A 286,369-nucleotide genomic window follows, 5' to 3' on the forward strand; every position below is an offset into this window, starting at 1 on the left:
TGTTAAGATTGTAGAAATGCCCATTTTGTCCGTACTCAACACGGCACATCTGGTTCGGAAGTGCCTGGAACTATGTGCTAATCTCTTCATTCATCTGCCTCACATTGTTTTCTTTTGTAAGACCTGCATTCAAAAGAACGATTCGTCACTGATTGAGTTACCTGTGTCACTGTCACACCTTAAAGTCCAAGAAGTCCATAAACTCTTCTATGTTTTCCTGCTCCTCGGCTCCCCCTACAGTTATAAAGTGTGATTTACTTTTAAGAACAGGCCATACAACAGAACATTGTTATGGTCATGCGCAGTGGCGGTTCTAAAGTGAATTACTCCAGGCGCAAGACGACTTCCGAGCCCCCCCCCCTCCATCAAAAACACATTTCATTTCATACAGACGTTTTTATGAGAACATATACGTATGCTTCAAAATTACTTAAAAGAGCCCTGTAATTGCAATTGAGCTTGCTATACCACAATATAACTCTTTTACAAAAGATCCCTCCATGAATTATAAATTTAAATAAATATACCTGAAGACTGTGACGTTAGGGAATGGATACAATTAAATGGATTAAAAAAGATACCCCCCGAACGGATTATAAAAGTATCTCTGCAGCTCCTGAAGGGATTAGATTAAAAATTTCTATAATCCTGGAGACTCCAAGTGCACAATAAAATGTATGTAAAAGCTAAAAAAAAAAAAAAAAAAAAGTGGATTTTGCATGCTACGTCTTCTTTAAGGGACCCCAAACAAAAGTAATGTTTTTTTTCATTTTTTTTTTTCCAATTAATCTAACAGTGTATGTTCGAGTGTAAAATAGTGTAAGATAGTACTCCCTCCCTATTTTTGTGACAATTTTGTGCTTTTTCGGCACTGGCCATGAACCAAGGAGCTGAACTGTAAAAACGTGAAAAGCACTCAAAGAGCCAATTAAGAAAGGAGGGTCTTTTCTCCCTCAATATTTATCCTTTTTGGCAATGAACACACTACCTATTGCCGCTGTATACTTTCTAAATATTTTCCAGATACTTGCATGAACAAGAGCCCACATAGAAGCGGATATTGGGAGAGTTTGCAGAGGGAAGGCTGCTGTCCAAACATGCATGAATTCAAAGGGCAATTGTGCTTTGAAGTCAGTGGGAAAAAAAAGAAGCCTTATCTCACCTTTCGCTTTCATTCTGCATCACTATTTAAAAAAATGATACCGTAAGGCTTAGGATAATTGAATAAAGCTTGCTCAAATAGTGCTGCTTATTAATTTGTGCGTGGAAATGACCCCACTTTCACATCTTGTGGACAATCTCGATATTTTGACTCCTCTGGCCCAGCGCCGAAAATAAGGTTGTTGAAGAGATGGCTTGTTGCTGAAGCAAATGCACCCAGTGGCACACACACTACTGCCTTTCACGGACTTTCATTCCAGGGTCCGCATACGATGGACCACTTCAGATTTTTCAGGTATTGCAACTTTACTTGAGAGTGATGCCTTGAGAAAAAATTTCAATTCATTCTGCGACATCACTTGTAATGCAAATCATCATTTTCTGCTGAAATGATTGCAAATGTCATTCATCTCTTCCAGCCTCTCAAAAGAATGAAAGATTTTTGTAGTCTGTCTGAATATGGAAAATGGCACTCTCGAAGATGTGTTATATAAAAACCTAGCGCATATACTACATGATTAAAAAGAATTAACTCCCTCATAGAATATAAAGCATTTTTGCCATATTATTTGTCATACCCCAGGCAGATTGATGCAGTGTAATAGCGCCCTCCTCTGGATACAGACAGTAGCTGAAGTGTGCGCAGCTAAGAAGACTCTTGTTTGCATGATAGTCTATCATTTGAAAGGTACTGCATGACGCGGATACTCTAAACTTTACATAATCTGAATTATTTTCCATTTATGAGGCCCTAGCATTTCAGTATCAGTCTTACAAACAGAATGTTAACAGTTTCCAGTTTTGTACATTATGATTTAATGCCTCAGTTCAAATCAATGTACTGCTCCTTCTGCTGTGCCCTCCAATGGCCACTGGGGGCAGTATAATGCACTAGACCAGTGGTTCCCAAAGTGGGCGGTACCGCCCCCCTGGGGGCGGTGGAAAGATCTGGGGGGGCGGTGAGGAAGAAAGGGGCGGTAGGGGGGCGGCAGTCGATTTGTACACAACACGCCGCTCTGGCCCAGTCAGATCCGACAGCATAGACTACAAAAGCAAAAGCTCAGGTTTGTAATTTCAAGCTTGTAATGTTCCGAATTTTATCTTATAATAAAAACCGCATTCAGGCGGTCAACATCATCTTGAGTTCAAGTCAACATGAAATTGGGGACTCGCCAGAACGCGCCGTGTTGTGTTGTGTTGAGCTGGTTAGGGCAGTGGTCCCCAACCACCGGGCCGCGGACCGGTACCGGTCCGTGGGTCACTTGGTACCGGGCCGCCAAGCTGCACAGAATTTTTTTTTTTATCGACGATCAATTAATTCAGGTCAAGACACTCGTCCCGGTCACGTGACGTTTCCCCAGTCGAGCCCGCAAAGCTAATATGTGGCGACAGGCTAACTAACCAGGCAGTGAAGCATTCAAAACTGCTTCAACACATGGAGACCAAGCATCCTGCAATAAAAGACAAACCTTAAATCACTTCGGGTGTCATTGTCTCCGATTACGTCTAGATGGGACCGGCTCGTTTCTGAGAAACAAACTCAGTGCTCCCACTAATTCAACGTAATGGTAATGATATTATAAATGCATTATTTATTTATTTATTTATTTATATAAATGTATTATTTATTTCTATAAATGCCTGGGGGGGGGGGGGGCGCTAGGAATTCACTGGGGACCCAAAGGGGGCGCCAGCCTGCAAAAGTTTGGGAACCACTGCACTAGACCCAAATATCATTCTTCGCAGAGGACAAAGAACATCTTCCTGAGAGTTTTGTGCTATTTTTGCCTACATGTGTTGCTCCACCTGTTGCTTAAAGGGTTAGAACGCCAGGCTGGTTGTTTTTATCTCCAACCTGTCAATGTTTTTTTGTAATATGCGTTGGAATTAAGCCGGCAAAGGCAGACTTACGTATTTGTTTGAAAAAGTCCTGTAAGCAAGTATTAATCTTGACGTCATTCATCTACTGAGTGAATATTGCATTGGGTTTGCCGTGTGACGACACAAGACACACTAACACGCATGTTAATAAGTGTCACATCAAACAAGTACCTACGGGCTGTAAACAGAACTACTCAATGGGCGACGGTACAAAGGCGGTTAATGAGAAAGAATACATTTCGAAGCAGGGTGACTCATTCAAAAAGAATCAAAGAGAAGCTACACTTTGGCTCTAATAATCTGTTTGCAGCAGTCCTCCTTTTCTGAGGAAAATATGAATAATTCAACAGAGAGGGAGACTATGAATAACAGTTAAGCCTATACAAGAGGAAAGGTTTCACTGTGAGATATTATCACTGTAACAAGCCAACAGAACAAAAGCAAAGACATTTTTTGTGGTTTAGCAAATCCGCCTCACAGTATATATATTTTTTGAGGCCATTAAAGTACAGAATGAGTCTAAAAAACAAACACTGTAATCTTTACAAAATCAATGATGTGAGAATAAAGTCATTTTTACAAGATTATGATGAGGGCTGTAACTATTATTTTTTCATTTACATAGGTAGACTATTATTGTTTTAATAATTAATTAATGTGCTGATTGTTTTTTTTATTAATAAAAAAAAAACATAATCCTCTTATTCAAAAATGGCACATTATTTAAAATTGACATTGTAGAAAAAACATAAAAAGCTTATGATTCAGCCACTGGTTTCGGTCTTAAAAATCCCCCAAAAAGTCAGCTAAAATGTTGACAATTCTTTTCCAAGCTAAAATCAAGTAATTGCAAACGTATTTATGCCATATTTAAGATTTTATAAGGCTATTCTTATTCTTTATTCTTGAAAAAATATGAATGAATCTTCCTAAAACATGGACTTTTCCTGAAATAATACACTTTCTGTTCTATTTTTTTTTTTAAATGTCAGATTTAATGTCCTACATTTGTTATATATAAGAGCTTTATTTGACCCAAAGCAGGTTTAGTATTCTTGTTTCATGTATTTATGTTTATGCTGATCGCCAAATGACGGTATGCACTATTTTAAACAACATAACAAGAATTTATTGTAAAATATGTTGTGGACCCCAAGGGGCAGTTTTAAAACCACTGACCTTACTTATTATTTCACAAGGTGTGCTCTCCATGACCCCCTGTCTGTGTTCAAGCTCTCACCATCATGAATCTCTTGTACTGCGAACCGGACATGGTTAGTAAGGTCAAAACGGCCTTTCTCATCACAACGGACGTCAAAGTGGAGCATGAGGTTAAAAGAGTGCAGCGAATTACAGCACCACATCCTCGTAGCATCTAAGCCGAAGGGGTTGGCTGCATGTTTGGTAATGAAAGAGCGACGCGGCCCACTGGCCTCACATAAACCAGCCGATAAATAATCCATGGCAAAGCTGCCATTGCATGAGTGCAACGCCGCTTGCCAACGTCCTCAGGCTGCAAATGCTTGCTTTCGTCCTTACATATTGCACAGTTCTGAAATGTGATTGCAATCAAAATGTTATTCTTCATATCATTTCCTCACAAAGTGACGAACCTAATTGAGTTGGAACATGCTCACGGTGGACTTGGCTGTTTGACACAAAAGGTCTTTAAGACATCCTGTGACATCTGATTAATGAGTGCACAACTGCCCCGCACACTGGGAGAGCCAATTAGTTACTGACTGCAGGGCCCTTCACCATCATGCGTATCTTGTCTCAAAATGGATGGATGGATGGATGGATGGAAAACATTATACACACACAGATATCAACTTGATATATTTTCCTAGCTGATTGGAAGATTGACTGCTCGCTTACTCTTATATAGTGATTTGACGTGGTCAGGCTTGTGCTATTTTATTGAAGACATAGGCAGTCAAGGGAAGATATCATTTGTTAACCTTACCTACAAAAAACAATTGAAGAAAATTCAAGTAATGTCTGTGTGACTGTTGTTTAATGTGGATCACACAAGTCATGGAAGGAATATTTGAATTTCAATTGCTATTGCAAAGGTAGGTCAGTGTTTGTGATAGAGATTAGGCCAGCAGTGATTTTCACAGTCATCACAACCCTCCGTGGGGAACCCGAACTACGTGGCCTGTTTGACACCACACAGCTACACGAACAACGCACTTTATGGCTTCTTTCCCTTGCACATCATCTTGCAGGGAATACTTCCATCAGACCGGGACTGTAAAAGTAAAGGCCCCGATACATTTAATAATACAAGAGACTGCTGGAAGGAGGGACTAAGAATTCTCCGTGATGCCAGCATAGCATCACAGGAGGCACTCAAGTGAGACCTAAGAGAAATAAAAAGAAGGAGGTGGAAATGGATTGAAGAGATTTGGTAGGGAGTGCACAATGGGACAGGAGGGGGACGAAAGCATCTTGAAAGGGAAAGACGGAAGAATGAAGTTCTGCAGCAAGGGACAATAAGAATGGAGGAATGCTTGCCAGTGTAAAAAAAGCTGAAAATACTTGACTATTGTCTTATACATGCACACGGAAATCAGAATGAAGCTAGAATTTTTCCAAGACATTGTGTGGTTGTTTTAAACGTACTACAAGGTGTTTTTCCCTTTGCTTGGTGTTATTTCGACATTAGTCAAAATGGCAATAAACAGGTTGAAGTCTCTCTTTTGAAAAAAATATTTGAAGAGAACTAGCTAACTGCTGCTTATTGAACAACACAAAACAACAAGCACCAGGACCGCCCATGCCAGGCACATCGGCACCAATAAACACCTATAGCAGACTGAAAAGTATGCAGCAGTGATGTAAGCGCTTGGTGGCAGAAACAGGTCACGCAACTAATTAGTTACTTCATGCGGAGAGATTTGCATTCATTATTAATATGCGCCTAAGTCATTTGTGAAAAATTACTTATCAAATAACAGCAAGATACCTCCACTGTATGACAACTTTCGCAACCGCGAATAGACTTTGCTACCAAAACCAAAAGCGAGCAGATCAACATGACATGAAGTAGAGCAGCATGCAAAGAACGTTACCTTTATCTGCTGGCTGCTTGCAGGCGGGTGGTGAAGTGAATGAGTTTGTTATGCAGAGTAGAGCGGCGATGGATGCTGCGTTGCTTAGCAACCGTGCGACCAATGAGATACAGAAAGGAAAAGTGCGCGTCAAACCCACAAAACTCACAAGCAAAGTTAAGATCACCTCGATGTAGCTAAGAGACTCATGCAAGTCATGTAAATGGTATGCAATAATTCACCTCCATCAAAAGACAAAAATATTTCAATTATATACACTGGTAATATTGAGAAAGAGCAACAAAGGATAAGTTAAGGAGTTACTGCAAGACAAACAATTCAAAAGAGTCACATGTACTTACGATAGCAAGAAGAAGAAAATCCATAGGCACATGGAACATACAAAAGTCACTGCTTAGCACATGAGAGAACGGAGCTGGAAAAGGAGAAGACAGATGGAAGCAAACATTTAGCACCAGTACATTGCTGAAACTGCCCTGCAATAGCTGCTGATTGGGAAAAGGTGACAGGTGTGTTGCCCACGCCCACAAATCCAAGATGGCGCTTGTGTGGAACCCAAACAACATGGGCTAACACAGGTGTGCCCCTAGTGGAACCCAGGAGCAAAACCAGATGAAACCCATACCCACTTGGTACCCAGGAAACACGCATTCACCCCGTGTTACAGCTCGTTGTTGTGAAATGCACTTTAAAAAGTTGTATTTTATTGTTTGAGATTCCCAGCATTTTCCTTGATTTATAGCCGTGCTTCTCAATTATTTTATGCCAACCCAGGAAGAAAAATATATTTCACACATCTCTTTAAAATGATGCACATTTTCATTAAATCTGCTGAGACATTTTATTGAATCGTACATTCATGAGATGCATTGCCACTGAATTCAGTCATATTCCCAGAAGATAATACAATGCAAGTAAACGTGAACACAACAGCAAACCATTTGGTGTTAATTGAGACAGTTTCGACATGGGGAAACCCTTAAGTGTAGGGGCGTCTACAGGAATCTACTTATTTTTCTCCAGTTTGCTGTTTGGAGTTGCATTACACTACGACACACAACTACTAAATGTCATGATTAAGAGACAGTAGGACTTTGTTGTGAACAAAACAAACTGGTTTGACCACAAAACCATACTGACATGATTGCCCATTGCCATTGATCGTCAATAAAATTCATCTACCACAAAGAACTATTAAGGCCACACTGAAAAGAAAAATATGTACGTATGAGAAAAACATTGCATGACATAGTAGAGGGGAAAAATGTAACATCACCCAGGACAACCTTTAGCAGTGTAATGATAAAGTTAATATCCATGGACTTTATTCTTTATTATGACATTTTACCTCAAAAATATTTTTCTTAAAAAAAAAAAAAAATTATGAAAAACATCCACTTTTTTCCTAAAAAAAAAAACGACTTTTGTAATATTACAATTTTACTCTTTTACAGTGGTGCCTTGAGATACAAGTTTAATTCATTCAGCGGTGCTAATGGACGTCCAACGCTGCGTGTTCGTTTCGCTTCGGGGGGGGGGGGGGTCTAATGGGGGGGGCGGGGGATGTTTATGCGCTGGATAGATTTCTTGTGCGCTGAGAACGTGCGGGCAGTGCGCGATTGCGCACGCGCGCAGCTTAGAGGGAACATTGGTTCCAGCCCCACCTAAAAACATGAACATTCATTGAGTGTTTGCTGGCGCCGTATAGCAGAGGAGGTCTGGAACCAACTATTATTTTAATTTATATTTGCTAGTATATCAAGACAAAAAAACCAAAAAATCGGCCAAGTGACAAGAAGTAACTCTTTCAGGTCAAGGCACTTGCACCAAAAAGCAACACCGCATTCATTTTTTTTTCTTTAAAGTGTGGTCATAATACACTTTGGAATTCCCCCATGTGGTTTCCTCCATGCAAAAACTACAAAAAAAGAAAACAGTAAACACCAAGTTGAGGTGAAAAAGTCGACTGCAACCGCACTATTTATGCATACAGTGGGTCATTGCCACAACTAAATAAAAAACAAAAGCTAATTGTGCGTGTTTAGGTTTTTTTTTTTTGCTGAGTTGAAGCAACCCAAGCAGCTTACTTTCTTCAGGCTGTTTTTAATCTACTTCTTTGGCTAAACTGGTCACTATGTATAATTTTATGCCACCTTTCTGCACCCAAACATACGGGTGTCGAAAAAGGCAACGAACGGCGTGTCCTAAAAACGTACTCGCTCATCGAATTTGAGCCATTTCCTCCAGAAAAGGTGTTTTCATGCAGCCGGTGCACAGCTGGTCCATCCACAGCGGCGCCTCATGCTGCAGAGGAGTACGGCGTGGGTAAAAGGTTTGTGAGAGGTCGTAGTTGAGAAGACAGCTGAGGGAGGCCATGTAGAGGTCGGAGAAGCGAGACAGGCGGCGGGAGAAATACGTGGGGTTGTGGCACGTTCGGAAGATGCTGCCGAACTGAGGGTTGAAAAAGTTCTTCGTCATCAGCCTGGTAAAAAAAAAAAAAGCTCAAGGTTAAGCAAGTGGGGTGCAAAAAGACGATTTGAGATACAAGTGATTTGAGTTACAAGTATGGTCAATTAAACTGATAAGTCAAGGCACACAACTGGTTTCCCATAAAAGTTATGCAAGCTATTCAATATCCACATCAACACGGATTCAGTTCAACCAGTCCACAAGTGAACATGAAATTCTTGATCCTTTGTGTATACTATAAAGCAAAGAATGTGAGAGTCAAAGAGTGAATTTTCTAGTGACAGAAGTGAATGAGTTGCTTGAGGGCGTACAAGTGATGTCACTCACCTGAGTTCTTCTCGCTCCTTCTGCCACTCGTCAAGCACTTGTTTGGATCCTGGGTCACGGTGCGTCTGGGGAATCAGGAAAGCATAAAATAAGATAGCTGAGCACATCTTTCCGAGGACTCGGTGTGAAAGTCTCACCTGTAATCGTTCCATCAGGCCGGTGAGGGCTTGGAGCCAAGTGAGGTTGACAGCGTAGCGCTCTGTGCTCACAACTTTGGTTTCATTCTCCAGTTCCGGTACGATGGCTCCAGTGCGCCAGCCGTGTCGTAGCGTCAGGTCCTGTCGAGAAGAAAATTTACTTTCTCACAGTGGAATGGATCATCACACTACATCAGTCCAAGTTGGAACAAAATAAAACTTGAATGCGAAACAATGGCAACCAAAACTTTCTCCACAGCTACCAAATTGTGCAGCAAGCACTGACCACAAGGAATGCTATTTTTCCAGTATATAGACATTGTTTTGGGACAGCATTTTTTGATGCATTATTTTTCTGACATTTTTCTAATGTAAAAGCTGTGGCTTGACAAATAGTGACTGAACATACACTTACTGATGTTGGCAATTAAGATGCTAATCGCGAACATGGCAACAACAGCATGAACCTATCTCAAGATGCCCATCAAGCTTTGACACTCACTGCCAAGTCGCTGTAAAGATGGTCTCCAAAGTAAAGAACCTTCGATCCTCGCCAACCCGTCAACCTGAGAAAGTCAAACAGGTTTCCCTGGGAGACGAGAAAAACACGTCAGTGGGTCTGTGATGGATGCAGAAACGGCACATTGATGCTCTCCGTCCGGTTAATGAAAATCACCCAGAATGCACTAACCTGTTTATAAATGTGGCCTTTGTCTAACCTGCTGATTTTCTCCCAACGAAGGTCCCCGTTTCCATCGAGACGCCGGAAGGGTCTGCAATGCACACTTTGAACATTAACACTGCCCTCCAATACATGAAAATAGAAATTACAGTAATATGTTCTCTCGTCTTTAACACTGTATTCTTATTAAGAAATAGAAATTAAGCTCTTTAATACTTGATAAAGAGAAGTTAAGTGCCATTATATCAAACAATTTAAAAGTGTTTTGATTTGAATCATGTTTCAGTAGGCTGTTTAATTGTTTTTATTGGGAGTTGAAAGCGCTTATTCTCTTTTTCTAATTATTTCCTGATTTTAAGGATTTTTTTTTTTTTTTAAATATCATGTATGACCTGAATGGTTTGCATAGAGGCAGAGGCGAGCACACCTGATTTTCAAAATAAAATATCTTTCAGACTCTGATATGCTTTGTTCAATTTGTCTGTGCGACCTACTTGACGCAATCGGTGAAGAAGTGAGGTTTGTCCGCCTGCACGATGATGACGTCGAAGAAGTCTCTCCACTCTTTGCCCACCATGTGCGTCATGCCTTTGTCCCTAAACACCAAAGCGTCACTTAAACACTTGCGAGTCCAAAACCGTGACAACACTTACACAAAACTGAAGGGACTGTTGGTCATGAGGAAAAGCTTTTTTCCATGGCTGACGAGTCGGTGCAAAACGGCATCCGTTTCTTCTCCTCTCATAATGAACTTTTCTAGAAACAAAGAAAACAACTCTCAGACAAATGCTGCGTTGTGCTGACTTGAAAATCTTACCAAGGTCTTGCTCGATCCACTTGTACATGAAGCCTTTCAAGTGGACCATGCCAATGGCTTCCTGGAAGTGGCAAAAAGGAAAATGTTCTTTAGGTGAAATGAGTTTTGAAAAACCTGCTTACACTTGGACCTGCTAAACACCTTTCAAATCTTTTTCATCTGTAACAAACCCAGCACATAAAGATAACAAACCAGGCATTGAACAGTTTTGCTTGTGGTGTGGTGTGCTCCGCTTATCTCAACACAGACCACACCACTAAAATTCTTGCTTTGGAAAATACTTTCTTCTGTCTGGGAAACTCACATTTATTAAAAAACAAAATAAAATACATCAGGTAGGATCTATGTTGTTTTGTTTACCCCCGTTTCCTTGTTTGTCAGTCAAGGCACTTGTTTGATTGCCTACATTCCATTCAGGTCACAGTTCAGAGTCAAATGGAAATGTCGGCATTTCCCACACATATATAAAACAATTTTGGTTGTAAAAACTGACCACATTTCATATTCAAGGTTAGCGACCAGTCCTGTTTCGGGAAAAAAAAACCAGGCTTTTTAATACAACTCAGATTTAAGAATAATCTGATAAGAAAAAGACAGTCAGGTCTTTGACGTCTTTGCTCGAGAAGGGCCAAAAACAGCCCGATTTTCTTGCTGTGCATACCAGGCCTTAAATGTTTTTCTCTCTGAAAGGGAAAGCCTAGTCAGTCAAGGACAAGAGTTATTGTTTTTTTTTTCTCTGCAGATTCCTGTACTTCCAGCTGAGGAGTGCCAAAGCACTGTTTGTCCAAACCTCTCAGTAGGAGACAAAGGCCAACAAAAATGTGGTGCGGCAGGCTCAGACCATGACCATGAGACGCAATTAAATCTTTGGAATCATAAATCTTTTCGGAATGATACCGTCTTAATTTGCTCCGTAACTCAAAATCCATGAACATCATCTTCCCACGATAAATGAACAGAAATGCCATTAATCCATTCCAGTCAGTAATGACGCAATAAGATGCACTAATAGTTGTCATTTCTCACCGAGCATAAAGAAATATGCTTGTGAGTGTTTTTTTTATATGGTCTGTCTACGTGTGTTGCCCCACCGTGTTCAAATATTTATTGCTTAAAGAATTATAAACGCTATGAATGTGATTTTCTAACCAGTCTATGTTGTAGCTAGTAATGAATAAGCAGTTTCCACTCACTAAAACTCCAGTGGGAGTTATTTTGAGAGGATAGTTCATTTACACTGTAATACAAGCTGATGACTTTACATTGTAGCAAAGTGTCAATTCTTCAGTGTTGGCTCATAAAAAATATAGCATGTTTGCAAATATGGGAATCCCTTCTGTGAAATATAATAAAAATACATACAGTATTTGAGACCCAACAATAGAAATGAGCCCTCACCCCATGTTAATAAGCAAAGAAAAAACTGCTCAATGATTATTGAGTAGCAACAAGAACTAATCTTTGAAAACTACAAGTGATAGCACACTGACAAAATAATCGATACGGCCTTTCACCGCATCATCTCTCATGAGGGGCATATGTACACTTTCTGATCAATAAGGATTTTCCGAAACATGTACTGCCGATCAAGCTAAAAGTAAATGTACATTTTGTTTTATATTTGGTGTCAAATGGCGATAGATTTTATGACATATTCCACCATCGCAGACCAGGAGGTGTGCTACTACATAATGTAGGGTGTTTTCCTTTCCATTAACCCAGACCATAAAAATGTGTGGATTTTACAGACGGAATTTGATACTTACTGAGACATCTTTGGAGAGGTGAACTGGATCGTAATCAATGTCGTTGCTGATGAAGAAATCGTTGGCCACAGCCAAGAGGGTCATTTCTGGGATGGAGAAGATGTCCATGAACTGTTTCACCTTTGGGCCCTGTTGCAAAGTACAACATTGAGGAAAAGTGCTTGCCATTCGCAGCCAGATGTAACTGCAGCATATTTTTTCTTCTTCAATCACTCATCATGCCAGGGCAAACACAGGAAGGTTGGGCTGAGACCCATTTGAGCGAGGTGATTTTGGAAGGGATTAGAAGATTAAACTCGAAAGCATAGCCGCATTCCAAAAATAGGTGTAAGTGTTCACAAGTGAGAAATTGGGACATGTTATGATATACATTATGTTGTGTGTTAAATATTGCCCACTATGCATCCATTGCAGCCTGGTCGTCCCGATTCTCCCATTTGCGGTCCCTTCTGAAGATTTCTCATTTTTTCTAGTCGAGGTTTTGTTTTTCCTTGCCCTCCTGGGAGTTAAGATCAGAGGTCATGGAGAATAATTGTCAACTGTGGGCATGTGAAGCCCTTTGAGACATTTTTGTGATTAAGGGCTATATAAATAAATTTTGCTTGATTTGACTTGACATCCAAATGACTGGACGCAGGGGAGACTCATCTGATCAAAAAAGGAATTATTTTGTGGAAAAATCCATTCTATCTGCTTGATGATAGTGACGACAAAGCCCCAAATGAGATTTTAAAACACAACTATGATTGCTTGTGCAAGCATACAACGCGGATAGTTGGATAGACCAGAGTCTGTGATAAATGCTGTTTTTTGTTTTTTTATGTTTGTTGAGAGTAACTCAGAACACACCCAAGAATGTACGCCTGGAGTATTGTTGTATTATCTGTCTACATGTGTTTCCCCACCATTTGTGTAGAAATTGTTGTAACGCCATAACACGAATGAAAATTATCAGCAAATTGTCCATCTTCTGTGTTTTGCATTGTTTGGCAGCATTACAGTAAACAGACTAAATAGAAGGGGTTACTTGAATTACATAATGCTGTCATTTGTTTGACAGTAAACTTTGCGAGTATCAATAAACAGTTTGAAGCCTGACTTGTTCACTCTCTGCCAAACTGCTGCTTGTTGTGAAATGTTTGGAGTTTACAGCCACCATACAGCACTCGTGTCTCTTTGCTCACGAGTCAAAGCATAAATCAGCCGAACCAAAGCTCGCACCTTGAAAAACACACAAATAGGGTCTCTTGCCTCTCAAGGCACCACTGGACTGCATTAAAATATGACGTCTACTCACTTTTCCGTAGAAGCCACTATCCAGCTGCAGAGGGACGTGGAAAGTTCCCCCGTAGAGCTCAAGGATCTCCTCGTCTGGCACTGGCCTCAGACCCCTAAAATCAAATAGAGTATGAGTCACTGTGCAATTCTAGGGACAAACAACATCAGGATCTGACAGCTTAGACTTTCTGTGCAGATCACTTTGTTCCACTAGACCAGCCAATTGACCCTGTATCAGTGTTGACAAGAGGTTTTGCTGTTCCTGCCAACAGTTCTCTGCCAGTTCGCCAAGTTTTCTGGCCTTCACAGTCACACATAGAACAGTTTATTTTTAACAAGAAGATTCTCGAAAACGACCCTGTCTTCCCAAATAATACCCCAAATTTTGAAGTGTATAGTGACTTTTGGTACATGTTAGCAAATAATTTTTGCACCTGTAAACTGTTCCTGGTTGAATGTAATGGAAGGCGTCGATCTTCATCAGTAGACCCTAAAACGGAAGAAGCAGTTTTACTTAAAGATGCTGCTTCAGGAAAATGTAAGATCATTTACCTTTTGGATATCGTAGTGAAGACCTCGAACTGCAAAGTTGGGAATGTAATCATATTTGAGGATTGCCTCAGGGTACTGTGGAGCAGCAGGACAAAACAGGAAACTTGCATGCATCTGTGAGATTTCTAAATCTAAAATCGCATCTGCAAATTGCACAAACCTTGAAGTGCTCAACGAGAAAGGTCCTGGCTGTGTTGTAAATCATCGAGTTGAGCGCATTGGAATACAGAGCCAGCGTGTAGTCGTAGTCAAAGCCGTAGATGTCCACTTCGTCCAAGTTGACTTCATTGTTAGCGTAGATGGCTGACGAGTTGAGGGATTTGCACGCGCCGGGTGGAATTAGCTCTGACCATGAAAAGGAAATAAGTTGAGTTGGAACAATTTATTGATTTTGATATTTTTGATCTATTAAACGTTTAATAGAGTTAACTTGTGAATTGTCCAAATTCTTGGAATTTAAACCTCTCAGCAGTCAATATTCTCCCATTTTTAGAGTCCTCTATGAAAGCAGACTAATTATCTTTTGCCAACATTTGCTTTGACTTTGGAAAATCAATAATCAACTTTGATTTTGGAGATCAATTTGCACACAGTGCAATCGGTGATCAGGCCTGAGTTCCAATCACCTGATCAATATTAGAACACTCCTAATAATGGTTTAGAATTTGGTTTAAATATTGTAATGTTTCCTCTGGGTTTCATCATCATTTCAAGACCAAGCCTGAACTAACACAAGGAGAAAAGCTTCAGCGGTCTGAAAAAATAAACAGTTTTAATCACCCCAAAATGATGAAACTTGCAAAGAAAATCGGAAACGAACATAACTCAGCGGAAGACCCGGCGGACGTCAGTTTGGAGAGCCGGACAAAATGTCAGGAAGTTGCAAAATGTGTACTTCTCCACTGATTTCATCAATGACGTAGAGTATCAGCAAATGTCTTCTTGATTCTGTTTTGTTTATCACAGAAAATAGACGCAACATCCTATAGAAAGGCAATCAGCAAACTCAGCATTCGCAATTGTGTATTTACACAGGAGCACAGGAAAACAGATCGCATGAGGAGTTAAAGTGGCTCTGAGTGATATGATAGCGTGGCTGGGGATTTGGGAAGGTGGGGGGAGCGAGGCAGTGGGGAATGCAGCTGGACACGCTCCCAACACATTTGGCTTCAATATTAGAGTCAAAAAGCCAGAGACAAAATGCCACCAAGCATACTAAAAAACTCTCTGTTGCATTCATCCAGGGGTGTCGAAACTCGATCCTCATGAGTCACTATCCTGCCTGTTTTCCACGTCTTCCTACTGTAACACATCAGGATCGTTATCAAGCTTCTTCAAAGTTTGCTGATGAGTTGAATCAGGCGATTTGCGGCAGGGAGACATGGAAAACAGGCAGGACAGTGGCCCTTGGACCATAGTTGGACATGCCTGATTTTGCCACCTTCGTCATTAAAATTGGAGTAATTACATTTTTCTCCCCATTTTTATTCATTAATCTAATCAAATGTATATTTTTAAATACACTTAACATTTTGTATGTATTCAAATAATTAGCAAATTACTATAAAAATCAACTATAATTCCAGAAAATTAAAAATTACATTATTATCAAAATAACCATTCGGACCGGGCCCACCTGTATGATTTAAAAGTGTTTTTTTTGTTGTTGTTTTTTTAGATTAAAAATTAAAAAAAGCAAGATCAGAAGGGTAACAACAGCATGTTGCTCCTGCTGGGTGGTTGTGGTTCACTTCATAGAACAGGTTGCCCAATGACCAAAGGTTCAGCTGTTCCAATCCTGGCTGTTTTGTTTTGCTGCTGGTCTTGCTGGTTTTAAGAGCACACAAACACAACAAACCATGCTGCTCTGTGCTGTTTTTTGTTTGGTTTTGTTTTGTTTGGCATGATACTTTCAGGTCACCCTCATTCGAAACAACAACACGTTACTGGGGCACGACTGCACACAAGTTGGATATTTCTGCCATACACTTCAATGCACTAATAGAACAACTGCATTTTACTAGTGAAGCAAAACTGCACTATAGTTAACTGCATGCTGCGAGTACAACTATTGACATTCAAATTCTACAAGAGATTAACATCTATTCACTAGTAGCACACAAATATCAATTGCTGCAGTTTTGCCTCACCTATGTGCAGTACTGTCAAATGTTTTATTTTACTAGTTGCATTAGTCGCGTACTAGTTATACAGTTTATTTTTCCTTCTAAGAGGAGGGGGAAATGTATTTAGTGGTATGCAGAGGTGGGTGGAGTAGTCAAAAGGACTTAAGCGAGAACAGCTGGAAGCGCGACTTGTATGTATATACAGTAGTATTGTGTTATTAGTAGCACCAACAAGCACATACTGTACCGGTGCAAAATTATGCATAAACATGAAGTTGCGTTCTTGTGCAATGCATTGTCTCGTTTATGAGGATCATAAACTAGATATCAAGGCTGTCAAACAAAAGAAATGCTTGTAATCTTCGACTTGACGTGTTTTTGCTCGCGTCTGTTTCGGAAGCATGAATTTGAGAGGAGCTGCAGTTTTGGATTTATTTTTCCCATGAGGGCTGCTTCAACAACAACACTAAATAAAACGCCACGTGAGAAGTTCAAGTGGCAAGACGAGTTATTTCAAGAGATGATGCACGATTATGAATTCGTTCCTCATATTCTACTGACCATGAACCATCCGTCTCAGGTCAGCGTAACGAGCCCACATGTAGGATTTCTGGTCCAAGGGAGCGGTCGTGGAGGTGGACGTAGACGCCCGCCTCTTCGCGCCAGTCACACCGGGCGCGCCCGCTGGCTCCTCGGCTCGCTGTCCGCCGGACGCCGCCGCTGGAGCCCCAGGGTGCAGCTCGCTGCATGGCTGCTCGTCGCCACACGGCCCCCTGGAGCCACCAGAGGAGCAACCGCTTCTCTCTTTTGTCCCGTCGTGGCCGCGTAACGTGACGCAGCACGCGCGGTTTACTTTGGGAGATTGTTGTCGGCTTCCTCCGCTCCATAGGGCGCGGGTCAGCGAAGTGGTCGCGATTTTCAGCGACATTTCAGGCGTGTAATTTGCAGCTTAAGCCGATTGAGCGGTAATGTCAACAACGGGCTAAGGCACAAGCCACCTTGCTTCCAGTACGAGCACGCCTAACCAATGCAAAAGAGGGCGGGACGACTGTTCGAGCAGCCAATCATCAACACAAAGTACTTTTACTTCATTACTTTGCAGAAAGTCTACTTCAGTATTCGTTACTTTGCATGGCAAGTCATGAAGTATATCAAGTTTATGTTGGTATAGTCTACATAACTACGCTAACAAAGCACAAATAAAAATCTAAAAAAAAAATCAGCTACTGTCCTAATTTGCTGTGAGATGATTAACAGGGTTTTCATTTGTATTTTTCGAGAATTACTTTGTGCAGTTAACCATTTGTATTTGTTTCACAGGTATTTTTCAATGCTTTACAACAAAACAAGATTGAAACATTGAAAAAAAAAAAAACCAGATTGGCAGATCGGGCTTTCTATATAGAAGATCGGGGATTGATGATCGGACTAAGTTTTCATTCTATATATTTTTAGTAAATTTCCTAGGTCCCGTACCTTATTTGAGTATTTATTTTTCATTGTTTAAAATTGCTGTTTTTCTTTTATTGTAGAAAAAAAAAAGTTTTATGGTAGTGTTATGTTTTTACTGTGCACATGTGACAAACTTGACAATCTTGACAAATAATTCAGTTGGTTTACACTGTACAGTGTTGGTTTGCTTTATTCTGGGTTGCAGGAGAATGAAGGGAATGGATGTACAAATCAAAACGTCTGCAGCTGTGTGCGCATGATGTATTTGAGCTATTTATACAGAAAGCAGAGCACATAAATACACTTTCAAAAAGTCCACAACAATTGAAATTAAATTACACTGATTGAATTAAATAGATCAACAAATCCATACGTTACTTTCAAAAGTAAGAACATTCTTGTCAAATATTTTCACTTTTTAGCGACGAGTTGCACAGATTGATGCAACTGAGTCCCTCCTGGAAGCAATTATCTTTACATAGTTTACTTAATACGCTTCCAATACCTTTTGTTCTGAATTGTGTACAATCACGACCACACTGGATTCAAAATATACAAATAGAGATCGTTCATATTATCAGTCATTGCTTTGTCAGCAAAAACACACCCAAGTGGTGAAAAGTGAAAATATTCAAATCCACAATATTCAGTGCTTCTCAGTTTCCACATCATGGGGGTGGGGGGGGGAAATAGACTTCAAATTCCAGCGATTAAATGTATTATTCGTCAACTTTTTAAGTGCAGCAAAACCACACGTTCACACGTGGGACAAGCTAAAAACTACTTTGCTGCTCTGGGCAAAATGAATCATTTACTGGCAACAACTGTGGTGAACTGCAAGTTTGTGTTGGTGCTTCAGAAGCAATTTAACATATTCTGTAACAGTCTGGACAATAGCTTCAGCTAAAAGCTCCCAGAATTTCAATGTGATTACTCTCCCATGTCATTCAGACTGAGTGCAATAATGAATGTACAGTAGCTGGAGATAAAATAAATAAAATCCTATTTGTGAAAGTTCTGACATGCAGCACCCATTGCACCATTCGCATAGCGTGGTATTCATTTTACAGAAAGAAAATAGGAAAAACAAGTAAGAAGCTCCAGTGACTCGCTGAAAAAAAAAAAAAAAACAAGAACAGTAGTCTAAAACAGCAGACGAGATCAAAACAAAAGGCACAAAAACAGATTTTGCAACACAACAGGAGATGGCCTCAAGAGGCCTTGCACTCGCTTTTAGCTCTTAACAGTCATTTCCAAGTGAATCATTGAGACGAGTCTACCGGGTGAGTTGTACTGCATGTTGCTGTCTTTTCTCTGCACTATGAGGCCCATGCTTGTCGGTTTCTTCAATGTATTTACTTTAAGTCATTTATGTTGGGTTAATGTGAAGCACAAAACTTGAGAGCAAAACAATCCACAGTTCGCTGAGCATTTTGAAGAGAAAATGCATGTCATACATAGTATGCCAACTTAAGCCTATTCCAAATTGAATTAGAGCCGACTTAGTTAGTTGTTGTCGTGGACGGACGGAACTGAAGTTCCGTTTCCTGACTGAGATGCTGACATCATCTACTCTGAATTCACAACAAGAGACATCTTAGCTGGGCAGAGGCAGGAGAAAAGGCAAATAGAAGCAAGACTGCAGTGAAAATAGAAGCAGAGGAATGAGCAATATTTGCCTAATGGAGCTGTATGAATGGAGTCAGTGAAGAGGAACCTTGCACTTGGCAATTCTTCTTCAACTTTGGACAAGTTACTTGTGGGGGAAACTTCATGACTGTGAGAAGGGAGATTTGACCAGCAATGGCACATTTTAGATTGTAGTCCGTCTGCAAAATACAACATGCATCTACGCGTTTCCTTATCTGAAATATTATTTTGATGTTTTTTTTTTTTTGCCCTGAGGTGGGGAATATATGGCTCACTATTCATGAAAAGAAAGTGTTTGCTTCCAAATGGGTAAAAGGTTTGTAGGTCAGACCGCAGTCACGTGACCAAACACAATTTTAAGATGTGACTGTAATTAACGCTTGTATGTTAAAGGACTTGTAGTAGAACAACTGTGTCAGTAAGGCTGCATTCACATGTAAAACACATGATCGTGGGGGCGGCGGGGTCACATGAATGAGCTAAAGGCAAGAATGCAAAGACATACGTGTCTCACAAGAGGAGGTTTTGGCTTGGATGGAAGGACAGTAAACAAAATATATTAATGGAATAAATACTGCTGATGGTAACGCACAACACCGCCTTAATAAACAGGACAAGATGGAAGTTGGGAACCACATAGGACAAGCCACAGTCAATGACTTCTCATAACAATAAGAATAATAAGCAGCAAATATTTCTCTTCATCCTCCTTCAGGCTGCATGCAAGCGAGTGGGATGAGAGCTGTATTTTTACTTTTTAAACTCCATCTTTGTGGGGAATGCAGCAGCGCATCTGGGATGAACAGGATGTCTTGAGGCAGGAAGGGAGGAGGGAACCGGGGAGTCAACATGAAGACGGGTCCTTGTGGTGAAGAGAGGGTTTGGAGTAATGAAGTGTTTCAGCGCTATAGAGACAGGATGAAACACACAAAAACAAAACAAAACAAACAAAAAAAACATGGTTAGAATAAAACACATGTGATTAACTCACATGCAGGAGTCTAAAGCATAAGGCTGTAATCCTGCACTAAAGTTAAAGAGGAAGTCAACCAAAATATTTTCTTACATGTTGTCACTTGCTGTCAATGGAAAATGACATCGCAGTTGCCAGGTCACAACCAATCACGGCTCACCGGTTTTCTGAAGCTGAGCTGTGATTGGTTGTGACCCGAGACCTCGCAACTGTGATGTCGTTTTCAGTCGACAGCAAAATAGCAGCTGCCCCCAGAGATGGACAAAAACAGGTGGCTTTTCCCTGTTTAATTCATATTCTTTAAATGACAGTGTGTAATCAGAAAAGTGTTTTGACTAGTACTTTTGTGTGGAAAAACAAACATCCTTTTTGAGGAACGTTTAGACCTTACTAGTGAAGAAAGAACAAATAACTGCTTGAGCACAAATCTCACTTGCCGGCACCCGTACGTCATCGCCTGCGAGCCGATCTCGATTGCGAGCTGTGTGCTCTAGCGGAGGGCGGCGCCTCTGCTTTGCTACTCGTGCGCCTACCGGCATTAACGTGCAAGTCTGACGAACGCCTGGACTCTCTACAGACACCAGAAATCCTGCTCCTGCCTGCTGGATCGCTAGCATGGAGAGGTGCACCTGTCCGTGTTTCTGGATATTTTGCATTTAAATGAGCCAGGAGCAAGTCGGACTGAGACGCTGCTGATGGCTGTGCCGATTTAGACCTGTGGGCCAATGGTTGCTTTCTTCGCACAGAATTATCAAGGTTGGGCTTTTCTCTAGGTTCACTCCATGCTTCATGCACGTTAGGGTAAGCATGCAAAGCTTTAGACGAGGTTAGCTTCCCGACGCCAAGCAATGACGATTTAGGCCTGGAGGAGGACGCGGGTACGACGCGAGTTGTGATGAAGGTTTCCTGGCGTGGGACGGAACCTCTTCGGCCAGATGCGGCTTTTCTCGGGTTGGTTAGGACCACCGACCCGCTGCTCTCAGAGCTGATGGAGCTCTTACGCGTGCCGGAGGAAGCGGCACTTAACTCGGATTGCAAAACATCACTGACACTCTGACTTCGAACGAACGTAGCGCCTCGGGGAGGAGGACCCTTGCTTGTCTGGTTGCAAGGACTGAACGGGGTTCTTACGGGGCTTGTGTGGAGGCTTCGCGTGAGAGCTCGCAAGTGGTGCGTGGCCATGGCTGGAACGCTGCTCCCCAGAACGGGACTAGCACGAGGGCTGCTCCTCATGGAGGCACGCGCCGGACTGTTTCTCGGACTCCGTGGCGCTCGTCCCGACTTGGCGGCCAGCTCTTTGGCTCTGGAGCGGCGAGGGCTGCTGTTCAAGCTGTGAGGAGACAGCGGGGCCTCCAGATCCTCCAAACGCTGAGTGAGTGCCAGTTTCTGCTGGATGGCCATGCGCAGCAGGGAATTCAGTGTCTTCTTCTCATCCTCTGCAGCTGCCAGCTGCCTCTGCATTTCATCCAGCTGGGTGATGTACTGGTCGCACCTGAGAGATGCACACACCATGAAAAGACCCAACATGCACAAGCGATACAAAGCTGTTAAACAACCTCAACCACCGCACAGTCAATTGCTGCATTTCAAACCTTTTTAGAGTAGCAATAAATCTTGCAGTTATCAATAGTTAATAATGAAACACTACTTCAATGTTAATGGGTTAACTAAAAGTTGTCAACATGTGCACCATTTGCTCAAAATTTGATCATGTGAAGTGATACCAATTTGACACACATGCGACACGCACGCAGGCACGCTCGCACACATCTTCTGAAATAAGACCTGCTCAAATTACCTTTAGTTGTTACTTTTAATAATTAATCATATTCATATGTGTGCGGACACACATTTTCTTTAACGGTCCGCAAGTGCTTAGATTTCCAAATGGTCACTTCTACAACACTTCTGGGAATTCTCAATGCCCCATTACTGGTAAACTAGACCACAACCACTGGCTACTCAGGTGGCGCCATGCCAGTGACCCCCGATTTAAGGGAACAAAACATGCGATAAGCACAATTCTCCTGTTTTTTCTTTTTTTTTTCCCTTCACAAAAAAAAATAAAACCCTTTAACCAGAAATAGTAACCCACTAAACTAACTAATCAGTTAAACATTAAACTCAAATCCTGTCCTAGATTTGAGCAAAAACAATTTGGGGAAGAATGCATAAATAATCGCAAAAATAAAATAAATGTAAAAATAAGCCTAGCATTTGTTTGTATTGAATTACAAAGAACAGTATAAGCCACCTATTCAAAATATATATTGTTTGATTGCCATTTGGAAACGGAAAGAACAAATGACACGTGGTTTGTCAACACTCCCTTGCACTAACATTGGCACAAGTATTCTCAGTTAAATTGCATTACAGCAATAACGCTACTCAACCACAAGAGGGCGCCGCAAAACCTTTAAGCCAGCAAAAGGCTTGTGTTAAAATGTTACGTGTGTCCAGAGACATTGACTCCTGCTTGAGTTCCAATTCCTCTCAAGTGTATTCAAAGACACAAACAGACAAGAGGTTTAAGATAATAACCATTAATAAATGTTGCCCTTATTGTCATAACACTGTGCCTCTCACATGAGGCCGCTCCCTCGCTAAGGTGACCTGGCTTGGAAGAACAAATCTGCACAAGGCAGAGCATGTGGTTTGTAATCTTCACGTGAACCAGTGGATTGTACACACTCGGGTGTAATAGGCATTGTAATCTTATTAAGTGGTAGAAAATGCTGTACCACAATGATCCGACCATTACTGAGCAAGAAAAACACTTGACGGGCCGTCACGGCAGAGGTACAGTTGGTATTATTATTATAGCCTAACAGTCTTAAAAAAAAAAAAAAGTGTCTTACCGACTAGCAAACATGACTCGGAGTGAAGAGAAGGTAGCTGCATCTTCTTTCAATCCTTTGAGTTCATTGCGTAGTTTCATCATGGTTTCAGACACCATGCTCTTTTCCGTCTCATATTTGGTTTTTAAATTGGACAAAGCCAACTCAGCAGTCTAAAACAAAAAAATACAATTGCAGGAATTGCAAAGAATATACATTGATTGTTTTTGCTATACTGTGCAAAGGGAGGGCAGGTTTGAACATGCACCGTTTGTGCACTCAGTTGTTCTGTTCACAAATGAGTCTCAGGACTGCCATCCGTCGTAAGAGCGATATCAAGAGGATGGTCAAAAGTCAAACGAATTAAGCACTTTACAAAGGGAAAATAACTTCGCTAAAAGGCGAAACTGTTCTGCTGGCAGCTTAACATTACAATGTCTCAGCCATCATGAAAATGAAACTCGGAGGTGATCCAACATTTGCAGTACACCTCCCAGTAAAATACGAATTCTCTCAAAATGTGTTATCTTGATTTTCCACATTTTTTACCTGTTTGTTGGCCTTGAGCACAGTCCTGAGAGTTGCAATCTGTTCTCTCTTGGTGCTAAGAAGGGACTTGAGTTTAAGGACTTCCTCCAGCAGGCTTTCAGCATCCCTCTCCATCTCCACACTGCTACTGAGGCCCGAGTAAGGCATAGCACCCCGCTGACGACAGAGGTCCACTGCCACCTGATGGAATAAGGTCAGGTTCACGTCACAAGTCATACAGGAGAGCATAAAAATGAATGTCGGACAATTGGACGAACAAATTCCAAACGTTATGTCAAAGTGAGAAGACCTCAAATCACTACTCTAGGTTTAATTGCGCTAAACAGCAGTGTACTTGTGTTTGGAATATTGTCCAATATCCAGGGTCAAAGCCGCATCAACGATTAACCTGGGTAATCCATTCCATTCAACCCCACACAGAGCCAGCCACGTGTCAACAAGGAATTGGATTTGTGCAGACACGAGCTACTCAGCGCCATTTAACAGTCTGAGCTGGGCATTAGCGGGAGGGTGCTTGTCAAGGCGCAAACACTTTCACTCAGAACAAAAGCCCTGCTTTCACCGAGAATACATTTCAACAGTCAAGTATCAGCAAAGCATAAGGAAACCATTGAAATTCTGCGTGTCAAAGGTGCGTATTCTTAAAGACCTCACCAATCAATTCTTTATATTGTGATTCAGTTATTTTAATTTATTCAATTATTGATTTGAATGCTCTTTAAGTTAAGAAGCAATAAACAAATAAAATGTTTATCTCTTTATAATAGTGTGTCATCACTTATTTTCTACATTGCATTATATTTATTTTTAACTCAACAATGTAAAGAAAAAACAAAAAGCTAAATAAATTGGGGGGGCTGGAACCGATTAATTGTATTCCCGTTTGTTTTCAATGTAAAACATTACTTGATTTGTGAACATTTTAGTTCCGAAATGGGCTCAAGAAAAGTTTGTAACTTTAGGTTTCACAGTAATGGTTCATTGACGCCAGTATTTCTACCCGCTCCGAGCCTGTTGTGATGAGGGCCTTCTTACCCGGAGGTGTTTGATCTGGCATCTGATGACAGCAACCAAGTTGCGGACATTGGAGGGGTCCCTGAAGTCCAGATTGGGGGAACCGGGGCAACTAGGAGACTCTACAGAGGAGCCTGAACTGTCGACCTCCCCCATAAACTGCAAAGCGGCAGCTTTGGAGATGAAGGTGTCATTGGGCCGTGGCTTCTTCTGGGAGCTTGGCGGGGTGGAGATATGGAATGGCCTTCTTGCACCAGCTCCGCCGTGTGCCCTGGCGCTTTCACGGTAATAGTCCAGGGTGACCCGTTTGGGGGTCAGGTTGTTACACACGCAGATGTGATGATAGAGGTTGGACAGCTCCTCAGAAAAGGCCAGCAGCTCTTCCTGAGCCACACTCAAATGGCCTTCGGAATCGCTGGCCACTTTGCGTGTGGCTCCGATCTCAACCTCCAGTTCACTGATCCGCTCCTGGTCCTCTCTGCTGGACTTGATGCACTGGCGAATCTTATCTGCCAGCTCCTGGGCCTCTGATCGCCACCTGTCCTTCTCTAGTTTGTATCGTTGCTCCAAGGCGTTATAACGAGTGCCCGCTTGAGACAGTTCATCCCGTAGCTTCAGAAGCTCTTCACTGGCTGAACGCATACGTGCCTCGAGCACTTCTTTGCTCTTTGTGTCCACCTCGTAATCAAAGACCACGTCAGCGGCGTGGGCATTCTTGGCCTCTTTCTCGCCTGCCTCGCGGTTGTGCTGCTGGTTGCTCTGCACAGCCTCGAGCTGTTGGGTGAGAGAGCCGACTTTGTCCTCATGCTGACTCAGTGCTTGCTTGGACATCACCAGCTGCATCTGCAATTCCTCCACTTTGCTGACGAGACTCGACTTCTCTCTTTCCGTCTGCGTGCACAGAACAAAACAGGGCAAGCATGAATGTTAGTGAAAATTTATGGAATACTAATGCCTGCAATTCAAATCAGACTGTCCAAATTTATCAGAATAAGTAAGTGGAAGTCAAAAAGAAAAAATTATACATGAATACAAAACACTTTTTGGATAACAAATTTGCAGTCTAGCAATTCATTCAAATAATCAGTTCTAAGCGGAATCCAGAATCGGCCGGGATTATTTTTCAATAGGACAAAAGATAAGGAGTCTGTGTGACACACATTACCCTCAACCACCTTTCCACTTGCATGCATTTTTAATGTGAAACAGTGGCTGACCCCATTCGGCTCTTCACTCTAAACATCTGCTCGGTTGCCGCTTTTTCACCCAACCCCCAATTTCATTCCCCATTAATGAAGAGGTTTCCTTCAAGCAGAGAGGGAGACAGGCAGGGCTAACTCCAGACATTATACATTCTCCAGCATCCTTTTATTTGGTAAATAAATTGGAATTAGGTTGCAAATTACATTATTTCTGTCCAAAACTGACAATACTGTACTGTACGCGGTGCTATTTCCAAACAGTGTCTTTTGCTCTTTTTTACATTAAGCCACAGCGGATGTGGTCGAAAGCAGGAAGCACGAGATGATTGCCACTTTAAAGCTAATATTTAGCAAGGCAAGCAATGTCTTTTATATGTTACTAAAACGAAACTGCACTTTTCCGTTTTTATTCTGCTGAAATAAATCATTCACGCATTGGGAGGTTTAGTGTTTGCATGTGGTTAAGAGATTATGAGCACATGCTTGCCCGTATGAGCTGACTATGTGTTTTGCGAGTTTGCGAACGGCTTGAATGTTGATTTTTTTTGGTCAGAATTTGTTCAAGGTTACAAATGGTCGCAAATATGTTTGCATTACATTCACCAACAGTTTTGATAATCATCAACTATTTTTCTTGTCTTTGCGACAAGAAAAGCTGTTTGCAACCATTTGCTAATGTTTGCAACCTTTTAGGAACCCTGACGACCAGTGAGATACAGGCTTTAGTGAAACTCATCTAACTCGTAGAGGGAGCAGTTTGAATGAAGAAGCTAGATGTTTAAATAATTATGTTGTCAGCATACAAATGGGGAATAAAAGTTACTCATATTGTTGATGTAAATATTATGTCCGTACCTGAAGGAGTTGCTGTTTAAGTTTTTGGCTGTCTGAGAAGTGGAGCTCACTCAAGAGGTCAGACACAAGCCCAGAAGCTGGTGCACGCAGAAATATGTCACTGTTGCGTGGAGCGGAGTAACGTTGCAAGACGCCATTCGTTTTGGAGCCCCCCAGGTGCGGGGTGTGAGCCGAATTGGGGGCGTTGTTAACGCCGCCCTCCTGGCCCGTTTCCCGAGTGTCATCCTCTCCCGTCCGGCCCTCTTCCTGGCTGTCATCCAACTGGTCCAAGTGGAGCTCCAGGTTGCCCACAGAATCAAAGGGGTTCAGGGTCAAAGCAGAGAGTTCTCGGCTAAGACTGTTTTTCTGCTCCCTCTCTTCCTTCAAGGATTCCAGGACCTCGTCCAACTGACGCTCCGCAATCTCCCGCAGCCTCGCAGCCTCCTCCATCTGAGCTCGCAGCTCCTCTTGCTCCTCGTTCTTTTGGTTCAGCTCAAGCTTTAATGATTCAAACTCTACCTGAAATTAAAATAATGGGGTTGTAATTGGCAATTATTTTAATAATCAATTCATCTGAAGAGAGTTTATTTTTTTAAATATTTTTTTTATTTCCATCCCTATATATACTGGACAGTATTTGAGATTGGCAGTGCAGAAAATGCACACGCACAAATAAATATTTGAGAATCTTTCATTTCATTTACTCAATAATGAGTTTAGCTCTCGTTTAATATGTCAAGGTGTTCCTAGTTACGCAAAAGATAAGTAATTTTTGTGTTCTCTTCCTTTTCTCTACCATAAATCAATAGTGACCTTAAAGCATCATAGGCTGGGTAGCAAATTGCGGTTTCTAACATTGTTACACCCTTAGCACCAGTTCAGTTGGATTTTCTGTTTGCGTCACATTGGATATAACAATTGCATTGTGGTTGTCAAAGTCCTAGCACTGGAGGCTAATTATTCACTCCTTTTGTTCTCGCCTGCGAGTCAATAACTGGTCTGCCCGGTGTCCTTAACGCAAGACGAGCTTTCAGCTAGTTGTGAGGTTGTGTCAACAAACAATGTGTGGCGACGATTGTAGAACATGATAGGAGCAACGTTGTGATTGAGCTAGTTAAACAGATTAGGAAGAATGTATCATCCTGTTTGTGTTCCGATAGCATTTGTTTTTTTTACATTGACAGCCAATATTAGTACTGGCAATGTTTCTGAAGCAATGAATTGAAATGTGTGTAAATCATAAACTCCAACTGGGTTGTCGACTTAAGGGAAAGCAGAATAACATACACGTCACACACTTGCTCCAAGCAACACGGTGCATTCAGGGTGCTTTCACAATGTAGGACCGTGCAAACACACACATCGTTTTGTACCGTTTTTCTTTGATTATAAGGAAAAGTCAAAATCATACTGTATGAAATGTACATTTAAGTGACCTGGTTTTCCTTGAGCACAGACACTTGCTTTTGAAGAGATGTGTTCTCTTCTTCCAGCTCGCCATTGTCCTGTAATTGGCGCAGCTCACGCACTTTAAATTCCTTCATCTCATCCCTCAGGTGGCCTTTCTCTGCTTCCAAGCACTCACAGTCCTGTGTAACACAAAAGCCATGCTCAAATCACTTCCAAGTATGACAACCTAGGACAAGAGTATTATTCTTGATTGGAAACGGCACCTTCTTAAGTTGAGTTGAGACAACGCCAAGTCTGTCAAGCTCCGCGTGAGCATTGCCGAGTGCGAGTCGTGCTTGCTTGAGTTCTCCCTGGACTTCTTCCAAGCGGGTTGCCATGGCGGCCTCCTTCGATGCCGTCTCCTGCAGCAAGTTCTCCTCCCGGCATTCTCCATCAGCGGCTGCGCGCTTCTGGCTGCTCACAGAATCTGCAAACGCCTTTAGACAAACAAGGAGAGTTGCAGAGCTTAACATCCAACAAGGCAAGTCAAACATACTTCATCAGGCTCACGTTGAAGGCTTAAAAAGCCATATTTAAGACCTCGTCAGTAAACTACAAGACCTGTCATTCACTATGTGACTATTCAGAGTGGGACGATTGATTTCAGGCTCCAACAAGCCATTAACCCATCGATTCATTTTTTCCAATTACAGAATGAATCTTGGTGGAGCACAGAGCAAGCTGATTGATGCACTTAAATCTTTTCTGACTAAAAAAACAATATTAATGAAGTTATTAGTTTTTTCCCCCCTTTATGTTAATAAGGATACAATGTTAGGTAAGGTGTACTTAAGAATTTTATAAACATACTATTTTAGTCATGGCAGAGAGTTTGGGGGCATGAAAAGTCACAGAAATGATTAGAAAATGATCTATTCCGGTCTCTAGATTGGCGTTGTCGTGATGACAGACAATGTTTCCAACAAGAGAGGGAGCAATTTGTTGCTATTTTGACAGACTTATTTACAGAACAATGGAGAAAGCCTTGACAAATACGACAGTGGATTTATAAACAATGAAAAATACATCTTGGCTCCTCCAGTCGGAAAAGCCTCGCTGTCAACTTCCTGTGAGGTTGTTAAAACTTCCAAATATGGGCATGCTGTTTTGCAGCCCTTTAACACTGAGCATGTGTAGTGTGACGGGGGGCCGGTTTGAACGCAGCGATGAAACAGACTATTTGACAAGCAAGGGTACGAGGTACGTGCATCTTATCCGCATGCGCTTTAATGCAAATGACTACTAAGTTTGCTCTCAAAATGAGAGTGACAAATGCTCAGCAAAAAAAAAAAATGCAGATGAATTGAACACCGTTTTTTCTGAATGTAATGGCAAGCCATTGACATGAATGAAAAATTTCAGCAGCACTCCATACTTCAACTTCGCAAGCACGAGTTGCTCGCTTTGAAAGATCAGCCAGAAAAGTAGACAAACGTTGTTACCAAAACGATTGACCGATTATCAAAAAATAATTATCAATGAATCGTTGCACCTCGAGCTCCTAGTTAAAACAAACTTAGTCTGGCGTCTGATACTATAATTGAGGCCTTCGAGTACTTCTAAAGCATGTGCAAACGTCCTGAGGACTAAAAATCATTCAGAGCTTAGCTATGATAAAGAATATCAAATACCATATCAATAGGTGTAGGCTACTTTGCCACAAGCAGTGAAACCTAAAACAATACGTACAGTATCAGTTACTGAGGTTGAAAGAACAATGGCGCTGCATGAAATAGTTATTGTGCGCTTAGCTGAAGATTGAGATATGGTTATTGTATGACGATGCTAATTGGCCACATATCAGCCTGCACTACTTTATTGAAGCCCCGCCGAATCTGACGTGTTATCAGGTTCAGGCAGATTTAAAAATTGATGGAATGCTTCAGCATGGCGCATTTTACAATATAACATAAAGACCTCTGCTTATATGCCATGTGGAATGTAAATGAGGTCTTTTTCTTTTATTTTGACTATCCAGATGAAACTATTGACGATATATGTTTAATGTTTCTGGTAAAATGGGCAGAGGAATTGTACTAAATAATTTTCTCATCATAATCTGTAGCAAATCTGTTTTTTTAATTTCCTCAGCATCTCATCTGAAGGAGATAAATCTGAAAAATGTGAATCTGAAAAGACCACAATGCTGTTGCTCAAAATAAAGCTTACCATACATTTTTTTTAAACAAAGCTTTCTGTTTGATTTTCCCATTTAAAGCAGTAAATCAAATAACAATGTCTGAAAACAAATCAATTGTGTTTGTGGTATAAATATACCAAGAGGCCTTGAGCGTTCTGACCTCTTTCAACTGCTGCAGTTCCACTTTGAGGGCTTCATGCTCCTCTTCCAGTTGTTGATTTTTGCTCTTGAGAGCTGAACTCTCCTCCAGCACCACCAAGCCGTAGCGGGCGGCCTGCAGCTTCTCCTCTGTGGCTTCCTGGAGCTCGAGAGTCAAACGCACCACCTCGGCTCTCAGGTCTTCACTATCCATGGAGGCAACGGCACCCCCCGCCAGTGCTGCACCTGCTGCATCCGCATCTGCCTCCAGCATGATTGCCTGGCTTCCCTCTTTTCTTCCAGCCTGCTCCTGTGAGCTTTACAGACTCATTCTCATTACTCCGCCCTAAAAAAGCAGAAAACACACATGAAATGACTTGGCCATTGAATATTGAAGGAAACTCCCTCGGTTCCGGGCACAAAGGATATATCTTGACATGAACTATATTTTCTTAGCGTCAAAGATTAATCATGCCAATCATGTTGATATTAACTAACTACAATATGAAATAGTATTGATACCAGGTATCGGAACAGAATCTCCATTGTTCAATGTATCGGGTACGAGTGAAGGATGTCAAGACTAAATGTAAAAAAAAAAGCACATTAAAGGACCACACTTATTATTTCATCAATTTTCTGTAACTCATAAGGGTTGAGTGACAGCTCCAAAAAGGATTTTTTCCCCCCAACATATCAGCCATTTCCTGAAGTAGGTGATGAATTGTACCCATTGAAACCACATTCAGTATTTTGACAGATTGTCATTCATGGGAACGACCCCAAAATCTCAAAACCGCAGTTGACTTTACTTTTGTTTGTCTTTTACTTTTCCACCTTTAGTCAATACTTACAATACAGTAACGTATTTCTACTTGGTTACTCCCATCGCTGGGAAGCGTGCACCTTGCAAATAATGTACATTTAACACAGCCACTCAACTAACCAGGACATCGACCACCAACGCTTCAGTTATAAGACGGGTTTACATGCCATGACGAAATAATAAGACGCGCATGAACGTTTGCATGCTGTTTGGGTGGGGCAGACGATCCCCATTTGCTCACATCCTCTCGAGTGGATTCAGCGAACATGGAAACGCCAGCTGCCAGCCCGTTGTCCCGCGGTCGATACCCGATCGTGTATCCGGTAGCATCTGTTTCCCCTCCACCACTACTCAGCTTCTCAAATAGCTTCTGTCGTGACAGAACATTTCGAGCGACAGACCTTTTTTTAAACACACTAAGCCATGCTGTCTGTCTGAACTCTTCGGCCGGGGAAAAGCACGACAAGCGTGCGGGTTAGACAGCTAGCAAGTCGAAGTTAGCCATTACGCGACTACATGACTTGAGCCTTCCAGCAGAGACTGCGCGGCGTGGATGGAAATGCGAAGTGGATCTGCGGGCGCCATTGCTTTCTGCTGTTTCTCAGTGTAGAAAAAGCCGATTCAATGAGGGAGTCATCTTTACGTCATGATGATCCGACAAGCTAATTCAGCAAAGGAGACAAGATCGGCCGGAATTGTACAAACCTTAAGCCCACCCTTTCGTATTCCCAATATGTGACTCGGTTTGAGTCGGTAACCGCGCAGAAGCTGTCAGTGGGATCGTATCCTCCGCGGAGGCCCGGAGATGCAGTGGGTCCGCTCGCCTCCCTCGTATGGCCAGGTTGCGCTCGAGTCTCCCGGCGAGGTCGAGCCGAGTGCGCTCAGTGTGCTGTAAAGTGTTCCACTGTCGCGTCAAATGCGCGCCGAAACGTCAAAGCGCAACTGCGCTCTCTATTGAACAATTGGGGAAGTGCACTTTGCCCGTGACGTTCTCCATGCCAAGCCCTCGCTTGCTGGCAGTCTTGCAGACGTTTGTAATCCGATCCACAAATATAATTCAGTTATCTCGCTTGGGAAGAAAGAAGATACTTTTGTCATTCATTTGTATGGAATTATTCATTACAGATACGTATTTGCAATCCACCATTCTGCAAAATTTCGCCGTGAGAATTATGGATAATTACAAAATCTCCAATTGGACTCTGTTGAGTCATACCAGAAATCTACTCTTTAAATTCACCCCCAGACGTCTCGTTCTTGTAGGTATCTGGAAACAATCGGAATAAAAATTGCTTCTATGTCAAAGTGGAGATCCACAATCCTGATGTAGAATTCCGTAATTCACTTGCGAATCTCTGGAACTGAACTTCAGACATCTGTTATGTTTTTTTTTATCCATCCATCCATCCATCCATCCATCCATCCAAGATGTTTCCATAAAGTTCGGGAAGAAGGAATTGAACTGATTATTCATGTGCATGTATGCATATTCCCATATTAACATGCATTTATTTTTTGTTGTATGAGATGTATATAGTTGGTCTTTTCTGATTCTAGGAGTCTCGCGGGTTTTGAGATTCGACCGCCACTGCCTCCAGGCAGAAAACTCGCGTCACTTTATCACATGTAATATGGCGACGGCATTTACGTATGAACATGGCCAAGGCGAAATCTAAATATAGTCTGTCTAGTATAGGTCTGTAGTGGCGATATCTCTCTCACTTTATATAGATGTACAGGGTCTATTTTATACAGATAAAATTAAGGAATAATTAAACTTTTTTATTTAACAACACGTGACAGCGTCCAAATACACTTCCGTTTGTGCACCCGCGACTTTTTCTGTACTTCCGGGTCTGCACGTAAACTGAACTATTACAACCATAATTTCCAGTACCTCTGAGTGTGGTGCATATTTACTTCTTTTTTTTTTCTTCAAAATGAAGTTAGTCACTTGGAATATTAATGGTATACGGACGTTCGGATGTGGAATCAAAAAGGCGCTTGATGCACTGGACGCGGATATCATATGCGTGCAGGAGACCAAAGTGACAAGTACTTAGAGAACACGCGGACTTATTAAAATAAGACAATAAACTTTGTGTGATTTTAACTCTCACTCGAATTGCTCACAGGAGACCTGCTCGATGCAAGGACTGCCATCGTTGATGGGTATAATTCCTTTTTCAGCTTCAGTCGAGGACGCAGTGGCTACTCAGGTTTGTTATCCTTTTTTTTTCCGTGTCTTTCATTCTTGCCAGCAATTTGAGTAACTGAATACCTGCCTTATATGATGGACAACCCCTGCAATGTCACAGAGAAGGTCTGCCAGTCTTTCTTGATGTCACATTGTACTCACTGTGTATAGGTGTCGCCACTTATTGTAAGGACAGTGCCACACCATTTGCTGCTGAGGAGGGCCTCACTGGTCTTTTGACCAATCATGCGGGAGCTGTTGGTTGTTATGGTAACCAGTCCGAGTTTACAGATGAGGAGCTCCAGCTTTTGGACAACGAAGGTCGAGCCGTTATCACGCAACACAGAGTCCAGTAAGAACATGAACTCGATTGCACCGACAAGATGTTTTAAGTGTGACTGCACTATTATTGTTGTTTGTCTATTCTCTGTTTTTGTTTATCCCGACAGACATTCGGACAAAATCCTAACTGTTACTGTGATAAATGTTTACTGTCCGCGAGCTGACCCAGAAAAGCCAGAGCGAAAACAGTTCAAACTGCAGTTTTACAAGCTGCTTCAGGCTCGAGCTGAAGCTATACTGAAGAACGGGAGGTGAGAGGGCTCCTTGCATTCGTTGGCTTAAATGGGCACTAATTCCACAGTTCTCATTTTAGTTATTTTTTCTTTCCTAGCTCTGTAATCATTTTAGGAGATGTAAATACCTCACATCGACCAATAGACCACTGTGACCCAAATGAAATTGTAAGTACTGTACCCTTGAGGACCAGGACCAGAGTTCTCAATCACTATGATCCGTGACTACACTTGTCACTCAAAACACTTGCATCTCAAATTAATTTTCCCAATTGAAATGAATGTAAATTACATTAATCCGTTCCACCCTCTCAAAAAACAAATTATAATGTTTTACTTCAATAGCACTGTAATAGTGTTGTAAATTATAAACACAATAATGACATCACATAATGTAAAATATTCACCCATTTGTGCATCATGATCACTTTGTTGCGGCTCCTTTTGGCATGCACGACTTGGCCATTGGGGGTCAGCATAATACTTAGAGCAACTGACTAAGTCACTCGGCAAGCCGCAGTAATAGTGGTCGTATTTTGTAGAGGATGAAGAATATATGCCTGGGTGTATTGTTAAATATTTCATCTTCAAATATCAGTTGCTTCAAATTGTTATAACACCATCACATTGATGTCCATTGTGTTTTCCATCGTTTGAGAGCCTTAAGCTATTTTTTTTAATTGCTAAGGCTAAGCCGCTTGGTAATTTTAAATACATGTAATTGTGTTTTGTTTAATTTAATGGTAAACTTAAACCAGGAGAGGCAATAAACAGGTTGCAGCCTCTTTTTCTAAAATGTATTGTTTAGTATCTTCCAAACTACTGCTTTTAGTGAAATTAGTTGCATTGAATTCACTGTTCCTCTCTTTCCTCAGGATGACTTTGAGGACAATCCTGGCAGGAAATGGCTGAACGGCTTTTTGAGGGACAACAAAGCGTCGCCGTCAGCAGATTTCTCCCATGATGGCGAGTTTGTCGACACGTTTCGCCATTTCCACCCCACTCGCGCTGGCGCCTTCACGTGCTGGTCCACTCTCACGGGGGCTCGCCGCACCAACTACGGCACGCGCATCGACTACATCTTTGCTGACTATCAGCTTGCCAAGGAGCAGTTTGTGGCAGCTGACATCATGCCGGAGGTCGAGGGCTCGGATCATTGTCCCGTGTGGGGGGGTCTCCGGTGCTCTCTGCTGTCCAACTCCAAGCCGCCCCCTCTCGCTACCTGCTACCTCCCAGAGTTTGCCGGCAAGCAGCAGAAACTCTCACGCTTTCTGGTTAAGGTGGACCAAAATCCATGTCAGACTGAGTCGAAGGAAGCGCTGCCCGGATCACAGGAAGAAGCCGAAAGGAGGGAGAATATAAACGTCACGGCCACCAAGAGAATCCTGAGGACAGAGTCTGCCTGTCAGACGAGCAAAAAGACCAAAACTGCTAAGACTTCTTCAAAACCACAGGGCAGCCTTCTTGCCTTTTTTAAACCCCAAAATGGAAAAGCACTTGGTTCTTCACACAATTCCCTCAAAGCGTGCCCAGTTGAGAACACGCCACAGCTTCACAGCGCCACGCAAAACAAGATGACACGAGGTGAAGAGACATACAACCCACGTGACAACAAAGAAGCATCTTTGGGGTTTTGGAAGTCCGTCCTTCACGGCCCGCCCCCGGCGCCCACCTGCAAGGTTCACGGTGAGCCCTGCGTCTTGCGGACTGTCAGGAAGGAGGGGCCCAACGTAGGGCGCCAGTTCTTTGTATGCGCCCGCCCTCAAGGGCATGTTTCCAACCCAGAAGCACGCTGCAATTTCTTTGCATGGGTTGACAGGGGAAAATGACCCTCCAAAAAAGACAACATTTTCCTAATGTTTCACCATGTGTCTACTGTGAAATTTATTTTAATCGTTTGAATAAAATTGTGTTTCATAACAATTCAGGTCCAATTTTAATTGTAGTTATTTCATTTCCGTTAACTAATCACCTTGATCAACACTTTGATTTGCTGACGCCAATATCACTCACCAAACACACTCATACAGCTTTAAAATGTACATATAAAAATATTCTTGCTACCTTGTGTATGTTCATATGTCACAGTAACAATGAACTATAGTTGGATTTCAGTTTGCCCAGAGGCCAAATCTAGAAAAAGGCCTATGGGCCTTAACTCAATATTTGGACAAAAGTCAAATATATGCTGTCATCAAGTCAACCCCAAATATTCTTTAAATAAAATGTTCTGTGCAGCCCAACTAGTCAAAACACAATGTTCTGATGAAAATTTTAATTGTGGAATATGAATTAAACAAACGCAGAATCCACCTGTTTTTAGCCGTCTTAGTGGGCGGCCATATTGCCACTTGAAAATAATGACATCCCAGTTGTCAGTTTAACAACTGTCTCGCCTAGAAAAATACTAGTCATCTGACTCTCTATTAAGTTATTTAGTTAGTAGCTGATGTCCAATGTGCCGTCACACAAGATGAGACTTTTATATGCTGCAGCAGATTTGAGATTGTTACCAATTATTTTGACTATACAAGGCAAAACATTATGTTGCTTAAAAATATGGTAAGAGTGGGATTCATGGAGGCAATTTAAGCGTAATTATATGAATGATTTGCATATTGTGGAAGAGCAAGTTCCACTGAATGATTTGTGGCATGCTAAGATAAAGAAAATGGGCGGTTCCTGGGTGTGCAAACAGAACTCCCATGTAAAACCTTATCAGTCAACTGAAATCTCACCGCCAAGACGTCAAATGAATAGTCATCATGCGTCTCATGTCTGGATGATTTTTCCTGATGTACTGGGGGCCTTGGAAAAATGCCACAGGACATACACAAACATGAGTAGCTTGTTTCAATTGACTTGGAAATGTTGTGTGCATGCCGTGACTTGCTCTGTAAGTTGAATGTCGACAGTTGGAGGCCCAGTTTTTAAGTACCCATATATAGTCAATTATAAACAATCGAAAATTTGGCACACCACGGAGAATTCGGATAATAATAATAAAAAAAAAAGCCAAGTATTTCAAACGGGCTTCAAAATGATGAAAAATTAAGCTGTTTTCTTTACTGAATGCTCCAAAACCACACCCAGCTCAACTCTCAATAAATTCCATATGCGCAAAAAGAATTGATTAAAATTGAGAATTTGTTGTAGACCTTTTCTACACTGTATCAATGAGGTGCCCTGAAGTGGTCACCCACTGGCTGTCACGTCTGACTTCTCAAAAAATGTCTGCTGTGAAGTGGCCGCGCCTGCGCAAAGCCTCAGACCGCATAGTGGCTGTCAAGTTAGACTTAGAAGGAAAAAAAATCTGCCTCCTCCTGCCTTTTTTCTCTGCCTGATGTGTGCAGACAATGAGACGCTCTAACCCGGACACACTTAGTGCACCGCCCTGGTTAAATCTCCAAATTCACCTTTCAGAGCTTTTTATTATTCTGCTTGTCACTATACGTTGCTGGCATAGGTAGATGGACAAAGATACATTATTTGTACTAAACGAACAATTCTGGGGACCAATGAAATTGAATAGCTACACCCGATGATCTCTGACTGCCCCCTAAACAATGGTTTACAATCACTGGTCTATAAATTCTACCATCCCTTCCTTCCGTGTCTTGCCAGGGACTTACATGATAACTCGCACACTGTTTCCACTCGTAAGCGCAATCACATGCTGGTAGCCTTAAGAAAGCACTTATCTACCTTATCTACTTAACCAATATAGCATCACTTCCAGCCTCCGTGAGGATCCACTCATCCTGCGACAAAGCCCACCTCAGGTGACACCCGCTTTGCCACTCCTCTCGGCTTGCATAAGCACTAATGGCTTAGGAATGTATCTCCACCAACTCTTGACTGACTTGCTGCAAGCGACCCTCTGCAAACTTCAGCCAATTGCTTTTTTGCAGTTTCAGACTGTTGTGGCTGCTTCCCAGTGAAAGCACCGGCTTGGATCCTACACTACCTGTGGTTGAGCAAAGGGTTAACTCTGGGTGTTCCCCTTCCCCCTCGTTCCCTCCCCAGCCGATAATCTCTCTACTTTCTCCTCCCACCACTACTGAGGAGCTCTGGAGGGAGTAAAGCAGTTGTAATTATACTCACCAAAACTGTGAGAACAGAGAGGAGCATACTGATTCTTTTTAGCGCACTACCAGGACATTATTTTTGTGTGGAGAGAAGGCAAGCCGTGCTGTTTGACACCTAGGTGAGTGGCTTCCTGTGAGAGAAGTGTGTGTTGTACATTTTAAAGAAGGGTGTGGAGGCAGTAACTGTCAATAGTGAGCCGCTCTTGCATCAGACAGCACCATGTGGTACTATAAGCGATGCTGGACACAGAAAAATTGATTTCACTCTTCCAATTGTTCATATGTAGACAATTTGATGCGTCATTGAATTGGACATTTTTAAATAATGTGAATTCGTTATACATTAACTTTTCACTTTTTAACCTTGTTAATCTTATCTCTGAGGTGAATTTGACGATGTAACATCTTTAAATTAATGCCATACGTCCATTTTTGGGGGGTGTTATGTTACACAACTTTTCCTAAATTAATAAGGACAGCTGGGTAAAATTGCCAATGTTTTTAATGTCCTTGTTCACATGAGTGTTGTTACCTTACACGCTTTTGGTCTGTGTTTTGGGGGACTAAACTGAGGTCAGTATAACAATCTATTATTCACCAACTCAATCATAACTGTAGTCGTGTGAGAAATACTGATCATCCGGATGTCACCTGACCAATTCTCAATCTTGCCGCTTGCTCTCTTTCTGCTGAAAATGACTTCTGAGAAAGGAGCTGCTGTCACGTTTATTTGACCACGGAAGGAACACATGCATCTGATGATAGGCATCGTCCTCAGATGACAATGATACCCTCATTGTTGAACCCCTCCACACAAACACACACACACACACACACACACAGACACACACACACACTTTGGTTTGTCTCTTGACCAAGAGTTAGTCTTTCCAAAAATTGTGATTATATGTCATCCCGCTTGAACTGCAGGGTAGATTGATGCCATCAAAACGGTTCCAGATATGCGTTCAGCTTTGTTCAAAACTTAAACTCAGCATTTGAGCTCTTCATAACACCACTAATTGACAAAACACTGACTGGAGAAGACATATGAAAAGTAACTTGTGATAGAATAAATCTGCAAATTAGCAACCATGTATATTTTCCTCACGCTTTACGTGTAATCACAATACAATATGCAAATGAGCTGCATGTATTATTTTTGTCCTCTTGGGTTTGACATTCCCAGTCGTGTATCTGTGACTGTGATTGAATGCGTGTAACTTTTAAAGGCAGGACCCTACTTGTGTCAAGTCAGTCCAAATTCAAATGCCCATGCAACAAATCTGAACAAATATACATTTCTACGATACCGCCGGCTCAATGGCATGTTTACAAATGTCGATACATTAACCAGAAACCTAATTCATATCATCTCTATATTTGACACCTACTGGCAGTGTGTTTACGTCTTCTCAGTTCCTAAATATATATTTTAAAAAGTAATAATAAGAAACAAGCCTGTCGCAATAGAAACAAAAGCCAGTTTTAAGGCTGCATTCGTGGGTCACGTGACATGCTGTCTGGAAATGACGTCATGTAGCCTAAAAAACAGCTAAAGATAATAGATGTTTGTAAATTAAAATGTACCAGGAGCTTAGAAACCTAACATGGAGAAAGAAGTTTAAAATCAACCAGACTTTCCAAGATTCCGCTTAGCCGAAGCCTGGATACATTTCACTCATCAGTGCGTTCTCGAACATTGTGTAATAGCACTTGTCAAACAAAGAGGCTGTAACACAACTGAACAGCTAAAATACCAGCATTCACACAAGAAGCCTTTCAGTTCTCTGGCCCGCTTCAAGGCTCCTTCTACGTCAGCAGTCCTCCTGTATGACCAGTGTGGGACTGGAGGAGAAAAAAATCTGTGGAATGTCACACAGTGTTGTATCACTGCCTCTTTTGGGGTCACGTGCGAGAATCCCAAGGGTGTGTGGGTGACCTGTGGGAAAGGGGTAGTATCTCATGACCCGGTGGCACGAGCGCAAAGCAGAACTACTCTCTTCGGTCCTCGCACCACGTTTTTCATTTGACCCCGTGTCACCTCGTTGGCAGCATGTTTGTCTCGAGACTGCTCAATTCAAGTCACATTGTTTTGGGTGTTTCTCGTGTGCATTAGATGCCATTTGTTTAACTCTGTCGGTATTGATTTGCTGAGAAAGAGTCGGCACGCCTCTGTTCAGTTTTCCTGAGATAAAAAGTGAGACCAAGCGAAATAATTTCGAAACATTTCACTGCACACCTCTATTCAAATGCCAGGTTCTCTTTATATAAAAAGTCAGACCCAGCTAAATTATTTCTATACTTTTTACTTGGATAACTCAAGTGAGAAAAGGTCTTTTTGAAAGGAGATGTAAAAATAACTGAAGTAAGTAAGTTTCACAAGTGTGCACACTTCATAAGTGGACGTGTGGCTGTGTTCACATTTAACCAATCACATTCAAACTCATTTGGGTGTCAGCACACACTTGCTGCCAAAATGCCCCAAAATAAGCCCAAATTAGTCTTCTCTTGACATTTTTTTCTTCTTTCTAGTAGAGCCCTACAGGAGCCAGCATTGTGCATTTTAGGCTGTATTTCTTTAGCTGGTAATTAATTAAACAGGGCGGAAGGAGTTATGAACAGTTTGAAATGGTGTAAGCACAAAACCTTAAGGCTTCTGCTAGAAAAACAACAACTAAATGCGGGGGAAAGCCTATTGCATCTCCTGGATGTGCTTTGGGTAAAACAGAACTGTTGTACTGAGACCAAAACAAAAGTGTCAACTCAACAAAATCACCTCCATATCCTTCTCGGGATATTCACATTTTACAGCTCTGAGCAAAACTGTGCTGGATTTTCGGCAGCTGTGTTTGCAACTTCTTGTGTGTGTGTTTAAATAAAATATATCTCCAGGCTATTTAGAAAAGGCCGCATTTTAAGATTAACCTAATGTTTTTCTCACTAATTATACAAATCATGAGGTATCTTGAAGTGAAATTCGTGCTTCGCTACAGCTTTTAAGAGTATAAGGGCTACAATCTATACGGGTTGACAGGAAGCGTTCTAAATTAAATGTCTTCCAATTACAGCTTGAAGAGGATTGAATCAGTCACCTTTACACTGTATCAGAATGGAGCTTCAGAAAATGAACGGACACGGTCGAGAAGAAAGGTGAGATTTAGAAATGAATGATACTACAATTTTTATTGTCAAAAAACCCTGAGCTTTTACAGCATAAAATAAGATCAAACCACGATATTTACTTGCTACTAAGGGGAAGAAAAACATTTGCGGACACGGGTGAGCAAGGCCTCGACCAAATGTGACCACACCAGTCTGGATAATCAAGCCTTTCTGGCATTTCTGGTCACATGATGCTGGACGGTCCTATTTCTAAAAGACTATTTATATCCTAAAAAGACGCTAAGATTGGTTATCTGAATAATCATACAGACATTTTATATCGTGTACACAAATACATAGTTATATAGGCTAGACACAAATGCACAAAATACAGGAAGTCATAATGAAGTCAACCCACTCTTTTCATTTTGTTTGTTCCTTGGTGTTTCCCAATGGTATCTTAGGCAAGGCACATTTTTGTCATGGCAAAATTTGTAGATAATAACTGAAAAGTGAAAAAAGCCAACGAGCGAAGTTATCCAGCTAAATTAACCATTAAAATGATCTCGTTCAGCTTGTTTTGCAGTTCAGGTGTTCCAACTCCGCAAAAAAAAGCAATATTAGCCAGCTAATTAGCTATCTCCACTCGACACCTTCGGTAATATTGGCAAAGTGAACTTGCCAGTCAAGTTGATTTACAAATCTGAACCCACCCAATTCTTCTTTTTCTAAACTTGCACAACCGAAAGTTCAACAATCTGATCCATTCAGATAATTTAATTTTTACAGTATAGTCAAGATTATTGTGGTGCGAATGTGTCACACAAGGACAACAGAGATTCTTTTGACCTATGTCGAATTACAACATAAATGTAATCTAGCCGTTGAGTAAAACACACATTCAATCAATTTTGACTTCCAAAAACATTTTTGTTATTGCAGCAATAGCTCCATATTTTATCATTCCTTAACAGAACAGAAATGAATCCACCATATTGAGACCAATTATATTTCAAATTAAAATCTATAAATGTGTTTAATAATCCAATAATACTGTGCGACACCACAAGCATGAAAAATTAAGTTGTAATTTTTATAATAATTTTAATACGCTTAATAACATTTAAAAAAAATCCTGGTTCAAAAATAATAAAATGGAGAAGAGCGATTGAATCAAGGCAACCGGATGCCACTGCTTTGTACACATTAGATTAGCATGACCTGGATGACTGACAGTTTACTCAAGACAGAGAGGAAGTTGCAACCAAAGCAAAAGGTCAAACAAGCCCATTGATAACGGTCGTAAAAGCTTTTGGGTCTGCTTATAACGTGTAGTTTTTAACATGTGCTTTATTTGCATTGTAGCTTTGATGGGTTGGATGCCATGGCTGAACATGAGGAATTTCTCCCACATAAAGCTGGTGTTAAAAAGGAAACACACTTCACAGATGTGAGTTTTTTTTCTTTCTTTTTCACTCCCACTTGTTTATCCTGTTCACCTAACAAGTTGCCCATTCACTTGTCTTTTTTTCTGGTGCAGTTTGAAGGGAAGACTTCATTCGGAATGTCCATTTTCAACCTCAGTAACGCCATAATGGGCAGCGGAATTCTGGGATTGGCCTTTGCCATGTCCAACACTGGAATCCTCCTTTTTATGTGAGTAAATGAGCAATTTGATCTCTCCTGATTATTTGTTACTCTGTACATTGGCTATTAGTGGGCAATTAATCGAAATTTAATTGTAATTTGCGTGTGATGGATCCAAGTTCACATTAGCAATGACACGAAGCTTTCAGCGTGCTCACATGAGCAATTTTACTGAACAATGAGCTATAATCGACACACACCCACACACGCACATACGCACACCGCTTTCCTAAACCGGATTTAAGAAGTTAAATATAGCCTGCCGTGATCAAATCCAAGACAGGCTTGCGTGGAGCAGTCGTGTTCTATCTCTGTGTCGAGGAGGGAGGGAGGGAAGGAAGGGGACTTATCTAGTGGGGATGCACAGGACGCTTGACGTTAAGTACCATTTTTTTCGTATCTTTTTTTTCCTATTTAAGTGTTAAGATTTTAACTACCATAACACATTTTCACACGTGTTTAAGAGATTTTGCCACAGTTCGTTGAACGCAAGAATGTATGGCATCATGCTTTGGAGCCGTTTTCCTGCAGCTGGTTCTGGAGCCTTAGTCAAGGTGAAGGGGCTTGGTAGCACAAAATGTTTCTGCTAAAAAAATAAACAAAAAACCGACAGGAAAAGCTGAGGATAACATCAGAACTTTATTTGAGCTTAATTATAGGCTTTTTAGATGGTGGTAGGTATATGCTGACCCCCATTTAGTATGATCTTGAATGTAATTGGTTAACTCTGAAAACAGTCCTCTCTGATTTTCTTTCAATTGAGTGGTACAATTTATATAGGTCACATTAACGATGGGAATCATTTTGAAATTATTTATCTTAGTCCAGGTTATGAATAGGTTTAGTCTGACCTGAATATTGCACGGAATGTTAATAAAAAAATTAACCATTTGCTTTGTTTATTTTTCAGAATTCTGTTGGTGTTCATTGCGGTTCTGTCTGCATATTCAATCCACTTACTGCTGAGAAGTGCTGGAGTTGTTGGTAAGAGGAGTTATGATCATATCACTAGTCCAACATTATGCTTGACAGGAGGGGGCAGAATTTAAGAATTAATCAGGACCGTGTGATTTGCGAGCATTGCATTGGTCATCATGGATAAAACTGAATCCCACTCCATTTACAATGTATTTACTTTCTACACTGAGTGACAAGGCAGGCAAAGAGAAAAAGATCCCTCTCATTTCTCACTTCCTCGTTTTCCAATATTTACACATCACTAAAAAAAAAAAAATCTTTATGTCTGAATTATACTACCCCCTAGTGGTAAAAGCGCACACAGCAGAAAGAGCACAACGTTAATGGGCATTAAAGCATTAATCGTGTTGCACAGACTGTTTACATTTTGTTTAATTATATGATGACTGCGTGTTTTTATTATTATTAATGCGCAATACTGTTGATTTTTGGGGGATTTTTTAAATATGTTGCAAAGGTTTTGGAGGTTGGTGTCTCTCTGTATGTCACTCTTGGAAGAAAGGTATTGTGGCTGCATTGCTGAGGTTTGGATCTTTTTAGGCATCCGAGCATATGAGCAGCTTGGGAACAGAGCTTTTGGTCCACCGGGAAAGATTCTGGCAGGGAGCGTCATCACAATACACAACATCGGAGGTAACATGGGATCGTTTGCTATGAAAAGTGAAGCTTGTACTGAGAATATTTTTGTTTTTTCTCAGCAATGTCCAGCTATCTCTTCATTGTCAAATCAGAGCTCCCGTTGGTTATTCAGGCTTTTCTTGGCAAACATGAAAACACAGGGTGAGTGTCAAATATTGCCACTTGACTTCAATGCCAGCTTTATAATTTAGTGCACTGATTTTTGTTCGTATGGTCTCAGAGAGTGGTTCTTGAATGGAAACTACTTGATCATCATTGTTAGCGCCGCCATCATCCTTCCTCTTGCACTCATGAAACAACTTGGTATGATTTTACATCCTGTCATCTCATTTCCACCCCCTGCCTTGTTAACTTTCTCACCTCTACAATTGTGGTCAACACTTGCAGTAGTATGAAACCTTATGTAGATTTTATCTTCATCATGTTGTTCCACTTTAGGTTATCTGGGATATACTAGCGGCTTCTCTCTTTCTTGCATGGTGTTTTTCCTCATTTCGGTAAGTCTATTGAAAAACAATTGACTTTGCAATCCAAATGTGACACATTTGACCTATATTTGATTTCCCTCCAGGTGATCTACAAGAAATTCAACATCCCTTGTCCACTGGAGGACAGTCTGCACAACACAAGCCTCATTGTTGACAATTTCACAATTACAGAAGATGCGGAAAACGTTTGTGATGCCAAGACAGCCACCTTCAACTCACAGGTGAGACCACCTTGCGTTTCTCATCTCTCTCTCCTTCAGTTGTCACTGCAAGTTTTTATTTTCCGGTCAGATGACCAGATTAGGTCACTAATCTTTGGCATGATTGGCTTTTAGACAGCATACACCATCCCGATTTTGGCTTTTGCATTTGTCTGCCACCCCGAAGTGCTGCCCATCTACACAGAGCTACGAGAGTAAGTAATGCTTTATATAGTGGAACCCTAGTTTTCGTTTGCTCCGGTTTTGTTTTATTCCACTTTTTGTTCCTCCATTCAGTTTTTAGACCCCCCTTCAATTTAATTTTCTTGTGAGACATGGCTGCAATCAGCTGGTCTTGATTTTTTTTTGACAGTTGCCAATAGTTTTGAGTGTGATAGCGACACCTACATGACTTAGGTTAAACAGCAACCTCACGTTTATCACATCACTAATGATCTATTTGCCCAAAATCAATGGTAAAAAACACAATTGACTGCTGTCGTCTGGTCTCTAGTGCCACCAAGAAGCGTATGCAGAATGTTGCCAACATTTCCATCTTGGCCATGTTCATCATGTATCTCCTGACGGCACTTTTTGGGTACCTCACTTTCTACGGTAAGACTCAAAGATTGCACAAGTTTCAATGAATTGTTGTTCTCCTTCAAACTGCATACACATTTTGCAGTGTGATGAAGGAGGGGCAAAATCGAGCAGGGTGTCAAAACTCGTTTCTCTCTTTAGGGGCTGTGGAGTCTGAACTGTTGCACACTTACATCCGTGTGGACCCCCTGGACGTGCTGATGCTTTGTGTGCGCCTGGCCGTGCTCGTGGCTGTCACACTGACTGTGCCTGTGGTTCTCTTCCCAGTGAGAGTTGCATCATATTTTTTTAATTCAAACGATTAATCAGTCAAATATCTTTGAAAAGCGGATCAACAATGTAGTCCAAAATAATCATTGCGATCAACACAGCGAGTTTCCAATTCGAGCCAAAAACAAACGGACGTAGGCATTTCAGCAAAAGCCCGGCCACCTGAATGTTAGGCTTGGCACTGATGGCCGTTGCTGGGTTGAATGCAAAGTGACTCGTTCTTCTGTGTGCGACCAGTCTCATGATTGTCTTTCCTTTCTTCCCACTGTAGATCCGCAGGGCCATACTTCAGATCTTGTGCCCCGACAAGCCTTTCCACTGGGGCAGACACATTGCCATTGCGATGTTCCTCCTCATTTTGGTCAACCTGCTCGTCATCTTCGTGCCCTCCATCCGTGACATTTTCGGACTCATCGGTACGTGTTTGCGCGCTATCATCGCCTCGGCTTCTGGCGGTCTCACCGAATGGCCTCTCCTAATTTCTTCACAGGAGCCACATCGGCCCCCAGCCTCATCTTCATCCTGCCTGGAATCTTCTACATACGAATCGTTCCTGCAGAGCAAGAACCTTTTCTGTCCAGACCCAAAATTCAGGTAGCGCTCATCGCCGTTGTACACAATGTTGTATTGCCCTTTTCATGCAGCACGGTTTTCTCCTGCAGGCTGCATGCTTTGCCGCATTGGGAATCATCTTCATGATTGTGAGTTTGTCGTTTATCTGCATCGACTGGGCGAGCGGTGAGAATCGAAGCGGCGGCGGGCACTAGTTGCTCGCCGAGGGCCCAGCAATAACAATGTGAACTGAAGCCCCCTCCCTGTCACTAAATATATTGTTCGCCACCAGCCACTCAGTACATGCTGGCCTTGAAAGCAGAAACTGATAAAAAAAGAATGTGACAACCAAAAGACTCTCCAAGAGAGAGACGAGAGAGAACATGGACACGTTTTGTGACTGGATTTGCTACAACCCGGGATATATTCCTTTTTTAATGTTGAGTTAAGAAAAAATAGCAACAGCGTGACTCACATGCGAATCCCATCGAGGGTATGGATTCAAAAGTTCTGGGAAAATAAACAAGTCACTGCCAAAGTTCTCTTAAAATATTTCCCATCTTATGTGTGCAGGACACAGTGGTGCCTTGAGATATGAATGACCTGACTTACGTGTCACGGCAGTTTTAAGCCACTCACACTTCAAGTTTACTGTCAAACAACTGCTAGCATAATGCTAACATACAATGTAAAACACCATTGACATGCTGACTAATAGCACCTGTTGAGCTATGCTAGCTATGTTTATAGACAAGGTAGCAATAGTTCCAGGCATACATTCTTTATCCTCTGCAAAAAGTGACTAACATTACTGCATCAAATTGAGTCACTTAGATGACGTGAACTTCTTTGTTTGTGTCTTATGTATATTTACTCCGGGTAGGCACACGCAGTGTGGCCACAGAATGAATTAAACTCAAATTAATCTCTAGGCACCACTGTAAAATCAGCAACACAGCAAATCATTTCCCTGTCATCAAAATTAATTCAACATTTCATTTGGCACATGCATGTCGTTTCATTTTAGTTTGGTTCCTCAATGAAGTTTTGCGCAGTTTTCCTTTCACATGAAATAAGTAATAATGGAGGGTAGTGTCACGCTGATTTTTTTACACAAATGCACGATTTGTTGAATTCAACAGTAAGTTATTTGAAATTTTAGTGCCCTACTATGACAGTTCATGGAGGTGAGGATGTTGTGTAGAAACGGGAAAAAAATGATGCAATTTGTGGGCTTTTGCTGCTAGAAACGAAGCTCAATTTTATCTGTTGTTACAAACCAAAGAATAAATGCAGTTACTGTATCACGTTAAACCAAAGAGCAGGGGTGTCAAACTATTTGGAATGAACTCAAGTGGGCCGGATTTTTTTTTTGTGCCTACCCCATTGTTTTGGTGAAAACAGCTTCAAGTATATTCTGAAAATTCACATTTACTGATTATTATCTTGCGATTTCCAGCAAGATAAGACATAAGATAATAATATGGGTTATCTTAAATCCTTTATGAAAAATGAGTGCAGTTTCTGGTCCGCAGGCCATAAGTTTGACACCACTGCCACAGAGTGTAACACTTAGCTGTAAAGCTCATCCTATTGTTGTTAATGTTTTACTAGAAATCATTCATCATGTCAATCAATGGTATGTGAATATTAAATTCAACCTTTTCATGTTTGTAAATGTTAACTAAAAGCAATGTTGAATTTGATTGTTTTTCTTGTACAGTTTTAATTTAATTTGAACTGTCTGTCAATAAAGTATATCTCATTTGTACGCCTTCTAAGCTCTGCCAATAGAAAGCGTGAAGTCAAGCAAATGGAAGTAGCATATCATCAGTGCCGCTTGTTTTCAAGAAAACAAGTGGGGGGTTGGAGAAGTACGTCTGTGCATTTCCTGCTATGAGTTGAAGTAACAGACAAGAGACTCAACTTCCTCCATTGCGGTAGCGTGTCAAGCCTGTGCTGAGACAACGCCGTTGCAAACCAGCGAGCGTTCGTTCGTTCGTTCGCTCGCCTCAACCACGCCATGAGCCGAGCGTCCAAAACCAAGACGGAGAATGCGAGGAGCTCCGTGCTCAGCCCCCAAGAGAGTCAGGCCCTGGACAATCTGCTTGGCAGAAGGTGTGCTGTAAGTTACCACTTCAAAGTATGTAAGCGTATATCTGTGTTCAAATTATAGCTCATTTTTCAAGTTGAAATTTGAAAAAATTCAATATTTTCATCCACTAAGATCTCTCTCATCTGACTTGACGAGCCAACGAAAAATAAATTCATTATTTTGCCAGGTGTGCACTTGTAATATTTGGGGGAAAATACATATTGCATTTCTAACCACAACCTAAAACCCAAATAGAGTAACCCTTCTTTGAACTCCTAACCTTGGTGTGAGAACATATAGTTTGAAAATGTAATACTGCCTTGAAACCCCTGCTTGACTTCACATTTAAATCCCTACAATGAAGCCATAACCCTTGCTTGAAACCCTAACTTGAAGACCTGACCCTTGACTCTGCATTCAAACTCTCCTTAACCTGGGCTTCACAACTCAATGTTTAAAACCTAACTACGAGAACCTAACTACAAGAAGAAAGCAAAACCCTTGGTTGAAACCATAATAGGAAATCCCCAGCCTGGCTTGAAAACCGCTCATCTGAAACCCTACCCTAACGCTAAACTCCACTTGAATGCCATACCCAGGTTTAACACCTTCACACAAGCTTAAAACTGTAACTAGAATCCTTAACAATTCTGTCTTCAAAACTTACTTTGCAATATTAGCCCCTGCTTGAACCTTAACTTTTTTTTAAAACCCCAACTTTTAAGTCCTAAGTTGAAACTCTACCCCTCATTCAAAACCAAATTTGATCAAACCTTACCGCTGACTTGAAAACCTAACCCTGAAGTCGGAATTTGAAACCCTAAAGTGAAGCTCTAACCCTGCCTTGAAGCCTTCGTTTGAAGGCCTTGGCTTAAAACCCGTAATTGTAACCACATCCTTGAAAAAAATTAAAAATCATTTGATTTTAAAACCTAACTCTGCATCAAAATTGTCTTTTAAACTAATCCTGGCTTGAAAACCCTTAATTGAAAGTCTCTACCCCTATTCCAAACCCTAACCCTCTCTTGAAACCCTAGCTCTTGTCTGAAACCCTCATCACTTCTTTCTGAACCAAATATAAAGATGCATATTGCAAACAAACCGCTTGCATGAAGTCATCGGAAAAGAGGAAATGGCGCCTGAAGCATTTCTTCCTCTGGTGTCAGAATTTGACGCGGCCTCTTTTGTTGATATATGTGTGTGTGTGCGTTTGTGTATACAGTCCATGGCCACTGCAGTGGCGCAGTTGTTCATGGCCCTCCCTCACCAGCCGTCCACATGGAGCCTGCAGCACACTGGAGTTGTCTGCCTCATTAAGGACAACCCCCAGCACTCGTACTTTATTCGCATGTACGATTTGAAGGTATGGGCGGCAATAAAGAATATCGCACTGAAGCCGCACAAGCCACCTCACACCACATTACCAGGAAATTTGATTACAGTAATCCTTCATTTCACATTGAATGTGTGTACCTTTCATGTTGCATGAAAGTCAACAAATGAGAGCTGGAAAGTTGGATACTGTTAACTGGCTAAACCAGGGGTCGGGAAACTTTTGGACTAAAAGCCATAAAAGCAAAATATTTGAAAATTTGTTTCAGTGAGATACAATATGTTTTAAAAGTAAATTCAACTAAATGTCAGAATAATAAGCCTCTGAATTCATTTTTTTTTATTTTTTAAATAATGTTATACAGTAATCCCTCGGTTATCGGGATAATTGGTTCCAAAAACCACCCGCGATAAGTGAAATTCACGAAGTCCGGTCACCAACAAGAAGTACTGGGCAGGCTAACGAGTTAGCGGAAATATGCTAATTTGCGATCATGCTAACACGCGAAAACGGACTTCTAATGAACATTTGGAGCAATACTACATTGTCCTAAAGATTAGACACACGTTTCCTCAATTTAGAAGTTTTATTTTGACTTTTAAATGTTTTTTTAATTTGGAAAAGAAATTCCGCGAAGTAGTGAAGCCGCGATAAACGAAACGCGAAGTAGCGAGGAATCACTGTAATACTCACTGTAATGCGACTTCTGGTGCTGCATGGATTTGCTGATGTCTTTTTAGTCTGGTTGGTACTTGGTTAAGCTTCATGCAAGCGTTGAGACTTTCATCACGTGATCGTAGATTGTTCTTGATGTTTTTAAGATGTGAGAATGCTCACATGCATACGTAGATCCAAACATGGTCAATACACCAATACTCACGCTGCAGTGTGTGGTATGTGATAGGAAGCGCGTTCCAAATTTTAAGAATCAGCTGGTCTTGGGGTTGCAGTTTTTTCATGAGCGTTTTAGCATACTCGCCATCAGTGGATGCAATTTTGTCATTGCAAATTAGACACACCGCAGAACCTGCTCTCTCCACAAAGGCGAATTCCTCGGTCCATTCATTCTGAAATGTACGATACTCGTCATCTTTTTTTCTTTTCGTCATCTTCCTTGTCGAAAGGTTAGCTTTGAGCAGACGGATTCAAAAGGGGGCGTTTACCTGGAGGCTATTATCTAATTAAAACACGGGTGTCAAACGCAAGGCTCGGGGGCCAGATACGGCCCGCCACATCATTTTATGTGGCCCGCGAAGACAAATTGTGCATCAAATTAAGTTAAAGTTAAAGTTAAAGTCCCAATGATCGTCACACACACATCTGGGTGTGGTGAAATTTGTCCTCTGCATTTAACCCATCCCGGTGTGATTTTAATCCATCCCCTGGGGGAGAGGGGAGCAGTGAGCAGCAGCGGTGCCGCGCTCGGGAATCATTTGGTGATCTAACCCCCCAATTCCAACCCTTAATGCTGAGTGCCAAGCAGGGAGGCAATGGGTCCCATTTTTATAGTCTTTGGTATGACCCGGCCGGGGTTTGAACCCACAACCTTCCAGTCTCAGGGCGGACACTCTACCACTAGGCCACTGAGCTGTCATGACTAGAATGGTAAATTGTCTTCACTTTTAATATCTTTTTTTTTTTAAATATTTGACCAGTTTTTACTCATCTGATTTGAAAACGAGTTATTTGTCAGTTTGTTTTGTAGCTTTTACTGTATATAATATGAGGTGCTTACACATTTATTTGGATTGACAGTCATAATGGCCCTCCGAAAGAAATTATGACTACAATGCGGCCCGCGAAAAAAATTAGTTTGACACCCCTGAATTAAAACAATGGACAGTTGCTCCTCAGCTCCTGAGCTAATGACCAAGTCAAGTCAAATCACAAGCAGTCTCAAAGGGCTTCACATAGACAAAAATTGACAATTATTCTCAAAGCATAACCCCGATCTTAAGCTCCCAAAACGGCAAGGAAAAACTAAAAAAAAAAAACTACCAGGGGAAAATGAGAAACCTTGAGAAGGGACCACAGATGGAAGGATCCCCCTTTCAGGATCACCAGGCTGCAATGGTTGCAGAGAGGGCACAAATAATACATATTATGAAAATCAATGAAAAAGTGGATGTCCAAGTCAAAGCGAAGAGCTGCCGGAACAAACTAATTCCAAAGGGGGCATTTACCTGTAGGCTATTATCCAATTAAAACAATGGACATTTGGTTTAGCCACTAAACCATTAGCCACATTGCATGTTGTGTGACAGTGTCATTTGAGGTCAATCATTTTGAAATGTATCTATTATGTTTTATGCGCTCTATCCTACTGGCTTCTCCATATTGTCTTACACCCCACAGGCTGGGAGGAAGTTATGGGAGCAAGAACTCTACAACCAAATTGTTTACTCTGCTTCTCCACAGTTGTACTTTCACACCTTTGCTGCTGATGTAAGCAACTATTTCATTTGACATTTCACCAGTCTCTGTATGGTAATATAGTGCCTTCAAAATGTTTGCTGGATCATCCTCTGACTGCTTTTTTGGGAGCCAATTTGTCTAATGCTCCTCCACCTGACATGCAGGACTGTCAAGTTGGACTGAATTTTGCCGAGCAGCAAGAAGCAGAAGCCTTCAGGGAAGCTGTAGTGGGAAAGATCAGCCAAAGAAATAATCGGCAAGGTACCACAGTACTCTGATGACCTGAAAAGGTCAAAGTGATTTTTGAAAGTTTACCCGAACGCTGAATACCTCAAACCTTTACACAATGTATATTATTGATGTTTTTTGACAAAGTGTGGCTTTACTCATTTTAATGTTTCCATTTCTAGAAAGAGGTGCCCTTCCTCCTGTCCCACCAGAAAAATGTAACTTCCTCACTTCTCTATACGGATTTTCCCTGATGGCACAAATTACATGACAAGCCTTTCTGTACTGTCCCGTAAAAACAGCTTCCGCTAGCCGTGGTTCCTTTCACAAAGCCTCTGTGGACATCCCGAGCCCTGATATCTCCCAACGTTACCACTTGATGCCCTCGGCTTCTTCATTGCGCAGTGGCAATTGGAATAAGAAGGACAAGAAAAACAAGAAAAAAGGCCTTTCTAAAGCAGACATCGGTGCACCCAGTGGATTTAAGTAAGTCAGCTTTAGAATGCTTGGATTTGACATTTTGTCAAATATTTTTAAATTGTAGTAAATGTACACCTCATGCATCACAACTTAATTTGTTATTTGTACTTTCTTTCTTTCTTTCTTTCTTTCTTTCTTTCTTTCTTTCTTTCTTTCTTTCTTTCTTTCTTTCTTTCTTTCTTTCTTTCTTTCTTTCTTTCTTTCTTTCTTTCAGGCATGTTAGCCATGTTGGGTTTGACCCCAATAATCTGGACCCCGACCTGTGGAACCTCCTCTCCCAGGCAGGCATCGGAAAGGACGATTTGAGAGATGAGCAGATGTCCCAGCAGGTCTTCAACGTCATCGAGCGCTCGGGCGGCATGGAGGCTGTCAAAAGGGAGGCCAAAAGAGGAGGTCAGAACACAACACATACACTTAATTACTTGAATACAAATACAGGGACGCCTGGTGAGACAAGTGACCGGCCTAACAAGTTGGTGTGTGTGTGTGTGTGTGTGTGTGTGTGTGTGTGTGTGTGTGTGTGTGTGTGTCGCAGCCGCTGGGCCTCCAGCACCTCCTCCGGGCAGGCTGGGGCCCCTTCCTCCTGTTCCCGTCTCAACCATTTCAGCCCCGACGCCGCCGCCTCTACGCGGACGTTCCGGCCCCCTGCCTCCCATCCCGGCGCAGTCTCAGCAAGCGCCGCAGGGAGCGTCCAACCGAGGCTGCCCACCGCCTCTGCCGCCGACGCACGGCCCTCCGCCACCATCCTCCAAGTCCTCGCACGCAGGCTTCTCTCACAATGCGCTGCCCCCGGTGCCAACCATGCAACATCAGCGCACTGCAGCTTTCACACCTCCAGCCGCCCCATCTCCGCCTAGCAGGGGAATTAGCGGACATCCGGCGCCACCTCCGCCACCTCCGCCTCTCCAGCTTTCCTCGGACACTCACTCGTCTCCCCTTCCTCCTCCTCCCCCGTCTAGCAGCCTGCCTTCACCCGCCGCTTTATCTGTGGGGAGAGCAGACAGCAGAGGTGCTCTGCTGGATCAGATACGACTGGGGAAGAAGCTCAAAAATGTAACCACATTTTAGAAACCATAGTGTGAAAGCCTAATTTGAAATTTTAACCCCACTTAGAAACTCTCATTTGAAACCCTGACCCTAGTTTGAAACTTAACTCTTGAAACATTGCTCTTGCATCATGTGCCACAGGTGAGCGAGTGTCCAGACGTGAGCGCGAGCCTGCCGGCCGAGTCGGGCGAAGGTATCGTCGGCGCGCTCAAGATGGTCATGGAGAAGCGGAGTAAAGTCATCCACTCATCAGGTAAAAACATCTCTCGTCCCGGGTCGAGAGGAAAACAAAACCGACGGACGTGCGTTTGCAATGTGTTGCAGATGAAAGTGAAGACGAGGGCGGAGATGATGAGGACGACGACGACGAATGGGATGACTGAAGCCAAGTCAAGTCCGCTCACGCATCTGTTGTTTACAGGCAGTTGAGAATTGCATACTTCTCAATTCTTTTGTGAAGTCAAGAGTTTCTCTACAATAAACTCCTTTGTCTCTTTGAGCAAGTCAAGTCAATTTGTACCGTTTCTACTCATATTCTTGAAAGAAGAGAACCACATCTAAACCTTAAGAAATAGTCAACATCATTCTACTTTTTATAACAAGACACTGTACATTTAAAAAAAGATTTAACTTATTGATAACATCTGTGCAAACATCCCAAATTTACCACCACCACTGACAAAGTGCATGACTGGAAGACCACCGTGAAATGTGTCTTCACCACTCACATACTGGGGGGGTCACGACAGCACAGGACGGGGGGGTGACATCCACATGGCTTAGCTTAACACAATTTTCATATTTGACACATATTTGACATTGTTACACGCCAAGGCCCAAGAAGAGCAACAAACAACATAGAGAAGCATGCAAACACTGATGAAGTAAGTGTCTTTGTTTCCTCAAACAACAGTAATCCACTGGCCGTATATATTATATATATATATATATTCACAATCAATATATTACATTTATTCTCAATATTCTCAAAAGTAGCACACTTGTGGTTCTGCCACTTGACACCTTCTTGTGGCACTCGGGTTATATGACAGTAAAACATGTTTCAAAATTTTGGATTTTGCTTGCACCGTCAGCTTTCAGTGTCATGCAGTGGGAATATGAAACAATGGTGCACTTGGTTACTATCCACTACTCCTAAAAAGTATTCAGCTTTCAGGTTTAATTTCAGGATGAACCTAAAATGTTGTAGATAGCTACCCTTTATCACGTTAATGTGTGACGCTAACTTTTTTTCTACACTTCTTTGAGTCTGTATCTAACTGAGCCGTGAGTATTTACGCAATGTTGATATTTTGTCAAGGTTCCTAAAAGGTTGCAAACAGTTGCATATTGTTTTTTGTCGCATTGTCTTGACAGAAACGTCTAGCGAACATTTTTGCGACCGCTTGTGACCTTGAATGAACCCTAACAAAAAAACAAAAATCAACATTCAGGCTGAGTGCAAACCTTTGTTGCTCAGTAAGATACGGGCAAATATGCCATGATGTGAGTCCAATAAACAAGTGTGTGATGCACTGAAACTGCAAAACGTGAACTACAATATAGTGAGGAGTGACTGTAGTGCAATTTATGTTCACCCTGAAACTTCATCCAAAAGCCGGATTGTGTATGTCATAGTAGTCATGTGATTGTGTGACGAAAAGCTTTTTCACATAAGGAATATATTGTGGTTGGTCTGGAAGGTAACTTAATTACAAAAAAAACCACTCCGTTGTGACTATGTCCTGAAAATGAGAGCCGGACAAACAGGAGCGTTCAAAAGCTACACTGGAACCATTGGAATGCGCTCATTGGTGGGTGAGGTGTGCTATCCACAAAATGCCCGCTTGGCACAAGACAAAAACCACCAATATGGTATTCGACGGCGTCGGCCGTCAAACCAATGAAGGAGATGCACAAACAACATGCATGAACAACACCAATAAAAGTCCGACCAGGCCACCTCGGACGGCCGGCGCGCCCTAACCAAGTCCTTGCTCCTGGCCCTCCGTGTGCCGCCGGTTGGTGCGCTTGCGCTGTTGCTGTTTCAGACTGGACTGCTCCCAGTAGGACTGGCAATACTGGTTGATCAGTCTGATTTCAGGTGGGAAAGGTGTGGAGGCGGGGGACGATCGAGGGTAAGGTCGCGGGTCGAGAGTCTCGGGGTCGTCCTCGTCGTCGTCTCGGGCGCTGAGAGCCAAAACGATGTCCCGATCGAGGATGCGCAGCGCCACGCGGGCCACCGTGTGTTTGAAGTTGTTCTCGGTGGCCAGGCAGTGATAAAGCCCCGCGTCCGATCCATTGAGGGACTTGAGAAGGATGCCGTGGTTGGTCTTCAGGACATTGCCCACGCGGTTCAGCTGAAGATACCAAGAAAGAAAGAAACAGTGTCCACATTTCTTTCCCAATTCAGTCAAATACATTGATAGAAATATTAGAAAGCCGTGTTTTCTTCAATTTTCTGTTTGCTTGACTAATATTGCACAATATTCCACCGGCCTGGAAAATCCAGGCAATGACTTCATATACTGTAGGTAATTATTTTAAAAAAATCAGGGGGATGGAATCAATCACTCACAATTTTCCCTAATTGGAGCAGGGCTCTGTCTCGACCCCCTGCAAGTAGCGAGCAACTCCTTCAAGTGATGTTCCTTACCAATTTCCTTTTGCCATCTCTCTGGAAAAGCCACTTGACGGTTGCCTGAGGAGAGCGAGGCTGACACTCCAAAAAAGTGCTGCTCCCTTTCACACCAAACTGCACCGTTTCCCGCAGACGTTTCTCCACTGGAGGCACAAACAAACGGCATTGCAAACAATTAGAACCTTCCCACCTGACCTGGACCCTGGACTGGTTGCAAGCCGATGGTTGGACGTATTAAAAATTCTGTTCAACACGATTGAAATTTGAACTCAATGAACAACAAAACGAAAGGCAGCCAACCTTTGGCGTTAAAGCCTCGGCACTGCCTCAGAGGATCGCCGTGTTTGACATCCTGTCTTCTGCTCCTCCTGCAACAGATGACAAAACCCCCGTAAGTTGTGCCATGGCAATTTCGTCAGCATTCTACTCTGCACCTTTTGGTGGAAGGAGTAAAAGCCGAGCAGCTCTCCCCGTCCCAGGCGCAGTAAGGGTCTCGGGCCAGACAGCAATCGGAGCAGGCCCTGCCGTAGACGTCGCAGCGGTGCAGCGACACCTGCGTCAAACCCGCGTCCGACGACACGTACAGTTGTTGCTGCAAGACGCGAGACAAAACGTGTCAGAGGTAAGTAGCGGTGTCCTAACGCAGGTGTGAAACGCCACGACGCTTGCTTACTCGCTTAGAAGAGATCTTCATCGTTTTGACAGGAGCTCTGCTCTGTGAAGAAATTACGAAAAAAGAAAATTGAACGAGATGTAAATGCGCTCACGATAAAATGATGACGAGGAGACATACCCGGAAAACTTCCACTTCCTCTAGCGTTAGCTCCTCCATGCTGGTGGGGTCTTTGGGCAAAACGATGACCTTCTGGATGGTACCACGATCTGAAGTTACATAACGTAAAACAAACAAAAATATGTCTATTTGAAACAATCACAGAGCTTTTGAATGATTAATATTCACGCTGTATGCTGTTTTGGGAAAGCCTGGAGAGTATTAAAAATGCTATTTCATTCGCAGGTACATATGAAATGAATGTAGTGTCAAAGTTAAAAATGATGCATTTTCCTCACCGGTGCCCAGAAAGAGCACCTCGTAGCGGCCGTCCACGGCATCCACCTGATCCACCACCAGGGCCGTGAAGCGGTAGTCCACACCGGTCCTCACCACCAGGGGGCGGCGGTGGATGGGATAGACGGGCTGGTACATGAGTGGGTGAGCCCGGATGAAATTGACAGCCTCATCAGAGAAGCTCTTGGAGGAGCGGATCCCAGGGGTGAAGGTTCCGCCCGGGCACTGGGTGACAAAGAAGACATGCGCGTGAGTCTTTGTGTACTCGAGCGGAGCCAAGAGTGCTGCGACGCACCGTTCCCGGTCGTGGGTATGGAATCTTGCCGTTGTATTCCGTCCACTGGTAATTGTGGCCGTGCTTATGGGCAAAAGGCCCGTTGAAGACGTTGCGGATATCGGCCATGGAGTAGACGCAGACAGCAGAGCCCTTGAACACAGAGCTGGAACAAATTGGGAATGGAAAGACAAATAAACACATGGATTATATATTTGAATCAGAAATAAAAACCCAAATCAAGCCCAATGTGATTGTCGGGATGTAAAAATCAGAAGGTTGTGGCTTCTCACCCCGCGGTAGTGAAGAGTGCGAACACCATCGGGTTCCTTTCATCCTGCGTCGGCTGAATGAATACATCGCCTGCAAGGCCGAGCGTGCGCAAATCAATAAGAGAGAAGCTGCTGTTGAAATGCAATTTGTCACGGCCGCCTCACGTAGTTCATCAAATCGCGTCTCCACTCCATCATCGCCGATCACCGAGCAGATAAGACGAGCTTTGAGGAAGGTTGTCCAGCGGTTCACTAGGGATTTCTGGCCACCTTCGTCATTCTGGACACAGACCAAATGAGGTCGTGGTTCATTGTATCCAGTTCAGCACTTCATTTTACAAGATTAATGGCATAAAGTGGTGCCTTCACTTAAGAGCTTGGTCACGGAATGAATCAACTGAAGGAAGAAATAGAGAAGCTGAACTTTTCTGCCACCATCTAGCGCTGTTAAGTGGAATTTTTGCTCACAAGTCAAGACAGGCCACAGCTCGTGTCTCATCTAAGCGCAATTGTATTTTCATTTATTACTCACCAAACACACTCTGCCCACCCTGGCCAAGACGTTGGGACTCGCCCCTCCGCTCGAGTCTAAGCTCTTCTCGCGGAAAAAGAAGTAGAGCTTGTCGTCGTTGCTCTCTGCGCTGTCAGGGATCTGCTGGATCTGAACAAACACGGGCTCTGGAGGACAAAATCAATCAATCAATCAATCCGTCAAATAAGCAGGAAGACGATTGAGGCATGAACGAGACAGGAAGCGTGACTTGTAATCCACTACGTTTACCCGCTCACACCCTTCATTACTCACCGTTGAGCCATCTGGAATCGTACTGTTCCGTCCGGATGACACTTCTCCCTCCCATGGTCCTAAAAAGAGCCGCATCTGTGCTCATGAAGTCAATATGGACACCCGCATACAGATTACCATCTAAAATGGGAGGAGAAAACAATCAATCAAACAAGTTGTATGTGTTTCAGCCTGTTGATCGTGAAAGGCTCTTACGAATAAGAACTGCAACGTTCTCCTCTTTGGGATCGTAGGAACATTTTCCCTTCCCGGAGTCCACGTACCCGGGGACCAGTCGAAACAGGTAGTCCTGCGAAGACGGCAGAAAAATGGATGGCTGGAACGTCACAAGGGAGCACAGGAAAATCATAAACAAATCAGTGTCCCAGTTTGGACTCCTGAAATATTTATCAGGACAAAAGTTTCCAGGTCTGCCGCACGGAGATCTTATCGATGAATGTCATGTGTGAATATGTTCACCTCTGCCCTCCAGCCTCTGTTGATGAACGTGCAAATGGGTTGGTAAGCCCCCGTTCCACAGGTGTAGAGGTGGGTGCGGTTCCACGGCTCGATCAAGCGTACAAAGTTGGCGCATTCGCCCTGTACAACCAGGAATTTCAACATGCTTTTAACTTGCTCTTGATTTTGAAAGCAAGGAATGTAAATAACATGATCGCACCTGTCTTCCTTTTCCTGTCATCTGGCATTCGCCTTTCCTCTTTGCAGATGCTGGCCAGTGAATCTGGATTGAACACACAATAAATTATCAGCAGGTATAATAATCCAATATGGTCATTCATTACATATATAGTGATGAAAAAATATATAGCCAAAATAAAATTGCATTTACGTTCTGCAGTGACAATATGGAGAGTCAAAAAATTAAGTTCATTATTTTCACAGGGATGGGAAATAATGTTAAAGTTCGCAAGATTATTTTCAGTTTTAGCAACACCACATTCATGTGAAAGTGTTATTGAGTCATGGGAACAAAAGAGAATTTAAAAAAAAGAAAGAAAATGTGCTTTTGATTGCAACATCTGGTTTCACTTTTTCCCACATTGCTGACTGAATTGTTCATTCATTTTATGTACCTATATTTGACTTTTTTTTTGGGGGGGGGGCTTATGTTGTGTAACTGCTATGATCTCATTCTGTAGTAATTACGACTGCACATAATTCAACGCTTAAATCTAAATTAGTTGCATCGGTTTAGGTCACTCACAGGCAACGCTTAGAAAAAAAATAAAAAAAACAAAAATGAAAAGTGTGCCATTGGGGCAAAAACACTTGTGAGGAAAGGAATGCAGTTTGCGCTTGAATAACAATGAGGAGCAATTTAGGACTGTAATGCTGCCATGAACCCATGACTACAGGCAGCAATTACTTTTAATCTTGAACAGTACATTGTAGGATTTTTCAACATTATCCAATTAAAATCTCGAATCTGAAGTGCCTCAAGCTATCACACACTTCACTGACTTCTGTCAAAAAAAAGGAATGGAGTTTACCTGTTTCATATTAGTCAGTTGAAAGCAGATTTTACAGCTCATTAGCCTCTTAATAGGACAATTGTAATGTCATTTTTCCATCTGTGTAGATTCTCAGTCACCTCGGTGATGGTAGTAGTCTGCATAGCTTGAATGGAAGCAATCTTCTAATTTGTTGTATTTTAAATGTTTTCCCAAAAACATTCATTCTAAAAGCAAAGCTAAACATACACAAATCAATCAATGTGTGTGTGTGTGTGCGTACTATGAGCGGCTCTTTGTTGACATTGTGCATATCCAAAGCCACCAGGTACTCCCTGCTGCCCAGGTACAGGCGGCCCTGGTCCTGGTCCATCAAGAGGATTCGGTAGTCGCTGGTGTTGAAGGAGAAACTGAAGGGTCGCGCTGCCCGAGTGTCCATCAGTTCTGTGAAAGAAGTGTTGCTGTTACTCAATAATTAATCTAGAACTCAGCAGAACTTAATTACTTTAAAAATAACGTTGTTTTTTTTTCAAAGGGTGTAATACAAACTCAGACTACTGTTTGAGGCAATCGCACGTGGCGACACTTACTATGAATAATGAAAAGTAACATAAGTGCTACTGTTTATCCCAAGCAGGATCAGCAGGATTTATTTGAATAACTGAGCAAAGGTTGCTCAGTATAGTCCTAATGCCTCCAACATGTTCTATGACAGGCTTGAATGAACACAAAGTCGCTGCAACAACAGTCTTCTCACTTGTTCTCTGGGAAATGCATACAGCAGATGATTAAATATAACTCAACTCAGAGCGTTTTAAGAAACATATTTGCTTTTAGGATGTGAATAATTCATGTGTCCTGACTGTGTGATTGAGTCCCTTAAGGAACGCCGGTCAGCGTGGCAAATTCTTAAGATCAGGATTGTGCTCAGCCGAGCAGAACCTGTTAAGACACGCTGCTGGAAAATGGATTCAGCATTTTTCTTTCTTTTCCTGAACGCTCTCATTGAACAATTTTCATTTGCTGCGTGAGAAATGCACCCAAAATGCACAATTTAAAAAGGAACACAGAAACTGTACAGGAGTTTATGTCTCACACTAATATTCACTAATTCCACTTTAAATGCTAGCAGGTACGAGCTGAGTTTGAGTGTGAATGAGTCATTCTAAACATAGCCACATCCCCAGTTTTAATAGGGTGTGGACACTTGTGCAACCCCATTATTTCAGTTGTTTATATTTCTTAAATCTTTTTGTATATAACATTAACACCGGAAAAGGTTTTGAAATGATTTACCTTAGTTTATATTTTTTATACAGCAAAAATCCAGCATATGAACAGGGGTGTGTAGACTTTTGTAATCTTGTGTAATCACTGTCTGGTGACTCAGGTGTTGTTTGGGGGTGAAATAGAACATTTAAGAAAATAGTAAAAGACAGTTTGGGGGGGCTGAAATTGCTATTTTATTTTCTTGATTGTTGTTTTAGATTACCAGTAAGTGATCCATTAAGTTTGTCACCTTTGGGTATCCGTAGCAGGAAGATAATGACAATTATAAACCTGAATTGGATTTATATCATGCTTTTTCATAAAAGTCTCAACACAAAGCGCTCACAGTGGACGAATCGTGAATTATTCATACACTCACCCATTCATACTGTGGTGGTGCTAAACTATGTAAGTAGGTCTATTTTCCTGCTGAATGCAGTCCAGGCAGAGTTGCAAGGGTTACTTTTATTGACCACTCAGGTACACCACGTTACGATATTTCAATGTTGTCCATTACTTAAGAAGGGAAACAACACGGTCTTAAGTAAGTCTCTTTAACGCACATCTGTGGTCCGAGTTTAATATCGGCGCCATATACTTGCAGCATATCGGCCCCCGTTCAAGACAGCCGGCTTATGTCACGACAAATGGTCACAAACGAGCCTCCGAAGCTGGCTTACGGGGATTGAGGACTGCGCGCATATCTCTATTTACATCAAAGTATCCGCCCCCTTCCTTTGCGGGGGTCAAAATTAAACAGGATGTAGGCAAGGTGCGACCAAAATAGACCATGCAATCGGATCTCCGGGATGCCGTCTTTGAGGTAGACGAGGTAAACACAGGATGAACGACGTGGATTCATTCAAGGGCTTGAATGTGGGAACGCCACACCCCTATACACGTCTCTGAAAATAGCCAACAATGTCCTGCCATCATCGGGTAAACATCCAGAGAAGCCCTGACAGCATTCTGACACTGATAGGGAAACACTGGGAAGGACACACGATTCAAGTATGACGCTACAACCGGGTCATGCCGAGCTCTCGGATTACAAAAGAGAGCCGCTAAAGATGCGTTCGGACACAGCTCTCCGACTTCCATTACACGGCACGTTTTGCTCTCGAGCAACGCGGACTAATTCCGCCCCGCATGCCAATTGTTCAACAGACACAATAGAGGGAACAAGACATAGATTTCGGGCCTTTAGGCCCTCGGGGTGCCAGCTCAAGAGTCACATGGGCCCTTGCAGGCACCGCAACCTCCTCCGCGGGCGCCTGCGGGAACAAAGAGGCTTGCTGTGGCAAACAATGAACAATACATCCTCGGAGTCGCAGAAAATATTTGGTCGAAATCCAACTTTTCGCCTTTCTTGTTTGGTATTAGCGGGAAGGGTCAATGCGGTTTGGGAGTGTGGCTACCGAAGCTAATAAGTGAACTCCTCTCAGCTGTTGTGGACATGCCCTCGTGTGTGCTAGGTGGGGGCCATCTTAGCATTACAACGCAAGCTAGCTACTGCCTGCAAGCCTCCTAAGAACTGAAGTTTTCTTCCATTTAAGGCAACTACAGTTGTTGGAGTCTCAATTTACGAGCTTGAAAACATCAAAGTACTTCAAGACTGTAAAGTGAATTTCGAGACTTCTTTCGAAATACTTTAGAGCGAACCCCTATATACTCGCGATTTGGCACCTGCAGAATTCGCAGATTTTTTTATTCCATACCTGATGTTATGAGAAACCCACTTAAGCCCACACTTGAGGAATTGCAAAGTTCGATTGAACAAACACACAAGCACTCACATATAAGCTGTTTACCGAGAAGGAATTAGTGCTTGGAGGTCAAAACAAAAAACATAAGCGTTCAGATTTCTTATCAAAGAAGTTGAACTCAAAACAAGCCTCCAGCTGTTTGTCAAATCAGCTAATAAATCCTGCATTTAAGCATGACTCACTGTTAAAGCACCAGACTTAAGAATGTCATAAATCTCATTCCCGTAATTCTTATTTACCTTTACGAGGTGACGTGACGCGTGTGACTGAGTCAGATGAAATGAAAACATGTTAGTTAAAGGACAAAAAAGCTCCTACACTGCTTTGATGCCTGCAGTGTTCATATTGGAAGAGTCAGAAATCCTGTGGATGGCAGGCACACTGGTCTGCAGTTCTCGTTGTTGCCATGGCGACACCATATCCCCCCTTTTGTGATTAATAATGTTAGTTGACCAGCCAAGACATTTCGTGTCAAATGTCAAGTTAGTACTCGTGGTGGGAATCACAGAGTAACTCACAAGGGCACCCGACACTAAACACCAAGACCAGGCGTAAAACCCTAACATGGCTTGAAACCTTAATTTGAGACCTTAATCATGCAAAGAATTTAAGCCAAATGTCAAAACACTAACCATGCCTTGAAACGCTACATCCGATTTGAAACCTTAATCTGAAACCTTAATTTGGCATTGACAACCTGATTTGAAGCCATAACATTTGCTTGAAACCCTCGATTTCTACGAAACCCTGACTTAAAACCCCAACTTGGTCTTGTGGGTATAACCCAAATTTGATATCCTAACCTTTACATGAAGCCCTAATTTGAAACTCAAATTCTGTCTTGGAACCCTAATTTGAAACCAAAACTTTCACTTTAACCATAATTTTAAATGACGCCCTAACTCAGGCTTGATTTCTAACGCTAACCCTGGTCGACTGAAACTATGACCCAAGTAATTTATATTCAACATAAGCAAAGTAAACTAACCAAATGCTTATAAAATTATCCTACCCGATGAATCCTGTGGTCTGAGGTGTTTAGAGTGGATTTGTTCCAATAATAGGCTCCGAAACAAGTCATGTCGGCAATTTTGAAAACTAAAAGTGTTCAATATTTCCAAACAAAAATCTTAAGTGCACCGATTGAGAAACGGGAAAATTACCATAAACAAAAACAAACATACCCCTCCCAATGACGTTTTTGTTTAAAAGTGAGTTTCCCAGGTGGCAAAAGGGTATTTTCTAAAGCAAGTCTTTTTTTTTTTTTTTCGGCATTTTACCATTTGGAATCATTAAGGTAACACCAGTGCATATACGGGTCATATCCATGTCTGTTCTACCTCAGAGAACTTGTTTTGAGATCGGTGGTGGAACAGAATCTTAAGGTGTTGTTGGAAAAGACCACACAGAATACAATCAAAACAGTTAAATGCCAGATATTTTTTTATCTTCACGAGTGTGGTCCGTCACAGATGAACAAAATCTTTTAAGATTTGAAAAATCCTCATGTGCTGAATGGGTGTTATCGCGCCGGATGAAAAAAAAAAAGACAAATGTGACTTTCTGTGCGTGTGAGTTTCAGGGTGTGGACTGGCTGCCAGTAGAAAAACACACGTAATATCCACCTTTTGTTTCCACTTGTGCACCGTTTTGACATGTGGCAGGAAACACGCTCTTTATATACTGTACGCATAAAGAGGAAGCCAAGCCTGACTCGCACAGGTCTATGCAAGTGCAAAAAAAAGATGGCCAAGCGTTCCGGCTCACCTTTGAAGGAGAGGCGAACCCGTGGCGCCGACTGCTGCAGGCTCAGGCCTTTGTAAACACACAAGGCCACCAGGAGGAGTTGGGCTCCAGATGTTGTCATGGTAACAGGCATACAGGTAGCCCACACAGATCTAAATCTGGACAAAAAAAAAAGGACTGATTATTATAGAGTGCCCCATGAGGAATGAGAGACAGAAAAAGACGCACAGGCTCTCTCTTGCGCTCACTTTGAAGTCTCTGATCAGAAGTTTGGCCCGCAGCTTTCCAATAAGGCGAGATGCAGAGCGCAGTCCAAATCTTCACACCTGCGCTGGAAAATATGACAGCTCCATTATTTATTTAAAGAGTAAATGTAGTGAGGTGCATGTCAAGACTGCATAATTGTGGCTACAAGCACGGACGGATTGGTGGGAAACGCAAGTTCTGCAGCGTACACTTGAGATACGGACTGAATTTGCCTCGACACCACGCTCGGATCTCTGTCCATCTTTCCCCATTGAATGGAAATGCCATTCATCCACTCTTCGGGAAAAGCAAAATTATTTGTAATGTGTTCTTTAGTAAAAAAAAATAGCACTCAAAAATACTGCAATGTTATAGTAATATCTAGAGCTGTAACTAATAATTGTTTCAATAATCTGTCAATTAATTTAATGTAATATCATAAATAAATTAAATTGGATTTGATTTCCATTCCATTATTAAAAAAACACACAATTACAAATTGACGATGCGAAAAATATATTAAGACTAATTTAAGGTGTAGCCTGGCTTTGGCCCAAAGAAAGAAAGAAATACTTCAGTGTCCATTGACATTGTCCTGCTCCTTCTGGTGTGCCCTCCTTAACCACCAGGGGCAGTATAATAGAGACGTATAAAATAAACTCTACAAGCTTCAGTAAGATACGTTATTTTTCACAGAGAATAAAGAATATCTGCTATCGTTTGATCGTCTGCTCCAAGGTTTATGTTCAAAGATCTATTTCTTCATAACACTGCTACTATTGATGCAAGTTGTAGTCTGCCTTTTCCTCTATGTATTTGCATGAAGCTAGCAATTTTAAGGTAAAGTTGTTCTCAATACACATGTAATTTTCTTTCTTTAATATTCAGTTTGCTAACCAGTGAACTTCAACTGAAACTAAGTCGTCCATGTGTTCTTCCCTTTGACTCATCGCGGTTCCGACTCATCAGCGCAGACGGCTACGAGCTGACGTGGCACAGAGGTGACAGTTCAAAGACACCGGGAGCCCCCGCACCGACTATTTCTGACACTTTCGGGGTGTTGAAACCAAGACCTTAACTCAGGCATTCATTATGCAGCTGCACTTTGCCGGAGAGTATCCCATCTAAATTATGAATACTAAAAGCTGAGTCCATTAAATTGTCTCCCTGTTTGCTGGGCCGATAAGCCATCCCGCGGGCATCTCTTGCTCTCGTCAAATCCGTGGGGCCGAGACAACAGCTTTTGGCAAACGTTTAACGACAATTATAATCATACAAATAAAATTTAAAGCACCCGCACGAGCATGACAATGGTTAGGCACTAAGCCCAGATGCAAATAGTGTAGAGTAATTGACAATATTGATAGTTTAAACAGCAAATGATACCTTATGATGCTAGAACACAGGTGATTTGACGATAGAAAAACAATGCACCAGAAGTTTTAGGATTTTGCTGTATGCTACCACTTCACAAAATGTAAAAATATCAATTACTTTCCATTTCGATATATCATGACATTTTTGTTCCAACACCGGACCATTTTGTAAAGCTATGTTCTATGTTGGCCTGCCAAGATATTTCTTCACATGAAAATGGTCAGTTCTGCTAAAAATGGGTAACGTCACACATATGGCTCAAAGCATGTGTCTAAACAGTTATGGATTGATTTGATGATTGCTTTCAATTGAAATCAATTAACTGTGACACCTCCACAGTAATGACTCAGAAAGGTACAACTTTGGTTAGGATTCAGCTATTGACTCGATTGATTGATCCACTATGGGTAAAAGTCATGACTGAATGAACTCCTGCTACCATGCCTATGTCTCATGAAGCTAATAATAATATTCCAGGCAATGATGTGACGTGAAAAACACAGTGTAATCACCATTTCAAAAGGACCTTCAGGAAACAAACTATAAATAAAAATGTCTCACGACTTATCCATCTGGATTTCCACGGAAATGCGTGCACAAACAGCTTTTGGAACATCTCATGAAGAAAAAATATCTAGCTAGTCGCTTATGGGGGGCCTCCATAGTGGGGGGCTGTGGTTTTGACAGCTGGGTGTTAACTACAGGACAGATTGGGGCCATCTCTAGTAATAATATACCATAGTGAGGTTTGGAGATCCATCTAATCATTAGAGGACGAGCTCTGGCCACACATGGGCGCAGTCTACCTGTCAAGTCTAGAAATAGGAAACCCATCCAGCAAAAATGTTAAGTCGCTCACCACACAAACGCGCGCGCGCGCGCGCACGCACACACACAGTAACCAAACGCTGGTTAAAAGTTGAACCCAAAAAACTCCTACCTTTGATCTCCACGATCCAAAAGTTTGTCACAGCCACATTCCCCCAGACGTCATTCCAGGGAGCAATAAAATAAAATAAAATCACAGCACGTGAGGAAATAATCCTTTTTTATATTCTTGGCAGAAAAAAAAAAACCTCTAACAAAAACAAACAATTAAGTAGAAAAGCGAGCCGACTTGGTCCACATTGACGGAATAAAATCCTTTTGGCCAACTTTAGGAAGCCTTCCGCGTGATGATGTGACTCCACGTCACGCTTGTGGACGAGAAAGACTTGTGTGAGTGGAAATAGGGCGAACAAGTGCAGGTGTTGGTATTGAAAGTGTGTGTGAGTGAGTGTATGGTGAGTCCCGCTGTCTTCTCCCTTCTGTTGTGCCTGCCAGCCAGCCTGCCTCAGCCTTCCCTTTCGTGGTGGACCCAACCTCCCTCCCGGTGCAGCATATGGGTCGGATTAACCCCGTACGTCCCTGCTGCAGCTGCACTTGAACGCACCACTGGTTATGCCTCCTGCAAAAAAATGTCGCTTCAACACTTGTCTCTTGGAAAAGTTAATAATTTATAGTGGGGGCTGCTGTTTTATATTCATGCATGGCTGTTCTTTGACTGACGCACTTCGTGGTCACCATTACGTGTTCTAGCTTGGTCGGGGGGAACAAAAAAGAAAGAAAGAAAAAATATAAAAAGAATTCCCAGGATTCCACAGTGGCTGGCCCCTGCGTGCATGACAACAGTGACAAAAGAAGGCTGGATAAGGGTGAAGGCTGGATGTCCATCTTTGTTAAAAGAGCTTGATTGAAAAGCAGGCGTTATACATTCTGAAACGTCTAAACTAAAAAAAAATACTGAGGGTATGACCAAGTCAAAATCAGAAATGGTTCATCCTTTTGTGATAGCCACTGCAACATTATGCACATTAGCAGTTTGAATAATAATAAGTATTATTATTATCATCATTAATAATAATAATCATAATAATAGTGCACATATACAATATGTCAATAGTGGTTTGCATTTGTTGTTAGCATAAAGCGAAAAAGATCTTTTTAAGGCAAAGGGGTGTGGCTGGTTGAAATATAAAACATGTAATTGTCTAGTTTAATGTGTTTTTGTTTTGGATGAATTGACATATGTTTGCCAAACTGCCACTTATTTTAAATTGAGTTGAATTGAGTTTATTGCTACCATACGATGTATAAAATCTTCTTTACAAAGATAAATATTCAATGATTTAAGAACAATGAATAAAGTTATTTTATAATTTTTATACACTATTAACCAGAAAGTACACACAAGTACCAGAAAATATACATAAATGCTTGGAACTGTTGTGCAATTAATTTAAAAGGCACAATCATTGGTCAATTAGAAAATTACACAAATAAAATCTATTAATTAAAGGGTACAGAGATGAGAAAGTTGTTTTAAGGTTATGGTTATACATTTTTTTGTAATACCAGATACAGTCTGGCATTTATTTTATAGAACGCACAAATGGGGAAATATCTATTATATGCGTTGAATTGAGTAACACAGGGTTAGGATGTATAAGTTAAAAAAAATTGGGGGCATTTTCTGAAGAATAGTGGTTTTGGAAGTAAGAACATATGAAAAGTTAAACGCGAAATTTACCTAAATAAATATTTGAAAACTATTATTAAATGCAATTGTGTTGTCAGACTGCTATTCCACTGTGCTCAGTATGGTTTTTCTGCAGGGGGCTGTAGCACTGTGTAGCACACAAAGAAAATAGAATAAACACATGAGGTAATGAGGTGTGTCAGGTTGGAAAATGTCAATAAGGCAAGGGGCAGTTCTTACAGGCAAACCATAAAAAAAGAGGAAAAAAAAAGCTTTAACTTTTGAAATCCACACCTGATGATTTTGACCGATCCGCACAAAGACTATGCAAGCAGTGGCCTTGTCTCCTGTTGGCTTCCAGCCACTCGTGACGTGGACACGCAGTTAAGATGGGTCCAGGCCAGGATCATTGCTTCAGTCCTTTTCCAGCTGAGGAAATGAGTCACGGATGTGTGCTGACTTCAGGTTTCCTCTCAACTTTAGCTCCCAATACTTCTTGTGTGATTGTGCCAGCCTTTGACGGTCAAAGATCCTGTAAAGTGAATTTAGAGATTTATTTGAAGTTACTTAAAATGTGAAAATACTCATGTAGTATAGTGTTAAAACATTTTTCCAGCCTATCAGTTTTCTCTATTTTCTTTAGGCATGGCTAAAACAGAGCTTGAGTACATGGCATAAGTACTCACACCCCAACTAAGTAAGAATTTAAGCTCCTTTATCGGGATCAGTGGTTATCTGGCGCAGATGCGACCTGCAATTAGCCTACACCCTCAAGTGGTCTGGCCTGGTCTCTTTAGAGTGCCTCATTGTAAGCCACAAGTGCTCACGCATCATGGAGAAATGGCGTAAAAGTGAGGAGGGATGGGTGTTGGAATTAAAAAAAAAAAATGCAACTTGCCAGACAGAGTGTGACCTTGTGCTGGCGTAGCCGTTTAGGGTCAGACTGGACAGCCAGACTTTTCGGCTGGCACGCTACAGTGGAAAAGGGTTTAGGGTTTAGGCTTTAGGCAGGCATTGCCGCGTGAGAGAGCCTCACATGTCATATCTTTCTTTCACTTTTGGGGGACTCAAAATATTTGCGCTGGTGAGGAATGAAAATTGACCTAAAAGGTCCCATATGATGAATGGACTTTGCCTTCTTGTCATTTATCCCTGTAGGCCGAGTTCAAGCTGCAGCTGGATCCCGCACCACCAGACCCATCAATCACCAGAAGCACATTTTTGTCCCCTTAAGCGAAAACAACAAAAACATATTTGACCTGCTGACACTCAATTTTGAATTGACAAATTGCCAAGTGTCTGCACATGCCCAACGCAGCAGAGAGGCAACAAGTACACAAATGCATGTTGGGAAAGCGCGGTGACCCTGAGAGAAAATCACTGTGTTGAAAAAATGTGCTGGCCTGTTTTCTATCACAACAAACATGACAGAGCTATCCCCTTGCCTCTAATTATTATCCAACGTGTAACAAAACATCATCGTGAAAAATACAAGAGCAGGTGTTTGCCCGTGTCCCCGGACTTAGCACACCAGCAATTACAAAAGTAGGGCAAGGTTTTTAACATGTGGATGAGGGGCGCACACACGACACATTCTCGGCCGCTCTCCTCATATCGTACGCTGAAGCCGAGCTGATTCGTTTTGCAGAAAAAGTATGCATATCCCCCCCAGCCCCCCTCCCGAGATGGAGCTGTGTTCAAGGCTCCATATGTCCACGGGGCCCGCTGCCATCTGCCTTCGACACTAGACTGTAAAATGTAAAATGCTTCCAGGAGAAGCGACAGCTGTTGAAGAGGTGCACCATACAAATAATGACAGGTTAGAAGAAGCTGCTTACTGTACATGAAAAGGATGATTGGGAGGATGCTCGCTGGCCCAAAGCAAATTAAATCTGTCAGCATGCTTGCAGAATTGAGCCACGCCAATGTACATTTACACCCAAGGTGAAACTCCGCTTCGCCTCCCGTTTCTTGCGGGCTAATATGAATGCCTCTGCTTCATTTGCACCACGCTAAAAGAGAAGAAAAATAATAATAATATAATAAATAAATAAATAATGCAACATGTGTGCACACTCTGGGATGTGGCTGTTTTTAGAATCAACGAATCACATTATGACGTGTTGAATGGGGCACGATAAATGGAAGGTAACTATAGTCAGCTTTTCCAAACATTTTGTATTCCCAGAAAAAAACGGAACATTTTATGAACACTTTATTATTCAGAATTGTTTGCAGCTCAATCCAACTGACCAAACAACAAAAGACATAATGTGTCTACTCTTGAAATTACCTGTGTTGAATTGGAACTATTGGAATGAATTGACTTAAGCAAAGAAAATTATTCATGGAAAAGTCCAAATGCACCCCCCCAAAAAAAAAAAAACCCATGAAATATTAAAATGCACCTGTGTATATTTGGACAATGTCGAGGTAGAATTCATTGTCGGATGCATGGGGGAAGGGTAAAAGGTAAGAAAAATGCTGCAATCTGTTCCATTCTGTGTGCACTCGCGTGTGATTGGTGGAGGGGCTGGGCAGGGGTGTGTGTGCGTGGGGTAGCATTCATCTGTCTGGTGTGATCGTCGGTAACTGGGCCCAGGCGCGAGCATGCACTCGGCGATCTCCCAGATAAGAGTCATCCATCTGCTGTGTGTAAGCGACGGGGTCCAGACGGCTCCTCTTATCATTGCACTCATCCATTTCCCTCTCCTATTCCCGCCCTCCACCCACCTCTTTCATCACCTAGCCTGCAATGCTTCTTTTTAGGTTGATTACATGACAAGCACACAATTGGGAAAACATACAATCCGTGCTGCAAATCTGTAAATACATCTAGAAAAAAAATAAGACCAGGCCGAAGGGGCCCCCAAGAAACTCCGGCTTGTACAGTATCAACGACAAAACAGCGACACTATTGCAATTTATCGTGAAAGCCCCGCCCCGTATAGGGGCCCCTTATCGCTGTTACCGGCTGGTGGCTGTAGAAGGGGCCTCCGGAGACGGCTCATACACTCTATGTCGATATCAATGACACAATCTGCATGAGAGTAAGATGGAAGCTTGTGTTAGCAAATTTATCTTCAAAGTTAGATGAGACATAGAAATGATGTCGGCGATCTCGAGCGCTGGAATGTGGTACCTTATCAACTGCATCGAAGAGGAGCTACTGTGAATGTCTACCTTCAAATGAGTTGTTTGTACGTACATCCCAGGTGACAAGTGCGTCACAAGTCAGACGATGCAGAAAAGCAAAATAACTGAAAAGACTAATTCATCCAACACTGCTATCAACTGAAACTGACGTCAGAGCTTTGTCGGCTCGCATTGCGAACTTCACGAGATCAACCTGTGAGAAAACAGGGGAGCTGTGATGTTGGCAATTCGAGCTCGAGGGGGGGACAAGAGGATTTGTGTGCAGGGGTAGCACTAACAGGAATGGTTCTACTCAGGAATCCATTTAGGGAAAAGGTCAACTTTTTTTTTTTTCCCCATCATCGTCTCAGCAAAGCTACCGAAGCCCAATTAACAGGTCAGAGCAAGGCTGTGCCTGCTACGGGTGCACCCACGAGTGATTGACAGTCCATCAATTGCTTCTTCTGTCTCAGGTACTTCACTCAACACTGATGCAGCAGGCTTCTAACAAAGAAACGGTGGGTCGCAAATGGCCCCCTGGCCGTACTTTGGACACCCCTGATTTAGGCTGTTGTTATTGCTCCAGAGCAAAAAGCACATCTGGACAAATTTTGCCCAAATCGATCTTGTGAAAGAACTAAGCCTGTTATTAATTTATAATCATGAAATGTGGTTGCTTTGTGGTGGACAGTTGATCAAAGTGGAAGCAAAATACCTTATTCCACATGGGATCATTTCGCATAGCGTAATGCGTTTGCAACATTAGTATTAATAGTATGTGCCCATCGTAGGCCGCATACCCTGAGTGCTGCCGGGCCTCCAGCAGGACAGGTTTTTGCGAGTGGAATATTTATAGCTGTGCATTAAAAGTGGAATCAAGGGTTTAAGTGTGCCATTGCAACACTGCTGCCGTTCCTTTGTCTGGGCCTGTCCAAAAATGCCTCGCTGGGAGCTATTTACAGTGGCAGCTCGAAAATGGGAGTGATATCACATGCACCAGCAGTGAAATCCATTAAAGTGTCACTCTGTTGCTCTTGTTTGATCTCTCAAGAGTTGCAAGGGTGACTTAAATGTCAAAGTCAGGTAGGAAGTCATTTATTTCAAGTACGACAAAAAAAATCACAACTGTATTATGGGTTACTAGATTATCATGAAGAATTTAAACCTGAAATACTTTTATCAAAGTCAGACGTGCTATGGAACGCATTTATTCCAATAAATTCAACAGACAGGTGACCAACAATAGCATACTGCCATCTTGTGGCGACAAATAAAACAACGGTCAGGTGGCAAGTGCAAGTATATACAGATGAAGAACACAGCCAACTGCAAAGTGAAACAACTTCCTACTTTATTAGGTTAAACGGTGGACATCTCATCCCAAACGAAATGAAAAATAACCAAAGCAACAAAAGGATACAATGTTCTACAAAAGCACACAAGGTACACCGCAAGAGGGGGATTTCAAAATAGTGATGTGAACACAAACTGATGCAATGTTAATGAATTCAAGATGCTCATGATTAAATGCCTATTGGCGAACTACTGCTGTCAGTGTTGCACAACATTGCCGCCATTCTGAAGTGCCAGTCATTTATATTGAGACAAGATCATTTCAGTGGTGCCTTCAGATACAAGTGACGTAATTTGGGAGTCTTTCTCCTCTGCAAAGAACGACTAATACTACTGAGTGCTTTTTTTTTTTAATGTAATAGCATTATACTGGCCTCGGTTGAAGAGTCATACACATAAGTAGCTGCAATGAATTAGGGGAGGCTAAAATAGTCCACTGGCTTTTCTAGTCATTTCAACGGGAAAATGAACATTTCCAGTTACACGCATGGTAACGGCATTAATTAAGCTCGTACCGCAAGGCACCACTGGCATCGAGCAGAATCCTCATACCCCAAACCATCACTGTTCAGGAAACCTCCTGAAAATTCTAATTTGTTGAGCCATTAACATTGCATTGGCAAAAAGAGCAAAATCTTAATTTGTTTTGTAAATCATTTGTGAAAGTAACCCATGCACATGATGACAGAGCATTAGAATAGATTTGCAAAAAAAAAAAAAAAAAAAACTACATTAAACGTGTGGGATTTTTCTAATGTCAAATATGTGCTTTGGCACAATTGAGGTCAAGAAACGCCATGCTGTTATTGTTCACTTGCCACACTGTGCTTCTTTTTCGGATTTATATACAGTTGACAGTTCCTGGATGTAACATTTTGGGCGCGTTAACTTGGTCTGAGTCTTTTCAAATATACCAATTCACCATGAAATCACACAATCTTCCGGGTAATCTGAGTCTTTTAAAATATACTAATTCACCATGAAATCACACAATCTTCCGAGTAATCTCAAGCGTTCTCCAGCGGCCGGAGGTGGTCAAACACTCCCATGGAATTTGACCAAGGCAGAGCCATTGGGAAAACAAGGTAAAAAGGCTTGAATGATGATTTTGGCCACCTTCTCTACTGCCATCATGTGGTGTCAATCAAAAAAGAAAAACTTTACATGAGGCAAACCGCTGTTGGGGATATCTGATGCCAGCTGTAATTTACATTTCAACAAGTTAATCAATTCAATAATAGATTCAGTGGAAATACAGATGAGGATTGGGGGACTGGCTAATTCATTTAGGAGAGGAAATTAAAAGGAAAAAAAAAGCCCCGCTGATCTCTCCAAGTCAGCGGTATCACTCAATTCCTGTCACCTGGAAGCATCTTGCCATTTTTTGTTTACATTGACAAACATTGAGAATTGTTCTATGGATAAGCATTTCAAATCAATAAAACAGTACAAGAGAAGAGATTTCAAATGCAGCACAACTTGGGTGACAAAGGGCTGCACAATGACCGGGGAAGAACAAACAAAAATACATAATTGTGCCACCCAAATATCTGAATGCTGATGCTATCATCCTCATAAGTGTGCCACAATGTCCAAAAATGTCAAATTCCACAAAAAAAAAAAGAAACTTTACACAATATGTTAAAGCTGATGTCAATCTACTAAAGACAAAATTCCACATACACTGATCAAACTACACAACAACTGTGGCAGTATGTGCCATGTTTGCTGCATTGCCATGTCGAGGAGTAGTTGGGGTGGGGGGGTCTTTAAGCTTTCGAAAACAATATATGCTTCTTTTGACTACAGAAGAGTAGACATTTTTGTCCTCACAGCCCCAAATTGAGTAATCGAGTGTGGGCCCATCCCTGAGAACACATTTTGGTTGAGTTCTAAGCGCTCCTGAAATGTGGTCAATATAGTCAAATGCATCACAAGAGGAAGAACAGCCAAAGGTAAAACACTACTCCCCATGACTGCGAGATTCTCGTCATTTGTTTGCTTTGCTAAAAGTCGGCAGCCGAAAATGTTTTCCAAAAGCAATTTTTTTGTACAGTGTACTTTTCTAGAAAATGATAAGTAACCTTCCCTTGGCTTTATTAAGTTAACCCTGATTTAAAAAGCATCTATAGATCATATTTTTGTACATTACAAAAATATGACATTTTGTGCATAACATAACTAACATCCAAAAGATGCTGGGGCATACCCGCTATCATTCCTAACTTCCTTTTTCAGGCCGCCTCATCCTCCTGCTCGCTGTCGTCCGAGCCTGCCGCGTAAAAGACATACTGTCAGTGTTTTACTGCACTTTGCATATGAAAGCCTCAAATATTCAGACAACAGATCACCTGACTTACCGTCAATAACTATTTCTCCACTTTCACCTTCTTCCTGGCTCTCATCTGAGGAGAAGACAGTTCTTAGTGTTGATCAAAAACAGAGAGCATTCATTCAGGGTTCCTACAGCTTAAGGTAAGTTCGATTGAAGACTTTTTTTTAATTCCATTTTAGATTAATTTTAACTTCCTGGTTTTCTCAGTGTCCCATGTTGTCCAACATTGCTCGAGTCTATAAATGACATGCATCTACAACGAATTGACAAATAATCAATTACCAAATTAATTGACACTCATTTTGATGATCGAATTCAACTGGGGGTGGCATTTAACAACTCAAATCCTCTTATTTGATTGTTACAGTTAAAACATAAGATGATTTTTTTTTATTTTGAAATATTATTTTTGAACCTCATCTATAAATGACCCAGCCCATCGGTCCAATGAAAAAAATCAAACGAGGCCCTTGAGCTCTTAAGTTTGCTGCTCTAGCGCGAGTACATCATAAATCAATAAGTAACCAACCTGCACTCAGCAGTCCTTCCTCCTCTTCTTCCTCCTCCTCCTCCTCTTCCTCCTCTCCTTCTCCTCCTTGTTCTTCTTCTCCTTCTTGTTTTTCCTGCTCCCCTTCCTCCCCAGCACTGCGGACAGGTTCCGCCTCAGCAGTTTCTTCGTCTGAGTCGGAGATTACTACACAGTCGTAGCCATTGTCATTGCCACTGCGATCTGCTGTGGTGCCGTCGCCATCACTAGAGGACGGACAAAGTGGTCAGGTTGATGCACCAGCCCCCAAAAAACAGAAACAAAGCAACAAACAAACAAAAAACACTAAATGGCATAAGGAGATGAGCCAGGATTTCCAAACCATAAAGCGCGGCGTGTGTACCAAGAATTCCAAACCAGGGTGCCTTGAAAGATTGGTTGGCCGTACTTTCACTTATTTTATTTACTACAATGAATATGTATCTTTATTCTACTGCTAGATTGAAATAGCGGATCCTCCGGTTACCGCTCTACTTATTGATCCACGACCACCCAAACTATTGTGAACGCATACTGTGTCCTTTAAAAAGACTCATACGGCAGTATATCCAGGACGTTTACAATAAACACTGTGAATACGACCTACCTGCCGTTCTCTCTGGGCTGCCAGAGTGGCGTGAGGTAGTACCTCAAAGGGTCCCTGTAAAGGTCGTCCTTCAGGATCTGGACAACAAACAGATCAGTGAAAAGGTTAAGACAAGTCAACTTCCTGAATTAGATACAATTTCAGTGCCATGTTATCGTTTCACATTGATACCTAAATGAAATCTAAATGAGACAAAATTTAGATGAGATTATTGGAGCAATGTTTGGATACAATGGTTTTTGTTTCTCTCTCTCTCTGATATCGTGCCAATCAATACTTTTAAAACTTAAAATACCGCCACACAGAAGCGATTTGTTTACCTGTCCATCTATGGCATTTCCAATTACATTATGTAGCAAACTTATTTTTGTGTTTTCTTTAGTTTGACAGTGGTAGAGTTTGCGCGCCCAACCCTACAAATGTTACGGGCTCGCTCGCCATCAGCTGTACGTACCTGCGCAACATCATCTTGCGCGGGGTTGCTGTGGTCATCAAACCAGCTGAAAAAGGTCTGGTAGACACCGTGTGACATCTTCCTGGGTTCGCTATGCGCTGTCAATTTGTGACCGTGATTCCACAGGATGGTGTTGGACATGGACGTTGCAGTTGCTGCAAAGAGGACATTTTTTTTGTTAGAGCACATAAAACTAACAACAAAAGCATCAAGGAGAAGGGACACAACCCTTTATATGTTATTTAAATAAACATATTTCTCCATCTAATGATTGCATCAGTGATCGGTTAGTGTTTTTTTTTTTAATTAACTGATTGGGCCCAAAACTCATGATTGCGTTGTCAGCGTCAAGCTTACTCAATACCTCTGTGACATTGTCAATCAACCCTGAACATCCTCCATTCTGTATTGCATCATGTTCCAGCATGCTGGCGTACCTAATTTTATTATGTGCCCAGTGAAAGCAAAAACAGCCCTGTGTTTATTTGTACCTCCCAGTCCGATGTGCAGCTCTTTCATGATGATGGTGTTCTGGAAGTATGGGTTCCGTCTGAAGTGGAAGCGAATCTGGAAACCCACTTTGTGGTTCTTCAACGTGTCAATCTGATGGAGGTGACGTGTATGAAAGTCGTTAGAACACTACGCCAGTTAGTCCCAACCACTTTGCCACTTGGGAAATGACCTAATTAGGCTGAAAACTGCAGTTTACTACATAATAAGAATTGAATGCAAATGTACTGCACGTCAATTAAAAGTTAAAAATATGTCAACTGTCAAATTCATTTCTTTGTGTCAGAGAAAAAAAAAAGTAAAACAGAATTTTGACTCTTTCTCCACAAATATCCTGGGCCCATCAAAGCAAAATAAGCTTGTCGTGGCGAAACCGTCGCGAGTGTATCGCTTACTTCAAGATCAGTCATGTAGCTGAGAGCATCCTCATCTGTCTCGTCAATGTGAGCCGAGAGGTGCGGGTGGTTCAGTAGCTGGCGCCTCAGAGTCAAGGTAAAGCATAAACATGTTTACTTGGTTTAGGCATTCACTCAGCGTTGAGCATGCAAGGAGATGGGGAAAGATCTCAAATGGAAGGATACAGCCGTCACCCAGAAGCCGGGGATAGTTTTTGTGATGGCGCGACGTTGATCGAGGTGAGGCCGGCGCATGCGGCCAATCTTCAGCTCCAGGCGCTGGTGGAACCAGGTGCTTTTCTTCTCGATAGCTTCCAGTTTCATCTGTACCTGCGCCAGGAGAGCCACTGACTGTCTCATCTTGGGAGCCATCTTAACAGACACAATGGCGCACTCACCATCCTCATTGTCCTCGTTCTCAGACGGGAAAGAGGAACTTGGTGCGGAAGAAGATCCAGACATGGATTCGTCACCTTCACCTGCGTTTGCGGTATCATCCGCATCTTCTTTGTCTGTGCTGCGCAGGCACGTGGAGCTGTCTGCAGCAGCTGCCCGTGTTTTAGAATGAGCTCTGAGGATCTGATGGTCCCCACGGTGATTGACTTTGCTCCCCTGCTTGGCGTGTTTGGCTCTTTTAGACGAGCACGGAGTCTCTCGGCTGTTTTCGCCGTCTCCACCTGTGAGGCTGGCGAGTGCTTCGGCAGCTGCTATGGCTGCCGGGTCCGAATCAGACTGGTCCATAAGATTGCAAGGATCGACTCCTGTGCATGCATCTGCATCGTTCTTCGCCTCAGCATATCTGTGCGCCTTGGATGACTGGGTTTCCTTGGATTGGTGCTCATCAGAATTGGAGGTGTTGACAGGTGCAGAAGCGGGACTGTGTGCAGTTTGCGAAGTTTCTGCTTCCTCTTCATGCTTAGAATGTCTCTCTTGCCCAGCGGCTTCGGTGCTCTCCCCGTTTTTGAATCTCTCCGAGGCATCCCGCACTTCATTACACGCGTCATCCGCTTTCGAGGACTTGTTGGGAATAGAACCTCCCTCATCCCGATCCGGTGACGGACACCTTTTCCTCGATTCGGAGTTGGCGCTCTGCTTGCTATCCGTCAATTCACTCATGCTGGCGAGCTAGCCAAAAGAGCTACCAGGCTAGGTAGCCCGCGAACACGATGACGAGAAATTTCAACGGACCCACTCACACTCGATTCAACACGCTGGATAAGCGTCGTTGGTAGCGCGATTGTATGAGACAACTCTTGACGGAATTCACATCCTTTATAACGACTGAGTAGGATGCAGGTTGGTCGTGGCCTCCAGGAAACGACAGGAAGTAGCCGTTAGATGCTAACGCTAGTTAGCGCGACGTTACCCATGTCGTGTATCCTCGCAGTCGGGGCGACTCATTTCCGCAAAAAGGCAAGTCGAGCAAGACGAAGGACGATCAAACGAACTGCATCGTGTCGCTATCCTATAGTTGCGACGTGAAAAGAGCGTTCTTTGTGTTAGTTTGTGTTAGCTAAATCCTTTATCTTACGATCCGCGTTATCCAAAGGAATAACAATGTTCCGATTGGCTGTAGAACGTCGCGGTTAAAGCTCTCGACCAATAGGATTCAACAGTGTGTTTACTGGGCAATAACTGCGACCAAGTTGGGATGGTGTGTTCAGGGTGATGAGCTGTGTTGCTTTTACGCCAAACATATCGTTTTGCATTGTGGCCAAAAAGTTCGATTTTGGTTTCATCTGACCAGAGCACCTTCTTCCACATGTTTGGTGTGTCTCCCAGGTGGCAAACTTTAAACGAGACTTTTTACGGATCTCTTTGGCCACTCTTCCATAAAGGCCAGATTTGTGCAGTGCACGACTGATTGTTGTCCTATGGACAGACTCTCCCACCTCAGCTGTAGTTATCTGCAGTTCATCCAGAGTGATCATGGGCCTCTTGGCTGCATCTCTGATCAGTCTTCTCCTTGTTTGAGATGAAAGTTTGGAGGGACGGCCGGGTCTTGGTAGATTTGCAGTGGTCTGGTACTCCTTCCATTTCAACATAATTGCTTGCACAGTGCTCCTTGAGATGTTTAAAGCTTGGGAAATATTTTTGTATCCAAATCCGGCTTTAAACTTCTCCACAACAGTATCTCGGACCTGCCTGGTGTGTTCCTCTGTCTTCATGGTTCTCTCTGCGCTTTAAACAGAACTCTGAGACTATCAAAGAGCAGGTGCATTTATACGGAGACTTGATTACACACAGGTGCATTCTATTCAGAGGCGTAGCCAAGCCGGGGCGAGCCGGGGCGGCGAGCCGGGGCGGCGCCCCGGTTAGGACTCCCTGCGCCCCGGTTGAAAAAAATCGAGCTTTTTCGATTCTTCATTTTCATGCCATTTTTTTCTTTCGGTCTTGCGCGAATGTGCTTGCGCTATTCTATGTGCGCGATGTTATCCATTCACCGTTTGCCTCCTGGACCCGGATGTTGTTTTAGCGATCAGCGAACGGCGTGGGTGATGTTCGATTTTTTTTCCTATGGGCGTGCGCCCCTACTGGAAAAATTCCTGGCTACGCCTCTGATTCTATTTATCATCATCAGTCATTTAGGACAACATTGGATCATTCAAAGATCCTCACTGAACTTCTGGAGTGAGTTTGCTGCACTGAAAGTAAAGGAGCCGAATAATATTGTTAATATAGTATAGAATAATATAGTTTTTTATTTGTTAAAAATGTTTAAATTATCCAACAAATTTCGTTCCACTTCACGATTGTGTCCCACTTGTTGTTGATTCTTGACAAAAAATTAAAATTTTATATCTTTATGTTTGAAGCCTGAAATGTGGCGAAATGTTGAAAGGTTCAAGGGGGCCGAATACTTTCGCAACACTGTATGTTGATTCTATTTCTTTTTCCAAATATTTTATTATTTTAATTATCAATAAAGTATCTCTCCCTCCCTTCGTCCATCCATCCATCCATCCATCCATCCATCCATCCATCCATCCATCCATCCATCCATCCATCCATCCATCCATCCATTCATTCATCCATTCATCCACCATCTATAGTTCATGGACATGGTCCTCCAGTGCTGCTATTCCTTTTTTTCTGCCTCGTAAAACCTAAAAATCCTAAACAATTAGGATCTTAACTCTAATTTACTTTGCCTCTGTTTATTTAGACTATTTGATCACTGTCAATTCACTAGCCTTGTAAATGAGTAACAAGCCAATATTTTAGAAAAATAGGGTGGGAAAATCAAATGCTGTCAGAAACATAAATTACCAGGTAAAATACACATACATGAGAAATATACTCAAGTGCAATTGTGTCATCAATATTGGTATCAGTACTAGTAGCAAATTTAAATGGCCCGCTTCCCATAGCTGTGCAGACAGGCTGCAGGGAAAAAACGATCACGTAAAATATATTAACACATTCTCATAAAACATTGCAGTTTGTAATTTGCTGTAATGGTATTTGGAATTGACTTTATTCCTCCTGGGAACGTAGGCCGTAATATCACATCTCCATTTGCCGGCGTCGAGCCAGCCCAAACCAAACGCTACACTGCAAGGGGGCGGGGAGGGGGGATCATACCAACTCGAAGACACATCGAGACACATGGAGATCCCGGTAGGTCAAGACTAAAATTAGACCTCGACAGCGGCCAAAGTGTGATGTTTTAGCAGGGGATACCCGATCACAAGGCCTGGCAGAACAAGTTTCCCATGCGTGACATTTAACAGCGCATGTTAACCTAGGAGACGAGCTGTGCATAATGCGCCGCCAGTGCTGTCGCTGCAAGTCGATTTACTCTTCTCGGGGGTCCGCATATGAGCAAAAATGTCTTTTTTAACCATACCAGGTCAAGAGAGTCTTTTCGTTCCCATCAAAACTGGCAGGTCACCTGACCAGGCAGAGGGACACTTGGCAGATGACGACGACGACGAAGACGACGATGAGGGAAGCGAGAACGTGCGCCTGATCCCAAGATGCTCCCCGGTGCCCAGGAGACGAGGCGCGTCCATCCACGACGAGACTGCCGAGTACATGCGCATCCAAGCATCGCTGTCCCCCGGAAAGCGAGTGTCGTTCGCAGACACGACAGGCGGAGACCTCGTGGACGTCCGCGAGTTCGTCACCTTCGAGTCGGAGGACGAAGAGGACGCTGCAAAGTGGGATGAAGAGCGAGCGAAATATGGCCCACCTGACCGAGAACCGATGTTCCTTGTGCACCCGGACTTTGAGCCCCCCGATGGAGGCGCGTTGCTGGAGGCCGTGCGCGATCATAAAGTGTGCGTCGAACAAGTCGGTCCCGTAGAGGATGAGCCCCTCGCCTTTAGTGGCCTTGTGCGGGTGCTCAACGTGTCCTTCCACAAGGCAGTTTACATCAGGTCCACCATGGACAACTGGGAGACATACTTCGATCACCCCGCAGAGTATCTCCACGGATCCCATGAAGGGGAGACCGATACGTTCTCCTTCAAGCTCTCTTTTGCGCCCCCTTACGTCACCCACGGCTCTCGCATTGAGTTCGTTGTCCGCTATGAAACCACTGAGGGGGATCACTGGGACAATAACTCCCATATGAACTACACGGTGACTCTGCTTCTGTCCTATGAGGAAGAGAAATCACTGGAGACTGACGGTGGACAGCAACAAGTGAAGGGGATCATAAAATCCCCCAAAGACTACAGGTAAGCCACTATGCAGACCCGAGAAACTACTTAAGCGTTCCAGTCTCACAGTTAATAAAGACAATTTTGAATGTGTTTTTTTTTTAAATTAGGAAAATAGCACTTTATATAATTGTACTTTGTCGAAACATGACATAATGAAAAATAATCTGAAGAAATAAACATGTCCGGCATTGTTATTTAATGCTTCAATTCAATAGTCTGTGCTGCTCCTTTTGGTGTATTTCTCGATTTTGAGTTCTTGTCTTACGTCCAACTTCGGGCAAAGGGTTCAACATAGCAAAGAAAAAGAAGGGAGCTATGGCAGAAAAACAATCAGACAGACATTTGATGATAGGGATGTTTTTCATAAACAAAACTATAATTGAAAAGTATCAACCTTCTTCCCGCAAGCCATTGAATTTGTAACAACAGGGAACATCGAGTAGTTGACTGTTAATGTAAAATAAGCAGTCTTAGCATGTCAACTGTTGCTGCCTAGAGACTGCTTTTACAATCGTAAGAACAGCAAGGCTTCAAGTCACAGGACGCCAGTCGACTAATAAAGGTTACGTAATGAGAGGAGAGTGCTCGACCTCACATCCTCCAGAGGGACATACAGTGTGTGTGTTGACAAAGCCATCGACTACAAAATGTGCACAAACACATACAATAACAGTTCTGGTTCCAAAATGCTTAGGAATTTTCCCTGAAAAGAAATTGGAGAGGAAGGCGTTTATGCTGAATTGATGGGTACTTAAATTATGAGTGACACACATCTACGTCACGACGATGTCGAAAACAAATTTCATTTTTGCAAGACTTTTCCTTTGAAAGGCTTTTGCACGTAACTGATAATTTGACATTACCAGATCACAGACTCACTTTGAACGTTGTTCTGTATAAAAGTATAGCAAAAAATGCATGTTGACGGCATAGGACCTTTCAAAAATAAATATAGTTATGACTCCAGCGGCGCCTTGAGATTGAATTGAATTCATTTGTTGAGCATGCCCATGACTTTAAAAAACTCATCTCTCAAATCATCTTTCCGCATTGAAATGAATGGAAGTGCTATTAATCTGTTAAAAGAAAAAATTACTCCATAATACTACACTTTCTAAAAACATACAGTCAAGGAATAACTGAACAGAATGACAAAGAATGAAACTTTTTGGGTTAAGCGATTTGTGAAAGGGCTAAGCAATTTATGGAGCCCCTGAAAATGCTAGTCATCCAGTGGTGTGACAGAACAGTCAAAACAGCCAAAGGGCAGGTGTCATTTTCAGCCTTTGGGTTCGCCTTCGCAAAAATACACCTCTGAACTTTTCCATCTGCCAGCTGTCATTCAAGGATATCAATGCAAGCAGATGGTTAGGAGTGCCTAGCACATACGCGACTCACAAAACTTTGAGATAATCGGCCTTCTAGGGTGGAATTCCAGGAAGACGCACTACAACCTTAGATGTAGTTAATTTAACCTCCTGGCCCACCGTATAATTGTATATTTGTCTTGTACCCAGGGCTCTGCATCTCTCGACAAAATATTATTTAATATAGCTTTCCACACGTGGGGTGCAAAATGATTCAATGACATTTTCCTTAAAAGTGGAATCATTCAATGTGGTTTAACGCAGTGGAATTCCGATCCAATTTGGGAGGTTTCGATGCAATTAGCTTTTTACATTTTACATATAGTATTGCAATTGTGCCATTTCCTTCTAAGCTATTGTATACGTATGTATCCCTCCAATAAAAGACAATTTAATACGTATCTCGATATACTGTAATTCGAAGTGGAGCGATTGTAATTGGTTGGATTCAATACCCTCACATCTTTTGATCCGAAGTATGAGTTTTTTGAGTTATTAAAGTGGTCACAAAGGAAATTAAACTCCTATTTTAAAGCACCACCGGAGTACATAAGTTCGGTTTCAGTTCTACTGTACAGCTTTATAAAACTATACAATGGTCCTGGCCTGTTTTTATTTTACAAAAACCCTGAAAACATTCAACATAATCAAGCCTTGTGTATCCTATTGAAAATTATAAAGCACTTTTTTGCTGATTGTTATTTATTCAATTCCTCTTTTCTTTCAGTACGTGCATCGATTTACACTCATCCAGCGATGAAGGTAAAAGTCTGACTGTTTTTGTTTAATAAGACTGATGGATCTGTGGGAAACCATGTTGCATTGTTTTTTTTTTTTTGTCAAGCAGGTGAAACAGAGACCTCAGGGTCAGCAAGTGGGAGTTGTGAAGGATGGTGTCCAGTCGTCATATTGCCGGAGAGTGACAAGGAGGAAAGCTCAATCTTGGAAGAACTGGAGAGCAAGCAGCAGATTCCGCAGTTAACAAAATAAATCCTAAACTAGCAAAACTGCCATTCGTCTTTCGGGTCAAATAGTCCACCACAATGAGTGTTTGAATTCTGTTGAAATGATTTCAAATTTCATCTACGTGTCGAAAAAGGCATTCAAGTGTACAGTAAAAGCAGTTTGTGTTTTAATTAGCATCTGGCTCATCATTTTTGTGTACTCTTGAGGTACATTTTCTCATGAATTTTATCAACTAATTTTGCACCCAATTTACATTAAAATAATTCAAGACAAGTTTAGTATTTCTCAACAAACCTGTGCCTATGAGTGAACACAACTTATTCAGTTATGCATTAAGTATATGTGATTTGATTTCCCGTTGTGGCAAGCCAGAGACAACCATTGAATCGCCGACAAGGAACAAAAGGTTGCCCTCTTGTGGTCATTAGTTGAGCTCCGCATTAATACAGATGCATAACTGATAATCATTTATATCACCAGGAGATTATAATCCCATACAAACACTGAGTAAATGTATTGAACAAATTAATGACTGGATGTGCCAGAACTTTCTCCAATTAAACAAAGATAAAACTGCAGTGATTGTTTTTGGAGCCAAAGAGGAACGATTAAAAGTCAGGGCTCAGCTTCAATCAGTGATGTTAAAGTCTTATAAAGCTCTGAATGGTCTAAGTATATTTCTGACCTGCTGATCCCTTATGAACCTCACAGATCGCCTGGCACAGGTCTGCTCTCTGTTCCCAGAGTCAGAACTAAACAGGGAGAAGTAGCGTTCAGCTTCTAGTATGCTCCAAATATCTGGAACAAACTCCCAGAGAAATGCAGGTCTGCTGCAACTCTTAATATTTTTAAGTCAGAGCTGAAGACCTTTCTGTTTGCTGCTGCCTATTTCTGATTTTATTTTACACTGCACTGTAACTCTGTTCCTGTTTTATTTAGATTTTTACTGATTTGAGTTTTAATCAATTGTCTAATGCTTTTAACTGTGCCCTGATGCTTTTAATGTTTTCTATTTCTTTGACGCATTTCATGTTTTGTTTAAAGCACTTTGAACTACCTTGTTGTTGAAATGTGCTATACAAATAAACTTGCCTTACAGTATTTTTTTTGGCCCCCCTGTTATGGCAGCAATTAGCATCTGTACATAAACATCTCATGTAGTCATTGGGCATTAATCAACAAATGCCATGCAAGATATCTATTTTGTGGAAAACGAACTTTAAAAAAAAAAAAAAAAAGCACACCACTTATGCATGAGAACAAAAAAAATCTCTAAAAGCAAACACTTCAAGTGACAATGGAAACAAGGTGAAAAGTGTCACGAGCGGAGTGGTGGAAATGGAGCAGGGCGACCAAGTGCAGCTTGGACCAGGGTTTATTGGAAAACTCAAAAGGCAAACTGCCGCGACTTAACGAAACAATAACTTGAGTGACTGACCGGGACGTGAAACAAGAAGACAGCAGGACATGACGACAGCAACAGGAACCAAGAAGACATCGTGACACTAACACACAACACACACGCAACAACAGACACGCAATGATCCGACAGGGAGTGACACACAGACAGGACTTAAATACAAGACAGGTAACAAGAGGCAAGTGAGAATGATCACACTAATCATGAGCACACAGGAGGGGAGGGGCGAGCACACCGACAGAAACCACGGACATGAGCACACAGGAGGGGCGAGTCGTGACAAAAAGTCCACCAACTGGTCTCAACAGAAACCGATACAACATTTCAAACTACCACGGAAGGGTGTAGGGTCCACGGAACTGGGCTCCAATAGCGTTGAAGGCTTGGGATCTGTTGGAGAGAGACGAATGACTGACAAATAGAAAGCACGATTTTCCCACAACCAGTCGTGCAAATGACTTACTCCTTGAGGGCACTGGCCACTGGAGACACACCCCAAACAAATGGAATGGGTGCTTCATCCACCTCTGCATAAGAAACAGGATAAAGTGAAAATCTGAGTGGAGTAGCAGAGCATATGCAGAAAAGCAAAGATTTATCCTTGTTGCAAAAGCCAATTAATTGAGAAAAATACTTCTAAGTCTGGTCACTCTTACCTTGAGGCACCATTCTAACTTGAAAAACTCCAAGTTGGAGCTCTCTATATGCCAGTCAGAGTACACCACTCTTAAGAGTCTCAGAGTCATTACTGTGCAAAAACATCCTGCTCTCCACACCTTTTTTGAATTGTCTACACCAGGGGTGGGCAAACTACGGCCCGCGGGCCACATCCGGCCCACGGGACCGTTTAATCCGGCCCGCCAACCCTGAATTAATTGTATTATTAAACTTTTTTTTTTGGTCATTTTGCCTGCAATGATTGCGTTTCCCCAGTAGATGGGGAACCGCTCGCCTGCGCATTTACTACCGGAAGCCGTGTCAGAAAGCTCGGTGCACACTCACAAGTGCGTGTACGTACGTACTCAGTAGTACGGACATGGCGCACTCGCGCTCTATTTGTATCAGTCCCGAATTTAGAGCGTGGGCTGTGACGACAGCATTCTTGTAATTCGCTCGCTGAGCTTTCAGATACAGTTTGACGCTAAAGCCACCCACAAACCTTCCCCTGGAATCCTTCCATTAAAATGAGTGGCCCGAAGAAAAGAAGTGAGTGCCGAATGTTAAAAGAGTGGCCAATTTGGCTCGACGTACGCGACGTGACGTTCAGCCACATCAACCCGTCACAGATCGAGGTAAACGGATCTCTCCTAAGAATTGCCACAACAAATTTTACTCCAGACTATGATGCACTAGCAAAAAAGGGAGACCAACAACACTGTTCCCACTGAAAATGAAGGGGAGGCTCTCAAGTTTGTTGTAAAAAAATGCATTTTGAATATGATTTGTACACATAGCAGGGATTGAAACTAGCGACCATTCTCATTTTCAAACAATGCAGGATGCTCAAGGACATTGATGCACCACCTTTTTGCGACTAATCTTAACCTGTAAAGTTCTTAAGGCTTACTTTAAGGAAGTGTTTCCCGTTTCCTCACCTCTGTTACCAGGTGTTTGTGAGTTAAAACTCTGCTCTGATGTTCAGATACCCCTCACCGTGTTGCCGTTTTGATTACTTTATTTGGATGTATGCTTTCACCGATTCTTCAAGATGATATATTTGGTCAGAATGTTTGCTGTTTGATGTGATCTCATAAGATAAACATTTTTCATTAATCTGACCTGCAGGCACTGAAGTGATGGAGACTGTTATTCATAATAATAGTGTCGTATTTTATGAGAATCACTGATAGCAGTTTTTTAGTGATTTTTTTTTTTTAATGCTGTTAATAAATGCATTTGTTTTCAAAAAACTTGTTTGGAATGTCCATGCTTTACTACCTACTAAAGGCCAAAATCTTTTATGCAATGACCTTTACAGGTCGCTTATATTACTTCACACAAACACTACGTCCATCTGCTCCTGGTTCGGCCCTCCGGTCCAAATTTAGAACCCAGTTCGGCCCGTGAGTCAAAAAGTTTGCCCACCCCTGGTCTACACTGTTTGTACCATGTGTCCTCTCTGCATCCATTGCAGCCTGGTCATCCTGGAAGAAGGACCCTCTCATCTGTGGTCTCTTCTCAAGGTTTCTCATTTCCCCTAGCTGGAGTTTTGAGTTTTTCCTTGCCCTCTTGGGAGTTTAAGATCAGGGGATGTTTGAGAATATTTGCCATTTTTCACATGTCCTGAGTGTTGTTAGTCACCTAAATGTTGAACAGAGGCTGTGATTTACCGAAGTCAAATTTCTTGTCTGGCACGCTCAAACATGGCGAATAAAAACGCTTGAATCTTGAACTAGTTTACAAACGTTATTGGAACTGGTTTCAATCTCACCCTTTTCCCAGTCTTCAGTCGTAGCAGTGGTGAACTGGGGCCTGATGGGAGCCTTAAATTTCTCATCAGATCCAGCTGCAAGCAGAAAGGACGTCAACTCAAGCCACAGATCAAAAGACACACTTGTCATCTTACCATCCTTTACACCCACTGAAATCCTGTTGGGACAGGTTTCAGTGTGGCAGGCCAGTTCATCCCTCGGGACCAGGTGGCAGGCGTTGAAGGGGCAGGTTTTAAGCGTCTTGGCCAGTCGCGGATGGTTCTGCATCAGTAAAAGATGACTTGTACTTATCGATGCATTCAGGTTGATGGGGTAAAATAATCGTGTTTGTTGACACTGGATTTGCAAAGCTCCATTCAATTGTAAAGACCAAAAGTTATTTTCTTAGGCTCAACACAGATCGAGTGATGCGGCCAACTTGTCAGAGGACAATCAATGTCGATTTATCGGTGAAAATCAGTTGAGCTTTAGTATTAAAAATAAAAATTAAGCAACCCTCACCTTTTTGCATTTCAAAAGGTGATAGGAGAGCCGACAAGCTCGGATCTGGTGACTTTTATCAAATGGGCACTGACAAAGTCTATCAGGATCAATGTTGCTTTTCTCATCTTTAAAACAAGACAACAAATGACAACATAAAGTCACCGTTCGCTGCGAATGACGCAGTCGAAGGTGTGTTGTGTTATTTACCACTGTCTATGTCCAAAGTTTTGATTGCAGATCGGGCAAGCGGAGATGATTTGATGCTGCTCCCAAACTTGATGGTTGTCATTTTTTTTCAGATGGCCTTGGAATTGTAAAACCTCGTGCATGTCAAGTATTTGAACAACCGAGGTAGTACAACAAAATCCTTACTAATGAAATCAATTACTTCAAATAAAGTGTTAAATGCATCTTAATACTTTTACTCATCATTTAATTTATTTTGTCATTCACGCAATTAATTAGTGAGCAAAGTTTCACCAGATTATGACGAACACGGCACATAACGTAGCTACTTTTCCGAAGCTAACCATTTTAAACTCCTGAAGTCGCTTACGTACAATTTGGCTGAATACGGGCAAATGTGGCCGGAGGACAAAGTTGAGGCCTTACCCGACGAACGTCCTTCGTTTATCGTTGAAAAAGTTATTTGAACAAAAGCGGCGTGGTCTAATAGGGCTTGGCACAATTACCTCAAAGCTACTATTCTCAGAACAGGTAAGAAGTAGGGATGGGCGGATCGATACCAAAATATCGATATATCGATCCAGGCTGCTCATTTTTGAGTATCGATCATCCCTAGCTAAAATATCGATACTTACAATTATTTAATTATATTTTTCCTCATTTTTTTCTGCTCCAATTTGACGACTTGCACTCATGCTAGCACTACTTTTCCTTCCGCCTGCTGCACCGGCGTGTCCTGCTCTGCTCTGCTCCCGCCCCCTTTTCTCACAAGCCAAGCCCTCCTCCTCCGCCCCCCGTTCCAATCCAAACAAACACAAACAAGCATGGCCACGGCGGCGGCCCAGTCCGAACGCAAGAGAAGTCTGGTTTGGGGATATTATATTTTACTTAATAACAACGAGGCAAAATGTGAAATATGTCACAAAACAATTAAATATTGTGGCAACACCACAAACTTGGTTAATAATTCATGTACATGACGTAATACTTTTTTCTACAAAATTCAATAGATGACTCTCCAAGAGCAAGTATCATTTGCAGTGAAACACCTGCTGTAGTATACAAATGTGCAGGTCAATAGTCACATGTAAGGCACAAAATATTGATGCAGCATGCCACTGCATTTAAAAAAAAAAAAATTGGCGGGAAATTACACTTCCGGTATCGATATCGGATCGATATCGGGTATTTTGGGCAGGAAATACTTGGTATCGGATCGATTCCAAAATCATTGGTATCGCCCATCCCTAGTAAGAAGCTGCGACAGACGCATCCGCCGAATATTTATGAGCAAACATGACGTCATTTGAGATCAACCCCTTAGTTCTGCCTGTCTGTCACTACACGTCACCACTTGCATCGATAGAGAGATGAAAATTGCAGTATAATTTTTCAAACAATTCAGTGAAATTGATTATGTTCCCAGTGTACTGTATGGACAGTAAAAAACAATCATCTTTGTTGCATAGCACAGGCATCAAACTCAAGGCCCGGGGGCTAAATACGGTCCGCCACATCATTTTATGTGGCCCGCAAAGACAAATTGTGCATCAAATTCGTGTCATTACTAGAATGGTAAATTGTCTTCACTTTTAATATCTTTTTTTTTTTTTACATTTGACCAGTTTTTACTCATCTGATTTGAAAATGAGTTATTTGTTTTTTGTAGCGTTTACTGTATATAATATGAGGTGCTCATACATTTATTTGGGTTGACAGTCATAATGGCCCTCCGAAAGTAGCTATGACTACAATGCGGCCCGTGAAAAAAATGAGTTTGACATCCCTGGTATATAGGATCTTATGGACTCAATTATTTTCAGGTATTGCAGTCTATTTGATCATTAAAAAACCTTGTGCTGCATGTTTATGTGACAGATGAAGGAGTCAGGCAGCCATAAGAGGTTAAAGCGATTTAGTGTTAAGCAGGTCATATCTCATTAACTACTTAGCATTTACTTTTTCTTTTTTTAACATGACACGACAAATTGGAGATTCCAGTGAGCTGATGATTGTGAAGCACAGACACATTTTCTCTTGTGTTTATTAAATAGAACAAGTTGTTTCATCTCTCCAAAAAAACAAACCAAAACAAAAATCACAGTGTGTATATTACAGTTTTTGTGAATCCATAAGTTTTCAAAAGTGATTGACTCATTTGAATTGGCATTTAATAGGGTGCTTGAATGAGTTCAGCAGAAAACTGCCAGAGGTAGAAAGAAAAAGTAAGAAATCATTGCAAGTGTGGTGGCTGCATTGCGGGAAAACAAATATATTTGTAAATGATTCACGTACACTCCTAGCTACGGAAAAAAGAAACAAAGCTCTCAGAAAGTAGGAGGAGATTTCTTTCTGCTTATATAAGAAGACAGTACTGTAATTTGTCTCGCTCACTGATATTGTCCTCATTTGCATTTAGTTTTCGCCATGTTTGATGGAAGCGAAATGGTGTCTGATGGTAGCCATCTCCATTTTGGACGTCATTGGCTTTACGAATTTAGTCGTGAATGAGGATCATTGTGAATCAAAGGACACAGTAGAAAGACTTACGTACACCACAAACCAAATCCACCTTACACACACTCACATCAATTCCACCACTTCATCACTATTCTGTCCTCTTAGTTGTGTGGTGAGACCGGCAGCAGCTGATTGTCCATTCACTCACAATTGGGCTCCGTAGTTTGGCATCTTGTGACTTTCCGGCTGAACGTTTCCTTCTGGTTGGATCGAAACGAACGAGCAAAGCAGAACGTCAGGGTGCCGCCGGAGCTGCAGTCGTAATTTCCGTCCTGGTTTGAAACACGAAGGAAAGCATTGAAGGAAGGAAGCAATCATTTTTGAGACTATTGTGCTCAACTCACCTCTGCCCTGGGAGTTCTCAGGCTGTATGTTGCACCATTACTCCCGCTCTTCCGTTTCTCCTCTCTTTCGGCTCGGCTGAGCTCCTCTCTCTGCTTCATGAACCTGTGGTTGACGATCCCGGTCACGCTGTCGTTCCTCGGCAATGAGGCTGCAGGAGTCCTCACGGGAAGGCGCTCCAGACCGCTTTTAGGCTTCTGGGCCGACCCCGGTCTTTCCGCCCGACCGCTCACTCGGCGTAGAAACTCAGTGACCAAACCACCTGCAGATTTGTTTGGGGGCTTGAGATTCGGACCTGGAGGCTCTCGATGAGGGCTGAGATTATGTCTCGCAGCAGTCATTTGGCGAGAGGGGCTTTGGTGAGTCCACATCGTTCGATCGCGAGTGTTGGCTGTAGATGAGGAGCTCAAATTAGATGATGCAGCAGATGCAGATTGACTTCTATAAAGTTTTGGGGAGGAGGCTGTGAGTCTGGACCTCTCTGTTCTAGTTGTTAGTCTGTCTAGTGAGGTGGAGATGCAGCGAGAGCGGGAAGAGACCAGACAGGAGTTGACTGCCCGAGAGGGGCTGTTCTTGACTGCCACGAGGCCTTGAGGGCCTTCTGTCTGCACGCCAACACTCACCATCAGTGGCCTGATATGAGTCTGCGTACCAGAGCAGGCCACATCCACTCCGCAGCCCGCTAATCTTCTTCTGTTCGCCTGCGAGCCACCGTGACCCGCCTGCCTCCAGCCGGCGGCCATCTCCTTCATATCATCGCTCAGGTTGGCCGAAGAGCCGACGCAGAGCATTGAAAAGGAGGTCGGCGGCGTCCACCACGGAGACTGCGTGTCCACAGATTCTCTGTCACTTTCGGGACTTTGCTTCAGCTGAGCCAGTCGGACTCTGCGCTTGGACGGGGGGCTGTAGTAAATGCGCAGAGTTGACTTCTCAGGAGCGGTGTGGCTTCTCTCCATGAACATCTGCTCAAAGTCAAGATCGGGGAAGCTAAATGGCATGATTTGATGGTCCCATGTCTTAATCGGTGGCTCCTGGTCCAGAAGGGCAGCCTGCTGGCTCAGATAACACCAGTTCTTCCTCTTGTAGGCGTGTGGAGAAAGTTGGTGCTGAAGTTTCTGCCTTATGGAGCTGCGTATTCTGCAAATACAGTCGGCACAACAAGTGTCTTCAAACTACTGCCCTCTGTCTGTTTTTTTTTGTGGCAGATATGAAGAATAGCATTTGTTGTTTTCAAAAACGGGTGTTGCGACTTGACTCATTTCTATTCATAACGCCTTGATGGAAAAAGGATCATTTAGTTTGTTTACTCATCTTTCTGCCCCAATGTGAAGATCTGAAAGATATCCAAATGAAGTCCTTTTATGACATTGTAAAGTTAATTCACAGATTTGTTTTTAAATACATGATTTCAAGATAATTGCTAGAAATGTGCAACAGAGATCTATTAAGTACCCAAGTGTGGCGTTATATAGCGTTAAACTGTTTTTGGGCCGTGGATAAAACGGGGCCCAGCCTCGTTCTGGCATTCTCTGGATTTGTTTTATTAACAGTAATTAAAAGCGCAAATGCCACACGCAGAGGAAAAAAAGGTTTGAATGCCCCTGATGTAAATGTACAAATCAAACACCACCAACCTGTCAGTGTCAGCACGTCCCTCATCAGCGACGACACCACTGACAGCACACTGAGGTTGAAGAGAAAAATACATCCGCATGAATGACCATTGACACAATGTTTTTATCTAAGACAATTTGATTTCCACAGATGACAGTTTTGCCACATACTGTCAGATTACAAATCATTTTGTTCTCATTTTTCATTGCATGTAGCATTCAAGCAGTAGAGGACACCAAAAGGGCTCATAGTATGCAATACGTACAAAAATGGCAAAATTAAGCATTTGTATCAATGCCTTGATTGACATTTTTCTTTATTCTAACAACCATGGGGCCTTGCGATATGACCTTAATTTGCTCTATAACTATGCTTGTATCTCAAATAATAAAATCAATGTGAATGCCATGAATCTATTTTATGTTACCCAAAAGCCCCTTAATGCTTCTTTTTTTTTTTTTTTAAAGTTGATGTAAGATCAGCTTTAATGGGACCAAGAAGGGGAGATTTGCAGTGTTTTTTGTGCATGCTGTTGAAACTCAAAGGTTTGGATTACAAGTGCACAACCACAATGACAGGATATGTCAAAATGTAGGTTACAACCTCAGGAGCAAATTGTGTTCGAACTCTGCTGGCCTTTTTGGCTGCAGCCACGACAGCTTAGCCCCAATACTCTGGCACCAGTTTGCTAATGGTTCCTGCTGTACTGTCTGTCAAGAGGGCGTGCAGCCAGAGCCATGGATCATCAGCAGGGCTTCTCGCTGCGTCCCACAAACGGAGGACATGTTCTCACCTCACTTGCTTGGCTATCAGGTGTTTCCTCCTGGATTTCGCCATCCATGCTTTGCAGCAAACCTCGCAACATGGTCATGTATTTGTCCTTGGCCTGAATCAAATGTAGCAGAGCTTTAGCTTATGCTGTACATGTTTAAAAAGGGATTAAAAGCAATTTTTTTTTAAAGCAAGACTACAAGGTATGTGCTAGCACTAATCAAAACATGATGCGTTTGCGGAATAAGAATTAAATCGAATATTTAATGAAAGGGGGACATGATGCTGGGTGAAATTATTAGCGTGTGCACCGGCTCTCGCCCAATGTCAGCATGCTCGCGACCTTGGTGAGGATATTCGATTCCGAGAATGGATTGATGGATGGACCTGGTAGGTTCATGTCAATGGCGGGTAATCAAAAAGTTTGAACATTTTGATGGCGAACGCCATATTGAAAAAGTATGCAAAGAACCAACCTCTTTTCCGTCCTGTACAGATTCTTGACACCACAAATGAAGGATCCACAGAATTTGCATGGACAGCTGCACTCTCGGGTCCCATTTGGACAAAAGCCCTTGTGTTGTTTGTTTTGTTCTCTCATCCACATCGACGTCGAGAACTTGAAGGCATTCCTGCTTTTTTGCCGATTCTATGAAACCTTGACTGATCGTATCCTGATCGACATATTCTCCACTGAGAGAGGAAAACACGTGACCTTCCTGGTGAGGGGAATTGTTGCCACTGAGAAGGACCTCCATCCTCATGATAAAAGCTTGCAGCATGGCCTGTAGAAGCTCCAGTGTCTCATTCAAAGGCCCCGGCAAAAAGAATGACTTTGTTATACCATCTGTTGGTGAGGTGAGCACACCACTGGAAGGAGAGGCGCAATGGCCGTTTTTGGGTGGAGTTTTCACAAGCTGGATGGCGGAACTCAAAATGCAGGAATGATCTCGGAAGGCGGCGAGACTTGCATAATCTGTCTGGGTCATTTGTTTCGGGCTGCTGTCAGGTGAGCTCTTGCCAAGGCTCTCGGATGGGTCCCACTCACCCCCTACGGGACCTTCTCTAGTGACGAGACAAGAGGGAAGCTGCCCTTCGGTATCCACTGCCGCCTTTTCGTCATGCGAGGCGCTTGACATTTTGAAACCTCTTTCCTTTCTGTTCTTCCTCACAGTGGAAGGCGACAAGCGCTCGTCCATAACATTCCGATTCTCCTCCTCCTCCTCGTCTCCCCGTCCGCCATCTCTCTCTTTCAAGTCGTTCATTTCCGTTCGCAGCCCGCGATTCTCCACCTCCAGCTCCACGATGCGGCGGCTCAGGAGCATGGCCTCCTCTTCCACCAGTTTCAAGTGAACTTTGACCTCCGCTTCCCTAGCGAAGGCGGACTTTTGTTTACGATCAGGCAATTGGGAGGCGTCGAGGTCGCCGTATGCCGAATGGTACCCAGCCAGCTGCTCGTGCATGACTTCACTCTCGGACACCATCTTAGTGAGCTTCTTGCACATGAGAGCCAACTCTTCTTTGGCAAAGTGGAGTTGGCACTTGAGATCGCTGTCATCCTGCTGTATAGGCAAAGACCATGATGGAGGGTTAGCGAAATCTACTGTGGGTCAGTATATACCATAAATGGGCAAAATTTTAAAATTAATAATATACTGTAGATGTGAGGAAGAGGATAAAATAACATAAAAAAGACATTGCGATGTGGCCTAAAGTGTAATTGTATTTCCTGTATGTATTTAAACAATAACAAAAACCAACCTCAAGCTGTTGAGACAGTCTCCGTTCACTTTTACTGGCTGTCGATCTGGCACTTCGCTTCTTTAAAAAGCTCTAAGATATAAAACAAGACAGGGATGTGTTTTTAATGTGATTATTTGATTGATAACATGAAAATAAGGCATTAATTCACACTTTTAATTCTGCCTTCCCGGTGATGCAAATCCTTTTCAGTGGCCTAATTCCTGTCACACCCATATACTTAATGTCTTGTCCATTCTCCAGAGGTCTCAACTACCAACGTTTGACTTATCAATGACAGTTTACGTCACATCCAACTGTCGTGGATTGACAAGTTAGCCAGCTCCGGTTGCTGGAATGAAACTCCCCACCCTGGTCCTATCTATTACACGGCGGAAGAGCAACTGCGCACGTTAAATTATTTGCGAGCGATTTCTTTCCCCCCAGATCGGAAATCAGCCACAAAATCAGACACGAGAAATGAACGAATCATCAATAACTGTATTCTATTAACAGCGTTTGCATAAAAATAGATATAAATGTTTATTGACAGACAACAGTCTCATTATGCCTGCGCTACTTTTGTATCTACAGTAAACTGACGATATGAATGTTGGAATATATTTCAATTTACAAAAGAAACCCCTGAATTTTTAACACATTTGTTTCTTTCCAGACGTTTCATTTTGATGCTCATAATGATGTGACAGAAATGGTCACACACCATCCATCCAGGTGAAATGCGAAGGTTGCCAATGCTCAAACCGTGTTTTAGGTTTCTGGGTGAGCTAATCTAAGTGGATTCTCCCTGCAAGCATCTGCCCCAGACTGCGCTGAGGCTAAAGTACGGAATCCTGGATTAAAGAAGACACATGCCACAAGTGAATCATGTCTGCTAGTCTCAAGGATAACGTCAGAGTGAAAAGTGTGACACTTTAAGGGTGTACCCCATCAGTTTTGGAACATTCTTTGACGGCTGTAGGTCACTGTGTCGGCACGGCATGCCAACTGCTGCCTTGCTGGATGCCATAATACATGCTGATCCCGATTTAGCCAGGCTTAATAGAAGCAGAAAAGCTTGGGTCTATTTTAGTAATCTCTCACTTGCTCGCACCCTCTGCTTGTTTTTCTCTGTCTTCTGGTTTGAGGATGTCAGCTGCCCAGGGAGGTCAGACTCCAGCATACCGGGAGGCTGCACCCAGGCAGCTGCCGGCCCGGCCCTTGAGCTCATATCAGGGTGTCGTCTCATGTGCTTTGAATGGGGAGGGGTGCAGCCGGCTGGGATGTGTGCAGCTGTGAGGGGTCAGCATGGGTTTGTGGTGGTGACACTTTTGGACTTGGACTGCACACGTCCACCCAAAGCATTGTTTTTGTTGTGTGAAAGGCAAAAAGCTCTCACCTCTCGGGCTTTCTCCAACTCAGCCTGCAAGACGTGCTTGGCCACCTCCAGCTCTTGTGTCTTCTCGCGAAGCATCTCATTCTCCCAGTCCAACTGGCTGTTCTTCTTCTGCACCAGCTCCAGCTCATTGTACAGTCGCAGAGACACACTCTTTGCAACCTGTGTGCAAAACCAAGGAAGAAAGATTTGGTGCTCCATCAAATAGATACAGTATAAGTAAAAAATGAAGCGCAGGTAGATCGGGTTCACAGGTACCCCGGGGCACCACTGCTTGTTGAGTGATTCCCCCCCCAGCACACACACAAAAATAACCTTAATATCATGCTCAAGTGTCCTGACCAGCTCCCCGTCCACCTGCCCGGTCTGGGCCACTCTGATGCTACGTCGCTCGGCCTTGCGGAGACGATACTGAAGGATGCGGCAGGTCTTGTTGGCCTGCTCCAGCTGCTGGCGTAGATCCTGCAGCTGGCGCATCTCCTCCTCCTGGAACATGTCACGCATCTCCAACATCTCACAGCGCAGCTCCTCTACCTCATCCTGGGATGTACACCACAGCGTGTTTATGAAGCTACACGGACTACAGTAATTGTTGTGAATTTGAAAATGTGCCTTTTTCTGCGAAAGTTATGGTCATTTCACTGTATATTCATCCTGTAATTTCACGCCAGAATCTTGAGTTTTTGTGAGTATATTAGAGCAGTACTTCTCAATTGGTGGATCACGAACCATTGTAAACAGCTTTAGAAAATAGAATAGAAATATGTAAAACACACGAGGAATTTGCCTCAGGTGGTTTGAGCCAAGCCTGTTTGTTGTCAACTTGTCAGAGGCTATTTTGAATCTATATATCATGTTCTTAACATCTGTAAAAGTGGGTGCAACAAAAGGAACAAAAGAAAATGCAACAAAAGGAAAATATTTGTCCCTGGATAACATCATTTGAGAACCACTGTATAAGAGGTGTAACAATTAATCGACAACTAATCGATTATCAAATTCATCTCTGTTTTGATCATCGGTAAATCATTTAGAGACACTGTTTAACATAAAATTCTCCAAATATTCAAAATTTCAGCCTGTCATCAGTAAATGCTCTAAGACTTCTGGAGTCCTCGCAGAGTGATTCTCTTTGAGGTGAATCAAAATAAGACAATTGTAAAGCATCTGATTTTACCTTGGAAAACAATGATCAACACTTTTACCAATTTTGTGGACAAAAACAGTACATTTGTAATAATTTCTGGACTGTTTGGATTTGAAATACGTCTTGTTTTTGAATAAAGACAGACATTTTAAAAAAAGTGGTATTATTCGACTCATCAATCAATAATAAAAAAAATATCAACAGCTAACTTGCAGCCCTTGAAACTATTGAAGTTGATTCAAGTCAATTGGCTGTCATTCAATTAAGCGGAACTGAAGAGCCTTACCCTCAAATACTCATTCTCCGACCTCAAATCTTCAACCTCCCTGACCAGGTCATCAGTAGTCTCTGCCATCATGAGATCCATAAATGTCCCCGAGGAGTTGACCAAAGTGAGGGCTCGTTCAACAGCATCCAGGGGGGGAGAGCAAGCGGCGTGCGCTGCTTTCACGCGCTCTTTGCCGTCGTCTTTGCCTCCACCGACGGGTCCCTTGTAAGCTCTCCCGTCTGTCCATCTTAATTCATTGTCGCTAATGGGAGAGTCGCGCTTGTTGCCCTCCCACGTACAATCGGATATTTCTGAGCTGCTGTCAGAGGAGGGTTTCCCTGAAAAGCAGCCGGAGTCTTTGCTCAGATCCTCGGACGTGTTACTGGCGTCGGAGAGTTTCCTCTGGGCATCGGGTCGCCTCTGGCATTCTGTCACGGCGCTCATCGTGCGTTTCCGAGTTGTTTTCGCCTCTTTCCCGGAGCCACGATGACCTGTCGATGTTCCTCTTGTCTGGCTGCCGTTTTGGCTCTCTTTAGATGTAGACTCCTTTTTCCTCCTCTGGACAGTTCCCTGTTGGGACACCATGGATGGCTTCTGGGTCCGAGGCGCACTCTTTACGCATCTGTCTCTGTTCATTGTGCGACCGTTTTCCATTTTTTTTCGTTTTACACCAACAAGAGCAAACGATTTGGCTTCTTCACTCCAGGCTGACCATGACTAAAGATCAGTTGGCCAAAATCCTTTACAAGTGTTCTGCAAACAGATAGCACTGGGTTTTTGACACCCAAAATTGGAACCAATAAGACATGCCGTTGCAAATGAACAGGATTGGTCAAATTCGTTTCCGGTTATTGCTTCACAATAAAACCTCAACGAATTTTAGCGAAGACTCGGGAGATTTGTGAAACATAATTACAGCTTTTAACATAATGTATGATCTATTTTATATCGATTGACGACTGATCTTTGCCCCCATGACAACGTGTGTTTAGCGCCCTGGCAAGGAGAGTCATTTGTTTTATCGTTTTGTTTCCGGTTTTGTCTTACACTGACTTCGACTACAAACTTGATGGCGCTGCAACTACCCATATACAAATAGTTTCATACAGTTTCATATTCTGGTGAAACTCATATATGACACAGATTGACTGAATTAAAAAAATATATATAATGGAGGTCAATTTGTCGATAATTGCTCCATCTATTATCAATATATTTAGGGTTTTTCTTAACTGTAATTATTAATGATATCATGAAATTTCGACTATGTGTAGAGAATGTCATGTATAGATTTTGAATTTTTAATCAAATAATTGATGTCACTAAATTTATTAGGACGTATGTTTACCTGTACAAAAATAACTCGCGTTTATGAGCGCTCAATCTACACACTGCGCTGTGATTGGCCATTGCACACGTCAATCATGGTGTCCTTGCCACCCACTTCCGCCTGTCAGCAAACGCTGAATTGAACTGTCCTCGATTGTTTACGTTCGGGGCACACTGATTGGCTTCACAGGTATATTTCAGTAAACTCGTTTTACAATCAGATGTCAGCATCTCGATTGCCCTTTACCTGTTTGGTAGTTCGCTGCTAACGTTAGTTTATGTCTCCTGAGTACGTTTTAACTCACCAGCTAGCTTCGCTAAGTAATGTTCGCCAGCTAGTCCGCGCAACATGCAAGTGGCAGCCAGCTGTCGCCCGCAAGCAGTCTGTAACAAAAGCGTCCTCATCCTTGCGTGTGTTTACAGTGCCGTGTTTTGGCTCTTTGCGATGGTTGGTGGGGATCCAGACTTGGGGGCTCGCGCGCTGCTTTCAACATGACTCTTGACTGACTGTCCGCACGACTCACGATGAACAGCGAGGAGGAGTTTTACGACGCCGAGACAGGTGAGGCAGGCTGAACGGACAGCTGTCGAGTCGTCAAGTGTCTTGAGCATTCTGCATGTTGTCATGTTCGTAAATTTGAGGTGGCACATTTCATGTTAATTTCCACACAAATAATTACAGTTCAAAAGAAGGCAATCGGAATATTTGTAGGGAAATTGTCATTTAATAACTTGAGGCTTTTAAAATGTCCATATGTTGTGAAACTGAAAAGAGCTTTTTAAATATATTTTTTAAAACGATGAAATGCCAGAGAATATTCAGCAATGCCTTCAAATGAAAAAAAAAGAAGCAATTATTCTTTTTGGCGTCTCAACTAATTCCATATGACAGAACTGCTCTAAAACCTTACTGTATTTCATTAAAAGAAACTAAATTGTGGGACGAACACTGGAATTTAAGCAATTTAAATGATTTCAAAATCTAAAATAATAGAGCCCTGATATAAAAAAATATTACTGTATTATGTACGTATGTATTACTGTATTAATACTGGCATCTCCTCCGCTGGCATCATTTTACTTAATATTTCTCCCAACGTGCCAGCTAATTTGTTTTTGTGCAATCTTCCTGAATCAAATCTTGTGAGTGTATACGCTGTTTCTTGATGTGCTCAAATGAAAAGGATTCTTTTGACTCAGGGCTCGAGTCGGATGATTCCTTGGAGGTTAGTTTCCAGGACGCTCTGGTGTTCGATAGCAGCAACCAGGTCACCGATGGCTCCGCTGCAGAGTATAATGGAGTGTGGCAGCGTAGGTGAGGAATCTCGCATCCGCTTCCTTATATTCCTAATGTGTAAGAGGTCATTTGGCAGATGTGATGGAGCCATTTGTTATATATGTGATTTCCAATTAAAAGAAAACAAAGCAAAACCTTTTTTCTGTTGTTCTTTTTACCAGAAAAACCCTGCCTGCTGAAATGATCACCAGAAGCAATCTCAGTGTGACAAGCATACTGAAAAAATGCATCGGGATGGTGAGTCATAACGTCATGTTTTGAATTTTCAACAAGACCTACAGTAGAATGGAACACGTATGTTTAGGGTATCACGGTTTGACAAGCAGTTCATTCATTTTGCGAAAAGCTGTCTCACAACCCAGCATGTCCAAACACATCGTTGATACATAATTACATTTTATGACCTCCAGTGACCCTGCAACTTTTTCTGATTTCTTTCCTCTTGTTTGTATTGTTGCAAATGCTCTTGGTCCTCTTCTCTGCTCACTTAGCTATATTTGGTTTGGCTATTACATTTTTGGATCATCACAAGGCCCAAAATAACTCGAGTATAATTTCTCTGGCTCCAACTGCTCTTTTCTTGTTTGTGTTTTTTTTTTCATTGTACAAGCAATAATGTAAGCATCATTTCAAAACACTGTAATGTCAATGTTTTATGTTGTGTTGCTATAGGAGCTGTCCAAAATAGCCATGCCAATTGTGTTTAATGAGCCACTGAGCTTCCTCCAGAGACTCTCGGAGTACATGGAACATACTCATCTTATCCACAGAGCCTGCACATTGCCTGACTCCATAGAGCGCATGCAGGTATGATCAACTAATGACTCTTGGGACTTTTAGTATGTCAACAGTGGTAGGAAAAAAAAACAAACAAAATGAAATATTGAATTATTAATATGCCTTCAAATATGAGTGCCACGACTATTTTGTGATAGGAGTCGTTGAGGTGAGATGTCTGCGTTTGGTGACAATGCAAGCCAGAGGACAGTTGTGACATTAATCTTGATGGACAGGCATTTTATTATTGTTGTTGATTTGCTCAATCACTGAGTGAGGCAATAAAAAATATGCTGCTTTCACTGGTGATTTCTGGTGTTAGGCACAAATATGTAAACAGAGACCCTAGGAAGTCCATTGTGCCACTGGCTGTAAATTTCACAGCATTTATAGTGAGGGATTTCTGGTAGGGGTGAGTTACTCTTTAAAATGAACTGAAAATGATCTTTGCTTTTTTCTTAACAGGTTGTTGCTGCTTTTGCAGTTTCAGCTGTAGCATCTCAATGGGAACGGACTGGAAAGCCATTTAATCCGTTACTGGGGGAGACTTTTGAACTCACAAGGTATTGAAGAATGTTGGTGAAGTCTAAAAACAAATTTGTGTTAATTTGATTTTTGAAATCATTTGTCTTTCTTTTTTTTAAAGAGAGGAAGATGGCTACCGATTAATCTCAGAGCAGGTGAGCCACCACCCTCCCGTCAGTGCCTTCCATGCAGAGTCCCTGAAGCAAGAATTTGCATTCCATGGATCAGTCTACCCCAAACTCACATTCTGGGGCAAAAGTGTGGAGGCCGTACCAAAAGGCACCATGACGCTGGAGTTATTCAAGTAAGCGCTTGTTAATATTTGGTCATACTTCTTTCAGAATGTTAGATGTAAAGGATGGTCACCATTAAGATTTTAATCAGCACAACACATTAAAATAATCAGAAAATTAGAGGGTTATACAACATGATGGCCATTTTTTATAAAATACTAACTACATATAGTGTTTGTCTTAGACTGGTTAGTCAAACTAACAAAGTAATCTTGAAGATTTTGTGGATTTCTTTCAGACATAAAGAAGCATACACATGGACCAATCCAATGTGCTGCGTGCATAACGTTATCATAGGAAAGATTTGGATCGAGCAGTACGGAACAGTGGAGATTGTAAACCACAGGTACCGTGACAGATGTTTCTCTTGTCGGAGTGGAAGCATTTTAAATGACAGACATCTGACATTGTGCTCACGGTGTTAATTCAGCACAGGAGAAAAGTGTGTGTTGAACTTCAAACCAGGTGGAATGTTTGGGAAAGAGCTGCACAAAGTGGAGGGACACATACAAGACAGCAGGTAAGAGCAGTGCAACGTGATCATCAGAAATTCATACAATGGGAAATCTTTTACGGAAACAAGTTTGCGTCTCTGCTGTTGAACCAGGAAGAAGAAACGCCGCGTGATTTATGGCAAGTGGACCGAGTGTATGTACAGCGTGGAGCCCAAGGTTTATGAGGCATATAAGAAGTCTGATAAAAAGGCGGGAGCAGACTCAAAAAAGCTGAAGCAGGTGAGTCAATGATGTTTTTGCGCATTCATCTTTCGCGATGAGCGCCAACTCTAATATTTGATGATCTTCTTTGCCAAAACCCTGATCTTTAGTTCCCGACACAGATTCAAGTTGGGTTACCCCGTTGTTGATATTCTTGATGTATTACCCTGGGTCCATTTGCTCAAAATTATCCACAAATTATTAGGTTCCCATCACCATGTTTGACAGTAGGGCCGGTGTGTTCCTAAAATTGAAGGCTTCCTTCCCCCTTTTTACATGAAATGAAGGGTCATCAAGCACAAACAATTCAGTTTTTGTTTCATCTGTCCAGATGAGCATTTACCAAACAAAGCCCAAGTGGGTTTGGTGTGCAAGTTGAGTCCTCCTTGGTCCTAGATTCACTCCTTCGATTTTTTTTTTCTTCTTCACCTCTCTCATCATCCTTCTGGCCAGCACAGGATTTGCTTGTGAGATTTTCCAGACTTGTATTTTTAAATAATACTTTACACTGTCACTGGGACTAGAAAAGATTTACATCAGGCCTTGTGACCATCCTGACTTGTGAGAAGACACAATGCAGAGGTCCTCACTGAACTCCTTCATCTTGAGCAAGAATCTTGCACATTGAAAGCTGTTTCATCGCCATACCAGAAACAAACTTGTCAGTTGAAATAAAGTAAAATAAAATAAATGTTGAAAAAAAAATACATTTTTAGGTCAAAATGTGCCAGCGGTATGCATCGCAAATATCCACACCTGTTTTTCTCACCAGCTTCCTCTTTTTGTATTATGACACTATAGCTACAGTGACTGGCCGTATCGCTCGTGTGGTGTAGAACTTTGGGAGCCAATGGCTGTCGCTTGGCCCTTCAAATGATAGCATTACCAAAACTGTTCCCTTCTTTGACATGTTTTTCAGTCTTCTACTATGACTTGTTCATTTTTCTTTTCTTTCACAATAACATGCAGTGGCATGCGTAGCAGGTAAGGTTAAACATTTGTATTTGGTATCTGTAGTGTGCTGCTCCAGCTGTTATGTCCAAAGTGTATTGTGCTCATTGCCAGCACTAATCTACAATGCCTTGCAATGACATGCATTGCTGCTTGAAAGATGTGTATAATTTGTGGCAAGTGGATGTCTGTCACTCTCCTGTTTGCATCAAACTCAGTCCTCCCACGTACGATCGTGATGTGTGTGTGTTTGTGTAGGAACATAGTAGTGAAGATAAGAATGCAGTTCAAGAGACTGTGACTGTGATACCAGGAAGTGCCTTACTCTGGAGGATATCGCCACGGCCTGCTCACTCGGCACAGGTTGGTGTCACGCACATGCTTACGCTATGTAGAGTTCGTGGCTCGTGCTAACCTCATCATGCTGTTCAGATGTACAACTTTACCAACTTTGCCGTGACGCTGAACGAGCTGGAGCCCGGCATGGAGCGACTATTGGCGCCGACCGACTGCCGACAGAGGCCCGACATCAGAGCCATGGAGAGAGGAGACATAGGTAGCGACGGTCTACAACGTTGGCACGGTTGCGACTTTTCTTCTACTATCCTGATGTGGTCTACTTACACAGACATGGCAAGTGCAGAGAAAGAGCGCCTCGAGGAGAAACAGAGGACCGCACGCAGAGAGCGATCCAAGGATGAGGAGGAATGGTCGACCAGGTATAAAACCGTGAGCAGATTGTTGACAATCGATTAATTATTTGGCGTTCATTTAAAGGGAGCGAAAACAAACTCCAGCCGAATCGGCCACTACAGGTTAATTAAAGGCCATATCGTAGAAATGTGTCTTTAAACGTGTCTTAAATGTTTCTACTGACTGTACCTTTCATTATTGATAAATGCACCGTTTTTATCAAGGCTTCCTCTATTGTCATCATGCCGTTATCTGTAAATTCTCTCCCCCAAATAGCAGTGAATTGTGTCACCAGCCCCTCAACAAAAATAATTCCCAAACTTTTTGTTCATGCCCCGTCAGGTGGTTCCAGCTCGGAGCCAACCCTCACACTGGCGCAGAGGATTGGCTATACAAGGGTGGATACTTTGACAGGAACTTTGACGACTGTCCCGACATTTATTGACAATAAAAGAGGTTCGCTCTTGATTCCTCGCGGTATTTTAAAGAATAGTGTGACGTATTGGACACGTCTGTGGTAGCATTTGAACTGATCATGTCAAATGATAAATGCTGCCCATGGGAAAGGTTCTACTCTGTTTGCTTACTCTAGATGTTGATCCTAATATGCCCTATCCTCACCTTTGATGTGCTTTACTAATATTCACAGTCTACACATATGGTCAGTGTTACAAAGCTGGAAAAAGATTTAAATCACCCGTGAGAGCACAGTCTGGTCTCTGTTTAAGTTCAGGTGCTAACCTCCAATGTTACATGTAGACAGGATTCGAAACTACCTTAGTTTGAGCACCAGCCACAAGCTACTTTCTAAAGAAATAATTTCCACTAGCCATTTTTTTGAAAACTTTAACTCTTTTTAGACTTAAGCGAATATTTGCGACCTTGATTGAATCCTGATGAGAACGCAACATTTGCTGCCTTCGAACATACTCGCAATTGGCTTTAAGCCCCTATTCCACTGAGTGGCCAACATGTTCAAAATTTCCTTGACAAAAGAAACATCCCGAAAAGTGTTGGCGAACGTTTTGCCATCATACGACCTTGAATGAACCCTGACAAACTCTGACGCGAGCGTATTGGGCGGCGCAAGGTCATTATCCCCTACGTATAAAATCTCATTTCCAGTGTGTCTAGCTGGGTTTTCTCCTAGAAGTCTAACAAAACCTGGCACCCACTTGAGCAAAAATTAACTGCCTTTCAAAAACCCTTCACAGATGCCAGAATGATGCACGTTCACAACAACATTCATCAGGGGGAAATGCCAACAAAATTGCGAATTGCTACATGTATCACTGGCCAAACTCAGTTTTTTATTGTCCGCACCTGTCAAAATGAATTTCAACCCATTTTGGTGTTTTTGTGGGTATAGATTTAGAACCCTGCCAAATTGTGTTCAAATATCAGGGTTTATTTAAATGCTTTTTTTATAATGCATAAAAGCCGACTAATCCGCTCTGAAGGCATTGTGTTTTCTCCTACTAGCAGCAAACATGCAACAAAAAAAAAGCTGCTCTCCAACAAATTTACTTGCACAATAAAATGCTATTGTTGGGCCCTGATGTAGTTGCTAATGGTTACAATTTTTGGTAGGCATTCAAAGCTGATCTTTTACACACGTTAAAGCCATAAATTGTCTTCTGCGCTGAGGGGAAATACTGTATATGTATTCAGATTGACGTTCAAAGCAAAGGATTCTGAGCATTTTCCATTTAACCGAAAGGTGTGACGATATTCTAAACTTATGTACACACAAGAACTTTTAATTCCGATTTGAGCGTGAAGACTTTATCATTTTCTTCCAGCAACCAAAGTCCTGTGTCAGAACAGGGCCTGAACCTATGCAAGCTCATCCATACAGTCAACCCTTCTGAAATGTGAAAAATGTAAACATTTATTTCCTCTTGAGCTTTGCACCCAACTGAGTGAACGTGTATGGAACGTGATACGGCACGCTTATTTTTTTTATTTTTTTTTATTCTGAGCATTAACATTGCATCAAACTGCACAGTAGGCTTACTGTCCTGTCCACATACGCTTGGTTGGGTGAACAATGCCTACTTGAGTTCCAAGCATCTTCAACCCTGCAGGCATTAAAGTTGCAGCATTCATTATGCTTTCTGTTTATGATGTCGGTCTAGTTGAGTCGTGATATTGTCTGTTCAGTGATCATCCCTGTGACATGACACATCCAGAACCTAGTATACATTAAAATATGGACTATGAAAACATACTGGTCCCGTCACGTTATTTGATTACTCTGTAGTACCATAGAAAATACTTAGATGAAAAGGAGATACATTTATGAACAACTTAAAGTTTTCAGGTACACATAATTTCACTTGACATATATAAGACATTATATATCTGCACTTTGTTTATCTAAGTGGCGTATTATTGTATTTGTGGAATACCTTACAATAAAACCATTAACATATATAATTTTTAAATTTTAATTGATAAATGTAAACATATATAAGACTTTATATATCTGCACTTTGTTTATCCAAGTGGTGTATTATTGTATTTGTGGAATACCTTACAATAAAACCATTACAATTTCGATTAAGGCGCATTGATTGTGGCGACCACTGAGAAACACCAAACTGTCCACCTAATAATGAGATGAGCAAAGCCAATCACAGTTAAGCACGTGACCATATTCTCCAATTGCAATCTTTCTTACTCAACTGGCGTCTCCACCATTCACACTGAAGCAAGTGACCGTCTAAAGCCAATCATAATCGAGCTTGTTCACAACTGCCACACTTCCGATTTTGATAACGCACAAGAACCGTAAGTACAAATCTCTTACTTTTTAACATTCTTTTATCATTTTCCCACAACACAATGTCGTTTGTTACACTTTTTAGAATGTGACACGAATATGATACTTTACGTTGTAAACACTGAGCCGAAAACAGTCGTCTGGCTTCAAAGATGCAGCGTCATCCTGTGAGAGTAGACGACAATTAGCCAGAATATTGGAAAGCAAACAGGCTATCAGTACAATACGTGCTAAAGAAAGGGAAAATCACATTCATTTTTATCATCAATTATTTTAAATGTAATTTCTGGTAAACACGTAAGAGCGTTTTCCCGTCTTCTGTACCCCGCAGAAGTCGTCGTCTTGTCTTCAACATCACCATCATCATTATGGCTTCTGGAGCTTTGTTCCCCAGCATGGTATCTGGCACTCGTGGCTCCTCCAGCAAGTACCTGGTGGAGTTTCGAGCTGGTAAGATGACCATGAAGGGCAGCACGGTGACGCCCGACAAGCGCAAAGGTCAAGTCTACATCCAGCAGACGGACGACTCCCTCATCCATTTCTGCTGGAAGGATCGCACCACCGGCAATGTGGACGATGTACGTGGGTGCTCTTTGGGAACATGTTTTCAAGATTTATCTTTCGATAGACTTTTACTGGCACCTGATCATCCACTGTAGTGACCAACGGAAAGACTCACGTATACCAAACACCGCTTTTGAACAGCTGTCTTATGTTGTAGCTAATGCATGAAAGGATTTTCATTTTGGCCATCTGTTCAATTGCAGGACCTGATCATCTTCCCCGATGACTGCGAATTCAAACGGGTCAGCCAGTGCACCACCGGACGTGTCTATGTGCTAAAGTTCAAAGCTGGCTCCAAAAGACTTTTCTTCTGGATGCAGGTATACTGCCTGGTGGTTTGAACCCCCCCCTCCCCCCAACACGTTACAGAAAAGTCTGTTTGGATTTCAGGAGGCTAAGACTGACAAGGATGAGGAGTACTGTCGCAAAGTGAACGAGTATCTCAACAACCCGCCCATGCCTGGCGCACTGGGTAGCGGCAGCAGTGGAGGACATGATCTGTCCGCTCTTGGAGGTAACGCACATGCATTAGCACAAGTCAACGTCATCATTATTGTTGCGCAATGTCCAATTAAACAATACTCATATAAAGTTAGGAGTGGGTGTTATGGCAAAAGAGGGGAAAAAAAATACATTTAATATCGTCAGGTCTTCATATTTTGGCAGTTTAAAAACATTTGTGACATTCTCTGCTCTTGTGTAAAGGCGAGGGTGGTCTGCAGAGCCTTCTGGGTAATATGAGCCACAACCAGCTCATGCAACTGATCGGACCAGCCGGACTCGGCGGCATCGGTACGTATGATGGCGCTTGAGTGATGCCGGGAGTATTTCGTGATGTTGATTGACAAACGGCGCTGTCGGTCCCAATCGCAGGCGGTCTTGGCGCACTCGCCGGCCCAGGGTTAGCTAACCTCTTGGGCAGCAGTAGCAGCAGCAGCAGTAGCGTTCCAGCTGCCAGCAACTCCTCCACGAGGTGTCCAAACTTCATATCCAAATATTTTTTTAGAATGGGATTATGTCGATAAAAGGATGCTGAAAGACCTTTTTGTCCTCCATCGTCTGGCAGCCAATCTACTGTGGTCACGCCCACCTCGACCTCCGCCACCAGTCGCCTCGGCTCCTCTCAGACATCTACCGTGCCTGTCAACCCGTCCGCCGCCACTGCAGCCTCCCCGCCTGCGAGCACCCCGCCCACGCCCACACCTGCTGCGTCGTCCTTGGCTGCAGCGGCGGGGGCTGCAGCAAGTAACCCCACGCAGCCCATCCAGCTGAGAGACCTGCAGAGCATCCTGGCGACCATGAATGTGCCTGCCGGTGGCACAGGAGGTAGGAAGGTCAACGTAGTACCTGAATTGCATCACGGCAAAGGGCGTGTGTGTATGCTGCAACCCCCACTAATCAAACCAAAACATTTTTTATGAAATAAGAGATCAACTTTATTGCCCCAGTTGGGAAAACAATTACATACGTTTGATTGTTGTTTAACTCTTTGACTGGCATCCCTTTTCAAAGCAGAGGTCCCCTTGTTGTTTTACATCGTTTTGACAGGTTTTTAGAGAGACCATTTTTTTTCTTCTGTGACAATATAAGCACAACCTACCAAAAGAAAGAAGACTCTCTTCTTTCACTTGAAATAATATTGTTATTAGTATTTCTTCTCTTTTGTAATCTGCTGTAGAACATGGATTGGTTTCAGCAAAAACAGCAGTTTCTTCGCAAACAAGCAGAGACAATACAATGTTATTTAGATCGTGCTTTCACAACAGCTGTCGCCGTAACAAAGCGCTATACAGAATATGTAAAGTAACAATACAACAAAACACATCTCATAAAACATTGGCAATACTACAAGCATTCATCTAAGATAGAAGAAATGCAGGTGGCCGTCAGACTGGGAAAGAAAAGCCAATGCCATTGTAAGCCCAGTTTGTTTCCCACAGTGGACCTAGCTACTGCCCTGACTCCAGAGGTGATGGCTCCTATCCTGGCCAACCCTGAGGTGCAGCAGAGGCTTCTTCCTTTCCTCCCCAGTGGGGAGTCACTGCTCCAGAGCACAGACGAGCTCCACAACACGCTCAGCTCACCGCAGTTTCAGCAGGCAAGTTCACTTTATATTTAAGCAGTTCAGACCCTCTTATAGGCTTTTTAACTTACACCTGAGTAATTTTAATCTTTTTAATTTGGGTATAACGCAAGCATCCAGTGTAACAACTTGCAATCAAACTTTTATTGATAATGTGAAATTTTTTCCAAGAATTAAAGAAAAGCATTTTCATTTTGGTGTCTTTGAAATTGTAACTAAAGAAATATAACTATAATCGGACAGGTTGGTTGTAGATAGTGGTTGGTGGAAGGGAGGGGGGGGGGTTCGCATTTTAAGGCCCACCAACTTGGCTTGTGCAATCACAAAACTTGAAAACAAAAAAGTCCCAGATTTATTTGCACAAAATTGACAGCAGAGGGCAGTGTATCACTTTTCAGTTGGTCGACTCGGTGTCCCAAAAAGACCTACATTTGCTGGGAATACTCTGAGGTTCTTGTTTGCAAACTGTCACATACTATGGCATTATGTTGAAATGTTTACAGTCCAGTTACATCCCTGACAAATTTGGCCTAAAGAGGAAGTCAACGTTAACATTTTCTGTGCAGCCCAACTATTGACCAGTTGGTTATTGCAGTTCTAGTACAAAATAGTACCGTATTTTCCGCATCATAAGGTGCTTCAATTTGTTACGCTTTCCGGAAAGCTTGAATTGTGCCTCATAAGCATGACTCTTTGGAAATGCCGTTTTAGAGGGTCCTAATGCTGTTTGCTTTGCCTAAACTGGTGGTATTTATCAATGGTAGCAGAGGTACGTACTCTACGTATTACGTACAATTCTATGATTGGTGTACCGCCCCGGTCTACGTATTTTAATGTCCTCTGATTGGTTCATTGGGTCAACATATTGCATCCTTGTCCTGTGGAGGCAGCCACACGACAACGTTTACAGTTTTTGGAGTTCGGTCCACACAAAAGATGTACCTCATTAAAAGCCGCACCTTCGGTTTTTGATAAAACAAAAGACTTCTAAGTGCGCCTTATGGTGTGGAAAATACGATAATTGTCAGGGGGGCATCCTAAAGATGAGTAGACGTTCTCTCTGGGAAAAACTTCTTTAATTTTCTTGCCGCATCATGAATGAGAGGCAAACGGCAGAGTTTTCATAATTCATAATAATAAACATTTAAAGCGCACTAGCTGGCTAATTTACTATTCACATCCACCCCTGGGTTGACCTTCACATTCAGTCTGAATGTAGTTTCCCCCCCTCCTTTATTAATAAAGAAATACTTTTAAGAAAATAATAAAAATATGAAATATCAGAATGAAAACCAAGTTAAATGATCATGTCCTCTATGTATTTGTTCCCTTCAGGCCATGAGCATGTTTAGCAGTGCTCTGGCATCAGGGCAGTTGGGGCCACTGATGAACCAGTTCGGGTTACCCACAGAGGCTGTGGATGCTGCCAACAATGGAGGTCAGTGACTTTCACACACATCACACTTGATCACTGCTAGGGATTAGTAGTAACACGCTTCCGTCAGCAGTATTAACAGAGTGTAGTTAGGCAAGAAGAAAGATTTCTTTTTTTTTTTTTCTTTTTCCTCTCTTTAAAATAATACAGCCTTGACAGTGTCAACTAAATGGAAGGAACATTAGCAATTTAAGCAGCATTTTTTAAAAATGTTGTCTTCTACCTTGTCTGCAGATCTGGAAGCATTTGCAAAAGCAATGGAGACAGAAACAAAGTCCGAGCAGGACGGAGACTCCAAAGACAAAAAGGATGACGATGAGGACATGAGCTTGGATTAAAAAAATGATACCTCTGTATTTATTTAGCTGATGGTATTAGAGTATTAGCTTCTTCAATACATTCAATAAAGATACTTACAAGGACTACAATCAGCATTCTACCTTTATCCTACCCACAAAGCATAAAAACACTGCCTGACCAGCAGCACAGGGGGGCGGGGTTGGTGGTAGTGAACGAGTCAACCTACAAATTCTTTTGGTGGCATGTGCTAAGACATCCACAAAGTATTTTATGAAGCCTTTATCGAAGTGTTATTTGTTGTAATCCAATGGTGTCAGTAATGATTTATGAAGCCTTGCTGTTTCCTCAAGTGCTTTGTGTGCTTGTGTGATTAATGAACAGATGTAATTGATACACGCAGAATTTGCCTGTTAGTTGGCACTTTGCTATTACCTGTGACCAATATGATGGTTTAGTCATGGTCTGCAAAAAAAAATATATCCTTGTGAATTTACCAGTTAATCTACAGTATATTCCCACTAGGGCTGTCACAAATATTTTTAGAAATGATTATCCTATCGATAAATATTACTTGGATTATTCTGTAATGGTTGTTCAATGATAGTTTACTTAAAAACCAACAACCGCTATGGTTGTGACCAAAACAAGATTCTCTCACAATTGAAATGAGTAGGGCACTGAAGCTTGGTCATCAGTTAACCCACTGCTTCTCTGCATCAAGAGGAGCCATATGAGGTGGCTCAGGCAATTTCATCAGGATGTCCTGCCTAGTGTGCGGTTCTGCCATATATTTACATATATATCACTCCCTTTATCTGTCTCTCTCTTTGCGTGTATATGCTATTCAGAGATAGGAGTGGAGGTGGCTTGCACCAATGTTCAAATCACATTACAGCATGACAAAGCATTGTACTGATGATGGCACGTTGCAATGACTCAACTGGGAGGTAACCCCCCCCATACACACATGAGCCTGGCATGTACCACCCCAGGGGGCCGTGGAGTGGGCGGTGCATCTTGGCCTACGCACACTGGCAGCGGGGAGGCAGGGCAGGCAAGCGGGAGGAGGAACTGCAGTTTGTGAGAGAGGAAGGAGGGAGAGACAGCACATTCGCCTCCGCTTGACACATCGGTGTTGACAAAACGAGTCACGTGACGCGCACGAAGATGGCGCATCTTACGCTACGTTGCAGCCTCCTCTCGATTCCTCTTGCGCCAAATCGGACCTATCTACGCTGCGACCTCGACGCAAATTAACATCTCATTTTTATCCCCTCTCGTCTCATCCGTGGACTGCAGAAGACTGCTTTTCTTTCTTTAGAAAAAGGCTACCGGATGAGTAGATTTTGAAAGCTACCTGCGCTTGACTTGAAATGCGGCTGGAATAACACCTTTGTGGAGACTGCGAAGCGCGTGCACGTGTGCGCGTCCCCCAGCTGGTCACGGAGACTGCATCAGATTGGCGATACACGCCGGGAAATAATGATAATAATATTTAAAGACCAAAAGCAGTGATTTTTGATGCTCCTTTCTCCCGGCCACCATTACTGCGCACACCAACGTCAGAATTCCAGTGGAGTCATGTAGTACGAACAACATCCTCCTCGTCCACTTCATCTCATTTTTTTTTTTCAAGCCGACATCATCTGATTTCATCGAAACAATGTGGCACAAATAACCAAATATGTGGATCCCTACCGAAGAGGAGAAAATCGGAGTTGGTGAGTCAACTGCATCTTTTATTGTTCATTATAGCAACGTTTGTTGTTCTCTATTAGTGTCGGAATAAGGTAAACCCAAGTCACTCAGTCCATTTTAATCTGTTCTGATCAAGAAACACATTACACCCAATGAAAAACAACATCCACTTCTTATGGCTGCATAGCAGGGAGGAAGGGAGGGCGGCCGGGTTGATGAGATTGCGTGGGATGATGCAGCCTCCAGCCCGAACCACCACCTCAGAGATGAGATCTCAGTGTGCTCAGGTGTTGATGGAATGAATCACACCTATACCCGCCGCGCGGTTTGTTGGAAATGCGTCAACTTGGCATTTTCTACAGCGTTCTAAGTGGAGGGTGATGGAGCTAGGGGGGTGGGGGGTGGATTGGCGTTGCAACAACCACCAGGGGGCACTCGGACCCCAACAGGTGCAAGCGGGGTCCACCTGTGGACTTCTCTGCATGGGGGGGCTTGGCGCACATACACATGTGTGAGAGAAAATAAGGACGCACGCACGCACGCACGCACACAAACACACACACACACGAATATAGCGAGAGACAGAGCGATAGATAGATAGATAGATAGATAGATAGATAGATAGATAGATAGATAGATAGATAGATAGATAGATGGATGGATGGATGGATGGATGGATGGATGGATGGATGGATGGATTGATTGATATACGTCCACCCACACCCACCAACGCATGCAAACTTTGTTTGAGCTCAATTATAACTACAGTTGAAGTACATAAATAAATTGTCTTTCATATTTTTTTGTGCTTCATTTCCTTTTATTTTAGTGGAACCCTAACCTGCAAAGACCAAAACACTTATGCGGAATAAATCAGATTTTTATTATTGTAAAACAGATTAACATATTGCTTGTGTTTTTAAAAAAAAAAAATGCATGGAAAGGGGACCTTTAAAAACCAATTGCATATTAAATGTAAATTGCAATATTGAGGGAAAAAAATAGCAATTTGATTATTTTTCAAAATGTTTCAAACCTAAACTTAACATAACAGCCTTGAATTGCGCCCGCACAGACTTTTTATGTTGAACTTTTTCCACTGAAACAAGGCCGTGAATCAGATGGCTGCATACAGTTCGTGGCTCTGCGCATGTGGTTCACGTGCCCGGTTATGTCATTGCACATTAAGTAATCAAGTCGACTAATGGTGCTAGGTCACCACTATTCGTAATGGGCATTTCTAGGATCTCATGTGATCCTGTGGCAGCTGCCGGGAAACTCAAAACATCAAGTGACCGATGACAAACGAGGCCTCGGTTTTTGTGGAATATGTCATTGGTTCATTCCACGTTGCCGCATAACACTGGAAACCTCGTGCCACTTTGCAGGTATTGTCGGCGTTCATAGCAATCTTAAAGTTAGTTGGCAAGTTAGAAAAGAATACTTTATTCTATTTTATTTATTATCTATTTGTTAAGAGTGCATTTGGTACAGTTGGTAGAGCAATGCGTCGCTAAATGTGGGTTCGAGGATTCGCTCGTTGTGATGTTAGAAACTTGTATTTATTCAGGGTGGTTCATAAACTGTGTCAATTTTATTCCATATTTGCACGACCATATTTCCACTACACACTTACTGCTAAAACTGGCAAGCTGTCACCCCTGAAATTTAACAACTGGGTCTTGCGCTTTGTTTTGCATTTCTGAAATACAAAACATCCGAATGTGTGGGCTAAATATTGCTGACGATTACTAAATACCCACGTATGCGAAGATAGCAAATTTTTGGGTGACTTGTTTCTTTTGTTCAGACCGAACAATTGTGATTTTTACTTTTTTTGCCTTGACCTATAGGTGCACGAGCATGTGATGCCTTGCGAAATGAATCACTCCTCAACACATTTGGCTGAAATGCTTCAAGTGTGTTAAGAAGCTTCATCTCGCCATCACTACTCACGACTAATTTTCCGCTTTGACTGATGTAAATAATTCGTTTCGTGCACTTGCAGGGGTAGGCAAGTCCGGTCCTTGGGAGCTGCTGTCCTGCCTGTTTTAAAAGTATCCCGCCTCAACACACCTGATTCAAATGATCAGCTCTGTAGAAGTTTGCTAATGACCCTGATCATTTGAATCAGGTCCTAGGACCCAGCTCCCTAGGACCTGACTTACCTACCCCTGGTTTAGTCCAATCTGAACATTTGAACTGTATGTAAAGTCATTCTTAAGTTAAACAGACTTTCACATTTCTGGCATTGCTTGAATACAAACGGAGCAGACGAGGACAGTGGAATGAACGGAACCAAGAAAGAAATCAGTTGGTTTCAAAACTGCACTTTGGATGAAGACGTTGTAGGTAATGTCTTGTCAAATCAAATGTTCTCAAACCACAACATTCCATTTCTAAGCTGGAAAAGTGTTCAATGTTGTTCGTGTAACTTTTTGATGATATCTCACCTTTCTCTGTATTCCTCCCTCGAGGGCTTTTGTACATTCAGGTAGGAGTGTGCCTCATCGGTCCCTCAAACAAGGTCGTTCAGCCACACGTGTTAGTATATTTTCACGAGTAAGAGCTGGAAAGCATTTTCGTGGCTCTCTCCTCTGATATATGCAATAGAAAACAAATGGTAAACTTGCTCGATTCATGGATGAAGTGGCATACATAAAGAATATCAGTGTAAAATAATAGTAAATTAATGGCAGCGGAGATGCCATTTCGATATTCAAGTAGCTGCACATTCACGACTCCGACATGCCGGGATTCCAACAGCACACACTTTTTTACAAGCCCATCTGTAACATGCCTGTCAAACTGTAAATAAGTGTTTGGTTGAAATGGCCCTTTTTGAGGTATTGATTATTCATAACTGTTTTTTCCATCTTTAGGTTTAGACTGTCTCGCCAAAACAGCGCGCCCACGATCCCTGTGGTTAATTTTAATGCAAGGCCATTTCTTAAGAAAGGGTATTTGTACGTATTCAGTGTCAAGCAGTGAAGATGGAAATGTGATGCCTAGCTTCACTGCTTGACACAAAATACCATTTCATTATTTTTCTTACTCAAGCATTAATTTACATGAGGGGGATGAAGATCAACGGGAAATGAGTTATCTGTTGTTTTTGTTAATTGACTGATTTGTCTGTTAATTTACAGGCTATGGATAAATATTTAAGAGCATTTAGAAGAACAATATTTAGTATATCAATACAGCACGTGGTTTCTTTAGGCAGTACTGTGGAACACAAAACTGAAATGTGTTCTCAGAGAAGGCCAACATGCACCCACGAGGGTCCCGTGAGTTCGAATGCTTACTAAATGTGACACGAAGAGATTTCCAACTTCCATTAATGTTGTTGTTTGCTAATGCGTCTCAGTTGCACGCTTGCTGAAAACTATGACGCACCTGGTGCAATATTCGCCTCAATTACCTGCAATCATCTCATAAAAGGCCCACTACAACACTGGGGTGTTTTCGTCACTAATGGATTTGTATACCCAAAAGCAAACAAAACACACGCTTGCATACACACTACTGTTGATTCTATTGAAGTAAGCCTCTTTCTTGCGTCCAAGCAAGTTTCGAAATCACACGTCGTCCATTTTCGTAAGACTTTCATTTTACTGTTTTTTTCTTGTTGCTCGACATTTGATGGCTAAAATTGAAACATTTAGCAGGGATGTAGCCAGAATTGTTTTTTTGGGGTGGCCAATGTGACACAACACCTCAGTGAGGGGTGGCCGGGCATGCGTGTCTCATTCTTTATCAAGTCAAGTCAAGTTTATTTGTATAGCCCTAAATCACAAGCAGTCTAAAAGGGCTTCACATACACAAAACAAATTGACAATTATTCTCAAAGCATCCCCTAATCTTAAACTCCCAAGAGGGCAAGGAAAAACTCAAAAAAACCCTACTAGGGGAAAAATGAGAAACCTTGAGAAGGGACCACAGATGGGAGGATCCCCCTTTCAGGATCACCACGCTGTAATGGATGCAGAGAGGGCACATAAAATACATAATGTAAAAAAAAAAAAGTGGATGTCCAATTCAAAGCGAAGAGCTGCAGGAGGTGCCCTCGATTATCATACCGTCCTGTTATCAGCTATATTTTGGGACCTCGGAGACTTGACACTGATCGTCTCCCTGCAAAATACTGAATAACATTCACTTGTATCTTTCAAATGTATCTTTCTTATTTATTTGCCTGACAGGAATTGCATACCTGATTTACTCTCTGATTAGCTGAATGTCATCACCTACTGAGAGGGCTCTATTTTATTATGCACCATTTTCTTGCTGCTAAAAGAAGAAATAGCAATAGAATCAGACTTTGAATCAATGTATCAACGCAGTGTCAAAGACTGGCGTTCAAATGACACTTTTTCGTCTCTTGGCAATTGAGACAGCGAAACCAATTTGATTTCCATCGGACCAATTCATAACTCTACATCCCTCTACACATTGAGCAGGTCAAGAATACTACATTTACTTGGATACACATCCCTGTAAAATGAAAATGAATGTCAAGCCTAGTGTGGGCATATACAGCATATAATTGTAAATATTTTTGGGGGGTTTAATACCTAATACCTATACCTAATCTAATATAGAAAGTATTTCGAGCACAACAGGTTTTGTGCTGAGGGCGATAGAATGTCATCCTCTTCAATCCTGCTTTTTCAGGCACGTAACCCCGCACAATGACGAGGGAATTATTAATGACTGTATTTGATCATTAACATTTAAATATAATGCAATAGAATTCCTATTATTGGACCAGATTTCTGGTTTAGTAATTGAATGCTGGTTAAACGCAACAGGATGGTCTGAACTAAATATTTCAATGCTACGCACATACACGTGACCATGCAACTCAACCCAACGCAGCCTGCACCAACATTGTGTCATGTATTAAAAGCAATGTGGATTTGCTAACATTCTGCACTCCCAGCATCCTTTATTCAGCATGTTTTGCATGGGACCTTTAGTGGTCATGTTTAGAGGATATGCTAATGCATTGCAGCCTTAGACACGGTGAAAGCATGCATGTTTGCACAGCGTGTGAGTTTTCTGAGGTAGGACTCTGAAAACATGAATTTTTTATCCTTCTCTAACATGACAACTTCGCCCCCATTGATTTTCATCTTTTTCAATCAAACAAATTTGGGCATTCTTAAGGTTTTATTCTTATTTCTTTGAAAACATCACATGCAGTACTGGTATGTTGGTTTCGGCTCCATAGTGGTGCAAAGCAACTGTTTGCTTGCCATTTTAAAATACAGTGCCCTCATCCTCGAAGCAGTTACAGTGAAAAGAGTGCTGCAGTTTGTCGCTGGTCTGTTGCCATAGTAACCCTCACAGAGGAACTGAGCACCCGTTACTCTGAAACAAGCAGCAGATCCGAGCCAGAGCCCCTCCTTATTTTCCTCCCCCTCACTGGGTCCCATGGCTAGTTCATTAGCATAATGATTCACAGCAAGCGGACCTTCAAGGGCCACCATTTGTGGGTTTTTAACATTGTCAACGGAGTGCTGTCATTATTAAACAAGTTTGTTTTCACTGAAGCCTGGCTTCTGTACATAGCGTGCCTCCTTTTGCTTCTTTAATGTGGCACTCGTTCCCTAAAGAAAAAACATGTCCTTAATTTGGGTTGAGTCAATTGTGTGTACGGTCAAATACTGTCTCATGTTGCACATTACAATCAGGTGACACAGAAGACGTATGCAAATGCATATTAGTGACCGATATTTTACCAAGGCCGATACCTGTACCGATTATTAGTGGTTGAGTCGGCCGATATTTTAAGCCAATATTCGTTTGCAGTAATAAGGAACATTTTGGCACTTTTTAAATTTGAATTCATTTAAATGCCAAAAGGGCGTATGTTTATTAAACAAAAGTTTTTCAAATTTACAATGTTTTCTTTCTTTCTTCTTTTGTTAAAACAACAAAAACAAAACAAATGACATCTTTATAAAAAAGAAATAAAAATATTTTAAAAAATCAGGATCTGTCTTGGCGAGCCAAACTACAACAAATTTTCTCTTGATTAGTTTGAAAACTAATTCTGCCTTTACAAAGTTAACTGAAAGTGAAAGTATCTAAATGTAAATATATATTTATATAGTTTAACAACTTGTGGTAGCAAGGATTCTGTCATTCAAAACTAATATGCAGCATTACTTATATACTTAATATGAAAAAAGCACAATAGCCATAGGAGAAACTATTAATGTAATCCCTGACCCAGTTTTAAACTGATCACTTATCGGCCGTTGGATTAATAAAAAAGGCTGATTCCAATAATCAGCAAAATGCCAAATATCGGCCCAGATAATCGGCTCAGACATAATCGGTCCATTCACCTTTTTCTCCAGTCCCATGAGCCTTTGCGTGAATTATGGGTGTGACTTATTAACCGGGAGTTTCTTTTACGGGAATAAATATCAACTCAACAAATGTAACATCTGTAGGAAGCAAAAGCCGTTGTAACAAGCTGCCACTTCCGGTATCTTTCAGGAACTTGGGCCCAACTGTTTCTGCATCAGAGCCCTCAGAAAAAAGTGGATAAAGTCGTTTGGCAACCCTCCCTGTGTGGGCTCCAATCCGCCAGTTCGAATTAGCTAAATATTGCTCACATTACAGGCTGCTTAAAGATTAATTAGTTATTAAAATGACAACCCACATAGGAGGTGAGGTGTGTGTGTGGAGTGGGGGGTAATGCTTGCCTAAACTCTTCAAAGTATTTATTTATTGAGACCCTGTAAAGTCAAATCAAAGATTTACTTCTAAATAGACTAAGCATGTTTGACGATAAATGCTGAAAAGACGACAAACTCGGTTGTACTCAGTTGTGGTGAAACCTAAAACACTATTTTAATTTTGCTAAATTTTATTTATTTTTTGGGTTTCCCCTATCCACTATAAAACCTGAGTCTAAAAAAAACCCCCAAATGTCACAATTCACAATCAATAACTTTGAAAGGACTTCATTGCTTAGGCAAACCAGTCACTGCCACTGAGTGGAGGACAGGTCAGGTGGGACTCGATGCTCCTCTAATGGTTCATTGTGTCTTTTTCAATCCCCCTTCTCAGATCAGCGCAAGCACCCTTGTACTGAGCTCTGTCACCTGACCTGAACGAAGCGTTGTGGGCTCATTCCTCTTGTCTCAACTGTTGTTTTGTTCTCTTCATTTGTGTACAGTTATCTGCAACTTCCGGTCACCGATATGTCAGGCCCTGGTCCTGGAGATTGGGGAGACGGTCCAGATTCTGGAGAAGAGTGAAGGTATGGTCTTTCCTAAACAATGGCTAAACTATTGTTTTTGATTATACTGTAAATAATAAAAAAAATCAACACATTAACAGAATCCAAAAACTTTGGATTCTTCACATTATAAAACATTTGCCCACGTGCTTCTGGGAGACTTTGTGTACCGTTTGTCACCCTACAGTCTAGACAAGTGCGGGTATGGTAGATTCTTTACATAAAGGACACAAGCAGTAGTCGCCAGGATTTCCTGCAGCTGTATTGTTGCTGTTGTCATCTTCACAGCCTCTATCCCTACTTTTCTTCTCACCAAGTCATATTTGAAAAGCTAAACTTAATCAATATCACATTAAATGATGATGGCTGGAGTGTTTTTAGGGGTATTGCTATCCTATATCTTTAGAATCGATTATTCCATCAATTAATCGAGTAATCGGATAAACATTTGCTGTGATTTAATAACACGTGAAAGATACAATTGTTGCTTTTGATGTCCTTTAGGTTGGTACAGAGGCTTTTCGACCAAGAAGCCTTCGATCAAGGTAATGTAGTGTTATGATGGTACAGTTAGTCTTCTTGCAAAAACCGCTTTATACATAAGCCATTTCATAGCCATTTAAACCTAAATGATGAAGCCCAAATTTTGCTTAATTCATCATTTTCTGCAGTGACTTTTGCGCAATGTCTTAGCTTTGATCAGAGCCAAATCCGAAAGATTTTATACAGGGAACTCAATTCCGACATCGTATTTTATTTCCCCATAGAAGCTCCTTTTTATGGAACATCATTATTAAAACTGAGAACCAATGAAGCAGACCAACAGAGTGGACTGAAATCACTATACTGCACTGCAGAAAATGCCCAAACCACACGATAGTGTTTTCGACAGATATAGTACAGCACAATAGAATGGAAACATGAATAACAAGTTGACGGTTGTCTTGGAAAAGAGAGTTGGGTGCTTTTCAGGCATATCCACATTGCTTTTAACATGGTCTAAAGTATTATGGGATGCAACTGAGCTTTTTTTGAAAGCCAGCACAAGAGCTATCCATTTCCTGTGAATGTGCTGTAGGTGTTCGTGACTGCACGTGGTCCCTTATCCAGCCAGTCCCATCAGCTATTTACAGTTCTTACCAACAACCCACCATTTTGTTTTGCGCTCCGCTGCCCACACTGGTTCGCCCCCATATACTCTCTGAGTGCTCACAGACTTAATTTCACTCGTGGTGGCTAATTGTTCACATCTGGCAGATTGGAAAGACGAGCTGCACAAGTGACATTTGGCACCGGCTTTTACCGTCCCAAGCTCTCTGTGCTATCTTCTGCTTTATTACCACTTGAAATTGACAGGGAGCCTTATGAAAGGTTTCTAAATGGTTGATTAACAGTTTGTTGTGGCGTAATAAACTGCTACAACGCATGACATTAGAGCGAGAGGGATCCCCTGATTGACATGTAGCTCTGCTGCATGATATTATTTGTACTTTTACCTATTTAATAAATAATGGCATGTTTTATATTTAACAGTAATTCTTTTTTCTCTATTATAAATGGTCTCAATTTATAGCGATCATAGGAACTGAGATTTAACAAGAATGCCACTCTCTTTGGAACTGTTCTGTAATTTATAAGAGTTTACTTTTATTTAAAACCAATTTGATGAGTAGCTACATGGTTTTAATAAATTTAAAAAAATCCCCGCTAGATTTCTTTGTTAAACATATCACTTTTTTTCTGTATGGAAAGAAAGTGTGTTTAAGTTTTGATGTGGTTACAGTGTACCCTGTACAATATTCACGATTATTAGGGCCAGACCGATTAATCGGCCATACAATTTAACTGGCTGATACTAGCTCTATCAACATCAACAAAAAAAAAATCAGGCTATTTTGGCAGAATGTTTAATTCTTATTTTTTTTTAAACGCAGCATAACAAAGTCCAAAATTATGACATTTAAACATTCTCAACCCAAAAAAAACGGCAATAAAAAGCAGCGGATTTCTTCCCTCTTGTAAAGTCAAACAAATACCAAAGGTCAAATGTTCTCCATGTAATCATGTCTTTATTGGTGCAAACGTTAAGAGACCAAAAAAATAAGTTATTTAACTTCTTATCTTTTTTTTTTTTAGTCCGATCCTGATTGTCACTATACATTCCCTATACATTTTATGCTTGGAACATGATATAATACTGTATAACGTGTATGCGTTTAAAGCATATGGGAGAGGTCATTAACCCAATCCTGTCAGTGTGTAACATCTCTGTACCTGTGTCTGTCCTCAGGGTATTTTCCCAGTCAGCTACGTTCACTTGAAGAAATCTACAGTGACCAACAGAGGGTAAGCTGTATATATTATTATTTAGAATATATTTTTTTAACACGAGCAGCAAAATTCTACACACATGCGGTACCTAGTTGAGAATCAGTTGAAGTTTTGCTCAGGTTCATAAATTTAGCTGGCCTGTGCCATGCTTGAATTTGGTGATAGTGAAATCTGCCCCAAATATGTTATTACACCAACAATTGGACAGGAACTCAAAACAACAACAACAGCAAAACAAGCAGGACACAGCTGCTGGCATGCAAGTTATGATGAGAACCGGCCCGACCCACTATGCTGCCCCAGGGAAGATTTTGCTCCCCCCTCCATTTTCAAGTTACATGCTGTATGTATGCTTACAAAATAAATTGAATAGGAAGTGAACATGTCACTGAGTTTAAAATATAAAACTTATATTTAGGAATTGAATTATTTCAATTTAAAATATGAAAATGCCAAAACATGATGATGGTGATTCTTTAGTATTGTTACTTTGGAATAATTATGAGTCAAGTAATAGTAAAAAGTAGTTTTTCAAATAGTACATAGTTAAAAATTGGTGTGTAAATTCAGATTTCTTATTTTTTTTAATCAGAGCATGAATGTGAAGATTTCAGTACTCGCACTAGTATCGGTCGGAAAAAAGTGGTATCGATCATTCTTAGTTTAAATGTATTTGGATTATTTATAAAATGTGTACCGTGTGAAGACCTTAAAAATACTGTGTGTGTGTGTGCTTTAAAAAAGAGAGAGTATTTAAATATGGTGTTTCTATATCATGAATTTCACATATTGCATGGGTGGTCCGAAACTTAATCCTGTGATTGAGGATTTACTGTCCAGCTGAACTGTACTGTACGGATTCTTTCACATAATATGAAAATCATTGTGATACGAGAATAATGGGCAGTGGAACGCTCTCGCTGCAAAAACCCGTGGAACTTACCAGGACTTCACCCACCAGCTGAGTTTCCTCATGTTCGCACTCAAACAATTAAAAAGTACTAACTTTGAAATCAACATGATTCTACTTCCTCGCTCCAGGAGCTGCAATCTGGGGACTCTCTTTTGCTCTCTTGTGGAGTTAATGATGTGATGCATCTATTGCATTTTCCCAAAGTGTTCCCTTCTTTGACAACAACTTCGATTCATGGAGCGAGTGGCTTAATTCCTCCTTGTCATGACAGGAGTTGATACACTGGCAAGCTCCACACATTTTGGTTTTCGTACTGTTACAGGGGAGCACTGCAAAAAGTTTCAAGTTCAAATCTGAAACCTTGCTTTCTTGTTGTAGTGGAGACTTCGAGTTACTCCAGAATTACAGTAACATATATGTTAGGTAATATTTTATGCAATAGATATTCATCATAACAGAACAGTATTCTTTACCTTGCAAAGGTGGCGCAACACTTTACAGACAGGCAATTAGTCAGCAAGTTGAGCACAAGAAAAAAAAAAGAAAATAAATCCCACCGCTACTCCTTGTGACCCCAAACAGCACAAGTGAAATAGAAAACGGAAGATTTTGTGAGAGTGGAAGAATCCCAATGCTCCTGTATTTAATCTTAAATCACGCTCATTCATAAATGTGTTTTCTGGTGATGTGCATTGCACCATCGTGTTTATGCAAATCTTTGTGTCAGGCTGTGCGAGACAGTGGTGCCCCTTGAGGACCCCATCATCACCGAGACCACCTCGACACTGCAGGAGTGGGGTGTCTTGTGGAAGCAGCTTTATGTGGTGAGTAGCTCTCTACACATTGTCACAAATAGGACAACAAATATCCTTCTGTCTGAAGTGTGTCAGGGTGAATTTGTCCCAGAAATACAACCCAAAACTGGTCGGGCTGACAATCTGAAATATTAAACGTTTTCAGCGGTTAGGACCAAAAAGCCGACTCCTCTCAATTTGTTCGACTCTGTGGACTGGGATGTAGCCAATCAGAGAAGCGGCGGTAAATAAAACAAAATAAAACCCAATGTCTGCCTCAGAGGAACTTTTTCGACATGGGTGGTGCAAAACAATCTTAAGGTGTGTGGTGCTCTCCCTTAAAGTAATCGGATCAGACCACACATAACTGTCAGATGCTTGATTTATTATCTTTATGTGTAGATAATCACAGATAATCTTTTAAATTCTGAAAAATCTTTCCGTGTGTAGCAAGTCTTAGCGATAATCACCAGAGCGACTCTAACATTGCTGAGCTTTTCTGAGGTGACTTGAAAGCAAAACGGATGTTTCATTCACATCCTCCCGAATGATTTAACGCTTTCCCAACACGGTTTTCCCCATGCACTAAATTCAACACACATTACCCAAACTCCTGTTAAAGAGATATAGCCTGAAAGTACAGTACACCTCATTTAGATCAGTCATGACTGTTGCCCTACTTTTTCCTTAGGCTATCTATGTGGGAGCAGAAATGGGTGCTGGACACAGATAATGGCCCACAGACCTGTCACAGCCAATTTCATGCTCTGTCTTTCAGCCCTTGATTGATTTTGACCTGCCTCTCTTTCTGTATCATCTTCACTTGCTGGGCAAAAGTGATTACTGGAAAGCCAAAAGCATTCTTAATCCAGCTCCAGGGCAGGCAAAATGGGTTGAGGATGAGTGGATATGTTGCTGGGCTGGCGTTGATTCTTGTTATTTACTTACTTACGTTCTTACTTATTTATTTATTTATTTATTTTTACATAACCTTTCACCGAGGACTTCTCATACACTGAGCAACTCAGGGACCCAATTTAAGGCATCACTGCAGTGACCTAACTTCCCGTGATGCTCGACTAATGTAAAGCAGTGGTTTAAAGGCGCTTGTTTGGGCGCTCGGCTCCTGTGAGGCGATAACTTGCCGAGATAATAATAGGACGTAGCACAGACTGAATGTTGATAGACTTTATCCCACTGTTGCCAGTTTGAATTCGCTACATTAGCTTCAGCAATGGGCTAAAGATAACTTTGGAGAATGGACATAATTAGATCTGCAGAATAAATGCCTGCAAAGGCTCATCAAGCCCGAATGAAATCCTCGATCTTTGGAGAACAAGGAGTGTATCATTTGCGCCTATAAGAAAATATTACTTTTGTGTAATTATTTTTTGTGTGTATTTTTTTGTAACTCAATATTTGTATAACATTGAACATTTTCTTGGCTTTCTTGGCTTTATATCTTGTTCAACTTATTCTGCGCAGCACGGTAAAAAAAATCACTGAATCAATTGAAGGGTATAAAATATTGAATAACATATCCATAAAAAAACAAGAATGTGTTGATTTCATTGTATTTATTGACTGGCCGTGACTTCGGGTGTGCCTGACACAGTCACGTAGTCCGGGACATTGTTAACGTAGAACCCTGCAGGGGTATTGTGGCTCGACTTAATCTTTGCATTTATGTAAACAAACCAAAGAAGTACTGCGGCTGTTTCAAATCATTAGGGACAACAGCGACTGCTTTTATTTTTTGTGTTGTCCTTGGTCTGCAAGAAATTACCACAAGGAGTAGAGAAGTATTTGTGTTTGAACCTCCAGGCTGGAATCTTAATGGGAACACATGGCAAGAGCGTTAATGTGGTGCTTTTCTACATTCAGGCTTCTCAAACCATTTGCATTTCCTCTTCACATGATGAGGATTAGGTATGATGCTGACATGGAAGGGGAAAGTACGGTAATCAGATCATTCATAGGATGATGATGGGGAATCGAACTGTGTACAATGAACAGTGTAAAAATGTTGGATGGCCCTCTCATAAACCATGGAGGCTCTTTGAGTCAAAAAGGAGGGTAAACTTGAAACATGCCTGCCAAATAATTTTGATTCATTGTATTGGCAATTATTTATTGGGGGTAAGTGGAGCATTTATTTAAAAGATGCAGCAGATGGTTCTGTAGTGAAAATAACATCTACATTTTTCTACTTTTATTATAGAGAGTATAAATAAATAATGTTACAAATCATTAATTTTCTCTTTTTAATTTCGTTCTGAAGTTCTTGTGGGAGCAGGGGAGCCCTCTGCCTCACATTTTCCCAGTAAACTTTTTTTATTATTATTATTTTATTTGGCTTTTGAATTCTGCTTAGCAACAAGTGGCCAAGCAAGCAGGAAAAAGAAGTTGGGCAAATTTGTTGCTATCAATTGTGCCTCACATGTGAGGTTTTATGCTGAATCGATAAGCAGTCCAAATTCTGCTAATGAAAACTTGTTTTGGTTTGTGACCTACTTTATTTAGTACATGGTTCCCCAATGGATAATGAATGCATGCATCATGCATTGGGGTTGTTTTTCTTCACTTGGAACTGGTGCCTAAGGCACTCTGGAGAGAATTAAGAACTGTTTGAAATAGCAGTCAGCCATTTAACATTTTAGTTTTCTGCTGGAAAGCAAAAAAAGCAGGAAAAGCAACCATAGCTTTGAATGTGATTGGCTAAATGTGTGCAACATTGTTGTCTTGGTTGGATATTTTTACTTTCCCACTTGAAAAGATGGAGAAAAAAGTTTAATTTATCGGCCACATGGTGCAAAAATGTCTAAATGATTTATCATGACCTGGTTTTTTTTATGACAAAACCTGGCTTTTGAACATTTAATATCTACATCTATGTCAACGATTCTTGTAATGTGTGCTAATCAAGGATTTGTGGCTGATTTTACAGAAGCATAAGGTGGATCTGTTCCACAAGCTGCGTCATGTGATGAACGAGCTCATCGACTTACGTCGGCAGCTCATCCAAGGTCACCTCGCTCAGGACCAGACCCGTGAGATCAAGCGGCACATCACTGTACGCCTTGACTGGGGCAATGAGTGAGTTTCTCATTATCATATGTCTTAAATCAATGGATACTTTAATCATCTCGTGAGGGAAATGAAATTGTCACAGCAGCAATAGCCACAATTAGACCAATTATAAAAGCAGCCATCATAGAGGCGAGAGGGAGAAAAAAAAGGCTGACCGTAGGGCTGGAATCCTAAATTTTTGGCTCCTCACAATCATAAAACATTAGAATCAAAGAAAAATTACAAATGTGTATGCCCTCTGCGAGTCTGTTTTAAATTGTTTATCAACTCAATTAGAGCTGACTTTACACCTAAACACAAAACCAAAAAGATTTACACACAATTTATATATATTTTACAGTTTATAGCATGGCAGCTACAGCAAGTATGTATTTATTGTTTTTTTTCTATGCTATTGTTTTAATATATTATTTTACTTGTTACTCATTTATTTTCGGGTGGTTCTTTCAAGTTAGTTTTGAGTTTTGGTATTTGCACAAATACTAAGGTTTTTTAAAAAATTATTAATTGTGGTTTCAATATCAATCAAAAATAATCATGATTATTATTTTGTTATATCGTTGCCCAGCCTTAACTGACAGTTTGTTGTTGTCCCCATCTTTTACAGATCTATATATTACTATGGTTCAGTGATACAGTTTTAGGTTATTTAGGGAACCAAAAATATGAAAAAGTGGAGATGAAATATATGCATCATAGATGATTTCTTCTCCACTGTAATTCTATTCATCATCTTAAAACTGACAAAGAAGTTATTCTCACACTCTGTGATGAAGCATTAGTCAGAGTGCGTTTACACTGATTTAGCATTTTCCTTACTGTCTGTCCAAGCACGTTTTCAAGTTGTGCTTGTTGATGAGTGTGTGTCAAGCGGATTCAAGTCACTGCACTCCTCCCTGGAGGAACTGTAAGGCCATATTCCCTCTGCTGCCACTTCTCAAATCTAACAGAGCAGTGACAGACATCCGTAGCGCAGATAAAGACAAAGTGCAGCTCGATTGAGGCGGAGCTTGATCTGGCAATGGTGGCATTACGATTCGCCACGTCGTAAAATAGAGACAATTTGAATTGTTAGTATGGATTTGGAAACATAAACTCGGTAATAAAACGAGCAAACTGGTTGTTGAGGTCAGTGCACTGCAGGGCACACTTAGCATTTCATGGTCAACATATCACAGCTGTTCTTTGAGGCTGTACATTATGTACAGAAAAGGGTTGTGTTAGTCAACAATGCTGCATGCGCCACTGGCGTGTAGCATTTAAAGGCGGCAATTTGCAATTGAAATAAATCATCACTTTTTGTCACCTTTTGGAAATAGCACTAAATAAGTCAAACTAAAATTGAAGAAAAGGTAATGAAATCAAATAAAAATGAAATAACAGAAAATACATTCTAGGTTAATAAAGCAAACTAAACCTAACTACAATTATAGCAAAAATGTCCTTTGTTTTCATCTTTGTAATTTAATTTATTACAAAAGCATTTGTGATTTATTTTAAATGCATTTCTTTTGGTGTTACTGCTTGGTCGTACTGTAGAGGGAAGGTTGAACACTTTACCACTTTACACATTACTTATTCGTAACCTATTTTTTTTAAATAGGAAATAGTTTATGGAACAGTATATATATATATATATATATATATATAATAACCTAAAATTAATATTGAAACTAATAAAAACTAAACTAAAAGGGTGCATTTTTGTAAAAATACAAAAACAGTCGTCTAATTTGATTATATTCATATGCAGTGACCAGAAAACCAAGCAATCAGTGACAGAAGGCTTGCAAGGTGTCATCATTTGTTGCATACTCGTGGGCAGACTCATGGCAGACACACACATACACACATTGGCTTACAAAGAATAAAACTTCAAAACGTTTGTCAGACGTGGTGGTTTCTTGTACAGCACAGCTTAACTTCAATCATTTTCCTCTCACCAGGCACCTTGGCATAGACCTTGTACCCAGGAAAGAGTTTGAAATGGTGGACCCGGACCAGATCAGCATATCTGAGCTTTACAAATTGGTATGTTGCCCGCAATTATTCTTGAGCCATTGCATTCTCCACAAGGCCACCCCATGAATTAGTGAATGCAATAAATTAAATATGTGAATTAGTGGTCTCTAAATTACAAAGTATGCTGTGTGCCTTGTCTGTGGAATGTATGTAGTACTACATCTGCAGCAATAAAAGGGATTTTTGGCACGCTTGGAACTCTGTGTACGCGAAGCCAGATTTTACTCTATGTGTTGTTGGCTGTGTAAATAGGTGTACCAATTATCAAATCATCCGTAAGAAGGTGACTCGCGAAACGGAGCACATTCTGCTGTTGGATCAGCCTGCTGTGATCTGTCCTGCATGCTCCTTCCACCGCCATATTGAGTGTGTCCTTTCACTTGCAGGCACGTGTCCCTTGCAAGCCAGCAATGCAGATGTAATGTAAACTGACAGATGATGGGAAAAGACTAGAGCTGAACCATTTGGAAATGCGAACATTTGTCATACCCTCCCCCAACATCCATTATTGCCATTGCTATTTAATAAGCCTTTTTTTTCTCAAGGTCCTCTTCCCATATTTTTTCTTTAACAAACATATACAATACATTTAAGAATAAACAATAGCAGATTTACTATGCAAAAGTGTTTTGGTTTTAGAAATTAATATTGAAGACAGTTTAGTTATCTCCTTTAATTTGAGTTGCTAACTAAACACTTCTTGCATTCACTATGACAACGTCACAAATTTCCATCAAACAAGGATGGCATAAACACAAGTCAATAAGGCAAAAATCGGATTACAACAATAATGCTCGTAAATCTGTGGCTTTATATGTAATCCTGTGGACTGCACTACTTAAGCACTCAATTTATCTTGACACTATAGAAATAAATACTTGAAATATGCATATACTGTATATGCAAATAAAGGTTACACACTAACCAAAAGGATCAAAGTTGCATGGACTCTCGAAATCCACCAACTGGGTTTATGCTAGATTGTGTACATTATGTTAGATTTAGAGTATCAGATTAAATAATGGAATAATAATGTAACAATAAAACCTCCATGATGTTTCTTAGATTTTTTTTCCACCTCACAAACTATTTATGAATCGCGTGCGTCGTCAAGGAGGTTTGCGGTTTGTCCCTGTAAAAAATGTACTTCATGAGCACAAGCTTGTTTTTGGCAGGGCTCCGGCTCTGGCACCTTTTCAGGTAGGTTGAGGAGAGGCGCTCTTTTGGGCTGCTGTGATGCGTGTGGGCGGTAGCGGCTTTGTCCTCGTCCTTCCCACGCGTCGCTCCTTTTAGTGCTTGCAGCCGCTCTGCACCATACGTAGGTGAAAGTGAAACCTTGTCCCACTTCAAATATAGGCAAAGGCATGGGCTAGTGCTTGTCTGAAGCTACGCTGAGGTAAATAGGTTCAAAGCTTTTGTGGGAGGAGGCAGCAATGACTTGACTGGTCTCTCTTGTGACCTTCATGTTTTTTTCTTTTCTTTTAGCATGTTTCCAGCAGACACTGTGGTCAGCAAAGCACAACCCAGGTACACTCGACTCAACATTTTTTTTATTTGTTGTCCAGGATTCAGATAGATGTAAAGTATAGCTGATTGCATAATATATGGATGTTGTTGTGATTTTGATTTAGTCTTTCTGTCAGGGGTGGTCAAACTACGGCCTCGGGCCCATTTGCAATATTCAGGTCCCCTTATTCAAGCAAACGATGCCACAATGTTCCAGTCATTTTAATTCTAATAATCAAGTTAATCATTGTTTTACTCTAATTTGAAGGTGTTTTTTTAACCAGATTAAAAAGACAATATCACACAAAAGCATTGCCTCAACAGTGCATTTTTCCTCCACAAAAAATAAATCTCTCCGGAACCCCTTATGTGATTCTCAAAACCAATGCCAACCAGACTTACCCTTTTGACAGACTGTCGTCATTTTTGGACATTCTTGTCACATTGCTTCTTTAGTTTTTTTTTAAATAAATGAATGTTGAAAAGGTTCAAAGCAGCCCTGGCATCGTTCCATTTTTTTCTTGGAGCCCCCAGCTTCATGTATATCTCATTTACATACCAGATTGGGATCACTAGTTGTCCAAACAGCTACACAAAGGACAGTGCAGTCGAGTATGGAATGAAGTGGACAGCAACAGTCAACTCTCCTTTTTTGATAGATGAATTTGTCATTGATAAAATTCAGGGATGTTTCCCAAAATGACCTTGTAATACTCAAACAAACAAAAACAAAACAAAAAAAACACTTCTGCCCCTTCATTCACCTCTGCATCAAAATTTAATGGGCCCCTCTATCGATCGACTAACGCTGAATAGTGAGTTTGAATTTGCCGGCAATTATGGTCCCCTCAATTTATCCCTTGGGTGTTAGGCTGACAACGTGAGACCACGTCACGGCGACAGTTGCCGTGTCCCAGTGTCACACCACCTCTTCATCAATCTGAAGAGCTTCACTTACAACAGCATCAGCGAGGACGCTGACGTCTTCTTCTCCCTGTATGACACTCGAGAGGCCAAGCAGATCAGGTACACAAACATCTCGCGTGTTACCAGCCGAGACCAAGCGCTCGTGCAGCGCATACGTATCGGTAAACGTGTTTGCTTTGCAGTGAAAAGTTCATGGTGAAACTCAACAAAAATGGAGGACCAAAGAATCCGGAGAAGGTTGATCGTCTTTGTGCTCTCTTCACGGTAACACATTCCATTAAATTGAGAGGTTTAGAAGGGGATATGTTTTTTTTTGTCTTTCTAACTTTTGCATGTTGCTCTGCAGGACCTAAGCAGTAAAGACTTGAAGAGAGACCTGTACATTGTTGCACATGTCATGAGAACTGGTACGGTACTCACTGTGTGTTAGGGCTGCACGAATAAACCAATTTTAATCCTAATCATATATTTGACTGCCACAATAAAATAAACCTGGCAACATATTATTTGTTAAAAGTTGTTTTGACTTACATGATGAATAATATTGATTAATAATCCTGATACCAGTATTGAGCAAAAGAATTGTGAACATTTGTCAATTATTTTCATTTTGACCGTGATCATGCTCATGCCGTGATGTGCGGGCAAATATTAGTGTCCTTTCAGTGAACTTGTCTCTTTTGTTTGTCTGTCCAGGCCGCATGCTTCTGAATGACTCAAAGAAAGGCCCACCTCACGTGATGTATCGACGACCGTATGGCTGCGCCGTTCTTGCAATGAGTGATGTTTTCCATACCATCACTGACCTCAAAGAGGAGAAGGACTTTGTGCTCAAAGTTTATACGTGAGTCTTACAGCACACGCACACGCACGCACACACACGAACACACTGATATAATGTCCACCTGTTGCTGAATTTAACCCTTAATTCCTTAATATAATAAATATATTATGTTACATATTACTTATTATTATTTTATTATTATTATTATTATGAAAGCTTGATGCACTAGAGGAAAAAAGCAAGGAGGGCAACTTTGGAATCAACCCAAAACAACAAAAAAATCTGCTTGAAGGTTTCATTAAAAAGAATGTAAAAATGTATTGAGCAGTGTAATGGAAAGTCCTCCTTGACAGTGGGAAGAAAGACTAAGGCGAGGCACCTTATACAGATTGCTGTACAAAGCTAGTGTGCCAATCAAACATGATAAAAACAGCTCAGCATTTTTTTTTCCAGTTCATCAACTGTGACAGTGTGGCTGGCCTCTTTCAGGCAGAGGTCACAGAGGCATCAGGGACATGGTTGCGTTTTCAGGGATTTTCTGTGGAAGAAACAAAGAGCGCTTTTATGGGCCCTTCCGTTAAGGCAAAGAGTCCTCGCTTGGAAAGAGGCAAGCCGTGATGCAATGCTGTGCTGCCTCCAAACTGTCGGCTCCTATAAGGCTATGCGTTTCCCCCATGCCTTTCCCAGAGGCCTACAGACCCACAGTAATGAAAAAGACTGGTCGAGAGCCGGCTGTCAGCTTTGTTTAGCGCACAGAGCGCCGGTGCTGACGTGCTACTTGATAGCAACTCCCCCATGCTGCTACCTTTTCTCCAGGAGGAAATCAGTTTAGGGACACATGCTGTTCGCGCAGTCCCCATGTGTACGATTCCTCCTCGCCCATCTGTTCCGCTAATGGCTTCGCTGCCGACCGCCCTACCTGCCTGTTTTTCTCTCCAGATGTAACAACGAGAACGAGTGGTACCAGGTTCACGAAAACATCATCCGCAAGTCCAACACCAAATACTCCGCTCCCAGCACCAATTATGGTAAACAGATCAGGGGATGTCATCACTCTGTTTTTGCATCATATGGTTAAATTGTCGCCATGTTTTATTTTAAACCACAGTCACGAGTCTTTTCACATACATTTTAGTACTGGTACAGATAAATGAAAATACCCACAAAGTTTTGCAACTGTGGATCAAATGAACGTGCTACGTTTAACATAATATCAGTGATTCCTGTTTTTTGTGCCACATGGGGAAATTCTGCTTTAATTAGGTCATTTTTTTTAAATTAGTTTAGTTTCAGTGCAGCAAATGTTTGACTTTGTCTTCAGGAATTTTTTTACAAAAATATTCTTGTTTTACTCATTTCATTGAGCTACATTCCACTTGCTAGTTTTATCTTCTCATCTATGACTTCTTTCACAATCTAAACTTTTTGGTTTGTCAAAGAGACTTCTTCTGCCTTGAGACTCTTTTTCACATCATGTGGCAAGATTGGACTTCATTTTATTTCATAAAGATTAAATGTTTTGTTTCGGTTGGTGATATTATTGAACTATTATTATTACTGAATTTTCACAGTCCCATTTTATATTTTATTAATTAAATATTAATTCAGATGTTACTCATAATTTACTCAGTACTTGAATATTTTTCCCACTGAATACTGAAGTAATTATTTGGATGCCTCCTTTTTATTTTTAATTAACTTCTATAATTCTAAAGTAACAGCACTTTTAGTTGAGTACAATTAATGGCTACGCTACTTAGCTCTGCCCCCAGGCATCGAGAAGAGATCCTTAATCAGACAAAATGAAGTTGTGTTCTAGTTATTAATAGAATAATTTAGTCACACAGATCTCTTACTGTGCTCGCGATGCCCATTTGATAATAAGGCTGCAACAAACAGATAAGCTCATCAGTGCCCTCCATAGCTAACTTGCCTAGTTCTCACCGTAACGTCCGATTCACTCAAACAATTGTGTGCACTGCCAACATTTTCCCCTTGCCTTATTGCAAGATATTTCTCAGCCTGCTTCATCTCATCTGGTTGTTCACATCTCATTTGTCTATACCGCCCTTCTGTCTGTCTGTCATGTCCTCCCTCACACTCTGACTAATGTCCTTTAAATAACCCTCTGTCCTCCCTTCCTCTACCCCCCCTTTATCTCGTATCTCTCTGCCTCCCTCCCTCCACTTCTTCTCACAACCCACTTTGCTTTCAGGCCTCATCATTTCTCTGCAGCTGTTGAAGGGCGAGTTGGAGCAGATCAGACGGGAGAACCAGGCTGTGTTCAACCGAGCCCTGGCACTCACACGCAAACTGGGTTTTCCAGATGTTATCATGCCAGGTAAGGAGGCAAAGAGCAGTGGGCGTATTGGGCATCGAGCAGGCTTAGAACCAGAAGAGGAGGGCAGTGGAAGGTCGGCGATCAGTTTACGCAGGATGCTGATGATAGAGGAGAAGGATGTGGAAAGGATGAAGAGGGGGCAGGAAGTGGAAATAGGAGAGGAGCATACAGCATGATGTCAATATGAACATCCATCCATTATCGATGGTCGCGAGCTTACTTCGGGCAGTAGGCAGAGGAGTCAGTTGCAGGGCACACAAACAACTCCCACTCATAATGACACCAACGGACAATTTAGAGTGGTCAATTGGCCAACCATGGATGTCTCTGGATTGTGGAAGGAAACCCGAAATACTACCCACACTTTTTGTAACTCATGCCCCAATAGAAGCCACTTAAATATACATGAATAACTTCAACTGACCTTTGCTGTCCGCCCAGCTCTTCAAAAGTCACCTGTAATGCAATGCGCCTTTAGCTCAATGTATCATTTTTCTCTCTCCGTTTGAATTCTCCTAGGTGACATTCGCAACGACTTGTACTTGACCCTGGAACGAGGCGAGTTTGAGCGGGGTGGCAAGAGCGTCCAGAAGAACATCGAAGTGACGCTCTATGTCCTCTACGCCGACGGGGATACTCTCAAAGTATGACACGTGTTAAATGTGATTCATTCAGCAGATTTCCATTTCATTAGTCATGATAAGTGCGTTAGTTCTCCCTCTGCTTCCGCTCATTACTTGCTCTGCCTCTTTCCTTTGCAGGACTGCATCAGTTTGGGCAGCGGGGAACCAAACATGACTGACTATCGCTCCTTCGTCCTCTACCACAACAACAGCCCTCGCTGGAGTGAGATGGTCAAACTTCCCATTCCCATAGATCGCTTCCGAGGGTCTCACCTCCGCTTCGAGTTCAGACACTGCTCCAGTGAGTCAGTCTTTGTAGGCCAGAGGCGACCCGGCCTGGCCAGTCTCTCATTTCATGAGTCTGATTAGGTCAGAGTGGTTTATGAAGAAGCATGTCGCTGACATCTATGTCATTTCAGCTAAAGACAAAGGGGAGAAAAAACTTTTCGGCTTTGCTTTCACTCCCCTGATGAGAGAGGACGGGACCACACTGTCGGACGAAAGCCATGAGCTGTACGTCTACAAGGTGAGATCCAGTTCCACCAAAAGCAGCCATAAGAAAGGGTTATAGACTGTTCAGCTGTCCTGTTTTCCCATCACGTTCAAAGAAACCTAGGCTTCTCTTTGACACTTTTTGAAAGTCCGTCTGTCTGTCTGTCTGCAGTGTGACGAGAGCGCCACCTTCAGTAACCAGGGCCTGTACCTCAGCCTGCCCTGCTGCAAGGAGGACTTCAACAGTTGTCCCAACCTGCCAGCTAATCTGCCGTTTCAGAGAAGCCCAAAAGAGACCTTTTGGGTCTCCACCATACTCTGCTCCACCAAACTCACACAGAATGGTAAAGATTGCTTGGTTTTATTAGAATATACTTTATGACCTGGTATTTCATACGTTTGACAGTTTGATTTGGTTGCGTACTGCTTTTAGTGGACCTATTGGCCCTTCTGAATTGGAAGACCCACCCAGACAGGGTTCTGGACATCCTTGGTCGATTGCGTCAGATCAGTGGGGAAGAGATTGTCAAGGTCAGTGCTGTCAAATATATTCATTACCTACTAAAGTCATCAGTAATTTGGCCCATGTAAAGCTGCAGGGTGTATTGATTGCGTTTGACACACATTTTCTGAGATATTAACCTTCAGCAGATGTGGCATTTCATCTTATTCGGCCAATATTAAAGTATGACTTCACTAATTGTACACCTCATGATTAAATAGCGAGAGAATTAGACACAGTTGACCAATTGGCCTCGGCTGCATTATTAATTTTTTTTTTTTGTGAAAGCAGGAGTGTTGTTGATATTAAAGGAGATATGCTTTAAGATGAATGAAGTCAAAGCTTTATTCTCAAGTGACCTTCTTTAATAGATTTGTTTCCTACAGCATGTATCCAATCAGTGACCTTGCAATATATGAATTGCGCAATATGCTGATAATTGTATTGATTTGACAGACATTACAAAATAACTTTGGTGGAAGGCCAAATTGTAACACAGCCCACTCCATTCCATTCGTGCATCAAAATAAAAAAAAAACCATTTACTGTATTGTTTGGAAATAAAAGCAACTAAATAACAAATATCACACAAGAAAGATAAATGTTGTGCTCACCAAACTGTTTAAAACGGATTCATTGAGTTGTGCGGTTATTGTTTTCCGAAGTAAAAGCAGATATTTCCAAATATGTTATTTTAATTAAACACAGAATTAATCCGTTTTTTCATGAATGACTACAAAAATTTAATTCTAAGGTAAAAAATGTTTCTCAGCGATTATGTGATTAATAAAATAGTTGTCGATGTTGACAGCTTTGGTTAAAAGTGAAGAAAAATGTTAATTTCTGGAAAATGTAAATGTTCTTTTATCCTTTTCATTCCCACAGTTCCTACGAGATGTCCTGGACACCCTCTTCTGTCTTTTAGACGACAACACTGATAAATATGGACCTCTGGTTTTCCAGTCTCTGGTAGGACAATTATAACAACAATGCTATCATTTTACAATTGCTTATATTTAGCATATGAATGATAGATAAAAGATAAATCCCTCATCTTCTGCCATGTGTGTTTCAGGTATTTATTATCAACTTGCTCAGGGACAGTCGTTTCTACCACTTCCGCCCTGTCATGGATTCTTACATCCAAAACCACTTTGCTGGAGCTTTGGCATACAAGTACGGAAACATTTGATTCCTTCTCTTTGCTAAGTCTTCATAAACATGATTTATAACAAAATGCTTGCAGGGAGCTTATTCGATGCCTGAAGTGGTACATGGACCGTTCGGCTGAGGTCGTCCGACAAGACCACATTCAAGAGGCCATGAGGGTAAAGATTACTGTATGCTACACTACTCGATGTGGTTCATTTTCAAGAAGGGCCGAGGGCTCGATTTTGGTAGCTTGCAGAAAGGCTGACGTGTTCAGATTTCCGTGAAGGTACCTTTGACATGCATCTGGCGCTTCTGACAATTTGGTGCCAAAAAGTCATCGTGACTTGTGTGCCGCATTTAAAGGGAATGAGAGAAGCTGCTTTGATTGATAGCAAATGGAGTGGGATGTGCTCACACCCACAACGGCGCAAATGTAGCTTTCATGCATCTGCACTTACCAACGCCTAGTCTAACCTGCCTCTGCGAAGATTTAAACTGCACTCTACGCAAGTCATGAAAATAAGAGCTCAGAGAATTTTTCATGATTCAATCAATTAATCAATAAATTAGTATGGAAGCAGGAAATGGTCAAAAGTAATGGCTTTATAAGATGCAATATGATGCCTCAGGAAGTGAGTTTGCAAGATATTGTCTTGTGCCCAGTGCAGCATTTCCATAGGCTTGATATTTTTAATTCAAGAGGGCATTTGTGAGAATATTAGAATATGTATTCATTTACAAATCAAAAAGACAAAACAAGGTGATAAGATGAAATATTGAACAGTCATTTTTGCTTCTGAATGCTCTCAGTTGCCTTACGTGACTCCACCTCTAAAATCAATTCTATGTTGTTGTTTCTCTCTTTCTGTTTGCTTGTCTGATGATGATAAATGGCTGGCATCTTTTTTTTAATTTTCCAGAGGTGGATATTCCACCATACTAGCTCGCAAAGCTCTCGTAGCGAGTGCACACCAAATAATTGACGCCTCCTCAGGGTTTCAGATTATGTCAAGATATTTGTTAAAAATCTTTTGTTCACTTCTTCCCTCAGGCTCTGGAGTACCTGTTCAAGTTCATCGTCCAGTCCAGAATTCTGTATGCGCGGGCCACTTGCGGGATGGAGGAAGAGCAGTTTCGAGCAAGCATCCAGGAGCTCTTTCAGTCCATCCGCTTTGTGCTGAGCCTGGACAGTCGCAGCTCAGAGAATCTGGTCTTCACGCAGGTTTGAATTAGAGACCGCCATTCGCTTTCTGTGTGCACACGTTACATTTCTTTGGAATTTTTATTTCTTATTGTTTACATTTGTTCACTCACTCACAGTTTACATTTGTTTCATGTATTCATTTTTGTGTTGTTTCTTTTTAAAAAAAAAAAAAAAGAAAAATGTTTTCTGTTTCATTTTGTCCATTGTCCTATTTTGCACCTTTCTTGGCTTGATCTTGGAGGGGTGTGATCGGCTGCATGTCTCTGTGGTAACGCTCCAGGTCTGTCGTCACTCTCAGTAAGTCACAACATTATGCGCTGGTCCCACAACTGTTAGACATGAACTGCTTCAACACCCTTTCTCCTGTTTTGACACTGACCGGACTACTGTTAACCTAAAGTGACGGCTTGCTTTAGCAACGAATTCGGAATTCGAATAGCTAGCTACCGTATTTTCCGGACTATAAGGCGCACCTAAAAACCTAAAATTTCCTCAAAAGCTGACAGTGCGCCTTATAGTCCGGTGCGCCTTATATATGGACCAAATTCCTAAATTTAAACTGGCCTGAAGCATTGTGTCATGAAATCAATCATAAGTGGCCCGCTGAAGACTATGAATCATGAATCAAAAAGACTATGGATCATTATTTTGTGATTATACAGTAATTTGTCGTGTCTGAAGTTGAAATAAAAAAGATAAAATGGAGAATGATTTGATTTGGATTAAAACTCTGACATGATGCATTAATGGTGCGCCTTATAGTCCGGTGCGCCTTATATAAGGACAACGTTTTAAAATGGGCCATTCATTGAAGGTGCGCCTTATAGTCCGGTGCGCCTTATAGTCCGGAAAATACGGTATTTTCTAACACCACAATGTTTGCCATTACTGAGTTTTCTGTATTGTGTTTAAACATGCTCCTTGTTGTTGTTCACCTCACAGGCGGCTCTGTTGAACAGCTTCCCTGATATCTTTGATGAGCTGCTGCAGATGTTCACGGTTCAGGAGGTGGCCGAATATGTCCGCGGCACCCTCGGAAGTATGCCCAGCACTGTTGACATTGGCCAGTCAATGGATGTTGTCAAACTGCAGTCGATTGCACGCACCGTTGAAAGCCGTCTGTTCTTCTTTCCCGGTGAGAACCTTTCTGTGAAAATTACAGATGATGAGATCAATGTACAATATCCGTGTATTTGAGGTTTGTACTGTACAGAGCATTTAAAGTGCATTCCTCCCCGTTTTCTTGTGTTTTCCTCAGAGTCTCGAAGCATTTTACTTCCAGTTGTTCTGCACCACATTCACTTGCACCTGCGCCAGCAGAGGGAGCTGCTTATCTGTTCTGGGATCCTTAGCAGCATTTTTTCCATCATCAAAAGCAGTTCTATGGTATGGTGCATTGTCACGCAAACAATAGGGCTACTCTTTCAATCAAATTGAGCAGGCAGTTGTCCTCCAAATGAGTTGTCTAGACGGTTGTTCTCTGTGCCAAGTACAAACTCCAAAAATACTTGCTCTCCAAGTATCATCATAATGACGAAAATTAAAATACAGATGTGTAGTAGGCCCAAGAGTTCATGCACAATGTGATATAAACAATGCTGGATATATTCAAATACTCCTGAAAAGTTACCCAAATACTCTTAAATGTATCGAAACATTACTAAAAATCATCTAAATATTGCACAATCAACTTGATGACACAGATGACACAGGATCAGGATTAATTTGGGAGGGGGTTCAGTGTATCCAAATATATTCAAAGTACTCTCAACTCTACAAAATACTAGAAAATTAAGTTTACAAAATACTCATAAAGTTAAATATAACAAAATAACAACTGTATTTAAATACTTATTCAAAATGTATACAAATTACAGATACAGGTTATGCCTGAATAAATGTTTGAAAGCAAACAATTTGAAGTGATGAACTACAAATGCATTCTACTTCAACATTAAATATAACTGGACTAGATTTTAAAACAACGTGGAAGACAGTCTGTCATTTAATGAAGTAATTTCTTCCTGTACCACTAGAGGGCGCCCACATATTTCCGGTGGTACTCGTAACACACTTTGAGAATCACTTTGTCTCGGATGTTAGCGGTCTACATTCAAAATGCATTAAAGTGACACTTTAACTCTCCTACCCTCAGGAGTCGTCTGTTCAGGAGGAAGTAGAGATGATGGTGGAGAGCCTCTTGGACGTGTTGCTCCAGACTCTCTTGTCAATCATGAGCAAGTCTCACTCTGTGGAGACATCCAGAGGACAACGCTGCCCCCAGTGTACCGCTGAGATCACAGTAGGTCAAATCAACCCTTCTCATGCGTGAACAAAACCATTTATTTGTGAATTGCGTTAGCAAACTTAGATGTGTAATTTGGTCTCCTCTAGGGGGAGTACGTGTCCTGTCTTCTTTCTCTGCTCCGACAGATGACAGAGATCCACTTTCACCATCTACTTAACAACTTCCATAGCAAGGAGGAACTCAAAGTGGGAAAACCTGACTAACAATTTGAAATTTGCTTGCTTCATCCCTAAATGACATTATGTATTGTCTCAAGGAGTTCCTGTTAAAGATCTTCTGTGTATTCCGCAACCTGATGAAACTGACAATCTTCCCTCGAGATTGGAGTGTCATGAGACTTCTAACCAGTCAGTGAGTCAAACGTCTTTCTTCGTGATGTGCAGTCCTTGTGCCATTGATAGTTCAGAAACATAAGCTGCCATTTGATCAAGACTTTTATTCAAATGACTTTGCTGTGAAGGTTACACTTATGCTACGATCCTCGTCATCTATTTTTGGTTGCTACCATCTGTTTCGGAGATGACAGTGACACACTTGTTTTATTTTCCGCAGCATCATTGTCGTGACAACGCAGCTTCTTTCCCCGGCGCTGCACAAGAACTTTTCCGAAGCCGATTTCGATTTTAAGGTGTGTCTGTGTAACTGCGCGAAACCTCTGACAATACATGTCCATGACGCGCATGGTCTTTGTTTTCCTTTGTTAGGTGTGGAACTCCTTTTTCAGCCTGACCGTGCTCTACATCAATCAGCCCAGTCTGCAGCTCGAGGCGCTTGGGCTCACCAAGAGAAAGAAAGTTCTGGACAAGTAAGCAACTGCTATTGCGTATGGATGACTATCACTATTAAATCATTTTGATGTCCTCATCAGAATCGAGGCCAATCGACCTTTTGATGAGATTTGCTCATGGCACACATAGGTTAACAATGTTCTATTTGTCTCTTTCTGCAGGTATGGAGACATGAGAGTACTGATGGCGTATGAGCTCTTCAGCATGTGGCAAAAATTAGGTTGGACTCATACTGTATAACATGCCGAAGCTCAAAATCACAGCACATGATACTAAATGATGGCTTTGTGTTTTTCATTTAGGTGACAACAAACCCCACTTCATCCCAGGAATGATGGGCCCCTTTCTGGGAGTCACCCTGGTCCCTCAGACTGAAGTTCGAAACATAATGATTCCAATTTTCCATGACATGATGGATTGGGAGCAGAGGAAAAATGGAAACTTCAAACAGGTCACCTTGACATTTGTTGCAGTTGTCGACTCATAGCAAAGAAACAATTTGCCTGATTGCGGTTGTGTTGTTGGTAGGTGGAAGCGGAACTGATGGATAAGCTGGACAGTATGGTGTCGGATGGCAAAGGCGACGATAACCACAGGGAGCTCTTCAGTCTTTTGTGAGTGTCAAAATTGCTTGATGACATTCAAGATGTTGGGATGTTTAAAAGGTCATCCAAAAAGCATCCATGTTTTTTTTTTTCCTTTTACGTTTTGTCTACCGTCTACATTTGCCCTGGCTGATTAGTTGGTTGCATTCCACCTCAGCTTGGTTCCTCGTTGAACTGCTAGAGAGTTGATGATGTGTGTAGCTTCGCAGCCAAAAACGTCACCTCTTTTTCCCGAGCTCCCTCGCTCTGCCTCTCTTTTTCTACTCTAACCCAACGGTGGGCAATTCATTTTTCAAATGGACCATGTTAGAAACGGAAACAGGCGGCAACATTTTGCAATTGTGTTTGCATCTGAATTGAATGTCTTTTGTATAACGCAATAAATGGGATTGCTTTATTAAGTTGCCACATATTTGGTTTGGTAAATATTAACAGTAAGAAATTACATAACCGTTATATTTTATAATCATTGACATTAAAATGACCCATCTACACATCGTAATACATGAAATTACTATTGAATTAAAAATATATTCATTGTTCACAGTATTTTTTTTCAGTATTTCAAAGTGAGCCGACGTTATGCAGGACACAAATATCAAGCCATTGTGAGGACTTCTAAATCATTCAAAGCAAAAATGAGGACCACAGTTGCTGTTGGTGCTATTCATTGAAAAATAATGCCAAGAATAGTTGGAAAAGTCCAAGGACATGTTTTGTTGCTCTTTGCGCGCACTGCCAACACAAGTGTTTTATTTATTTTACTTCTATCACCTAGCGCTTTCTCATGTGGGGTTCAGTTGGTCTTTTAATAAGTGAAGATTGTGCTTTTAGATCTGCTCAGCTGAATAAAATGTTTCTTTTTTCTTTTACCCTAGGACCCAGCTTTTCGGACCTTACCCAAGGTAAATTACACAGCTACCACAATTAAAAGATCTGCTTGCATCCTCACTAAGAACATGTGACCTTCGTTTGTGTTCAGTCTACTGGAGAAGATAGAGCAGGAGACCTGGAGAGAGACGGGCATCTCATTTGTCACATCGGTCACAAGACTTGTAGAACGACTGCTGGACTACAGGTGAACTAAAAGAGTCACGGTGACTACATGGGCAAAAGTATTGGGACACCTGGTCAGAAAAAACGGCAGTAACAATAGATGAAACAACAGTGTTGCGTTTTTAGGAGTTTTCACTCTTGTTTGAACGGGTTAGACATCTATCTCCCATTGCGTGCCTGAATGTGTGCAGTGTGCAATAGAAACCTACACAGCACTTTGCTAACTGAATTCCCACTTGAGGGTTTTTAAATCAGCTCGTAAAAAATGGTGGGTGTCTATGGGACCTTTTGTTCATTAATCCAGAAGATGGTTTATTTCAATGGGGAAGCTTAGCTGTGTTTGATGATTTCAGTCTGCTTCAAATACTGTAATTAATTAATAACACTATTCGTTTTGTTTCTTTAGAGACTGCATGAAAGGAGATGAAGCCGAGAATAAAAAAATGGCCGGCTCTGTCAACTTTACGGTAAGACATCATTTTGATAGCGTTCCAGTGCCTCCGTGTCAATGGACGTTTTCAAAGGAACTTTCTGAACTCGAATTAAGAATTTCTACAAATCGGAAGTCAACAAGGAGGACATGTACATCCGTTACATCCATAAGCTGTGTGACCTGCACCTCCAAGCAGAAGACTTCACAGGTATCGGAAATACTTCCTCAATTCATGGCAGATTTGTGGCATTCCAGTTTGAATTTATTGCCATAGAAAACCTCTGAGAAACATATTTTATTAGGAATCTATATTTGAAAAAGTAAAACAGAAATCCAACTTGAGCATAATGTTAAATGCAGTTCATTTACAAAAGTGCAGTGTACTACGTGTGACAAAGTACAGAAGCTGTTGGCCAATGATATAATTTCATTTGTGAGGCTGAACTTTGCTCCTCTGGTCATTAATTCAGCCAAAGACAGTTTGCTACGTTCCAGGCGGCTTCTGACATCTGTTCACAAAAATATGGGCCAGTATGTCTACCAGGCTCCGACACGCTCCGGCGGCCAGACTGTGCAAACTCTCTGACATGTGTTGGTATTGCGGCCCAACAGATGTGACAACAGTACCCGTTTTCTCACCCTGAACTGCGTGTCATTGCTGACAGAGGCCGCGTTCACGCTGTTACTCTACTGGGAACTGCTCCATTGGGAGGACCGGCCTCTGAGGGATTTTCTCCACTACCCTTGCCAGAGCGAGTGGCAACGCAAGGAGAACCTGAGTCGGAAAATTCTTCACTACTTCAACAAGGGCAAGGTAAGGCAACCTTGAGTTTTAGCACGCAGACAACGGAACTTGGAATTCCTTTCTGACACGTATCGACCTCAAGAGACGAATCTGAATCTGAAGAAAATTCGACAACAAACAAAACGTGGTGCCCTCAAGTACAACAGTCATCCATCATCATCGCTTTCCGCTGTTTGGGTCAAAGCTCGGTGCTACTTACGAGAATAAGAAACGCTTCTGCCAAGTATCGATCTCATCATGAGGTGAATGACGAGGAGTAATAAACGGGAAAACACGGAGAAGCCATGCTGACTGCTAACATATTGTAAAATCTAATAACATCTGAAACATCACCATCATGGTGGAGCTGCTGTTCCCTTCAATCTCTCCTTCCTAGCCAGTATTCATCCACAAAATATAAATATTTTCAAGGGCTCCGCACTAAACTAAATCTCTCCGGAGCAACTTAGAAGAAAATGATGGCAAGACCACTGTGCTGCCATTTGGATAAACTAGATCAATTCCATTTCTTACTATCAATAGGTTAAGTTAGCTATATGGTTTCAAAGAAATTGCCTTCATAGCGTTTACAGCTTTTTGTGCTCAGCGATACCATTTCTAAAAGTATTTGAATTTCCTTGTTTGTGGTCCCGCAGTGTTGGGAATACGGCATCTCTCTGTGTCGGGAGCTGGCTTTCCAGTATGAGACGTTATATGATTACCAGAGCCTCAGCTGGATACGGGTAAGTCAAGTCAGTGAGCTTCCTGCTTGTGCTCTCATTGCCAAAGAAGTATTTGGCCTCTGATGACCACATGTGACTTTGCCATTTTCATCCCGTGTCAGAAAATGGAGGCGGCCTACTATGACAACATTATTGAGCAACAACGCATTGAACCAGAGTTTTTCCGAATGGGATTCTATGGCAGGAAGTTTCCCTTCTTCCTCAGGGTAAGTCTTTCTGACGATGACAGAATTTCACTAAATGTGAGGGAAGGGAAGACATATCGACAGCTTTAATGAAATATTTTCTCACAATTTTTTTATCTGGGTGTGTGTGCGTGTCATTTTCTTGTACAGAAATTAGTACTAAAACATTCAAGTAGAATGTGTCAAAATTTTACCCTTTTTGTTTTTAAATGTAGAAAAACAGTTTAATAAAAATTCATCACAGTTTTTTTAAAGTTTTTTATAATTTATATATTTTTTTATGATTTTTTTATGATTTTCATGATTTTTTTCATTTAACACAATTAGATATGACTCTGACACTAAGTATTTTTTTAAATAAAATATGTTTAACTGCTTCCCACATGTTGACCTGCAGCCTATTCAAATATTTATAGCACAAAGTGACGTGGCCCCTCTTCTCCTATCCATTTGTGGCACCTCAGTCAAATAAGTTTGGACAACCCCACTCGAAACGAAAAGAACGTTTTGCATTTGTATTTTAAAATATTTTTTAATATTTATAAGCTCATGGGTGCTGTTCAAGATGTTCCTCTTCTTCCTCAAGTTGCAAATGCGACAAATGCTTTACCTCTTTCCAGAACAAAGAGTTTGTCTGTCGTGGCTATGACTACGAACGGCTGGAGGACTTCCAGCAAAGGATGCTGGGAGAATTTCCGCAAGCCATCGCCATGCAGCATCCCAACCAACCCGACGACACCATTCTGCAGAGCGATGCACAGTGTATCCCACTCACTGTACTGTGGCCTTGTGTTTGTCAGACAGTGACTCATAGAAGGAATGTCATATAATAAGAATTCCAATATATAAGATGATATAACCCCTTTGCTATTTCTTCCCAAACTGGAAGTTGAATGATGAGAACGGTTTCCATGTTGCAATATTTATGGATCTGACTGTCTAAAGAGGACAGTATATCAATACAAGTAATAGTGTAATGTACTTCCTGCCTTCCTGCCTGTCAGCGTGTTCCTTGACACTCAGCTTGTAGATTTGCAGATCTATGCGGTGACACCAGTGTCAGATATCTCAGATGTGCCTCAACTGGAACGCGTGCCCGAGAGGATCAAGAGCTTTTACCGCATAAACAATGTCAGCCGCTTCCACTATGACAGGCCTTTCCACAAGGGCCCCAAGGACCGCGAAAATGAGTTCAGGGTACGGTGAGGTTGTCGTGCTCAGAATTTAGATGTAGCACTACTTGAAACAGAGAATGCTCTCGCTCTTTTGAGTGAGGCCCAGTTGCTTCAAAAGTAGGAAGTGACACCTCTCTGTGGTCACCAATGCAAACTGCAGCGGCAGTGCCTGACCGTGAAGAAGTGCTGTACTCAGCAAAAATGACTAGCGCACAGTACATCATCTCCTTTGATATGCAAGAAGGCTTTAATCCATTTCTCAGAGAAGACAAACACAATCGATTTGGAAATTTCGATGATGATTAAACTCACATAAAAGAAGAATGTGAACCACAACAGCACGACTACGAATTAGATAACATATCGATTTGAGCTATTTTGATTTGAGAGAGACAACAGATTGTGAGAACCCATTTTCATTCGCAATGCTGATCGAAAATAAAGCAAGATACATTTTTCAAAACAGAAAAAGTGTATATTTGAGATTAGTCATGAAATTACACAATTAAAGTCAATTATGACCAATATTAATATTTATTTTAACCATCACTTTTGGCATCAACTGCAGTGATGCAATGTAGCAAGAAAATTATTATAACTGGGAAATTAAGACAGCTGTAGTTTTGGACAAAATGTAAAATACAAAAAAAGAGCTACAGTCAGTAGGCTTGAATGTAAATAGCATTTTTATCAGCATTCATTTTCAAGAAAAGAAAGCACAATTGCTAAATGATCATTCAGACTTTATTCAATTTGGATAAGAATTTACAATCATCTCATTTTATTTTTTTACTTTGGGTTGCTCGTGCTTCCTACCTTGAAGTTCAGAAACTGCATGTTTTTTGGAGAACACATGGCACAGTGACCTAAATATGAATCCAAGAGCGCATGCTGGCCAACTAATGTGGGGTGCTCAACAGGACTGCTGCCCATTTCTCCACTATTACAATTTTTACTATTTTAATGCGTGGTGTCTGCTTATTCCAACAGAGCCTGTGGATTGAGCGAACAACTCTAATCCTCTCCCGCCCTCTCCCGGGCATCTCTCGCTGGGCCGAGGTGGAAAGGAGAGAAGTGGTGAGCAACGCGTGTCGCATTTACTTGAACTTTTCTTGAGGATCAATAATCATTATTCTTCTGCTCCTCAACTCAACTAAATGGCAAAAAAAACCTATACCTGTACTTGCAGGTGGAGGTGAGCCCTCTGGAGAATGCCATCTACGTGGTGGAAAATAAAACCCAGGAGTTGCGCACTCTGATCAGCCAGTACCAGCACAGACAGCATCACGGCAACATCAACCCGCTCAGCATGTGCCTCAATGGGGTCATAGACGCCGCGGTGAACGGAGGCATCGCCAGATACCAAGAGGTAGACACGAAGCACTGGCTCATGCGTGGAATTGTCCTGACTATTGACACCTGCCTCTTCAACAGGCATTCTTCGACAAGGACTACATCAGCAGTCACCCTGAGGACACGGAGAGGATCACCCACCTCAAGGACCTGATGCAGGAGCAGGTCAGAATTTCTAATGTCAAATAATGCCTAATCTAAATTTCCTAGTTTTCAAAATATCTTCTTTTTTATTGATCAGCCTGCAAGAAAATGAGTGATGTAGGAGAGTCACTTTTGTTACAGGCTCATTTTTCCAAATTCTGCTTCAATAACAGGTGCAGAAAAAAACCCTTTCTTTTTTAAAGTGCCAAACATTAAACAAATAATTTTCAGTCATAGAATGCTAATCTTTTATCTAAAATGAATTTGATAAATGTTATTTTAATGTACAATTAATAACTTTAAACATGTTGTTACTCGACTGAAAATGACATCACTGTTGCCCAGAGCTCAGGTAACGACCGATCAACAATGAGTGAAGTATCCCTTTAAATACCTTTCTTGCTGTAGGTGCACATTCTTGGAGTGGGTCTAGCTGTTCATGAGAAGCTGGTCCACCCGGAGATGCGTCCACTGCACAAAAAGCTGGTGGACCAGTTCCACATGATGAGGACTGGCTTGCACCATGTGAGTTACAGCTGGAACAAATTGACATTTTCATGCCGTCATACTATATTGGCTTCTCAGAGGGCTGCGCAATTAATCCGTTTTAAATCATGATCACGATTTTGGCTGCTAAAATGAAATTACCCAGATCGTTGGTGGTGTTTTTGCTGATCAAGCCAGTCATGTCAAAAGAAGAAAACAACTGCAAAGCTCAGAAGCATAAAGGACATGAGTTAGGGTTTCAAAAAGTATCATTATCTATTGTCTGGACTTGTTTCAGATTCAGAAATGACATTAAATAAGATAATTGCATATTTGTTAAATTAGCCCTTGTTTTATTTTAGCATTTATTCTATTATGATAATGCATTTATTTTAAAGTTAATTTTTAACTGAAAACTGTATACATTTTATTTTTGAAAACTTGTTCAGCAAAACTGTTTTCCTTAACATGAATAATTATGAATCTTATTAAACAAAAATACAAAAATATTAAACAAAAAACAAATTATGGCTATCATTTTGGCCATAATTGTGAAGCCTTATAGTGAATTAACGCATTAAAAAAGAAAAACTCACTAATTAGCATGTTGACACTAGCACGTGAGCAGTATAAATATTCAGAGTAGTATATTTTTGGGACACAGCAGGGTGTGCCCGGCGTGGATCGATTTGGCCCTGCTGGCTGCTCCGGGGTCAATTCTCCCAGAGGTGTCCTGTCCTCCCACAGCCACATGAGCCCCGAGAGTCTGCGGCTCATACACAGACACAGGTCAGTTACCCAACACATACACATATACAATCAAGTCTCTCCTGGTATTCGGATGAAGGGTTTCAGAAAATTTCATTGACCCTTAAAATGGAACACAGTCGTCCCTTGCTATATCACGGTTCACGTTTTTCTGATTTCGTGCATCGTGGGATTTTGCTGTGATTATTTTTTCCACACGCGCTGTTGCCGCTGAATCATGTAAGCAATAAGTGCGAGCAAGGAGGAAAGAGTGTGTAAAAGGCAGAGAATGTCCAAAGTTTAAGATCATTTCACACTTGATAAAATAAGCTCAAGTGCAATGTAACTTTTGCAAAGGACAAGTGGCTTAATTTCAAGGTTGAGCAGCTTACTTTAAACATTTTTGAATTTGGATACAGTCACTATTAAATATTGTCAGAACGCAATGTAATCCAAGTACCATAATATTCAAGTAATGTAATGCATTTTGTTTAGTTTTAGTTACATTTTGCAAATATACTAATTAAGACAAAATCAATTCAATCAACCATCAATAAAATCCAATGTATTTATAGGACAGCTGTCTATAGAACAGAATTTAAGTCCCAGATTTGCTCTTTATCCATCTGTCTCCTGCAGCCCTCTGAACCTGCAGGGTTTGATTCGTCACTCGTCCTCCTCTCTGTCCTCTCACACTTCGAGCGAGACAGGGCCGGTAAACCTCGCCATAATGACAGAGGGTCTCATGGGGGAGCACCCCGAGGAGTCCATACACATGCAGGTAATGCTTGAAATGCAACAAAATGACTCTGACTGCACTTTCTACAATTTAATTTTGAAAAACTTATCCTGTGTTATTCTCATCCATGCTTCACAGCCGAGCCCTTCGTCCTCAAGCCTGAGCTCGATACGTTCCAACTCCTCCCAAATTATAAACTCTGCTCCCTCGAGTGCCAGAGGTATGTATGGTTGCCGATTGTGGCTTCATGATACCTTTGCATGATATAGTAGTCTATTGTATGACATTTCACAATGGGAACAAATAAACTTAAAAGCGGAACTTTTCTGCTCTGGCTGCTTTGGTAGCCTTTACATTTCACATGTACGGATTTTTGTATTTTGCAGGCTCGCCGTCCTTGCCTGACAAGGCCAAACACAACCGGGAAGTGATGATCCTGCTGCCATCTCATCGCGAGCGGGTCAACAACTCTCTGTACTACAACTTGGCGGAAAACGGACAGGTAGGACGCAATGAGTCCAGATCACATGAGGGACAAACAGCAGACCATTTGAGAAAATAGCACAGCCGCTGACACAATATTTGTCATCTTGGATAGAATAACCACATGCAGCGTGCCTTACTGCAACAAGTCAGCCCCTGCAAGCCGTGTACGGATCCTCACATGACTCTGCCGGAGAAAGGTGCTTGCGAAATATTTGTGCTTTGTGTTATTTGCAAGCAAGATGACGCCTTTCTACTGCCTACAGTGTTTCCCAATGCTCCCGGCAGCTGGAACCTGGATGGAGAGAACAGGGACCATGTGTCCTACATGCCAACTTCGACTGGAGGTGTAATTATGCCACCCATCCCTCCAAGATCTTTCCCACCAGGTACGTGTCCCATTTACAGCAGCGATCATGCTCAATCTTGAAAAAGATGCTTCGTCATGTCAGATTTGTTTTTTCTTCTTCTAGGACATTTCCTGATGCAATGTGACACATTTAACCCGCAAAACAGTGACCCTCCACCTGCCCTGCCTGTGCGTTCACTTCGAAAGGTACAAACCCGGGATGGGCATTATGCATATATTAGACTTAGACTTAGACTTAGACAGAACTTTATTGTCATTTTGTCAACACTAGGTGTGTACAAAACGAAATTTCGTTGCATACGGCTTTCAACAATGTAGAGGTATTTCGGCTGGTTAAAAAGTGACATTCTATATAAAAATATGAAATAAGATAATTATAAAGTACAAAGTGCATATATTCATTCTCTACGAAATTATAAAAATATTTGTGTGTGTCTGGAACACGTTAATTGGATTTAAGTTATTTCATACGATTGGTTTTAGCATTTTTGGAATGAATTAATTCTGAACACTACATTCAGATTTTTATTCGTTTTTTTTTTAATTAAACAAGGTAAAAGTTCTGTCATGATTTACGTCGGTGTCATATTTGGATCAGAAAAAAAGCTATTTCCATCCTAATCAATACACCTTTGACATGAGTCACAATGATGAAGTCGCGGTGGTTCTCCAGGGTTGAGTAGTTCTTAACACGTGCCTGTTTGTCTCTCTCCCTCTAGTCGCCCCTCCACCCAATTCCCGGTTCCCCCACCAGCCCTCAGTCAGCTTTGGGGGGCAGTAACTCCACCCTGTCCGGCAGCGCCAGCAGCGGCGTTTCCTCCCTGAGCGAGAGTAACTTCAGCGGCCAGTATCCTGATCCGGGCCCCATCAGGAATGACGCCTTGGAGCCCCTCCCCAGCCACCTGTGGTCGCCCCCCGATGAGTACCTGGCCTCTTCCTACCTGCACATTCACTACGGCACCCCAGAAATGGAGTCGGTGGACCCGGTCCGCCCTTTCCACTACCGCAGCCCCGCCTCGCACCCTCACTCCCACCCTCACACGCACGCTCACTCGGGGCTTGACGGCCACTCCCACGGGCCGGCGCCTCATCATCACCCACCCGTCCACGGGCCCCATCACATCCCCTATCGCAGGCCCCAGCCCCCTGCCATCCCGCCCAAACCCTACCTGCGGGAGGGCTGCATCCCGGAAGAGGATCTGCAGCCTCAGCCCATTCCGCTGCCCCGCAGGATCTTCCACTCCCCCCACGGGCACAGGGACGAGCAGGGAAAGCATCCCTGGGAGCAATGCATCAGTGAGGAGCACGAGGAGGCGCAGTGATCCCCATCTTCCCTTCATGCGCACTGCGTGAAAGTAGTGGGGAAATGTCCGACATGAAAGCATGTTCCTCGCTGTGTTTTTAACTCAGTGCGCATGGGGGCGAGGGCGGGGCCGCGTGGCTCGTTTTAAAAAGAAAAAACGAACAGGAGCCGCTGACTAACGGGCCAGCGAAAACATCTTGATTGTACACAGTTGTACAACTTGTCTGTGAGCATGTTTTCCATTTGAGAATAATTCGACAAGCGTTTTGTGAAGTCTAGCGACCATGATCATGCCAGTGCAGGATGAACTCACAACGCAGCGTTAGGTGGTTGGCTATTCACAGTGAAGTGACTTCTGCTTTCAATGCTTCACATCCAGGAATTCTTATTTTGATAAATTTGCTACATGATAGTGTTTTCAAAGGCTTCATATTGTACATCCATTACACTGTTAAGTGCTCCTTAATAGTGACTCATGACTGGAATGACGCTCTCTTTTCCGATAAGACGTCGAGCAGGTTGCGAAGATCGGACCGCCATCTCAAGGGACTGACTACTCTCCATCCGTACCGTGCGTATGGAAACCCACGTGAATGTAATTCCAGATGATCAACTTGTACAAGTTGCAGACCTGATGATTCAGATTTTTCTTTTTTTGTCAAAGTGCTTTGATTTGAATCTTTGTTGTGGACCTAAAACGATACGTGGAGAGGAACGGCTATGGGCTGACAGGCTGCCTGGAATGAATCACTCCCAAAACTGTCAATGTGACTTGTTCTCAGTGAATGAAGGCTGGAAGGACTCTCCACTTCACACCTCTTGTCTGTCACGCTTTCTGCTCCCCTCTCCTTTCCTCTATCAGATCCTGTTAAACAGTGAGGGCTCAACCTGGATGATGACACTGTCAAGCCCCTGATCCACTCAGAAAGTGTTGCAATCGCCTACTTGCCTTAAGCGCAGTCACATACAGTTTGACCTTTCATCTGGACTCTAAGCTCTTCTCTGTGTTCACTCCCTTGACGGAAAAAAACAAATCCGCTTAGTGATGTTTTTTTTTTTTTTGCTTTGGTTTCGGGTTTCGGGTTGTGGTTTTGTTCGTAGTGCTGATATTTCTTATCCTACCTGCGGTTCTTCTCTTCTCGGTCACGGCCTGTTACGTACAAACCAATCGCGTATCAGACAGAGAACAAGCATTTGTTACAATGCAATGGCGAAGGAAGGTGATGTTGAACTTTTTCCTTTTTTTTCCCTTGGTGTTTTATTTGGCAGGTGGAGGCTTCGTGTTACTGTACATTGCATCTCCAGCTGACTAGACAACATCTATTTTTGTATGTGAGATCATCAGTGGTGTGAGCTTCTTTACAAAGGGCCCTCGTACTGCACGCCTTGCTGTACTTTGTATGGAAATGAGCCTGAGGTTAGATATAGACACCGTGCGAGTATCGACGGAGGAGGAGAACTATGGAATGAGTCGATACTCAAACCATAGGAACAATTCCGATTTTCCAATGTAAATTCTGTTACTGTACATACAGCGGTATTGTGAGATATTTTTGAGAATTATTGCAGACACCCCCGAAAAAGATTTATTGTTGTTTTCGTGTATATACATGTACTCCAGAGATCAATGTAATTGATAAATATCTATAATCAGTGTTTGAAAAAGGAAGAATCCATTAGACTGTGGGTGTCTCCACCGTTCTTGACTATGAGTCTCATATAAATAATTTATACACTTTTCAATGTGCTTTCCTGTACATATGGTGTTAGCATGATCGGACAGTGTTTGGTTGTAAAAGTGGTTTTCCTACTCCCATAACTGCTGTGGTATGGAATTCATTCACAATACCAAACAATAAAGACAATCTTTTATCAGCATCACCAACTGGCACCCACTTTGTCTTTGCATGGCTAAGAGAAGTAGCCTGGCCTCACCAGTATTGTTCAAATACTTTTGAGTTCCAGAAAATGGGCTGTAATTTCTATCCGTTCGAAGAATTAAATCTGAAAGTCTAGAATTCACTCATTGTCACATCTACTAACAGAGGTAGAGATCATTCAGTCAAAATATCCACTAGTCCCTCTCCAGAGCTGCAGGGGGCAGAGATAAAAGAGGCACATCACTATTCACCAAACTTCTTGTCAGATGACAGGGACGGCCATATTGCCTACAGACCAGCATGTGAGCTGGGGGAACAAACCAGGGAAAGCCTGTTCGTGAAAGAAAGAAAGAAAAAGCTTCACAAAGAAAGCAAAGACAAACAACCCAAAGAGACTCCTCAGTTCCTGGTCACACACAACTGGTAGGAAATATTCTAATTCTGGTTAATGCTTAGTTTGTTTGAAATGTTTGGTTTGAGTTAAAAGCTGTGTTTATCTGAACTTTGAGTGGCTCAATCAATTTGAAGTATTCACAAAGGCAAAGTGGATGTTTATGTTTGGCATATGTATGCTTATGTTTAAACACTCAGGTAAGTTGCTTATTTACTTTTACTTATGCTTCATATTTTCCTGGTCACCTCAATGCTTGCCATCCAAAATGGATTTGGTCAGGATGGTGAAGCCAATGAATGAACTGTCAATATAGCAAATAACATTTTTAATGTAGATATTTACATTAATGGCTTGTCAGACCAAAAAGGTTTTATGTTGTGCATTGCTTCTTTCGTCAACTTCTGCCTGTTAGCGTTGTGTAAAGTGATTCCCAAACAAGTGACATTTCTGGGAGGTGAATTTCAGAAGATTTCTGGACCCCCCCGTATCTGGTGAATTGAAATCTTTTTGTGACTCTGTCAATCTAGGAGATGAAGAAAATGTATTCCACTGTTGAATGCATCCTGTGCATCAAGGACAAAAAAAGGACAAAAAACACATCAGGAAAAAGAGACTTTTAATACATGTAACAATGCTAATAAATAAAGATTAAACGAGTGCACAATCAAAATAAAATCCAACCAAATGAACAAAATACTGAACGGTCAAGTACGGTACCTCCAAAAAGAAAATCCCCCCAGACATTTACAAATTTTCTTAAAAACTTCCAGAGGCAAACATAGACATTGTATAAAAGCATCTTACAGTAGAGCATTTTGTCATTTGATTATAGTACTTTACAAATTATTGAAGGATAAATACTTATGGCTGACCTCCAACATGAGACGCACATGTGAAAAGGTGTTTCCACATGTGTCTCTCAGATGAGCTTCAAGCCCTTGTACACGTTTGAAAAGATCGATAACAGTGAAGTGACGATGACGGCGGCCCACCAATTGACGTGAAACTCACATTTGACTTGTATATCTGTAAATGATTTTGAAAAGCTTTACTCTGTTGGTCTCTTCTCTGTTGGTGCATCGCAGAATCAAAGTCAAGGGCGTGTCTGCCCCAGGATATGGCTACATCAGGCGTTTGCGGGAAGAACACTCAACTTCCGTCCTTCCGTCGGCCCCGCGGTTGCGGAGGCGCAGAGGCGTCATCAGTAGGGCGCAAACTTCTGTCTCTCTGGCTTTTTGATGCAGTTGGCTGAGGAGATTTTGGCCGTGTAGGCCGCCAGAGTGGTGTGGGACGGCGCCGCCGTAACCGCCACGGCCGGGGCGGGGCCGGACAGAGTCAGAAAGGGGATGGACTTCATCCCCAGCAGGCCCGAGAGGGGCACGGCGCCGTAAGGGGCGCCCATCATGTGAGCCGGGGTCAAGGCGCCCACGGTGGCCAGGGTGGGAGCGGGCGAGGCGGCCGGGGACGCCGGCTGAGTGAAGGCCATGTTGAGGTCGACGGGAGACGACATGGTGGAAGCCTGGGCTGTGGATTTGGCCGTTTCTAAACTGCGAGGGCAGACGGGAGGGAAAATGAAGACATGCGACAGAGTCTGCATTTGAAATGTAGACATCATTGACGATCGTGTTAAGTTAATCATGGCGGACCCCGTTGCCATCACGAGAAGAAATTGATTCATTCTGCAGCCATAGTTGATCGAACTGAAAAATAAGTGAAGGCTCCAAAAGTAAAACTGAAAAAGTGGCGCCTTGAGTGTTTAATTTGGTCTTTCACCACACTCAAATTCTTCCCCATTGTTTTCCCATTGCAATGAAATCCCTCGAATCTGTTCCGGCCTCTCTAAAAACTAAAAATAGTGTGATGTTAATGTGATTTTTCACAGAAACTCCTTTTTAAAAGCATACATAATTGAATACAAATAGAAAGTCAGTCATACTCTCTTCTTTAGTTCTGCTGCTCATTCTGGTGTTCGAGCCTTGGCCACTTGCAGGCAGTATAAGACAGACAGACTGATTGTACTAACTAGAGCAGTGGTTCTTAACCGGGGGTGCACGCACCCCCTAGGGGTGCGAGAATGCTTCCTAGGGTTCGCGAGGATACCCTGGGGGAAATTTACAATTTTTCGGGGATAATGGTCGGGTAACCGAAAAAAGTGAAAAATTCTGGAAATCAAGAAGTCATTGTGTTGGCATTAGGGATAATGCTAATTAAGCCTTATAGCTATAAAGTAAACCAATTATTATTCTAATAATTATTTAGGGTTAGGGTTAGGGGTGCGAGAACTGGTTGGTGAATTGAATGGGGTGCGAACAAGGAAAAAAGTTAAGAACCACTGAACTAGAGGATCAGCTCCTGTCTCTGCTTCTCAGTATGGCAGTAAAATTGGTTGTTCTTCTCAGAGGATAAAGAATATATGCCTGTTGATATTATTACATGGTGTGTCAACATGTTTCAGCATGGCCGCCAAATAGATGCTAACTGTTAGCCTGTGTGCCTATGGAGTTTCCCATTGTATGTTAGCATTGAGGAAGCAGAGGCTAGATGGGGACTTGAAATAGAAGACTATGTGAGTCCTAACAAGCAAATGTGTACTCCTCAAAAAAAAAAAAAAATATATATCAGAGATGATTTATCCAATTTTCTTTATGCTTTGAATTATCACCAGACATATGGGTGGGCAGGCTGATGATCTTGGCAGATTTCACATGCTGCGTGCATCTCAAGCTGAGGGAATGCTCTAGATTTTTTCTCTCGCTCTATCAAAGTGGTAGAGAGGCATGCGAGAGTGCCAGCATCTCCCCATCAGTGTTCATTAGTCAGGAAATTGCAAGAAAATGCATTTATAATCCTGGTACACGCACACACCATGCCTTGTCTTCAAGGCTTTCATTAAAGTGCCAAACATTTTTTTTTTCATTTCCTACCAGATGAAAAGCAACATATTTTCAGTCCAGTAGTCTGGAGTCGCACATGTTTTCTCAGGGGAAACTATATCATTATTATTACATTATTTGATCTAATAGGTATTATTCTGTACAGAAGCGCATTTCAATTACACCCACAAAAATATTTTCACATTATTGTGACATGATGAATGTCATGTTTGTGATAAGTATCACTTTTCACATAATACCTTCAAATTGTAATGTGTTAATTTGTATTAATAATAAGTTTGATTTCTGCATTTGGCCAAACAAAACAAAGCAGTATCTTTTGGTTCAGGTCACAGCTACTATCTAGGTATTTTTACAATCGTTTTAAACATTTGACTTTTTTACAGAACAGTACAGTTGCGTTATGTACATAGTTACTTTACTTGCCAACCTTCCCTAGTAAAATATGATATTGAACTTTTTTTTATGATGTGGCAACAATACGAATCCATACCTTTTTGTAAAGTTCTGTTTTTTCATTCCTTTTTTTTTAGTCAACATCTTACAGGGCTTCGTGATCTCAAGTCATGGTTGACTAACTGAGTCATACAAGATGTGAGCTACATTCTAATATTTCTTTCCATCAAAAACCGCAATACGTTTGCTCTTCCCCTGGGGGTTAATTACCGGTCAAACCAGGACGTAGCTCATTATCACTTATGACTACAGGATGACCTTTGACCCTTTTAAAGGGATGCACTTCCCCCCAGGCTTTCCCTGCGATTCATTCAATTACGTGCTAGCCCTTACCAGGACGTTATGAGGTACTGGGCCAAGTTGATGCTGACTGGGGTTCCTGTGATGGTGACATGGCGGTCACTTGTCCCGTCCAGTTGGCTGCCGATCTTGATCTGGGCCCCCGACACCTGCCTGATCTCGTTGATCTTAGTGCCCTGACGGCCGATGATGGAGCCGATCAGCTAAGAGAGAAGAAACAGAAGGGAGGATTGGCATGGAGGACGTTAGTACAATCATAAATTAATTCTTTGTTCATTGGCTTAATGACAAGGATGGCAACAAGCGTAGAAAAATAATAAATAGGAGTAAAATGTCACTCTCTAATGTTCTACTTATAAAACCATCCAGTAATAACATAATAAAATAGAATGTAAAGAATTAAACAGTTGGTGCAGCATGATTATTTCAGTGCAGCTTCTTCTACTTGGCCACCAGGGTGCAGTACAAAAAAGTCAAGCAGACACAAACCAAGAGTTTTACAATTGCTTTCATGTGGCCCTGTAAAAAGTAGTAGTAGTTCCTTTCACAAAGGGGGAAGAATGTGTGTATTGATAAATTGCTTGGTCAACTATTTGCATTGATCAAAGCGTTATAACTATTTGACCGATTAATCGGCCAGCCATTTGATTTACTGTTTTGATGTTAGAGCTAAGTTGAAATAAGATGTGAATCTTTGCTATAACAGTCAAATACTATGCCTGTAATTCATATCTTTATAGTTGTAAGCGATCAGGGACCAGAAAGAAGAGTTATTTTATTCATTGTATTTTTTTTTTCCAAATCGTCCATTTAATTGGTTATCTGAATTTTATTCTGTCGAATATTGGAATCAGCCTAAAAAAAATCAGCTTCGGTCGGGCCACTGTTATAACATTGCAAACCAAATGTTATTCATGAGCCCATCTATGGACTTTTCCATTGTTTATTAGCATTAAGCTAAAGTGACTTTAATAAAGTTAGGTTGCTTTAAATGCACAATGTGTACTTATTTTTGTTTGATGTTTAGACTTCAACCAGAAGTACGATTAAAGATCTTGAAGTCAATTTATTATTATAATTTTTTTTTTATATCTGCCAGACTGCTGCTGCTCGTTGAGAAGTGTGTGGACTTGAGCTCACTGCCACCATACAGCGCTTGTGTCTCAAATCTACAGAACAACGGCTCGTATTGTTGGAAATGTAAATTGGGTCATATGAAGGCGCCACTCTACTGTCTTCTAGGTCCACAATGATCAGTGTATCCATGGTGGACAAAGACTGTAAATCCAACAAATCCCAATTGAAACCTATGATGATAAATCAAATTGGCAGACAAAAGAAAAACCACTTCAAGTATTGCAATAACATTGTTTTTCCTCAAGTGAGTTGCTCATCCATCCATCAATCATTCATGTCAAAAGCATTTTTTTTTACTCTTCCGGGACTTGGCTTAATTGCCTCTGAGTGTGCATGGGCGAAAGAGAAGACAGAAGGCACATTTGCCTCTCATTAATCTGAGTAGCTAAAAGGTTATTGATTTCTCCGAGTGGCGGCGACTTCCCAAACCAATGCAGAGAGACGCATCTCCACACTAATGGAAAACATGATGGAAAAACAACTCAAATATCTATCAGATGTTTCCCCTCAGCCGGAGAAGACAACAGGAGATTGAAATTGCGTCGACCTCCAAAATACAAGTGCGCATGTGCTGCGTTTCACCCAAAGCGGAGCCCGGCTTACGACTAACAATAGAAATTCAACAGAGGGTGTGTATCAGCTCAAGTGCAGGGTCTCAGAGCTCAGTGGCAGATATACAGCCGGGTGGGGGGAGCATAGGGTGTGTGTGTGTGCGGCTGGCTGTGGGGTAGACAGTGATGGAGTACTTGTAGTATGTGTGTGTGTTGGCAGCTTAGCGGCGGCTGACGCAGAGGCTGAAATACACAAACACACGCGCCGCCCATGCCGCTCTTGTTCCTGCGTTTGGCATTCCTTTCGAGAGAGGTAAGCGGCCTGTCGGGCAAAGTCTGATTTGTCACATAGAGGCCAGCTTGCTCTGTCTATCTGGCTATTTTGGGCTTGGGTGGTTGGAGGGGGGGCACACAGACCATAGGCTGCCTAAAAAGAGTCACTCTGGAGACAATGGCCAGCAAGAAGTCCAAATCACAGCTAACACCTCCACCCACTGAGACTCGCAATCTTCTCTGGCCTTTCACTACAGCTGTCAATAGACGCCAGCTGTCATCAGGTTTGGTGCAAATGACGGTGGCATTCTTTGGAAAAGCTCAAGAGCAGCGATGAGCAACTGGCAGCCCACACTCCGAGCGGCCCTAGATTAATTTTTGAAAATATCTATTTTTTTCAGAGTAGTTTAAGTTGTAATACCGGTGTTCACAACTAGATGGCAGACATTGCACACCAGCCCCTCCAACCCAAATCTGTCAAGAACAAAGCACAAACAACAGCCCCCGCCCAATAACCATTGAGAGCTCGTTGGAAGTACATGAGGGCAATTTAATAAATTTGTACCCTCCAGAAACGCGGATATATTATTCAACGCTTGACAGTGTTACAAACGCACATGATGGGTTGGAGACGCGGCTGTTGTGACAGATGGCCGACTGACTCACCATGTAGAAGGACGCTTTGGGGACAAACTTTACTGCCCTATACTGCAACGTGTTCATACAACCGGTTTATTAATTTCAGGATGACATGAAGGACATTCAGTATGATATTAAATTCTGTTAAGATCTTTGAGTTGATTTTATGTGTAAATGTGCATACAAATAAACTGACATGCAGTATTTTGTCCCTATTTAATTTTTCTCACACATCTGGTTTGGAAGTGTGGAGTCCGTTGTAATCCCCACCACAGGCACTGATGGAAAAACTGTGGCCCATTCGGGCATTTAACTTTCCCAGTCATGCTCGAGAGTGTACAATATGCTTGGCGTAAGCGTATTGCTGTCGTATACAGTGTGTCATCCACTTCCTGCTGAGCTAGTCATCGGAGAGGATGCAGGAAGAAGGATGCGATGGCGGTGTGCGCAGCCGTTTCTCTTCTGGCAAACTCTTTGTAGTGCTTAAGTACGCTATCCTGTTCACCATGTGTAAGCACTTTCTCAGTGCATCGGTGTTCATTGCACGGAGCAAATTGTGCGTGATGGGGGCCGGGGGTGCACGGGGGCGCCATCCTCCCTATAAGTCCTCTCTTCTGGAACAATGGGAGCTTACAGCTGTCCCTGTCACATAGAGAACTAGTATCCCTCATTCCATCGATGCATTGTTTTGCTCACTGTGGGGATTTACTCCAAAAAACTAAAAATAAAAAAACCTTCAGACTATTTTACAAATGTCGCTGAAGGTCTGAAGGTTTGCAACTGTACTCTGCAAAACAGTGCAACCAGGAGTCATCAATCTTGCGATTGTTTTTCCTCTTCTCCTTTGGACAGTGAGCAAAATGATCTTTTTTTTTCTAGAAACACGTGGAAGGTTAAATGGATGTAGGCTAGAATTTACAGAGCTTTTCAAGGGGAAACGTTGGGTAGCTAAACAGAGATGCCTTGAGATACAAATTGAATTATTTAAAACTCTACCTCAAATGAGATTTCCCTTTTGAAATGGATGAAAATAACATTCATTCTTTGCAGGCCTCACCCTTTCCAAAAAAAACAAATTGTAATGAGGCCAAACAGCACTCTTAAATAGGATCAAAAAGCATGAAACAGTTTTTGTCACACCGCATCAATTGAATGGGGCTACATCTGGTGTGCTTGCCTTGGCCATATGGGGGCAGTATAAGACAGACGGATATACATGACCTCCACTGAGACATTTACGGTATAAATCCAATTTGAGTTCCAAGCAATCCTGCCTGGATGCGGCAGCCAATCATATTGCAGCGGGGAGTGCTTTTCATAGTCACGCTTCTACACAAGCGTAAAGAATACACTGCATAAAGGAGATTACTGTTATTGTCTGTCTATGTGTTCTTGCTGTACCGTTTGTGTTCAGTCTGTTGCCTGAAGGGTTAAAGCACGACAACATACGTAGATGCTACAGTATTTCTGTTAGTGTCTTTCAGTTGTTTTAAACATTTGTTTTAGGTATGTGTCAGCATATATATATATATATATATATAGGTGCAGTGAGCTGTAATTTAGATCCAAGTGCAAATAATCCCTAATTCTTCACTTCAAAATATCCCCAGTGACCTTCCAGTTTGCATCTGCCAAAAAGTAAACTCTTACCCTTTGAAGCTACTTATTTGTGACCCAATTTCCAAAGATTTATTTCCTCAGATGAGATGGAGGGAGCTTGCAGCAGAGGATAGTCGGAGAACGAGTGATGCGGCAGCACAATGTTAGGTTTGATCCTTTCATGGGATTGTAAATGTAAAGAAACCAAGAAGACTCCTTCTTTAATCTTTATTCCCAAAGAATTGTGACCAAGATTATGGTCTTCTTCTTACGTTGGATAATGCGGCAGGTTAGGATTAAATTTACAAACTGAGATTTTTTTTCAACATTTATTATTCTGAATAAATTATGATGTGAATCAAAGGTCTGTAATTTGTGCGCTCAGATTGGCTAACTAAAGAGGGAAAGGATGTTTGTCTGCTTCCTTATTGGCTGTTTTGATAGCAGACAGTTTCTAAGTAGGTCAGGGAACATGAGAGGATTTACACGGCACTCGCAGGAGCCACTGGAAGACACTGCAATGCAGCCCAGACAATCACGCAAAAGGATCCGTATCAACTGTAATCCCTTTAACCTTGGGTTAGGCTGAGGTTAAAATAATGATCATAATTAGCAAGGAGCCTTGCGTGTGTTTTAAAGTCGCACCAGTCAGCAGGGAGTGGAAGTAGTGTTTTACGGTCAAATGTGAAAGAATCATAATAATAATAATAAAAAAAAGGGTTGCTTACATCATTGGGAATAAGCAGCTCCTGAGATGTCTGAGCGTTTGCTTCCATCCCTGATGAGAGAATGCACAAGAATTCACTCAACAATAAATGCAGAATTTAAATAATTATTCCTTTCATATTAGAGGTACCAAAATTAGACAATTACTCAATCCTCAAATTAATCGACAACATTCTGATATTCAATTAATCACTTAGGGCTATTGTTCATCTTAAAATTGTCTAAATCCTCTGATTCCAGCTGCCGTGCAACAATTCATGGATCGATTGTACAATTCAAGCTGTTTTAATAATCGATGAGTTGTCCAGAGTCATTGTTGAGGCTCAAACTGATTTTAGCCTCTCAACAGTAAACATTCTGATTTCTGTAGACCTTCATGAAAGCAAACTGATTATATTTGTGTCAAATCAAAATAAGACGTTTGCAAACTGCTTTTACCTTCAAAAACGATGCTCAACATGTTTTTTTTCCCCCTGACAATTCATAGACTAAAGCTGATAAAAACAACAAAATAATAATAATAATAATAATAATAAATAATTAATAATGATAATAATCTATCATGTGGAAAAATGGTATAATGGTAAAATCTGTATTGCCCAAGCTTTTATAGGCTAAACTTAATCATAAAAATATCTAATATGAAAAACTTGACCTATTTAAATTCAGCCATTTGAAGGCAGTTTTGAAAACTAAAGCTCCAATTGCTAGGCGATGCTGTGGTCCATACCAGGGATGATAGTCGAAGCGGGCTGGGCCACCTGATTGAGACTTTGCTGCATGGAGAGTTGATGGAGTTTGGCCAACTGCAAATTGAATACAAAGAGCATTGTCATGTGCGCACTAGTTTCTACTCAGCGTATTGCATCCACTCACCTCCGAGTGTGGAATGCCGTATTGGTTTTGCAAAGTGTAGGCCTGCAAGAGAGCATCATCCTGCATTAAATATATTGCAGCAATAAAAGGCAGCAGGCGGGCAATGACTGCGCACTCTCTTACTGGAAGAGCCTCGCTGCTCGAAACACACCAAAGTTGTCTTTTTTCCTTCCCAAGATTTTGCAACCTTTTGATTACATTACCGTGAGACATTTCAAACCACAAAACATATTTATTATCTCATCCACCGGCGTACTGTGCTTCACACATTTGAGTCTAGCTTTATTTAGCACACTTGTCTTTGAAAGATTTTGCATGTGGTGCCAAAGGTCTCTTGCCAGTTAGTCAAAGCTGTACATATGAAAAGGTGCAGTCATGTGGAATGTTGGTATTTTGCTCGCATGATTTATTTTGTTGTTGGATGAAAGGAAAGTCAAAATGATGGAACCTTTTTAGCTCATTGTGTGGTAAAATTCTACCATTGGGATACATTGACGGTCAGAAAAAGGATGGTCATCATGAAGCAATTCATATTTTTTAATTAATCAATCAATCGATTGATCAATCAGGAAAAAAATGAACAGAGTTTGCAAGCCTTTCGCAAGAGTTTAGAAACAAAAAATTCCGAGATGCTTCAAATATCCTGTATAGGATTTGCAAAGGGAATGGTCCCTTTTGATTGACACTGTTGACGGTCCTTTAATTACAGCATTGCATTTCATTTGTTCCTGGACCCTTTTCAGAACTCCCAAAACCAGAATCTGAAATCATCTTTCCCATTGAAATGAATGGAAATTACTATATGAATCCATTCCAGCTTCTCAAAGGGAAAGAACAAATATATTATGTGCATGTGTGTGTCCAAAAACCTTTCAAACAGTTTTTGGGGAAGCCTAGAATGGATTTTTGGCATTTCCATTCATTTTGATGAGCAAAGCCCGACTTGAATGCATGCCATGAAATGTAAAGCCACAAAAGAGAACCCCATGTTGTCCCAGTCCATCCATCAGCCCCCATGCCGGCCCCTCCCTACCTCGCCGTGTAATTAGTGAGGCTGGTGACTATGCAGGCCTGCATCAATATATTTCTGGTCAGAGCAGACAGCACTCAGCTTAACTCAATTCTGCCTGACGCCAGCAGTCTGCTTGCTATCAAGAGTCCATCCATGGCCATAAAGTGGAGATAAGAGCTTGCCCTTCAAATGCATCATTCATACCGCCTTTAAACTCTCAAGTACGAAACAATAAGTACCGCAATAATCTTGCTCTTTAACGCGCTATATCTACTCCCAAAACTTTTGTAACTTTGGGTGGGTTAGGGTTGTCAACGATAGCCAATTGGCGACTAGAATGTACTTACTACGTCAAGTGGCTGTAGCACCGGTTAGTACCGGTTAGGTTTTTAGCGCCGATTGGTTGTTGCCAATGACTTGGACTGACTGGGCTGGTCTAAGACAATGATGGAATGATGGCTGACAGTGATGTGCACTGGACTGGTTAAAAAACACTACCATTATGCACAGTTTGAACATTTCATTGAGTGATTCTTTGGCGTACCACTCGAGGGAGCCTGAGTACCACTCGTGATACTACTAATACCGCATTTTCAATCATTGTTCTCAAAACAAGTCTCTTTCTTGAGTATATTTTTTGCTACTCTACCCAACTCTATCACTAAACTCAAATCTTTTGACATTTTTATTTTTATTCAGAACTTATTTTTTTCAGCATCTGCATCAGATCTTTATTTCACTAGTGTCGGGCCAAAACCTCCCATGTCCAAATATTGTAAATTTTGTATTTTTTCACAACTCTATAAAATGGTCAGTCCAGTAGTCCACATGTCTTAATTTTCCCAATTATTGCCCATTTCAAAGTGTTAATGGTTTACCAAACATGCTATTTTAGGGTCCTTATGCAAAGTGATGATTTTGGAGGTACAAGGACACCCGCGGTTTCCTACTGTCATAGAAGAGGCATATTTCTCAGTAAGCTGCATGAGCAGGAAGGCTGGACTAAAATAAAAGTGGCGGCATCACGTTTCAGGAGGCTTTATAGCTCTTATGACAGGCTGGAACAATAGCTGCAGCTTCCACTCAGCTGTTGTTTTTAATGCCACATGCCAGAGGATGGACCGTTTAAATTTGGACCCGCCACCCGAGCTCCTCCGCAGCCCCCCGACTTTTGGAGACGCGGGCTTGCTTGTCGCGAGATTGTTTGATACTGAAACAACAAGAATTATTCTTAGACTTGACGTACCTGCTGCAGGTCAAGCCCACCCTGGGTGACTGAGTACAGAGGGTGGGGTGTGAAATCGGATGCTTCAAACACCTTGAAATACATGAGAAAAAGCAAAAAAATTCATTACCACTAATAATAATTCTTCTGATTGTGCATTACCAAAAAGTGTTACTCCAAATAGATACCTGCTGGCCGGGTGCAATGCGTGTATCAAATTTGGTGGGCTCCAGAAGCTACACTTCTGAGTTTTTAACACACCTAACAGGCTTATAAGAAATGACTCATCCACAGAGCCTTCCTTTCCATCTCCTCCCCATTCTCCCCCCGACAAGTAATACAAACATCAATTATCACTGTGCGGCCGTTATTAAAGCCATCTCTCACTGACCTCCCGGGTTTAATTTGAAAGCCCATTATGCGGGATATCGCAAACATAACACCATTCCGGAAAGCGAAGAACCGTGTCAGAATTGCTGACAGCTATGCCGAGTATCTGGACTCCGCTGCGGCCCGAGGAGACGGCAGGTCTCCGGTCTCCCTTGCTAATCTTGTGACTCACCCCATGTAATGGCAGGGTGGTTGTATCAGCCTTCTGCAAGAGCTGCATTTCAGCATGTACACACACACACACGCACTTAGGCTGTGTGTGTTGTATTTCTACTGAAAAACCAATGAAACTCTTGTAAATTGTTCAAAATGGAAAACCATTAGTGCTTGATTATATCAAAAGTATAAAAACTGTTATTAGAACAGAATATAACAGAACAAAACAGAACATAACAAAACCGAACAGAACTGAATCGAATCAAATAGAACCGAATCAAACTGAATCGAATTCAAATGCCTTTTTTTGTAGTAATTGCACAAAAGGCATATTCATTTTCACGTAGTAGGAATTTTGAGGGTAAGACAACAGTCGACACAATTGATTAAGAATCGTATACCCTGCCAAGTGTCTATTATTGTTGAAATAAATTATAGTGTCTTTCTCATGAATTCAACATTTCAGAACAGAAGATAAGTCTTGGATCAAAAACAGTATTTAGACCGCATGAGGAACAATAGCGGGAAGGCGAGCCATCTAGATTTCATTGTCTGAATGTTTAAAAAAATATTTCTATTATCATTCAGTCCATGTATTCCTTTTCTGCCCTGCTTATCCTCACTTGGATACCCAACTCATTTTATTTATTCGTTCTAATCAATTAACCAAAGATAAAATGCAAATTTGGAAGGTGTAAAGCAACAATGCTATGACATCACCTCAGTTCTCATCACACTGACTAAGCAGCCAGTCAGTTTGGGTTATAATCTCTCGTGGGCGTAAATCAGAAAAAGCATCCTGCTGCGCACTTTTCTGCCTGTGCGCATTCTCTTGTCTACTCAAATCTGTCATTTCTACACACCCTCAGGCCAGACAAGAACTCTGGATGGAACAACCCCAATATTTGGGTGTTACCGCCGACATTTACCAGTATTATAGATAATTATTTTATTTTTTTAATGCAGGGCCCCCGCTACCACAACAATTACAGTGGTGGGGATTGATCTTTAATCATTTGCTTTTATTTGCTTGTATGGGAGTCATTTTTTGACTTCTTCAGCGACACGTAAGGCCATATTTAAAGGGTACTTAAAAAATAAATTAAAATATCCACAAGTTTTAAGAAAACTCTGTTCCATGATTTACAGCCTGACTCAAATTTCCATGTAAAATGCCTGAACGGGATTATATGAGCCATATCTAGCAGTGTCTTCAATTCATTCTTGCCCTCAGTATTCAGGCAAAATTCAAGAGGAATATCTCATAGTTTCCCTATTGAGCATCACATCCCGTCATTGTGTTCATTAACATTCGGGTTGGCTGCTGAAATAAATCTGCTCAAGTGTGACTGCAGGTCAATGTCAATGTTCCTACTTACCTGGTTGCCTGCGATGAGCAGGGCGGCCGGCGACGGGCTCGGCCGATAGGGGATGGTGGCGCCCTTCGGGGGGGACTGAGGAGCCAAAAGAGAGGCCAAAGTGTAAACCTTTAAGGCGAAGCTACATGCTGCCAAGCAAAGAGGCTTCGAGAGCCGAAGTTACGTGCTGCGCCACATTAAAGCACAATAACAATTAATGATGTTCTAAACTGCTAATGAGCTTTTTCCCGGGTTCTTGTTTTTATTCTGTTCAAATTGGTCATTCATTGAATAACAGGAGCTCTGCAGAGGATGATAGCTTGGAGCTTTCCTTCGTCTTTGTGGGGAAATCTAGCATCCCCTCACGGGGAGACGTTTTGAGATAAAACTCTTCAAAGCCCGGCGAGAAAAGGAGTTTATACATTGTGCGCGACACGGTTTAATTTAGATATCTTATCGAGTTAACCATAGTGTTGATGGTGCCGTTTTAGAGGGGGAGGGGCCTTCAAAATTTGGAGCGTCTTTTCTGCTGGAGCAGCCACAGCCAATTCTTTGTATAATTTTTGCATAATTTAAATCTCAGAGCCCAAAGCAGGGAGTCTCTAGTACTGAATCCCAATGCAGCTTGCTTTGAAGAAAGCCACTGCAAACTGGATCAAACTAGCAATTAGTCAGTTGAGTCCAGCTGTAACACCGGAACAAAAAGGACTTGTGCGCTCCCATGAAGGCACAGGAGGGAAACTGTGCTCGGGGTTGTTTTTTTTTTCTTCCTTATCTCCTCTGCCGCTTCCTCAAGAGAGCTGTTGAGCTGGCGTCTAAAGGTGGACAGACTTTGCTGTGGGCCACTTTCTTTGCTGTCTTCTGCAGAGTCACAACCCCCCAGCTCTGACACGAGACAAAAACCTTTTGACTCCTTGTGACTCACCACATTTCCCTAATGTGCGAAGGATTCAGTCGTGTGATGTAGCATACTTGAACAACTTTAAGAGTGTCCGTGGCCTTTGAAAAAGATCGATAAATCGGAGAGCAAATCAAGATTGATAGAGAAAAAAAACATCCCTAAATGTGAATCTAATCTACATTACTACTGGAAACTGGGCAGCCAAGAGACACATTATGAAATGAATAGAATTGTTAAAAAATAAATGAACACCATTTCATGTAAATTGGAAATGGAGGTCAGCGCTTTGGATAGTGCTAGAAGGCCTGACGTCATACCACAGGTTTGATACATTTTTTAAGGATTTTTTATTTTTTAACTGTGTTTTCTCAGACAGTCGTCTTCACTGTGATGGATCATGGTCACGGTTACGTCATGTTCCTTCCCCGTGCCTCCATATTTTTATATAAAGAGCGCTTTATAAATTCAGTTTGATTGATAGATGCACCCCCTTCTCATCAGACGAGTAAAGCATATGAGATAAGAGGTGTTTCCTACCTCCAGGATCACCGCACAGATGAGTTTGACGCACTGGATTACAGAGTCCTGATTACCAGATATCGTCACTCCTCGCTCAGTGGAGTTGGGCAGCAAATCCCCCGCCACTTGTATCTGCGCTCCGGTGGTCTGCAAACGATAGGGGTGTTTCAAAGAAAGATTAGGCTGATGAGACAAGTTGTAATTACACAAGCCCAGCTTCTCTATGCCAGATGACCTTCTACATTGCTGATAAAGGACCATGTTGCAGAATGTTTGGGGAAATGAAGCGCATTGCTCTTAATGACTGAGGCAAAAACGATAAATTTATCATGCAGCTGATGTCACGATCTGACTGTGGGTTATTTAAAAGGCACAATGAAAACACGGCAGAGAACTGCAGAAATTTTTGCAAGGCGCTGCCAAGATCGTAATCATCCTTGACAATAGATGTTAATTCGATTCAAAAGTTTTATACGGGCCGAAAATGTTGTCATGTTTAACCTCCTGCCGCCTAATGCGCTTCATTGAATAGAGATTCTGGTTGTAATTATCAGAGGCTCTAATGAGGCGCTCTCCAAAGACGAGCTCAAAGGCTAATTCTTCCATGATGGTTACATTTGCTTGTATTTTATCGACAATCTAGCCTTTTGATTTTTTTGCTGTGCTATTTATAAACTCCCATGACTTGGTCCCCAACCGTGCTGGCTCGTTTCACAGTTGGACGGGCAAACCTTGAAACATTCCATACTCAGCCGAGGATAAAAACTTGACTCATCCAGTGTCATCGTCAGTTCAAAATGTTCTGTTGATTAATACCTTGAAAACTAATGAGCTTCCCATCGGGCACAGTTGTACTTAATTAAAGACTGTTAGAATGCTATTGTGAACACGGCGATACCTGCCAAACAAGCACAGGAGAGCGGGTATTTGGATCATGACATTATCAGTGCTTTAGTTAACCTCAGAAACTTTTTGAAGTGCTGTAATTCCCTCAGAAAAAACACACTAAGCAAGAACGTGAATGAAGATCTCAGTGTGCTACATTTTCATGAATGAGGCCATATTTACTATATTGACAATGACCCACATGCATCACCATCATTTGCTACATTTGCTTAAAATGAAATATGAAAAGTAATTCCATATCAATGTAGAGTAATTTATCTTGATCATCTCACACTGCAGGTTTGGTGCAATCTCATTACAGCAACACACCAACATTGTGTCGCATTGCACAGTCGAATGAGAGCTGTTTTAAAACGTCTGCCTTATTAGACACAGTAGTGTTGAGCTTAAATTTAGATTCGCTAAAACCACAATGATAAACAGTGTTCAATGATACATCTTTACCAATGTCTTTTTTTTATTTTACTCTTGTATTGAATTAGTTCTCCTTATTGTAATGCAGTGGATTTGGGACTTGGACAGGAGAATATCCATTTGTATTCCTCGGCTCAATCATTCCATCGACTGGGAGGATGCTTACCTCTCTGATCTCCTTTATCTTTGCCCCTCCTTTCCCGATAAGAGAGCCACACTGGCTGGCAGGGATGACCAGACGCAGGGTGACTGGTGGCTTGGAGCTGATGGTGCCGTTGGCCACCAGCGCTGTCAGGTCCTGTCAGAGACACACAGTAACTGTCAACAGGATAAAGAGAGCGCACAAGAGAGATAGCCCAGGGGAAAAATAAAAGACACTTGGCCATCCAAGGAGGAGCATGCAGGGGGAGGGATGAAACCACTCAAGTTTAATACGGGAATTTGAACTTGAACGGGACTTTTTTTATTGGTTATGTTGGGCTTTGCTTGTTGAGCATTTTATTTTATGTTAGATGTGTCGTGTGTTGCCCCACCATTTATGTTCAACTATAACTTATGTACTAAAAGGTTTCTAAAGTATCAATGCTAAGTTTGGCATTTTAGCTACAAATGTATATAGCAAATATGCCAAGTCAAGTCAAGTCAAGTCAAGTTTCAAATCACAAGCAGTCTCAAAGGGCTTCACATAGACAAAAAATGCTTAATGCTTGCATTAAGGTAAACTCATGTTGATTTTTAGTTTGACAGTAATCTTCAACTTAGAGCAGCAGTAAACTGTAGAGCTCACAAGGCGAATTAAAAAAAAAAAAAACAATCGGCCCAATGGCCACTCTTTCGAAAAACTTTGTCGGGTCGGAAAGTAATTTGAGATCCTTTCTATAAGAGAGTCCAAAAAGGAACTCATGAGTCAACATTTGCACTTGTGAACATCTTCTCTACTATATATTAATCCAAACACAAAGGATATCTTAAAAATGGGCTAGAGTATGTCAGGGTATATATTTGAAAGAAATACGACTGTGACATTTGTCAGGTTGCCAACTTGTCATTCAAGCAGAAAGCAGTTCCACAAATGATCTTTCAAACAGAACCTTTCCCACAGAACCCCAAGTGACAAAATGCCACATCATCCAAAAAGTGTCAATGCGAAGGGAGTTTTACCACTTCATCAGCATCCAAGTTGAAATTATCTTTGGAAATTTGAATGAAGAATCAGTGTTTAATGAGCGTGCCTTCATTTGTGATGTCACACTCCATCTGATGGCGGTCGAGAGCAATCAAGCTCTCAACTGCGATTTATACTACAGCGATGCAAAAGGAACACAACCACTCAAAATCAAATCCGCAAACAGCATCTTCCTAAATAGAGCCTATCTGCATATGCATATAGTTTGGATTTCTCAGAGAATACATTTTCAGGGATTCCTAATGACTGTATAATTTTGAGAGCCGATATCCCTATTCACATTGAATCATTCATGAAACAATGCATTCGATTTGGTCGATTTTTTTTTCAGCAAAACCAACAAACATTGTAAATGGGAGGAAAGGCAGCTTTTAATAGAAGAATTTAAAATGTCAACATTTCACTTCCGCTCATCAACGCCTAGCTAATGTGCGACAACGCTAAATGTGCGAGGACCATCTGGCAATAAAACTAGTTTGTCTTGCGATGTGTGTATTCACATCTCCTAAGAGCAACTTGAAAATCATTTCCCAACCACTGAACTTTAAAGTAGCACTTTATGATGTGTTTCTTTGCATCTATATTCAGCCTCTCCGACAGGGCGTTCTGACGTCGACTCTCGTTAGAAGAAGAGCACTCGGCTTGTCTGTGGAGTCAAAACACTTTCTTGATTTGATCTAAAAATAGGAGGCACATAATAACTTTGAACATTCAACAATTTCCCTTCACTCCTGTGGTAGAACGTAACCAAGTACAAATATTTTCTTTCTGTACTTATGTCGGTTTTTCTGGTAGCAGAGCTTTACTTGAGTAAAGTATCTATTTTCTTCTCACTATGAATATTTTAAAAATTCATTAAACCTCAAACCTAAAGAGGGAGGTCGCAATGTTTGAAAATAAAATAGATTTTCCATATTTGTATGAATTGCTAGTGAAGCTGACTGAAAGACATTAAATTAATCTGTGGAGAACATGTACCTGCAATTACAGTCTTCCGGAACCACGCGTCGGAGAAAAACAAACCAGTAACAGATAAAAGATGTGACTGACGAGGTGTCATTTATTTTTTGTGAAACCTACTGCCACGACTTGTTTTGTTGGGCCTTGGGAGATTTCTCTGGTTGGCAACAAAAGTTAAAAAGACAGAATTGGATCAGATGAAGCGGGGGGAGAGGCCATGGGAAGCTGAGAGGATTCGTAACAAATCCAGGGATTTATTTGGTAAAGCAATGCTTGCTGTTTTTGTTTTTCAATTTGGCAAACCAGATTCCACCAAGCTCGGCAGGCCAGTGCTTTCACCATGTTGAAAATCTAATGCAACACTCTTATTGGCTATGATTGATTTGACCACTCCCACAGCGGCGCAGCCTTCCCTCAAAATCCAGATCTGCTGGCCTGCACTCGTATACAAATTGGCCAACATCAGATATTTTTGCCGCACAGCATTTCAAACTAGAGCCCTTAAAGTCTTGCCAGCAAGCTTACTGTTTAGGCTGGTTTAAAAAAAGAACACAAGTCGAAATAAAGACAATGAATTATTATTTCTATTTCTTCCAACTGTCTCTTCCACAAGTATCTTTACTTGTACCCAAGTAGTGTGTGAGTATATTTGCCACCTCTTCATTACTTTTCACACAACAACAAACTCACGCGCACAACTGTTGCGGGGTTTAATCCCTGCAATGTGTTGGCTTGCGGGCAAGTTGGTAGCTCCGATAACAAAAGATTCAATTGCTTCCATGACACCTGAGAACAAACAAACATGTGCTACTCTGGCGTTATTAGTGCAATTGTAGTTTGAGATTGCATGAGCGCACCATACAAGCCCTCTTGTGTATTTTTACAATGCACAAAAGAGGCGGCTGTGCTCCTTTGCTTAATGAAAGTGTGCAGATGAGACTCCAGACGATTGGAACGCTCGGCGACCAGCAAACACATTATTCCCTTTGTTTTACTTGTGTTAATGTCGAGCGTGGTGGCACACAGTGTGTCAGTTAATATGTTGCCATGGAAACTGAAGTATATCTCTCAAACACAACTTTGAATAGAGGAGAGGAAAAATCTTTGAGTAGACTACCGCTCCTGTTTTGTCATCATTTTCTACTGTGACACCCTTTTAATTAGAGATGGAGGCTGGTGCTTGATCACCATGGAGACAATTCCCATTCTATTACTCATTGATAAACAACAAGATGCATTAGGTTGTATACACGGCTTGTTAGGACTGATTGATTTAGCCAACTTTAAGAATTTATATGGAAACTGAGTGTCGATTCATCTCGAAGTAATTGTGGCTAGATGGATTGCAAGCAACAGAGGCGCTGGTAAATTCATCACAACAAAGTAGTTAAAAAAAGTCTGGACGTCCTTTAAATTCACCGTATTGCTACATTGGTCATGTATGCAAAACACATCAATTAATTGACTTATTACTTTTAAAGGGCAAACTCTTGCAAATAACATTAAATGATATTTCATGTCACTAATGTGATTTAAAAACGGAGCCTCGTCTTGAGTCGCTTCTTTACATCTATTCAACAAGTGCGTTTCACCTATTTGAAAGCACATTCAATTGTGGAAAAAATAATATTCACCCTGTATTACTTGTGTTGGGAGGCTAATCGAACATGCTGAGAGCACATTAGTGACGCTGTTGAGATGATGGTTGGGAAATGATTTTTGTATCATGTGGAGAACCAGCTTTGAGTTCTGTTGTTTCCCCCTCCATCCATTACAAGCTAATGATTTCATTTGATCCATCCCGTTGCTTGACAACTTCACAAGCCTGTTTTAATACTTGCATCCAGAAGAAATGGTAAAAACAAACAATATAATACACTTTTTTAATTATTTTGGTTTGGACAACGCGCAAGTCGACCTACAAAAATACAGAAAAGTGGAAATGATTTGAAATGTTACATAGAAAACCTGCAGTTATGTGGATTGTTGCAAGAGTTTTAAAAGATCTGATTATCTGTGACACCCTGAAGGTGTTTGTGATTCGTACATGGATGAGTGAGTCAGAGGGTGTAGGAAAAGGACGAGGACTATGAGTATCTGCTGGAGAAAAGAAAATGCAACTTTGATATTTTCTCTGGCGACTTTAACCTTTCAAGCTTTGAGGTTAATGACTGAACACATGCCTTCATTTTCTTTTTCTGGCAGGACATACATTATTGTTTGTTTTTTTACCGTTACAGGAAGGTGGCTGATATGATTTCACCCTGCTAGCGTTAGTGATTGCCTTTTCAGTTGGCTGTGCATAGTGCTTGTGCTTTGGTATTTTTTGAGGATAGACTTTAATATTTTGGTGTAGTGACCGTGCTACCAGTCTCACGAGGCACCGCTGCAAAACACCATCTGTTTTTTTCGGGCAGGCATGTTGTTGCCAAACCCGTGATTAGCCATTAATCGACCGCAAGCAATAATCGGCATTGCAAAGTGGTAAAGTCGAGGAGTCAACTGTTCAAAAAACAAAATGCAAAGGAAACTAAGAAGATATCTTAACCCTGATTGACTAATAATTCAAATAATCATATTAAGATGTGAGTCTCAATACTTTTGTCCATAAGTATACGATGGCTAGCCGATTATTCATCTCAGTTAATCAGTTGAGGAGACTCATTAGATTTTCAGCAAAATGTAGCGCTACCTCTTCTAGTTTGTATGTGATCATGGTGAAGGCTCTGAAGACGCTTTCTGTGGATCCAGTAATGGTGATGATCCTCTCTGGACAGGAACCTTCTGAGATGTTAACTCGAGCGCTGCTCTGTAGGGACAGAAGTCAACAGATATGATGCTTAAAATTTACCTTTGAATGGTGACTTTAGATGATGAGGAAAGTTGTGTTTATAAATGCATTATTTGGAGTTGGTTTGGTTCACGGTGACATTCAAAAGATATAGTGGGAGAATGTGGAATTGACCATGGAAAGATGACGTCATTAAATTTGCTTCAGCATGAAAATCTTTTAGAGAGCTGAGTTTTAATTTTCAGTTCTCACATTCGAACACTAAATGTTCCCAAATAATTTTTACACTTCCGTTTGTATTGCCATATAGAGAATACTGTATACGATTAGCTACAATAAAGGGGTTCGATTCCACATCTTCCTCATTATCCTAGTGAAGCATAACGGTTGATAAAGAACCAAAGAGACTGAAAGACAGACCATCTAACATGGCCTCTGCTCTGGGAATGGTATAATGCTCTGCATTATAAATCTTCTGCCTTCATCTGCTCCCATTCAGCGTCCTTGATTTCAAGGTTTCAGTCACATGAGCAGTGACAGCACAGTGCTGTATCCTCTGGGCCATTTTTTCCAGTCACTCCAGTGAGTCATGATTCCACTGTGACAGTGCGACCCGCTTGGGGGCGGGGAGGACGATGACGGCATGATATTCATGCAGTTAGTAACGCAAGCCGAAAGTGGCTGGCTGGATGATGGCATAGTCGGATGACGACCTCGGGCGACTGTTCAGTCCAGCGGCTTTATCGCATGACCTCACATGCAGTTCTCCGGTTTATTCATGCGCCTTGTTAAGAAGACAACATAAAACCTTTGCAACTAGAGAGAAAATCAAATGTACCTCTGCAGCGTCGGACTAATTACGTTGTAATACGAGTCGATACAGCATATTCGATAAACTTGCGCCCTTGAGATTGGTGAAAAGCGATTCAAATGGAAAGCTGCTGTTGTTAAACATGAAACGACAAAGATTGGCGATATGGTGAGTGAGCACATTGATGAGAGACGCATAAAGATAGTTTGAAGTGAAAAGCACATAAATACTGAGATTGGTGCTTAGAGTTGCTGTACGTCTATCTATTTGATAATGTATAGGCCATTTCCTGACCTGAGAGCCAAACTGAGAGACATTGAGACAAATCCTGGGGAGGGATTATTCCTGAATACTGCAAGTGTTCCCACACTTTATCGTGGTTCTTTGTCCTTACGTAAAAATGTTCATTTTATTTTTTAATGGACTTTCACAGAATACAGGCAATTCGGAATTCAGAGTTGCATTAGCGTATAGTATCGCATTGTGTCATAACATGCCAGCTCCACTGAAAGCGATGCAGGGTAATTAAAAGGGAACTGAACCCAATATACCACAAAGTTCCATAATATTTTCAATGTTCATATCTTCAGCAAGAGCTGGTTAAAGAGCTGGAAGAGGAAGCAAAAGATTTAGTCACAGCTTTTTTCTTCCGAGCGGTGATCCAACAATGATGACATTTTCAAAATGACCGACAGGATAGAACAGGATTAAATTTTTTTTTTTTGAAATTATCCTTCTAATACGTATTTATGATAGGAACGGGGAAATATTTTGAACATTTTGAAAATTCAACTGGGCTCATTACTTTGTGACACGTACGTCATCACTATGGAGGGCCACCACTTTTAAATCTTTTCACTGGCAAAAGTGCATTTTCGAATGTAAGAATGTGATGCGGGTGAGCCAATTCCAGCCTGCTTTATTTACAAAGAAAATCACGCAGTTAGGAACGATTCAGCAACGGCATATTAACATATTTGATTTCACGACATGTCCAAAAGCGACACAAAAATCATAAACGTTAGGCGATTTGGATTCCTTTTTGTAGAGCTCTTAGTAAAGTGCAACATTTTTACTCTTCATTTGCCCTGATTGCGCAATGTCAATATATCCAGTTGTGTTACAGTACCTGCCAGTTTTATCCTGAATTTAACTGTGAGTGACAGATAAAGCCCTATGTCTTATTTGGTGAACCATGCATGTAAGAAAGTATGAACAGGCACTCATGAGTAGCTACTTTAGAAGTTTTGTTGTGATAAACAGGGATTTCTTACTAAAACAATATGACAATTGTGGAAAAAGTGAAATATCCTCTTTTCAACCATGCCTGTTCATGCATTGTATTTAGCTAAAGTAACAAAGTTTCAATTTAATTGATGTCGTTATAAAAATCGTTGATTGCACACATGAGAAACATGACAACAGATATTGAGTCAAAGATGGAGTTAATCTGTCGTCATTGGCGCCGCTGATGAAATGTGGTGATTGCGGCCGTAAGTGGTGCATACCGTACCTCCTCACGTATTCGTTTCACAGTCTCTCCTTTCTGGAAAACAAAACAAAACGAAGGACAGCTTTAAAGCAGTTTTATACGTGTTTCAAAACGCAACAACTTCACAGTCTCTGTTACTTTGTGTGGTGTCTCGCTATTCAGAAGCAATTAAAATCAAGTCTTATTGGAATTCAGCATGATGTCGTATTGCGCTGTTCTGATGCAATAGTGTGTCACACAAAGCTGTATCAGACACATTTGTGCGAGAGGAGGATGTTTAACTGCAGTAATTGTCTAATTGTCATTAGTCTGTCTAATGAAAGTGGGGACTGAGGACCTTCTACAAGTTCAAAATTGGTCAAAATTCTTCATCGATCGAGTCATACAAGCCTCCATTTTCTTCTCACTTGTTTGTATTTTTGTGCCCCACCTAAGCATCTCCTTCTTACATCTTAAAAATGATGGGCTCTCATTTCTTGGAATGACACGCGGTTCTTTGTGATTCTGCCATCATGCTTGCTATTGATGGGGAAGAGCGAGAAGGCTTGTCTCATGGAGAGCTGGTTTGAGTTCAAGTGGCGGAGAGCAAGTGCCACTTCACGCTAAATCCGTCTCTTAATTCCTCTTCCCTTCCCCGCAATATGAATAAGATGAAATCATTTTTTCATTTCACCCTTGTATACAAATTAAGGACAATATTTCAAATTGAATGACACTTTAGTTTTGCTTGTAACATGACAGAAAATAGGCAAAAATGTTGATTGTTGTCTTAAGTCGCATCATTCGTTTCTCAATGCAATACTGAACACGTTTTAAAGCGTAAAAGCGAACTTGTAGCATATTGCAGCATTTGTCATTCCTTCGGGCACCCTTAATATTGGTGCAAATCTATTTTTTGTCCCTCCACCTTCTATTGATGCAGGTGTTTTATTACAAGGCAGCTGTGCCCCAGCAAACTGACACCACGAGTGCCCACCAGGGGCCAACGGGAAAGCATCTGTGGAGTTTAGTTTCAATCGTAGTCTTGCAGTCAATACACTAATGTTTTTTCTCTCTCTCTCTCTCTCTGTGTTTTGATTGATTGCTGTGTTGCATTAGGGGTAATGGGGGTGGTTTGAGGCAATTACATTTAGGCTGAGGGTATTCCAACCATCAAGCTTTCTGCTGACTTCCAATAAAAGTAGGCAAGAAGGGAATGCGGTACGCTGCTAGAAAGCTTTGTGAATCATAAAATGTATTAATGCGGGATATGACTGAGATTAATAGCCGCATATCAAAACGCAAATTGCCCAAAACTGAAATGAATGCTATGAAATTAAACTCATGCTTTTTTTTTAAAAACAAAATGACAAAATGGAAGCTCACCTTTCCTATGATGCTGCCAACCTCCTGTAATACAAACATAAATATATATTCAGCACATCAAGCTAAGCAAAAACATCCCTGCAGTATGTGGCAGTTGCGTGCATTGTCATTGACACTACCAAGTAAAGGTTTGGGGTCACCCAGACAATATAGTGTTTCCCATGAAAACTAACATACTTGCACAAGGGTTTTCTAATCATCCATTAGCTAATTATCACAATTATCAAACACAATGAAGACTGGAGTGGTGGTTGCTGGAAATGGGCCTTAATACACCTATGTAGATATTGCATTAAAAACTCATTATGCTCATTGAAAAATTCCAATTTTATTTTAAAAATGAGGGCATTTCCAAGCGACCCCAAACTTTTGAATGGTAGTGCATATTCAGTACATATCAGTAAATCAGCCGCAATGTCACGTGTACTATACTAGTAAACGGTTTCCGTACTTGTCGCATTGGCTGTACTAGGGCACAAGGCACGTTTCAAACAGCCGAGTGGGTGTGGCATCTATTTTTCATTGGTCTATGAATCAGTTATGACTGAAGCAGATGAACTCTGCCTAGCAACTAAAGCACCATGCAAAATGGAAATAATCCAACAAGCATGTTGTTGTGCACTACTGGATATGCCCTGCAGTTGAAATTCTATCCCATTTGGGAGCAAGATAATTAAAGTTAATGAAAACAAACAAAAATTGAAACATCATTTTGTAAACAGAGTTTAATAAAAATGAGCTTTTGTTGTTGTATTTTTTAGTAACTGAAACTATTGTATGTTTTAATTTTAGAAAACCTTATAGTTATAGTGAACATGTTCTTTTAACCTTTGTATAATAATTTTATACATGAGGTATTAGAGTTGATTCTAAATGTATTACTATACATCTGTAAGGAAGAAGGAAGATTGAATAGTCATTTGCGAATTAGTAGTTTACTTTAGTGCATAACACTGTGACCATTTTTTCATTTTGCATTTGACAAACTGCATATATATCATAAATCCCCTCAAATGAATAACTAATCTACAACAGAGCATTTTTGAAAAGATATAAACTAATAAAAACGAACACACCTGCTCTAATAAAAAATTGAGACTCACGGAAATTGAAAAAGAAAATGAAACTGTAATGAGAAATCCCAAAATATCATAACCCCGCTTTTGATGTTTTGCAACGACTGTGGAATGATTTTGATCATCTTTGGGTGCTCGGTGGCCTGATTTCCCCCGTAAAGACTCAAGACAGTACAACAATTTAGTTACACATCATTTCTTGCACCGGTGTGAATAATTCATGAGGCAGATGCAAATTGTGCAGCGAAGGCCTTTTTACCTTTCCATGCATGAGCAGTCGTAATGTGAGGGTCACTCCCAAGCCCCCGTCTCCAAAGTCCTGCTCACAGTTCATAGTGATGTGGGAGTGGCACGCAGGGAGACGCATGAACAAGGCTCATCCGCTGGTCACGCACTCAAACCAAGGCCGGCGTTGGTTCGCTGGCTCTCCGAGGTCCTTCGGTGCTGCTCTGAAAGAGAAGGAACATTCATTCAACATTCGTCCAATCAGAATGCTTGCAAGCACACAAAAAATATTTGCATGTATCCACTTCATTTGAAAAGATAGAAAATCTATTTTTCCTGCATCAATGAATGAATTCATTATTTTGACATTTGTTTAAAGAGAATCGAATTCGACAGGTCGTGATGATTTAAATTTTAAACCAAAATAGACAAATGAGAGACAGTACAGTGATTTTGAGACAGTCCAATGTCTTCTGAAAAGTACGGTTTCATATATGTATGGATAAAAATAGCTTTTAAATACAATACAAAATGGTGGTGTATCAAAAACTGTTCTGGCGAAGCGGTAAAGAAAAAATGTAACGTTAAAGATACACCCTTAGCTCCATCGTAACCATGTAAGTTGCACAATTTAGATGCATTGCTCACACACACGAACACGCGCACACCGGCATCGTGGGTCTCAAAATCTGTCTTCCTTCCTATCTCCGTTCATTAGTTTGACCGATACAGATGGTGATCCGTAACAGAGTCATAATGAAGACCCGGGTGTGTACAGGATATTGAGCTGGAGGATTGGCAGTGTTCGGAATGTTGCGTGTGTTGTTTGAGGCTAAGAAACCACCAATGGACTATTTTAACACACATGCTATCAGCATTTGTCTTTTCATTGCAATCAAATGGCCTACAGCATACATATATGTACACAGGCTTGTTCTGGGAATAGCTCACCAGTGATGGGACATTGTGATTTCCTAGGAACATTGGAGGATTTGGACATGTAAACCCTAGAACAGAATTTTAGAAATAGTGTTCCATATTGAAGATTATTGTTTATACATATTGTGAGAAATCATTCGCATGATTTCCATATAGAATTTTGTTGTTTAGATGAAATAGTGCATTCATCTCTTATTTGTCTTTATTTTTAAGGCCTGAATTTCAAAAACATTTATTGTTTTTTCAATCAGACTTTTGGCAAGGCCTTTTTAACATGGGAAACATTCACACATATAAACATAAGGTGACAAAATATGTCCAACAAGAGAGAATAAAGTTACACAAGTGCCTTTACCGTTATCCATTGAATTAGAGGAAAAAGATAATTGCACCATATAATTTAAGGGAATTTGAGCTAGTTCATTTTAGCTATGTGTGTCCGTTCGCTTTAATCACTCCCCAGAAATAGCTCTTTAAAAGATGTGGCTGATATTTTTAAAGACGCCACTTGATATGAAGGCTGTCTACTGCTTTTTCCATAACTTTATTTAAGAGGATCAAGAGGAAATTTTATACAATTGACTTTTTACCATTTTCTTAATTTTAAAACAGCATTGAAGTCTCACTAATGTTTATCCCTTGGGCAGAACTGTCCCTCTTATCGCGAACATTTTTTCAACACGTAAAATTTATCAGCTACATTAATTATGCATTTGAAGATGTTTTCATGAATCTGAAAAGTTGTTAAAGAGCGCGTTTGTTAAAACTGTCTGGCCCCATCTTGTGCCTTGAATACGGTTCTTTGCTCAGGCTAACACGTCAGCGCAAATTGAAAACTGCCCCTTTAATAAAAAGCATACAAAATGTGCACAATACAGACTTGTTCGTAACAACTGTCGGTGACATTGTGTCTTTATTCTGTCAGTTCAGCCATATTCTAACGGCCACTGGTAGCTCGGGGGAAGAAATTTAAAGAAGGTTTTGTCCTTTGGGAATATAGTATGTCTGTACTCCATTTCAAGGCAATCCATTCAATAGCACTAAAATGAGAAGCACTGGATTTTATTGGCGATTTAATGACACTCTGTAACAGTAAGCTGTCTTCTTGGACTAATCAAGGTCACTTGTTCGCCTAGCGAAATGCTTCTCTGCTGACTTTGCTGGACATGCTCATCTGTGTGTGCTTTTCATAAATCTGCATTGCCGTCAGTCGAGGCAGTGAGCTATGTGAGGAGATCATGTTTAATAAATGGGTATTATTTTAGATGAGATCCAACTCCCGGGAGATGTGTTGTAGGCCGCTTTATTGCTTTTGCTTAGTGCACAAGGCCATTACTGCTTCGTTGGTTTATTTATGCACTAGAAGCTTGCAAAGACATGCTCAGATATGCTCAGATGCCCGCGCACATCCCTCTTAAGATGTCATAAAGCTCCTCTGCCTCTGTGTGTTTATTCCTTCACGGGACAGCGTGGCATCCTAATTTATCAGTAAACAGTAAATGCAGCAAAGAGTCGTTTGGACGGATTAAATCGCAGCAAATCAATCGCGCTGCGCTTTATTTTTTGAGGGAGATGCTCGGACTTGTCCATCCCCATGTAATTTCAATTTATTTCAAACTAAGGTCAAGAGTTTATTGGGAATATTTGCCGGCTGTCAGCTACAAATAGAAAAGCCAGTGATTATGAATTTAATTTTGGGTCATATGTGTTCAACACACGCGTTACCACCAAGCGTATTTTTTGCAATACGTGCTGAGACTTCATGATGCCGAGGCACCAAAAGGCGAATGCATAACTGACACTAAGACTAATGGTTGCAGGAATCAGAATGCGCAATTCCGGGGGTTGATAACAAGGCATGTGCTTTGTGTCCGGCGGGCGAGGGCGGCGAGCATCTGAACTCCTCATTTACAGAATCTCAAGCAGCAGAAGCAGCAGTGGCAGCAGCATTCCAGGATGAACAGAGCCTTTTTCTTCTCAATCAGAAAAGAGAATTAGCAAAACCGAGACTGTAGCGCTACTGTCACAAGTCACCACCAATGCGCCCTGACATATTCCAGACCTGAGGAGAAACCAAATGCAGCTTCCGGGAAATAACATCTCTTCATATCAGCAATGAAGATGACGTATAGCCTGTCGGCCTCCATTTGCCGTGCATGTCATGTGAGCTACTTTTAGGGCAGCATAACAGCAAAGATTAATAACAAGAACAATAATTTTAGGGCAGTGACTCAGAATATTTTCTCACCAAGTGGCACAGTAGCGGTCCAAATAGCCCAATTAAAAAAACAATAGTGTAGTAGGAATAAGTGTTAATAACAAACCCATAAAGAGATTTCGTGTCTAATAAATAATTTCTTAAAACACCAACATTGCTCTTTTGGGGAAAAAAAACAAAACTGTGTACTTTTTTTAGACTGGTCTGAAGAATGAAAACACTTATTTACCGTAATTTTCGGACTATAAGTCGCGGTTTTTTTTCATAGTTTGGGTGGGGGGGCGACTTATACTCAGGAGCGACTTATATACATATATATGGGTTTTTTTCACTTTTTTGGGCATTTTATGGCTGGTGCGACTTATACTCCGGTGCGACTTATAGTCCGAAAATTACGGTACATAAAAAAAGAACTAGTTACAGTGTGTGTTATGGATTTGATTTTAACACGTCTTTCATTCATACGGCGCGTGTTACCTGAGGCATTTTGTTTGTTAGAATTAACACGAGAAATAACTCGGATTGCTAGTGATGCTAAAGCGTTTATACTCCAAAAAGTGCAGAATTTGATCTCGCTTAAGGAGTAAACACAGACAACCGGCCACATCAAAGTTATCCCGGCTCAAAGCATCTAGAGCACGCATCTCTAAGACCGGAGGAAAGATGTTCCCCCCCCCCCCCCCGCCGACCCAACCATTACATTTTCTTTCCAAAACATCAACACCAGAGAAACTGCCGAGATAAAAAGGAACTTTTACAACTGGCTTGTCTGGGGAGTCCACAGCCCACACCTGTTCCGAGATAAACACGTCCCCGGCCTCACAGAGACGACCGAGCGGGCAGGCTTATACCACTTGTGCACTCCTGACACGTATTGTGAAAGACGCGCTTAGGGTTTCCCTCTGCATATAGAACATAAAGGAGCTTGGGTATACAGTGTTTGCTCGCTAAACAAACGGGGTGTCCCAAGGGTGTGGGCACATAAAGAGCATTACGTGACAGGGTGTCAAGCTGAGTACACGTGCAATGGCGACGGCACGAGGTGGGACACCGTTCGCACACATGCCCCGCATAAATCCCGAAACCTCGCACGCACAAACAAAGTGCGCACGTTCAGCTGTTGAGATGAAAGAAGCCAACAATTCACACACTACGACGCACACAGGAAGCGGCTAGTTGAAATACAAAAGGGGAGACCCTTTGATCCTTTAGAAAGGCGTGTTTGTCGACTGTATTTTGTTTATAGCGGGCATGACCAGCTCCGGTCCTGGAGCGCCTCCGTCTTGCCTATTTTACATTCCTCCCTCGTCTACCACGCCTGATTCAAATGATCGACTCATCAGTAAGCTCTAAAGGAGCCCTGATTATTTGAATCAAATGCGTTGGCCACGTGTAAACACAGCGGCCCTCGATGTCCGGAGCTGGACACCACTGGCCTAAATTTTGACATTATTTATCTCTATTTTTTGTAATCAAAACACAAACCTTCGGAGATCTATTCCCTAGCAGCGTAGGTCAATATCATTTCAGATACCTCCGATTGTGTACATTGGCATAAATTCTTTTTTTATTGATTTCTTTTGATGTGGTTAGCTGCAACGCTTTTATTAGTCCACTGGTAAGCAAAAAACTGGTGGACCAAACTTAGCACATGTCTATTACCCAAATAGTCATGTAAAAATAGGACACGCGGTCACCATAGCAGACAGCAGGCTATGTTTATTCTCTCTGCTCTGACAATCTGTATTTTTGAGATATTGTCATGGTCAAGCTGTTTCATTGAGACTTGGGCTGGTTGGACACGACATGCTGTATCTATCTCATCTAAAATCGGGTATCTGATTACTATCTTTTTACTTCTGCTTTCAAGTGATACATGTCCAATATGTAATCGTTAAAATTGCTGAACTACGTTATAAAGTAATCGAATAAAAATGTACTTAAATAGAATGTAAGGAATTAAACAATTCAGTTGAATTTGCTGCTCCTTATGGCGCCTCTCTTTTGGCTGATAGTATAATAGTGCATTCATGCAGACTCAAATGAAGAATAGTTTCATATCTACGTAGCACAATAAGTATTCTTTCCCCTCGAGGATAAAAAATAAATGCTGTGGAGTATTAGTGCATAATCTGTCGGCATGTGTTATTCCAATATTTGACTTTAAATATGTAAATTTGCATTGCTTGTTAGCATTAAAGTAAGCAGACTTTCTGAAGCAATGTGATTGTTTTAAATACACAAATGATCATTCTACAAACTGCTATTGGCTGTGAAATGAGTTGATTTGAGTTCACTGCCACCATACCATATGCCGCCCATATCTCAAGTTTGTACTCCGGAGTTAAAGATAAAATAACAAATGTCTGACGCCAACACTGTACAACAGAGGTATTGTATCGGTATCAGTATCGGAGCTCAAAAATATTCTCCGACACTTTATACTGCATCACTAGCATGACGTCTACCTTCCGAGTGTGTGGAGATGCTTGAATGATACGGGTGGCAACACTTTAAGGCAACTGCAAATTATGCTCTGCAAAAAGGGCGGTGAACTTCTCAAACACCGATCTGAGTTTTACAAGCCCCTCCGCACGCACAGTGTATTTCTTTGCAAGATGTCACCTTTAAGGTGACATCTTGCAAATGAAGAAACCTTTTGGGCGTTGAGCTAATTTGCAGTTGTTGTGCAGATGTGTCACTTTAGTTGTACCATTTTTTTTTTATTCTATGTTATTTTTCACCCCCTTGTCATGCAATTACTTGCTGTTGAGCGCAGCGGGCATTTCATTTAGTTAACACATGCTATATGATAATGGTTGAAATAAATAAATAATTTTCTTTGGTTTATTTTGTTTGAAATTGAGGATTTATTTTGTGTGAGACAAAAACAAAATGAAAATGAAACGTACTTTCATCATGATGGTAAGATGTAAATCAGTGGTAATTTTTAATTTTTTTCTGTTTAAGGGGTTTTGATGTTAATACAAACATGCGAGGGAAATAACGTAAAGTGGGGCCACTTGAAAAAAAGTTGTGTAAATACATTTTTTGGGTGGATTTGAGATGAACACATTTTCTGCTGGTTTGGCATGCAAACTTCAGAATTATGCCTACGTTTTGCCATGATAAAGTTTTCTGAAAACTTTTGTGTTGCTGCAGTCTAAAACTATATTTGTGTACGTAGAATGACACAATGAGAGCATCTTCCCCTGAGACATCAACAGTGATGAAGACACAAACAACCACAAAAGGGGGGCAAAAATGATGTATCCCATTAGTACTTTATGCTCATATTCACTGGCGGACAGTTATTCGCTGTTGTCTTGCTCAAATTTAAATGAGATCCTCCGGGTGCAAACGCGCACGCACACCCCTCAACACACAAAGATACACACACGTAAACAAACTTGACTGGCATTTGCAAGTCCCACATGCCGCTCATGGCGGACTTGTCTGAAATGCTGACAGGTCCGACTTCATACAGACACTACTTGATTAAATGAGCAAGATCTTCAATGATGAACATTCTTGGATATGCTGGAATCACGTGGCGGCTACAAAGTGAGCTTCGATTCATCCACAAGGTTGAAGATGAGCGTGCAGCATTTTTATGAGACGTATATCACAAAACCCTTATTTTATACCTGCCTGGTATTAAATGGCCTGCAGGGTATGTCTCTCATTGAAATGTAATATACTTATAGAAAAACCATGAACATATATTTGGCTTTAGATTGAACTTCAGTATATTCATTAATTTTATTTGGAACTTGCAATTCAAAACAGAAAAGGAATATCAATGTATAGCCGTTATATGCTAAACCTCCCAAGATTCATACATGCATAGTATATACGTGACTGAACTTAATTTGAACATGCAATACAAAACAGAAAAGAAATGAAAAATCTGCAATATGAATATCCCATTCTGAATCACAATCGTGTACCGTGGGTCGGAAAAGCGATGTGAAGAACTTCTCTCCTATCTACTGCTCCTCTATTACTTAAGATGGGTTCTCCATCAACAAGTGCGATCCAAAATACATAGTCTACACACACATATTGAGTGCTAACCTTTTGTGATTTGAAAAATGAGACCAAAATAAATAATTTCCTGTTTTTCTTACGTATGCCACCTACAATCGTTTTTTTTTTAAGTGTGGAAATAAAACTAAACTACTGATATAGTGACATTGCAAAAGTGTACACACCCTCTTGCAACTGGGGATTTTTTCTGTGTTCAGATTTAACCAATCGCATTTGAAGTGCCTTTCATTTCTAAACAACGTTCTATTAAGCTTTGGCTGGGTTCTTTTTTCTTTTTATCGAACCCTGAAGGTTTTCTGCTAACACTAAGCGCTATTTGCAATTGTTCATAATTGTTCATTGCTTAAGGAGCCAGTTCCACTAAAGCATAACATGATGTTGCCACCACAATGCTTTATTGTCTGGTGCAGAAACTGCAAAAACCTCCTCAACATACGTATGTGGAAAAACATGTTACCGTACAATGAATCAACGTCAAGTTTATAGATCACGATGGTGGATAACATTTTAAAATAGTATATATTTGGTCTCATAGCCATACGCACACTATTAATTTGTAAAATGTTCACATATCTGTCCTAATAATACACGTGCAATCATTATATGTCAAATCTTGCCAGTTTTCGAAAGGGATAAATTCTATAATCTCTCCAATGCGCCGGGAGGCAAAGAGTGGAGCTGTGAAACGAGAGACGCTTGAAATGAAATGAGCAGTGCTTCATCTCTCAGCGTGTCTGTCTTAGCTGTGTCACATGTAATGGGAGGGGTCAGTCCTTGGCGAGCAGAGGCCCGTCCTCCCGATCAGACCTTGGCTTCATTTAGAGTTGAAGCATAACCATGTCACAGCCAACGGCTTGTCAGCCACAAGGCCCTCCGGAGACCCTGTGACTGCTTGCTGCTCCCTGCGCCTGATGCCTTTTGAAACACACTCTGTGTAATATTACCTGCAGCAACAGCAGGGGATCTTGATATATAACATCTTGTCGCTGATTTGATCTCATTCAACTAAATGAGCTTCTTATGTTTGAATGAATGAAAGGGCCAATTTGTACAAGCGAGGTTATTGTAATGAACAAACACGAACAAACTATGTAAATCTAAAATTGAGACACATTTTCATTGACAAAATGAAATAAAAACAAGAGCAAAGACTATGGCAAAAATGTCCTTCGTTGTCACTTTCAGGGTTTATTTTAAATGGACGATATTTATTTGGGTATTGCTGTACGTCCGTACAAAAGAAGGAAGGTCAAACAGTTCTGTGAGAATTGCAGCTTAATTAATTACGCAACAATTGGTGACCTTTATTTTATCTTCCACTTGACAAATCACCAAATTAAAAAAAAAAAAAAGACTAAAATAATAAGAACTCAACTAATATATTGTACCTTAGTTAACTGCAAGAAAACTATATTTAGCAAATGTACTTGATTTAAAAAAAACAAAAACATTTAGGACATTGTATGACTGTGCACCGTTTGAGTATTTAATTCAGTGATTCTTTTGCGTACCACTAGAGTCAACCCACGTACCAATAGTGGTACTCGTATCCCACATTGACATTCCATTTAAAACGATGTTCTTTCAGATGGTGTGAATTTATGCATCTGATCACATCCCCTATAGTAAAACTGTGCTGGATCTTATAAATATAGAGCGCTGTCAAGTTAGATAAGCTCCTCAATTTCGCCTTCATGCCCTCAACTCTCTTATCTAGACAAGAAAAGATTTCTCACCGTTGTTGCGACTGTCGTTCCTTTTTTTAGCAGCGTGTTGACAGCCCAGAAGCTACGGAATCTGCAAATGACTGCATTTGCAAAGACTGCTTTATCTCCACGTTGGGCGGATCAATACTTCCTTCCTGTCATTACACCTCGTAGTCGCGTCAGGCTGTCTTCTACGCGGCCCGACCTCTGCTTGGGCTCAATCTGCATATTTAGGAGTGAGTGGATCCAATATGGCTAATGAACAGCACGATAATGGACACGCTAAATGGCAGTCAATCCTGAGCCATCGGTTTCTGCCCCGGTCAGGCTGCAGCAATATTTTGATGTGAATATCCTTGAGTGGCCACTCTGCATGAATCCCTCATTCATCAAGAGTTCATGCAGTCACTTTCAAATGTCTTCTCATTAGTTAAATCCGTTTCTTCCTTCGCCTGTCCTGGTGAAATGACACAAATGTGCAGATAACAAACCTTATGGGTTATTCTGGGATGTCATTCGCTATCTCTTGAGTATTTCCAGACCCACAGCCGGTGGCGGCGTGCTCTGAGCCTTAGACCTAGTACACACGTAAAGACAGACTGTTTTTGTCCCTTTCCAACCAAGGACATCAAATACCCGACTCCAGTGATTGTCCTCAGAGGTTATCCTGTCTGAAGTGTGTCAAGACTGTAAATATCCCGATTAAAGATGTTCAATATTTACGGCCAAAAATCTTCACACGTGTGGGGAAAACCAACTACAGTGGATTCAATTGACTCCGTGAACTGTAGCCAATATATATATTTATCCATAGATAGATAGATAGATTGATTGATTGATTGATTGATTGATTGATTGATTGATTGAGCCTTTGCTGGTCATTTGCCTTTTCTTTGACCAAATATAGCATGATCCTTCTTATTTGAAGGCTTCTCTTATACACTATATCCTTCTGAATGGTTGTTGTAATTTGGCAAGTGTAGAATACACTTTATCAGGATATTGACTTTGGGCTTTTAGCCCATGGCTTTCACTAGATGAAGGTCACACCGTATCTGCAAAATGACTTTCCTCGCTATAGCTCGCTTTCATCCCTGCTTCCCTCCCATCCTCCACAGCAGAACATGAGTCAGAGAATCTGACACCTCGCAGGGCACAGGAGGAGAGAGGAGATGGGAGGAGGTCGCGAAGGGAGAAGGGAAGCAAATTGAGAACGATAGACGGGCAATCGGGACGGCTGCAAGCAGGGAGCGAGGATTGGATCGATATGTCACTGAGAGGTAACCTGAGACATTGCTGCTTCTTCCTGCAGCGCTGTATAAAAATGGCAATTAAATGAATCCAGGCTCAAATGGTGCTCCCAGTCGTTGCTGACTGCACCATAAATCATAGGTGAAGACATTCTTTCTACACAGGCGCTTAATTATCATGTTTACGGCATCGCAGGTTGTCGGCGTATCATCTGGACTCGAGCAGTAGCGTGCACTTTGGTATTGCATAAGCTCCAAAACAAACTGAGCACAAACCCAAAAATAGTGTGGTCCCCGCTAAATATTTCAGGCACTCAGCAGCTGAAGGGGGTGATAAAAAGCTTCTATCGTCATTGGCCCCGTACACAAAGAGCCACTGATGCAGATGGCCGCTAGAATAGAGGCTTTGTAATGAAGGCAAACGGGAAATACTGTCATAAAGGTCATCTTTTGGCTTGACGCTTTATCTGATCCACTTTCTGTATACTACCGACTCCATAAAAGTAGCTCCTTGAGGGGAGGAAATCAAATCGTGAATCTCGTGAGGCAAAAAAAAAAGAGACAAGGAGTGTCATGCGGGCTGCTGGGTCAAAACAGTAGCTCTTAAAACAGCATCATCCTTTGATGGCGAGGTTGGCTCGCAGCGCTGTCAGCCACCGGGTCAGGCTTAAGAACAGCAGCGAGGGGTCACGATGCCTTTCAAATAAAGACTCCCTTCATTGCTAAACAACTCGCACCGTCACAAAATGATCCGCACTGTTCGCCAGCGCTGCCAGATGACAAACCAGCGTTCATGTGACCAAATTCCGTGCACACCCTTCTTGTACAACAGAGCCCATTTCATGCTGTGACATAGAGATAAGGAGCGCAGTAGAAAGATCAGTTTCAATCGACCAAGCGGACCCGGAGCATCCAGAGTCAAACGTTATTAGATAGCAACAAGCACAGGTTAATTGCTGCAAGGCAGGTTAATTGCTACATGTGATTCATCACAGCGATATTAGAGGAAATTAATTTGTACGGTAACAAAGCTCCAAAGATTTTTATTAAATCCTCCCAATCACATTTCATACAGACAAACATTTTTCAGCACTATTTTGAGGGTACGTACATCCAAATCAGGTCAACCGATCAATGTAGGAATGACAACAGTTGATAGATTGGCCTCTGGATTTTTAAGGGACCAAAATAAATGGGATTAACAAAAAAAAAATCACAAATCAAACTTTCCTTTTTGAATGCTTAGTTGCAGATAAAGGTGTCAGGAATAATAGATGAATTCACAACTAGTGTGATCATTATATTAATCCAAATTTTAATGGGATTACAGCCTTTCAACAGTAATTATAACATGATTGAATTCCATAGTGCTTCAGTAGAACAGATCTTTTTTTGTGTGTGTTTTAACAAAATAAGACCTTTGCAAACATCTGCTTTTATTTGGAAAACAATGAGCAAGCGTGTCACTGAATCGGTTTCAAAGCAGTTGGTGACCATATATCAATATATGTATATATACATATAATATATAATAACATATAATACTTATATCAATCCCTTTCGTGTCATATGCCTTAGTTATTATTATTATATATTTTTTTTTTGATCACCAAACAATACCAAAACAACAGTTGCTTAATAAATAGGAATTGGGAAGATGGTTTTGTAATACACTCATATGAAATGACATTTTATCCAATTATTCAATTTATCGATGTGACGATCAATAGAGCAATCGATTCTAAAAATATTCGACAGTGAGGGCCCGAGTTGCAAATCATTCAGTCATTCAAAGCCTAAAAGGCTGCAACGTATCAATGACAATAGCAGATGCTGAAATCCATCTCTCGTGATGCTTAGCCAAGGCCTCTATTGAATTTGTCTTCCATTTCCGCTCGTTTGTTGCTAGTAGGGCGTTTTCCCTTCATTTATTTCAGCAAGTGAAATGGATGCTTAATTGGAGTCAGGTCCGGTGATTGACTCGACCAATGCAAAACACGCCACTTTTTCTCTTTAGTTGCTTTTACAGTATGCTTCAGGTTATTTTGCATTTGGGCTGTGAAGCACCATCCAATAATTTCTGATTTCTGATCAGACTGGCCAAAAGTCTTCAGATAATTATCCTGCTGTGTTTGTCGCAACATTCATAACCAGAAGGCAACCAGTTTCATTGGCAGCAGTACATGCCCACCTTCCCTTGGAACAGCTAAGCAGCCAATATTACTTTTGCTCCTTTAAAAAGTGGGAGGCACAAGTAAATACTTCCAACAATGTCCACCTGATTTGGATGTAAATACCCTCAAATGAAAAGCTGAAATGAAATGAAAATGACATCATCTTTGTTTCTTTTCAAATCCATTGTGGTGATGTTAAGAGTCCAAACAATTGGGATCGTACCCATGCTCTATTATTTATGGATGTGACCATATGGCTCAAGCAATTTAGCAATCAGTTGATATTGATTAGATCTAAGACGCCAATTGTATGAATGAAGCTACAATCTATGTATTTAGGACTAAATAATGTTTGCCTGCACACATCAGTGAAGCGCAATCTCTCTCTCTCTCTCTTTCTCTTTCTCTTTCTCTCTCTTTCTCTCTCTCTCTGCAGAATTCCTTAATGGAAAAGAGCTGCAGTACCAGAAAAATATAATGAAATTAAACAGCTTGAAGGCTATTTTTGGCAGAACTTGAAATCACTTCCATCTTCCCCCACACAGTGCTCGTATTTCAAGTCTGTGATCTGTCAAACAACAGCCTGTACCTCGAAAAACATTTAAACTGGGTCACTCAAGGCACCACTGTATTTGATTTGAACCAACAATAATTTTCAGACTAAAGACGTCAAATTGCACAATTTCCCGCAGCACTCCTAATGATCTCTCACGGCACCCGGGGAAGAGATTAGAGAATCACCGTTTTTGGAAGATGAGGGGGATTATAGGCAGCTTCCAGCTGCTGGAGCGTCACGTGACAGATCTGGCTTGTGTTATTTATGAAGCCTGTCAGTCCCTGCCCTCACTCTGCGGCACAGATGCAGGTGGGGTTTCATTATTGAAGATGCTCTTCCACTTCTTATTAGATCTCCCTCTCTCAGAGTGCATTACGGAATTACATTTGGACAGAGAGTGGGCATTGCACCGGGGTCTGTCTTTGTAGCCCTGGAATGGATCCTAATGACGTGTGCGCATCATAAGCCAACAGACTTTAAAAAAAAATGTTTTCAGGCAAACATATGTGTGTATTTAAAATCAAACATATATTTACCAAGTGTGGATGTGAAGATGTGTGTTAAAAAAAATCATACTCAACCCAAATGATAAAGCCATAAAATGCTTACAGCGCCAGACTAAGTGATGCACAATTCTTCAGTTGTGTCCTACTTCTTTCCACTTTTGTTTGAGTGCACTTGCTGCAGGCTGGTGGGGCATTTGCAAGATTCATGAAGCATCTCCAGGCTGTGAGGATGATGATTCTCTGCATTAATCAAATGGTGCACTCCCAGCTGTTTATTGATTCTGTATTACAGACTCAAGAGCAGTGCTGCGCTTAATCTAAAAAAACACAAAGTATCATCTTAGTATGCAACGTCAGATGTTAGCGAGTGAAAATAATAGTGTACAGTATATTTTTGCTGTTCCTGTTGACTTTGGGCAGGCGCAGGGTTACATCCTAAATTGGTCGCCAGCCAATCACAGGGCAAAAATAACCATTCACACTCACAGTTCTGGCCAATTTAGAGTCTTTAACTAAGCTATCATGCATGGTTTTGAAACTGGAGCACCAGGAGAAAACCTACCCATGCACAAGGAGAACATGCAAACTCTACAGGAAAGCCTGAGCCTGGATTTGAACGGTTAAATCAAGGTGCTAACCATATGGCAACAATATATGAACTTTGGTCAGGCGAGCCTCTTGATGAAAAGTCATAGTCAAGCCATCTACCACAACAATTGTTCAAACAATGAATAACAGCAACATGCAGCCGATGTGCTGCGAAGCCCATCTTCAAAATTGGAGCGTAACAATGCAGTGAGCCCCATGGATTATTTGGTCCTAAAAATGTCTACCCGCATAAGCGCGTAGACATGCTGTTTTAAATGTTGTTGGTTTTTTTGGGACTAAATACTATGTAGCAAAGCACTAGAAAAACAAAACAATATAATATTTAAAATATAAGCAAGGTTGAACATTTTGGGAGTAGTCTCCCTTTAAAAAAATGCTACAATATGCTGTAGACCAGTGATCACCGGCCTTTTTGGAACTGAGAACTTCTTGGGTATCGGTTAATGCGGAATGCTACCAATTAGATAAACAAGATAAATAACACATTACAGTAATTGCTATTTTTCAATAAAAGTAACTAATATTTCTAATTTTGTCCACCAGAGGGCACATTGACTTAAATGAAATTGACTGCTACTCAGCATTTGACACGTGATATTAATGCATTTGTGAAGGTTCAGAGATTCCAAGTCTCAAGCTTACTTCATACAAAATGCTGAGCCACATTTGTCCTGTGAAGAATGCAGTTCTGTGAAAATCTCTTGACGAAACATTTTAAGAGACAGAAAATTGCAAAATGTCAGTCGACAACGTCAGTTCACAAGAGGTTGCTCGGATGGAACCCCTCTATTTTTCAATAACTCGTATGTATTTTTATGAATACATTTCCAAGGAAGGGGACAATTGCAGCCTCTTTCTTAATAGTTCCCTCTTTAGTTTGTATGGCACTGATAGTTGAGAATGTTAAGATTTGCAAATGGATGTGTCAATTTGTGAAATCATTTCTAGCTCCTGGCAAGTTCATTTATAAATAGCAATTGCATACACAAGGTTGACATTTTAAATTGCTCATGATTTGCAACAAGACAATCAATAAATGTGAATATTTTCTTGTGTATTATTACCAAAACAATGAGGATTTTTTTTCAGTTGTCCTTTATTGTAGCTTATACTATAAAGTCACATATATAATGGTTATGGCTGTCACTATGGAATATTATAGGAATCGATTATTCTATTGATTATTACATCATTTGAATATTTTATTTTGCACGAAGTGTATTGTAATAATAATAATGATAATAATAATAATGCATTGGATTTATTTTTATCTGTTTCGTTTCATGAATGATTGGAAATTAATGAATTACTGTTGAGAAGCTGACAATACAGGATTTGGACAATTCTGATGTAAAAAAGGCTCTAAAAAAGTACTTGATTATTAAAATACTTGAGGATTAATATGATAATCATTTACCTGTCAGTTAATCAATTAATTTTAACAGCATTTTAATAATGATTGTTGACTTGAGAACAAATTAGGGTGAATGTGGCCTGAGAACTAATGAGTTTACACCCTTACTTAAGAATCAAAAGCAAATTTCTGACTTTACTTACACTAAATTATACCCGTCAGAGAATTTTTCACTTGACATCATATACACAAGAGGAAATGGAAGCCAGAAATATTTAAAAGCACTTAATACAACACCATGCAGCCCTCTTTAAAACTACAACTCCAGGATTGTCATCAAAAGTGACTTTTGGTATGCTTTAGTGTTTTTCTTCTGATCAAGGCAGCTTTCCCAACCAGATGCAGCACTAATGCAATTGGGCATCTTGGTGAATAATGGTGCTGTCACACAAGTCGCTGCCTCAGCACCAGGCGGGCGGGCGGGCGCCCACACGAGCAGACTTGAGCAGAAAGATCTTTGTGTTTGGAACCGGTAGCCCCCCCCCCCCTTCATTATCATCAAATTGTCCTCGCACAACACACCGATTGTGTCCGGCCTGTGTGTCCGACACTCACTCACTCACTCACTCACTCACTCACTCACTCACTCACTCACTCACTCAGAAGACTATTTTGCGCGGTGCATGTGTGCTCAAACACTTCACGTGTTCATTAATTCACCAAGCATGCATAATAATGCGCGTTGGAATACTCCAGTTGAAAATCCCCGATTGCCGAGTGAAATGCATCGCAAGGTGTCAAGTTGGACAACACAAAACGCGTCATCTCCGTTGTACCTGTTCGGATGCAATCGGCCGAAGGCTCCAGTTAAAGAATCGCCATTGGTTGGAATTCCTCGGTGTTTGTATCCACATTAGATTCCACGACCGCGGAGCTGTACGACTGAGTGGACGAGGAGTGCACAGAAGGAGCAGCGAGGACGCGACCAGTCCGTTCACAGTGATGGAGAGAGACTGAGGCAGGCGGTCCGCGGGTGAGTGGGGGCGGGGGGGCGCACCATGCCCTAACCCACCCACCCCCACCACGCTGGCTTGCACACTGCTCCTCCTATCCTCACAGGACCTCTGCAGGAGCACCAGCTATCTTGATATTATTGAAACCATTATAAACATTTTTTCCGGGGTTCATATTCCTATTAACTTCCAAGATCGGTTGGTGTGGTGACACAGAGGCTCAGAGGCTATAGGATAGCTGACATTAAATACACTTGCATATTTAAAAAATCTAATAATAATAATAATAATAATAATAATCATCACAAATACATATTTCTTGGATGGATGGATGGATGGATGGATTCTTTATGCAGTACAAAGAAATATGCAAAACCACGAGCGCCTCTGAAGTTTTGACAATTCGAAAACAAGTGAATTTGTGCCATCTGTTGGATTATTTTAGCATCGCAACTGCTGTGTTACATTGCAAAACCATTCCCAACAGAATATTGTAATGATTTTAAAAAAAAAACAGCAATCTACTGTATATTATAGTGTGATGTGCTATTGTTACAGTTACATTTTTAAAGAGGAACTAAAGGCAAAACATTTCATTGAAATAATATATTCCGAGTGCCCACTGCCCCCACTAGTCTAAATAGGATATTGCGAATAATGGAATAAAATTAATCCATCTGTTTTCAATCATCTCAGGGCACCACCATTTTATTCTACATTGCCCTCTGTCCTGTCTAGAGTAAAAAGATAAGATATATTATTGCAAAGTCTGTCTTTTAAACCGCTTTTGTCACACTTCTTCAATTGTATTGCTCCTTTTGGTGCTCGAGCCTTGGCCATCTTTACAGATGTCTATTAGAGACATCTATACACCATACTGTGGGGTCTGCTCCCTTCTCGGCTTCATAGCTGTCACTTTTAGCAAGCATTCAGGTCACGGTGGTTACGTGGGTGCTTGGCATACACAATGTGCAATAAAATGGTTGAAGCCTCTTTAATTAGGCATATTTACCAATAATATGTGCAAAACTGCAATTTATTCTAAATTCACTTGGGACCATATTGCATTTGTACTCCAAGTTTTTGCTTTAAGATTAAGCAAAAAAAGCAACTCATATCCAAAGTGCAAGTATACGTTCCACGACACTGTCTTGATTTATTCTCAAGTATGCACTCTTTGAATCCGGGCTTCCTGTGTGGAATTTGCATGTGTGTTTTCTCTCAGCAATCCACCCATATTCCACATCTACAGATGAAGTTACCTTAACAGTTTAAAGCTACATGAAGATGATGTACAATTTGCATCATCTGGATGAAAAGGGCAATACATCTCGTACTATACATGTATTTCCTGCAATACCTACCAAATGTTCCTTTGAGAGATACACTGTAGATGTTTATAATCAGCAGAGGGCGCTGTGTGCTTTCATAGCCTTTCTGCAGGGACATCTAAGGCAAAGGCATGCAGAGGAGCGACTTGATGGATGCTAATTGTGTTTGATTCTAGCAACGTACTTAGCATAAATATTCAAGCATGGAAAGGCAACCCAAAACATAACTAACCCGAAATTCAAGAGAAATTAATGTGAAGGGTGACAAACTGAAAAATTTAGTAGAATGATTTGAAGTAATGGTGTTAAGTGGAATAATATTGAATGACATAGAAAGAAAAACAAAAAATGTAATTTTTGCTTTTTATTTGGAAATGTTATAATCATTTTGTAATAATTTTGTGGTCAAATCAGTCGTAAAATGTGAAAATTAGAGGAGAAAATATAATTTGGGGTCTTTTAGCGCACTTGTGCAATTTGCGGCCCTTCCTTGATTTTGAGGCATTTTCTATTAACTTTGGGGCACTGAAATGGCACTTCCTGTTGAATTTTGAGTATGCTGGTGTGGAGCTTTATAATCCCATAATTGTTTATAAACTTTGTTTAATTTAAATTTGCCCATATCCTTATAATCTCAACCTATTACCAGTAAATAAAATCAGATTTTTGTAGTCCTCTATGAATGCAATCTTGTATGTAAGTATATATAAAATAGCAAAATAATATATCAAAGATATAGATAAAGTCTAACATATTTTTTTCTTCATTAAATTACATAGTACAACCTTTTATTCCCCCGTGAAGTCCTGGAACAGATTCATGGCATTTGCATAGCGTTTCAGATACAAGTGCTTTGAATTACAAGGAATGGAATAAATTAAACTCATATCTCAAGGCACCACTTTACTACAAGCAATTAAAGGTATTTTTAATGCTACCTTAAATGAAGAGAGGCTGCATGCATTTACTGTCAAGCTTTCTCCATTAACACAAAAAGTGAACCGCTGAAATTACAAAATTGACGCTTGCAGTGAAATGTGAGTACAGCTCTTTTTTTCTGGCAAACACATTGAACACCATGCCTGCTTGTACGGGAGCATCCAAGCTTTATAAACGTCTCTCGTTAGAAAAATGAGAGACGACACCAGGCCAACAACTATTATCACTGAGCCGTGGGATGTCTCTTTTCCACTCGGAAACTGTCACGCACAAACGAGCATGGTTTCACTTTGTCTCCATGGAATTACCTGCTATTCCTCTGACGTGGCAGTGGAAGACATAATGGGGAACGCAAACAAAGGCGGTCAACCCAACCCCACGACTTTGGTTTTCAAAAGAAAGATTTTCACAATAGGGATGTTGTAAGAAGTTGGTGGTGTGGTGTCAAATATACAAATTAAGAGGGGCATGCATGAAATGCTTACCCCAACAAAAGCCGTGTATATTTAAGTCGTGCATTTCAATGCAGGCTGCTGGTGTATATGAAATAGCACATTTCCATAATCTTTTGAAGATATATGGCTTCTCTCTCAAGCAAATGTAGTCGTTTGAACAATGGAGGTGAAGGAGACATTTGTACAGAATGGAGATGGAATACTAATAAGAGATTTAGATTTAGAATAGCTTACACAACAACACAGTTGATACGAGCGTGTTTTTCTGTTTGTTTGGGATTTCTTTCTGTGTGGATTTCAATCTCATTCATGCAAGACAAATAACAAACTACCGCCATTACAAATTTTCATTTGCTTTGTCAAATCTTTCTTAAGGAAGAAATGTTTAGCTTTTAATGCAGCCCGTCTATTCTTTTCAATCTTTAAGTTACAGCAGAATTTGTGGCATGTTTGTATTAAAAAAAATCAAGCATCAATCATTCAAATTTAAACACTTTAAACACAAATTTAAACACATTTATTGCATGTTTCAGTCTCATCTTGTCAAGGAAATCTCGCACGTGTCTTGTCATCAATTAGTCATGGGTGCCATTATTAGCTTCACCCCGTCACGTTACCGGACAACTGGCATTAACAGTCAGAAACGATAAAAGGAAACTGTGACACAAAACAGGACTAGAATTATGACAGGTTCATTCATACGTAAACATTTGCCAATCGATAAGTGGTTAGAAAAAAGTAACACGTTTTATCACCACAGCACCCTCTGCTGGGTGTGACATCTGTTTATTTATTCATAACACTCGACTGCTTGTTTTTCTCAATTTCTGTTCTTCTGATGTCTCAAACTTCAATAGCGATGCTATTCCAAATATTGAGACAGTATTGATGCTATATATGTCACCACGATCATCTTTCATAACCGAGTCCAAAGTGACACGTGACATGTTGGAAATGATGACAAGATGACATACATATACAGCGCTCGCCTGCCAGCATAATCTCCTTTCGGCCTTGCAACATCTGATTCCGGAGTAGTAATGATCTACTTGCTAGTTACTTGGGTCAGTCGCGGCAAACCAGATTATAGGCCGCAACATGAATGACAATTTTTTTTCCACCAGGCTGTCAGTGAGCAAAGAACTACAAAAATACAGCACATACTTTAAATGCGAACGTTGTGGTTTGACATAAATTCATAAATTCTCATGAGCTGATGTCCTAGTCTGAAGCAAGTAAAATATTTACTCTAATTACAACTTTGCAACATGCTTCCCTTAGAACGGTCATGTTCAGCTCCAGTCGTCAAGGGACTCTGTTTTCCATAAAAATCTCCCATCTGCAACATACTTTATTCAAATGATCAGCTCATCAGTAAACTCCAAAGAAGCTTGATAATGATCCAAATTATTTGAATGGGTTGTGTTGCAACAGGGAGACATGGAAAACAGACAGGATGGCACAGGACAACTCTTTCTTAGAACAAAATGAACACATTTGATTCCTGTAATTTATGGGCACCTGACGTGATTTGAGGACAAAGATCAATAGTTCATCTGTTACATTTCAGTCAGAATAATCCCTCCGGGCATCTGATGTCATTTCAACATCAGTATGATGTCGAAAGCCGACCGGGGTCTATCTTGGGCAGTGGCTAGAAGATTATACACATCCTGGTTTTCAGTGCCAGGTTTTGGGGATATAAAAAAAAAAGAAATAGATTTTTTTTAAAAATTAAAGAATACTTATACCACCATTAACGTAGCCATTAACCTGCATAATTTATTGTAAGAAAAAAAAGTATTATCTATGAGAACAGCTGAATTATATTTAGGATTTCTCAGTCATTTTTAAATGTTGGCAATTACGTATGTGCTGACTCGCATTTACCATGACTCAGAATGTGAACCCGTCTCAACTTTAGGAGGAAGTGCAAACTTACTTCGGTTGTTTATTCCGCTGATGAAAAGAATTATTTCTTTTCAAACGATTTATACAAGTCACATCAATTATAGAAAAAGTTTTCAAAGGAATTATCTTCGTCTAATTTTCACCAAAGCCTGTTATTTGAACAAGAATGTGCAGACTTTTTAAACCCACTGCAGGTTTGTTCCAACTATGAATTTGCTCAGTGGAAAGATTTTACACCGTTTCATGTCAGAGTGTGCCGCTGTTAAACATTCCAAGGAAGCCTTCTTCCAGGGCAGATGAGATCATGGCAGATGTGAGACACAGCTCTTCAGGCTTCAGGCTACATCATCAAAGGAGCCCAATGATAGCGTGTCACCTAAAGGTGCAGACACATGCAGCGAGGGCAACATTATGAAGGCCTGACTGCTAGTCTTGTGGTGGGAAAGTGCCTGCAGGCAGCAACCTAATCTGAAAAGTATAGTGGAAGATGTGCGAAAAGATGGCATTCCTTTCACAGAGGTGCAAAACGCGGACCATAAAAATGAACAGAAAGTAAAAATGGGTAAATATCACTACAAGGATCAGTCACCAGGAAAATGTCGCAGAAAAATACAACTCTTATCATACGTGGGGAAGCATTTGTGCACAAACCAGTACATTAATAAGTCTCCTAAAATATGTTTATATCAATTCATAAAATCCCCCCGCTAAATGTGTGACTGACATCCTACAGTGTGTGTGTAACAAATACTTAAATTATATATATTTCTTTAATAGTGTATTTTTCAACACGTTATTTGATTAAAAGCTTTTATGAATTAGTTTTTATTGTTTTCAATGACGAGACAACCAGCATTTTGATTCCTTCAATGGAGGCTGAAAAAGTTGCGGAAAAAAACAAGTGATTGACATCACAGTTATGTGTGAAGTTTGTTGTTAGCATGTCCACACTGTCTATAGAGAAATATCAATTAATACTATGACATTTTTGATATTTCTGTTGAACAGAACACGGTCAACTTGCTAACTGGACCATGTTGCTAAGTGTTCGTGTGCTCAATAAACATTAAATGATCCAAAAATGGCCACGCTGTCTGTCAGCAAGCGCACATATCTCACTTTTGTAAAGGCATATGAATATATTTAAAATTTGGGGGCTTAACTCATTTGACATGTACCTAAAACAAGGTTAATTAAAGTGGAAAATCTGAAGTGGGAGGCTATCTCAAAGCTACCTTATTGAAATATTGTACCTTAAGCTAGCTTTGCATGGATTTGATTTTACCCATCTGAATAGAAAAGTTTTGGGCAAAGTCAAATAGAGCCTAATGATATACTAGTTCTCTATGTTAGGACAACATGAAAGGTTGAGTCTCAAGTATCAGTGTACCTTCAAAAAGCGTCTGATCTTAAAAGGGCAAACAAGTCATGAGATTTGCCCTGGAGCACAATACAGTGCTTGTGCACTTGAGCACATTTACATACCCACAAATCATTTTTAAAAAAATGACGGTTGCTTTTAGTCTCTTGTAGATCAAAGACTCCTGCAAAACATCCTGAAATACGCAATTAAACTCATTCAATCCCTGGGACTTTTTGTTTTTTTCTTTTATGAATCCAGACATTAAAAAGTTAATGGAGGTTAGGAAAATGGCAGACATTGATTCAAGTGACACGATTCAATCATGTTACAATATACACTAAAATGTAAAAGAAACACTTCAATGAAGGAGATGCAAACGTGTATTACATTTTGCCTGGTTGCCCAGTCGGCCGTTTTAAATTAACTAATTATAAAAGCATCATTAGTCATTCTTTTGATCATATGCACTCATTCAGTAACAAGCATTCACATCGGATGCTAACTAACATAGCGAATGAACAACACTGCAGATTGGGGCTTGTGATATATCAAACCTCTCTAGCGGGTGCAGCCGCGCGGAAAAGTATTACTCGCTGATAGCTGGAATGGAATACTTTTTCAGATTTTGTGCTGTTATCATTTGATAGAGTCGTCGCTATAGGCCTATTTGCTGCCTGATAATGTATTTTATCTCAGGCGAGATGCAAAAAGTATGTGGAGAAGTTGGAAAGGGGAGATCTACTCAATTAGACTCCTGTTTCCTCAATAATTGCCTGTCATCTCAATACATTGTGTGTGTGAATTAACAGCAGCAATTTATTTTCCTGTAATTTCTTGAGAACGACATTTTTTTTCGCAAATAAAAAATTCATCCAAAATCGACGCGGTGTATGTATTGTACATGAGTACACAGGAATTTATGAAAATTCATCGCATGTAATGTGTATGTCACCAGTAAATAGGAGGTGTGAAAAAGGTATTTTTTCCTTTCAGTATGATGTGTACTTTGTAATGTCTACTGTTAATAGTGTATATTCATACAATATTAGCATAATTTTTACATGATGGTCCATCACCAAATAGGTCGGAGCGAGGAACAAGAAAACAGCTGTAAATCAAAACCAAAACGTTGTTTTGCTTGAAAATAGTTTCGCCAGGTGATGAAACAAAGCCTCCTTTTGGGAACCAAAACTTCTCTTTACACAATGAAGTGCGAGTCTGAACACAAGAAATGCTCAGCTGATAACACTTCAAATTTTTTAGCGTAGATAAATACACAGGAGCACAGACGACACGACTACAAAGAAAAAGCAGATTTTGAAGTGTGATTTTAGGGGTAAACATTATTCTTGAGAAATTAAGGTCATACAAATTAATGAAAGACCTTTTGACCGTTACATTGTGTTATTATTTGGGAACCTCAAAGCACAAAAACAAAATACCCTCAGGGTTTTGTTTGCCCACACATGCCTACACACATTCCTGGAATGTAGATAATGGTGCACAAGCAACAAGCGTGGCCTTGTACGAGTGGCTTCCTCCCCTGCCCACCCTGTAGATTAGGCCTTTATCTGTTAAATGAGACTGTGCGAACGGATTTGGTCGAACAGGACTTGGGCTCGGAGGCCACACACTCTCTGCTTTGAGAACCGGGCTTCATCACAGAGTCTCACGGATCCAAAGTTGAGACGAGGAGACAACCTTGGAGCGGCTTGTGGGCGGATAGACTGAGCTATACAAAAGGCAGCTTCGGATGCCGCTGTTTGGACCTCCTTCAGTGTTGATCATTTTTTCCTCTGGGGCAGCTCTTGTCATAGTTATGACTGGGACTAGGAATTTTAAGTGAGACTTGACGTCTGCTTTCAATTCACACCTTCCCACATGCAGTAGCACTGAGATGCATGGGAGGTTGCCGGGGCATCGGACAGCCTTGGCTCATTCTTTACCAGTCCAGTCGCGTACATAGTGAGAATAGCTCTTCAACAAGGGAGACAGAAATACTTCCTTGACCTTTGCCTCGTGGTTTTATCTGACTCGAAATGAGAGGCAGAGGTGCCTGGAACCTAACATTAGTCAGTCCTCACTGCTGTATTTAGTGCGAGGGAATGTACCCAGTGTGGTTTAAAAGAGACGCACATTCCTTCCAGACATCTTCCCTGATTAATGAATATGGTACCAAACAGAGTAAGGTGACGATTATCTTCATTACAGCTGAGCGCTAACCACCACTCTACAGAAGAAAAAGTTGGACTTTGAGTATTAGTTTAAATCTAGTGAATGGAGGCACAAAAATGGATGCTGCCATGGGGGAGGAAGCCATGCGCTCTGTCAATGCTACATTGTGTTTTTATGGGCTCAGTGCAACTGTGGGTTGCGTCAGTGTCTTGCTCAAGGATACTTTGAGAAGGACACAATGGCTGGGGATCAACCCCCCCCACCCCAACCTTTGAGTTGGGAGACAACTAGTCTACCACTGAGCCACCTTGACCCGTATTATGCATATCATAATACAATGAAAAAAAGTCATTCATAATAATTCTATATCATTATTATATCATAATACATTGAAGAAATAGTAGTTTATAATAATTCTATATAATTATTATATCACAATACAATGAAAAAATTGTAATTCATAATAATCCTGTAAACATTTTAAGTTAACTGTATAAGACATATAATTGAGTTTTTTAAGAATCAACACAGGCTGAAAACAAAATTTAACCCAAAACATGAATTTTGTGAACTGTTCCGCCCCTAGTGCACAGCCGCTTGTGCAATAACAACAAATTTATTGAACCAGCACTAAAAAAACAAATACAGTAAACACAAGCATATCGTTCAATGACCTGCTGATAGATGGCCTCAACTGAACATCAAAGTGGCTAACATGGCTAACATCGTCACAAAAATGACATGCATATAGTATTGGTATTCTGCATAAATCTTTTTTTTTTTTTTTTAAATACATGTATGTAATTATTGCACATTTTTCCCATTTCAAACTCTAATGGCACCCGTTTTATCCAAGACTGCAAGTCAGAGTGCACTTCTGCTACATTGTTTCTGTTCCCCCGCGCCAGCGCTTCGGAGACACATTGTTTCTTTCTCTCTGCTGCAGGGTCAGCCTGTGGACACTGATGTTTTTTAAACTTACTGATCTCCTCTTAATATGTTTGAGAGTCACTCGACCTGTTTGTTCCTGATAGCAACACTATTACCCTTGTCACATGGGCCATTAGGGACCTTTCTTTAGACTCAGCATGAGGTGGTTTTAAGAGCCACATGTTTCGCTTGCAAAAGTTTAATCTGACTCTGGTCAGTGATACATGACAATGGCCAACCCCATGGAATTACCTTTGAGGTCTCTGAGGTCGGTATATGTATGGGTATTTCCAAAAACAAATCTCTGAAATCACTTTCTAGGGTCTTGAACATGAAGAGGATGCAGGTTTCTGTCCAATAATCGCTGTCTGAGTAAACATGCACAGGTGATGGCGCCGCTAGGAATATCTTATTTGTGCTGAGCTGCTGGAACAGATGACCCGTGGCAAGCGCAAACATGGGCGACACAGCAAATCCGTCTTCCTGCCCTTTTATCAGCTCAACATAACAAGGGAGTGAAAACAAAACAGACAGCGCACAAAAACAAATCTTCCAACAACCAAATAATAGAACTCCATCACATTTAACTGCTCCTCTGGGTGGAGTGACATCTGTACACCACCGAGGTCATCTCTATGTGCATGAGGCATCTTATTATAAATCCTTCCCGGGACGAAAGTAAAGTGGAATGTGACAAGTAAAAAGTGGTTATTTTCATTGCGTTGTTAAGTGAAGCCGAAAAGAGTTGTCCAAAGTCATATACCATTACGAGGGAGAAATTTCCTCTAGTGAGGGTCTCACTACTCCTCCAAGCACCCTCCAGCGGTGCAACGGACCGCTCAGAATAACCTTTCTAATAAGTCACTCGGAAGAAAATGTGGGGAGTCAGCTGATTCCTAATCTGCTCTCATTCCGCGCTCGGTGCTGCTCATACATCAAGAGTCAAATTGTGCAACGGCCTGAAAAGCTCGTCTGCGCTGGAGCAATCATGGTCTAGCGGGCCTGCAGGTGTTTTTGTGCATGAGTGTTTTGGCTAAATGAGATCTAGCTGAGACATTCATGAGGGAAAACAGCCTGCATGTATTACAGTGAAAATTAGGGAATACTAGTTGTTACCTTCTTGGCTGATGCGTTTTGATCCACAGGAGATTTGTTTATGCACATGTGCTCAACAACTACAGCCTTAGCAGCTTGTCCAAAACAGACTTTGGACCAAACACGCCAAATATGAAAGTGAGCCACAGCTGCCCATGTAGTGACAGATTCCGAGCAATAATTGAGGAACATAATGTAATAATTTACACGCTTGTTATACACATCCCAAAAATTCAAAAGCTAATATTCCTCATTCATGCTCAAAATAGAACTATTATCCGTGTAGGTTGTGGTTGTTAAAAATGTGTATTTTTTATTCCAATATGATATTTAATGTCTTATGTCTCAAAATTATATATAAACCCTTAAAACTGAAGGGTTAAAAATTGGACCGACCCAGGAAGTTGGGTCAATGTGATCCAACTTTGGATTGTTTTGCAAAAAACACACCCTAATTAGTTTTGTACAAAAAATGGGTTGTATTGAGTCATTTTTCAACCCCAATTGGGTTGTTTTTAACCCATTCAAGGGTGAATTGTAAATTTAATGCAAAATTCTAATTATTTCTGTACGTTTCGTCAACGGCACCCTTTCATTTAAAATAGATACGTACAACTGAAAATCAATTCTCTGTAGTATATATGCGAATATGAAACGCTGGTTCTCCACTTCATACTGTCGCCTCGCAGGGGTGAACAAAAAGTCAGAGGGATTCCGATGATTGGCAGGTTTGTGAACGACAACAGACAAGCTCTGTTTCTCCATCTTGAAATCCTAATCATGTTTGCCAAGGATTTTTATTACTGTACCAAAGCCTTTTCGTTGCTGCCATGAATTCAGTTTGTCAGAATGGATGATGATGATGCCATCACATAAACGGCACCACATATTCTTCTGCGGAATAAGCAACATCTAATCATTTGCTTGCGCATAAGCACATAATGAGAAGGACCATTTGCACTGTATTTGTCACCCTAATGACATTTGCGGTTCCATTTTAAGGTTTTAATGCGGCGCTTTGCCTCTTCTTCAGCTGTCAGTCTTTTCAACTTCCTTTTCCCGAGCATTGTTCCCGATGGAGCTCGTGTCCCATTTAAACCCATTACAATGCAGCATATTACAAGCACTCATGCGAAAGCTCGCAGAGCCTCCAACAAGAAAACATCTCCTTCTTTGGATGTTTTTCTTCTAACTTAAAAGAGAAAAAAAAGACAAGTCATCAGGGTGGTGAAAATTACACACAAGGAATGCTTTGCAACCTGATGATGGAAAGCAGTGATGTGAAGCACCACTAATCAAGTTCTTTTAATCAAGACGAAGGAGATGATGGAGTTTGGTGTTGTTCTGCAGTGTTATTTAGCTGTGCCTTAAGTTGTAAAATGACTACATGTTAAGATGCACGCTGCATCATCATTCGGGCGGCCGCCATCTTGGGAACATTAGGCTGTAAGCACTGCGCAGAACAATACTAAACAAGGAAGATTTTCCAATGGATAAAAGTCGCAGACTGCGGAAAAGCTCATCTAAATGTACGACAGACCCGCGGGCATACAGTTGAAGGACTTGGATCACGAGAAGGAGCCAGATAATTGGACACATTCCAGCTTATTGATGGTGCAGAGTTGTCCGCCTCTACCTAGCTACACGACCATATTGACCGTCTGGTGAAAATGGTCATATCCTGCTGTGTTTTTGGATGTACCAATCGGCCTGACGAACGTTCGACTTTATCCAGACCATCAAGTTATCACAGATCAGGGAGAAGAATGCTGAAGATTATCAGAGGAAAGGATCACCTGTTTCAGCTGAAGCAGACTCCGGGCCAGCAAAAAAAATGACTTTAGAAAGAAACATACATGATGTTTGGAATGACAGCAAGGTTTATGGCTGTTTTAAATTTGTGTTACATTATTTCTGTAGAAATCAGAAATTGATGCTGTAATGTTTTATTGGGGAATCACAGATTTCTCGGTTTTGCACATGCATGGGAAAAAATGTCATAATTCAGATATGGCTCTTTAAACAAATATAACCTTTAGACCTCAAATGGTCCTTGACTGCACAGAATGGCCCTGAGAGCGGTGAACGTGGAAGACACAATACAAGATTTCACAGCCCATTTTACAGTTGCTACCTTGAAAAGCCTACAGCATATGCCCAACAAGCCAAAAATGGCATCAAAAGCAGTTCTGTCAATGACATTTATCAACTTTATATTTAGATACACATTTGAGTGTCTGTGAGAGAGCAGAAAAGTCACTTCAGAAGTTTGTTGGAATTAATGCAAACGTAGTAAGTTAAAACGTGTCATAGAAGGTTATTATGATTGGGTATTTGCATTAGCATCTCACATATCTTTTTATTCAGCACATATCTTCTGTAAGATACTAAAAGCAAACTTTTTCTAAAATCTCTTTCATATGTACCCGTGATAAAAGAAAATAAACTCTATATCTAATAAAAGAAATGAAAAAAAAAGTAAGAGCACACTTGCTTAAGACTCAGACCTTGAGAGTCAAACAAAATTATTTGTGTGTGGCAATAACGTGAGATTGTGTCTATAAGGACACTTCATTAAAATGTATCAGATGGATTTTAAGACTTGGTTGATGGGGAAAAAAAACACAAAATGCTTGTTGAGTACTTGGAATTTAGTTTCGGATAAAATCATTCTCTCCTTTCAAGTGGCTGCTGCAGCAATTATTTCAAATTCTGATATTTTATATGGTTGGTCAAATGTCTCTAGGGTGAAGCAAATTTAAATGGAAATTTGGTTCCAGACATTTCGAGGTTGCAGACATAAAAAAACTCTTGTACAAATATTGTTGCTTTTCTTGAGCCCCTTTGAGTGTGTCTGTTTCGTTGGGTTATTGTATCTGTCTGTGCTCCTTAATGTTACCCAATCACCTCCCTCGAACGCTTTGTGTTGTCTCATCAGTTTGTTTGTATTTAGTTTGCTGTTTTCTTTCAGCCCTTAACGGTTCATTGTCCTTGCTACGTCGTCTAATTCCCGTTTGTTTATCACTCCATGTTCAAGCTAAGCCAAACAGTTTTCCTATAGTCTTTGTTTAGTCACTTTGTTCATGATGATTTGGGACTTTTGATGGTTAAAGTACCTTGTTTTGACCTTTTTGGTTCCTATAAATTAATTTACTTTGATTGAACTCCAAACTCACCACCTTGTTTCTTTCACTATTTTTGGGTCCAATATTACCGTTAGATTATTTTGAAATTGCCATGTGCAACAGAAATACGGCCTACTCGGAATCAGCACAAAAACTTTATGTGGCGTTTATTTGCATTTTAGATTTTTTTTTAAAGTTAAACTTTGTTGACCAGTGTTACTGAAGGCAGTGGAGCATTAATTATTATTGTTGGTTTATTTTCACCTTCCAAAAATTATGACCCAAGACAATGGAAAGTCCCCAAACACCAACCCCGAACGCCACGCCCTGACTTAACCCTAACAACCCTTACCTTAACCTTAACAACACTAACCTTAAAACCCTAACAACCTTAACCCTTCCATCCCCCTTAATACTAACAATAACAAGCCTTTTTTTTTTTTTTTTTTTTAATAGAAAAGATGATCCAAACTGAATCATAGGTCGAAATATGACTTGGGTGATGATTATTTTAGGACGGTGAGGACATGAAGGTTCCTCTCATTTTATTGTTCTTGTGTTGAAACAGCTTCTAGATACTAATAAGGTGCTTTGTAAAATTAACCAGGTCTACATCATTGTCTGTGACTACTGATGCGGTAAGGGAAACAGTGAAAGTGTGAAATGTTGGAAGTGAGGTTCACCTGAATGTTCAAGTTACCTCCAGAGAGGGAGGAGCCACTGCCGCCTGGCTCCTCAGTGGCCTCCTCAACCTGCCTGGTGCCCAGTAGGAGGACTGACGGACGGGGGGAGTCAGGCAGCCAGGCAGCCAGGGAGGGGTTGCCAGCGACCTCATCACGATACATAGCGGTGGGCCGTCTATTTATGAACCTAAGCGCGCACACATCATCAGCTGCTTCGCTGAGCCCACACATCATTGTGACCGCATACTGTCTATTCGTTTGCGGGGTAAAGCTCACTTTTGATGGCCATTTGGAAACCTCAGCGGCGTTTCGTGCAGGCTCGATCGGGGAGGAGACATTACGGCGCGAGGTAGCTAACGTTAGCTCGCTAACAAGGTCAGTACACATTTTGCTTGTGCCACTCTTTTGCATGTCACACTTTGGAAAGAAAAATGCACACTTGTGATTATGTTTGGTGCATTTCGTTATCACGCGTAACAAAGCGCATTCTCCTTCAAACGGGAAGGATAAACGTGACATTGATCACAGTAATTATTCTCTCGGCGTTAGCCTGCTAGTTAGCAACACTCGCGAGACAACGACCGCTCAGTTCGCTCCGCTCCACTTTGATGACGCTACCTCGGCCTTTTCTCCTCCACATTGCCCACGGACACGTATGTGAGGGGCAAAGCGGCACATTCGGCCGTCGCCTGGATGCGTTTGTACGCCGATGTGCGGGTCGGATGAAGGCAGCAGCGGCTCGCTGCTCTGCTCGCACCTCATCCGCTTAGAATAAAAACAGGTGCACGTCTGCTAGCTTCGGCCAGCTGCGGAACATAGTCTGCAAAAGCGCTGGACCGCGCTCGCATTTTTTGCCCCAATTTGGACTCTATAACAACGTTCGCTCAAATAATGACGCACACGCAGCGTGTCACAACATCATCGGGAATTCAAATTTGGACATATGATTTATAAGAGGCCCGAAATGAGATTGTAGTCGGACCTAGGGCAAACGACACGGGCCTAGTATGAACACACTCTTGAGCCGGCATGCAAGAAAGGGAAACAACTGAACCGATCTGACTGGAATTACTAAAAAAGAAGAAGTCAGAATGCAAAGCAGAATCACGCATTTTTCAAAAATCAACTCCAAAACAGCGTTTGTTTCTACTAACCACTGGGCCTCCTTGGATATTATTACACGTTGAGGGATTTATATTGTGAATTGTTCTTGATTCTCATGTTTGTATCTCCACAGCCCCCATTTGGGTCTGCTAGCTGCAGTTTGGGGGTTTAAGCTCGTTAACAGGATGATTCATAATCACAGCTAGTTTTCAGATTAATGTTTAAAGGATTTCCCAGGGTTTTGCCAGGCTGCGCATAATCATGGGGTCCTTTCCCAGAATATTCGTCTTATCGCCAAGCACTGGTGGTTTATCTTTTCTTTTTTTAACCTCATGCTCTCTTACTTTGCTGGACAGTGTGGAGGAGCATGCGGGCTTGTCTTGTGGAAGTTTGTTATTCAGCTCAGGCTCTTTGGAGAGGCTGCTGCATGTGCCACGTCAATTCAGTTGGCCCTGAGCGCCAACTGTGCATCCGAGATTTAATTATTTGTGATAGTTTTTAATTTTTAACTACCCTTTGAACGACATACCGCAAGAATGCCGCTGTGGTGTAACTGATTTGCTTCACCCCCCCCACTCCCACTCGAGCAGGTCTTAAACCTAGAAACTAATCTGCCACTGTTGTGTTTACCATACATCAAACTTGTCTGATGTTTAAAATGAGATTTTAATAAGCGTAGAATAAGAAGTAGATCTTCATTCATGTGAGCTTTAGCTTTTCCCTGGGGACATTTTGGGCAACACTGCTAGCATGTTTTAATACTGTTTTGCACCAAAGGTCCAGAGCTAAAGATTGTCATGGTGATAATGACGCACTATTTTACCATTATTTTTTTGAATGAGCTCATACAGGACTGCGCAATTATGACCAAAATGATAATCTCGATTATTTTTCTTTGTATTTTGTAACTACTAGATTTGACACTGATTTGGTTGTTTAAATAGATCGGCTAAATTTTTTGTATTAAACTCGCTGATCAGTGAGCCGGATTCTGTAAAGCCTTGTAACCACTGTTTTTAATCACAAGTAGGTTAAATGCATCACATCCATTAATGTGACACATTTTGTCGGGGGTTTGTTTTCTCTTCCATAGCCTTCTTTACATAATTGTAAGCATAACAAATTCAAGTACTACTTGCATGTTGAATAAATGTGGCAAGTCCAGTACAGCTAGGGACAGTCTTGATCTCCTTTCCTTGCTGCCAAGTGCAAATTTCTCAGATGGCTACAGATCAGATCTTGAAGTCTTCCACTTGTACTGTTGTACCAGTTTCTAATCTAAGCTTCTTACTCTAATAGTATCTGTGACAGGGTCATAGTCAGAGCTGTACAGTAGATCAATAGTTGTATACATGAGTCCAAAAAGGAGCGCCCTTGCTTTCGTGGTGAGCGAGTTGAGGGAAAGGGTCTGCCCCAGAGCCTCACTCTTAAGGTGATAGTTAGTGAACTTCAATCCCCAGATGACTTATTGAGTCTCATTGTGCTGCATGGCGCACCAGCAGCCATAAAACTGGTTATGCCTGAATAAATGCACGGGAGGGGGGGAAAAGACCCGGAAAGCTTCGTTATCAAATAAACTGACAAAGACAACAGTGAAGGACATTTTTGTGTCAATGTTTTTTCAATTAGCTATGGTTTATTGAAAAAACATGTGTATTTTATGTCTGCCGTTTACGCCACTTATTAGGGCCCTTTCATTACATGGTGCAGCTGTATTAACGTAATGTTGTGTCCATGGGACAGCAGGCAATGGTTATCAGTCCATCTGTTTCATTTACATTTTTGTTCTATTACACATTAGAATATAAAGTTATAAAAGTGCAAATCAGCACTGCAAAATTGGGTGTGAGGGTTTGTGGCTTGTGGTGGCTATTGCTCACTGTGAGTTAACAGGATGGAATCTAGGCCACATTGTGGAGCGCTTACTTTGATGCTCAGATTGTTTGCTGTGTGTGTGTGTGTGTGTGTGTTAATGGCCCGAAGTGAGGCGTAGTGCTCATTCGAAGTAAAACCAAGCCTATGGGCAAAACCTATTTTTATGCAAATGTATTTGACATGAAAGAAAGCAGACATGAATTCAACCAGAGGTTTAGATTCAGAACAAGTTTTTTGAAGATATTGGTTATTATATGTGTGGAGGAATGTCTTTTTTTGTGTGTGTGTGTGTACATAATGACTGGGAATTTCCCTGAACTTGCTGTGGAGAATGCCATGACTGTGCTGTGCAACTAACTTGCTGTAACATGCAAGGTTTTCCGGTTGTAGACCTGTTTGGACATGAGCAGAAAATGGTGGTCTCAATACTATCTGTTTAGCCCTCCAAAGAATGTGGGGCATTGTTTACTCCCCCCATAGAAATAAATGAAATGCAATTTTTTTTCCTCACACTATACAATCAATGTTGACTGTTAAAACAAATGTCAGATTTTTTTTTTTTTTTTTTTTGGTATCAGGTTGACCCATGCCTTATTTCCTCCTCTTGGAACCTCAGGGTAACAAGTCTTTGTAATTTGATCTATGACAAATGCCACACCTTGGCTTAACAGCCAAATTGACTTGTTCCGTTCAAAATGCCCTAAATGTGTATCCTTGCTCAAGGAGAGAAGATTGTTTAACTTTGTAGGATTGTTGGCACACTGATATACCTCCATTATTAGGATTTATTAAAAAAGAAAAAAAAGCTTATACTTTTTTTTTTTCTAGTGCTGGGTAGAAATAAAATCTCATTAAAATGCCATTTCCAGTTTTAATTTATTCCCCCCTTCACTTCACTCAAAGCAAATTAATGATGACCTTATCCCAAGCAATTTTTGCTTTTTGTTTTTGCTTTTACCTTCTGGAATTTGCTTTATTTCTTATTATAGTTTTTTTCCCCCCCCAAGAATTAAGGTGCATTAACTTCCACAAGAAAACGAATGGGTTTTATTTTTGGGACAACACGACAACGCAAAATTGCTAATATATTAATGTAGATAGGCTTCTAGGAATAATTAGCCTAGCAAGCCAGACCCAACGCTGTACCAGTGATTGGGTCAGCTCGTCTCAAAACGTGCTCAACATCATACTCTTTAGCAGAGAAATCCTAACCTCACAACAATCAAAATAGTGTGTTAGGGATGGGAGTTTGTTTAATTCAGCTTTACACTCAGTTTTAAACAACCTTAAAACACATCGGGCCTTCTTTTTGTTCTGGGCGCAAGTCTAGCGCAGAGTGCAGTCTAACTGTCCACATGGGTGGAGTTTGTTTTCTTTTATTATATTGCTAGAAGGAACATGAGTAGTTGTGGGTGTTGTCTGCCTTTCCCTGGGATAGACTCCAGCCAGGGTCTGACCTGAAACGTTTTTGAGTGGTGCCCATGTCAGAAGCGGTCCTGGAACCCTCGAGTTAGCATAAATTCCTGCAAGAATTTCTTCAAACAAGCTATAAATCCCAGAAAAAAAAAATAAACACCCTATCAGGTCTGGAACTGTTTTTTTCTTTTCAGTATTAGTGGTTGGGATAGCAAACGTTACATATTCAATGAGATTATTTACAGCCCAAAAAGAAATATTGCATGCAAGGAAACCTACTACGCAGCAGTTGAGTATTATCCATGGCCCACACCAACGTCATGACATCACGTCACCCACTCACACACGCTTTCATACACGCTCTAAAAATACATTTCCGGGTTGACCGCATGTGCGTCGGCTCACCGCCAGACCTCACAAATGCAGTCTACAAAGTACATTGAAACACTCACGAAGCAGCACAATTCTCAGCATGCTTTGATTCCACATTGGGCGATAGATTTTTTTGGGTGCTGGCGCCGGGCAGTTATGGGCGAGAAGCCCAGGTTCCCCGCACTGATGGCTATGACGGAGGATGCCGCGGCTGGCAACACTCCTTGCTCTCATCCATCGGTTTGGGAATAAATACTTAACCATATTTATTACATATGTGACTGTGGGTGAAACTACGAATGTATGTGGCCCAAATCTATTGACCCCATTGGAGACGTTCAAGTGATTCATTTGATCCCAATTATTGCCTTTTTTTATTCAAGTTATTTCCAACTTAAATTTTTTAAATATACTATGTTAATACGTATATATACGTATTTTGTATGGTCCGGTCCAAGTTGTTTGAACGCCTCATGTGGCGTGCAGCAGACCAATGTTCTTAAAAAAAAAACACATCTAAAGAACACTAATGCGATTTATTAACTTTTTTTGTATTCCTGTGCAGTTCATTGTTTAGTGCAGTCCTTTAAAAAATAACTTTGCTTCTGTCACACTTTGTGTACTTTATTTGTTAAGTTGTAAAGTTATTATACCTTTATTTGTATACTCCATTTTTTGCTCACTTTAGATTCATGCTTTTTTGTTAATGTTTAGATATAAAAAAAAAAAAGGAAATGTTGAATTGAGATTTTTTCTCATTGATTTCGTTGTCAACAAATTACCACCAAAAACCCTCGCATGCACAAAGGACCCAAAAACAGGTGTGGTAGACAGGTATGACATGTATGGATTCCCTGGTACTGGGAATTGGTATTGCACCGGTTCAAATGTGAAAGCTATTCATCCCTAATGATTAGCATATTATAATGATGTAGTCATGTTTGTATGTTTGCACCAATGTTTTATTTTCATGTTGGTTTTCTTTCCCTCCGCAAAGTCATGTTTGTTTGTCTTCTCTTGTAGCTGCCTGGCATGGCCGCCTAACCAGCTGCCATAGACCTCTCTTGATGGATCCCAGAGGACAACAAAAGGAAGAACACAAGCAGTGAGCACGGCCAATAACAAGGGAATCTGACCTAAAGCGTATCATCAGACTGACTTCAGTGCATGTGGCCTCTTAAGTGGTTCCTAGGCATCTGTTAGGCAGCTCAAGGGCCTACTGCTATGCACTATAAAATGGGCGACATGGGTGGTGGGAAAGCCAGGATGTGCAGGACCACCTCGCTGGTAATGGGGCTTCTGATAGCCACGGTCCTGGGTGCTGCAGCGGAAGAGCGGGATGCGCTGGTGGAGAGGTTCACCATTGAACTGGAGGCTTCCATGCAGTCTTCCGTGCTCCCCGAGCTCCAGTCTGCTGCCGCAGCCATGGCAACGCCGGAGTCCTCTGTGAACGACGGTGGTGTGCAGACGGGCATCCCAGACTCCTCAGCCATTGTGGGCCAGGTGTTCCAGCTGAGGATTCCACCGGTACCTGAAAACGCCAGCTGTGATCTCCACGTAAGTGAACAGAATATGAATTCAGTCTTATTTAGACTTTGACTGATATGTTTTGGTCAGGAACGATACATTAGTGAAGGAGACTGAAAGATATGGTACATAGGATTGAAAACTGTGAAAAATACAAGCTCATTAAACAGCTTTTTAGATATTTTTTCTCTTGAGCAGTGGAAGTCTTACAATACTGTAAATCAGTATGAAAGCAAAGTTAGCCGCAGAGTACAATAATTATGCAAGCAAATCTGTGGCTTCACCAGTTTAACATATCCAAATGAATGTTTCATGAAACATTACATATGGACTACACTTCTTAAACTCTAAACTTATCTACATCAATAAATAAAATGTACGTATATAAAAAATTAAACGCACCGATCTCCAGTCAGTAAGATGACACGTTAAGTGTAGGTAAAATAAGATTATACTTCTCATGGCGAACACACAAGCACATGAAGAGGAATATCATTTCGTCCGTCTTGAATTTCATTCATGAAATCGGACGATGCAACATGATCCCGTAGACGTATTAATATTAACACACGACGGCTGACTATTTAGAAGGGTGCTTCTATTATCAAACCATTTGACTGGATGAAGTGTTTGATTGGTCAAAGTCATCCTTTTTATTTGACGTGGGAGCTACACATCAGTCGTGGTGGCTCACTCGCACATAACAGCTCTTCAGCCATGACACTATTTATTAGCCACACTGCTACGTGCAACAACATGATGGCAGCCTGAACAACACAAAATACATAACGCAGTGATTTTTTATTTTTATTTTTTTTAAAACAACTATTAAACATGTTAGATACTTCCCTCAATCTTTCGTGGACGGAAAACCCATTGAAAATCATGTCCCCCTACCCGGGCAGACTTTAATTACAGTGCTCTGAACTCCCAATGGCTAGTCAATTGTTGCCTTTGCGATGAACAAATTGCCTTTTATCAAATCGCAATTATATTGCAAATGCAGTAACGGTTCATCCCTACTCAAGATTAAAATTTGTCATATGCACAGTAACAATACGCTAGCTCTGCACAGTGAAATTCATTCACAATTAGTCACCCTATCAGAGCCAAAACGTCAAAACTGATTTCTTATCGGCTGCCGGATTAAAAAAAAAAGGCCAATATTTGTCAAAATTACTACTATTGGTGCTCATAATCACAAACGCAGCAATTATTCAAATTTAATTTTGCATTTGTGGAATAAAAATTAAGACTATTTATTGTGTTTACATTATTCTCCAGGCACTACCATATTATCCTACACCGCTCTTTTCTGTCACCTGGAAATGACGTCAGTGTGGCATCGGGCCCGCTTTGTGAACATGTTCAGCTGTTTTCAGGGTTTGGTCATGACGTTCAATTTCAGTCCACAGTAAAGGACCGAGCAGGCCAAAATGGAATTGATGCAAATGTCTCCCACTATTGCAATGATTATATTTCCCTCCTTCCACTTTTGACAAACGTTTGCAATTTTTTTATGTGTATAAGAATGGTGTGTTGACTATGATGTCATTTGTTCCAAGCCACATTACAAAGGGTATTAACCTAAATTAGAGTGCAGTAGCATGGCTTGAGGCTTTTGCCACATTTGATTAATACAGTAAGTGGTAAAAGCATAACTCTTACCCTGTGTCACATTGGTTAATAAGAAAATCGTGTATTTGTGTCTCCATATATGAAAACTGGAATTAGCGCAATCCTCGATCGGTTGAGTAATTGCATTGACTTTTTCTTTTTTCTTCAGCTTACTGAGATGGGGCAGACGGCTTTACCGCAATGGCTCTATTGGGACAAAGAGAGCTGCATTCTGAGAGGCCTGGCCCTAGAGCTAGATAAAGGTGTGTACCACATTGCTGTGTCTGGACGAGACACAAATGACAAGACCGGCAACCGAGAGTTTCCCACAACGGTCTTTTCGATTGAAGTTTACCCCGAGGAGCGAGCAGACACCGAACCGTCCCTGCTCGCACTGCAGTCTGATCTGAGTGGCTTGCAGCCTTTCACTTGTGGCCCCGAGGAGCCTGTCACGGTCCTCACTGTCATACTTGATGCCGACTTGACAAAGATGGTTGCAGAGCAGAGGGTCACTTTACTGACTGTTATGAGAAGATTCTCACATGTTCCCGTTGAGCACATGAGGGTCGTCCCTGTTGTCAACAACCGCTTATTTGACATGTCAGCCTTCATGGCGGGACCCGGGAATGCTAAGAAAGTGGTGGAGAATGGAGTTCTGCTGTCATGGAAACTCGGCTGTGCCCTTGACCAGGGCAACATTCCAGACATCAGCATTGTCCAGTCGTCCGCAAAGGACGGAACCATGTCGGGCAGGCTGGCGTACCCGGTGGTTGGTTGGCACATCGCCAACAAAAAGCCTCACGCGGTGAAACGCGTCAAACGACAGTTGTACAACACCCCTACTCCGGTGCCCTCCCTGCTCCCTCCCACCACTTACCCAGAACCCCCGGTTCGTGTCGTCCCCAGCCCCACTTCACCCTCGATCGCCCCCGCAACAGACCACTCTGCGCCACCTGTCCGCGGTCCTTTACCCCTTCCCGTCAAGCCCACCATGAGAGTCCGAGATCAGATAGCTCACACGCCCGTTTTGGGTCCGCCTCTACCCACCAGGGCTTTGGGATCGACAAGCACCATCCTCATCCAACCTACCATGACCAGACCTACATTTGTGGAAGCCACCGCTTTACCAACGCTACCAAGCACCACCAAAAAGCCCAAACCTTCGAGCACAAGGAAGCCCAAGAAGCCCAAAACGTCAACCCCGGCTCCCCGGGAACCCAAATCCACCACAGCGAAACCACCAAAGCGTACCACCTCGCTCCCCTTGGCTCCAGACCTCAATAGCATGCCAGAGATCCGCAACCCCATTGACCAGGTCAACGCGTGGGTGGGCACGTACTTTGAGCTGAAGATTCCTCCTGATACGTTCTTCGACAAAGAAGACGGCACAACCGACAAGTTGCGTTTGACTTTGAAGCATCCCCCTAGAGAGGCAGTCGGTGAAACTTCCTGGATTCAATTCAACAGCACCATCCAGCTTTTGTACGGACTTCCCGAGGAGCAGCACAAGGGCAAACACGAGTATTTCATGTTGGCTACTGATAAAGGGGGAAGGAGTGTTATGGATGCCTTTGAGGTTCAGGTCAACCACTGGTCAACGAACCATAAACCCTCAGTGGTTTTCGTCGCCCGTTTTCACGGCGACCCCAAAACTCTAAGCGGCGATATCCATAAAAAGATTCTTCTGACAAAAAAGTTAGCATATGCTCTTGGTGATCGCAATAGCAGCACAGTGACCCTACAAGGCATCACCAAGGGCTCCATCGTGGTTGAATGGACCAACAACAGCCTCCCGCAGGGTTCTTGTCCAAAGGAGCAGATCGCAGCTCTCAGCAGCATCATTGCAGATCCGCAAGGGACACCCAAACCAGCCTTTATCAAGGCTATGGAGCCTGAATTCAAACCCATTAACATCTCCGTTCGCGGTGCCAACAAATGTCAAAGCTTCACTTTCATTCCACCGGGAGAGGTCCCGCCAATCCCCGATACCCCTCCCGTGACACCTTCACCTGGGACGGGGCGTAGAAGCAGCGACGACGTCTACCTGCACACGGTCATCCCCGCGGTCGTGGTGGCGGCCCTGCTTTTAATCGCCGGAATCATCGCCATGGTGTGCTACCGGAAGAAGCGCAGAGGGAAGATGACCATGGAGGAACAGGCCACCTTCATCAAAAAAGGAGTCCCTATCATATTTGCCGACGAGCTGGATGATTCCAAGTCCCCGCCGTCCTCCAGCATCCCTCTCATCCTTCAGGAGGAAAAGCCGCCGCTGCCTCCCCCGGAGTACCCCAACATGGCAGGTCCCCACAGCACGCTGCTAAACCAGGATTTGTTGGAAGAGTATTCGGTGTACCAAGATGACGATCCCAACGCGCCTCCTTACCAGCCGCCGCCACCTTTCACCGTCCCCATCGAAGGCAAAGGATCCCGCCCTAAGAACATGACCTCCTACAGGTCACCGCCCCCTTACGTGCCTCCCTAACGTCCACTGGAGCTGTCCGTTTGGAATTCAGGTGCACTGTAGGGATGCTTGTTCAAAACTACTGCGGACGTAACTCCACACACGGATTTCAATGAAATGCAGACAACCATGCGTATATTTTGACCATCATGAATAAGAATTCAGAGTTCTCCTTCTGGAACAGGCAAAAGAGACACTTTGTAATTTCATTACTCGAGCTCACACTCTTTGTTTGTCGCTTTTGACTGTTTCCAAATGCTTTGTTTTGCCGAGAAGAGTCAAGTTTGTCTCAACGATGTACTATTTCTATTGTATAGAAAATACTAGAGCAGGAGAGACTGAGGCCCATTGGGCCTTGAAGCAGAGCCGTGGCTCTCCCTTGGCGTGCTGTTTGAGAGCCGAATCACTCGTACGTGTCCTCAGTTTGGTTTGCCAAGATTTTGGAGGGGAATTTAACATCACAAGCTAAACTGAAAGGATACGCACACACAATAATAAAACCAATCCCTTTTCATTCTTGCTTTTATTGACAGTAATGACTTCTTGCACCACACTTCAACAAAATTGACCAGTCAAGTCAAATAAGAAACAAATTGTATTTCTAATGAGTTTTCTAAATTAGTCACAAAATAATTACACTATTTTTCTTCGTATTATTTTTGTGCCACTTAACTTGCCGTCTGAGATGTTTTGTGTTGTTGCCATGGTGTCGACTGGCTGTCGGGTCAACAATGAATGCTTCACTGCAGGGTAACATGAGCATGTTACACTCAATAGAAGAAGTTTGTTTGGCTTAACACAATACCATTTTTTTTGTTTTAAACACATTTTTTTGGGGGGCATTTATTGGCTTAGGTGTTTTGAGTTGCGCCAAATCTTTTTGCAAGTAGAAGAGTTCAACGTAAAATGCGAGTGTTGCTTGTGAGTCGTTAACCCTCCATGGCGATGACGTGTCAAAGTTGGGCGTACAGTGTGAAACGTGATAACTGGACTTGTGAGCAGTGTGGAGTGGACACTTGCATTCAGTTGATGAGGAGCAGAGAACACCGCTGTGCTCTGCTTTTCCTCTCGGTGTCGCACATGGGGATGTAAATAATTGTGTGCCTGTGAAATTAAAGAACTCCATCATGTTCGTGTTTTTACCAGTCAACCTAGTTGGGAAGCGAAGGGTCACAGTGGGGAAATGATTTTATTTTTTAATTGTATGCTTAGATTTATGATCTCTATCATCATAATGAACTTTATAGTGTGCAAAAACGTTTACCTGCCCATCACAAAGAAATAGTATCATCTGAATATGATCGCAACATATGTGAATTATGTACAATTCATATCTGATAGCACCATTAGAAAAAAAATCTAATGTTTTTACTGAGTTTTTGATACAGTCTTAAACTTGTTTTATGAAGGTATATTAATAAAATGTAATACAATTTGTAAAGCCTCATAATTGTCTACTGTCACTCTTTGTGGATGTTATTTTTCTTTTTGTTGAATCGTACATATTTTTACTGCATTCATGACGTCAAACTATGACATGACTTCCTTCCAGACTACAGTCAAGCCCAAAATTATCCATACCCAATAATTTTGGTCTTAACTGCCTATCTGGAAGATGAAATTACACCTTGACTGTTCACTTCTCCTGCAGATGCCTCAACAAGATTAATACGTGCTCATCAACCCGCTTGTTAAATGAGCTTACTTACAGCCCCCTTGGTACGTCCACCAGTCAATTTGAATTTTCTATTTTTTGCCACTTGACTATGTGATCTTTTCTGCTCTCATTTACCCGGCTCTTATTATTACGCCTGGATATTACACAGGCTAATTAGTAATTATGAGGTGGGTTGGGTTTCATATTGAATGGTCTGCAATTAAGTATGAATTGGACACCAAACAGGCTGTGGGCTAGGGGCTTATTTACAAATGATGTTGACACTGGATGCAAGTGATAATGGATGCAAATAGACAAAATGATTGGCCTTTCACTCCTTTGTGAACAACATAGCCCTTAATTGGCTCAATGCTAGTTAAATTTGTGTTAACGTTCATGATCAAAGTGCAGCAGCCAGTAATTAACAGGTAGAATGAATTCCAATACACACTGGATGTTTACATATTTGTAATTAAACCATTTTATATGGACTGGGTTGGGCAGTAAATCGCAAAAATCTGCCTGAAATGTATGCCCTTTAAAAATGCATAGATTTTTTTATTTTTTTTAACCCCCCCACTTTTGAATAAGCAGGCATATTCGCCACTAAGCATTTTCTATAAAAAATAAAACAGTTGGGTAAAAGGAAAAAAAAGGAAGTGCAAATATTTTTAAAAATCTGGGTGAAGCAATGGTTGTCAAACCTGAAACCACGAGTATGCCGGTTTCCTGTGTACGGTGGTGCCTTGTGATACCAGTGAGAAACAAGCAATCATTCAACTCCTTTTTTTTTTTTTTTGCTGATAATCACAAAATTTATAGTCTGTATGTAGTGAGAACTCAACACACTTTAGTGGGTTCCAGCGGCTCCTTAGTCAAAAGGCATTGAATCTCTGGATCTAACAAGAAGGCCAAAATTGGCATTAAAACGTTCTAAATCTCTTTTTGAAAAGTACAAGTGAAAAACCCAATTTGATTAAAACTGTGGAGACCATATATCAGAATATGTACCATATCGTGGGTGCCAAAGACCTTTACAAAAGCCTAACATTCTCTCCAGTCTAAATTTGCTTAATTTGCTGCATTGTAGCCAAGCGTAGAATCAACTCTGAGGTTTCATAATACACAATAATAAACATTTCAACTTCTTTAGGTGGCCAAATTACTATTCACTAACTTATGAGCACCACTTCAGTTTTTTTTTTTTTTCCGTAGTGAAAACTTTATCTGATGATGACTTAGTAAGACAGCAACACAAAAAGACCACCAGATATATTACAAGATATGGTTGACAGTGTAAGTGAAAGTGACCGATTTTATTTCGGTCAATAATATCGCTCATAAATAAGATTTTAGAAAAATCTATTTACTTCACTTAAGTCTCGTTTTGGCCCCTCCTGCATTGTGAAACAAACCTTTTTTCTTTTTAACAATCACTTTCGGTTTGAACGTATGGATTACACAGGCGAGACAAAGCGGAAACAGACTTTTTGGCAGACTTCCATGATCTGTGTGCCATAGGGGTTTTATAAATGGATGAAACCAAAGAATTCAACGTGTAGGCTGGTAATATGGAGTAACAGTCACCTCTACTTTGTCTTTGAGTAGAATGACTAGCAGTGCCGTACTGATGAGCTCAGAGTAATTGGAATGGGATGAATCACATTTGCATTCTAGACTGAATGTGCATTGTGATTATCTGTCGCAGAGACGAGGACTGCCTACAACTCAAGTGGGAATCATAACATAATACTTCAATCAACAGTACCGAATATGCACGTATCTGGAACAGATGAATGTTATTTCCATTCTTTTCAATGAGAAACTATTTGAGATATGAATGCTCTGCGTTATGAGCGTAATTAACTCGATCCCAATGTGCAGTTTGTTGTTGCAGTCAGAAAGCACTCCCACAACGATGTTATGAGCTACCAGCCGGTTTCTATTGCGGATCCTCTGTGAACTCAAACAGCAGTTCATGTTCAATCTTCTGCAACATAGATGTTATTTAGGATTAAGCTAGCCAACTGAACTTGAATCTTTGTGGTTTTAAGGATGCAAAGTGTAATTCTCTGTGTTTTTTGCTTATTTCGCCAGTAAAGTAAGGTCGCGGTATCTCAAGGCACAAAGTGTACCTTGATCAGCTGTGACAAACCCAAATGAACAACTTTTATATGTACAACATTTGATGGAGCTCTTCTAATAGATCCCATTATGTTGTCCAAGTGGTCAATGTAGTGGCTGGTCAGTGTATATTATTAGTGACTATTTATACTCTGGACAAAGACTGTCTAATTGCTGCTGAGCCCACAAATGGAGTTGAACGAATCGATATGTGTGGCTGATAGTAGGTAATGAGGTTGTGTCAAGGTATAGATTCAAGGCTATTTTATGCCATGCCACTCTCCCCATCACCCTAACTAGCACTGCACTTGTTAATAAATAATGCATCACAAGTGAAAGTTAATGTACCTGATAATAAATTCATGAAGACGCTGCGGTGGTTGATGTGTTGATGCTGATGTGGTGCTATTTTCACTGACAATCTCATTCAGTTGCGGCAAACCAGAGCTGGACAAAGACCTTGTGTTTCGCAATTGAAGAAAATGAGGACAATTACTGTATCTTATTATTAGCTCTACCCATACTGGAGATTAATTCAAGACCACACCATTCAAGAAGTTTTTTGAGAACACATCCTAATTAGGCCCACAGCTTGCAGAGCTCTCAGCGTGAACACTTTCTTCAGCACAGGAATATTGACCAAAACTTTTTTGCTTAATTTAAGAAAAAGACTCATTTGTGGAGTGAGCAGTGGTAATGCAATGCGCAACTCTGCGGTGCAAATAGCAGAGCTGGGTGATGGTGGGCGGCACCGCATGGTATGGACACCAGCATAATAGGCCTCATTAGATGCCTGAAGCTCGGGAAATGTGACTCGATTTCCCATTAAACTGAGAGCACAATAGGACTCAAAGTGCCGAATGATGAATGCTAATTGGCCAACAAGTTGTTTCAGACTATGATAGTTGAAGGCCTCATGGAAAATAGCTCAGCCAATATGAATTATGCATCCTTGGTAGTTAATGCTCATGGGGCAGCGGTAGCACCATTTAAATGATTTGTTTTAATATGATTTGATCAATAACAGTAAAGACACACTCCGGTGAATTTCATTTTGAAAATCAATTATGCCGATATGAGTAATGAAATTATTGCTAGTTGTTATCATTCAAAAGGTATCATTGCTTCTAAGTAGAAGGAATCATCTTAAATATTTAATTGCCACACCTCTCTGTCTTTGTTACTCAAGCTGTCTACCTTTATTTATATATATATATATAATGGACTATCTATCTATCTATCTATCTATCTATCTATCTATCTATCTATCTATCTATCTATCTATCTATCTATCTATCTATCTATCTATCTATCTATCTATCTATCTATCTATCTATCTATCTAATTTGTTTTTTTTCATCGACCATACAGTTTTCTTTCTTTTTCCTTTTTTAACACGTGTCTTTACCATTATTGATAGAATTATATGAAAGTAAGTGAACATTTGAAAATTTCAGCAAAAAAACCCACCTCAAACCTCAAACTGTTGCCACTCCCACACGAACATGACATTAAATTTCTTTGCTCAAGTTTCTCAAGCCACGAGGTGGCAGTAGCAGCACACCCACTGTGCCAAAAGTCAGCCATTGGTTTCCAGACAAATAACAAGCAGCTCCAAGCAGTGGTAAACAAAAATCCAAACCTGCTATTACCGTTTATCAGCTGCGAGGCATCAACAGCCTAAACAAACATGGGTTTATTTCGATGGGAGTAATATGCAAAAGTAATAAAGGTATCATTAATATTAGCTATTTAATCAACTCTGAGGTGATTTATTTTCATGTTCAAGTAAAGAACCCAAAGGGAGTCTCCGAAGACGCCCTCATAATTAGACAATGTGGGGAACAACAGTGAGCTTCTACATTTAGATTGAGTAAGCCTGCACTAATTGCATTTTGGCTCTTATCTCATAAACTGGATTCATTCCAAAGCCTTGATGGAAATCCTCTTCACTTTGTGCAAAGAACAAACATTCCAGGAGGGCTTCTTCACTCACTCGCATATGCTGCCATGTTCGGATGAGAATGTGAACGTGTTAACATGCTTCCATGAGCGGGCGTCACAGCTGGGAGGAGAAACAGCAGTACTGAGGTCAGCTCACCTCCTGATACCCCTACGCTTTGGAAAGATCATCCTCACGACTTCTGAAGATCACAGCGCAATCCACGTGTTTCTTGCAGTCAACTTGTGTCTGATGGCAGCACGATTCCATCAGGTCGTCGCCCCGAGTCGTCGTGTTGAGTCCAGATAACACTCATCTCCAAACAAAGCGTGAAGGTGACGCACAGTGTGGCTGCCTTGCATATTTTCAGCCTTTAGAGGCTTTCTGTCATTTGCCAGTTTTGTGTTGGTGCACAATGCAGCTGAACAGGCTGACCTGTGGACCAGTTGAATCAATGGGACTAGTAGGTGTTGAAGGTTTTTACTTTGCTTTCCATGAAAGGCAGCTCATGGAATCAAAAGCCCAGAGGGTGGATGTGTTCACGTTGCAGCAGTGTTTTGTTATGCTGCAATGACATTACTAGTCGTTCTTCAATGAGGATAAAGAATGTTCTCCCTGGGAGTACTCGGATTTGGGGGGCAAGGGGGCTACCATGAATTATTTTCATTATGAAGTCATGCGTGTTCAGCATTCCTGGCTGCATATTCTATAGATAGTCGAATGGAGTGTAATTCTCTGTGATTTATGTTTAATTTCAGACAATACACAATTTGAAACCTCTTTTTTGAGGAATTGCTCATCATTGGCCAAAGTTGAGTTGAGTTCACAGCCACCATGCAGTGCTCGTATATCTCAAGTCTGCGCTCGCAAGTAAAAGCAAATAACTGGCCTAAAGTATGTCGGAAAACTCACGAGTTGGGTCACTTGTATGTTTAAGTCACCACTGCACAATGTTCAGAGAGTAGGAAAAAGTGTTTTATTGCTTTACAGAGGAACATAGAGAAAAGAAAAAAATCATTTAACAAGCAGAGCGACTCTTCATTGTAGGCAATGTGTGAAGTGGGATTTTCTTGTCATGTCATGTGAAAATGTAGTCAGGTCATCTTCAGCTGTTATTACAGTCCATTAACTCCTTTGTGAAGATACATAATTGATGCAGCCTTTGGGTAGAGTTAAATCAAATAGAGAGGTCTTTATACTGCGCTGCCAGCTAAAAACGAAACACACAATCCGCAGTGGCGTTTGAGTGCAGCTCCACAAAATTGAGACGTACCGTACGATGCCAAAAAGTCCACTTTCACGTCATGGTTCTGTTGGAGCTATTAGACATGATAGAAAAGGAACAGTGTGGAGAGATGTCCTATTGGTTTTCATTTGCATCTCCCAAGGCATTGTGTGAGGGCTGCTGGCGGGATTGAGAAGAGTCATTGTTGCAGCAATGCTCCTTAAAATCAGGGTCTTAAATTTCACAGCCTGTGTGAAATTGTCAACCGCTATTTAAGCCACAGTCGATGTGCCTCGGTTTAAACACAGTTGACTTCTGCTTCTGCCTTAAACCCAAACCGTGATTTGATTTTGCAAAGTGAGCCACTCGAAATCTGCTCGGCTCGAGGGGAGCCGAGCCGGCTGGCCTAGTGAGCAAGGGAGGAAAATGCAAAGGGCACCACAGACAGACAAGATTCACTTCCAATGATATTTAGTTATTTGACGTTTATCTATCTAGGTTGGTACCATTGAAATTAAGAACCTCTTTTTCAAGAGAGACCTGAATATGCAGTGAGATTCCAAGTCATTATTCGAATTATTTTTGGCTTGCTGGCAAGAAAATTAGTCAGGATCGGGAACAATTCTTCAAAAAAAGGGGTTAGCTTCAAGACAGAACAGAACTAAACAAAGAGAACACAAAATGGGAAATCCATAGATCAATGAACAAATGTTATTGAACTCGTTCAGATTTTGGATGAACGTCAACTGAACGTAGCGCATTTTTGCTTTGTGAACGTTTTTGCGAACACGCGCATTCTGGGGCCAATGAACGGCTTTGAACGGCAATTCACTTTCATTCAAGGATGCCAGGTTTTCTTAGATTACAAAATAAAACCCAGCTAAACACACTGTAAACAGATCTTAATTTGGCGGGAGTAAAGGGATTTGGCAACCCTGACCACAAACAGTATCAGCGTCATCAAAACGCCTCGTGTTTATGGAGTCGACATAAACCAACGTTGAAATAGTTCATGTAATTAATGAAATTGCCCAACACTGCCTTTTAACCAGTACACATTTGAACACAAATGGTGGAGTAGACCAAAGTAAACAGTTAATATAAAAATACTCATAGACGTATATCATTATGAAGAATAATGGGGAGCTGAGACCAACTCCCTAAGCAATATGCCTGTATTACACTACCCAAGTGGCAAAAGCTATTTAATTACTGTAGTTTCAGTGTGTGTGTGTGTGTGTGTGTGTGTGTGTGTGTGTGTGTGTGTGTGTGTGTGTGTCTTTAGAAGGCTTTATTGATGTGACACTAGAAAACTTGATCAAATGACCTCAACTGTCCACAGCCCACAGAAGACAGAAAAAAGTAAATGAAAAATAGATGGTGGAAAACAGGAGGAAAACAAAAGTGAATAAAAAGAGAATCCATATGTTTCATTTAAAAGTATTGCTTCAACCCCAACAGCCTAACACAGACTCCTCCCCGGAAATGTTTTTTTTGGACAAGGTTGCGACACCTAGGGCTGTTGTTTCGAACTTGCTCTCTCTGTCCATGTTCGTGGTTGCGTGGTGTTAAAATCTTTTGAAGGCATTTCCTTGATGCTTTTAAAGGTTGTGGTTCACTAGATTAAGTCATCCAGCTTTCCTTATGACTATGTTCCTCATAATTTATTTAAGGAGGTTCTCCCAAGTATTAAGTATTAAATTTTAAGTATTAAGTAAAAAAAAAAACCTGGCCTTGATCAAAATTTGCTGTCTAATTTTAGACCCATTTCCAAGCTGCCTTGTATCCCTAAAATTCTTGAAAAAGTGGTGCACACAAGTTAAAATCATTCTTGGATGAACATAATGACAGATAGATAGATAGATAGATAGATAGATAGATAGATAGATAGATAGATAGATAGATAGATAGATAGATAGATAGATAGATAGATAGATAGATAGATAGATAGATAGATAGATAGATAGATAGATAGATAGATAGATAGATAGATCAAATAGGCCTAGTCATACATCTAATTTTGAAACAATCCTGACAACAAAATTAAAAGTTTGGATGTGTTGGCGAGAGGTGCAATGCTCATTAAGGCAACGACAGGCTGCACTAAATCCCTTAGCCGAAGACGAGTGAATCTAAAGGAGGTGACTGAGCTAATTGTCGACTGTCACGATCCATATCGCTAACGACTGTCAAATGAGCACATTTCAGATGGATTCTCTCAGCACCCCTCCACTCCTAACTCAGCCCCCCCAGTAACACAAGGGGTGTGAGAGAAGGAGACAGCTTGAAAGAACGAGAGCAGCAAATAAATACCAAGAGACATTAATGTGATGAGAACGATGGCCGCTTTCTTCCTCTGATTAAAAATACAATAACACGCACGCACACACACACGCACACGCACACACACACACACACACACACACACACACACACACACACAAACACACACACATTCACACAGGTAGGCACATGTGGCCTGAGATAAGGCAAATTAACGAAGCAACAGCCTTCACTGGAGGCTGAGAAAGCTTCGAAGATAGACCATCACACAGTGGACTTGGTATTCCATCCAGACATCTTACAGCATAGGTGTTTATAGCCCATTTTTGAATCCCAGCACCCCTAAAATTCGAGCTTTATATTTTATTTCACCCTACTGTATTTTATGTCCTTCTTATAAAAACAAGAACATGTAGAAATACATGTAGAAATACCCTGTTTCAATACAATAATTTTGGCTGGTGCGGCTTATAATCAGTTATGTCTTATAGTCTGTAAATTACAGTAGTTAGTTACAAAGTATACAAAAAAACAAAATCTCAGAATTAGCAGAAATTTGAAAGCAGAACCCACGATAGAAGGGGGATTACCATATATACAGTATTTGGTATTTGGTAGTAGATGTACATTCCAGTTCTTTTAAGTGAATTGAATCTTTAGAATCAGTTAAGGCGAACGATTCGTTCAAATGAATCGTTCAACGAATCGTCCCCCCGACATACACACTGATCCGTTTTTTTTTTTTGTTTTTTTTTCCAATAACGCACACAACTAAGCAATACACCTCACAATACACCAGACAAAAAACAATCAAGTAAACACAGGGTAATATCGACAACGGCAACACGCACATTTTTCTCTATATTACAACATTCCGTGGAAACAACCCATATACATCAAACAATACAACTACACCTGAAAATGGCGGTGTACCCAATGGAGTGTCCGAATGACGTCAGAGATCAAACAGCCAATCAGGAGGAGTGGGTGAGGGCGGGTGTGGCAATTTTCACTTTCACTTAAGCTTTTTCCCTAATGAAGTGGCCTGTCCTAATCACACCTCATGGACACTTCAATAGGTACACTACACGAGGTAAAAAAAGAAAAAATGAATGAATAAATAAGAAAGTGTAGCGAACGATTCGGTGAACGATTCTTTTGAATAAATCTTTTGAGTGAACCGATTCTAAAGAGTCGGTTCACTTGAGAACTGGAATGCACATGACTAGTACAAAAGAGTGAAGACGGCCAACGGCTGCCAGGTTGAAATAGCTGACTGGTTAGTGACACGGGCTCTGGATCGGTAAGAACTTGGTTCAATCCCAGGTGTGAGCATGTGCATTTAGATCTTTTGAGTGAATCGGTTCTAAAGATTCGTTTCACTTAACTGGAATGCACATGACTAGTATAAATAAGTGCAGACGGCCAAGGCCTGCCAGGTCGAAATAGCCGAATGGTTAGTGACATGGGCTCTGGATTGGTAAGAACCTGGTTCGATCCCAGGTGTTAGCATTCACCCAAATGTGCTTTTAGAATTGGAACCACGATTTCCATGCAAATGAAAGTATTTATGTGTAAATACATAAGGTAGCGCCACCCCAATTTGGCGGAGCAAACCAATGGAACACGCCCACCACCTAGGGGGCGGGGTGAAATCCAATAGTGTAGGGGGCGGGGCGAAGAGAGTTAGGGTTTCAAAGTAGGGTTTAAAGCTAAGGTTAGGGTTTCAAAGTAGGGTTTGGGTTTAGGGTTTAAAGTAGGGTTAAGGTTGGGGTTTGGGGTTAGGGTTAGGATGTCAAAGTAGGGTTAGGGTTTAGGGTTTGGGGTTAGGAATTAAAGTAGGGTTAGGGTTGGGGTTAGGGTTTCAAAGTAGGTTTGGGGTTAGGGTTAGGGTTTGGGGCTAGGGTTTCAAAGTAGGGTTAGGGTTAGGGTTTAGGGTTGGGGTTAGGGTTTCAAAGTAGGGTTAGGGTTTAGGGTTTAGGGTTAGGGTTTCAAAGTAGGGTTTGGGTTAGAGTTAGGGTTGGGGTTAGGGTTAGGGTTAGGGTTGGGGTTAGGTTTTGGGGTTAGGGTTAGGGTTTGGGGTTAGGGTTTCAAAGTAGGTTTGGGGTTAGGGTTTGGGGCTAGGGTTTCCAAGTAGGGTTAGGGTTAGGGTTTGGGGCTAGGGTTTCAAAGTAGGGTTAGGGTTAGGGTTAGGGTTTAGGGTTGGGGTTAGGGTTTCAAAGTAGGGTTAGGGTTTAAGGTTAGGGTTAGGGTTTCAAAGTAGGGTTTGGGTTAGAGTTAGGGTTGGGGTTAGGGTTAGGGTTGGGGTTAGGTTTTGGGGTTAGGGTTAGGGTTTGGGGTTAGGGTTTCAAAGTAGGTTTGGGGTTAGGGTTAGGGTTTGGGGCTAGGGTTTCAAAGCAGGGTTAGGGTTAGGGTTTAGGGTTGGGGTTAGGGTTTCAAAGTAGGGTTAGGGTTTAAGGTTAGGGTTAGGGTTTCAAAGTAGGGTTTGGGTTAGAGTTAGGGTTGGGGTTAGGGTTAGGGTTAGGGTTGGGGTTAGGTTTTGGGGTTAGGGTTAGGGTTGGGGTTGGGGTTAGGGTTTCAAAGTAGGGTTAGGGTTTCAAAGTAGGGTTAGGGTTAGGGCTTGGAGTTAGGGTTTAGTAGGGTTTCAAAGTAGGGTTAGGTCTTAGGGTTAGGGTTAGGGTTTCTAAGTAGGGTTTGGGGTTAAGGTTAGGGTTAGAGTTAGAGTTAGGTTTAGGGTTTGGGTTAAAGTTAGGGTTAGGGTTTCAAAGTAGGGTTAGGGTTTAGGGTTAGGGATAGGGTTTAGGGTTAGGGTTTAGGGTTAGGGTTGGGAATAGGGGATAGGGGATAGGGGATAGGGGATAGGGTTAACCCTAACACTTCGCCTACCCTACTTTGAAACCCTAACTGGAATGCACATGACCAGTACAAAAGAGTGCAGACGGCCAGGACCTGCCAGGTCGAAATAGCCGACTGGTTAGTGACACGGGCTCTTGATCGGTAAGAACTTGGTTCGATCCCAGGTGTAAGCATATACCTAAATGTGCTTTCAGATCTTTTGAGTGAACCGATTCTAAAGATTCATTTCACTTAACTGGAATGCACATGACTAGTACAAAAGAGTGCAGACGGGTGCAAGGGTTCCCAGGTCAAAATAGCCGACTGGTTAGTGACAGGGGCTGTTGACCGGTAAGAACATGGTTCGATCCCAGGTGTAAGCCTATACCCAAATCTGTTATAGGGAAATATGAATGTTAAAGGTCACAGGTGGCAAGCTTTTGTCCTCAGGGCTGCATTCCAACTTGTTTTCACCTCATGTACATTTCAATCGGTACACTACACGAGGTAAAAAAAGAAAAAAATGAATGAATAAATAAGAAAGTGTAGTGAATGATTCTTTTGAATAAATCTTTTGAGTGAACCGATTCTAAAGAGTCGGTTCACCGAAGAGAACTGGAATGCACATGACTAGTACAAAAGAGTGAAGACGGCCAGAGACTGCCAGGTCGAGATAGCCGACTGATTAGTGACACGGGCTCTTGATCAGTAAGAACTTGGTTCGATCCCAGGTGTGAGCATATACCTGCATGTGCTTTTAGATCTTTTTAGTGAACCGATTCTAAAGATTCAGTTCACTTAAGAACTGGAATGCACATGACTAGTACAAAAGAGTGCAGACTTAACGAGGAATACACACGGACACTCCATTAGGTACACCGCCATTTTCAAGTGTACCTAATAACAGGCCACTTTATTAGGGAAATATTATGGTCAAAGGTCACAGGTGTCAAGCTCTAGTCCTCGGGGCCGTGTTCCAACATGTTTTCCAAGATTCCCTCGTTAAGCGCACCTGCGTGAAAAGTTTTTGGTCACTTTCATGTTCTGCAGGAGCTAAAACTTTTCACGCAGGTGCACTTAACGAGGGAATCACACGGACACTCCATTAGGTACACTGCCATTTTCAAGTGTACCTAATAACAGGCAACTTTATTAGGGAAATATCATGGTCAAAGGTCACAGGTGTCAAGCTCTAGTCCTTGGGGCTGCGTGCCAACATGTTTTCCAAGATTCCCTCGTTAAGCGCACCTGCGTGAAAAGTTTTTGGTCACTTTCATGTTCTGCAGGAGCTAAAACTTTTCACGCAGGTGCACTTAACGAGGGAATCACACGGCCACTCCATTAGGTACACCGCCATTTTCAAGTGTACCTAATAACAGGCAACTTTATTAGGGAAATATCATGGTCAAAGGTCACAGGTGTCAAGCTCTAGTCCTCGGGGCTGCGTGCCAACATGTTTTCCAAGATTCCCTCGTTAAGCGCACCTGCGTGAAAAGTTTTTGGTCACTTTCATGTTCTGCAGGAGCTAAAACTTTTCACACAGGTGCACTTAACGAGGGAATCACACGGACACTCCATTAGGTACACCGCCATTTTCAAGTGTACCTAATAACAGGCCACTTTATTAGGGAAATATCATGGTCAAAGGTCACAGGTGTCAAGCTCTAGTCCTCGGGGCCGCGTGCCAACATGTTTTCCAAGATTCCCTCGTTAAGCGCACCTGCGTGAAAAGTTTTTGGTCACTTTCATGTTCTGCAGGAGCTAAAACATTTCACGCAGGTGCACTTAACGAGGGAATCACACGGACACTCCATTAGGTACACTGCCATTTTCAAGTGTACCTAATAGGCAACTTTATTAGGGAAATATCATGGTCAAAGGTCACAGGTGTCAAGCTCTAGTCCTCGGGGCTGCGTGCCAACATGTTTTCCAAGATTCCCTCGTTAAGCGCACCTGCGTGAAAAGTTTTTGGTCACTTTCATGTTCTGCAGGAGCTAAAACTTTTCACGCAGGTGCACTTAACGAGGGAATCACACGGACTCCATTAGGTACACCGCCATTTTCAAGTGTACCTAATAACAGGCAACTTTATTAGGGAAATATCATGGTCAAAGGTCACAGGTGTCAAGCTCTAGTCCTCGGGGCTGCGTGCCAACATGTTTTCCAAGATTCCCTCGTTAAGCGCACCTGCGTGAAAAGTTTTTGGTCACTTTCATGTTCTGCAGGAGCTAAAACTTTTCACACAGGTGCACTTAACGAGGGAATCACACGGACACTCCATTAGGTACACCGCCATTTTCAAGTGTACCTAATAACAGGCCACTTTATTAGGGAAATATCATGGTCAAAGGTCACAGGTGTCAAGCTCTAGTCCTCGGGGCCGCGTGCCAACATGTTTTCCAAGATTCCCTCGTTAAGCGCACCTGCGTGAAAAGTTTTTGGTCACTTTCATGTTCTGCAGGAGCTAAAACTTTTCACACAGCTGCACTTAACGAGGGAATCACACGGACACTCCATTAGGTACACCGCCATTTTCAAGTGTACCTAATAACAGGCCACTTTATTAGGGAAATATCATGGTCAAAGGTCACAGGTGTCAAGCTCTAGTCCTCGGGGCCGCATTCCAACGTTTTCCAAGATTCCCTCGTTAAGCGCACCTGCGTGAAAAGTTTTTGGTGACTCATGTTCTGCAGGAGCTAAAACTTTTCACGCAGGTGCACTTAACGAGGGAATCACACGGACACTCCATTAGGTACACCGCCATTTTCAAGTGTACCTAATAACAGGCCACTTTATTAGGGAAATATCATGGTCAAAGGTCACAGGTGTCAAGCTCTAGTCCTCGGGCCAACATGTTTTCCAAGATTCCCTCGTTAAGTGCACCTGCGTGAAAAGTTTTTGGTCACTTTCACATTCTGCAGGAGCTAAATCGTGAACTTAATGGAATCTTTAGAATCGGTTCACTCAAAAGATCTAAAAGCACACGCAGGTACATGCTCACACCTGGGATCGAACCAAGTTCTTACCGATCCAGAGCCCGTGTCACTAACCAGTCAGCTATTTCAACCTGGCAGACCTTGGCCATCTGCACTCTTTTGTACTAGTCATGTGCATTCCAGTTCTCGAACAGAATCTTTAGAATCGGGTCACTCAAAAGATCTAAAAGCACATGCAGGTATATGCTCTCACCTGGGATTGAACCAAGTTGTTACCAAGCAAGAGCCCGTATCACTAACCAGTCAGCTATTTCAACCTGGCAGCCCTTGGCCGTCTGCACTTATTTGTACTAGTCATGTGCATTCCAGTTCTCTAAAATGAACTGAATCTTTAGAATCGGGTCACTCAAAAGATCTAAAAGCACATTTAGGTATATGCTCACACCTGGGATCGAACCAAATTCTTACCGAGCAAGAGCCCGTGTCACTAACCAGTCGGCTATTTTGACCTGGCAGTCCCTGGCCGTCTTTACTATTTTGTAGAAACGCAACATTTTTGCGACCCCTTTTGCTTCATAAATGTTTAGTTAGGAACAAACCCTAATAAACATTTAACATTTAATAAACAGTTACATTCAATCCTTCCCACAACTCACAATACTCGTTTTGAGTCTACTGCCACCATACACTACCAGTGTTTGTATCTCAAGGCACCACTGTATCTTTAACAAATTGAAATTTGCCTCTCACATCAAGCTATCTGGACCAATCTTCTGATTGGTTTGTCAGCGGAAGCCTAGTTTGACCAACCAATCTCAATTCCAAGTCAGTAAAAGATTCCTCACAATTTCAAGAGTTTCATTGTAGTTGAAGAACATGAATAAATCGTTCTTTCCCCCCTATCTATATAGTGGAGTTTGAAGTTCACAAGGCCAGTGATGTCTTCATAAGGACTGTGGTTACACTTGCAGTGTTCACAGTTTAGCCTGGACGGGAAAGTGAAAGCGAAAATATAAGATACAGTGTGGCGGGAAAAAAAAAAAAATCACAGGAGCGTCTTTATCCACTCTGAGACATATCAGGCTTCAGCTGGTCATTGATGGAAAGCAGATAAGGTTTCACTCTGGCTGGAGATGGGTAATTGGACAGTTTTGGAGCGATAGGAGAGCGCAGAGCCCAGGAGCCATGAAACAGGGCTAATCAAGACTCGGCATCAGTAAATTGTCTGTGAAGGAGCACATCAGGAGTTCTGACAAGATAAGCGAGGCCTTGCTCAAAGGCGGAGCTCTAACAAAGACGCCAAAGAAGTTAGATGGTATAAAAGCCTGAGCCAGTTGTCTTAACGTATGCAAGCTGAGCCATGAAGTGGTGCTAACTTCTTACCCTCTCCATTTTGATCAAATACATTGTATCGTTTAGGTTCGACTATGTCTCGTTCGTGCTAATTATTAGCATGGACCATTATTATAGAAAATTAGTTTGCTTCTTTCAAGTATTTAGATTCAAGAAATTCTTTGTTTTGCTGAAGCATTTTAACACCACCACATAAATGCTTAATTAGCCAGTCAATAGCATTGTGTTAGCATTAAGCTGGTGAATTTCAAGGCTTTCAAGGCAACTTTTATGGTGTAATTCTCAGCAGCACTGTGGTGCACTGCTCAGCATGTTTGCCTCACAGTTCACGGGTGCAGGGTTCGATTCCAGCTATGGCCTTTCTGTGTGGAGTTTGCATGATCTCCCCGTGCTCGCGTTGGTTTTCTCCAGGTACTCCGGTTTCCTCCCACATTCCAAAAAACATCCACCATAGGGCAATTACCCACTCCATATTGTTCGGTGTGTTGCTCCAGGGAGACATAAAACATGAAGGACACCGTAGCTCGAGGACTGGCATTGGTGATCCCTGTCCTATATCATGTTTGACAACTTTATAAGTGTCTAGACAGCTTTCAGTCTGTGGCAATGCCATGTAGAAACTCAACTTCAAATAACTTCTGTGAGTAATCAGCTTCCACTAGCACTTCTGAAAGTTTGCACCATTTACCATGAATCTTGCTGCTGCTAAAAAGAGCTTTTCTTTTAGTCCACCATGATTAGGTTTCCAACTTTGTTGTCCCCCTGCAGCGATTTCCCTGGAAAACAGCATCCTGCGGAACAGGAGCAGGTGGGCTCTTACGTAGATGAGATGGAGTTTGGAGCAAGAATAAAAAAACGGGTGTACTGCTATGTTCATAGAAACTACGCTAGTGAAGCCTCGTTCAGAACATACTCTGCATTTCAAAAACGGTGTCTCCGTTGTCTTTTAAAAACATCCAAAACGCTGCGAGATAGTGAGCTTAGCTTGCGTTCATCCCCCACAGACTACTTGCGAAGACACTGACACAGGCAATTAATTTTGTGTGGGAGACACTTCTAATTGGGCATACAGTAAGTGGGACTTTTCTTGGCTGCGTAAGGCAAAGTGACAAAGAAGTAAAGACCATCTGGTCCCACCGGAGTGAGAAGACATGCTGTACAAATAGAAACAGAAGAAAATTAGACAGCACCTCGCTTCTTATTGGGGAAGGAGTGTTGTTTTATTAAAGCATGTGACACACTTGGCTACTAGATTAGGCAGTGTGGATATCAGGACACAGTCAACGTTATTTATCGGGCACACCAAACCGCAATCTGTCTGGAGTCCCATTTGCCCACATCCCATTTTTTGCTATCTTTTTTATTGGTCTTGGCTGTGATTTTTATTCATGTGCAATTTTTGTTTATCAGAGATTGAGGTCTCGATTTTTGTAGACGGGACATCTGCGGCATATCCTAATTTCTGTGCAAACATAAGGCTCACTGTGGAGAGTGGTCAGTTTGATTGGTGGCAGGAAGTTGGTCTAAAGCAGCGTTCTATTTTTTAATTTAATCTCAATGTGTCATTTTTATTTCTTAATATTTTACCATCTTCTGTCTTAGCTACACACTCTGCTTCAGTCATGCCTGTCAGACCTTCGTGGCAACTTCTTCCCTTACAATGCGACGTCGGTTTTTGAGGGTAAGTCGCGAATGAAGAAGCTGCCTCTTAGTTCCATTAATTCCTAAAGTGTTAAGACATTTATGTTATTGGGTAAACATTATGATACGTTGTTGTGATTAAGGTATTTTGTGTTATTCTCATCGACAGAGGAAACCCACGCAGGCGAAATCCACACAGGAAGTAACCGGAATCAAACCCACAACCTCCAGACAGTGAGGCACACGTGCTAACCAGTCGAACACCGTGCTACCACGACTTGCCCTTGTCTGTGAAAAACATCTGCAGCTCCACAGGTTCATGCCAGATTTACGTCGGCCACAAAAGTATAGCCCTGAGCATCCATTTTAATTTTTATTGTTGGGTTCTTTTGGGTCGCTGGTTTTATCTTGGATACCTGGTACTTCATATTCTAATTCCAATTGCCAAAAAAAAAAAAAAATCAGAGTGAGAAGAACTTGGGTGCTCAAGGTTGAACTCGGCAGGGACAAACTGATCTGACACGGCTGCTGGAACTTGGAAGGAGTCTCAGCAGTGGGGATGAACACGGGGTGAGACAGAAAAGAGCATAGGCGGGAGCCAAGGAGTACGAGAGTGGATTTTCCCTCCTCTCGCCGGGTCTCATCTCATCCGCATGACAGCGCCGCTCGCTCGGCTTTCTAGCGTGACCTCTTTGGCGCGGGGACGAGACGGTGACATTTGCAACAGTTTACATAAACGCTGCGGTGATTAATAGCACTTATTCATACATCAGTCCAACAGAGCAGCTCACTGAAAATTCACACGTGCACCAAAAGAACTGGGATATGCTGTGGCACTTGGGTTGTATAAAAGATAACAAACTCATTTATTACATGTTCATAAATTGACAGACATCACAACATACTTGCACGGTCGCTGTGAGTGCTTGTCACACAGTTGCTAGGTACCACAAGGAAAGGCTACAAAAAACAAACATGCTTTCACATACAAGAGGGGTCAATGCAGCAACAGATTAAAGCCATATTCTGTCATTTGAATGATTTCCAGGGAAGAGAAAACAAAGCGCAGGAGAGTGCCGAAGCTCATTATCATTAGCTTTTATTTCTTAGATTTTTTTTTTCGTTTTTTTAAATGTTTTGCTTACATCAAATAGAACAAACATACATTGGCACATGCAAAGTCAACACTTTGTGGTGCTTCTCATTACCATCCAAATGCCATTGAACACAGACCGCTTATCTATTTTAGTACTCCAAACATGAAAATAGTCTCAAATATTTACAAAAAATATAGTACAATGCCCATCACTCAAATATAATCATCATGTGGGTTAGACTTTTTTTTCTTTTTAAAATTTCATTTGTGTAAAACAAAATACTGTATGTGGCAGAGCTCGCTGTTCAAGGTTCAATTTGATGTACTTGGAGCAAATAGAGGCACAGAAGAAAATCACTTAGAAACAATACAGAAGAAAAATCAGATAATGGCAACCCCAAGAGAATATGGCTTTAATGACATTGTAAAACAAAGTATCTCAAAAGCACATCCTCTGTTCTTTATGCCCTCGTCCGCGGCGACCCCTTTTAGCGGTCAGCTTCTTCTCTGCTCGAGGCCGCCGGGTTAAAACCTCCACAAGATGTAGTCGCAGCAGCCCGCAGCACTACGTAGTCTCACTCAAGTCCGGATGGAGGTTGGATGCGCTCCGCCATCCTCTGTGTGAGCGCTCGGGTGCTGCAGGACGTGCTGGGATGCTCGCAAGCCTCTCCTGGTTCCTCTGGAGCTTCCCTTTTTCTTTTCAATCACAAATGACACACGAGCAGCATTCATTCTCCAGCACATCAGATCCTGAGGTTGTTATAATTCACGTACGTCTTCTTGGTGGCTTGACCTAAAGAAGGAGAGAAAGAAGAAGATTGTGCAAAAGTCGAAAATAAATTAGGGCTTCATGATTTTGAAACGTAATTTACTTGCATTATTTTCCCCACCTTTGAATTTGATAGCTCGTTCAGCCCTGGCTTAAAATAATTCTATGGCTGTCCATTAAATATGTCTACTTGATATTGGTCTAAAAAAAGTACTGCTCAGATGCGCTGGAAAAATATCAATGAAGTCTATTTTAATTGATTTTCACTTGACTTTCATCTTTGACTACAAAAAATCTTGAGTCTTTACCGGGGGGTTAACAAGGAAGAAAATCAGTTGTGTTATTCACTCGCCCATTATGCCACCCAAAACAAAACCATCCTTCAAATTTGCAAGAAAATATACGCCTTCTGCTTTGGTAGCTAGCTATTCTTCTCACCAGCTGTGAGCAATGACAAGCAATGTGCTCTGGGCCCGCGTATCATTTGCACTCAATGGCACAGTGCAAGCTCACCTTCTATTTTCACGTTAACCAGCAATAAAGAAAAACAAACACTCCACAAGTGGGCACCGAGCAAACGCGATGTGCGTCGAGTGCGGATCGCCATGGAAACGAGCAGAGCGCTTGCCTCACCGTCGCAGCGTGCGCTCGTGTGTCCTTCTGTGATGCGGTTTCAATCGTTCAAAGTGTGCGGCTTCCATTTGAGATCACGCCGACTCGTCACGACTTGTGCGAGGTGTTCGAGGAAAGGATTTAAGTTTGACGGGTCAAAGGTGGTGTGGGGGATTCTATTTTTCTTGTTGTGGAATACACTCAGTGAGCCAGTCAGTCAGTCAGTCAGTCAAAGAGGCTCACATCTGTCATCCTCCTCGCACAATACAGAAGGTCGAAGTATTCTGCCCTAATTAGATAGATTCTCATTCTACTGCTTTAATGTTGCTATGGCAACAAACTCCCCTGGGCTATGCAATTAAAGTCGCACCATTTCTTTGCAGCGTTTTGTAGTCTCGCGCTGCAACTATGATGAATAAAACATCACATGTACTACAGAGTTTTGCTAGTTACTATAAGCAGCATTCAGAAACACCAGCCAGCCAATCTAAGAGCAAGTGTATGTCAATTTGTGTGTATTCTATGCTTTTAATATTTATAATCATACACATACTGGATGCGTAACAACCCATGTTTTCTATCCCTCTGGTTTGTCAGTAATTGATGATGAACATGACCTGAAAATCATCAAGAATGTTTGTCGATGCTTGCCTGGCTCATTTACCTGCAGTAGTGCCTTGAGATAAGAATCTAGTTTGTTCCATGACAACACTGTAACTCAAAATAATTTTTCCCAATTGAAATGAATGGAAATAACATTAACCAGTTCCCACCACACACCCACGTTTTATAAAGCACTTTTCTGGACACTCAAAGACACTTTACAGTGTCACTCATGCACTCACACGCTGGTGGTGGTAAACTATGTACACTACCGTTCAAAGGTTTGGGGTCACAAAATTGTTTGGGTGACCCCAAACTTTTGAACGGTAGTGTATATATTTAGATAATTATTTATAGATTATATATATAATCTTCTGTGTAAAAAATCGTATAATATATATGTATACTTATATTCATAGATTATATATAATCTTATACAAATATAAAATATAATTTATAATATTTAATTCATAATATTTTATTATAATAATATTTACACTACCGTTCAAAGGTTTGGGGTCACCCAAACAATTTTGTGACCCCAAACTTTTGAACGGTAGTGTACGTATGTATGTATGTATGTATGTAGCCACAGTTGCCCTGGGGTAGCCTGACAAAAGCGTGGCTGCCGGTGTGCGCCTACGGCCCCTCTGACGACCCACATAGATTTGCACCCAGTGTGAGTGGCAAGGTGTGTGAAGTGTTTTGCCCAAGGACACAACGACACAAGACTTAGAGCGGGATTGGAATAGCTGAACCTCCGGTCACTGAACGACCCTCTCTACTAGGCCATGGCTGCCACAAAACAGTATGTAGCAAACCCAAGGTCATTTTACTTTGAAAAATTGTTCAGAAATCAAATTGTTGAGCTTCCACTGTATGTGTATGTGTGTGTGATATTTATTGTTCTCATTATAAATAACTTTTGGAGGGTGGACTGGGATGGAGAAATGACATTTCCATTCCTTTCAATGGGGAAAGATAATTTAAGAGTATGCATGATTTGCATTAAGAGCATGGTTTGGGAGCAAATCTGACTCGTATCTCAAAGCATAACTGTATGGTAATTGCAGTTTAAATTGAGGACATTGAAGGATGACCATTTCAAATGAGACCAATTGTGGCTTTTTTTTTGCAAAGCCATTAGTCCCCATCAATACTAGTGCAAATGTTCAGAAGTTCTCATCATAATCCTATAAATCACTCCGAGTCGTCTCCTCCAGGGCTGACAGGCCCTGAAAGCGAGGTATTTGGCGCTCTGATGGTTACAGGCAGTGACGGACAGTCTCTGGGGACTTCGGAGCCACAGTTCAGGTTTCAGGGCGGTCATGCACATAAATTCACCATTAATAAATGTCACTTCCACTGCTGCAAAAAAAGGGGGCACAAGGGGGGAAAGGGTACAGGATGGAGAGATAAGGCGAGAAGACATTCGTGGAGGTGAAAGGCCCACAGAGCAGATGACATGATGCACTCATGGGATGGCATCCTGTAGACCAAATGACCCACTTTTGATGCTGTGCTGTGACAGATGCAGAGGTTTGGAACACCCCACCCCTGTGGAGCATGTATTGCCCCATCGGCCGCATGCGTAATTCCGACACTATCTCTTGATGCACCGACTCCCCGACTGACCGCGATCATGCGCAAATTCAGGAAAAGCACATGAGCTCATGACAGATGAGTATGACAACTGTTGGCTGTTTGGAGACGTTCCAGGGAATAGCTGTCATCCCATAGACATCATTCAGGGCTTGTGAGGGGCTGGTGCACCTGTGGGCGCCGTGATGCTTCCGTGTGATTAGAAGCGTTGCGGGAGAGGAGGCGTTTGGCGCATATGATGTATGATTTGCATGAGCCGCCAATCATCTCCATCTTCCTTCCCAACAAGGAGCGATGCATTTGGCGAGCCTCAAATGACTGCGTTTTTTTTCTAGGTGTAAATTTTGGGACACCTGCAGCTTGACTTTGTGAGGGTAACGGGTTTGTTGAAGCCTTTGACCTGCTCGGTAATCAATGGCAGAGTACATTTGGACAAACAAGGATTCAAATCAATGGGCAATTTTTCATTGTCGTCGCCAGTCGTATCGTAGTTATGGTTTCCCCGGGCTGTGATGGCTGAGAAAATTAATATATACAGTAAATGTATAATCACCTAAATATTGTTGCTATCGGGTGGAATGTGAAGTGTTGAAAATAGCCTGAGCGCAAATCTATGAGCACTCTTGGACTCTTGAACGGTCTGAAAAGTGTTGAATGATTTAACCTCTTCTTGACTCCATGGAAACCTCGTGGCATTAGGGCTCCTTAAAAAAAACATGAGTGAAAATAGTTGGCCGGATACGTTTATACATTTAGTTTTGGCTGGATACGTTTATATTTGAAAAGTGTCAAATACTCTTCTCTTGTTGTTGATTTGTCCATATTATTCTAATCAATGACAGAGTTTTTTTTTGCAATTTAAATTAGTATTGCTCGTAATATCTGTAAAGGATTTACATTCAGGTACTGATATGCCAAAATTAAAATGACAAATTCATTAGGCAAAAAACATGAAGTGGAGACATTTTACTAGTAGGCCACAGAATGATGTGGCAGGTCAGTTTGGAGTTTTAACACCTGTGATTTTGAGTCTTTCACAAAACCCCACACAACCACGCAGTAAGGCCAGAGCCAAGATTTAAACACAAACCTCAGAACTGCAAGGCAGAGGTACAGAATATTGAGTCACTAAGTTACCAGTGTGCTTTTATATATATATATATATTTATATATATTCTTGGACCTCAAGACACCATAAAGAAACGACAGTTCTCTCGCCTACTGCATGACTTGCCTTTGTGGCAAGACAAAGATGTGCCCCGACATTGAAGAAAAGCAGCAAGCACGGGTTCGCACACAAACATCTATACGTACAAAGAATGTCATTTATATAAGTAAAAAAAACAAAGAGTTTGTGGACAAAGACTTTTTTCCCAACACTTAATTAAATATACAATATCAGAAAAAAATGCCCTGGTACAGCTAACAGTTACAGCAACAGGAACTGTAATTCCCTTCCTCGTCAGCTCTTTCTATTTCCGCTTCCATTTTATTGATGTCGGACAGAATCCTTACTATAGTAGTCTCAATAATGACCACTTTCCCTCCAAAAATGTCATCCAGCCTTTGTTAAATTTTAGTTTATTGCCCAGCCTTACAATGAGCTCTCTAAGCGCCGCAATAGGCAAATACTAATCTGCACTCAAATTTACCTTTGCGGCGGACCACCGATATCATGTTACAAGGCTTTCACGGAGAAAGGAATAGCCAGAGTTTTACGACACTTCTGAGGCACTTCAAGTGGCCAAGAGACTAAAAACATTTGCCCTTAAGGTAAATTCAGATCTTTCCATTTGTTAATATCGTGTAATAACAGATGACGTGGGAATATACCAACGATGTCGATTTGTGAAAATATTTGAAATTGATTTTCAAGATTCAAGAGTTTTTATTTGCCATGTTTGAGCGTGCCAAACAAGGAATTTGACTTCGGTAAATCACAGCCTCGGATATTTATTCGGATATGGAGGGTTTTTACCTGACCTGGGTGATTGATCAAAGAGCCTGGCTCACAATCCTGGTTTTAGTTCCGGTTATTAGTCCCAGAGATGGTTGCTCATAAGTGTTCCACACAAAACACATCCAGGCACCCCTTTATGGACCTTACTTTGTGCACTGCGGCCCAATCACGCTGGAACAGCTTCCTCAAATTTCCCACAACGTTGGTTACAATACAGTCCAACTCATTGACCAATGTGTCTGAGACAGTTATCAAATTAATAATTAACAAATCCATTCATTAAATATGTCCCTGTAGTGTATTTCAACCGCACACAAACCCACAAGCCGACACCCGAACCTAACTAATCATTGTGATAATGTCGAGTCAGAGCGTGGTGGTCTGAGTAATGCTTCTCTGCTCTATAGACGGATTATCCCCTTCCATTCCATTGATAGAACTCTCAATTCTTCTCCTTCTTCAGATCTCTCTGTCCCTCCACTTCTTCCAGCGGACTCGGGTTAAAGGTCTCGGAGATAACTGATACCATGTTCTATAGGCATTAGACGTGCTTTTTACCCCGCCACACAACCAATTAAATTGGCCAAATGGGATTTCTAAGTTCAAGAAAGGAAGTCTAAGAAAAAAAGGGGAAGTGGCAGAAAGACATATCACTTTAGCCTCTAGGGGAAGCCATTTAAAAAACTCAATAGCACAGATATAAACATAGATCCTATGACATTTCGTAGAAGTTCAGCAAAATAAGCTTTGTCAATGAAAGGAAGATATAGCTGTCAGGTGTATGGTAGTGTTTAGCTTATGTATGAACTGACGCTTCCGCTGTGGTTTTGTGTGTCGTTGACATGATGTAAAGGTTACTCACTCATAGGGTCAGCAGCAGGGTTCTCACATAGCTCAGTCTTGGCTTCTCCGTTGGGTCTCTCACTGGGCTTCTGGGACAAGCGTGACGACATGGTCGCGGCTGTCACCACCGCCTTGAAGCTACGTTTCCTCTTCTGTACGTTGAGCTCGGGATGGAAGATAATGATGTACACCTTGGGCATGTAGAGCATGCCCAGTGCTACCGAGGCACTGAGATTCATGGAAATGGTCAGGGTCGTCGTCTGGATGTAGAGCTAGGAGGAAGCCAAAAAAAACAAAACAAAACAGAGTTTAATTCAGGATAACGAGGAGGTAATGGGTCTGAATACGTTTTTGTGTGAGATTCAGATCTTGGAATTGATGCAAATCAAGTTCAGTAATAGCTTAACATCACTGAATATCACTCCCATGGCAAAAACCTAACAAGAACTTGGGCTAAACGGTTTTGGAATATTATATGTAATTGAGATTTTTTTCCCTCAATATTGTGATAAGTCAATGTTTGATTAATATTTAAACAAAAGCAATAAATTAATATGTGCAGTATAAAATAAATAATATCCAAATTACTACATGTAATATAAAATATTTAGAGCCTGCTATTTATAAAAATGGCTATCTTAGTAATGCAGGTCAGTTCCAATTTATTTGCCCGTGTTATATGTTTATTTCAAATAAGGTAGACGCGATATCATAGGAAAGATTATTAAACATGCTATAAATTAAAACACAGCATTAACTTTGTCAAGTTAGACTTTTATGCTATTCTTGATTGTACCTAATGTTGCAGCCATGTTTGTCAAACCTAAAATTATGTCGATAATCAGACCCTGATATCAGATGTATTTATGTGTAAAAAGAGCAATTAATCATGGCGGAACATCATCCAATCCAACCTGTGTCTGCAAGCCTGATACAAGCACACAAATTTCAACCGCTGGAGAGTCACAAGGCATCATCTGAGCACACTCCTTCCCACCAGCGCGCCCACTCCTCCTCTTGTCGAGATTGACAGACCCGGGCCTAGTTCTTCCATCTCAAGTTTCCCTTCGTGTCAGGCGTCTCATACGGCCTCTGCAGCATGTCTGGGCTATAGCAAAACACTTGCATGTAAATGCAACTGCAATAAATGACTGGCAATGGTCTCTGTATTTTTGACAGCGCCTTCATTTGTCTTCCTGCAGCGCCGCATGCAGTCGTCTGGGAAGGCTTTCAGCGCGTTTTTGTGTTAAGATCATTCAGGGGACGGCCATTGATGTGCGGCGCGCACTTACATTCTAACCGTGACGTGCCGCCACACTTACATAACACCTTTCACATTCTCCTCTCACAATTGTGATCTTATGTAACCCACATCACGCAGTTGTTTAACTGTGGATTATTTATGTTCCTAAAGGGACGGATGGAGCCTTTGGTTTCATTTGAGGGTCGCTAGAGGAGAGCACATAGCTGTTACAGGAGCACATCATTAATCCAGTGTTTCCCAACCTTTATCGAGCCAAAGCACCCATTTTACAGAAGTAAAATCACCCGGCGCAACACCAAGCAGATATACTGGAATGGTAATCTCATTTTATCTTTCAAATGGAATTTATTCAGTGTGATGTATGGGCTTGTTTGATTGAACACAAAGACGATATACTTGAAGAAAGTCATTTAAGTTATTATGATGAACTTGATAAATGCAACAGACGGGAACACAAGTTTAGTGAACACAACTCAAATCAGAGGTTTTGTAGATAGTGAGCAATTTTTCTAAAAAAAGAACCGTAAAGCTAGTTAATGCCACTCCTAGTTAAATTTACTGTCAAACTAGACATGACACAAAGACACTTACATATTGTGTGTTTTAAAAGAGTCACGCAATGTTGCCTTACACTTGCTTAATGCCATAGTCGCGGTGTTAAAATCCTTTCAATCAGGGTTGCCTAACCACCATTTCGCATCGAAAGACAGTGCTGAGCTGTAAAGAAGAACGAAATCCCGATTGGCCTAAGCAAGTAAAAAAAAAAAATGACAGCATTCGCCCACTGGCGACAAGGCAAATCTAACGATGGATGGAATACAGATGGAAATTATATTTATGCGTCTCTTTTCAAATTGATTAATTAAATAAAAATCCACAAAATCTAGGAAATGATTCTCGTGTGGATGTTTCATATTCCGATATGCGTTTCAGTAGTTGTGAAAGTCTTCTTAATTTAATCATGATGCAAACTGTTCAATTATTTACATTCTAATTGATTATACTATTATATTATTTTATAAAGTAATTATAGAGTGCTGTTTTCCTTGCTAAAAACACATTACAGCATTTATTATTTTTGGGTGAAAGAACTGGAATGTATTCATGGCATTTCCATTTATTTCAGTGGGAAGGGTGATTTGAGAGACTGTTCATCACTGGCAAAGATAGATTCCCAAAGATATATTCGTAATTACTAAGTAATCATTTTCTGGCAAATCAAGCAAAATTGGATCATTCCCCACAGTGCTCCCTGATGATTTCTCCCAGTACACTAGCTGGGAATCACGGCACTAATTTACCTCATTTAAAAGCATCACACGTCACTTGTACTGCCGTCTGTCTGCTGGTGGTAGGCGGACAACACTGTAATAAACACATTAGCTAGCACGCTGAATCTGCAGGGGAGGCGGTGGCGAGACGAAATCACTAAGGGAAGGAAATGAAGCGGTGCCGTTATTTGCATACACTTTCTGTAAACAGCATGACTAATGCTAATTTCTTGAGCAGGACGCCAGCTCATATACATCCAGGATACTTTTGTCTTCTGATCTACACCAATGGAACATCGTCATGCACACATATTACGTGCACAGACTTTCCATCCCTTCCTGCTTCTCTGCGGGGGAAGGCATGGAGCCTGCACACCATGCATTAGTAACCACATGAGTATCACCATGATCTCCAAGCATGCTGTTTCTACAGAGCTGTACCAATGTGTCATTTTTATGTGAACTTCTTTTGAGATATTAGGGCAACCAATAAAAGCAGTGTGCGCCCATGGCGTAGGATATAATCACCAGAGATTCCCCACCTCGTGTTTCTATGTTTAGTTGTAGCCGGTATCCATAGCAACACTACCCGGTTTGGAGTGCAGCGCAACGTGACTGGAAGAATCTTTTTTAATGAGATTTTGATGCCTTCAACCCTTTTACAGCTGATTTATTGACCGCACAGAGGTTTGCTGGCAAGCATTAGACGCTCTCTCACATTCATCACACCCGAGTAAAACACCAAAGTGTAGCAATGCGGGTTGTCATTCCCTCACATACAGCGCACACACGCACTAAAAGGCATACAAACGCGGCCGAGCCATTCTCTAATCACCACCGTTTGAGCTTGACCCAATTTCCTCGCCCTCTCACCCACCCCTTAAATGTCACAAAACATCCATAATTAATTTGTGTTGCTTTAACATAAATAAATACATGAAGTCATTTGGAACAGCTGCTCGGGAACTCTCTATTTATAGGCGCCGTAATGATTTATTAACGGCCTCATCAGAAATCGAGCGCCCGCTTTTGAACGTTACATCTCATTGACAAGGCCCAACGCAACATCCAGCCACAACAAATGACACGTCTTCACTTTAGACAAAAAGCTGTTGAGCGTAATTCACATAATTATAGCCACCAGGGATACACTTAGTACGAAGGCAATTTAGAAGGCTATGGTTGAGTAGCACGGATGCGCACGGTGATGAGGACTTGATTCAGTAAGTGACAATCAGGATGGCCGCACAATAATGGATCTGGGGAATTTGGGTTTCCTCTCAACTACCTGCATGTTTTTTTGTTGTCGGGGCTGGCCTACTTTCTAGCCTGGCCTGTGCCATGAATAACTCTGTCTGGCTGTGCTGCAAAGCCCGAAACCACTCTGGCATTACTTCAGGAGATCTCGCCAATGAAGGTCTGAATGTGTTTTTTGTTTTTTTGTCCCGGAGAATAACACAAGGGAGAGGATGCATTTTTTCATGACTGGGTTAAGATATAGTGCTCATTTGTTGGAAATCAGTATTTCAGGGAAGGCAATTACTACAAAGCTTTGAGGAACGTTTAATCAATTTCTTTCACGTGAAATAATTCAGATCTTGATCCTGAGGAATGGCTGCAGGTTGTGTCCTGACCTGTTAAGCAAGGTCCCGGAACCACTTATGGGAAACAGGAGGTGTGATGCTTTGTTGAATTCAGGGTCGCGTTTTGAACATTGTAAAGAAAAAAAATATTCCCAGGATGATACTAAAGGGTTCAAATTTAATGTGAATACAAATGTGGAACATCTTCCTTCTTTCAAGGTTTGGGTTAATAAAACCTTCCTGCAGGATGTGAGAAAACATTGAAAACTGCACTTCTGAAAAGTTTCACGATGTTGGGATGCATTTATTTCGCTAACAATGTAGTTGTGGGTAGTTATGCATCTGAAGCCAACAATATCCACATTGCACTTAAGCTTCTTTTTGTATGTGTGAAATGATCCCAAACCTGGCATATTCACTGTCTTTTACGTGCTCTTTCCTTCTGGCTTCCACTTACTGCTTTGTGGAATAGTTAGGGTGGAAAAATCATCACAGTAAATTCACCCGATAAAGTGACAAATCTGTGGTATATAAAATTAGGTATGTATGATGAACAAAATCTGATTTACAGGGAAGCTGCAAAAAGTAAAGTGCAATACGGTGAATGAAAACTGTCCTCACAGAGGTATATTCTTTATCTTCTGCGAAGAACGACAAATATTACTGTGGCTTACGGATGTTTTTCAATTTAGTCCATGTTTATATCAGAATGTGTTTATTATGCTGGCCCAAATGGTCAAGTGGCACACACCAAAGTGAGCAGCACAATGTCCATTGAAGTGAATGTGGCAGATACTCTTCAATTTTTTTACATTCTATTTAATTGTCTTTTTTGTATGTTTTTTTTAAAGTACAAAACATTTTTTTAGTCACCTGAAAAGTGATAATTTTGGAGGTACGAGCATTCTGAGTGTTTTAAGCCATGGAGATGGTAATGGAACAAATCAAACACACCTCTCAAGGGACCATCTATTTGGTAATTATTTTATGGAGCGGCAAGATGAAGAGCAAAACTAAGTTGCTGAGGGAGAGCCAAGCGCTTCAAGAAAAAGGTTAAAGCAGGGTCTCTCTATTTTATTTATGGGAGTTCAGTTCATATCAGATGTCAGCAACAATATTAGACGAGGTAGTCGATGTCATGATGTTTTCGTCTCGAGACTTGAGTGACGAAGACAAACAAGCAAAAGCGTCAATATTTCCAACGTGCGCACATCCCGAGTCCTGTCAAACAACTTGATTGGACGGCGCTATTATTTCCATGCTCCATTCTGCTCTCATTTGTATAGAATTGCTTATTAGATGTGACACCACTGTCAGTGACTTGAGGGTGCAAACTTGCTTTTAAGCCAGATGAGTGTCTTGTCAGTGATTAGAGTGCCGCATGTTTCAACACTTGCATGGCAGCGCTTGACGATACAAAAGGATGCTTCGTGATTATCCGCTCAAATTTCACTTTGCTCGTATTAAAGCTGAGTCGAGATTTTCACATCTGGGTTGAAGGCTGCAGGCTATTCTCACAGAACAATGGGCCACATTAATTTATGAAGAAAATGGCCTGCGCTAATTAATATTTTACCCCAGAAACACTTGCAAGCGACATGAACAAATGGAACAAAACTAAACTCCACAATTGTTCTACTGATTAGTGAGTGAGGAGTAAGAAGAGACCTCAATTTATAAAAATTATATTGTCATTTATATTGTCAATCAATGACATCATTGATCCCCTACGCTACCCAGCAGGCTTTTGTCACGTTCACAGCAAACTTGGTTTTCCTTCTGTTGTCATTAGTGTCGGTTTAGGCTTGGAGACACCGCTCCATGTTGGGCAAAGCGTACCCGCCATGAGCGCGGCAGGGCTCCCCCGGCGCTAAGAGCGTAACTCCGTTAACCCTGTTCATTAATTAACTGCTAAATATGACAAGAGGGAGCAGCACGACAGAGCACGCCTTGCGTTGTAAACAATAGTGCACTAGGATGTGGCATTTGGTGACATGAGGCACGTTGCCTCTGGCCACAATTAAACAGTTTTAAAGACTTGACTTCATCGTGCTGTCAATGCTCTCATGCCCAAGCCCCATGTACATCAATACATTGTACAATGTCTGCATCACACTTCAATCTGCCATGAAGGAGATACAATTTTAAAAAGGTTCAAACTAAAGTTTTTAGTCACTTCATTGTTACTAAAAATCAGGTTCAGCTCATTTGTTAATGAGGAAATGTTTTATATTCAAGTCATATTTCTCACTTATTTTTTCCCTCTAAATTCCTTCCTTGGGGCATTGCAGAAAACGTTAAGCACTGGGAAAACTACTTGAATATTTCTGTGGATGTTCAGTAAACAGTACACAGGTGCACTTAAAATGTTACAAGCTGCCAAGGGAAAATGGATGGCAGGCGCAGCGCCAGGATTTTTCTCTAGAGACTAAAAGGGGGCTTGACTGATACATAGGGGACTGAGAAATAATTTAAAAATATGTTTTAGAATATCAAATAAAAATGCTGGAGAGCCTTACCTGGGGCAACATAGATTTCTGGCGGGGCTTTAGCACCCCCTAGCCCAAGTGTAGTGCCATCAGACACGAGACAATGGCTACAATTCTAGAAAAGATAATATCTAGATATATATAGATCATAAATAAATAATAAAAAATCTAGATTTTATATACACATACATATATATACATACGTATATATATTTGTGTACATATATACATATATACATACATATATATACATATATACATATACACATACATATATACATATATATATATATATATACATATATATATATATATATATACATATACATATATACATACATATATACATATATATATATATATATATATATATATATATATGTATATATATATATATATACATACATATACACTACCGTTCAAAGGTTTGGGGTCACAAAATTGTTTGGGTGACCCCAAACTTTTGAACGGTAGTGTAAATATTATTATAATAAAATATTATGAATTAAATATTATAAATTATATCTTATATTTGTATAAGATTATAAAAAATCTATGAATATATGTATACATATATATTATAAGATTTTTTTACACAGAAGATTATATATATAATCTATAAATAATTATCTAAATAAATATATACACTACCGTTCAAAAATTTTGTGACCCCAAACTTTTGAACGGTAGTGTATATATACGTATATATACGGTTTTATCATGGATATATATATATATATATATCCATGATAAAACCGTGATCCATGAAAAAACGCGCTCCAAATTAACTGGCTTTAACAGACACTCCTTCCCCTTCATTAGTCTGTTAAATTGAGATTCCACTGCATATCTTCATTTTAAGCTTTGCATTACTTTTACATTTATAAATTCACTTGCTTAAAGAGAAGCATTCTATTCTAACCATATTCTATATCCTCATCTAAAAACCAAATGAAAAATAGAGCCAGCATCCTCATGAGTATTGTCATCTTGGGGGATGTTAACCTAATTTCTAAATAAAAGGCAGACACTTGAGTTCCATTTTGCTTGAAAGGTTTAACAGACTGCATGAAAATGACTGAACAACGAATGGGATTATTATTTGGAACGTGACCACAATTGTGCCCCAGCGGGGAAAAATGTGTTTTTTTCCCAACGACAGGAGTAGTACTAATATTTCCTAATGATCCTCAGCCACCGTGACTGTCTTTGAGTCACGTGGGGTACATGAACATGTTACATGCACCTAAGAGGTTTTTCCAACATGTTTCCAAGAATGTCGTCTCATGACACGAGCCTCTCGCTCTCCCTTTTCTTTCGTGACCAACTCTAGTGGAAGTTACACTCGGAGGACCGGGGAGTGCCTGGGGGTGGGAACGTATCATCACGCTGCAGAGGAGTGCGGCTGTGTTCTGTGGTCAAAGATGAAGAGCACGATGAAGACGCTACAGCATCTTACGTCTATCTACACGGGACTTTTTCCCACTCGGTATGCCATTTGAACATTTTTGTGGTGTTTCCCCCCCATTTACCAGGATAGTCTAGATCTTAGTTTGCCTATGTTTCCGACATTTAGGCCTGTAGTTTTATTTCTGCCGAAAGTCATGAGTCAGCTGATTTGGAATGCTGGTGATTCTCAGCATCATTACCTGAATGTGCTGAGTAGCAGGTGCACAACTGGGGGAAGAGAGATGTGTCCTGATCATTTGTTGCTGTATTCACATGACTACCCTCGACATGAGTTTTAAATGAGCCAAGCAGACGGAGGGGAAAAAAACGAAGGGGGACAAAAGGGGTCGCAGGTGTGGAAAATAAGGCCGTCTGACCGGAACAGAAAAAGCACAGTGAATAATACCAACGTACACAGAACAGGGACATCATACTAAAGTGGTTCCTTTCGATGCAAGTGACTTGACATACAAGATTATTAAGACTGATAACTTGCGAACGCAGACTTGAGATTCGAATGCCGCATGATGGCAGTGAAGTCAACACACTATTAAATAATAAACAATTCATCACCTGCCTGCGCAAAAAAAGTTTGTTTAATTACACTTCTGGCTGCGTTGCAGTCAAACTAAACATAAAACAAACAGAATTTTACTTTAGGCATTTCAGTAAAAGTCAGCCTAATGCTAATGCTGATTAGTATTTATGTTGTAACAGTATTCACACTCATATTTTTTACCCTCTGCGTATAACAACTCATTGTAGTGCCAGATAGGAGTTCAGACATCGCAATGAAGTGTTATTATGAACCGCGCTAGAATATTTGGTAAGTCACGCCCTGCATCAATATGATTGCCTGCTTCATCCAGTTAGGATGGGCTAGAACTACAGTGGGATTCACAATGAATGCCTTAAGGAAGGGTATATCCATCTGTGTGTCTTATACTGCCCCCAGATGGCCAAGGCAGTTACAACAGACGAAGCAGCATTCAATTGATGCAGCGTAACAAAATATATTTAATTCTTATTATCCATCCATCCGTCCATTCTTAGCTGGCACACATGGACATACTATTCACACATTTTAATTCTATGTAATTGTTACTGTATGTTTTTATAAGGTAAATGTTGCAGAGTGCTATTCGACCTCTTCAAAATACAAATTGCAATTTTTTTTTGGAAAAGGTGATTTGAGATATGCATGTTAAACGTATCTCACCAATGCACCACTGAATTCTTTTTTGAATCCGTTCACATCTTTGGCTTGAATTTATTTTTTCTAGACAATTTCATATCTTAGCGAGACAAAATAAAAAAAAAAGTCCACAAAATGTCTTGATTCCATGTCAGAAGCTTGGCACATGCATGATGTTTTTTCCCCCCAGTCTGGATTTTATTAATTTAAGACAAGATGTACAGTTTTTAAAAAGCAAATGCTTGCTCATGCTGAAAACATGGGCATGAGTTGAAATATGAATAAGATCTCCTTAACTACAGTGCTGCCGCTGCTGCTGCTACTGCGGCAGTGGCTTCTTACAGGACATGCAAAGGCACTTCTCACTATCTGCGGCAAGGGAGCAAGTCGACATGCAGCCACAGAGGCCATTAAACCAGGACTCTGTGGTGTGAACTGACAGGCAAAGGAGGAGTTAACTGCATAAGAGGAAAGGAAAACACATTAGTGCCTCGCTACTCTCTGTGAGTAACATAATGAACTCCTAATCGCTGCTGAGGGTGTAATTCGTCTATGAAATCAGCGCCAAATTGAGATGAGGAAAATCACTTTCTGATCCATCTCAAGCAGTTGCTTAGCAGGACGGATATCGAGTGCCGGAGTTCTCCAAAGGTTCGCCATAAGTAACGCTTTCCTGTCAGCATCGATATTCTGTCAAGGGAAAACTTCCCTTGCATTCTGTTTTCTGCACAAATGTCGGCAGGCAACACGCACGTCTCGTGAGTGGGCCTGATGAATGCATCTGTATTCCGGCGGCTGCCGGCCAGATAAGCAGTCACTCGTACAGAAGGTCAGAATGTCATATCCTCAATCAACTCCGGGAGCACCCGATGTCAAATGCTTTCTTTGGGGAGAGCGAGGCTGTCAAGAGATGGAATGTGTCGAATCCAGCATCATTCCCTCAGTTCCTCGCCGCCTTCCTCCTCCACTTGGCCCTCATCCTCCTCTTCCTGCACCTGTTTGTCTGCCTTCCCAGAATGCCGCATAATGGTGTAAACGCAGCCCTCGGCGTGAGAGCCCAGATAATGGCATCTGGAGCAGCCCACACCCCCGTTCGCATGGCTCCTCGGGCATTTCGGGATTGTGGTCGCTAACGGCGCACCCCTCCCCTCTCCTTTTTCGTGTGCTTATTTCTGTCTGTTTGGACAAGTGCGGGTTCCCATGCAAAACGGCGCGATGAGAGATCAAAACGCAAATGAGCCCATAAGTTATACAGTTGTGAAATGAGTGTGAGAGGAGGTGCTCTGCGTGTGCTGTTTATCATATTGTGTCTCACAAATATGCACGTGTGTGTGTGTGTGTGTGTGTGTGTGTTTGGACAAGATAAAAGGAGGGCTGAAGGGCTGACTGAGAATATATGATTTGAAGGAGACACCGAGACAAAGCAAAGGGCGGAGACACAGACGGCGGGGAGTCAATGACTCACCTTCTCAGCAGACTGGGCCGTGCCAAAGAAAATGGGGATGAAAGCCAGCCACACGATGCAGGTGGTGTACATGGTGAAGCCGATGGGTTTGGCTTCGTTGAAGTCTTCGGGGACATCTCTCGTCTTGATGGCGTAGATGGTGCACGTCACCATCAAGAGGATGCTGTAACCCAGCGAGCAGATGATCTGCAAGTCTGTGATATCGCACTTGAGTACGCCACGAGCCAGCATGGGGTTAATTGTTTTTTGCTCATCATAGTCGATAATAGTGTTGGGGGGGTCCACGGCGAACCACACCAGCACGCCCAGCAGCTGCACGCAGATCAGACTGGACGTTATGGCGATCTGGGAGGTGGGGCTGATGAAGCGCGGGGCCGTGACAGTCTGCTTGCCTTGCTCGAAGATCCGGTAGATGCGGTTGGTCTTGGTGAGCAGCGCCGCGTAGCTGATGCACATGCCCAAACCCAGGAAGATCCTCCTGAAGGCGCACACGCCCACGTCGGGCTTGGCGATCATCAGGAAGGTGATGATGTAGCACAGAAAGATGCCAGTCAGCAGCACGTAGCTCAGCTCTCGGCCCGACGCGCGCACGATGGGCGTGTCGTTGTAGCGAACGAACGTGGCCATGACGAAAATGGTGGCGATGATGCCGAGCATGGCCAAGAAGACAGGGATGACTGCCCAAGGGGAGTGCCACTCCAGTTTGGTAATGGGGATGGGCTGGCAGGCGGTCCTGTTGGGGTTGGGCCTCATGTTGTACGCGCACAGGCGGCAGGAGGTTTCGTCAGACTGGTACTGGTATCCGTCACAGAGCTCGCAGTGCCAGCAGCACGGTATCCCTTTGACCCTCTTCTTTCTCTCTCCGGTCTTACAAGGCAGACTGCACACAGAGATGGGCAGCTCCTGCTCCCCGTCGGGCCACTGAAGCTCCTCTAGCTGCAAGGGGGAACATGAACAGGATAAGACAGTTAGACACAAACAAACGTATCGAGACCTGGCCAATACACCCGCTGAGAGTACAAATGTAAGAAACGGAAGTCATGCAAGCAGAGGGAGAGTGAGCACACTCGACCGTGAAAGGCCAGAGTGAAGACTCGAACCCACAACCTTTCTGTCAGGCGGCGGAACGGATTCAACATCACTTACATAATTCCTCAGCGGGACAGTGCAACGGTAGCATCTGTTTATAGCTTGCCAAGAGACTTGTCTTATTCTCAAAGGTAAAAGCGATTACCATGGCAACAGACTTATGTTCATTCGATTAAAAATAATGAGAAATGCCATAAACCTGTTCTAATGAAGGAGCAAGTGAGGTGTAAAATATGAACACGTAATGGATTTTATGTTGCAAATGTCTACTTTAGTCTCTGCAGGGCTGTTTGTACTTATTAAACTAATCTTGTCCGTGTACAAATATGGTGCCGAGCTACCACCTTCAATTCCACCCCGAGAGGCCCCATGTTTGACTGTCCATTATCCAGACTCTAAATCTAAAACGTAATGAAAAAGGGTTATTATATTTGGTCAAAACCCACGATGGTAAATTTACTTTGATGATGCCTTTGGATGAATTTCTCATTTATTGTGAAATTCAACTTGTTTTTATGGTTGTTACATGGGTTAAAAATAAAGTACAGCCGTGGTGTGGGAGTAAATCTAAACATCCATCCATCCATTATCTGTACCGCTTATCCCCACTGGGGTCGCGGGCGTGCTGGAGCCTATCCCAGCAGTCATCAGGCAATGGGTGGGGGACACCCTGAACTGGTTGCCAGCCAATCGCAGTCTAACTAAACATGGACCTGAAATTTACATCAATGTCGTATTGGATAATCTTAAACGAATATGTTTTATTAAGGCGGCATTTGACAACCAGGGTAAGCTCTATGCCAGCAGGGGATACATGGAAACATTTAATCATTTATTTCCAAGGTTATACGCAAATCTTCTCAGTCATTTCATGAGCCCATCAATAAAGTGGCACATGCACTACAACTTTTTTCTTCTGCGAAACAACCAGTGTCACTGCCACACCAAAATCAAAAAACAGCCGCATATCAGCTCAAGTGTCTCATTTAAGCTCAAACTAATGAAAGGAAATTAAAACTGCTGAAGTGTGTCTGACTGCTCCGTCGGTGTCTTGGTTTATGACGTTTTAAGTTTGAATGCCTCTTTAAGTCACACTCATTCAAAGTCGCTCCAGTTGTTTTTCTGGTAAATGTTAGAAGAGGCACATATAACAAAGGTTTATTATTTATAAACTTACTACTTTTAAATGACAAATTACAAACATACCTGAGAATTAGTAAATGTTCACATTTAAGAGACACAATAAAATGGTTTCATTTAATAATCACTTGCATTATGTTCTACTTTTGAGGAATCACATATGTATACGTGAAGGCATACTCAAAGTATGTCAACAGGTTTTGGGGTGCACAAGCCAAAAAAGGAACCAGTGCTTTAAAAAAATGGAAATTTTAAAAACAAACGGTTCAGCAACTCATGTAGACTGACAATATGGCAATACGCACAGGGAAATATTCTTTAATTTCCGTGAAAATAAATTAGTGACATTTAACGAGACAGTTGTGAAAGTCTTCTTTGTGTGTTTGTCAATGTCTGGAATCATACTGCCCTCTGTTGACCAAGGCACACACACCAGAAGCAGCACAAGGGCTGAAATATGCATTTATTGGCATTCCCATTTATTCCAAGGGGGAAAGACAGCTTGTTTTGAGTTTCAAGTCTGGTCACGGACGGAATTGAACAATAAGCCAAAGCACCACTCTACTGCAGTGCACTGTATCATATTGTAAATTCAGTCACCTGCTGACTGCCATATGCATCTGAGATACAGGAAATTTGTCTCATGCAGTTTCATGTAGTCCATTCAAAGGTTGGATCGTAGATTATTTAAATGGTCAACAGAGGAGCAGATACCTTATCCTGCTGTGAAACATAGCTCTGTTAAAGATCAGATCCCAAAAATGTGCCAAAAGGCAATACATTGTTGACACGAGGTAGCACCCTTCCACGACACCCCACTACAATACACACAAATACACACATGTGCAGTGTTTGCTAGTGCACCTGCATGACAAATGTGTCACTTCTTTGGTGTCTGGCTAGATTATCATCTGCCATTTATCCGAGGGTACTGACGTGCCATTTGTTATTTGGACAATGAAGGGTGCTCGCTGGAAAACCTCCCGATTACACACTGTGTGGAAACAGTAATGAGCCCAACAGCTCAGTTGCTATGGGAACCACAAGCAAGAATGTTGACACCTTGGACTCTCATGGCTGTTAGTGTTTTTGCTGTAGTGCTTAATTTGACAGTTCATATGAGCTCTCGTCAGATGGAAAAGCGTGGAAAAGTGGATCAGTTTTTATCGCACTGAAATATAATTGCACTGCGACATTTGGTTTGTAATCATTGCAGAACAACCACAAATATCCATCCACCAGAAGTTATTCCACCTGTGCTCTGAAATGCATCGCGTTAAGTTTAATTCTTGTGACCCAGACAGCAATTATGCAAATGCTATCTCATCTGGATGGAAATGCCGTGTTGTTTGTAATCTTAGTCACGTGGCGACACGACATTTTAGCTCAGCTTGGTTCTCTATGTCGATATTTTCAAACCATGTTTGCTTTGAAAAAAACAAAACAAAAGAAAAACACGGATCAGGTTCTTTATGTTCCAGATGAATCACTGACGTCAATTCTCGTGCTGTGTCAGTGAGCAGCAACGGACAGTTTGCACGGCAGCTGTCTGCACCACTGCATTCAAATCTGACCACAGATGCCTTTTGGGGTGAAGAGAAAATATTTGAAGTTACTATAAAATGATATTTTCTTCACAGTTATCTTTCATATACAAAGAAAATAATCATATTATATAAAATCTCATATCACGATATCTTACAAAGCTGTGAAAGCTTACAAGTTTTTTCTGGTTGATTCGTTTGAGGAGTATATTCAATTCCATCTGATGCGTGATCATACATTTCGGGTGTCACCGTGTTCAGAAAAATCAGCATCAAAAAAACATTAGGGAGTAACACAGCGAGTGCGTATTTAGCACTCGGTTCTCAACATCGGAGACCCTCAAACGCCTAAATGATAAAAGACTGACACTTGACTTGAAAGCTCTCTTCTTCCAAAGCATCCGCCAATCTACAGCTGAAAGACAGTCATGGCTGCCATGTAAAAGGATGACAATTTTTTAGCGCAGCAGTAAGACGTCTTGCAGTTGTCATTCGACTTGTAAAAAAGATTTGCTTCAAATTTAGAGGTATGGCGTTACATACAGGTAGACAGAAGGGGTTGAACGACTTCAGATTTGATGGAGTCAATGCTCACTCACTTTTCCTACAGTCCTTATTTGCGGTGGTCAGTCACTAGGCGCTGTCAAACATTGCACACTAATGTTTATTTCTCCTTTCCATTAACGTCTAATACAGTTGACTCACAATTTCATAGTGGTACTTTGTCAATTTTGCACATCCCTGTCATGCTGCCGCGACTGTATTTGTTGTCGGAGCTCCATCGTTCTGCATCATTTGCATAACTGTTGTTGATCAGTATTACGGCTCTACTGGACACTTTGTTACTTTGCGACTCTGCATCTTTTTTTGAGAAGATAAGTTATTCCTTTATGTGTCCCACACGAAAAAATTCCAATTTTATATTAATTTTACTGCACTACACATTACATTGCCTAATAACTCTCTGTACGTTTGTGTTTATGTCCAAAACATGCATTTTGTTATTGCGGCTTCTTTTCTACAACAGATAAAAATGTTGGAGACAAATTCCCTGTGTGTTTTAAAGGACTAGGCCAATACAAACTGTAATGATTGTGATTCTTAAACACAGTTTATCAGCACACAAATGTGCCATGCACATCATCTGGAGCAGTTTAGAATCAATATTTATTGAATAACATGACAAAAACCATAAGCGTAAAAAAAAACAAAAAACACATCAGCAAAAATACTGACATTATTGTGGAATCACCAAATTGGCCCTGTGAGGCAAATCTGACAATTGTTTGCTTTATGAAAATCTTCTTTCTAATACAACGGTGCATTGAGATACGAGTTAAGATTGTACTAGGACCATGCTCGTAACTCAAAACATGTGACCAGCATCTAACATCATCTTTCTCCAAGAACACGAAAGAAAATAAAGGTCATATATAAAATTTGGAAATAAAGACTATCTGGAAAGAGTATTGTTTGGCCTTGGCAGAGGTCTGCACTGTATTGACTGCTTCATGCATGTATTTACTCATTTCCTTCCGAAACCACATTACCACCTTATTTCCGGTATGTCAGTGAAAGCCGGTGTAAGTAGTGTCCTCATATGAGATAGAGAAACAGAAGTAAGTGTGTGTGTGTGTGTGTGCGTGTGTGTGTGTGCTCATGCGTGTGTGTGAGACATCTGTCTTATCTGCTGCCAGCTCGAGAAACTTCCCTTTTGTGTTTGTAATAGGAAAACAGGGTATTTCTTCACATCGATTAGTAAAAGATGTTTGCATCTGAGCTCACGCTGTATTTAAGATGCAAACAATGTCCTTCCATCTCACAAAAAAGATTCTTCACTTTCCCAAAAGATAAAACATTCGCACTCGAGCCTATCTCCAACATGCAGCAGTAAAGGAATAATATTCTTCAGAAATGTACAGTGGTGTATTGACTTGCCAGTTCAATTCTTTCTGTGACCATACTTCAAAATACTCTTTTCCCAATTATGTTTAACGATGGCAAAAAATGGAAATTTGTTGTCAAGTTGTCTTGAACGTTTACGAATTCTGAAAATGTACCCAGAAAAAAGCAAAACACAATCCATAACGATAAGCAAGCACTTCTTTTTAAAATAGCTACGAAAAGTTTTTTTAAGCAGTTGCGCTAAAAGCTTAAGCATTTGTAGTAGGAAATAGTCGTACCCTGAGCTGGAGGCTCTCCGCCCACTGTCCGACCGCCTTATACTCCAGGATGGAGGAGTTGGTCATCTGGAACTGGAACAAATCATAACGTCCTGGAGCATCACCATTCTTATTAAAGACAACCGGGGTGGCAGCACTGCCTGTACACAGAGAGAAAAGGTGGCCATTGGTGAGACAGGGTGTCGCATTTGATTCGGAAAAACAAAACTAAATCGTGAATCTGTAACCCCTTTTGTCTTGCTGTATGGTAGCGTACAAGGGCATACAGTGCCCGAGTTTCATCAACCTCTAAAAACTGTCATGACCTACATCCTGCACTTGACCATAACTGGAAGCATCTCCCTACTGACTGCTACTGCAGCACCTCACCTGCTTCCTATTCATCATCGAGTCTGTGCGGTGGCCACAGGAGAAATAGAATTCCACCTGCAATTCGTGGTCACATTTGGTGGCTCTCAAGTGCTGTCAGTGAAAACTAACCATTGTTGACGGATAGTCAGGTCGATAAATATTTGGTTGTGCTTTAACAGCAGACTTTTACATGCTCATCGATGTGACTGCTGACAAAAACAGCAGGATGACTTTTGAATTGTTTCAAGTAATTTGATGATCTGCTCAAATTTATCAAAACACTTCAGAACTCCTCGATCAGCACTTCACAGTGCAGAAGGACTATGACCCCACGCATACTGCGAAAGCAACCAAAGCATTTTGTAGGCCAAAAAGGGGGAATGTCAAAATCAATCACCCGACCTGAAGCATGTATTTCACTTGATGAAGACAAAATTGACAGGAAAGTGTGAAGACAGTTGTAGTAGCATCAGCAGGAATAAAATCCATCATCCGCTGATGTCTTTGACACATTCCACTTTAGGCTGCAATTGAGTGCAAATCATTTGCAACTACTGTGTATTGAAAAGTTTGATTTATGATTGTTCTTTCGGTCCATTACTTTTGGTACTTTAAAAAGTGGAGGCAAAAAAAAAAAAAAAGACTATTGCAATTCCTCCACTTTTCCCTTGCAAGTAACTTCAAAATAAAGCCAAAAATCTGCAGTGAAGCACATTTAGTTTGTTTCAAATTATTGCGGTGGTGTTACGATGCAAAAAGATGCCAATTGTGTCCATGTCCAATATTTGGACCTGACTAAGTGTGCACCCCGGGTTAGAGGCGATGCATGGCATTCACACAGCAGACAACAACAGGATATGGAGGCAGAATAAGCAGGTCAGCCAAAGCGTCATATGGCCTCCATCTGCTCTCAGTGCGTAACAGCCTGTTTTAAGCAGAATCCTGAAGATTGCACTAATTAACGTCATGAGGACAACGCAACCTTGTTTTTTATTTTTTTGTTTTATTTTTTTTATATCGTGGACAGTACTGTACATGTTTACGCATGTCCTCAAAGGACATCCTCGCTGCAGAAATGAATGTAGAACAGCACTCAGATGAAAAGGCTCATGCTTCATTCGAAACATAAGGACTAAATTGTTGACCGGGCGTTTTAAGATCTCAGTCTAAGGTGGGAGGATAAAAAAAAAAGAGTTACGTGTGGACAGGATCAGCCACCGTGCCACTGTGTTCAGTGGGCCATAAGCACAAACGGAGATAGTATTTTTTAACTAGGACAGCGGGAGCCTGATGACACTTGGCTTGGGAATTAAGAATCTTCATAGCTCTGGCTATAAAAAGTACAGCAAAAGGACCAAAAGCATGTGTCCCAAAACAGTTTTTTTTTTGTTTTGTTTAATCTACAATAGAGCTTGTGGCACTGAGAGGCCACAGCACCTTTTTCATCGTTTTAAGCAAGAGGGGAATTTCATCTCCCTCCAGTTTTCTTTCCAAGGGCATTTGTCATTGAACACTCTACAAAAGTTTCTGCCAAAAAGACTCTTGTAAAACAAAACAAGACAAGAGTAGTGAGGAAAAGTCAGTTTCCGGTGAAAGAACAAGCCAGTTATGTTCCTAAAAGGCTGGGGAGAAAATACGTTTTTTTTTTTTTTGGCTTGGCTTTTTAACAGTGCTGTGTGTCGCAAATGTCTTTCTAATTTGCATATAGGCAGACTTGCAATGTGACAATTGCTGTTTCAAAATGTGCCATTCTTACAATGATGATACAACAGGACCTTAAACAGAGCTATCAACCTATTAAAATTCACTTCCAGAATAATTTGTCAGAATTTTAATTTTCCACACTTTTAATCTTTTGTTATTTTCTATCTTTTATCATGGACCATGTTAGAGCAGAATATTTTGCAAATATATATTCCAACAGATATATATATAATATATATAATGCTGGGTTAAAAACAACCCAATTTGTGTTCAAAATTGGACCACTTTGTACAAAATGAAAAAAAATCGTCTAAAGCAACCCGACATTTATTTTTTCCCAAAACCCAAATTGATCAAATATTAATGAAATATTAATGAAAAATCCAGCCATCTCATCTTCCAAATGTTTTTTTCAACAATGGGAATATCTTGAAAAGGGCTTTTTTTTTTTTTTTTAAAGGTGAGCTATGGGACCTTTAAGAGTTGCTTTATAATGTTTTTATGTAACAATGAGATCAGCATTTTGTCTTTCTTTGTTGGAGTCTGAAATTCATTACAGAGTAAATATTTACACTCCTGTATGTAAAAATGTCAACTTTTTGGGCTTAAATGTGAAAATATTGCAAGAGATGATGGGGTTCCATCTCTTTACAGTCAAGTATGTCGAAACTGCCATTTATTTGACCAAATATGAAATGAGGGAAATGTGTCTAACCAACCAACAAACAAACCACAGACAGTATATTCCGTGGGAGCCAGACATTTTGATGTCTCCTCTCCTTCACCAAAATAGACCTGTTGAAAGAGCGTGTAAAGATGTAGGCAAGACACGGACCACTGTGAGCAAATGTGTGACAGGAGTTACATCGGTATTGGGCGCACCGGCAGAACAGTTGCGCACGCACAAATGCACAAACACACAAAGTCAGTCAAGAATGTGACACGAGGAACTTGGCACGCCGCAGCTTTACAGCAAAATAATTAAGTGGCATTTCTGTGCGCGCTGATAAAAGAAGTATTAAAAATTCCTTACAATTTGCCGTTGCCTGATATTTCAGAGTAGCCAAATGTTCATATTCGACTCCTAAGCAAGGGTGTCGTCTAAGATGAAAGATTTATGCATTTGAATGAGGCTCTGAATGAAGTAAGACTTAGAAAAAGTGCGCAGCTGCTGTGCTGTGCTGAGCGGTGTGGGTGGACTGGGGATCCACTGCTGTGTTTTTCTCACATCATTATTCTCGCCTTTTTTTTTTTTTCTTCTATTCCTGCCTCTCACTCCTTACCACTGTGACTCGGGATATAAACAGAAGGAGGTTTGCAGTCCTACACTCTAAAATATACATCAGCCCAAGCACGTACACAAGATAATGCGCCGGGTTATGGGCTAAATGCACTAAACGGCAACATAACCACCTTCCTTCACTTGTGGAAAGGCTTGCGACTGCCGTAACGCCGCAGAGAACGTCGGTCGGAGAGGGACAAGGAGGCAGACGGAAGAAACGGCCTCCTGTTTGCTGGGCTGAAATCAGCCTCCCGTCTTTGTCACTCCAAGTTGAATGATTTTGGCCGAGCTCAAATCCATAAAATGTGCCCAGATGGTTACTGAGATTGGACAACGGATTTTCAATCAATCTAACGTACCTTCGCTTTGATAATGCCCTCTGAAACGCTGCACACAGACAGTCGCTCCCTCATCCTGCACTGCTTCCATAGCGACAGTGTTGGAGCCTTTGTAGCCTTTATCTCCCTGACAGAAGTTTGTCTTCACACAATTGAAGAAAAAAAATTGCCCTGTTAAGACCGGTTGCCGTGTTGCTTGAATGATAATGAATGACGGAGTTCATTTCAAAATAACATTTTAAATAAGACAAATGAATCTCACGGTGCACCACCAAATAAAAATGTTCCAGCTTCCGAAAAAAGTACAATGTTTTTTAAAGGAAATAAAGTACTCTATATTAGGCAATAACAGAATAAAATGAATTGCATCAACCCAATATCCACAATCATGTGTCCTAACCTGGAAAACTAACAACAGGCATGACAACGGGTTGATTAATGACATGACGGTCATATTATGAAAGAAAGAAAAAAAAAAAGGAATTCTTATGGCTGGTGTACTTGGACAAACGTTAAATACATGCACATCATTTATTTCTACAATGGTAATATGTTACATGTAAACACAAAGACTTAACATCGGCTATGTGACATCTCGTGCGAAATAAAAACCCTCTTGGCCATTCACTTGTGCGAAGAGGAAATGCTTGTGCATTTTCACATGTTTTATTGTCCCATTGGAACCCTGAAGAATGTTCTGTATTGCAGGAAACCGACACCATTGCTAGCCCGTGGACAGGAAATCGAAAAGACGTGCAGCAACACTTTGGCCAATGTTACCCAACCATTTTTTGTCCGCACACAGAATGTCTGAAAGCTAATGGCTACTACGTTCAGCACTTCTTAAAGTTGCAGTGGCCAACAGATTTGATATTGAAATATTCTGTAAATTTTCCTTTTATAGATGTGTGTACAGTGTTCCCTCACGATATCGCTATTCACCTTTTGCGGACTAGCTGTTTCATGTATTTTTTGTGTCAGTGTATCATGCGTTTGTAAATATTTATTTATTTTACAGCTTATGAATGGAAAAAGGGCAAATGTGCTTTTAGCGACACCATGGTGTTCAAAGTGCTTTACAAAGTCTCACATACAACCGAATGGCACCTTTGAAATACGTTCTTTTGGGGAATTCAGAATGTTATTCAAATGTGCCTTTGAGTCAACCATGATCTGGCTGAACTTCATCGCGGGATTCTAGTTAAGCCACCTTTGGACAAAAATAAAAATTGAACATAACATTACGTGCTACTGGTCTGCTGCTGAGGAGGAGGAGGCGGGGGGAGGTGAGCAAGCTCCTCTCGCAGCCCACAGCTCGTAACATTGCAATAGAGGCATAAATCCACCGAAAAATAAATCGAGGGAACACTGTACACAATGCTTTCGCTGACTCTGTTTATGCATTTCCCATTATGTGGCAGCATTAGCATGAAGCTAGCAAACTAAAGACTATGGGAGACCTGGACAAAACACGGCATGGGGTCACATCTGTCCCTATCCACGGTTTCTGTAGCTAATAACAGTTTTCGGTTTTAATTCAGTTTGTAATCACGTGGTCCAGCAATTGGCCCAGAATCAATTTAAACTCAATGCCCCCATTCACAATGTCTCTGTAATTGACAGGTGACCAGTCCAAGGTCATTTGGGTAATCTCTCTCTGATGCTCCTCTCAAAATAAAGGGATTCTAATGGTTTGTCATTATGCCATTTATAGTGCATTTATTTGACTATTTAGTCAGTATTCATCTGGATAAACAGAAAGCCCATCAGGAGTTTAGAACATCCTGTTTTGTATTTAGTTCATGCGGGGAACATTATTCTCACCACACATATTCCACATAACATTTGTCATAGGGGAGAGTTATTTTAATGCCAGCACCTCTGAAAGTAGGCCAGTTTGAGGAAAATAATTCAGATACCTACTTCTTTTTCTTTCTTATTTTATTTTTAAAGAGCTCAGTCTGATCTCGACCAATTTCTAAGGACACGGTGTTCCTCAAACGAGCTTCTAATGATCACCGGCTGACATGCCAGCACATCGGTAAAGACACTCGTTTCTCTGGTCTCAAAGTCGCCTTGCATTTGGTTCTCTTCTTCTTCCGCTCACTGTTGCCCTGCAGTGCAGATGTCATTAATAGCCACTGACATTAATTGTTAAGTACAGCACTTGCTGTAGCGGCCTAAATATTGCAGAAGATCAAGAGCGGAGAAACAGACAGACAGACAGACAGACAGACAGACAGACAGACAGACAGACAGACAGACAGACAGACATCACACAGGGTTGGAGCTATTGACATGCTTGTCTGAAACAAATTTCCCAAGACTGGCCTGCATTATTACATTTACTTTTTTTAACCATTAGTGTTCATTCTAGGGATGCAGCAACAGCGACACAGTGTCAATATTTTTGCTGTACGTCTGTAGTTACTATAAAAATGTCAGTTGTGCGGCGGTGTTTGAAAGACACGGATAACACTTTTAGGTGACTGCAAGTTATACTTTGCAAAACAGATGATGCACTCTACTTGGACAGCGAAGGAGGTGGCTGCCTATCACAGTTGTCCTATCACAGCTTTATTTTATGAGCTGTGGCATTCTCAAGAATCACTCTTGGACTTTCTTTTTACTCCATTTGGTAGTTGACATCCATATTCTTACTCATTTATTTATACATTTGGTATGAAAAAAGTGGTTATCGACCACCCCTATTTTATTTTATTGCAATCAAAACATACATGTTGAATCACACGTTGAATTTTGCCAATACGACTGATGAACTATTCATAAGAGTGAAAGGCATGAAGAATAGATAATTAGGAAGTGATTGTGAATGTTCAAAGACCATTTCTGAACCTCAAAAATAATACACGTTACAATTAGTGCTGAAAATGGTTTTCCAGAAAAATTTCCTCCCCCATGAAAATTAAAACGGATCTCCGCCTCCATTTTCGTCAAAAGTGTGAATCTATTATGATGCAAATGAGGTTCGCTCCTTCCAAACAAGTTCAATGTTCTGTGTTTACGGACTGAAGACTTCAGCCAGCACTTTTAATTTGTGAACGAACCCAATTTGTTTATCCGTTAGTTTGTTTATTATCAAACTAGTTTGTTTGATTATTTGTGTTAATTCATTAGTTTTGTTGTTTATCAAGACCACAATCCAAAACATTGAAACCAGCCAATATTACATAATATGCATATAGAAACAGCATACAATATATATTCATACGTACAATACAGTAGGGTATCGCAATCAAGGTACAAGATCAAGCACAGTAAATGCATCCAGATATGAGGGACGCAAACGCAAGTCCAAAGAGACCAGCACAAAAGAAAAATCAAAAGCAAGATCGGAATGTTTGACAATGATTTAATGATATCCAAAGAGGTGATCGCTAGATGCGAGCGAAGCAGCTTATGTCAGTCTGATTGTTGGCGTAAAGAAAAATAACTGATAAGTGTGCCTTAAGCTAAATTGTTAACTGTTATAGTAGATATATCATACCGTATTTGCCGCACTATAAGGCACACTTAAAAGCCTTTCATTTTCTCAAAAACCGAAGGTGCGCCTTTTAATAAGGTGCGCCTTTTATGTGGGCCAAATTCCAAAATTTGTGAATGCTGTTGTGTGGCTGCCGTGTTTAGTGTGCAGTGTGAGTCCAATATGTAGACGTAATATGTAGACCCAATGAACCAATCAGAGGACATTACGTTGTACGTAAAATACGTCAACCAGGGCGGTAAACCAATCAGAGAACTGTACGTAATCTTTTTTTTTTTTTTTATATTGCAATAGGTACAATATAAAAAATATATATGTTCAATTAGATATTCAACAGAAAAAAAAATTGGAAGAAAACCACAGCACAAGACAGTCAAGCCGACGGGGACTGGGGCGCATCCCATTTCTTTTTCAGCAGGGTGGCTGTCAGTCTTGAGGGAAAAAACAAGGTAGGAAAAGAACAGAGTTCCATCCTCTGTCTCACGGCTCAGCTTCCGTCATCAAACTGACTGGCAACTTTTAATGAATGGCTGAGCTTTGACTACTGCTTCTGCGGCGATTCAAACATTTTGTGAAAGGCCAAGAATTTGATCCAGTGCAAAACATCATGAAAGTGTTGTCATGACAATACAAGCCATTTACACCTTGAATTGGGAGATGAACTCAGCTAAATCCCACTACGGCGGGTGAATGTGAACAACGACCCAAACATTATTTGGTATGCTGATGCCTCATGTTTGAACATGAAGTGAAGGCACACTTAAAGTGGAGGGGGATCTTAACGTGATTAGCAATTAATGAGTCGTTATCAATTTTGAGCAGCTCGGTGTCTTTGCTGAGGAGTAATCAGGAACAAGTCAAGAAGAAAGTGGTCAGAAAGTTGGTTCATGAATAACCATGAGCTGATCACTCAGTATGGATCCATTAATTAGCTATGCTCTTGTCTTTTTATACAAGGTTTATCCTTAAGTATGCAATAACTTGAGACCGATTAGTCTGTAGAAGTACTTTACATACATATATATATATATATATATATATATATAAATAATGATTACATTAAATCATTTCTCTTTTTAGTTCTCTGGGCCGTACTTTATATTATTATTTTTATTTTTTTACATATTGTCACGACACAACGACAGTTTGAAGTTGTTTCTCGAAAACTCTTGGTGGCTATCTTGGTAACGCCTCCAAGCTCCTTAATGAAGAGACTCTTTACAAGGACACATTTCTTTTTAATTAACAAAATGGCGTGATGACCCCTTTTACTATGCTGCTAATATCCAGGCTGATGGGTATTTTTCCCCCATTAACCCATCCATGTTAACCCATTCATTAACCCGTGTATTTTCTAATGCATATAATGGGGCATATTTAGTGTTTAGTACATAATTATAGAGTGAAAGTCAAGATCATGTATTTTTCACGGCAGTTTGTCATCAAGTATTCAGCAGCGTAATAAAGGTCAAAGCAGTGGGATCTTTGTATATTAATCAACAAATGCTTGCTTGACTTGAACCTGTTTGAGGCGCCTGCGCCTCCATCAATAATGTCCTTGAAAGTCTTACTCACCGTTGAAGCTGGAATTGCGGATGTACTTGAGCAAAGTTTTTCCTTCGGCGGACTCCATCTGAGGACAGACGCCAGGATGGTCGGGACATAAGTCCCTCTGCATGTTGTGCAGCGCGTGGGCCATGGCGTACACCGCATCGATCACAAACTGCACCTTCCCTTCCTGCTCATACTTGGAGTCAATCCCGATGCGTTCTTGGCCTGTGGGAAGAGCACTCAGAGCTAGTAAATGCACCACAAACCATTAGACGTTAGGTCAGCTCCCACTATCGTCTCCACTCCCAATCCCTTCCTCGATTTATAATTTGCTGACAGTACATTAAAGTCTGATTTGGAGGGAATTACACTGAAAAGAGAGAATGCGGCGTGGTACATGAAAAAGACGGGTTTAGTTTCCAAAAGCAGAAGTTGCCAAATATCAGGCTGTGATGTTTGTGAGCAAGCCAGCAGATTGCATTAATGTGCTGTCCTACATTGTAATGGCCTGCTAACAATGGGTCTCATCGGTGCCATCTACAAGGTGATAAAAATCCCAATGAACTTTAGAGACTGCTCTGGCTTCATGCTCTTTTACGTTCGCCTCACAGTGCATTGCCCTTTCACTATGGGTTGCTGTAAAGGTTTTGCCACCTGCCGTGCATACATGACATGAATATTTAAATGTACAAGCTGCTTCAGGATTTTTCTTGTTTCCAAAGATGCCGTTTTTGACCCTCAGTCTTGAAGAGCTGATGATGCCATTGGCGGACAAGCATCAACACAAAGCTCCTGGTTTACTCAGATTCCAAATAGCGGGCGCTCGATGAATCTAATAGTGTGTGATGTTGGTGATTGTTGGTGTGATTAAGGTTACGTTCACACCTCAGGATATGATGCCCAATTTGGATATTTTGTTACCGTATTTTCCGCACTATAAGGCGCACCGGATTATAAGGCGCACCGGATTATAAGGCGCACCTTCAATGAATGGCCCATTTTAAAACTTTGTCCATATATAAGATATATACATTTGGCCCGCGGGCCGGACTTTGGACACACCTGCTGTAGTGGCTCAATATTGGTCCATATATAAGGCGCACCTGATTATAAGGCGCACTATCGGCTTTTGAGAAAATTGGAGGTTTTTAGGTGTGCCTTATAGTGCGGAAAATACGGTAAATATGATCTTTTCATGGAGTAGTTCACATTCCAAAATCAAATACTACATCTAAAGTGTGCAGAACACCTTCTTGCGACTGGCTCCACAGACCATTGATTCTCAAAGTGCCACTAGTGGCATGTGGACTCCCTTTTGTGGTACGTGAAAGAATCAGTGCCGAGGTACATTTCCGTTATTGCTAGTTTACTACATCATGTTTGCCTTTAATATTTTAGAATTTGTTTTTAAACCTTTATTTATTATAACGTTTGAGTGACATTCATTGAATTTCGAATGCATGCACGGTGAACTGTGCAGCAATATTGCCTGTTTGACATTCCCGGGTGCGCCAGATTAGTAGATCATCTTCTACATCAGTTTAGGTGCCCTGTTTTTGAATACACAAACCTTTCCTAAATCAGGCACAATGACTACTAGTGCCACAAGTCGTTACACAATTTAGTTTGACTGCAGATGCTAACAGGAAACAGCAGACTTGCTTGAGAAAAGGAGGTTAAAAACAATCAATGTTGACATTTCAGTCCATTACACAGAACTTAACATATTACCGCCAACAAGAATCAAAGAAATAAGCATAGAGTGACCTATATGCATGCACTTGAACCACACAAGCTTCCCGTTTTGGTTTTGACCTTCGCAAATAAGACTTGAGATATAAAGAAAGAAGCTATCAAAACAGTTACACGGCCTTCACGGTTACAATAGGCATTCCTAGCTAGATCGAGGGAAGAATAAAAGTCATTTACAATCATTTCACGGGGGGTGCATAGCGTGGACGTGCATCTTTTATCTTTGACACATGATGAAATACGCCGCACAGTACAAAAAAAGAAAAGCAAATTCTTGGGCAAACAGTCATTTTTGGAACACTAACATAAGCGTCGACGTGCATGGGGGTAAGATTAATACAGCGTCCCACATTACCAGCATCACCCACGTAGATAATGAATGCACCATGGACCATGCTTGTCAAACTGTTGGCACCCTGAGTTTAAGTAATATGAGCATGCATCACAACCCTACCATTATAGCTACCGCAAAGATGATAATACAACAAATACGGGGGCATAATAAGTACTCATTTCGCTTGCTGTCATCTCCACTGTAATTCCAAACCCAAATAAACAGGACTCCTCCCGCAGAACAGAGCTGACTCCATCATGAAGGGATGTGGGGAATATAATGCGCTGCTAAAAAACTTCAATGTTGATGTTTACGAAGCAGGTCCTCGGGCTTGAACCAAAATATTAATGAAAGTGAGGACAGACACACACTGGGAATTTCAACAGGAATATCTTAAATGAAGAAACAGAATGCTGCTGCCGGCTGGCCCGCATACAGAACACAGCTTGGAGGGGGCATTCCGTATGTTTTCATTAAAGCAACTATAAGAAGTCATTTTATGTCATCACTAACTAGAAACTTCAAAATAATTTATGAATAATAAATGGTGGATTGCCTAACAGTGAGGGGATCCGCATCTCTGTCACTGCCATGGCAACACTAAATCGACATTAGTGCTGTGGGCCATTCAGGACACCTCCTACGTTGTGCATGTTTTTGATGCATTCATTGGCCCGTCTTTTGGAATCCTCCGTCTTTGTTCTTGGCTTCTCATCACCAACTTTTTAATAGAGCGACTTCAAAGGAAATTACTCCTCAGCCACAAGGCGTTCCTTGCTTCTCCTTCATTAGGATATACATACAGTAATGTGCAAAAGTCACTAGGGTCATTCTTTTTCACCGCTTTTTTTGGACACAATAAAAAGGACATAATTTAGGATCCAATTAAATTCAGGTTTTAGTGAAGGAAGTCCGTGCAAGTTTACATTTTGTCCTTTTTTTGCCTTAATTATACTGTATTTAATAGAGCTGTCTCAATCATGGCTGATGGTGTCATTTTCAGTTGAGGGGCATTTCCTCCACAAGTTTTTGCTCTGGTCTGCACCTCATTAAAAAGAAACAGGCACGGAGAGAGATGTGGAAATATTTTGCTTGCACAAATGACAGTCAGAGCAAGCTGGAAGACATTACAAAGTAAATTGAGGCCGTACGAGTTAGCAAATGATCTGACATACCTTCAAATAGAAGACTGAATTATATTTTGACATGCAAACCAGGGACCCACTGGTTGCAATGGACCAGGCAATCATTAGTGTAGAATGATAGGAATCACCCAACTATGTCAACTATACTATACTAATATACCAATGTACAAAATAAGGATGGGACGAGAACTCATATGATGAGATCTCGCAAGATTAGAACTATTTTGGCTTGCAGACTAGCCCACTTTAAGAGAATATGTAGCAGACGTACCTAAAGGGAGCTGTCACAGATTTGAAACTTTCTAGACCAAATCAAGGTGTCGCTATTGTGACCGACAACGCCTCTTTGGGACATGTCGAGAGCAGCAGGTTGTTGTATTTGGAGCCCAGAACTAGGACAAAATCTTGACATTGCTGTTGTTGAAGATCGAGTCAGAATCAAAACTGCTATCACAAGAAAAATGCCCCACTTTATCACCTAAAGCACAGGTGTCAACCTCAAGGTCCGGGGGCCAGATCGGGCCCCCCACATGGTTTATGCGGCCCACAAAGGCAAATCATGTGTATCAACTCAATGTTTCTTATTAAAAATATCAAAACTGTAAATTGCCTTCCTTTTAATTACAGTGAGGTATTGCAGAGTGTTTTTTGTTCAACTGTTCAACAAGAGGAATGCTCCTGCTTTAAAAAGAAAGTCTTTTTTTGTGTTGGCGTATTCAGTAAGAGGGCAGATCTCAGCTGTTATTGAAGCAGCATTTGAAAAATGAGCCTGTAACAAAAGTGACCCTCTTGATTATGTTCACATTTGCACTTTAGAGCTCAATCGTTCATGTTCTTGGAATCTTGTCAAGAAAAGGAAAACATTTTGAAAACTAGAAAATGTATTTTAGGCATTATTTGACATTAGAGATTTTGCAGAAATCTCATCTTCGTTATTAACTGATACTCAATATCAAGTGATTGGATTGACTTGAGTGGCAAGAAAATGTAAAGACAAATCTCTAGTATTTATTATTATTATTATTATTAACTTAGTCTTAAACAGCCTAAAAAATGGTTCCAAGGTACATTTCACTGGATGTTAAACATTTACAACTAGTACATTCTTTAAACCGGCCAAATCCCGAGTTAAAAAGAAATTGTGTGATAAATATAAATTTAAAATATCTTTGCTGTCTTGATGACATTATAGTCAATGTTCTAGATTATTGAAGAAATGCTCAGTATCACTTCAAATAATGTTTTCCCCAAGATCTGGCATATGAATCAGTAAAAAAACTGTTGAGTAGATTTTTTAAACTTTGAAATAATGGTCCATTATTATATCAAATACAAAGATGGATACATGCATAGTGGCATGCTGACTAAATTCAAATGAATATGTATGCCATCTACAATAAGAGGGCCTGATATGATGTACATCTTCCTGTCCTCTGCGACACACACGCACACGCAGAAAAGACACACTGCGCAATAACTTCTTAAACAAATCAACCCTGCAATTCCAAGTGAAATATTGAAATGAACCTGACAGATATCAATTATTCAAGGCACCAAATGATGATAATGGGGATAAACAGCCTGGTGCTGTCACAGGAGAACATAAAGAAAATGGCTAAAAGAGTTGCAGGATATTTGTCACAGGGGCAGACAGTGTAACTATAGAATGACCTAGACACGTGATGTGATGCGTTGTTATTATTCCAATAATAACTCTGCGTCAACCCGCTGGGCACAAACACCCGCTGCTGGAGTTTTTGGCTGCAATGAGAGGGAGCTAACACAATGTTTATCTGCAGCTTCTGATGCAAAGCAGGGCTGCACCATTACGGTGCAAATGATAATCACGATTAATTCTTATCAGTTGTGTGATCACAGTCAAGATTCACAATTATTTGTCACGTCAGGGAAAACATATGTCTTTCAACCACACTACTTTTTGACAAACAATCCGCCAATAGTTTTCAGTGCGACATGAGACTCGTAAAGAATTTAAAATTGACCAAGGCTGATTGCATGTTACAGAAACAAAAGTAGGTACCTGTGCATTTCCGACTAGTGTCTTCTTTCTTGGATGCACTGAGAAGCCTGCAGTCAAAGTTCTCCTCCCAGAATTCAGCAAACCAAACGTTCCTACGATTGTTCTCCAGGGTGAGTGCGGTAAAGTATTCATCAAACCCTGGGAAGAAGGAAGGAAAGAACAGCAAGCCTCAGTTCCGCCCCAATTATGCTCCAATTCAAACCTGCAGGAAATGAAGCGTAGCAGTGTGGTGGTGTTCAAGCCACCAGGTGCTGGAAACTAACCAGCAAGCGCTGCCTCATCAAACTTTGACCATGGCTTGTCTATTTTTCTTTGTACGTGCTAAGAAACTCAAATGACTTTCCTCTCCTTGGAAATGGCACTAATTAAAAAAGTACAGGATGCATAATGAATAGCACAGAAATATGCCATAGACTTTCTCTTGAAGCTGGAAATTCCCACCGTTCCGAACTGTTTTCTCCACATCGTTGAAGCCACCCGGCATTGTTTGAAAGCATGCAGCGTATTAAAAGGTCATTTTAATGTGCCTTTGTATGAAGCAATTGTATGACAGGAGCACTGCTAAATCCAATGAATTTTACAGAATCCACAAATGATTGATGAAAACACATTTCTGTATTCAATTTCAAATATTAAAGTCTCTGTTGACCTCCTTGTTATTGTGTCATATATCATCTGAGTCGTGCGTGGGTGGGAACGATTAATAGTACCCGGGTGATCCATATCAATTTCTTGTCAGAAGACCTCTGACTGATGATGTCAAGTGGATTGATCATAACCTTATGGCATTCCATGGAGCCCATTTGTTTAGGCCAGGCTCACCTAATTAAAGAAACGAAAATCAAAAGGACACTCAATTCCAATTATTAGTGGCTCATAGGATGCAATACATAATGCCAATATCTGAGAATGTTCCTTTTCAGTGGCGGGTGGCAGGAAAATGTCATTTTTCCTTATTTGGAAATGATATTCATTACAGGCAGAGGTGGGTAGGGTGACACCACTGACAAAATTAAAATTTCTTGAAAAGAATTACCACAACATAGCCACACTGAGTGTGAAAGAAAGAATTATAAATTGTGAATATGCAAAAAGAGTTTCGTAAAATAGCAAGTGAAGACTACTGGACACAAGTAAAATTGATCAAAAAGTCCAAGTTAAGAATGAAATGTGAGTAAATGTATCCACCTCTGACTACAAGTAACGATAAAAGGTCATTTGATTACATTTTTTAAAAAAGACAACATTTAAGATACAAATATCCACTGAAAATGGTGTGAAAGAAAATTAGTCAAACCTTAAGCTCAGCCTTGATATTCCTTTTAACTTGATACTCCTTTTATTTTAGGTTTGGGGAAAAAACATGACTCAGATGAGTTTCCATGCATCATAAAATCTACAGAGAAGCCCCAGTGAGCAACGTGACATTGGTCTCCTTCCACCTTGCCAAACATACAGTATATATGCATCAAGGACATCTTTATTCTCTGAGGACTGTGAAACGTCATTGGACGAAATTGCCAACCGAAGCAGAAATAGACGGGACCTGTTTGGCAATCAGGGTGTCGAGGAGGAAAATCAACATATTGTATTTTACAACAAAGTCTGTCTTAAAATGCATGAAATGTCTGGCAATCAATTCTAGCAGTGTAGAGTAATCATATGCTAATGTTTGAGTTTGTGGCGCATGAGGGAGATGATGATCCAGATATGCGAAGTGAAGTCGTGCTTTTAAAGCTGCACTAGACATGCGATCATATTTTCTGAGGAAACAGAACATCTTATATAAAGCTGACACTACCAGTAAAATTCTCACCATCTTTCAATGGCTTTCACTGTTTTTACAAGCATGCAATAAGAAAAAGCCTGTATGTGCAGTACCAAACATACACACCTATTGTTGTTATCAACTGGCGAATGGGGTTGCAACATTAGTAACGTCCACCAGTCGCCACAGGATTAAGTGCAAATGCCAAATCAAGTAAGATCTAATAAAATGGCTGTGACTGATATTCGGTCTTTACAAAGATCTCCAGGATTGAGGAGCCAATTGAGCTATATTACTGAGGTACGTAGTGCGGTCAGTGGTGAATTCACGAGTTCTTGCAAGCCGCCTTGTTTATCAACGCAAGAGCCGCTAAGGAAACTTTGGCTGTGTCAGGTTGATGGTGACATAATCGCTGGCTCAGTCCAGGACCGGCGCTAAGCGTCCCTCTTGTGAATCCCAACTTTATCATAGCATTATTTCCCAAGTCATAGTTTAGTATTTTTGGAAAACAAGAAAAAACACTATTAACTGCAACCAGATGGGAACAAGAAAGCAAAAGGAAAAAGACCCAGTAAAAAACTACTAATGTGTTCTAAAAATTGTGGATTTTCTTTCACAACACTACCATTATTATTCCATAGCTGCAATAGGCTCCAGTTAATACTTCGTGAAGTGAAGTTAATAAGTGACGGCTGACTACTTTCACACTTAAGTTTGAATGAGCCAGAAGACATTTTGCACCAATAAGCAAAAGGGGCAAAACAGCAAAGTAAATTTTAGCCTCACTATTTGGCAAGCAGTAGGTCACTACTTATCACGCTTTTAATAGGTCTTGATATATGGCGTACACAAACTAATTATGGCCAATTTATAAATCCTTCATAAAGGTACTCAGGCTGCAAAGTAGTACCTCTACAACTATAATTACACCCACAATAATAAACCTGTTGTTAAATGAATAATTCATTTCTGATATAGCACTTGCATTGAATATTGTTAGTCTTAATATGGTATTTTGCCAATAAAAAAATATTTTACAATAAATTAGAAGCCAGGTTAGAATGTATGAATGCAGAAAGTTCAAAAGAAAATATCTTAACACTGTGCAATAGATGTGAGGTGAGAGTAGGCTCCAGGGCTTATTTGTCAAAGGATAAGAAGCAGACATAAGGACTTTAATTCTTGCGATCGTTCAAACCTCATCACATATGATAATATGAATTGGAGTATCAACAAACTCATGTTTCTAAACTTTATGTGACAATTTCAAATCTCTTGTAATCCCTCAACATGGCACCATTTTTAAGAAATTAAATAGAAAACAAATAGAGGCAGCTGAAGCGCTGGTCCTGTCGAGAACGCGGACTTGAATGATTGTGACAATAACGACACGTGTGATGCAAGTGGCGGGCGGCACGTGTGAATACCTTTGATAGAGGAGCGTTTGGGCAGTATGGTGATGGCGCCCACTGCTACATCCTCCAGGTGGTGGATGGGACTGCTTTTGGCCCCCCAGCTGTCAGATCCAATCCACAGAAAATGACCCACGTGATTGGCCCTCTTCGTGGCATTGAGGACTCCCCTGCAAGGACATTTTGTTTAGAATGTGTGTGTGTGTGTGTGTGTGTGTGTGTGTGTGTGTGTGTGTGTGTGTGTGTGTGTGTGTGTGTGTGTGTGTGTGTGTGTGTGTGTGTGTGTGTGTGTGTGTGTGTGTAATCCATCCATCCATCCATCCATCCATCCATCCATCCATCCATCCATCCATCCATCCATCCATCCATCCATCCATCCATCCATCCACAGAGAGCCTGCAAACTCAGCACGGGAAGGCTCGAGCCCGGACTGGTGGCTGTAGTCAATTGTCGACACCCTTGTCACTTAATCAAGAATTTCTGTGTTCTTCAGTTTCAGGAAAAAAAAACAAGCACTGTAGTAAATATTTGACTGTGTGTTTCTTTGTGCTGACATTTCCCTGCGGGGAAGTGTATTTGACACAAGTTATGATCTGTATTCTCTGTGTAGGTCTTTTTGTGTTTGTAAAGGCATCTTTGTGTAACAGACGTGCCGTGCCACATGCATAGGAAATCTTTGCCTGCGTCTTGTCTTCGGGATCTGCCATTCAGAGATTAAGGAAGTGGAACACGGCAAGTCATCAGCACGCCCGAGCAGCACGGAGGACACCATCAAGCTCAGCGCCACTCACCGTATGTCTTCTTCATTGGCGAAGATGACGACTGCCCTGGAGTGCTGAGTTTCCAGCAGTTGTTGGATGGCTTTGTCATAATCCTCCATCTTGGGGTTGTGCGGGATTTTCCAAGACTGGGCCACGCAGATCCCACCTAATAAATGGAGAGAGTTTAAAAAACGATAAGGCATCTGGTAGAATCTCTGCTATTCTGTCCTACAAATATAGTATATGAACACGCAGAAAAGCCCTTGGCTACAATAACTTCTGATGCAGAAATTCTAGCCAGATAAAAGGAAAGGAAAGCACAAAACAATAATGTCACAAGCGATTGAAGATGTTATCAGGCTTCATGATGATTAAACAACACAGGCACAAACACACACACACACTCGATAGTCACATTAGGTACACTTGTCACCATCTCGTGCAAAGGTTTCGCTGAAGGGCCACTTTTGATTTTTAAAACAGGCCTGGACATTTGGAGGTGAGATTAAAAAGAAAAACGTGGTAAAATACGTAAAATGTCACTGATGTCAGGCAGAATCCTCGTCTCTCCAAAGTCAGCACTTTTCGGGAGACCCAAAAAAATGTCAGGCTTGTTCACACAATGAAGATTGTATTGTCAATTTGATGTATTAAAATAATAAATGGACTCAATTCAGCTTTACATATGTAGCACTTTCACAATAGCCGCATGTGTAAAATGGGAAATGTTAATCAGATCTAATCTAATAAATCAAATTTATTCCTGTTAAAATACACAAGTAAGACGTGAAATAGGGCAGCAAGCGGCCGAGCTAACCTTTGCTTGCGCAATCCCTCACAGACTGGATAGTGGAGGCTAGCAAGTTCCTGTTTCAATGTCTCCAAACTAGGTTAATTTATTTAGCCTTGCAGAGGTGAGGCAAGCACTAATCTGCCTCTACCTCACAAACAAGAGCACGGGTTCTTCTTCTAGTGGAACTAAAATCTAATCAGCCATAAAGGAAGACCAACAGCAGATCTTAAAGAACGTCTTCAGACGTCAGAAGCAATTTGCACTTTTCCAAATGAGTGGTACACATGTAAGGATCAGCTACTTCAAATACTTTCATTTTTTTTTTCACCAGTTTGTAATGTCAGCCTACCCCGACTCTGATTTGTAAAGCTGACGCTTATGTCAGCACCTCACAGCACGAGGCACTGCTTTGGCCCGCATTGATCTTGTGACATCCAAGAGCTGCTGTGCAAATGCTTCCATTTGATAATTTTCATTGATGAAACTGCGTACACACAAACTGTTAACACGGTATTTCTTTGGACAACATGTTTCTGTGTTCAGTGTCACACACACAAGTGCACTTCATCATACCGGAATCCGCTTGTTGTGAGTTGTCCCTCAAAAGCTTTTAAATCAGGCACACACCTCACAATATGATGCGGAGCAGGACAATACCATTGCAAATCACAACAATAATACTGTAATAAACATATCACTAAACTAATTAACATTGATGAGACGTAATTGTTCTTACAGCTCTTGTCTTGTTTGTGCAGGTGTGTGCAATAAATTGTCA

The 286,369-nt window shown here is 41.3% G+C and overlaps 16 protein-coding genes and 1 long non-coding RNA gene across 28 annotated transcripts in view; 8 read left to right on the forward strand and 9 right to left on the reverse strand.

Moving 5' to 3' along the window:
* Positions 1-7,967: 7,967 nt before the first annotated feature.
* On the reverse strand, positions 7,968-17,294 carry nt5dc2 (5'-nucleotidase domain containing 2). The gene is made up of 14 exons (XM_037245963.1): positions 16,835-17,294; positions 14,308-14,492; positions 14,148-14,222; positions 14,030-14,085; positions 13,615-13,708; positions 12,318-12,446; positions 10,552-10,612; positions 10,388-10,490; positions 10,229-10,330; positions 9,744-9,825; positions 9,555-9,641; positions 9,053-9,193; positions 8,916-8,980; positions 7,968-8,601 (listed from the first exon to the last, which is right to left on the reverse strand). The coding sequence occupies exons 1-14, from the start codon at positions 17,199-17,201 to the stop codon at positions 8,340-8,342; spliced, it is 1,809 nt and encodes a 602-aa protein (XP_037101858.1). The 5' UTR covers positions 17,202-17,294; the 3' UTR covers positions 7,968-8,339.
* Positions 17,295-17,879: 585 nt separating this feature from the next.
* On the reverse strand, positions 17,880-32,256 carry zgc:162200 (uncharacterized protein LOC558638 homolog). Of its 2 annotated transcripts, XM_037245956.1 has the most exons (10): positions 32,043-32,255; positions 30,534-30,857; positions 28,458-28,670; positions 28,221-28,373; positions 26,806-27,303; positions 24,770-25,639; positions 23,735-23,914; positions 23,207-23,358; positions 21,480-21,840; positions 17,880-20,280 (listed from the first exon to the last, which is right to left on the reverse strand). In XM_037245956.1, the coding sequence occupies exons 2-10, from the start codon at positions 30,783-30,785 to the stop codon at positions 20,275-20,277; spliced, it is 2,685 nt and encodes an 894-aa protein (XP_037101851.1). In that variant the 5' UTR covers positions 30,786-30,857; positions 32,043-32,255; the 3' UTR covers positions 17,880-20,274. The 2 variants fall into 2 exon arrangements, with proteins under 2 accessions (XP_037101851.1, XP_037101852.1); XM_037245957.1 differs by lacking the exon at positions 21,480-21,840 and having other exon boundaries at positions 32,043-32,256.
* A 924-nt stretch (positions 32,257-33,180) lies between these two features.
* apex2 (APEX nuclease (apurinic/apyrimidinic endonuclease) 2) lies at positions 33,181-36,049 on the forward strand. Its single transcript, XM_037245616.1, has 6 exons — positions 33,181-33,392; positions 33,473-33,556; positions 33,706-33,886; positions 33,984-34,127; positions 34,208-34,277; positions 34,985-36,049. Exons 1-6 carry the CDS (start codon positions 33,278-33,280, stop codon positions 35,936-35,938), a joined length of 1,548 nt encoding a protein of 515 aa, XP_037101511.1. The 5' UTR covers positions 33,181-33,277; the 3' UTR covers positions 35,939-36,049.
* A 2,037-nt stretch (positions 36,050-38,086) lies between these two features.
* Positions 38,087-47,885, forward strand: LOC119134754 (sodium-coupled neutral amino acid transporter 3-like). Its single transcript, XM_037271810.1, has 16 exons — positions 38,087-38,316; positions 41,269-41,350; positions 42,668-42,752; positions 42,843-42,958; positions 43,860-43,933; positions 44,468-44,560; positions 44,626-44,707; positions 44,787-44,869; positions 45,005-45,063; positions 45,138-45,275; positions 45,390-45,469; positions 45,769-45,869; positions 45,996-46,120; positions 46,396-46,540; positions 46,615-46,718; positions 46,787-47,885. Exons 2-16 carry the CDS (start codon positions 41,310-41,312, stop codon positions 46,889-46,891), a joined length of 1,431 nt encoding a protein of 476 aa, XP_037127705.1. The 5' UTR covers positions 38,087-38,316; positions 41,269-41,309; the 3' UTR covers positions 46,892-47,885.
* Positions 47,886-48,571: 686 nt separating this feature from the next.
* On the forward strand, positions 48,572-54,724 carry wasb (WASP actin nucleation promoting factor b). Of its 2 annotated transcripts, none has more exons than XM_037271791.1 (10): positions 48,572-48,801; positions 49,994-50,134; positions 52,460-52,549; positions 52,684-52,780; positions 52,930-52,965; positions 53,050-53,233; positions 53,442-53,620; positions 53,763-54,280; positions 54,416-54,527; positions 54,599-54,724. In XM_037271791.1, the coding sequence occupies exons 1-10, from the start codon at positions 48,700-48,702 to the stop codon at positions 54,655-54,657; spliced, it is 1,518 nt and encodes a 505-aa protein (XP_037127686.1). In that variant the 5' UTR covers positions 48,572-48,699; the 3' UTR covers positions 54,658-54,724. The 2 variants fall into 2 exon arrangements, with proteins under 2 accessions (XP_037127686.1, XP_037127694.1); XM_037271799.1 differs by having other exon boundaries at positions 53,442-53,617.
* Positions 54,725-56,256: 1,532 nt separating this feature from the next.
* LOC119134735 (semaphorin-3F-like) lies at positions 56,257-68,608 on the reverse strand. Its single transcript, XM_037271777.1, has 19 exons — positions 68,131-68,608; positions 65,816-65,898; positions 65,589-65,725; positions 61,070-61,230; positions 59,994-60,056; positions 59,795-59,914; positions 59,531-59,624; positions 59,336-59,455; positions 59,063-59,208; positions 58,696-58,810; positions 58,552-58,621; positions 58,280-58,424; positions 57,987-58,209; positions 57,709-57,797; positions 57,589-57,630; positions 57,350-57,507; positions 57,216-57,283; positions 56,931-57,058; positions 56,257-56,634 (listed from the first exon to the last, which is right to left on the reverse strand). The coding sequence occupies exons 3-19, from the start codon at positions 65,698-65,700 to the stop codon at positions 56,257-56,259; spliced, it is 2,232 nt and encodes a 743-aa protein (XP_037127672.1). The 5' UTR covers positions 65,701-65,725; positions 65,816-65,898; positions 68,131-68,608.
* A 5,562-nt stretch (positions 68,609-74,170) lies between these two features.
* Positions 74,171-80,599, reverse strand: tspy (testis specific protein Y-linked). Of its 2 annotated transcripts, XM_037279222.1 has the most exons (9): positions 79,422-79,568; positions 79,210-79,353; positions 79,024-79,101; positions 78,610-78,721; positions 78,119-78,273; positions 77,665-77,741; positions 77,061-77,284; positions 76,557-76,601; positions 74,171-76,468 (listed from the first exon to the last, which is right to left on the reverse strand). In XM_037279222.1, the coding sequence occupies exons 1-9, from the start codon at positions 79,524-79,526 to the stop codon at positions 76,431-76,433; spliced, it is 978 nt and encodes a 325-aa protein (XP_037135117.1). In that variant the 5' UTR covers positions 79,527-79,568; the 3' UTR covers positions 74,171-76,430. The 2 variants fall into 2 exon arrangements, with proteins under 2 accessions (XP_037135117.1, XP_037135116.1); XM_037279221.1 differs by having other exon boundaries at positions 79,210-80,599.
* Positions 80,600-82,628: 2,029 nt separating this feature from the next.
* Positions 82,629-86,202, forward strand: si:ch211-167b20.8 (protein phosphatase 1 regulatory subunit 3A). 2 transcript variants are annotated; one of them, XM_037243443.1, is made up of 3 exons: positions 82,629-83,708; positions 85,788-85,822; positions 85,905-86,202. In XM_037243443.1, the coding sequence occupies exons 1-3, from the start codon at positions 82,855-82,857 to the stop codon at positions 86,048-86,050; spliced, it is 1,035 nt and encodes a 344-aa protein (XP_037099338.1). In that variant the 5' UTR covers positions 82,629-82,854; the 3' UTR covers positions 86,051-86,202. The 2 variants fall into 2 exon arrangements, with proteins under 2 accessions (XP_037099338.1, XP_037099346.1); XM_037243451.1 differs by having other exon boundaries at positions 82,634-83,708; positions 85,908-86,202.
* Positions 86,203-87,722: 1,520 nt separating this feature from the next.
* LOC119117262 (gametocyte-specific factor 1-like) lies at positions 87,723-91,080 on the reverse strand. The gene is made up of 7 exons (XM_037243462.1): positions 90,974-91,080; positions 90,569-90,665; positions 90,380-90,486; positions 90,013-90,139; positions 89,878-89,952; positions 87,910-87,973; positions 87,723-87,836 (listed from the first exon to the last, which is right to left on the reverse strand). The coding sequence occupies exons 2-7, from the start codon at positions 90,648-90,650 to the stop codon at positions 87,776-87,778; spliced, it is 516 nt and encodes a 171-aa protein (XP_037099357.1). The 5' UTR covers positions 90,651-90,665; positions 90,974-91,080; the 3' UTR covers positions 87,723-87,775.
* A 1,493-nt stretch (positions 91,081-92,573) lies between these two features.
* On the reverse strand, positions 92,574-101,091 carry si:ch211-197l9.2. The gene is made up of 9 exons (XM_037274544.1): positions 100,364-101,091; positions 99,246-99,470; positions 98,934-99,092; positions 97,556-97,627; positions 96,271-97,356; positions 95,817-95,909; positions 95,044-95,093; positions 93,412-94,546; positions 92,574-93,339 (listed from the first exon to the last, which is right to left on the reverse strand). Exons 1-9 carry the CDS (start codon positions 100,997-100,999, stop codon positions 93,208-93,210), a joined length of 3,588 nt encoding a protein of 1,195 aa, XP_037130439.1. The 5' UTR covers positions 101,000-101,091; the 3' UTR covers positions 92,574-93,207.
* A 652-nt stretch (positions 101,092-101,743) lies between these two features.
* Positions 101,744-109,156, forward strand: LOC119136224 (oxysterol-binding protein-related protein 2-like). Its single transcript, XM_037274556.1, has 14 exons — positions 101,744-101,864; positions 102,098-102,236; positions 102,875-102,989; positions 103,133-103,208; positions 103,644-103,778; positions 104,214-104,311; positions 104,395-104,577; positions 104,805-104,912; positions 104,997-105,086; positions 105,174-105,300; positions 106,492-106,596; positions 106,666-106,789; positions 106,862-106,952; positions 107,269-109,156. The coding sequence occupies exons 2-14, from the start codon at positions 102,200-102,202 to the stop codon at positions 107,369-107,371; spliced, it is 1,392 nt and encodes a 463-aa protein (XP_037130451.1). The 5' UTR covers positions 101,744-101,864; positions 102,098-102,199; the 3' UTR covers positions 107,372-109,156.
* Positions 109,157-109,650: 494 nt separating this feature from the next.
* On the forward strand, positions 109,651-114,221 carry adrm1 (adhesion regulating molecule 1). 3 transcript variants are annotated; one of them, XM_037274577.1, is made up of 11 exons: positions 109,689-109,719; positions 109,797-109,927; positions 110,042-110,289; positions 110,479-110,595; positions 110,666-110,789; positions 110,981-111,067; positions 111,149-111,248; positions 111,342-111,601; positions 112,216-112,373; positions 113,694-113,796; positions 114,028-114,221. In XM_037274577.1, the coding sequence occupies exons 3-11, from the start codon at positions 110,080-110,082 to the stop codon at positions 114,129-114,131; spliced, it is 1,263 nt and encodes a 420-aa protein (XP_037130472.1). In that variant the 5' UTR covers positions 109,689-109,719; positions 109,797-109,927; positions 110,042-110,079; the 3' UTR covers positions 114,132-114,221. The 3 variants fall into 3 exon arrangements, with proteins under 3 accessions (XP_037130464.1, XP_037130481.1, XP_037130472.1); XM_037274569.1 differs by lacking the exon at positions 109,797-109,927 and having other exon boundaries at positions 109,651-109,719; positions 110,043-110,289; XM_037274586.1 differs by lacking the exon at positions 109,797-109,927 and having other exon boundaries at positions 109,651-109,719; positions 110,043-110,289; positions 112,219-112,373.
* Positions 114,222-115,140: 919 nt separating this feature from the next.
* Positions 115,141-157,316, forward strand: dock3 (dedicator of cytokinesis 3). Of its 4 annotated transcripts, none has more exons than XM_037279740.1 (54): positions 115,142-115,814; positions 122,990-123,073; positions 123,557-123,597; positions 125,343-125,398; positions 127,024-127,120; positions 130,038-130,186; positions 132,127-132,211; positions 133,688-133,729; positions 134,580-134,734; positions 134,818-134,899; positions 134,982-135,042; positions 135,332-135,479; positions 136,359-136,447; positions 137,635-137,760; positions 138,280-138,404; positions 138,522-138,684; positions 138,803-138,909; positions 139,048-139,219; positions 139,309-139,406; positions 140,263-140,346; positions 140,453-140,553; positions 140,624-140,705; positions 141,581-141,751; positions 142,676-142,868; positions 142,992-143,119; positions 143,889-144,035; positions 144,128-144,226; positions 144,298-144,392; positions 144,594-144,669; positions 144,746-144,846; positions 144,991-145,049; positions 145,132-145,280; positions 145,358-145,443; positions 146,313-146,339; positions 146,417-146,512; positions 146,897-146,957; positions 147,038-147,131; positions 147,589-147,737; positions 148,364-148,450; positions 148,552-148,656; positions 149,256-149,397; positions 149,666-149,832; positions 150,801-150,887; positions 151,000-151,179; positions 151,245-151,328; positions 151,716-151,832; positions 152,440-152,582; positions 153,180-153,321; positions 153,418-153,499; positions 153,666-153,781; positions 153,878-153,962; positions 154,029-154,151; positions 154,236-154,318; positions 154,852-155,454. In XM_037279740.1, exons 1-54 carry the CDS (start codon positions 115,778-115,780, stop codon positions 155,452-155,454), a joined length of 6,261 nt encoding a protein of 2,086 aa, XP_037135635.1. In that variant the 5' UTR covers positions 115,142-115,777. The 4 variants fall into 4 exon arrangements, with proteins under 4 accessions (XP_037135619.1, XP_037135627.1, XP_037135635.1 ...); XM_037279749.1 differs by having other exon boundaries at positions 152,458-152,582; XM_037279724.1 differs by having other exon boundaries at positions 115,141-115,814; positions 153,180-153,499; positions 154,852-157,316.
* A 992-nt stretch (positions 157,317-158,308) lies between these two features.
* pcbp4 (poly(rC) binding protein 4) lies at positions 158,309-200,335 on the reverse strand. Of its 2 annotated transcripts, XM_037277538.1 has the most exons (15): positions 200,146-200,335; positions 197,450-197,663; positions 183,982-184,171; positions 182,647-182,670; positions 181,303-181,335; positions 178,880-178,996; positions 174,208-174,339; positions 172,740-172,868; positions 171,323-171,397; positions 169,419-169,490; positions 167,161-167,202; positions 167,015-167,090; positions 166,287-166,336; positions 161,393-161,562; positions 158,309-159,256 (listed from the first exon to the last, which is right to left on the reverse strand). In XM_037277538.1, exons 3-15 carry the CDS (start codon positions 184,087-184,089, stop codon positions 158,911-158,913), a joined length of 1,374 nt encoding a protein of 457 aa, XP_037133433.1. In that variant the 5' UTR covers positions 184,090-184,171; positions 197,450-197,663; positions 200,146-200,335; the 3' UTR covers positions 158,309-158,910. The 2 variants fall into 2 exon arrangements, with proteins under 2 accessions (XP_037133433.1, XP_037133425.1); XM_037277530.1 differs by lacking the exon at positions 197,450-197,663.
* On the reverse strand, positions 174,991-178,863 carry LOC119137967. Its single transcript, XR_005101059.1, has 2 exons — positions 176,757-178,863; positions 174,991-176,559 (listed from the first exon to the last, which is right to left on the reverse strand). It is a non-coding gene; the product is annotated as an uncharacterized LOC119137967 (long non-coding RNA).
* Positions 200,336-214,364: 14,029 nt separating the features above from the next.
* On the forward strand, positions 214,365-226,148 carry dag1 (dystroglycan 1). 2 transcript variants are annotated; one of them, XM_037272980.1, is made up of 4 exons: positions 214,365-214,495; positions 214,601-214,704; positions 220,120-220,653; positions 222,410-226,148. In XM_037272980.1, the coding sequence occupies exons 3-4, from the start codon at positions 220,321-220,323 to the stop codon at positions 224,720-224,722; spliced, it is 2,646 nt and encodes an 881-aa protein (XP_037128875.1). In that variant the 5' UTR covers positions 214,365-214,495; positions 214,601-214,704; positions 220,120-220,320; the 3' UTR covers positions 224,723-226,148. The 2 variants fall into 2 exon arrangements, with proteins under 2 accessions (XP_037128875.1, XP_037128863.1); XM_037272968.1 differs by having other exon boundaries at positions 214,400-214,704.
* Positions 226,149-243,534: 17,386 nt separating this feature from the next.
* LOC119135326 (metabotropic glutamate receptor 7) overlaps positions 243,535-286,369 on the reverse strand; it is a 94,701-nt gene continuing 51,866 nt past the window's right edge. The window contains exons 3-10 of the mRNA XM_037272803.1: positions 284,829-284,964; positions 284,053-284,207; positions 280,858-280,995; positions 275,610-275,810; positions 266,855-266,994; positions 260,899-261,834; positions 250,202-250,454; positions 243,535-244,586 (exon numbers count right to left, since the gene is read on the reverse strand). Of these exons, the coding sequence (XP_037128698.1) occupies positions 244,537-244,586; positions 250,202-250,454; positions 260,899-261,834; positions 266,855-266,994; positions 275,610-275,810; positions 280,858-280,995; positions 284,053-284,207; positions 284,829-284,964 (2,009 nt within the window). The 3' untranslated portion in view covers positions 243,535-244,536. The remainder of the gene's footprint in view (positions 244,587-250,201; positions 250,455-260,898; positions 261,835-266,854; positions 266,995-275,609; positions 275,811-280,857; positions 280,996-284,052; positions 284,208-284,828; positions 284,965-286,369) is intronic.

The sequence above is a fragment of the Syngnathus acus genome, chromosome 2 (genome assembly GCF_901709675.1).
Source record: "Syngnathus acus chromosome 2, fSynAcu1.2, whole genome shotgun sequence".
Lineage (NCBI taxonomy): Eukaryota > Metazoa > Chordata > Actinopteri > Syngnathiformes > Syngnathidae > Syngnathus > Syngnathus acus.

Excerpts from the sequence above, each read along its gene's own strand:
- nt5dc2 (XM_037245963.1), bottom strand. The coding sequence starts at position 17,201 with ATGTCGCTGAAAATCGCGACCACTTCGCTGACCCGCGCCCTATGGAGC. Across the intron at positions 10,613-12,317 it reads ACCTCTCCAAAGATGTCTCA|GAAGCCATTGGCATGGTCCA; the intron begins GTAAGTATCAAA and ends TGCCACTTCCAG. Across the intron at positions 9,826-10,228 it reads TTCTTCACCGATTGCGTCAA|ACCCTTCCGGCGTCTCGATG; the intron begins GTAGGTCGCACA and ends TGTGCATTGCAG.
- zgc:162200 (XM_037245956.1), bottom strand. The coding sequence starts at position 30,785 with ATGCTGGAGGCAGATGCGGATGCAGCAGGTGCAGCACTGGCGGGGGGT. Across the intron at positions 28,671-30,533 it reads AACTGCAGCAGTTGAAAGAG|GCGTTTGCAGATTCTGTGAG; the intron begins GTCAGAACGCTC and ends GTTTGTCTAAAG. Across the intron at positions 23,359-23,734 it reads TGCTCAAGGCCAACAAACAG|ACTGCTGAGTTGGCTTTGTC; the intron begins GTAAAAAATGTG and ends TTTTTGTTTTAG.
- apex2 (XM_037245616.1), top strand. The coding sequence starts at position 33,278 with ATGAAGTTAGTCACTTGGAATATTAATGGTATACGGACGTTCGGATGT. Across the intron at positions 33,393-33,472 it reads GCAGGAGACCAAAGTGACAA|GAGACCTGCTCGATGCAAGG; the intron begins GTACTTAGAGAA and ends AATTGCTCACAG. Across the intron at positions 34,278-34,984 it reads ACTGTGACCCAAATGAAATT|GATGACTTTGAGGACAATCC; the intron begins GTAAGTACTGTA and ends CTCTTTCCTCAG.
- LOC119134754 (XM_037271810.1), top strand. The coding sequence starts at position 41,310 with ATGGAGCTTCAGAAAATGAACGGACACGGTCGAGAAGAAAG. Across the intron at positions 42,753-42,842 it reads AGGAAACACACTTCACAGAT|TTTGAAGGGAAGACTTCATT; the intron begins GTGAGTTTTTTT and ends TTTCTGGTGCAG. Across the intron at positions 44,561-44,625 it reads CACAATACACAACATCGGAG|CAATGTCCAGCTATCTCTTC; the intron begins GTAACATGGGAT and ends GTTTTTTCTCAG.
- wasb (XM_037271791.1), top strand. The coding sequence starts at position 48,700 with ATGAGCCGAGCGTCCAAAACCAAGACGGAGAATGCGAGGAGCTCCGTG. Across the intron at positions 52,966-53,049 it reads TCCTGTCCCACCAGAAAAAT|CTTCCGCTAGCCGTGGTTCC; the intron begins GTAACTTCCTCA and ends CCGTAAAAACAG. Across the intron at positions 53,234-53,441 it reads GGTGCACCCAGTGGATTTAA|GCATGTTAGCCATGTTGGGT; the intron begins GTAAGTCAGCTT and ends TCTTTCTTTCAG.
- LOC119134735 (XM_037271777.1), bottom strand. The coding sequence starts at position 65,700 with ATGCCTGTTACCATGACAACATCTGGAGCCCAACTCCTCCTGGTGGCC. Across the intron at positions 61,231-65,588 it reads GGTTCGCCTCTCCTTCAAAG|AACTGATGGACACTCGGGCA; the intron begins GTGAGCCGGAAC and ends CTTCTTTCACAG. Across the intron at positions 56,635-56,930 it reads GAGATGGCAAAAGGAAATTG|CTGAACCGCGTGGGCAATGT; the intron begins GTAAGGAACATC and ends TGGTATCTTCAG.
- tspy (XM_037279221.1), bottom strand. The coding sequence starts at position 80,139 with ATGAGTGAATTGACGGATAGCAAGCAGAGCGCCAACTCCGAATCGAGG. Across the intron at positions 78,722-79,023 it reads GCTACATGACTGATCTTGAA|ATTGACACGTTGAAGAACCA; the intron begins GTAAGCGATACA and ends CACCTCCATCAG. Across the intron at positions 78,274-78,609 it reads GCTGCACATCGGACTGGGAG|CAACTGCAACGTCCATGTCC; the intron begins GTACAAATAAAC and ends TCCTCTTTGCAG.
- si:ch211-167b20.8 (XM_037243443.1), top strand. The coding sequence starts at position 82,855 with ATGTCTTTTTTAACCATACCAGGTCAAGAGAGTCTTTTCGTTCCCATC. Across the intron at positions 83,709-85,787 it reads AAATCCCCCAAAGACTACAG|TACGTGCATCGATTTACACT; the intron begins GTAAGCCACTAT and ends CTTTTCTTTCAG. Across the intron at positions 85,823-85,904 it reads ACACTCATCCAGCGATGAAG|CAGGTGAAACAGAGACCTCA; the intron begins GTAAAAGTCTGA and ends TTTTTTGTCAAG.
- LOC119117262 (XM_037243462.1), bottom strand. The coding sequence starts at position 90,650 with ATGACAACCATCAAGTTTGGGAGCAGCATCAAATCATCTCCGCTTGCC. Across the intron at positions 90,487-90,568 it reads AACTTTGGACATAGACAGTG|ATGAGAAAAGCAACATTGAT; the intron begins GTAAATAACACA and ends CTTGTTTTAAAG. Across the intron at positions 87,837-87,909 it reads GTGGCCAGTGCCCTCAAGGA|ATCCCAAGCCTTCAACGCTA; the intron begins GTAAGTCATTTG and ends TCTCTCCAACAG.
- si:ch211-197l9.2 (XM_037274544.1), bottom strand. The coding sequence starts at position 100,999 with ATGGAAAACGGTCGCACAATGAACAGAGACAGATGCGTAAAGAGTGCG. Across the intron at positions 94,547-95,043 it reads GGACGTGCTGACACTGACAG|AATACGCAGCTCCATAAGGC; the intron begins GTTGGTGGTGTT and ends CTGTATTTGCAG. Across the intron at positions 93,340-93,411 it reads TGAGAACTCCCAGGGCAGAG|GACGGAAATTACGACTGCAG; the intron begins GTGAGTTGAGCA and ends GTTTCAAACCAG.
- LOC119136224 (XM_037274556.1), top strand. The coding sequence starts at position 102,200 with ATGAACAGCGAGGAGGAGTTTTACGACGCCGAGACAG. Across the intron at positions 105,301-106,491 it reads ACTCAAAAAAGCTGAAGCAG|GAACATAGTAGTGAAGATAA; the intron begins GTGAGTCAATGA and ends GTGTTTGTGTAG. Across the intron at positions 106,597-106,665 it reads GGCCTGCTCACTCGGCACAG|ATGTACAACTTTACCAACTT; the intron begins GTTGGTGTCACG and ends CATGCTGTTCAG.
- adrm1 (XM_037274569.1), top strand. The coding sequence starts at position 110,080 with ATGGCTTCTGGAGCTTTGTTCCCCAGCATGGTATCTGGCACTCGTGGC. Across the intron at positions 110,596-110,665 it reads GACTTTTCTTCTGGATGCAG|GAGGCTAAGACTGACAAGGA; the intron begins GTATACTGCCTG and ends TTTGGATTTCAG. Across the intron at positions 110,790-110,980 it reads TGATCTGTCCGCTCTTGGAG|GCGAGGGTGGTCTGCAGAGC; the intron begins GTAACGCACATG and ends TCTTGTGTAAAG.
- dock3 (XM_037279724.1), top strand. The coding sequence starts at position 115,778 with ATGTGGATCCCTACCGAAGAGGAGAAAATCGGAGTTG. Across the intron at positions 145,050-145,131 it reads CAGCATGTGGCAAAAATTAG|GTGACAACAAACCCCACTTC; the intron begins GTTGGACTCATA and ends TTTTTCATTTAG. Across the intron at positions 148,451-148,551 it reads AGAGCCTCAGCTGGATACGG|AAAATGGAGGCGGCCTACTA; the intron begins GTAAGTCAAGTC and ends ATCCCGTGTCAG.
- pcbp4 (XM_037277530.1), bottom strand. The coding sequence starts at position 184,089 with ATGCGTCTCCCTGCGTGCCACTCCCACATCACTATGAACTGTGAGCAG. Across the intron at positions 172,869-174,207 it reads AGATAAAGGAGATCAGAGAG|ACCACCGGAGCGCAGATACA; the intron begins GTAAGCATCCTC and ends TATCGTTTGCAG. Across the intron at positions 166,337-167,014 it reads CGCTTCGACTATCATCCCTG|GGATGGAAGCAAACGCTCAG; the intron begins GTATGGACCACA and ends TTCTCTCATCAG.
- dag1 (XM_037272980.1), top strand. The coding sequence starts at position 220,321 with ATGCACTATAAAATGGGCGACATGGGTGGTGGGAAAGCCAGGATGTGC. Across the intron at positions 220,654-222,409 it reads ACGCCAGCTGTGATCTCCAC|CTTACTGAGATGGGGCAGAC; the intron begins GTAAGTGAACAG and ends TTTTTTCTTCAG.